The sequence below is a fragment of the Furipterus horrens genome, unplaced genomic scaffold (genome assembly GCF_987537825.1).
Source record: "Furipterus horrens unplaced genomic scaffold, mFurHor1.1.pri manual_scaffold_11, whole genome shotgun sequence".
In the NCBI taxonomy this organism is placed as follows: Eukaryota; Metazoa; Chordata; class Mammalia; order Chiroptera; family Furipteridae; genus Furipterus; species Furipterus horrens.
Window position 1 is genome coordinate 14,944,389 of NW_028327181.1, and position 259,740 is coordinate 15,204,128.

The window sequence follows — 259,740 nt, forward strand, 5'->3', positions numbered from 1 at the left end:
GACAAACCCAAAATGCCACCTAGTGGTGGAGCTTCCTAATTGCAGGCAGAGTACCTAGAAAGACTGGTTCCCTGAGCCAGCCAAGACAAAAATGATAGTCAATGAACGATTCTCTCTAGTCTTTCATAAACACAGTAGCTCTCCTAGAGAAGAGTTTTGAATTTCAGCATGCGTTTCTTTGCTTTATCCCAAGAGATTGGCCAACAGAAATATTTCAGGCAACAATTAGTAGCAGCAAAGGGCCTTTAGGAACCACCAGATCCTTATCAATATTCTACCCACCAAAAACCAACTTTTTTCTGTCCCAGGCCTCAGATCCCCAGACTGCTGAGATTTCTCATTCTGTCAACTACATGGAACATCCTTTGGGTTCAGCACAGCTACTTTTTTTCTGAGCTGTGTGTGTCAGGCACAGGGCAAGGAGCTTATTTAAACGTTCCTCCTAGCAACCTGCTCTGAGACAAGTGCTATCACCATTTTCCAGGTGAGAACAATGAGGCTCAGAGAGGGAAAGCAACCTGGCCAAGGTCACACAGTGAGGAAGACAGAGGCAGGATTGAAACCTCCTCCTGTCCCAGCTGGGGCTACAGACCCCACAATGTTAGCTCCACGTTGGGCCCCCTTCTTCTTGCTGGAGGCGCCCAGGGCAGGTCAGCTGGGCTCCCAGGAGCATCCCCCCAGGGCTGGCGACAAGCAGCCCAGGGGCCAACATGGCCTGTTAGGAGGGAGATGGGCACACTGCGGGGTCCCCAGGGCCAATTCTTGGCCTGGACTATCCCGGCCGCCTGCTCCAGGGTGCTGCAGCCAGACTTGGAGTCCCACTCTGCTATTGCTGGCTATACGACAGATCCATCTCCCTGGCTTCTCTTTCCTGGGCAAAATACGTCTGCATGGGCGGCTGTATTCACACAGTCTGCAGTCACACAGTTAAAGGCTCAGGGCTGGCCCTGCAGGAAGCAGGTCAACGCTGGCCTCCTTCTCCCCACCCACTCTCACCCCTCCCCATGCTCTGTCTTCAGCGACTGTTCTCACGGCATTTCTCTGCCTGTGTAACTCAGCTCTGAACAGCTCTCTCTCCAACTCAGGCTCACACTCCTCCGTGCTGACGTTAGGGCTCCATCTCTCCTTGTCTCCCTCTGTGTTTATCTCTCTGTCTCTGACATTCTCATCCTCTCTCTCTCTGACATTAGTTTCTATCTCTCTCTCTGCCTTTTTCACCCTCCTGTTCTCTGTCTTTATCTTTCCTCCCCATCTCTTCCTCTTCCTCCCTCCCTGGGATGAAGGGAAGACACAGCCAACCTCAGCTTCTTTTGGCTTCAGCCTGCAGACATGGGGGTGGGGAGGCAGTCCTGGCTGCCTGCCCGCCTAGCTTCTGGTGCAGGCCCTTCCCTCTGGCCAGGGTCCCTACCTCCCCATCACCTTCTTGAACGGCCTCCATTCAGTTGCGTCATGAGCAACCCGCAGCCCTGAGCCAGTTCTGCCGAGGACAGGGGCACAGGATCCTTCCCAGGGTACGGCTGGTTCAGAGGTACAGCTCCTGATCCAACCCTGGTTCTTATGGGTCCTCTGCCTGCCTAGAGGTGGGAATCAATGTTAAAACCTCACCCCAGCACTCAGGGGCCCTCCTGGGCTGCAGGCAATGGCAATAGAATTGTAAGAGCTGCCATTCTATGTGTGCACACACAAGTTATTTAATTCTTAGGGCAAAGAATTAAATGCACATGAAAACTAACACCCTCGGCCCACAGTTCACCTTCCCAAAGGCAGCCAGTTACCAGCTTCTTGAGAATTCTTCCAGGGACAGTGAGTGCATGATTCAAGTATTCGTGGGTATATATTCCTGCAGTTTCCCACATATGGCCACATCCTTTACACACAGCTGCACTTAGTTTTTCACTTAACAACTGATCTTAGGAATTGTTCCATAACAAAATACTTAGATCTACCTCCTTTTTGTGTATCTATTTCACATGCTACAACATTCATCCTTTAACATGGACACTGCAGTGCCTTTTAGTATATTCAGAGTTGTAGAACCATCCCCACTATCTAACTTTAGAACATTTTCATTCCCCTAAAAAGAAATCCCTTACCCATTAGCAGTCACTCACCACTCCTTCCCCTGGTCGCTGGCCACCACTAATCTGTTTTCTGTTTCTATGGATTTCCCTCTTGTGGACATTTCATATAAATACGCTATGTGGCCTTTTATATCAGGCTTTTTTCACTTAGCGTAATGTTTCCAAGGTTCATCTGTGCTGTAGCGTGTATCAGTACTTCATTCCTTTCTCGGCCAACTAATATTTCACTTTGTGGTTATACCACAATTTGCTTATCCCCTTGTTCTTTTTAATGATGACGTAAAGGGGATTTGGGGGAAGAGACCAGAGGAAGGGAAGTGGGACAAACATTAAGGAGAAGGTTCCTCATATGTCCTTTCCCTCACAGGTCCACTGATGGATGTACCTCAACTTACCAGTTTCCTGCAATGGGCATTTAGGGTTTTTTCCAGTCTTCTGCTTGTACAAATAATGGTGCACTTAATTTTCTTGTGTTGTTTGTGAATATATGTGCACTTGCTCAGTCAAAGGAGTATACATTTTAATTTTTATTATGTATTACCAATTGTGCTCCAAAGACTTCATAGGTGAAGTGACATTTCCCTACACAGACTTGCCAACCCATTTTATCAAAAATTTTAAGTCTTTACCATCTCTTTGGAAGGTGCTACTTCATTGTGGTTTTCATTTGTGTTTCTTTTCTTCTGAGTGAAGTTGAATGCTTTTTCATTCCAAGTTGTTTGTTTATAACTTTTGTCCATTTCTCTATCTGGCCATTCATTGATGTTACTGATTTGTAAGAGTTCTTTATATGTGCAGGAAATTAGCCTTTTTATTTGACTGATATGCTGCAAACTTTTCTAATTAATCATATTAGTTTTTCTGTGAAGTAATTTTTATGTACCCAAGTGGATCTTTTATGGCGTCTGGTGTATAAATCTTTCCTAGAACTCTTAGAAAAATCCCAAAAGAGCCCATCATCTATACCTACTTATGATCCATCAGGGGAACCAGACAAATCAACAGATGGCTCCAGCATAGGATGCGGTGAGTGGGGAAAGCCCAGTAGACACATGACCCAGTCTTGTGGGGTGGGACACCTCCCTAGAGGCCGGGAGGGGGTGATGTCTAAGCTGAGACTGAAGGGTGAGTGGGCATTGGAAGGCAGAGGGGACAGGATGGGAAAGCCCTGAGGCCAACTGGAAAACACAGGGTGGGCTGGAGAATGGAGAGGTGTTTGATGTCCAGGGTCTGGGACAGAGGGAGGATGAGCAGGCCAAGCCACGTTCAGTTCTCAGCCTGAGAGCAGCAGGGAGACTCAAGTTTTCCCTCACAGTAGGGAGACCAAGGTCACACCTCACGACAGGGTGGAGGCTGGATGGGATGAAGCCAAGGATCGGGCAGGTGGAGAGGATCCAGGCTAAGCTCCGCAGGGCTGGACGGGAGGGTGGGGCAGGGAGAGCCTGCAGTCCAGGTGCTTGAGGAATGCACATCCCCCATAAGGCTATCCATCCACGTAGGAGTGCCCAGGCCAAGCTTCAGGCTAGGAATCCGTTTCTCCAGTGGCTCCATCTGTCTAACAGCACTGCCTGTTCATAATTTACATCAGCTGCAGGCAGTTCGGAGCCCATTGGTCAGCCAGTGCCAGACATGGGTGGGAGATGGAGGACTGGTTCCCCATCCTCAGGGCTGTGGGGGTGCAGGTCTGAGGGAGGCCAGTACCCACGGGGTGCAGAGGGATGGATGAGGCCCCCCTGGCATCCTGGTGCTGCCCCTCTGCCCAGCTCCTGCAGAAGCTGAGACCAACAACTTGGGGTCCTCTTCCCAAAGCCCCTTTCTCTCTGTGTCTGTCTGCCTGCCTCTTTTTCTGTCTCTCTCTCTCTCTGTGTCTTTCCACCTGTTTCTCTATACATTACTCTGGCCGACCTGTGTCGCTCTGCCTCTGGCTTGCTGGCTCTCTTTCTGAGCATCTCTATCTCCCCCTGACTCCATCTTCCACTCCTCTCATTCCCCTCTTCCCCCTCAGAGTCACTTCATCAGAGGTGGAAGCCATCACACTGGGGTGTCAGGTGGGGTAGGCCCATGTGATCCTGGCTCAGCACACACCTCCTGACAAGCAGGGCTGGTGGGCTGCTCCAAGGCCTCTGCTCTGAGTAGCCCCTCTTGTCTGCCCTTCACACCTGCCAGGCCCATCTAACCCACAGGGACTCTGGGCCACAATTTCAGACGCATCACCTCACTGGGGCTGGGAGATGGACACCTTCCCACACAGAAGGTCCTGTCCCTTGGCAAATCTTGTTCCTAGATCCTTGCTCACCAAGCATGCCCCTTACCAGCCTGGAAGCTCCACTACCAGTGATTTAGGGCTTAAATGAAGAGGAATCCCTGTTAAGTGCCTCCCAATGTTTAACCACATTAATGGTATCAGTCAAGAACACATTAGTATGAATGAGCCAACAGCTCCTCCCTCTGTCCCCAGCTTGGTAGATGCTGCCTAAGGAGACTGCATTAGTCCATTTTTGCAGGAGGAGGGATGTGAAAAGAGAAGCAGAGCAAGGGATCCCAACAAGGGTAAGCAGGGCAGAAAGGAGGAGATTTGGGGGGAGGGACCAGAGGAAGGGAAGTGGGACAAACCTTAAGGAGAAGGCCTCTCATTTGTCCATTCCTTCATGGTCATAGGAAAGTCCCCAAGTCTTGTATCACCCCATTTTCCAGATGGGGAGGCTGAGGCCCGGAGAGAAGGGACTCACTCTAGATCCCCCTGAACATCCAGGTCTCCTAACTCCACGTACAGGCACTCTGCCCTGCCGTGCCTGCTCGTGCCCTGCCCTGTCACTCTGTTGTCCTCCCCTCGCTCCAAAGGTGCAGGCCTCTCCTCCTGAGGATTCCTGAGGAGGGCAGGAAGTCCCTCTCAGATCCCTAATTTATGATTTTCTGGCAGCTTCCTTCCTCCCATGACTCCCTTTCCAGCCCCAGTCCCAGCTCTGTGAGGAAGGAATGAGCTGGGTGAGAAGGGCAGCTCCATGAAGCATAAATAACTTGGCGGGTCAGCTGCAGGCTCTCTGGGTCCCCCAGAACCCCCACTCTGGCCCAACAGGGTGTCTGTCCCCTGCTCTGGGATGGAGGGGCAGCCAGGCCAGGCCTCCAGATCAAAGGCACAGAAAACAGGCATTGTTCCCCAACCTCGGAGAGCAGGGAAGGCCCCGCCCTCCGGCCCCAGCCCTTTGTCTGGGCAGGGGCTTTGAAGGCCCCTGGCGTTCACATGGCCCCTTCCCTTTGAGGACAGCCAGGGCTGCTGCCACAGGCTTTGGGTTGCTGGGGGCTGCCGCCATGTGCTCTGGGCAATGCTCGGCCCCCTTAGGGTGCTTCCTCACATACAGAATGGGCACGATGCGGGTACAGACCAGGCGGAGTGCCTGAGCTCATGCAGACTGGTGTGTGAACAGGACTGATATGGACACCCCCAGCTGGGGAGGCTGTCCTGTGGCAGACAGGCACAGGAAAGAGGCACTTAGTGTGAGCCCAGTGGGAGGTGACAGGGAAAGGAAGCTATGACCCAGGTTTGTTTGCTGTGGGAGAACAGCATTTCCTGTTTGGACTAGGCCAGGGGGGATGTGTCAGTGAATCCACACCAGAAGGCCCACTCGGAAGGGTGCGTGCACACGCGTGCGTGTATGCATGTCTGAGCCCATGTCTCTGTGTGGTCCATGTGTTCTCTCTCACCTCATCAGCTCCCAGACGGGAGTCTAAATCTGAGCTGAGTTTTTATTTTTCCCCCCAAAGAAGTCCCACTGAGGGCCTCAGCCAGAGGGCAGCAGTGTGGCCTAGTGGGTAACCATCACTCACCAGCTGTGGACCTGGGGCAAGCCCCACACCTGGAGATAATAAGGCTCACCCCACCCCCACCAGTGGTGGAGATGAGGGCAGGCGACAATGCAAGCAAAATGCTTAGCGCAGCGCCTGGCACTGTCAGAGCTCCGAACGGAAGCTGCTGTCCTTACTAGCGGTTGTGGTCTGGTCTTGGCAGCAGGAGAGGACCAGCCCCCAGGGGGGAGGCCCCGCCCACAGGGACAGGCCTGAGACCTCAAGCCAGGGGCCGGCCCCTCTCCCTCCGTCTCAGCAAATACTGAAACCTCAAATAACTAAGACCCAGGTCCCCGTGGTATTTCCTGCTCTTCCTGCTCAGGGAGGAAAGACCAGAAAACAGGCTGACAGCCACCAGGAAAGTGTGTCCTTAAAAGGGGGCTTTAGGAGGGAGGGAGTATAAGGGGACTAAATGGTAATGAAGAAACAAAAACAAAAACAATAAAAAGGGAGGGGGGGCGGGTCCTTTGAGCTGTACCTGTAGGAAGAACCCAAAGCCTTCATACTTTCCCAGAAGCATGGACTCTTGAGCCAAAGGGATCTTAAAAAGGTCGTACGACTTACTTTTTTCAGCCAAGGAAATGAGGCTCAGAGAGGGAGATATCTTGTCCCAGGTCACACAGGAATGGACATCTATGCCTATAGGGTGTTGAGCCTATGCAGCAACCACCAGGCTACACTATCATGGAGTGTGACTGTACTCATAAATAAATGCCCTGGCCAAAGGACTCCCAGTCTCAGCAAGGAGAGGATCCCCTCTGCTGTCAAAGTGTTGATAGCAGCTTTTACTGAGTGGGTCCCTTGGTGGAGAAATTCCGCAGTGGACTGGCACTCCCATAAGTCTGGTGGGAAAGGAATGAGTATGCTGTTAATCACAGGAGCATCTCAGACATGTTGCAAACAGCCCTGGCAGCGTCTCCTCATTCTGTGGTACCCATGAGGGGTGCCAGTCACCTCCCAGGCCTTCCAAGACCCTCCCCAGGAGAGAAGGCACTGCTCAGCTCTTCTCCTTCCTAAAGAGCTACATGCCCCTCAAAGCACCCTCTGGAAAGATGGTTTTTGATCCCGGCCCCTTGACCAGGCTGAAGATGGGTCTAGGATCCTCTCAGGAGATGGCCCCTTGAGAATGACAAGTCACCTAAGGGATTAAGTCACTGATCTAGTCGTGTCAAAAACAAGGACTAACCAGAGTGGCACAAAGCTGCATTTCTTGGGGGTCAGAGAGGTGGCACATAGTAGGTGCCCCAAAATTGCAAGTGGAAGGGAGGGAGGGAGCTTCCCAAGGGGGCAAAGTTGGCACCGTGATGATGTCATTGGAGCAAGTGGGTTGCCCTTGGGGGACCATGTGAAGCAGGGAAGGTGGGTGTCAGGGCATCACCGTGATACCTCATTCTTGCCCACACTGCCTCCTTAGAAACTGAGGTCAGCTCCAAGAACGGCAGGCCTTGCCCAAGCTAACTGGAGCAGCTCTCACTACCCACCCGCCCCCTCAGGAGGACAGGGGTGAGCTTCCTCAACATCAGCACAGCCTCCCTCGGCCTGACTCAGGCCCAGGACCTGGGCTGCCAGCTCTGGTGGGTCCAGGAGAGGCAGTCCTCAAAAATCAGAGGTAGGTGCCGGCAGATCCTTCCTGCTGGTGTGTCTCTAGCAGAGATCTTGGATCTGGACAAACCCATGGCAGGATTCTGAGGGACAGGCCCCCAGTGCACCACCAAGCTGGATGGGGGCTCCCCAGCTCAGGACTGCCTGCTGCCAGTCATCCCCAGCAGAAGAGGGTTAGAGACGGCCCTGGAGTTTTGGAGTTCTGGAGTTCTGGGTTCCCTCTGATGAGAGCTGTGGTCTCGCCCCACACACACACACACACACACATGCATTACAAACATACATTTGCATACACCTTGGTGGTATTCACAGCCCTCTTCCCAGAGGCTGGTTCATCCACGTACCCCAGATGAAGAAACTCCATTCTAAGCCAATCCTTACCGTGTTACAGACGGGAAAACCGAGCCCCAGACTAATGTGCTATCTACCCTCTTCCCTAACTGTGCTTAAGGGCTGCCCGCTCCGAAGTCAGGCGATTTCTGTTCAAAACGTAGGTCTTCCAACCACTGAGGGAGGTCTTTAGGCAAATGATGTCCCCACTCTGTGCCTCGGTTTCTCCACCTGTAATACAGCAAGGAATTATGGGATTAACCCAGGACTTCTCCCAGGGAGACTATGAGGGCCTGGGCCTCAGTTTTCTTTTCTGTAAAATGGGGATAATTTGCCCATCTCTCCCAGAAGGTTAAACTGAAACAGGATGTAAGGTGGAGGTGAGGTGTCCTGCACACAGTGGCGCTCACTGCTCAGGAAGCCTTTGTTGCGCGGATGGACCCATCCCATGTGCCTCAGAACTAGATCCCTCAAAAAAAGGGGATGAGGCTCCCACATCATTAGCTTAGGCTTGGCGGCCTCGGGTCCTGGATGTGTCTGGGACGGCTGGCCCCTGGACTCAGTCCCACAGTTTGCAACACGTGGGAGGGCATCTCCGACCTGGCACCCCACACCCAGGGCCACTCGGCGCAGAGCTCCAGGACCAGGTGGGCACCTGACGAGCCTCCTGGCGGGGACGCCCGGCCCCCCGGGGCTCCTTCCGGGTTGGCAGCAGCCACGCAGGGGGCGGGGGGCCGCGCCGAGGGGCCGGGCGAGGCCGGGATGCGCGCCCCCGCCCCGCGCCCGCCTCCCTCCCGCCCTCCAGCCACTGCGCTGGGAACCGGGATCCGTGCGTTCGGGGCGGCTGGCGGCGCGGGCAGGCGTGGACGGCAGGCTGGGGGCGAGGACGGCGAGGGCCGCTCGCGGAGGGCGCCGGGCGCAGCATGGGCGGCCCGCAGGCCTGGGCTCTGCTCTGCCTCGGGCTCCTGCTCCCGGGAGGCAGCGCTGCGTGGAACGTCGGGGGAACCCAGTTCTCCGGACGCAGGTAAGGGCTGGCCCCCCACCCACTTACTTCTGTGCCCTGCCAGCCCGGGGTTGGGAGCCGACACTCCAGGCACTCCCTGGCTGGCCCCTCTGCCCCCTGCAACCTTCGTGCAAGCCCAGAATTGGAAAAAGAACCTGGTCCCCCACCTCAGTGTCAGCCTGGTGGGGGCAGGGACCCTGGTCCGCCCCACTATCTGGCAGAGGCTCCCAGAGGTGCTGAGGTCCCCTACTCCGTGTGTCTGGAGCCAGCAACACCCCCCCTGCCCCCCCAAGAGCCTCCTCCATCCCCCCCGCCATTTCACCAGATCCCCAGAGGAGGGGGAAGAAGAACAACGGGGAGAACCCCCAACTAGGACTTCTGTCCCCCTAACTCAAGCCTCCACCCCCCACCCCGTCCTGCAGTTAGGAAAGTCCAGGACACCCCCTTGCTGACACTTCGAGGACCCTCCTCCCTTTTCCTTGCTCCTGGCTTTTTTTAGTACCGGCTATTTATTTCACTGGGAGGAAAAAGACGGGGGTGGAGTTTCAATGCCCCTGGGTTAGTGTCAGCCCCCAAGGACCTGGCATTTTTGGACAGACAGAGGAGGGAGTGCGCTGACTTCCTGCCCCTCTCTCAGGAGCTGGGAACCTTCTCTCTGCTGGTGTTTGTGGAGCATCTTCCAGCACCAGTGAGGGGCCCTTCATAGGCCATGTCATCCTCATTAATCCTTCAAGGACTGAATGAGGGTTGGGAGTACTTCTGCCCATTTAGCAGAGGAGAAAACTGAGGCCCCAGAAAACTAACATCATCTTCTAGGCTTATGGGTCATTAATAGAAGAGATGAGGTTCAAATACTGTCTTTCTGGCCTTGGTGACACTGTTTGAACCTGCCTGGCCCCTGTCCTGGCTGCAGCCCCTGCCTCCGCTGGGGTCCCCTCTTAAGGGCCAGCCAGGCAGGCAATAGAGAGTAACTATGCCTCTCTAGACCTTTTCATCACATTCACATGCCTGCCCAGCCTCACCCCTATGGCCTGGCATCTTTAATTCTTTACAGAAATTCTCCTTGCTCATGGTCAGGAGCTAGCATGCCCCCGTTGGGCTGGCACGAGCAGGTGACATGGGCAGGCCTGGAGGGGCAAGGTCGCTGAGGCTCAGAGTCCAGAAGATCAATTGTTGGAGACAGGGATGGACAGGTGGCAGATGTCAGTCACCACCTACTGCATGCTGACCACCGCTGGCCTGGGCTGGGTATTTCACCTGCTTCTATTGCCTCCAGAATCTTCCTGACTGCCTTAGGAGGCATGCATTTTTATGGTTCCCTTTTCACAGAGGAGGAAACTGAGGCTCAGAGAGGGGAAACGACCTGTCCAGGACATGGATGTGAACTCCCAGGGTCGCAGATGCTAAGATGACTGAGCCTCTGAACTGGGGAGTTCTCATTGTCAGGATCAGGATGACAGCTGAGAGGATTTAAGGTCCAGACCGCCCTCCAGCCACCCAGCCAGTCCAGGACAGAGCCTCCCAACCTGGGCTTCCTGGATGGGAGCAGGATGGGCTGTCGGTAGTATCTGGTGGTCACTGGGGACTGTCCCCCTGTGTGTTCACAGAAGGCTCACAGTGGCCTGAGTATCACAAAAGCCCTGGGGGCACTGCTATTGCTCCCTAGGTACAGACTGAGGCCTAAAAAAGGGATAGAGGCACCTCAACCCAGGCTAGCCAGTTTCCAAATCCAGTGTCCTCTGCACTGTAGCAGAGGCCGTCAGCATGCAGGTTTGGTAAAGGTTTACAGGTCATGGTTAGGAGTTAGGGGTTCCGGCCCTGGCTGTCCCACATACTCAGTGTGTGACCTCAAGCAGGTCACTGCACAGCCCTGGGTCTCACCTTCCTTCTCAGCTTCCTCACTGTTTTTCTCTTTCCTCCTCTCATCCCCTGCCCAAAGGCATGTTCTCGGAATGGACAGTCCCCCACGGCAAGGATCAGCTCAGGCTCTGACATATAGTAGTGGTTCCTGCTGTCACCAACATTAGGTGGGGGAAGGAACCCCAAGCTGAAGGAATCTGTAGTCCTTGGCTGCCTGGACTTCCCCTTGTGGCCTCATCCCAGCATCGTTCGAGATGGCACGGGGATGTCTCGCCCCCTCAGCCCTCCCTCCACCCCCAGCCCAGCGCCCCCAGGCAGCCAAGGGACAAGAGGCAGAAAAGAGGCTTTGTGTCTGGGGAGGGGGAGGCCCGGGAAGGCATCCAAGGAGCCGCCCCCAGCCCCAGGAATGTGGTGAGCCTTTGAGACCCCCGGAATCAGGGTGCCCCAGGGCTGTGCAGAGCTGCCTTGGCTCAGCCCTACCCCAGTCCGTCCCCTGATCCCTGCTGGGATGGCTTCCTGCCCCTTGGATGTCCCTTCCAGCCTAAACCCCCATCTAGAGTTAAAGCCACCACGAGTGTCCTGGCCCAGGTCTCCTCCCCCCGCCATACTGGCTTCCCGTGGGCAAGTCCTAGGATCAAGGAGAGTGGAGAGTTCTCGTCCCAGCTCCTCTCCAGAGAGCACAGGTCCCAGCGCCACACCCACAGGGGTGGCCTGGGTAGGTGACTCTCTCGGAGCCTCAGTTTCACCACTGTGAATTCAGAGCCTGACAGTCCCTATCCTGCAGTCACGGGGAAGACCTCGTGCGGAAGATACTGTGCTGGTGTCCCCAGGCCCCAGGGAAGGCCCGGTCAGCACCACGCTAAGCACTTTGTGTGAAACCTCCCATGCCAGAGGAGAATCTGCTGTCCCCGTTGGCAGAGGGACCAGGTGAGGCCCAGAGAGGGTCAGGGCCTTGTCCAAGGTCACCGAGTTAGGAAGCAGCAGAGCCGGGACTAGGACTTCCCTCCAGTGTGGGGTTCTGGCTCTAGTCACCCCACCCCCACCCGGTAGGTCCCCTTTCTTTCCTCTCCTTTTCATAATGGCCCTTGGCCCCCAGCCCGCTTGGCTGCCTCCTGCAATTAACCCCTATCACTGTTCCGGATCGCAGCCCTGAGGCCCGGAGTGACAAAGTCCCCTGGGCCTCTCATGGCAGGGGGTGGAGGGCACGTTGGCGGGTGGTTGGGGGGGAGGCAGGGAGTAGGCGGGGGGGTTGTCTAGTGGGACAGCTGGTGCCAGGCTGAGCTGGTCTGGCCTGTTTTCTTTCCCCCAGTGGCCTCCAGGGGCCCAGAAGGTGCTGAGTGGGCAGAAGAGGCAGGCCCAGGAGAGAAGAGCTGTCTCCTCCCAGCCCTGCCCTTGCCCCATCCCACCAGAGGTGGCCCAGCCTCCCCAGGTTCTTGGGCAGCTTGTAAGCTACCACACCCCGGGAAAGGAAGCCCCCCGGGGCAGCAGGATTGAGGCAGGGTTTCTGGGTACTGCAAATGTCTCTGGGAACCCACGTCCTGGCTTCTCTGCCCAGGGCCACAGCTCTCATTCAGCAAACCTCTCTACACGCCCTCAGGCTGAACCTGGCTTGGTGCAATGTCCTCCCGCCAGACGCTTAGGGCCGCTGCAACCCCTGGAGGTGCCCAGTTCAGCTGGGGTCCTCAGGACTGAGGCCCCAGTAATGAATTGGCGTTTGTCAGGCAGGGGGAGGGCTTTCCGGGCAGAGAATCTAGTATGCAAAGACCTGAGGTGCAGAAGGCAGCACACGGGAGGGCAGGCAGGAAGGGCCAAGAGGAGCAGCAGGAGGGTACAGGAAGGGGGAGCAGCCTGGGGACGGAGTGGAGCCTCGCAACTCACAGGGTGATGCAGAGCCACAGGCTGCAGACCCCACAGCAGGCAGAGTGGCAGCGTGAGGTCTGTGCTCCACAAAGAGCTCCTGCTGCTTCCGGAAAGTGGACCAGAGGGCAGGCTGGCCGGCAGCAGGCCAGGCTGGGACCCCATGGGGGAGCTTGGGCTCATCCTGGGGGCAGTGGGTTTGGGGCCTTCAAGGCCAGGGAGGGGTGAGATATAGTTATTGCTGCCCCCTCCCGGCAGGGGCAAGGCAAAGGGCTAATCTTGAGTCCCACCTGGCCTGAGTGCTCCCTCCCATCTAACATGTCTAGTTAGATGGCCACCAGCTCAATGTCTCCTAAGCAGAGGATTCAAGCAAACTCCAACTCGTGGGAGATAAACCAAGGAGCCATGCAGTGACCCAGAGGGGAGATTTTAATTAAGGGAGAGGAAAAACCTTGTTTTCTCTAGCTCCCCAAAGAGGGCGGCTTGGGCAGTGCGGGCAGGCACAGGCCCACGTCCCCCGGCACAGCCCAGGTGCATGCGTGAGGGCGCTCAGCCTGTCTGCAGGCGTGCACGCTAGTGCAGAGAGGGCCGTCATTTCTGGAGGGCTGGCTTTGGGCTGACTGTGTCTGAAGCGTGTGTGTGTCCTTAGATGGGTCTGTGTGTGTGCACATGGGCACGTGTGTGTCTGGGAGTTGTATGCACATATGTATATGTGAGTGTGTGCATGTATGTCTGTATGTGCCTTGTGCTCACTGTGTGCACAGTGATGTGTGTGTCTGCGTTTACGTGTGCACTGTGTGTATATGTCTGTCCGCTGGCATGCGGCCTTCATTCTGTGCCCAGGGCCCCCTCCTGTGTCTGGAGCTTCTGTTTCTGCCCTGGTTGCTCCCTCCCTCCCTTCTTGCTTCACTCACTAAGTCCCTGGGCCAGCCTGGGGGTCTTCACCAGATGCAGGGAGCCCCTGAGTCCCCCTGAACTGGTACCCCAAATCCTGTGCATTTTTCTGGGGAGAAGCCACAACTCACATCACTTTCCCAAACAAAACCCCAACAGGTTTAAAGCCACAGCTCTAGGGACCCAAAGATATCTTATTAAACTTGTAAAAATTCCCACCTGCTCATTAGGAAAAACATTTCCAGCTTAAGGTTCAGAACAGAAGCTCTGGGGTCAGACAGACCTGAGTTCCAACCATGACGGTGTCTCTCGCTCACCACCGCGGTGTAGGGTGTGTCGCAGACCCCGGAGCCTCGATCCTCCCTTCTGTAAAGGGGCGCCTATCATCAGGCGTGTGGAAAGCTCCTGGCACACAGCATCACGGCCACAGGTTGCTGTGACGCAGAAGAGGGAGCCTATGGAAAGCCCTCTGTGCCCCCAGACGTGGCAGTTTGATGTGAGCATGAGGTTTTTTCTAGCTTCATGCGCACATAGCTATATATGTGCATGTGTGGACAGTCTTCGGCTTTCCCTCTCTCTAAGTGTGATAGAGACCCAGCCCCTCTCTGTGGGTCTGCACAGGCTTTTTTCCCTGTAACCAGGCACAGGGTTGTCACATGGAGACCTTGAGCTCTTTCCAGCATCCGGGTCTAGTGGTCCTGTTTCAGCTGTTCCCAGTTTTGCACCATTCCCTACGGCAGCGCCCCAGGCACCTGTCACCTCCTCCATGGGGTGGCTGGCCCAGGGCTCTGTTGAGCTTCTGCCACATCAGCCATCCCTTCTCCCTGCCTTCCCACCTCCATGCCTTTGTCTAAGCTGCTTCCTCCTCCTGGACTGATTCCAGCATGACACAGGACGGTGAAGGGACGTCCCCAGGGTCCCACATCGAGTTTGTAGACTGTTCCCAGCCAAGGACTTTCTCCTTCAGGTGGGCTGTGGTAGGGGCAGGGCAGCAGTTAGGGGGCTGGATTTCAGTGGTGGCAGGCACCTCTGTGACGGCTGGGACATTCCAGGTGCTCAGTGGCCCTCAGCCTGGCATGGGGTCACGGACCCCCCCACCCCATCCCGCATTTTTGCCAGGGCTGGGAAAAGAGGGACCGTTTCAGTGACCCTTCTCAGTCTGAGCCCTTTGTGGCTTTCCTCTGTGGCCCAGAGCCCAGGGTCAGCCAGTTCCCAGGCTGGGGCCTCCACAGAGCTGTGGACCGTGGCTCAGGAGATGGAGAGAAGACAGGGGAGGCCTTTGAGGTAGGGTTAGGGGTGAAGCTGGACATTCATATTCTTCGGTTCCAACCCAGCTCCACCGTGCACCAGCTCTCTGACATGAACATTTCCCCCCCCCAAGCCTCAGTTTACCCCTCTGTAAAATGGGGTTTTCTTCCTAGATCACTGGGGGAAGATAATATAAAGACCCTTAGCATACAGTAGGCACTCAGTGTATGCAGTGCACTATGATTATTAGCACTTGGAGAAGTCAGTCCTTCATGCTTGGGACATTGCACATCCCAGCTGTCACAAAGAGGGGACACCAGGATAAGTGAGTGAGACAGGGCCTCTCCTCTCGCATCCCTGGGCAGGGAAGGGGCAGACATGAATCACCAGCTTAATTCAGCATGACAGGTATGCCAAGTGCTGCAGGATCTGGGGCAGGGAACCATCAGTTCTGCTAAGACAGAGGTGGGGGTGGGAAAAGACCAGGGGACAGGGGACAGCACAGCAGGGCTTTGAAGGTAGCAGGTGCCACATGGAGAGGCGGAGGAAGGGTGCTCCGGGCCCAGCGTGAGCAAAGGCCTGGGCTGAGGGTAAGGCAGACAGGGGCACAGGAGATCTAGAGGGCTGAGGGTGTGGTTGGAAGACCAAGTTTCTACTTTATTATACTCCCCCTGGGGAGAGACGGAAGGGCAAGAGGGAGGGGCCACTGCTATTGTTCAGGTGCGAGGCAGGAGGCAATGGTGGTCTGCATGGCTCAGGGTTTGAGAGAAGAGACGTTGAGAAGGGAGAGGCCCTTCAAAGATGCCCTGTTCCCATCTTGTCCCCTGAAGCTCATTCCCCAAGACCTTCCAAGAGCCCCCAGCACGGCCACCCACTCTGGGCTGTGCAATTCACTCCTCAGCCACAGTAGCACAGAGACTCCCACTGGGGCCCAAAGGACTCTGAGAGATTAGGCGTCTCTGCCTGGGGACTTGGGGGTCCTGGAGCAAACCCAGACCTCCTCACTCATCCTCCCAGGGTCCTGGGAGGGGGCTGTGCATGGCACCTGAGCTTCCTCTATGTGGGTCTGTTTCAGGAACTGGTGCTCGTACGTAGTGACCCGCACCATTTCATGCCATGTGCAAAACGGCACATACCTTCAGCGAGTGCTGCAGAATTGCCCGTGGCCTATGAGCTGCCCAGGGAACAGGTGAGTGAGCCCGTGGCACAGAAGGAGCCAATGGCATTGCAGGTGGAGGCTCAGCGCGGCAAAGGCCTGGTGGTGGGAGTGCACTGGGTGTGCAGGGGAAGGCTGGGACCCCAGGGTGGGTGGAGCAAAGGGAGCGTTGGCCCTGTGCCCATTGTCAGCACCTCCCCTTGTGTTCCTGGGGCACCCTGGAAGTCTTCCTGGGGGAGGGGTTCCATTATTCACCCACATGCCTTCACTCAGTGAGCATTCACTGCTAGGGACAGGCTGGCTCAGCTTGCAGGGGCTCCCTGTCCAGTTGGTGTCTGGATCCCAAGGCTGGAAGGTTGGGAAGGAATAGAAGCGCTGAATCCTGGAATGCAGGAGGAGAGAGGCTCTAAAGGGGCCTGGAGCGGACAGAAGACCCTGGGGGCTCTGGGTTTGTCCCCACAGAATAGTGGGAGAAACAGCAGAGGACACTGTCTGAGCAGGGGCACCTGGGCACTCTTTCAGCTACAGAACCGTGGTGAGACCCACATACAAGCTGATGTACAAGACAGTGACGGCCCGGGTGTGGAGGTGCTGCCCCGGGCACGCAGGGGCTAGCTGCGAGGAAGGTAGGACTGTCCCCAGATTCGGGCCACACGCTTCCCCGAGGGTGTGGGGGAGGGGCAGCAGACTGTTGATATGTTGGTAGACACTGCAGAGTCCAGCCCCGTGCACACTGCGATCCCCCGCACAGAGCTGCCAGCGAGGGATGGCTCAGAAACAGCTGGCGTCTGCTGTCCCGCGGGTGGTGGCCTGCCTCATGGGGGACCCGCAGGACCCCTGCGGATATGTAATACATGCTGTGTTGCTTGTCTCTTAAGTCACACCATCCCAAGCCTGTCCTCCAAACATGGGGAAAACCCAGACACTTCTGTGGGCTGTGGTAACAGCTCGTGGAAGCCACGCACCACTGAAGCCAGTGGGTCAGCAGGGTCAGGACGGTTACACCCTTCCCGCAGGGGAGGACGCTGAGGCTCAGGAAGGCAGTGGGCACAGCCCCTGAGGGGCAGTCAGGATTGGAACCTAGGTCCGCCTGGCTCCCCAGAGGGCCCCCCGCATGGGAGGACTCAGATGGGCAGCTCCGTGTGGGGAGTGTGTCCCAGACAGAGGGACCCTGCTCATCCCGCCACACTTCTCTTGCGTCGTCAGGGTGGCTCGGGCTGGATGCCCAACGGGGTCATGGAGGAGGCAGCCTGGGCTTCCCTGGGGCCTGGCCGCACAGTTACCGGACAAGACCTCTCCTCCTAAGGGTCCAGCCACTCCCACCCCTGCTGCCTGGCTGAACCCAGTGGGAGGAAGGTGTTTGGGCACCAAGGGCTGTGTTTCTGAGAATGAGCCTGAAGGGGATGGACTGGCCAAGAACCAGCCTGAGAACCAGGCCCGTGAGCGCCTCAGTAGAAAGAGGCATTCAGGGCCCCCAAGCATCACGGTAACATGAGCATCCGCTGCGAGATGTGTTCTGGTGCCAGAAATACCAACATGTGTAATGCGGCCTCCGAATCAAGGGAGCATGATGCTAACAGAAGTCACCATTCATAGGTGCTTCTTGAAAGATTTACATGCTTCACCTCCCTGGGACCCCACAATAGACCCGGTTCACAGAGGTGGCAGCAGAGGCCCAGAGACGTGGAGTGGGTGGAACGCTCAAAGTCACGTGGGGTTGAAAGCAGGGCTTACGACCAGGTGGAACAGGAAGGGGGCTGACGGGCTTTGATGGGGGCAAGGGAGTCCTCAGTGGAACTGGGGAGGAGCCCAGAGCCCGGCAGGGGTCCTGTACAGAGACAGCCACCGAGGACAGTGTGGGAGGCCAAGAGGGGCAGGCGTGAAGGGGAGCCAGAAACAGCACCCTCCCCTCCCTGGTGGGAGGAAGAGGGCCAGGCAGGAGCCTGGGGGCCAGGGGGAGAGCCTACCAGGAGGGGCTGCTGCCAAGGAAGCCACAGAGGTGCTGGTGGTGGGGAGGGAGCCAATCCCCAGGGTGTGGGGGCCAGCTCGGCCTGAAGGGCCTGAGCCAGGCAGGGCCTGCCCAGGCAAGGACCACTCTGTCCTTGGCTCTGCTCCCAAGGGCAGACCTTCCTGGGTGTGTGGGGCCATCATGGAGGGGGTGAGGGCGAAGGGCAGGTGGGGGCAGCACTCATGCCCTTGAGTCCAGCTGCTGGGGGCCGCGCATCCTAGCACCGGGCTGAGGGTTGGGCGCTCTGCCAATGGTGAGGCAAGGGTGTGAGACTGGGTGGCCCAGGCCAGCCCTGATGTTTGCCAGCTCCTTCTGTAGGGCCTTCAAGTCCCAACCTGGGGACGGGGTTATCCCGGGCTTCCTGGGCCAGGCCAGCGCTACCACATACCAGCTGTGTGGCCTTGGGCCGGGACTGCCTGCGCCTTGTGCAAGGCCCATCTTGGTGGCAGGGAGACCGCAAGGCCAGCAGCACTCGGCTCCTGCCCACCGAGAGGGAGGGGCGCTTTCTCTAAAGGGCGCCAAGCTGCTTTTGCAGCAGCCCGGACACCCCCGCACTGGGCCTCGGCGGCCTCGGCTGTGACATGGTCAGGGTAAGAGAGTCAGCCTCCCAGGGATAAAGCAGCAAAGACCCTGCAGATGGTGTGGGACCCATGGTGGGCACTATGTGATGTCGTATTGGACAAGAAGGGTCAGCTTCTCCCCACTGACAGAGTGGGAGCTGAGTACAGGGATGCCCAGGCCTGGGTATTCTGGAGGACGGCTCTGCTGGGGCCCTGAGAATGGGGGTGAGGAAGCTTGGGGACATCACTGGCTTGTCCCGGGCCCTGCCCTTCCTTTGACAGGCCCAGCTCCCCCAACTGTTTCCCCTGCTGGTGACTGCCCTCGTGGTCTGCACAGTGCTGTGATGTGACCTTGGGGCCCTGGGGCTGGGTCACCAAGGGCCACAGGGCTCAGAACAGCCTGTGATGCACTGAAGGAAAGGGAACGCCTACCATTCCAAACTCTAGCCCTGGATCAGCTGCACTCTGCTGTGTAACCTGGGACATGTCCCTTCACCTCTCTGACTTCATCTCTATCTGGAAGTCACCTGAGTTTGAAAAGTACCCACGCCATACCTTATTATGAGGACCAGAGACTCACGCTTTGCCCATAGCAGATGCTCCATAAATGTCTTCCTCTCCTCTTCGGCCCTTGTGCTGAGGGTTCTGTGGTGGCTGTCAGGAACTGCCCTGCCTCCCTCTGCTGAGACCCCATTTCTCAGTAGGCTGCTCAGCAAACAGGCCTCGAGTCTCCAGACTTGACCACGAGGCTGTGGACTTCACTGCATAATGGGAATGTTCACTGTGACATGGGAGGGATGGTCTCTTTGATGTTCATGACAGCCCATGAGGAAGGAAATAGGCTGGACCTCATTTTACAGATGGGGAGACTGAGGCTCAGAGAGGTGAAGGGGCTGGCCTGGGGCTACTCAGCACAGGAAAGCCAGGACTGGGACCTGCCAGACCAAGCATCAGTCAGTGTCTCCAGGCCTTGGAGGTGGGGCTGGGTGGCACGGAGGGAGCCTAGAGGTGACGCTGTCACCTGGCTGCCCACTCCTCTAGAAACAGGAGTTTGGCTAAAGCCAAAATGTACTATGTGGGCTGGTCCTGACCTGCTGAGTAGCCTGAGCTGGTGAGCTCTGCTGTGGCCACTATGTCACCATGCTTCTAAGGGCTCTCCGCAGACAGATCTCTCCCCTATCATCCCCATTGTTCAGACAATGAAAGTGAGACTCAGAGAGGGTGTGGGTCTCACACAAGGTCACAGAGCAAGTAAGCATCGTGGCCAGGATTCTCCCCAGGGATCTGAACTGAGGTCTGCAGCATGCCCTGCCTCAGACCCTCTTACACTAATAATGATGCAGAGAAATAAAGTTGCCACCATCCTCCATGCCAAGGAATGTGACTTGGACTCACCTCCATCAAGCCATCATGTTACAGCGCAGAGTCTGGGTGTGGAAACTGAGGCTGGGAGAGGAGACTCCCTTGCCCAGGGTCACAGTGGGATTCAAAGTCCATCAGTCTGACCCAAAGCCAAGATCTTTCTTCTGCAGCAGTGCTGGCTGAGGATTTCCAGGAGGAGGAGTGCATTCAGACATTTGGGACACCATAGGGCTGGCAGAAGCCAATCTCAGCCCCAGGCTGTCCCAGATAGAAAGATAGAAGAACTGGGAGCTCCCTTGCCCTCCTCTCCCATGGGGCCCCTTAGAGCCAGCCTGCTTCTGTCACCCCCTCTGTCCCACTGTCCTCACTGGACATGTACCTTCCCTGTCTGTGGAGCCTTACAGCCCTTGTCTTCCATGATGGGGCACCCAAGGTCACACAGCAAAAACACTTAAGAGCAGCCCTGTCTGGTGTTGGTTGGGCCTCATCCTGCAAAGTGAAAGGTTGCAGGTTCGATTCCCAGTCGGGGCACATGCCTAGGTTGTGGGTTCAGACCCAGTCAGGGTGTGTGTAAGAAGCAATTGATCAATGTTTCTCTCTCACGTCGATCTTTCTCTCCCTCTCTTTCTCCATCCCTTCCCCTCTCTCTAAAAAAAAAAAAAAAAAAAAAAAAAAAAAAAAAAAAAAAATTTAATCTTAAGAGCAGATTGGAGTTTCCAGCCTGGGCCCTTCTTGAGCCCTCGGTCTCTTCACCATCTTTCACATGCTAACCAGATGCCATACTTGTGCTCTGCACATTCAGGGATAAACACTACCGTTCACTCCACTCCCATCTAGGAGGCCTGGCAGCCCACCTCCCAACTCCTGGCCAGTGCATCCTCCCCCGCAGCCAGGCCGCTCCCCTCTCCACCCTCCCGACCACCCTAGCCTTGCCCTCTCTCCGTTTCACTCCCAGCCCACTCTGGCCTTTTCACCCACGCCATGGCCTGGGCAGTGGCTGTCCTCTCTGCCTGTGACCTTCTTGGAGCTACTTACTACCTGGCACTGGGTGCCTCCCACCCTGCCATCACTACTCTTGTGTCTCCAGTGCCTGGCATGGGCCTGGCATAAAGTGGGTGCACAGGAAATGAATGGGAGCCTCATTTTACCCCCAAGAAGAGGCTAGGCTAGTAACAGATGAAAGCTTCCCAGAGGCCTGTTGGAGGGTGCTTGGAGCTCCCGACCCTGCCAGCCCTGACCCCAGTCCCTGGCTCAAGCCAACAGCAGCAAATATTTACATTTGCAAAGTAAATTCCCTGGAGGAAACCTGGGCTGGGGATGTGGAAGCTCTACCCCTGTGGCCTGTGGTTACTGGACCCAGCTGACCTGGGGGTGGCTTGTGAACAAGAAAGCACCTCTCTTGGCTCCTCTTCTGGGAAAGTCAGAGGTGGAGCCCACAGGCACTCCCCAACTTCTCACACCCAATTATGAACAGCTTAGGACAGGGTTCCATCCCAGCTCCCCTAGTCCCGCTGTGGATAGGCAGCCTCACTGGGCCTCAGTGTTCTCATGAGTATCCCATGAAAAGGGCCACAGAGACCTAGCTCAGCCCAGCACTGGGCAGAGGGAAGGGCAGCAGTTTTTTGTTTGTTTTAATTGCAACTAATTTTAGAGAGAAAGAGGGCAAGGGAAAGAGAAACATTGACCCTTCATTCCACCTAACCATGCACTCATTGGTTGACTTTTGTATGTGCCCTAAACAGGGATCAAACTCACAACCTTGGCATGTGGAGATGATGCTCTAATCAACTGAGCTATCCAGCCGGGGCAGAAGGGCAGCTGTTTATGTGGACACAGGGCTAGAAACTGCAGATGGTACTCACTGGTCTTGTAGAGGTCAAGACAGGGAGTGATGATAGCTTCAGTGGGAGGGTATTGGCGGTGCCCTGGTCTGTCCAGGAAGGCTTCCTGGAGGAGATGGCATGGGAGCAGCAGCAGTGGGGATGAAGGTGGGGAGGCTGTATGTGTGTGTGTGTGTGCATGCGCGGCCAGTGGAGACCTCCCAGGTGGTGGGAAATGGCCCGAAGTCAGGCTCCCAGAGTGGAGCTGGGGTTTGTGGTCCTGGGACCAGCTTGGAGCTTCTGGGAGAGTGAGGTTGGGGCTGGGAAGAGGCTGTTCAAGATGGACCACCAGGCTGGGAAGGGGGGGGGGGGCTGCTCCAGGGGCCCTCACCCAACACCAGTGGGAGGGATGTGACATTTATGTCCTGCAAGAGACCTCCCCCTCAACCCGTGGCTTTTCCTTACTGGAATTTCGTGTGCTCTAGGACCATTTTACAACCTGGTTTGTTCCTTCATCAGAATTTGGGGGAGTTGGAGGATAATGTTTTGTGAATCCTGAATCCAAAGCCAACATTTTCTAGGGTTGGTTTTTTTTTTCTGTGTGTGTGTGTGTGTGTGTGTGTGTGTGTGTGTGGTTGTTTTTTTTCCCACAGTTTTGTTATTTCTTTTAATTCTCTTTTTTCTTTTTAATTTTAACTTGCAACTACTTTGAGCCAGTTATGTCTGCACTACTGGTCAGACCAGGTTTCCATTAGTTTTCCTAGTTCTCTCTGGCTTCTGGTGAAATGTCCAAAAGCAAATTGGTCAAAAAAGAATTTTTAACCACAAGTTCACGGATTGAAAACTCAGGGATACCCTAGTGTGACATAAGAACATTTATGCTCATTTTCAAGACAGTTATGTGTGCTCTCTCTTGTTATTTTGCCTCTTACTTTGCTTGCTTTAAATTTTTTTTCAGCCAGTGATTCATACCTTCGTCAGCAGGTTTATTCAGGCCGCTGAGGCCCTACTGTGCCCCAGGCCCTTTTCGAGGCCAGGCACAAGACAGAGGAGGTCCCTGACTTGATGGGGTGCAGGCTCCAGCCAGGCGGGTGGGCGATGGCCAGAGACCAGGGAACTGGTGCAGTAAATGACATGTTAGAGAGTGGAAAGTGCCGTAGAGCAAAAAGGAAAACCATAGCCGGGTAGTGTGGAGGGCAGGCTATACCAAAGCTTCCTCCAGAGAGAATCCAAACTTCCATGGGCGTGAAGGGTTGGCCAGTCTTCTCATCAACTTCCTGAAAAGAGTAAGAAATGGCTTTTTACGTCTTCACCTGGGAGCAAAGGGAATGAGGAAGACTTGGCAGGACCATTCTTCTCAGAACCGGCATTCCTGCTGGCGCCCGGCCTCCCGGCTTCTGCCCAGTGGTAATGTAATGGGGGCTGATTCAGTGTGCCAGGTGGCCTGGGAGAGAGGAAGTTGGGCCCTGGGGTTAGACTGGCCTGGGTGCAAAGCCAGGCTCCAGCCGCCAGGTGGACAGCTGAGGGCCAGTCACGTCACTGCTCTGCCTCATTTTCCCCCAACGGGAAATACTCATATTTACGCATTAATCTGAGCACGGGGGACAGAGGCGTCGTAATCCCAGCTGCTCTGTGCCTCAGTTTCCCCATCGGTACAGTGGAGGTGATCCTTACACCCACTCACAGGGTTTGGAGATCATGAGTTCAGACTGTACATGTGAAGTGCTTAGGATGCGCCAGGCCCAGAGTGAGTGCTAAACAAGTGTTTGCTGTTATTATTACCAGTTCTGCTGGGCGTGGCTCACAGTGGCATCTGCCCCTCTTGCCCACAGAGCCCCCAGTCCCTGCCCCAGTCCTGGGCCGCCAGCCCACCTTCCTCCATCCTGGGTGACAGTTACCCACTTCGCCGGGCAAGTCACAGGTCCCTGGGGAGGGGGTGCTGGCGGTGCAGGCCCATGGTGGGACCGAGAGCGGGGTCTGGCAGCCTCCCTGCTGGGGGCTGGCCAGGGGACCAGTCTGGTTTCAGTTCCTGGCGCCTCTCACTCCCTGCACCAACCCACAGCCTGGCTCCCAGCTGCCAGGCCTGCGCCTTATTTGGGTCTTATCTCCCCCCAGACACTTCCTGGCCTTACAAGGCAGGCCCGGGGGGCAGAGGGGAGCAGTTGCCATGCTGGCTCCAGAGCCCCTCCGGCTGCACCCCGCCAGCCCAGCCCTCCAGCTGCGAAGGAAACCAGGCCCCCAAGACCAGACCAGCCAGGCAGCCTGCTCCTCATGGGGGTAGTGACAGGGGTGGGCTCCCAGGGTGGGCCCCCTGGGCCCTCCCAGACAGCCAGTCTCCCTCTGGTTTTCATTTAAAACCAGGTCTGGATCCACTTCAGTGTCTTCTTACCAAGTGGGGCAGGGAGAGGGTGGACAGCAGTGTCACAGCTGCTGTTTGCGGAGTGCCTACTGTGTGCCAGGCCCTGGGTGTACACAGTGGGCCCTTTGCACACGTCGCCATCCTCAGCCCTCAGACCAGCCTGGGAGATATAATGACCTTAAGACCCCATTTTACAGATGGGAAAATAGGTCCAGAGAGGACAAGTCACACAGGTCAGCAAGTGACAGGGCTAGGACCCAACCTTGCATCTGTTACCTCTAAGCTTTTAACACATGCAGCTTGCTGGGGTCACTGGGGAACCCCCAGCCTCACCCATGGCCCCCACCCACTGCCAGCCCCCCTCTCCCCAGCCCCATCCCGCTGGCAGCCTTCTTCCAGCTCAACCCAGTTCATGCTGTGTGACCCAGGTAAACTGCCCCACCTCTCTGGGCCTCTGTCTCCCTCTACACTAAGGGGAGTAGAGGTCCCTACTGGGGGTGGAGCCACAGGTAGGGCCAGGGAGTCTGATCAAACAAGGGCAGGGCAGGCCTGCAGGGCTCTCACCCCACTGGCCCTCAGTTGCAGGCTCCTCTGGCCTCGTGGAGCCCAGCTGGTCAGGCAACACCCTGCGGCGGATGGCACTTCGACCCACAGCCTTCGCAGGTGGGTCCTGGGGCAGCTGCTTGGGGTGTCCCTGGGCTAGGGGAGGCCAGGAGGGGGTACAGGCAAGGTGGTAACTGCCCTAAAAGCCACCTGGATCCAGCAGTGGAGGGTCAGGAAGGGCACCCTGCCCTTGCGAGCCCCAGGCTGGAAAAAAAACTTGGAGGGGGAGGGGAAGGGCCCCAGAGGAGAGTTTGACCTCGGCCCAGACACCCCGAGACCCATGACCCTCAGACTCTTAAAGATGCAGGTCCAAGCCCCCCTGTTTCCTCTTTGGATCCGGACTACACTTCTCTGAGCGTCCGCAATGTTCGAGGCACCATGGCAGGTGCTTTCATCGTCAGCTTATTTAAACCTCACAGCTGTGTCCCCATCCCCCAGGAAGGCGTCATTGTCCCCTTTTTAAAGAGGAGGAAGCTGAGGGTCAGAGACAGGATGTGCCCTGCCTGAGGCCCCACAGCCAGGAAGGGGCAGCGCTGGGACTCCACCCCAGGCTCTATGCCTGTTACGCACCCGTCCATCCTTGCTCTGAGTTCAGTGTCCTCAGGTGTGAATGGGGGGTGACACATGTCCTAAAATTCAGGATCATGGTGAGGACAGGAGAGACAGGCCTATAAAGCATTTAGTGGGGCCTGGCAGCCAGGAGGCTCATAATCGGCCAGAATGGTTATGCGTAACCAGCGGGTATCACTGGTGAGGCCAGAGGCGCTGGACGTGGAGGGTCAGGGGTGGCACCTCTGAGGATGGTCCATTCCAGACTATGCTTTGTCAGTCCCCAAAGCCAGCAGCCCAGGGAGCCCCGCCCAGGTGGGAAGCAGCAGGATTCCCTGCTCTGGCTTCCTGGAAAGGAGTCACTTTGGACCTCCAGGCTGCAGGAGTCAGGTGGGCTCCCTGGTCCTGCCCCGGGGGAACCTGCAGGGCCTGGGCCAGGCTGGGCAGCCCCTTCCCTGGGCTGGGCTCATCAGGTGTCTGTTCACTTCCTCCGTCCTGCCTCTGGGGGCTGAGAGGCTCCAAGGGGAACCTGGGACCCCTGGCCCTGGCCCCAGCCCGCTCCCTCCCGCAGGTTGTGTCAACTGCAGCAAAGTGTGGGAGCTGACAGAGCGGCTGAAGGTGCTGGAGGCCAAGGTGCGTAAGCGGCTGCCCCTCGCCCACAGCCTCCCCACCCCCTGCCTGCACCCTGCGCCCAGCCCACTCAAGTGTTCCCACAACACCCGCGGGCAGGCGTACACCGCCCTCCCGTCAGTTCCCTTCCAGCTTTTTCGGCCTCCCCACCAGGGTGCCCCCCCCCCCAAGCCTGCTCACGGTCAGGCAGCCTGGGCTGCTCTTGTTCCGTAAGTCCCATGAAGCGCCCCCTACTTGCACCCCATTCCCATCCCAGCCAGCTATTTGTAGAAACCCCCAGAGCTCTCCTCTGGGCCCCACCTTGCCCTGTTATCTTCAGCCTTTATCCCCCACCTCCCATAGCACTGTCTTCCCAGTTTCAAAAGCTGATCATATATTGCACGTCTCAAATTATTTCAAGATAAAAAGGGTTTAACAATTAAAAAGTAAGACACTCGTGTTTTCAGAAACATGAAACACAAGGAACTGTGAAAAACCTCCCAGAAAACCTTTCGTAGCGGTCGCCTATGCCCCCAGAGAGAGCAACTGTTAATATTCAAGCATCTTCTCTTCCAGATTCTCTTAATGCGTGCACAGGCGGGTGCACTTCGTCTGCATGTCCTTTCCTCCCTTGTTCTTTCCTCTGGGAAGGAGATTAGATGTGAAGATGTTTACTGGAGTGTTAACTAGTCATAGGAAATTTGAAAACCAGAGAACAGGAGGAGCAAGAACAATTAGGGAGCGGGACGCACAGCGCAGTGTTAGGCAGTCATGAACACCCCTCCGTGATCTAACACGAAGCAAGGCCTCTGATATATCAAGTGGAAAATCCAGGCTTCTGAACAGCATGTACTAGAACCTCAGTTATGAGGTGTGGGAGCCCCCAGAGCCCCACACTGCTGCCCAAGCTCCCTCCCTGGAGAAGCTGACACAGCGGTAGCTCAGGCCCAGCTCATGTGGTTCTTAGGTCTGCCCCAGAGTTTCGGCTTTTCGCTGGGCCAGCCCACACAGCCCCTCCCCCGTCAGGGGACGTTTGGCCTCTTTACTCCTCAGTCAGTGGCTCAGGGGTCACTGCTGACCTTTGAGAGTCTGCCCCCCGCCCCTGCACACTACGTCCAAAGTGATTTTGTAAACATCTCATGGGGTTTCATGTCAGACTCTCCCAAACACCCCTTCAAATTCAGTAAAAATCCTTCCAGCCTGTGGTGCTTAACAGAACAAGAGAAGGTTCCCGTGATTTATGCAGGTGAGCATAAGGGAACAACGCACAGCCCAGAACGCACGGCGGCAGGCACAGGACTCAGCTTGGGTGGCGGTGGTGGTGTGTGATGGCTTTTCTACAACCAGTGGGATAATTTGTGCCGTTTGAAAACCACACACTGTTTTTTTCATTTCTTTTCTTGTCATTCTATTACAGTTGTCCCGATTTCCCCTCCTTGCTCTCCACCACCCTGCCCCCGGCTCCTATAGTCAGTCCCTGCCCCGTTGTCCATGTCCATGGGTCATTTATACGTACACGTTCCTTGACTAGACCACACTCACGTCTAATGAAGTTCTAGACCAAGCTGGGCTCTGCTGGCTCCGTGGGCCTCCTGGCCCCCACACCGGAGCCCCTCAGCTGGCCTGTCCCCGGTGAGGCCCTGGTACCCACCCCGTCTCTCCTCCTCTTCCTCCACAGGTGGCAGTGCTGACTGTCACTGAGCAGGCGGTGCCTCCAACCCCAGCTGCCCCTGAGGACCCTGCCCCAATCTGGGGCTCCCCAGCTGCCCAGGGCAGCCCTGGGGACGGAGGCCTCCGAGGTGAGTTGGCGGCCATTCCCTTGTGGGAGTGAGCAGGGAGAATGAGACCCCAGTCTCCACTCCGCTGCTGGCTCCCAGCTTGACCCCCTTGTGGGCCTGGGTCTTCCCAGCTCTCCAGGGGCCCCTGAGCACTGGAGTCCAGGGAGGCCCAGCAGGTCCTGCCCCCTCCTTCTCCGGCAGTAGAGCTGGGGACAGGGACTCTGGATGATACAGATTCCTGCCTCCCATCCCCCAACTCCAGGGCTACCGGGAGCCAGAGAAAACACGAGGGCCCCACTGCTCCCTCGAGATGGTAGGTGCTGGCTGGGGGGGCCAGGGTCAGGGCAGAAGCAAGGCCAGAGCTGATGAGATTTCTCCCCCAGACCGAGTTGGTGCCCGAGGGCTTCCTGGGCCCATTGGCCCCAAGGGAGACGCTGGCAGCCGGGGCCCAACAGGAATGAGGGGCCCACCAGGTGAGTGTCCATAGCACTACTCCCCAACTTTCCTGGCCACCCCCCCACAGGGGACCCAGGCTGGCTCTCCCTGCCCCAACCCTGACAGCTGGAGATGACCTGGGCCCCTTGCCCTTGCTTGTCTCCTGGCTCGCCACCCCTGCAAGGGTGCCCCACTTGCACTGGGCTCCCCGAAACCCTCTTTTGCATTTACTCGGCCCATGTTCTCTGGGAAGCTACTCCCAGCAGGCTCTGGGCTGGGCCCTGGGGTGGGTTCAGACCAGCCCATGCCCTCCTGGAGCTCCCAGATGGGTGGAAGGGCCTAGACAGCAGAGAAACAGCAGTGCCCACCCCTGTGACCAGGGCCCTTATGGGGGTGTCACAGGTATGGGAGCCCCAAGGAAGGAATCTCAGATGCAGCCTGGATAGGGTGGGGGTGCAGAGGGCTCCCCAGTGGGAGTGACATCTTAGGTGAGGCCTAAAGGATAACCTGAAGTGTACACCAGGCAATGCAAAGGGAGAACTCATAAAGGGAATAGCTCATGCAAAAGCCTGGAAGGGACCGAGGAGAACATTCTAAACACATTCTGAAAGTCAGCATTTACTAAGCATCAAGTGCCCATTGTCCTAAAGGCCCTAGGGAGGGCTGTGGTTTTGCTCCTAATAGACAGCCAGGAGAGTCAGCCAGGAATTGCCCTGCCTTGTGGCCTCCAGACCCTCTCCTGCCCGATGCCCCAGGCTGCCTTGTCCTGCCCCTTGCAGCTGCCCTGGGCCTCTCTGCCTTCTGAATACCCACCTATCCTCCTGGTTCTGTTGCAGGTCCACAGGGACCCCCAGGGAGCCCTGGCCAAGATGGAGCTATGGGCATCCCTGGAGAGAGGGGACCTCCAGGCCCACCAGGGCCTCCTGGACCTCCTGGCCCCCCAGCCCCCATGGGACCCCCCCACACCTGGATCTCTGAGCATGGTGAGTCCCTCAGGGTCCCAGCAGGTCTAGGTGGGGGTAGGATGAGGCTGGCGTAACCGTCACCACAGTGTTACTGCGGCCTACCAGGCAGCTGTGTATAGCTTGCCCTTGGTCAGTCACCCAGTCCTCCCATGGGTGCTGTTGTCCCCTCCTCTGTTTACTGATGAGGACAACTGAGGGCCAGAGAGGTGAGACCACACAGCTAGGGCGTCAGGGGCTGGCTTCAAACCCAGGCGGCCTCTGAGCCTGTTCCGGGAACCACCTAGCATCAGGCCCTCCCGCTGAGCCTCGGGGCTGGCCAGGATCCTGCCCTCAGAGCACAGGGAAGCTCAAGGCCCAGCAGCAGGCAGGGAGCCCTGCACCCCCAAGGCCACAACCCTGGCCCTGTGCTCAGGGAGGCCCCAGCCCCCTCCACCCAGCTAGGCCCTGACGTGCATCCTTCGCCTCCTCTCCAGCCCAGCCTACATGTGCGATGCCAGAGGTCAGAGCTTGGAGTGCCAGGCTCAGCCCCCGCTGTGCCACATGGGTGCGTGACCAGGCGCCATTCCCCCATTCATTCCATCTCATCATTCATTCCCCCTCTCCAAGCCTCAGTTTCTTCATCTGTGCAATGGGAACAATGACAGAGCCCTGTGACACTTATGCACAGAAGCCTGGCCCAAAGTAAGTGGTCAATAAGTGGTAGCCTTTATTATTTACAGTATTCCCTCACATATCATGGGTATTATGTTCTAGACCCCCCCCCCCCCGCGAAGTAGGAACCTTATATTTATTCTACACTCTTAAACCTATGTAACTTTAACAACATACATATATAGTACCGCAAAATCCCGCGATATAGTGAAAAATCCACGATAAATAATTAAGTACAATATTTTTAAAAATCCCGCGATATAGTGCGGCCGTGATAAGTGAACTGCGATATAGAGAGGGACTACTGTATTCCCATTTGACATGTACAGACTCAGCAAGGTGGAGAGTCTTACTGGATATCACCGCCTAGACTGTGGCAAGGTTGGAAGCCACGTCTCCCTGCCTTCTGGCCTGTGTGGCCCACTCTCACTACTCCCCAGCCTTGGAGCAGATGCCAAGTGGCCCCAGGGCAGTCAAAGCTGGCTTGGCACAGGTGGCAGGTGAAGACTGTGCCCCTCTCTGCCTAAGCATCACCCCACCCCCCAGCCCTGCCCACTCGTCATCTTTCCTCCTGCAGGGGACCCATTTCTGTCTAACACCTTCACAGAGACCAGCAGCCACTGGCCCCAGGGACCAGCTGGGCCCCCCGGCCCTCCAGGGCCAATGGGTAAGTTGAGTCCAGGTCTGGGGTAGGGGTGGGGTTTAGGGATGGCAGAGGGACTAGAGCTGTGGCTATCAGGAGGGAGCTGATAGTAGACTTCCTGCCATTGTGCTCTGTTTCGGTCCTGAGGATATCCTGTCTTTTTTTTTTTAATTGAATTTATTGGAGTGACGTTGATTACTAAAATTATATAGGTTCCAGGTGTACAATTCTATAGTACATCATCTGTATAGTGTATTGTGAGTTCACCACCTTGGGTCAAGTCTCCTAGGATATCCTGTCTTATTCCAGGTCCCCCCGGACCTCCTGGTCCCATGGGCATCCCTGGGAATCCTGGACATATAGTGAGTATTTCTCCAAGTCCTCCCACTCATCTGTCCATCCACCTGTTCACCCATCCATCAGCCATGCCTCTGTCTTTAGTTTCATTCATTCATTCAAGCATTTATGGAGCGCTGAATATGCAAACGACTTTCCCTAAAGCTTCTCATTCAATCCACTGAACAAGAAGCAGTGTTGTTATCACCTGAAGCCAAGAAAGGTAGAGATACTTGGCCTAGGGCTGTGGCCAGCACATGGCAACTTCTAGATCGAGGTGGGAACTGATTCCAGGGCCATTATTATGAACACTGAGCTGTATGAACTTCTCACTGGGTGCCTGTCATTGGATGAGTGAAGGGCCCAAAGGCCCAGGCCAAGCTGGAGCTCCCTCCCCGACCCCTCTGCCCCCCAGGTCCCTGTCCACTCTGCCCTGCCCCTCATAAGACTGAGGCCCCATCTTGTTCCTTAGGGACCCCCAGGCCCCACTGGACCCAAAGGAGCCTCTGGACACCCAGGAGAAAAGGGTGAGAGAGTGAGTACCGAGTTCGCCCCTGGGTGGAGGGTTCTGGGGAGGCTTGGGGATCCTTGGTCAGACATACCAACAGCTCACTCCATACCTCTCCTCCCACCCACACAGGGGCTGCGTGGAGAGCAAGGCCCGCAAGGCTCTGTGGGACAGCGGGTGAGTGACGCTGCCCACCCTGCAGCACCCTCTACCGGACCCCACAGGCAGACCCCTGCTCCGGCTCCATCCCCTGTGGCCAGAGCCCCTGACCCTCCCTGTCTGGTCCAGGAGGTACTCCATCTCCCCTCTCCCTCCCTGTCGCAGGTCCCCTGGCCGCCTCTTAGGGTCAAGCCGCCGCCATCCCGTAGGATCCGTGCCTGTTTCTCTTTTCCTCCATCTCTAGCTCTCTGACTCGCTGCACTTCTCTGCTTCCCCATCTCTCCAACTGCAGTTGTAGATTTATCTATTTCTCCCATTATTCTGGTCACTTTTTGCCTCATCTATTTCTAAGCTTTGTTGTTAGGTACATACACATTCAGGATTCTGTTGTCCTCTTGGCCCTTTTACCTTTATGAAATGAATATCTTCCTCTCTGGTAACACTCTTTGTCTTGAGTTCTACTTTGATTTTTAAAAAGCAGCCACATCAGCTTTCTTATGCTCAGTGTTTACAGGGTATATCTTTTCCAATCCTCTTAACTTGCAACCTATCTGTGTCTTTCTGTTTAAAGGATATCTCTTGTAAACAACACATACTTGAGTCTTGCTTTTTTTTCAAACAGTGTTACTGTTGAGTTCATTTATATTTAATAATATGTATAGTTATTGATATGGTTGGGCTTAAGTCAACTATCTTGCTGTTTGTTATCTGTTTACCCCAAATTCTTTATTTCTTTATCTCCTTCTACTAATAAATTGTTAAATACTTCTTGGTGTTATTTTTTTCACAGTTCTACAACTGTGTGAGTTACATCTCCTCTGTCTCGTGCTATTTTACTTCTGCATTTGTTAGAAACCCCACAATATATTCTTGTTGCTTTAAACAGTTGATTTTTAAAGAAGTTACGAAAACGAAGAGAAATAGTCTTTTACATCTACTTATGTATTTATCATTTGTAATACTCTTTATACCCTTCCTATGGGTCCAGATTTCCATCTGGTGTCATTTCTCTTCAGCCTAAAGAACGTCCTTTAACCTTTCTTCTCTGTGAATCTGTGGACAACAAATCCTCACTGCTTTTGTTTATCGAAAGCTATCTTTAATTTCCCTTAACTTAAAAAATAAAACAACATTTTATTTATTTATTTTTAGAGAGAGGGGAAGGGAAGGAGAAAGAGAGGGAGGGAAACATCAATGTGTGGCTGCCTTTCATGTGCCCCTAACCGGGGACCTGGCCCGCAACCCAGGCATGTGACCGGACTGGGAATCGAACCAGCGACCCATCAGTTCGCAGGCTGGCACTCAATCCACTGAGCCACACCAGCCAGGGCTCCCTTAACTTTTAAAAGATATTTTCACTGGATATAAAATGATAGGTTGGCATTTTTCTCCCCTTTTAGCACTTTCAAGGTGTTGTCCCATGGTCTTCTGGCTTACATAGACCATTACAATTCCTCATGAGCAAGTGGCTGTCATTCTTATTGTTCTCCTTTACATGTTTTTTTTGGCTTTAAAAATTTTCTCTTTACCCTTGATTTTTGATAGATTGGTCATGATGCAGTTGGGTGTAATTTTCTTTGTGTTCACTGAGATTCCTGGATCTGTAAAGTTGCTAGGCTTTTTGTTTTTGCTGGTTGTTTTGTTTAATTAAATTCTTTCCTTAGAGCATTATTTTGGGTTCATAGCAAAATTTAGCAAAAAGTACAGAGAATTCCCATGTATTTCTGTCCCCACACTTGCACGTTCTCCCCGACTGTTGACATCTTTCATACCACAGAGGTACATTTAGTACAATCGATGAGCCCACAGTGACATGTTAAGAGGGGCCCTATCGCTAAAGGGCGCTGGAATGGAAATACGTTCCTTTCCCTACGTGGACAGGTGGAGCCACCTAAAGTTGGGTCTTTCATTACCCCCAGGTCCATTAGGCTCTGACTAAGACCCCAGCACGTTAGGCTGAGATAAAATAGTTTCTCCTGAGAACAAGCCATGTTAAGAACAGAATGCTCTGGTATATTTCAGGATGGTTCCTCTTCCTCTCTCCCTGCTAAAAGCATGAGGGGGGTTTCCTCCAACACTCACTGTATGGAGCTAGTATTGCTCCTGGAGGTGAAACACACTAAAGTGTGGAGGCCTCCCCGAAGACGGGGCCTGGGGCCCCCCTGGAATTTTTAACTCTCAGAATTGTCCACACTGAGCCCCAGCAATTCATCAATTATGTTTAGGTTTTCTTATCCAGGCACTGGTTCTCCAGTGAGTGCTGCCTGTCTGTCTCTGTGTTTTGGGAGGCAGACGTTTGCCCTGTGCTCACGTCTCTGATGGCTCTAAAAAAAGAAGTGTTCATTTTTCAAGTTGTTCAGCTTTTTACTTGTAGCGACAGAATGGTGACTTCTAAGCTCTTTTTATCCTGGACTAGAAACTGGAAATTTGTTTTGTTTTGTTTTTAAATTTGGGGGAAAAAATTGATTAATGTTTATTTCAACATTTTTTTCTGTTCCTGTGCTCTTTTATCTCCTTCTGGGGCTCCAATTACACTTAATGTTCTCCCATGAGTTATTGAGGTTCTGTCCATCGTTTAAAATATCTTCCTACTGTCTACTTTAGTTGGAATTATTTCATTGACCTGTGTTCAAGTTAATTGATTCTGTCCTCAGTTATGGCCAATTTTCTGTTAATCCAAGGTAATGAATTTTTTATTTCAAGTATTATCATTTTCATTTCCAGGATTTCCATTTGATTATTTTATACAATTTTTACATCTCACCTGAAATTGGTCATCTCATCACCCATTGTATTAATTCCACTAGAGTCTTTACCATATTTATCACAGATAATTTAATCTGTGTCTGCTAAGCTCAGCATCTGGGTTGGCTATGGATCTGTTTCTGCTGGCTGATTTTTCTTCAGGTCACGTTTTCCGGTTTCTTCACAAGTCTAGTAATTTTTTTTATTGCATACTAGACAATATGGATAATACAGTGAAGAGAATGTTATATAGTGAAGGACTCTGTTATCTTCCTCTGAAGAGTGCTGACGTTTGGCCTGGGTTGTGGGTTGGACTCAGTTGTGTGACTTTGGGATGGACAGTTCATGGGCCATCCAAGAACTAAAGGGGGGTGTTTATGCAGATTTCATTCCCCTGCTTTCCATTACTTCCTCTCAATTTCCTCTTTCTTTGGCAGTCTCCATTCTCTGACTCTTCAGGCCAATAACTCTAAAGCTTTCTGCTTGAGCTGTTCTCTGGACAGAGTGGGCTGGGGTATACCCTTCAGAGGAAAAGCTATAAATATATGGATTTTACCCAGTGCAGTTTCCTTCTTTCAAAGGCCAAATATCCTCCTGTTTCTGGCTGCTCTTTATCACTTTCTGTTGCCTTCAAACAGTTATTTTTTTGCATTGCATCTCGTGTTAGTCCCGTACAAGCTACACTCTGTCTCTGCCTCTCTCAGTCTCTCGGCCTCCCCCAATATGTCTCTTTCCCTCCCTCCCTCCCTCCCTCCCTCTCTCATTGCTTCTGCCTCTATTTCTCCTTGCAGGGAGAACCTGGCCCCAAAGGAGATCCTGGTGAGAAGAGCCACTGGGTAAGCTCCAGCCCAGGACTCATTTTCCGCTTTCACCTCTTGCCCTGAGCACTGGGGAGATTATTTGGAGTGGGGCACCCCAGCCAAATCCCCTTGTACCTGGTCTCCCAGGGAGCAGCCTTGACAATTCTCTGCCCTAGCACCCGCCCTTGTTCTATCCCTCCCGACAGGGCAGGGCCAGCCTTATCCGCAGACCCCATGCTCTCTTGCCTCTGTCTTCACGTCCCTGTTTCCACCTACCCTCTGTGGCCCTCCTGGGCAGTTTGGGCCAACCCAGTCCAGACTGCATCCCTGCCTCCATAGGCCTCTCCAAGCAAGGGCTTTGGCTTCTGCTCCCCTGCCTACAGAAGAAAGGGAAGCATGAAAACTGCACACAGAAGGACGGGACAGGGGGCCTTAAAAAAGCCATGAAACACTGGAAGGGAGGCAGAGAGATGCTGAGGTACACAGGAGCCCATGCTAACGGTGTAGGGGACCTAGACACCATCAGACACACAGGAAATCCACGAAGCATCGAGAGGACTAGAAACTGTCATGTACATAATGTACATGGTAAATGAGTTCTTGAGACCTAGACTCCACTATGCCCAAAAGACCTATAATTAACAGGTCCTGGACACCATCACATACACTGGAGACCGAGGAGGAGTGGGACGGGACAACTAGAAACTGTTAGAGGCACATACTTACCTGGCAGGGGAGATGCCATGATCATGAAGGTGGCTTTCCCAGGGTGAGGCTCACCCATTGCCCTCCGGGTGTGCTGACCCCTGCGATTTTCCCAAACGTGGGAAACTCGATTGTGTCATTTGTGGTAGTGGTGGACTGCGTTTGCGCTCTCCCAAAAAAAGAAAAAAAAGAAGAAGAAACTGTTATAGGCACAGGAGAACCATGAAAAATGAGATGAGGGGATCTAGAATGCACCATACTCCAAGGAAGCCCATGAAGAATGGGAAGGTAGGCTTAGAAGCTGTCACATACACAGGAAACATAGAGTAAATGGGAAAGGGGACCTAGAAACCTTCACAATCATTGGAGATAGTTTCAGTTAATGACTTTCAGGGCCTAGAAATCTACCCACCCAAGAGACACACTGAGGGAGAACCAAAAGCCCCAAAATGCAGGGACTGGAAACCATCACTGATACAGGCGACATTGGAAAATGGACGGGGTAGGGGCAGACACGCCTACAGGAGAGACAACTGGGAAGCTCTTTGGGAGGCTGGTATTGTGCCTCCCTCCTCTTCCACCCCCTCCCTGGTGCAGTCTGGCTGGGACGTCCTACTTCCTGGCAGGCACTAGTTAGGGAGGACACCCAGCGCCTGCCTTGCCCTCTCTGCTCCTGATTGTGGGGTCAGCGATGGATACAGCCGTGGGAGTCCCCCACCCTGCACGAGTCCAACCCCATGTGTTTCCATGACTTCTGGGGCCCTGCTACCTTTCCGGCAAGCCTCTGCCAGCTCCTTGCTGCCATGCCACCTTGCCCTCTGCCGTACCCCCTGGGTGGCTCCAGAGCCTCTTAAGCATACTGCCAGCATTGGCATGAGCTGGGCTGGGGGTCAGGTAGACCCATGTGAACCCAGCCCTCTGCCTCCCCTCAGCTGCTTCACTGACCCATCCCAGCACCTTTTCCACCCAGCCCAGGAAAGGCGGGAGAGTGCGGTGAGGTCTGAATTAGGCTCAGCAGCCCCATCCCTGCATGGGGATCCTAGCAGGAGAACAGATACCTGAACCATCCCAGGTCAGGCCTCAAACTCAGGACCACCTGTGAGAGGGGCCCCCAAGAGGTAGCAGGGCCCATGCCCGTCCTCCTGCCTCCCCTTCCCACCTGCACTCTGCCGCTGCTTGCTGCCTGCCTGGGAGGGCGCCTGCTGGGCCGGGGGCTGCATGAGGGTTCGTAGTCTTGTGGAGTAGTTCTGTTGGGAGCAGGTGGGAATGAGGTGCAGTGTGGGGAAGGGCCCTGAAGACTCCTATACACGTTCTACCTAAAAACCCCACTTAGCCAAGCTTGTTGAGCCACTGATCCCGCTGTGGCTCAGCAGTGCCACCCAGTGGCCATGGGCGTACACTGCAGGCACTGCCAGGGCGTGACTGAGCTGAACCAGTCCATCTAGAAGAACAAAGCTCATCTCCGCAGAGCAAATTGTTGGCAGAGCTGGAACTAAAGCCCAGGCTTTCAGCTCCCAGGACTCCAGGAACCAGCTCACATTCCCCCAAGCACCTCCTTGGTAGGTGCCAGGCTCCAGGCTAGGCACTGAAGACATAGATGTGATTTGGACGCAGCTACCACCCTCAGGGTCGTCACTGTGTGGGGTGGGGTGGGGTGGGGAACAGACTAGTAACCAGCAGCAACAGGACAGGGGAAGCTCTGCTGTGATGGGAGAGGAGTTAGCATCCTCCTCATCCTCCTCATGGAAACCCATGCTGGGGCCTGGGAGATACATTAACCAGGTAAAGGGTGTTCAGGCAGAGGTGCAGGACCATCATGTTCAAGTACTTGGAGGTGCAGAGTGTGACAGGTAAGGGGTGAGACAGAGGTCAAAGGCTTTCATGACTTAGGAGGCTATGTTGAGGAATTTGAACTTTGTTCTAACAGGCAGTGGGGAGTCATTGTCATAGTTCTGAGCCCCGAAGTGATGTGGTCAGATCTTTGTTTGCAGAAGCTCCCTCTATTGCTGTGTGCAGAGGTGGTGGGAAAAACAGAAAGAGACTAGGTAAAAGGCTGTCACGGTCGTCCTGGTAAATGGCTGTCGCGGTCATCCTGGCAAAAGACTGTGGGGGCTGGAACTGGGAGTGGGGACAGTGAAGGTGGACACATGTCAATGGAGCTAAGAGGCACATGGGTGCTAGTTTGGCTGTGAGGGGGGATGAGAAGTTAAGGGAGACGCCATTGGAAAGGCAAGTCAGGAGAAGCAGGCCTGCTGAGTTTTGTCCGTGAAAAATGGGAGGTGTCTATATTATGGCCCAGTGGGGGTGTCCAACAGGCCCTGGAGGGAGGGACTGGGGTGTCATCAGTGCAAACAACAATCCCCCCTTCTGGGGAGGGATTCAAATAGCAGAATCTTTTTTTACATTTTTCCTCAAGACTTTTATTTTGAAAAATTTCAAATATGCAGAAATGTTGATACAATTAATATTATCCTTCCCTTCCTCTAGACTGGCCAATTACTATTTTACAATATTTGCTCTATCTTTCTCTCTTTATATGTTTACAGACCTTTTTTCCCTAATCCGTTGGAGAATAAGTTTCAAACTTCATCCCCATGTCCCCTAACACATCAGTATGTATCTCAAAAGACTATGGACATTCTCTCAAAGAGCCACTATACCACTGTCACACCTAAGAAAGCTGACATTAATAAAGTGAAATGATGCCATTTAATACATAACATATACAAATTTTATCAGAGGTCCCAAACTGCCTTTTATAGCTTTTTTAAAAATTTCTAATCAAGATGTATGCGTTATATTTGGTTGTCACACCTCTAGTCTCTTTTACTCTAGAATAGGCCTCCTTGCCCTTCTTTTCTTTCTCTTGACTTTGTCTTTCTGTGAATGACCCACCATCTAGATTTGTCTGATTGCTTCCTGGCGATGAGATGCAGGTTAAGCTCTTGGCAGGAGCACTTAGGGGGGACGTGGTGCCCTCTTACTGCGTCTCATAGGAGGCTCAGGATTTCAGCTTGTCCCACTGTCCGTGCCGGGAGTGGTTTCCTATAAGTTCCAAAGGTCATTCATTTTCAGCTGCTCCTCCTGCAATACTTGAAGAGGGATTACTTTGGTGTACAGCCCATGGTGACCCTGTGACTATTCCCCAGGCTACAATGACCAGTCAGTGACCTAAAGGCAGCTCAATCCATGTGATGTGGACAGGACTCCTGGATCGTAATAGACAGTCACAGCAAGACCACAATGGGCTCACGAATGCGTTGGCAGGCTCTTGGTTGTTAGATATTTCGGAGGGAGCAGCTCATTGAAAGGGGCTGGATTGTAAATATAGCAATATGCATTTTACACATCATCCCTTCACTTACTCCATACTGAGTAAAGGACATCGAGAGAGACTTCTGGTTGTGTCAGGGCTGGAATAGCTACCTGCTTTCCCAGTGCTGTGTCGGAATGTAGACGTCTACAACCCAGAGCTAGCTTAAGTCTGGACTAGGAAAGGAGGAGTGAGGGAGCATGAGTTTAGGCAAGACCGTGGACCCCATGCTGGGGTAGGAAAGGACAGACAGATTGGGAGCAAGTGAAACCGAGTGCCAGCTGGTGGTCTCTGGCATGAGCCCCGGGCAGCAGCTGGCACTGCTTGGGAGTGAGGAGCCCCAGATCAGGGGGACCAAGGAGGAAGGTGGCTTTGCGGACCTACTGCCCCATCCCTGGGCCTGGGGGCTAGAGATGCTGCTGAGACGAGAGAGTGGGGCTGGGGGCTGGGCTCCAGGACCAGCAGAATATGGACCTGGAGTAGTCAGAGCCTAGGAGGGTTGGGCCCAAAGTGAGAAGGCCTGGGGAGGGGGCACCAGGGTCAGAACCTCAACTTCGCTAGCATTTTAAATACAGCTTCCCAACACCAGGACCACTCAAACATATTCTCATTTTACTTGTATATATTCACTTTGAGGTGAATGGAAAGAATATTAGTAAGTAGCCTGCTCCCACTGATGGAGGTAGACACCAAGTGTGTCATGATGGGGCAGGGCACGTCCCATGGCAGGTTCCATGACCTGCTCAGGGGCAGCAGGCTTTACAAGGGTGTGGGGAGAAAACAGCCAGCTGGGATCCATCAGGACTTATTGACGGGGCTGCTTCTGCCTGCTTTGTCCCCCTCCCGTCCTTTCCTGATCTTGTCCCGGCTGTCCATGGGCCCTGGGCTGTGGCAGGTGGTGCAGGCTGCAGGTGCATGAACAGGGTGGGGCATGGGCCACCAACAGGCTTTGCAGGGCCCCCTCCCCTGCCCCCTTCACGGCTGCATCTGTCTCTTTCCTCCGCAGGGGGAGGGGTTGCACCAACTACGCGAGGCTTTGAAGATTTTAGCTGAGAGGGTTTTAATCTTGGAAACAATGATTGGGCTCTATGGTGAGTAGAGACAGACAGACGGACAGACAGCCCAGCCCCTGCCCACTAGACTTCCCCAGGCCCTCCAGGGTGGAGCTGCCTGAGCCCAGTCATGAGGCTGGAGAAGCTAAGACCACTTACCCCTTAATGACTGGGTCCCTACTCTACAGGTGAAGGGGGCCTTAGAAACCAGGGCCCCCACCTCTGTGGTCAGACCTGGGCTTCCAGACGTTGTGGGTAATGTGGTTTCCAGGCCTGCAGGGGAAACCAGAGGCAACAGATTTCAAATTTGGAAGAAATTATGTGCAATGAAGCCCAACTCCTGACCAGCAGGGGATTGTGGGTAACGGAGCCAGAATTAAACAGTGCAAGAGGATTACGGGTAATGGATCCAGACGTCAATCAGGCTTCAGCTCTAGAGAAACTGTGGGTAACCAAGCCAGTCTCCAGGCCCAGAGGAACAGCAGGTTATGGAGCTGGACTCCAGAAATGCAGGGGACTGTGAGTGACAGAGTCAGGTTCAGGCCCTAGGGGACTCTGGGTAATGTACTGCCTCACCAATTCTGACCTTCCCTCACCCATAAGTCCCCAGAGGCTCTCAGGACAGGCCTCCCTGGCCTCAGATATCCCCCTGACAGTTTCAGTTTCCCCTGTGGTCCTCCTAGCCTGCCGTGAGGGTCTAATTAGGGGCCTGAGACAGCTAGACCCTCACCCTAGGAATTCATCCATCAGTTCTCTACCCATCACCCCTCTGGTCACTTGAGGATCCAGGCAAGCCCTGTCTCTGCTTAGAAGGGGAGATCAAGGTCTCAATAGACTCATACCTAGGCTCTTGGCCCATACACCCCACCCTTGGCTCCCCGGCCCAGCCCTCGGAGGCCGGACTCGCACCGTCTGCTCTTCTCGATCTCCCATCAGGCTCCTAGCTTACAGAGCTTCCTGCAGCAGCAGGCTCAGCTGGAGCTCCTGGCCAGACGGGTCACCCTGCTGGAAGCCATCATCTGGCCAGGTAACGGCAGGGTGGGCAGGCAGGGGCAGCCCCTTCCAGGAAGGGCATGGAAAGGGCCTGGGGTCACAGAAGGAGACTCCCAATGCTGGATCCAGGCCAGCAGACACTCATTCTTTAGCCCTTTCATCCAGCTAGCAGATGCTGCCTGGCACAGAGAAGGTTCTGGTAACTAGTTCTTGAATGAATAAGCACCTGCTCTGTGCCAGGCATCTTGCTGACACAGGTGCCAACAGATAAGATAGACAGTCCTCTCATGGAGTTTAGTCTGTGGGGGTATAGGGGGAGCCCTGAAACTGGCAATTAAATTGAAGGTGAGGAGTAACGCAGTGGAGTACAGGCATCTATGAAAGCACAGAAGTGCCCCCAACCAGGCTGGGGTGGTGCATTGGGGAGGGCATCTCAGGGAGGGCTTCCTGGAGGTGGTGTTGGCTAAGTAGAGCCCTGAAGAGCAAGGATCAGGGGCAAATAAACAGGCAGTGGAACAGCATGGGCAAAGGCCAAGAAGCCAGATATAGCCAAGAGGGTTTGTTCTGTGAGACTGCTGAGGAGTGAATGCTTTGGCTGCAGGATCTGCCAGGGTCCAATTTGAGAAGGTCCTTGAAGGCAGATCAGGGAGGCACAGAAGGAGGTTAGACACCAAGTGGGCATTTGCCCTCCCTGTGCCTGGCTTATCAAGATAGGGCTAAAGAGGTCTCTCCCCTGTGCTGACCCTGGAGAGAGGCAGGGGTTGACTGCCCTCAGGGCTGGGCCCCACTCTGTATCTACCTGCTAAGAGGCCCAGACAGCCTCCCTTTTCTGCTCCATCTCACAACCCAGCCCTAGTACATCAGTGCACACAGGTCTCAGGCATCATGACCAACCTCCCATCTATTTTACACATGAGGGGACTGATGCCCCCAAGCAAAAGAGGGCTAAGGTTAGAGCCAAGCCTCCATCATTCAGCAAAACTACTGAATGCCAGGTCTGGGCAGGCACTTAGCAGATCCCAACGGTACTTGCCTTGGGGAGCTGCCCATCGAGTGGCAGTGGACCCTCAGTATTTATAGAGGCGAGGGTCATGGGGTACAGGAGCACCAAAAGACGTGGGTAAGGAAGAGTCCCTTCTCACTGGAGGGTAACGGGGTGGGGGGGGTGGGGGCTTCCTGGCAGTTGGGACACTTGTGTTAGGCCCTGGAATATCCCAACAAGTGAGCCAGGAGGAGAAAGCGGGCAGGGCATCCTTCACAGAGTCCCACATGGGCACAGGCCTGGAGATTGGGAGGTGTGTGTGTGGTCTGCTTCCAAAGGTCCTCTTACCATACCACATGGCTTTTCTAACTTCCAGAAGCATAACTGACCATCTCCTAGACCTCCTTCCCTCTCACAGGGGAGGGGCCAAGGACCTACTCCCAGGCTCTCAGCACCTTTTCAGGCATCCCCCACCTCCCGTCTCAGGAAGATTCTGGCAGGAGTCAGAAGGGACACACTGTGGCCTGGGATCTCTACCCCACCCTCCCTCAGCGAGCTCTGTCCCCAGCAGCCCAGGGAGGACGTGCTGGTTACTTAGGAAGGCCCAAGCCCACTCTCTGTGGCCACGAGCCAGCTCTGGTCGTGGGCTGGAAAGGGGTGGTGTCAGAGGAGGGGAGCAGAGAAGACAGAACCGTCCCTACTGGCCCATCATGCACAGCAGGTGCTAACTAAAGACCCAGCTGGGACTCACGTTTAGGATATAATCAGTAGTGACAGTAGTACCAGCTGTCACACATCCAGCCCACCTGGGCTGGGGGATTTACAATGATCCCTTCCAGTCCTTACAAGTTTGCTAGGTGGGTGATACCACGCCCATTTCACAGATGCAGAGACTCCCTCGGGGCCATAGGGACAGTAGTGCTAAGATCAGGGGTCTGCCTTCGGTCTGTCCTGGCTCTTTTGGCTCCATCAGCGAAGGTTCACTGACACCTCCACTTCACTAGGCCCTGAAATTGTGTCAGAACAGCATCTTGTGACCAAACTCACAGAGACCAGACCTTCAGGAGACCTGGGCCAAAAGCTCACCATCCTAGTGACCATATAATCCAACATGTACTATGAATACCACTTTGCACTCCTGGTCACATTAAAACACAGCAAGGGTGTGACAACAGGAATGTTGGCCCACATTCCAGAGGAGGCTCAAAGGTCTGTGACTGCCCGAGGCCACAGAACGGGAATGTGGTGCGGCCAGGACGGGAGCCTGAGCTCTGTGCTACCAGCTTCCTGCACGCCCTAATGTAGGGCACGAACTGTCCCTTGACTGTGAGGGCACATGCTTATTTGCCCCAGGGTCCCCAAATCTCAGCCCAGAGGTGCATGGGAGGCTGGGGCACCCGTTAGGGTTGTGAGGGTGTAGCCCACTCTCCTGGCAGTGCCCTCAGCAGGAAGCTGGTGCTCGCATAGGCCAAGTGTCTGTCCTGTGAGCAGTGTCTGAAGGCTAGTCCAGGTCTCCATCTGGGACTTTGCCTGGAGCGTTGCTCTCCCCCCTAGAAAAACAGCCCATCCTTCCAACCTGCCCGGCCTGCTCATTTAGCTTTGAGAGGGCCTGAGGTGATTCACAGAAGGCTCCCTAGAGGAGGTAAGTCCTGCTCTGGGTTTTGTAGGATGAGCAGGAGTTTTTTGGTTTTTTTAGGTGGCAAGAATGCCAATTACAGTCATACCTTGGCACTCGTTGGCTTCAGAACTCATCAGACCTTGTACTTGTCCCATTTTGAAGAGAAAAAAATGTTTCATCACTCATCGCTTGCTCAGTACTCACCGGTTTCAGCACTCGTCACGAGTTCCAGAATAAATTAATGAGTACTGCGGTACCGCTGTACTGGCTTCACTCTTGGAGTCTAGCTTGTTTCCCGGTTGGGGCAAATCTCACCAAAGCCCAATTGGAACTGACTTCAGTAATTCCAGGAGTTGGCCAGGACCTCAGAGTCTATCTGGAACTGTCCCCCGGTTTTAGAGGTGAGACAGCTGAGGCCCTGACGGAGTTGCACAGCCAGAGTAAGTAGGTCAGTGGCAGAGCCTGGCCTTGCTGAACCCTTTCCCGGCGCAAGTGGCCTAATCTGAGAGAGGGAGGGGGAGGCCGTTCCTTGGTCTTAGTTTACCCAGCTGAGAAATAGGGAGGATTCAAGGCACACCTTCACCCCAAAATGCAGAAAAGGAAAAAAGTTCTGTATTTTTTATGGAGCACTTACTACACACTGCGCCACTGACAGAAAATCAAAGAGTGCGCTCACTGGGTTGAAGCTGACAGTTCCTTGACTGGGGGATACTAACCAGTTCGCAGACCCCCTTTTTTCCCCACAGCTCTGCCCCCTGGATGCCAGGACAGAGCACACTTGGCAGAGTGCCCAACCCTCCCACCCCACCCCCGGAGGGCCAAGGGGAGGTGGGTACCTCACATAGACCTCACTAACCCAGCCTCTCTCCTTCCCTCCGGCAGAACCAGAGGGGTCAGGGGCAGACCCTGCCGGTGCAGGCACGCCCAGCCTCCTTCGGGGCAAGAGGGAAGGACACACAACCAACTACCGGATCGTGGCCCCCAGGAGCCGCAACGAGAGAGGCTGAGGGTGGTGGCGGCCCCTTGGGGTGGGCCAGGCCAGGCTTCCCTTCCCAGCCTGGACTCAGCCAGCTGCCTCCAGGGACCGCCCGTCCCTATTTATTAATGTCCTCAGGGTCCCTCCACCTCCTAGGCCTTTGGGTATGGCACCCCAGCCCCGTCTGCCTCATATGAGGCTGAGCAGGGACTGGGGCCTGAGAGGGAGATGGCCCAGGCGGGAGGTGAGGCCTTGCTGGGGGCCCTGGGCCTGTTCTGATGCAGGCCTGCAGGGAGGGGGTGGCAGGTTCAGGGTTTCTGTCTTCCATCAGCCGGGGCATCCAGGCCTGCAGGCTCCGAGGGAGCTGGAGCCCCGCCCAGCTCTCAGCACACGCAGGGATGATGCGGGAGGGCAGTCTCACTTCCCTTCCTCCCTGTGAAACCTCAAAGGAGCCCACCCTCGCCCTCCTCTCGTTTTCGGGTGCTGGGTTCCCAACCCTGAGGTCAAGCTGCCTGAGCTGACAGGGTGTGTGGATTCCTTGCCTTTGCTCTGTCCTGAGTCCCCAGCACTCCCATGTCCCAGGTGAGGGGTGGGGGCGTGGAAAGGGAGGAGCCACCTGCTCCCACAAAGCTTTTGGCAGACACCAGGAGGTAGGTGTCTACTGGCCAATAAAGGCCCCCAGCCCAATTCCCCACCTGTCCTGGTCTGTGTGTGCTTCCATAGGGGGGTGGGGGGGGCAACAGGGCATGGCCAGGGGTCTCTTTCCTTTCCTCAGTGGCCTTCACTGCGGGCCTGCAAAGATTTGAGGCTGGCCTTCACAAGGCTAAAGGGCCAGGGCTGTCTAGCCATCACCTGAGCAGCTGGGTCAAGGGGGCCAGGTGAGCAGGACAGCGGCTTAGGCCACCTCCCGCCCATGTATTTAGCAACGGCTGTGGCTTCTGAGGGGCCAGGGGAGCAAGGAGCTTCTCCTGAGCCTGTTTGCTCAACTGAAATGAAACTGAAGGCGTGGCCCTCAGATTTCCCAGTCTGTTTCTCGTCCCCAGCTGACAACCAAAATAAGGGTCCTTCTCCAGGTAGCCAGAGTGTACACTGCTCCGGGACATGCAGCTCCCAGCCCTATCCACTGCCCTCTGAGCTCTGTCTGCACCTCCCCTCCCTGGGAAGGGACAGGACTGGGGGCGGGGGGGAGGACAGATGTGTGTGTGTTGCTGTTTCAAGGCGGAGGAAGTCTCCTCACAGCACCCCCACCCCACCCATCGCTTCCTGCCCATGCGGCCCCACAGTGCAGCCACCAGCCTCCTTCCTAGCCTGCTCTGCGCCGGGCCTGAGACTGGCTGAACTGGCCTGTCCAGCAGGGACACTGAGGGCCCTGGGCAGTGAAGGGATGGTATTCCTGGGGAAGCAGGGGAGGCCTCCTGGAGGGCAGCCCCTGTATAGGCTGAGACCGGAGGATAGGTAGAACTTAGCTGGGAACCAGGTGATAAAAAATGCTCTTTGAGGTGGGTGCTGGTTCGTGGTAATCATCCAAAGGCCCAGAAATGGATGTGACCCCCCCAGAGAGAGCAGGTGGGAAGAAAAGGAGGCAATGACAGAACACCAGTGTCAGGAGATGGGCAGGGGAGGAGGAGCCAGTGACAGCGCCGAGGGAGGCCTGGCCAGAAAGGTAGAAGAAAGCAGAGCCCAAGGCAGGCAAGCTTTCAGGAAATGACAGCAGCAGCACACAGCGCAGACAGGTAGCGTAAGCTGTAGGGCTCACTGGTGCGTCAGTGAGAGTGCTTTCAGTGGGAGCCAGGGTGAGGAAGGCACGCGAGGGAGGAGGCAGAAACCACGGCCCCCATCTCTGTAGCAGCGTGGAGGGATGCTCACCTTCCTCACTAATAGTCTCTGGACAAGTGAACGCAAAGGGAGTCGATGTGAAGGCCTCGGGCAGTGCCTTTCGTGGACACCTCTGCTCCGATTCTCTTCAGTACACCCTGTTTTCCTTGAAGACCCTGAGCATTGGTTTCTGGGCTCATTCATGGCTGTCAACAGTAGTGTAAGTGAAAGGCTTAATGATATTTGTGCCTTCTTGTTTTGTAAATGATTCAACTTCCACTTTTAACAGCTGGAAGAATAATATGAAAAACTTGCCTTCCTGGTTTTTATCAATGGAATTTCATATTTTCTCAATCTCTTAAAGAACCAGTTCTTGGCTCTCTGAGACAAAATGATCCATCTCACATTGAAAGTTTCTTATTGTCAAGTTCAATGTCATTAAGAGTCAATGGATGAATTATAAGTATTTATCATAGAGTGATTTCTATAAGACAGACAAAAGCCTGAATAAAGAACCTGAATATTGAAAAAAAGGAATGCCCCTTGGCAGTGGGTCCAGCCTAGCAAAGGCCCACGGTGGAGGCCACAGCTCCCTGGAGGAAGAGGCTGCACGGTGGGTGCATGGACAGTGACAATGGACACCAGGGAGCCGCTCTCCTGCAATCGGCTGTTCATTTACTGTTCATTCAGTCATCCCCTGATGCCAACACAGAACAGTCAGATACAACTGCTGTCCCCAAAGAGGTCCGGGTTGAAAAGTGAACAGGTTTTTATTCTAAACAGTACCGGCACAGGGTGCCGTCGGGGCCTGTCCTGCACCCACCGTGACTCAGCACACTGGGACTCGGACTACCGACCCACAGGCCAGGCCTCTTGTCACCTGAGGGCCTGCCTGTGCTAGGGGGGCCCAGGACCCTCGGGGTGAGCGGGCCCATCCCTCCCCTGAGTCACTAGGGCCTCAGCGCCCACCTCCCCGCTGACCAGCAGTGACACGGCACCCTCAACGCGCCCTGTGGCTGCTAGTGCCACCACTGCCTGCTCCGTAGGGAAGCCCATGCGCTCCAGCTGCTGCAGCCTGTAAGATGGAGGGGACAGGGAGAGAATCAGGGCCACCTCCAGCCCTCACACCAGGAGACCCCACCCCTGCCCACCCTGCCTTACCGTAGAGAGGAGACAGAGGACTTAGGCAGCCATAGTGAGCCCTTGGGAACCTGGGCTTGCCCCTCAAGGAGCGAGGCCTGGATCCCCTCCTGCAGCATCTGCTCTTCCAGGGCTGCCCATAGTGGGGTCGCTGTGGGGAAGCTGGGCCCGGTCCAGGCCAGGTCAACCTCCGAGGGGCCATCCCAGGCTGGCTGCAGAGGCCCCAGGCCTGGCGGGAATAAGGCTGAGTCTTCACTGTGGGACCAGAGACTAACGGAGGCCATGTAAGGACGTCCAGGAGGGGGAAGCCTGGAGGGGCGGAAACAGAAGAGAGCCTGACTGCCAGCAACTGTCACAGCTCCCACCACCAGAGCTGGTGTCCTTGGCATTACCCTCACCTCACTCCAGGATGGGTGACAGGCAGCTCAGCCACACTGCCTGGGGTGGGAAGGAGCCTGAGCGGCCAGCACCCCGCCAAAGCCCTGCACAAGAAGCCCTCCTGCAGCGCCTGCAGCCGCCGCTCAGAGAGCTCCAGCCATCGGAAGGCCCCGGCTGCGTCTGTCTGCCCAGGGCAGGGCAGCTGGTCAAGGAAAACCAAAACCAGCCCGAGCGAGCCCGCGCTGCATGCCAGGCCCTGTGCCAAGGGTATGATGGGCATTCTCACGTCTCCTCACTACAGCCCTACAAGAGATGTGTCATCATCCCAGTCAGCAGGGGAAGTTCAGAGAGGAAAAGGGACCTGCCTGAAGCTACTCAGCCAGGAAGAGGTGGAACCAGATATTCCTCACCCCCAAAACCTGTCTTATCCCGTTTTAACCACTGCCGCCCTGTTCTACTCCCAGAGCCCTATCTCCTTGTTCAGGTCTGCGACGTGAGGCACACCTTTGGGCCAGTGACCCACAACCCCGTTCCGCTCAGCCAGGGCAACATGCTGCCCACTCCGGGACTCAGCAAGGCCTTAGCACCTAGTGTCCCTGATCCTGAACAACTGCAGGGACCTGCCTGTGCCCACTGTGCTCTCCGACTGCACTGTTTTCCCCAACAGGCATTTAACATCCTCGGAGCAAAAGCCCGTGTTTAACGCACACGCAACGTTGCCACAGGTGGTTGTCCCTGTTGGTGCCCAGAGCCCCAGCGCACCCTCTGCCTGGCCGTGCGCTCCTTTTCCGCTTCTCTTTACTTGAACCTCTCATTCTGCACATCTCGGCTTAGATGCCACTGCCACTGGCAAGGTCCTGGTTAGGGGCCTCCTTGGGCCACCTCAATCCTCCAGAGCTCCCCTTTAAATTGTAATTGGCACCTCCATCTGGCCACAAGCCCCCGAGCGACAGCCCAGAGCCTGGCTAGAAGAAGGCTCAGAGATGCTCCTGAAACGTGTGTGCACAGCTTTCTGGCATTGTTGGACCTGACCCACTTGCGCCACTTCCCTCCCAGGTACTGTGGGGGCCCAGCCACAACCCACACATCCACACAGGCCCAGGGTCCAGGCAAAGGATACAGGCCAGGCCAGCAAGGAGGCCACAGAGGAGATGCAGGAAGGGTGGCTCGGAGGTGAGCAGCGGTGTCAGGGCGAGCAGCAGCCATGGTGACAGCCATGGTGGCAGTGCTGCATGGGGCCATCTAGGGTGGTAACCCTGCCCCGCCAGCATGGCCAGGTGGACAGGCATGTACCCGCAACCACCAGCTGCACTGGACAACCCGAGGCCTGCCAGCAGCACGGCCATTAGCCCGGCAGCCAGGGCGAGCAGGGCAGAGGCATGCAGGAATCGCAGCGTGCCCAGGTGGCACTCCTGCCGCCAGCCCAGCAGGGGCAGGAGCAACAGACTCAAGAGCAGGCTGGGTAGGGCTGTGTGGCCCACAGCATGGGTCAGCAGCCGGTGTGCTGGGAGAGAGAAGAGGCTTAGGTGCCAGGTTAGTGGTCCCAACCCCCAAGGGTGTGCCAGGTGTGCCAGGTTGGTGATTACACTCTGCCAGGGCCACCTGCTAAGCCTGCCTGCCCTTCCCAGGAGCCAGTCTGCCCAATGCCAGCAATCACTCACGGAGGGAACCAAGGGCTTCCCACCACTGGCTGTTCCCCTGCTGTATTAAAGAGAACAAGCCAGGCCCACCACTCAGTCTTCTCTAAAGCAACCCACTATGGAGGAGTCACTGTGAGCATCATTTGGGTTCCTCAAATGTAAATGGAAGCTGCTGTTATTATTGGGAAACGGACACTCAGCTGAGGTCACTCCTTAAACTCCCAGCACCACCTGTCCGTCATTCTTGTGCTTGGCTGAAAGCCTTAGCTCTTATTTCAGAAAGTCCTCTGAGAACAATTCCTACTCGCAGGCCCCCACCTCTCTGCTGGCTCCTCTGGCTTCCTTGGTTGCAGATAAGTTGAGCCTGCTTCTGCCTAAGGCTGATCCTCCCCCGGACACTGGGTCCCACCCCTGCCCAACCACTGCAAGAGGCATGCTGCTCCTGCCAACTGGTCTCAGGCCCTACAGCAAGTCTCCTGCCTCCTCCAAGGCCCAGGTGGGCAGCCCTCACCCTGCCAGGGGTCCAAAAGCAGATCCGGGGCCAGGGCAAGCCTGGGGCCAGCCCCCACCAGCCACAGACTGCTCATTAGCAGCATCAGGACTGAGGAGGCAAGAGGCAGCGCTGGGGACAGTAGGCCAGGGGGACTTCTGTCATACATGGCTTGGCTGAAGGTGGTCATGGGCAGTCTTGGGATTGTGTGCTATGGGTAAAGGAAAACAATTAACAGTTATTATTGCAGCTTTTATCTGGCTTCCTGACAAATACCCTACCAACAGCTCCATTTTACAAGAGTAGGTAGGAACTGAGGCTGGAGAGACAGGTCCAGCAACTTGGTCACAGAGGAGCTCAGACCCTAACCATGTGCTCAGCCATCTTGCCAGTCCACCAGCCTGCGTGTGAGGATGGGGAGAAGCCAGGCCAAAAGGGCCCTGAGCACTGATGGCCCTTGAAAAAGAGTATGGGGTGGGAGGCACAGGCCCATGGAAGTTGAATTTGGGCCCTGGAGTCCCAAAGAGAGGGACACAGCCTCCCAGGGCAAATTCAGTGCCCTTGCCGGCTTTCATCTGCTTCTCTGTGGCTGCAGACCACCCAGCTTCCTCCCTCCTCCCTGCCACTGTGCCCAGCCTTAGCCCTCCAGATGGCCTCAGCTGCCCTGGACCAAGGGGCAGAGACCAGCCAATGGGCAGGCAGATTAGGGAGCGGGTGGGGCAGAAGGGTTTGAGGAGGGGCAGCAGGAATCCCACACCCTGAATGCATATAAAGTGACCCTGGACTGAAATACTACCTTCCACAGAGCCCTAGCCCCGCCCCTGTGCCCCTAGTCCCCCTTTTCACAGGAGTGGTCCAGCATCCACTTCCTCCCGTGGTGCATCCCTGGGGCAAGCTTTCCCACCTCTGAGCCTCTCCTTCCCCGTCTGTAAAATGGGGATTGAGAACATCCTTTCCTACAACTGTAACAGAATAAACAATAATGAAAGAAAGAAAATCCTTCTCTCATAGGATGAGAAAAAGGAATGACCACGGCAGCCCGCGACTCCTGCTCATTTAACTGTAGCCACTGCAGCCAATGGTGGGAGGCAGACGGAGCCACTAGCTGCCCCAGCAAGGGGAGGCCTCAACAGGGAGGCAGCTGCTCCGGACTTGCTGGTTCAGATTCTGACCTTCAAATGGGCCCATTCCCTGCCCTGATGGCGAGACTTTTTCTCCCTTTCCCTCCCCTCACACCCAGCTTGTCCTCCAGGCGCTACGGGAACCCCGCCCCCACCCCAGCCAAGCCCGTCTGTCTCAGGAGTCCCCGTGAACTGATTTCACAGAGCAAGAAGCAAAATCCCAGAGACAACAAGGCCGCCTCCTCTGCTCCTTGCCAAGGACATCCTCAGCATCACAACCCCCCGGCCGGTTTCCTGCAGGAAAAATGCAGAAAGCTCTCCTGCCTCCATCTTCAACAGGCCAACTCCTCCGCACTCTTTGAAGCCCGGCTCAGAGTTCCCCATCCCCTTCGCTGGCCCTCACACCTTGAATCTCACCTAATAAATTCGACTTATCCCTTAGCCTGGCTTTGCCCTGGCAGGTGGTCTGAGCAAAAGGGGGCGGGAGGGGGGTGTCGTTCATCCCCAAGTTCCCCAGGATGCTCCTCGCACAGAGCTGACGCTGTATACGTGTTCACTGAACGAAAAACACTAGCTTGGCGCCACTTTGCTGAGGGCTTCGGGTGAGACCGGGGTAAAGGTTGTCCAGGAAGGCAGACAGGTGCCACCCTTGCCCGGAGCCAAGGCACCCACTGCAAGCCTCCTCTTACACCCTCACAACCATACCCTCCCCCCACCCAGGGCTGGCCCATGGGCAAACAGCTGGGATTTGAACCCTGCAGGCGCAGTCTCAATCCATAAAATGGGGCTACGCACCACCAGGCCCTGCCTGCCTGATGGGGAAGCCGCGGGACAGAATGGGAAGGCAAGGACCCGAAAGATTCTTCCGGATGATGCAGAGTGGGGCGCCCCAAGGTGTGGGTCGAACTCAGCTTTGAGACTTTAGGAAAGGTACACGGATTCCTTGGGCCTCAGTTTCCCCTTCTGTAAAAACAAGGGTATTGGATGAGGGATAATTAAAGGGCCTTCTCAACCTCGACCGTTACTGGGGGGCTCTCGGGACCGGACGCTACGTTCGGGACATCCCATCCAGCCCACCGGCCTTGGCCCCCGCCCGAGCCGGCTCAGGCCACGTGTCCGGGCTACTCACTGCGGAGCGCGCCCCCCGCCCGCCAAAGGACGGGCGGGGCGCCCGGCTGGAAGTAGGGGTCCTAGCTTCCCGCTGAGGCCGGAGCACCCTAAAACCATTCTGCTTGCACTCGGGCGCGTGACCCCCGGGCGACGGCCCGGCACGCCGCCCCCTCCCCCCCTGCCCCGCCGCCCACGAATTAGTCAGCAGTTGGTCTAGGCCCAGGTCCCTCCCCCTCCAGCCCTCCCGCCTCCGTTTCCCTTCACAGCAGACTCTTCAGAGACGGTCCCTAGAGCCAGCGGACGTAACCACTTCGAACAGTTTAGCCTCGTGGGGAGAATCACCTCGCCTTGATTCCAAGGCCCACTCATCCGCCGCTCCGGCCCCTTCGGCGCTACCTGAGCCCGCGCGTCATGGCCGGCGCTCTTTAGGGAGGATTGGGGCAAGAATTGAGGGCAGGAGGCCTGGGAAGGTGTGGTTCATCCCTCTCCCCTACCCCCGTGGCCTGGCCCGATGGTAGCGCCCGAGGTTGCGGGTTTCGCGCCTGCGCAGTGCGGCGCCTAGAGGGAAAGCGAGAGGGAGACGTTGAGAGAACGAGAAGGAAGGAGAGAAAATGGCGTCCACTGGTGAGTGTGGAGAAAATGCGGCCGCGCCGGCGACGGCCAGGACGCCCAAGTCGGGGCTACTTGTCTCTGGGGGTGGCCAAAACGACTCAGTGGAGTTTCTGAGAAGGGTGTGAGGTACCCGCCGCTGCCCGACGAGCTCAAGGACCCGCGTTTCTCTCCCCTCCCCCACCTGTTAGGCCGGTTCTGGAACCTTCCAGCGCCCCCACTGCGCGAGGGGCGTGCGGGGGTGGGGGCGTGCGGGGCTTCCAGTGGCTTCCATTGTGTGGCGGCCGTCGGGCCCCGCGCTCCGGGCCGCCCGCCACGTGGGCGGGGCCTGCGGCCTCGAGCCCCGCGTCGTGGGGGGGGACGGTCGTCAAGGCCTAGAGCCCGGCACCCCGAGACCGGAGGTGGGGGGGGGGCTCAAAAAGCCGCGAGCGTTCTGTCGCTGATTGCACCTAATTTCCAGGGAGAAGGCCCAAATCCAAGGGCGATTCTGCCCCGCGGGGAAGCAAATAAACAAAAAAGGCATAGCGGATTTGGGAGCCGAGGGGCGCGGACCTGTGAGCGAGCGGCCCGTCATCCTTAGAGCCCGGCTGGCGGGGGCGTCCGGCGCCGCCTAGCTGCCCCCTTGGCGAGTTCCAGCCCCCGCTGAACTTCGGCCCGCCTGGGCTTCCTACGGGTTCAGCTCCCACCTTGGGAGTCTCCCCAGTCGGCTGCTCCTGGGGCTTCTTCGCTTTTACCGTGAATCCCATCTCCTTGCCGCCCCAGAAAGCAATTAAGTAGTTTCTCAGAGCAATTTTTCAGCAAATGCCGAAAGAGAGCCGTTGTACAATAAGACCTGCCCAGATCGCGGGCTCTACCGAGAAATTTCTGGCCTCCTTGAGCTTAGGAGAAACAAAGACCCGAGTCGGCATGTGAATTACGCGTGAGCCGTCGTCACACACATATATCTTGCCCGGGTTAAGCCGACAAGGAAGTAGGCGCTCAGTGGACTTGGAAGAAAGCCCCGGGGCAGGAGCCCCAACGTTGATATCTGGGGAGGGCCCCATCTGCAAGGAGTGTTTTAGGGAGTGTGGCCTGCAGTTTGCAGCCAGTGCCTGCACTAACCCGAGGTTACTGGTAAGGTGGGGCATTTTCCATCGGGGGGCGGGTGTTACTGGGCACCCTAACTCCGCGCTTATAAAAGCGTTGGGAGAAAACAGGAAGACGGGAAGCGCTCCGGATCCCTCGGAGTTGTGATTGAAAAGAGTTCAGTATCCCGCAGCCTAAGAACAGGTTTAGAACTCTCCCCAGCTGTGTGGTCAGTAATCAGGTAGGTCAGTGCTGGCTGTTGCTGCCGGGGTACAGAGTACCCCTAGGGAAAAAAAAAAATGACTGAAATACTACGGTCCCAAGAAGATATCCTGGTGGGAAAGGTTTCCAAAGCGGCCTTTCCACCCTCCTTTTGCCGGCAGGGTTTGAGTTTTGTAAGGGTGAGTGGTAGTCTCCTCTGTTCAAGCTTAGGGAGTCAAAATGTGTATGTTGAAATTTTCGTGTGGCTAGATACAGTAATGCCGATTTTTTGGTCTACTTGGCCCGTGCTCTGTTGACTGCTACCCACTGTGGATTGGATTGGATTAGAATTCCGGTTGCTGTTTATACACAGTAGTGGGCCCAGCTGGGGGACCTTCGGAGAGTCGTGTAACTTACCTGAACTTCGGCTTTCTTTCCGTCAAAATAAAGGAGTTAGGCTAGACCTTTTAAGAGATTTTTGGGCCCTTAACTTCTGACCTTGAAGCAAAGCGATTTGGCTCCCACAAAATACTGACTTTTCATTATGTAGTCTGAAGCTCAAAATCTCTACAGTTCGGTGAGGACCACCGTAAAGTGTCTAAAAGCTACTGCCTTGGGTAATATTAGCTGTTTTTCCTCATTTATATCATATGAGAAAAAGTACCTAAAGTACAATATATGTATTTTAACAAAGACTTAACAATGCAAACTCCCAAGGGATTACCTGTCAGACCAAGAAATGAAACTGCACACACTCGAAGGCCCGCTTGGATCACAGCCCCCTCTCTCCTCAAACCCGTCCATTTTTAGTGGTCTTCATAGTGGGGGTTAAAAACAAGACATAACTGATTGCTAAATAATCTGACCAATGTGTGACTAGCAATTTCGAGACCATATATAATGTTTGTGTGCTCTCAGTAGGTAACAGGTTCTCATAAAAAGCATCTGGTTTCACACTGATCTGAGAACATTGGTTGTTACATATCAGCTTTGCCAATTTTATGTCTTATATAACTGTTCTTGTATAAAAGTCCCGTTGCAAACATTAAACTTATATGTCAGAGATTTAGAATTTCTCACACGAACCTCAGCAAAATATAGGTTGAAATACTCAATTTTTTGATGCTTCCATGTGAATACCACATGGAAGAAGTGACTTGCATTTCCTTGTCATTTGCCACATAACACAGCTTGTTGTACTATTGAAAATGCCTTAAGGTTTAAGGGTTGTCTTGAGCAAATCAGTTCTAGCCTCTGGGCGGCTGGTTTGATGATGTTGAGTCAGAGTTCTGAGTTAAGGGTGTACAAAGGAGAGTAAGTAGTCAGGTAGAGTGTAGAGGTAGAACGATGAGCTGACTTAAAAGATGGATGGATTCAGCAAAATGCTCTCAGGCCAGGCTGGCTGACTGTGAGGTGGGCTTCTTGTGGAGTAGGGATAAAAGCCCCTCCAGGAAGTGCTGCCACGACAAACTTGCTCTGAGAGGAGGGACTGCTTTCTGAATGGAATAGAAAGGGCCCTTTTGTAAATTGCACATGAAAAGGAAAATTACAGGAAGTTTTACTTAAAGAAGAGGGGAAGAAATCTTGTGGGGGTTTTTTTTGTTTGTTTGTTTGTTTTAAGTTGAAATCGTTTTGAGTTTTAAAAAGATAGTTTTACCTAAAACCAAATTCTTCCCAAAAAGATGAAGTGCTTTCTCTGCCAGTTGTCAGGATTCTGCCTTAACTCTGCTTTGGTGGGTTATAATGATCTAGCTTTTGACTTACTGTACAATTGTAGCCCTGATACACTCGGCAAACCCTTTAAAACACTGGATTAAGGGGACTCATGTTTTCTGCCATTCCATTTCACAGCCCTGCTAGGGAATTAAGGTTGGTCTAATTTGCAAAAGTGAGGGAGCAATAGAAAAACTAGTTTTTGAGGAGATGTAGCTACTAATATAAGCAGCCTGGTGTTGTACATTTTAATGTTACTTGCTTTATATATGAAGATAAAAACTCATCCTGTTGGTTTTGTCTTATTCTGTTCGTCTTACAGTGATGATTATGTATTTGAAATGACAGCCTGTAGTTGAAGGGGGTTTGTGGTCATGGGAACATGCAAAGTATCTGCCAAATCAGCTGAACCGGACCTCATTATCTGGCCCTGTATTGAAACTGAGGTTAACTGGTTTAGACTTATTTTTTGGGTTGGTGTTAAGAAATAAGAGCTGCTCATTGGGACCTCTCTGCTTGTCTATAGGTCTGCTCTAAATGGTTTAAAGAATTTTATCTTTTTGCCTCTGAATTCCTTCCCCCATCCCCCATTTGCTGACATCACACTATTTTCTCTTCGTGTTTCCTCTAGATTACAGTACCTACAGCCAAGCTGCAGCCCAGCAGGGGTAAGTCAGCCTTTTACAGCAGTATTTCCTGTGTGTGATTGATTAATGATTTTAAAATACAGAGCCTGCTATAGTTGTGGAGGATTTAGTAAGGGAATCTGAATGTTCTATATTCAGTTCTTGCGTTTAATTTCTCTTACAGCTACAGTGCTTACGCCGCCCAGCCCACTCAAGGATATGCACAGACCACCCAGGTAATCTTTTAAGATAAATACACATAGCTGCATCCCCAAGTAAAATGTTTTTATCAGCCATTAAAACAATAGCTAGAACAGATATTTTTCAAAAATTAGATAATAGAAAAGTGTGATATGCTTGTAATCATAAAATAACCATATATTTTAAACTTCACAGTGGGAGTGCCATTATAAATGAAACCATCCCCGAACTTGGAGTTGCTAGCTCTCCATACCTTTCTAGTATAATTTCTCAAGTTAGGTACCCTGCTCCATCCTTGTCCTTCTATGTAGTTTATTATATTTAAGTTTATTCAACAGTTATACAGAGGAAGGAGATAGGGTGACATTTTACAAATGAAAAAATTGCAGTGCATAAATATTCAGGCATTTGCCAGTGGTCACACAGTAAGTGTAGGGGTCAGCTCTTCGGGCTGCCTAGCTACAGAACTTCTGCGCTTACTACTACAAGTCTGTGTTTAAAAGCCTGGGCCAACAGATTCTAATAAAATTAGCCGCCTCCTCGGGTTCTCAAAATCATCTCAAATTCTGAAATGGTCTGTTGCATGAAAGGGGTACTAATAATTCTAATGGAAACATTGTAGCACAGGCAGAATGCAGTGTGTCTGGCAGATATTACATAAAATGGTCATTCAGATCTAGAATATGATCATGCTAAAAATATCTGAAAGAACACCTCATTCCTTGCCAGGTTTTCTGTATTATTGATGTCCAAGTTCAAAAGACACCGCTGTTAATGTGCTAAACTTGAGACATGCAGTGTTCTAGTCCATTTTCTTGGAAGTGAAATCTGTCCTGCTGAAAATCTGGTTTTCAAAATTGTCTGCAGATTTTAGCCCCACTTCATTTTTTTTTTCTCTTATCATATCATCTTCCTAACATTTGTTTCTAGTTGCTTAAACTGCTACACTTAGTGCTGGCAATTATACACCTGTTCCCTTATTGCTCATCCCTTGAGAGTGTCTTGTTAATTTCCTGTATAGTCAACTGCGATTTTGCCTAATTATTTCAGGAACTTCTTTGTAGTTGAATTTATGAAAATATGGGTGAATGAGATAAGGGAAAACAAGCATTCATAATACTGTGATCACCTGTCTCCTCCCCCCACCCCACCCCCGTAAACTACAAGGTTTATATATATATGTGAAGTTTTTGCATCCATTTTGTTTGAGCAGGCATATGGGCAACAAAGTTATGGAACCTATGGACAGCCCACTGACGTAAGCTATACCCAGGCCCAGACCACTGCTAACTATGGGCAGACGGCCTATGCAACTTCTTATGGACAGCCTCCCACAGGTAAAGCCTGCCTCGAAGATACTTCCGGGTCACATCAGCTAGGGTGTTTGCTAAGAAGCTTGTTACTTGTGTTCTTTGGTGTATATTCTGGTCTATATCTTGGCATCTGGGGATCCTTTATTCTTTGGAGAAGCTGGTTTTTTTTTCTTTTTTCCTTTTCCCTTATAGTCTCCTTGAGGAATTGCTAATAGAATGTGGGTGGAATAAATTCCAAGGGAGAAAAGCACTTTTCCTTATAACTGTTTTATTAGGTGTATTGAATAATCCCAACAAAATGGAGAATATATAAAAGATTATGCTAATATTAATACTGGGTAAGAATGAGCCTTCTTAAACTGAGCTGCTAAAAGAATCAAACTGATGTTCACATGTTTACTTCGTCTGATAGTGTACCCTCTACTTTCTGTTTTGTGCTTTCCACAGTAGAAGGGACCAGTACAGGTTTGACTATCCTGCTCATTCTTGCATGGGAAATGCTTTCCATCTTGTTTAACCCTGTAATGTTAACCCTTTAGGTGTTTCATTTGTTTAACCCTCAAACTTTCTAACATCACACACAACGAGGTGCTAATGGAAAACTGCTTCAGGTGCCATTCGCAGATCCATGTCTTTTTCTTTGTGTGATTTTGGGAAAGGTTCTGTTTTGTTTTATTTTACACATTTTTTTGTGTCAAGCCTTTATAATAGTTCACCTTCCCAAAGGTATTTCAGATGACTATTCCCCAGCTGATTGCCCCATATTCCCTGCAGGAGAGATGCATGATTAGATTTATTAGAGGTGAAGACTGCCACCCTGCATGTTAATTATGTTTGTCTGTCTGTTGGTTTCCAGTCCAGACACATTTTATTTTCTATTTAAGTGTTAATGAATTATTTTAATCCATAGTATATCTTAAATATATGTATATATAAAAACAGCGTTCCAGGGAGCTAAAGAATAAACTATTCTAGGAAGTAGAATAAGCTATTGTGATACTGGGATTGAGAGTGGAGTATGTAAAAAATTTACAGTAGTTTTATGTTTAGTACTGTGCAGACATTTTAGGGTCCCTACCATCTTCCTGTTCACTCCTGTATTTTTAAAAATTATTATTATTAAAGAATATTTAATATAAAAGTCTTAAATATGTAAAAACCTTTTTTTCAAACTGTCGTCACTTAGTTATGTATAATCTCGTATCAGAATTTTTAATAGGGGGAAACCTATTTGTAATTTATCTTACTGAGTAACTGTCCTGGATTTGATGGGAAGTACATACTCATCTATCTAATACGTACCTTGAATAGGTTGTGAAATGTATAAACGTTCTGTTGTTGATAGTTACAACTTTAGGAAAAGTTGGAACTAAGACTATAGCAGAGAATTTTGAAATTGTGAGATGAACCTTATGTATTCAAGCTATTACATTTTTTATTATTACAATTGATGTAACAGTTTCAGGTGTACAACATGATTTTATATTTGCATGTACTGTGTTGCAGTGATTACCACAGGAAGTCTAGTTACATCCATCACCACACATGGTTATAATTTTTTTCTTGTGATGAGATCTTTTAAGATCTCATCTACACCCTTAGCAACTTTCAAATACATATGTGTTGTTCTACTCTGTTTTATATTAGGGACCTGAGCATCCTTAGATCACAGGATCTGAAACCAATCCCACACAGATACCAAAACACAACTATATATAATACAGTATTATTAATCACCGTGCTGTGTATCACCATCACTTACTTATAATTGGAGATTTTAAGAAGTATTATTTAAAAGTAAATAATACTGCTTAGATACAGCCTTTGGAGCCCCTAGATCATTTTATAGGGACGTGATAAAATCATTTACTGGAAATGCAGTGGTCTTCTAGGCTCTCTTGAGCCATCTATTTACATTAACATTGACTGAAAAAGTCTCATTAGGGCCTATGGGCGCAAAAAGTACAGGACAGTCTCACACAGAAACCAGTAGCTTTGATGAGCAAGAGATTGCACTTAATAATAATGAATTATTTGTGTAAACTTTATAGTGTATGGAGGGCCCTCATATCTCCCTTAATCCTCACATGAACCCTTGGCCTGTAGGAACCAACTTTACACGTGATGAGCAAACTGAAGCTGGCCCAAACTAAGTAGGACTCTTGACAGATAGTGAGTGCGTTCAAGCACACTTACTACTTTTTTCCTTAGCTCATGCTGCCTTTCCATGTGAACATCATGGACAGCTATTGGAAGGAATGTATAAAAAGAAATTTTTCTCTCCTAGAAGTTTTAAAAATTCATGAGAAAGGGAGCTATATACATCTCAGTTCATTAATTGAAATAGAAACCTTAAATTTTTGTTCAAATTTTTGGTCAATTTGTGTAATGCATTTTTTTAGTACCTTTTTTCTTAAAGTTGTCCCCACATAGTAGATGTGTTCTTTTTGCTGTTGCTCTTTTTTTATTTTTTTATTTTTATTTTATTTTTTTGGTTTTTCAATTACAGTTGTCCCCTTTTCCCCCAATTTCTCTCCCCCACCCAACCCACCCCCTCTCCCGCAATCATATCCCTCCCCGTTGTCCATGTCCATGAGTCATTTATACAGGTTCTTTGACTAAACCCTTCCCTTACTTATCCCCCTTCTCTCTAGGTGGGATTAGCTTCCAGTTAAATTTAAATAAATGAGTGCTTTATGTGATTGACATTAGGACTCTGACCAGAATTTTTAATAAACATTCATATGGAAAGCATGCCAACTTGAAAAACTTCTGTTTGTTTGAGGCTTCCTGTTTTGAGAAGAAAATTACTTTTGTGTATAATTAATTTCAGAATTTCCCAAAAGTGTTCAGGTGGTAGACAAAGTTATTATACCCTGTGAAGTTTAAGATCCTAAAGCTTAACTAAAATCAAGAGTCCCGATTCAGGATTTGTCTTTAGAACTGAAACCCTTTTACTTTAGTGAGGTTTGGATCTGTCTTTGATAGGTATAAATGCTGACAACTGAACCTAACTCCCCCCCCCACCCCCCAAATTATAAGAGAGAGTTTATTTAGGAAGTCACAGAGGTGGAGGAAGTGAGCTGTAGAAGAATAGACCTCTTTTTATTGCATGACTTACTTGGGCTTATTGATTGGGAACCCAGCACCAGGAAAGATTGTAGCACCTCTCACAGGAAAGGGACTCAAGTTAGCTGCAGACTTTGTGTGGGGTTGTTAGGTTTCAAGCCCAAATTCCAGGTGAAAGGGCATGTGGATCCTGCCCAGTCTGGCAAAGGCGGAACTAGAGAGAGAACCTATCTGTGAGAGCAGGTCTTTGTGACACTTGGTTAGGGAGATGGGGAGCTCTGAGGTCTGCCTCCAGTATTGGTGAGCAGGAAAAAGACCTTTTTACTTGTGGTAGGTAAATAAGAGAGGAATGGAGATGGATCATTTGATGACCAGCTTAGAATCTCAGATGGTTTTATTATTTGAAAACATTTACTTTTTAAACATGGGGGGGGGGGGGTATTACATTTAATTTTTTTTTAAAAGTTAAATATAGGATTACTTTTGTTGGTGATACTTAAACAAATATGACTTGTAGTATATCTTTATAACTCGTGTGCCTTTTCAGATCTTAATGTGGTAGCAAGAATTTTTTTAGCTGTTTGTTACCTGAAACAAAATGAGCAGTTCTTAGAGATGTTCAATCAGTTGTTAACATCTCCCACTAAAAATTAAGCACGTTCTCTGGAATTCCCGGTTTCCTTAAATTCAGCATGAATTCCCCATGATGGAGTGCTTAGGACTGAAAGCAAGCCATTTCAAATTACAGGTTTTATGTTAAAACTAGTATCTGGATCCTTATTTGTAGCTATTTTAAGATGCTATGTCTTTGCCTCTTACTTCCCTTTCTGGGACATTTTATTCCTGCTTGAGAGGTTTTGGGGCACTTAGTTGAGAAACTTAAAAGGTCTACTAGCAAACCCAGTGTAGAATTAGCAGAAGCCAACTTGTCTTCTATGCCAGCACTTTTCTGTAGCATACTCTGTCCCCTCCTTTCTATTAAGTGTGGTTTTAGAGCAAAAAAAGACAGTGCTTTACTGAAGACTGGGTACTTTCAGAGAATTTAGGTTTCAAATATTGGTTTGTTGCTACTCTCACTGAAGGGGAAATATTTAATGGGGTTAAATGTTGTGATGGTTGAAAGTAGGTGGTTTACAGATTGTTCTGGTAATAAGTGTGTAGGCAGATCTTCGAGGGGCCAGGAATCCAACGTAGCTCTCTTTTGTTTCAGGTTACACTGCTCCAGCTGCACCCCAGGCATACAGTCAGCCTGTCCAGGGCTATGGCTCTGGTGCTTACGACACCACCACTGCTACGGTCACTACCACCCAGGCCTCCTATGCAGCTCAGTCCGCCTACGGCACTCAGCCTGCCTACCCAGCCTACGGGCAACAGCCGGCAGCCACAGCACCTGCGAGGTAAGGACGGGTTCGCCTTCTGAGTCTTCGACACATCAGCCTCGGGGTTTCACGACAGAGCACCTGTGCACACTTAGTCTGCGTCACTTAGTTTCTTTTTTATGGCTGCTCTCACATACTCGAGGTGTTGATTATGTTCTTACAATCCTTAACAGTAATGCACCAAAACAAACCAGACATTATTCTCCATTTAGCAGAGAAATGGTGCCATCCAGAGGCCAAAATAAGGACTGTCGATAAATAAGTTGTTGAGTTTCAGAAGAGAGACCTTTCCGGGTAGGAGGAGCTATTGTTTTAGACTTTTCTAAACCCAGGAGAAAATTGTGTGGTTTCCCTTGCAGTTGAACAACTGATAGAATTGTACTTTAGATGCTTTTACCTTTGGCTTTATTGGCCCTGTAAAGAGGTAACAGCTTTCTCGTTGGAGAAAAACATGGTGGTTCACCGTGTAATGGGTGTGGGGGTGTCATACGGTGTAAGAAACAGTCATGTGACCCAGTTGTCAGTAAAGGATACGTTCATACCTAGAAGTCACCTTAAGAAGTTGGCATGGATTTCTCTGTATATAGTGGCTTGGTAATTAACTACCACAGACAAGTATAAATTTTTAACTGGGTACCCTGCTATGGGATGAATATTTGGGCGAAGTTCATACTCCATGGCTGGTTAGCAGGAAAGCAGCATCAGTTATTACATAACAGAAGATTTCAGGTCTTTGCTTTAGGCAGAGCACTGAGGTGGCTTCTGCAGTCAGTCTTGAAGGAACATTGAATTCTGATGTGAAGGATTTTTTAGGGAATAAACAAGAGGTCAACTTATAACCTAGACTTTTTGTCTTATGTAGAGGTTAAAAAATTAACTGTGGCAAACACTCATGAAATTACTTCTAAAATGCACAGTAGTAATCAGCTACTTGGTAATATAAATCTTTTAGACGGCCTTGCAATAATTAGGCACACTGATTGCTATAGGGCCCTATTTCAATTGACTTGGCATTTCAGAGTGTTACCAGATATTCGAAGTCCCATTTGATGCTCCATTGCAACAGGATATCTAAGCCATAGCTGAAGGATTTTATATCTTAATTGGTTTTTTACAAATCATTCTTTGGGTTTTTTTTTTGCATTTTCAGTCCTTAGCATTTTAAAATAGCTGACTGTCTTGTGATCAGTAGCAGCTATTCCCTTTTCCACTGGGAAGAAGAGGGGCTTGTGACCCATTTTAGCTCTTTGGAGAAACCAGTACTTCCCCATCCTCTCCAGTCTGCCTACGGGTTTTTGGTGCTTTGCTTAAAATAGCTCAAGCTCACTTTGCTACAGCCCAGTTGCAAAATGGTAGGGCAAAGAGGTAATAGAAACCACCTTGGGATTGGGATTGGTTTTCCTCACTTAAGGATATTTCCCAGTTCAAATGAGCAGGAGAGGGTTGGGAACTATCTACCCTACTATGGTATTTCTATTATAGAGACTTGGAGGCAAATTATAGCAGTCCAAGTTAAGAAATTTCTTTTCACTCTGGCCGGGTGACTCAGTCAGTTTGAGCATCACCCTTACATCAAAGGTGTGCAGGTTCAGTTCCCAGTCAGGGCAGGTACCTAGGTTGCGGGTTTGCACCCTGGTTGGAGCGCATACAACAAGGCAGCCGATCCATGTTTCTCTCTGACATCCGTGTTGTCCCAACCTGCTGCCCCCCCCCCCAAGTCAGGGAACATATCCTCAGGTGAGGAATTTTTTTTTTTTAAGGATGATTTTTTTCTCGGGTCTCTTTTTAATAAATGAGAAACATAAATCTACAGGTAGTCCAAATCTGTAAATGCCATGGATTTATATAAATTTTCTCTAACCTAAAACTTGGATTATTAAAGTTTCTTGTCTTCCAAGGGTCCTTTCTGAGAAATAGCATTTTCTTTCCTAACAAACTACGTCTCCTCTCAAATGACCTACATTGGCAACACAAAATACTGTAACTACCTTTTATAGCTGTTAATACGGAATGAGAGCAGAACGTTCATGTCTCTTATATGGATGCGATTAATTCATCCCCTTCCTAGTGTTCTCTTCCAGCAAATATAGTTGGACTGACACTGGGTTTGATGTAGTTCACTTTAAACTGTATTTATTTCCAGACTCAATCCTAACATTGCATATCACTCTTAGATTTGTGGAGTTCTTACCCAAGAGTTTTGTGGTTGAGAATAAAAAGTCTCACTTCTTTATTTCTTTTAGACCACAGGATGGTAACAAACCTGCTGAGACTAGTCAACCTCAGTCTAGCACAGGGGGTTATAACCAGCCCGGCCTGGGCTATGGACAGAGTAACTACAGCTACCCCCAGGTGCCTGGGAGCTACCCCATGCAGCCGGTCACAGCGCCACCATCCTATCCTCCCACCAGGTCAGTCTCATGTTCTCGCAGTGGGGAGCTAGTAGAATAACAAAACTTTTTTCAGGCCATGGACCATCTTCTGCCTCTTGAAGTGATATATGTTATCTGATTCGCAGTGATAAACCTGACCACATATTGTTACTTTCAAACCTCAGTCCTGCACTGGCCAGTGGCTCAGTTGGTTGGTGCATCGTCCCATGCACCAAAAGGTTGCGAGTTCCATTCCCAGTCAGGGCGAATTCTCCCTCTCCCCCTTTCTCTCTCTCTCCTTCTCTCTCCCTCTCCCCCTTTCTCTCTCTCTCCTTCTCTCTCCCTCTCTCTCTCTCCCTCTCCCCCTGTCTCCCCGCGCCCCTCTCTCCCTCCGCCCCCTGCGCCAGGTTGCCAAAAAATCAACAAAACCTCAGTCCTGGGTTCCCATAGCAGTACCTGGCTAAGTACAAGCAATATTTTTACTGCTCTAGGTCTTTTAATTTTGCGCTCTCCATTAATTCAAATGGCTGAGAAACAGAAGTATTTGAAAGCAGGTAAAATGCAGGGCATGATTTTAAAAAAGAAAGAGGCCCTGGCTGGTGTGGCTCAGTGGATTGAGCGCCGGCCTGCAAACCAAAGGGTTGCTGGTTCGATTCCCAGTCAGGACACGTACCTGGGTTGTGGGCCAGGTCCCCAGTTGGGGGCATGTGAGAGGCAACCACACATTGATGGTTCTCTCCCTCTTTTTCTCCCTCCCTTCCCCTCTCTCTCAAAATAAATAAATAAAATCTTTGAAAAGAAAGAAAGAAACTTCACCTTAAGGTGAAGGTCCATGCATGCACTAGTCTTTTAATGGTTGAGCTAAGGCCTTTTTCTTTTGATTACAGATATATTTGTTTTACATTCTTTGTCTTAATGTTAACCACAGCAGCATCTACAATATTCAGGTTTAGTTTCTTTAAAGTATGAGCAGAACTGCAAGTTTTTCCACTCACATGTAATTTGAAGCAAGTTTTTGAATGAATTGCTGGAATTGTGTGCTAAAGTGTTAACTTAGTTTTGCTAGAAAAAAATAGCTCTTTTTTTTTTTTTTTTTTTTTTTTTTTTAATACTCATTTCATTGGTTTGCACATTAAAGTGCAGCAAGCATAAACAGGTTTGGCAGCAAATACAGTGACTGGGCGTCTGTACAGTTTGGAGTAACGGGCAGGGCTTGCAGCAGTTTTTCACGTGAGCCCACGGGTGCCTGCTTTGCTGAAAGCAGTTGATCTGGGGAGTCAAAGAGGTGTGCTTGGGGAAGAGAGCCTTTTGAATCCATACAGTTGTGAGGGATATGATGATAAAGGCTTAGTTTAATTGTACTATAACATGTTTTTATATTGTTTTATTTCATTGTCATGGTTCATCTAGAATTTAACAGTTTTTTTAAAACTTTATTTCTGTGTAAGTTTATTTCTGTGTGGTTAGTTTCCTTGCCATATTAAAAAGATGAATATCAGTTTAACATTCATCTTTCATATAATGGCTAATGCCCAGATTTTATAGATGGTCAGCATATCTTAACAGTTTGAAATTATATATATATATATGTATATATATAGCAAAGCAATTTAAAACTTAGATGTATTTTCAAGAGAAAATTGTCATTTTTATGTGGGGACACACACCAAGCAGCCTGGTACCATTCAAGGCAGACTTAGAACTGAATGCTGCATTTAATTTGTGTATGTCCCTCTCTCACTCTCCCCCTCCCTTCCTCTTTCTCTCTAAAAATCAGTCACTCAATAAAATTTTAATATTTGCGTATTTGAAACTAAAACTTGGGATATGTAGAAAGTAACTAATTTTTAAGTGTTTATGTCACATGCTATGAATGTCTCTGGTGTTTAGGGGACTTAAAAATAAGCCTCCCCTTCCTAAAAAACTTTTTTTTTTCTTTCAGCTATTCCTCTACGCAGCCGACTAGTTATGATCAGAGCAGTTACTCTCAGCAGAACACCTATGGGCAGCCGAGCAGCTATGGACAGCAGAGTAGCTATGGTCAACAAAGCAGCTATGGGCAGCAGCCGCCCACTAGTTACCCCCCCCAAACTGGATCCTACAGCCAGGCTCCAAGTCAATATAGCCAACAGAGCAGCAGCTACGGGCAGCAGAGTGAGTTACTAAGAGAGAAAACCAAATAAGAATGGTTGAACATGGGGGTATGTTCTTCACCACTGCTTACTTTCGGACTCGGGATGCATCTTTAGGACATAACATCCTGGTTAAGAGCTTGACTGTCCCAATAGACCTCAGGGTTTTCTTCAATTTAATTTTTATTAGAATGCCTTGCAAAAAAAGGGAGGGGGGCAATGTTTGTAACTGACTAGAAAAACGTTTTGCACTGCCATCCCTGCTCTCTTGGGAAGTTACATGCAGGGAGTGAAGCCAGTGTTCCTTATGGCCGGCCCACCCTAACTCATTGACAGTGAGCAGGTAGTGTTTGAAGACTGCAGTTTTAATAGTTAAATGATATCTGTTTGATTTTTTTGTTTACATCCATAAAGCAAAAAAATCCTCCTATGGAATAGTTAGTTTTATTTATGTGGAGAAGCCATCAAAAACTCACTGTCTTCACAGTCTAACCTCTACCCGGATTGCTGTTTTTTAATTAAATTCCATTCATGGGCATGTCTCATTATGACTATGAAATGAGTTGTGCTACTTCATGGAGCCCAACCCTTAGCAACGTGCTGAAGCACTAGAAACCTGGCTCTGTTTTTGTTTGTTGGGTGTAGTTTTAAAAAACAGCTTTTGGAGACATTTTAGAATACAGAACCCTGTAAACTGTTGGCCAGAGGGCTTTTTTGTTTATTTAGGAGTGCTTTATTCTAGGTTAATTATATAAGATAACTTCAGCCTTGATGAACCAGCAGTTTTTGTTGGACCTAAAAGAGCCTGTGATTAGGGTGCTTTTTCGAGTGTAAGGAGGATGACGGTGTCTTGGTTAGTGCCTTGCAATTGAAAGTTCTGTGATTCCAGGAGAGCGTACAACAGGCAGTGGTGTAAATGCTGGTCTGTGGCTTACAGATGTGACTCTTTCCTCAGGTTCATTCCGACAGGACCACCCCAGTAGCATGGGTGTTTATGGGCAGGAGTCTGGAGGATTTTCCGGACCAGGAGAGAACCGGAGCATGAGTGGCCCTGATAACCGGGGCAGGGGAAGAGGGGGATTTGATCGTGGAGGCATGAGCAGAGGTGGGCGGGGAGGAGGACGCGGTGGAATGGGGTAAGAGCAAACCTTTTCTCCTTTTACCTAATTTTGTTTCATCCATAGGATTTTCAATGGAAAGAAGGGACTGAAAGACATAAGAAATTATTTCTGCATTTCCATGGACAATCTGTTGAGCCCAAGCCATCTCCTAAAACATGGAAATGTCGTCTTTATGGCACATATTAAGTGGCAGTTTGCTTTTTTCCCTGCCTATCTACTTGGTTGGGTTGGGGAGAACAAAGAATGGTTTTGAAATTAGAGCTTTCAGTTCCCTTCATCGTTTCTAGAGGTCAAAAGCCTCTGTGGGTAATAGACTTGGGATGGAACACACACAACCCTTCTAACAATCTAGGTTTTTAACTAATTGTCTCTGAATGGTTGTCTTGAAATACCTGATGTGTATACTGCAGAAAAGGATTGCGGCTGTTTTCCACAATGTTTGTCCCCAACTTCTGTTTGTACTTGGAACTGTTGAACATATGCTGAAGATCTTGATCCCATAACCCTTGAACTATGGCCTGAGGTGCACTTGGTACACAGAAAAATCCATTAGCTTTTTGCAGAGTAATGTATGTAATTAATTATAGGGTTGCTCCTTATTGGAGATTTTAAGAAGTCTAAATCGGTTGGGCCATTTTGATTGGTGGCACAGTCTGGTTTAGAAAACGTGGTTTAGATCGGTAGCCTAACCCTGCTCTCTGTGCCTGCCCTTCCCCTCCCTTTTCCCACCCCCACCCCCTTCCTTTCTGATACCTGTACTTTGATGAAGGTGAGGTATAATGTTGGTGGTTAACATAACCCAGAAGGCTTAGTTCTGTGTGTGTTCTGTCCCGATATAAACTAGTAAAAAAGTTATGCAGAATGTTAAGTATAAATTGGGTTTGGTGCCACTATTGGTTCAAGAAAAAATTAAATTTCTTTTTTATAGAAGTGGACTTAAAAATTAAAAAACTGATCTTTAACTTTTCTATTAGCAAATCTGTTTACTCTTGAAAGATATTGATTGAAAATACTGCTGCATATTCTGCATAACTTAAAAAGTCTTTGGTGAAATCTTTATTGGAAGAAATAATCATTTTATAACATGCAAAAATTTATAAATAATTTGGTATAAAGTAAAATCACTCTTCTGATTTGGAAAATGCCATTCCATTATAAAGGTTTCACTTCTTCATTAATGTTTTAAAATAGACATAGACACTTGAAATTACTATCATCACGTTTCCAATTACCTGGAAGTCTTAGTATTTTTCAATCGCAAAACCAGTTTCAAATTTATTCATTTTAATGCTTCGGAAGTAATCATTCTAATTTTGCTAGACATTGCTAGTAGAGGGGCCCTCTCTTTCTGGATGAGAAGTCTCCTGGAGCCATAGGAAGAAAGCCATGGCTTTCCCCACAGGTTTTCCAACAGACTGTGAAGCAGTCGGTTGGAGCCTCTGGGGGCAGGACCGGGGCGTTTCCCTCCCCTCTTTTTTATCCTGGTGTGGTGATGGTTTTCAGTGTCTTCTGCAGGTAAGGCACTCAATGTTGTTAACATGCCCTTTTTCATTGCCTCAGTATTTTGATATTTTCATTGGCTGTTAAACGTGGAAAACTTTTTAACATGCTTTGTCGCATTTATATGCTACAGGTTACAAAGTGAGAGCCTTGTATACACTTCAATACTTAAAAAGTACCCGTACTCAGTACTCAGCCGGCAGCATAATGAAAAGTGGGACTAGACACGGTGTCCATATGGAGAGGAAAAATATACATAGAATATTTTTAACAAAATGTATTCATTGTATAAATGGAATCCTTCTGTAACTTTGGTAACTGCATACTTGTTGTTTGGTAATTAACCAGAGGAGGTATAATAATACTCTAGAATTGTGTAACATTAAAGTATAAACTTTTGTGTTTAAAGAGAGAAAACATTTTATGGTGTGTAATTTTTTTAAAAAAGGACAAAGCTGCATGCAACAGCTTAAAATTGTATCTTCAGGTATTAAAGGTGCAATACTGGTTAGAAAAAGCTCAGGGCCTCCCACTGAGGAGCTGCCTTTATTTAATTTTAAAAAAGAAAAGCCCAATTTATATTCCCTTCCCCTTTAAAATACGTAAGGCAGTTAACTTTATCCTGCCATTGTTTTTATTCTCCACTGATATGTCTATAAAGTTGCACCCCCAGTCCATTGAGCTTTGGTATTGGTTGTAAATTCTCCTTTTGCAGCAATCGTTAAATTCATTTGTGCCCTGAAATGTGTGGCTTTATGCTGAAGATTGGCTGGATGCGTCCCCCGGTGTGTGTTGTTGCCATTTAATGTTGTTGTCTCCTGCTGTACTGTACTGTGACTCGTTAGGAAGCCAGGGCCTCCTTGGCTCTCCCCTGGGAGAGGTTGAGGGTGCACCTTTATGAACATTGAAAGGTTCATTGTAGCCATTGTCCCAGCTTTCTCTGCCTCTCTACACCAGGCTCTTTCTGTCTTTCAGCTGATGGGGTGGGTGTTTGGGATCTATTTTTCCCCCTCATTTGCCAAGTATTGCACTATTAATACCAACCCCCCGAAATAAAAGGAACCAACCACACTGGTGTGCACAATCAGACAAGCAAGGTTGTATGTAAAGGAGATTTGAGCAAGCTGCCCTGAAGAAAGGCATAGTGACCAGATGAGAGAGATGCATTGTTTGGAGATGTGTTTAGCCAGTGCCCTTCTTCCCCACGAGCCCCCCCAAGGCTCAGAGCGGTACTGGCTTTTAAAGGGAAAGGCCTTCATTTCTTCGTTTATCCCCCCAGCAGCGCTGGAGAGCGAGGTGGCTTCAATAAGCCTGGTGGTAAGTTTTTGAGTATTACCATGGATAGTGTTTTAAAAAAAAAAAAATACAGTCAGTTTTTAGAAAACTATAATTTTTTATTAGTTTCATAAGCGGTTTAAAAATGATCTGTACAGACGAGACTAATGGGTACTGCCGGCACTGTCTAGGGGTGATGAGCTAACCTGTGGTTGCAAACAAAGGGCAACGCGAGGTGTTGAGCCACTGCTTCTGTAATGTGGGGGAGAGTACGCTTTTACGGTTTGGTTTATTTGGAGGAAAATTTTTGACTTAAATTTAACACTAATTTGGCACATAAGCGTTGAGAGTGTATTTGGTTAATGGTTTAAATGCAAACCAGCAAAGAAAACAAACCCTAGCAAATCTTTCACAAATATTAAAGGGGCACTGCTCCATTTTAGCAGTGCGGGTCATTTGGAATTTAATAAAGCCCCATCAAATGGTGGTGTAGTAGATAGTTATGTGTGTTTGTAAGGTTTGTAGCTTGCAAGACGTGCACTGATAATATTTTATATGATCTTTCCTGGTTGGCAGGACCCATGGATGAAGGACCGGATCTTGATCTAGGTAATTTAGATTTTTTGTATGTTACATTGTGCATTATAAATGAGTAGCGTGCGCGCGCACGCGTGTGTGTGTGTGAGGGAGAGAGAGAGCGCGCTAGTTCAGCAACCTAATAGGTTCTTGCTGTCGTGGGCAGTTTGGGGCTTCCTTTATCAAAAGCATTTACTCATAATAGCCTTAAAAAAGGTAAAAGTTCCATGGCTTTCTTGTTAATATCGTTGACAGTTCTCTTAGTTTTATGATGAATACCAGTGGGCATTAGGGTTAATAAGTTCCTATACATACACAACAGTAACTCCCTTCTATCATTTTTTTTTTTTTTCCTGGAAGGCCCACCTGTTGATCCAGATGAAGACTCTGACAACAGTGCAATTTATGTACAAGGATTAAATGACAATGTGACTCTAGATGATCTGGCAGACTTCTTCAAGCAGTGTGGAGTTGTTAAGGTGAGTAGAAGTGTGGTCATGCAGTCTGGCAGGTCTTTGAACCACAGAGCATTTTAAAGAGACTGAATAGATGTAGTTCTTGAGGTTGCCTGACCTTTCTTTCTGGAATGTATTATAATTTGTTCCTTAACATACTCCCAAAAAGCCACATTTTAAAGGATTTTATTTATTTTTAGAGATGGGTAGGGAGGGAGAAAGAGAGGGAGAGAAACCTCGATCGGTTGCCTCATCCCCCTCCGCAACCAGGGTCCTGGCCCAGAACCCAGACGTGAGCCCTTGACTGGTAATTGAACTGGCAACCCTTTCAGTTTGCATGACAGTGCCCGATCCACTGAACCACATCAGTCATGACAAAACGCTATTTTTTTAAAATAAAGAAATGCTAACTATAGTTTAAGCATACTTGATAATATAAGGCAGTACTATTCTGAGAATACACCAGGAACAACCAGAAAAGAGCCCTTAGAGTTTACACATAGCAGGTAAAATAGTTAAAAAGGAATATCCATCCATAAAGCTCAGAGTAGAGAAGGTATTTCAGAATAATGGATTAGCAAGGCAGAGGTCCTTGGGCAGGAGCTTGCCTCACAAATTCAAGGAAGCTGGTGTGATTGTAAAGTTTTGGTCTGAGCTACTGGAATGAAGTTGGGGTTAGATGGGTAAGAGTAAGAAACTGGGATTTTGAGACAGGAAGGTAGGGTCCCAAGGTCAGAAGCACAAAAGTTTGGGAATCTTGGATTTCATTTATAAATACATCACAAGCCATTCATACGTTCTCTTAAAAAGTCGGGTTGTTTCTAGGTGTTTCGTATATAAGCCGTGCTGCAGTGAGTGTTCTTATACACATCCCTGGGGACAGTGCACTAGTTGCTCTGTTACGTATACAGTTCATTCTTGTCATTCACAGTTCTTAAGTTCTAAAAGTCGCTACAAACACTGAGTTAGTGAATGCTGAACCATTGCTCCTAGGGCAAGTGTGTACACATATACATACACATATCTTACATAGGTGATGATAATTTCCAAAAACAAGTCATTCTGTTAGAATTCAGCGGTTCTCAACCTGTGGGTCACAGCCCCTTTGGAGGTCGAACGACCCTTTCACAGGAGTCGCCTAAGACCACCGGAAAACATATATAATTACATATTGTTTTTGTGGTTAATCACCATGCTTTAGTTATGGTTGGGGGTCACCACAACATGAGGAACTGTATTAAAGGGTCACGGCATTGGGAAGGCTGAGAACCACTGTGTTAGATTCTCTTTATTTTACAAAGAGAAGAGGCGCTTCAGAGGTGCTGACAGAGCTGGCCTCAGTTGGAGCTGCTGGCGCCGCCTGCCCTGTCCCCTGCCGTCTCCGTTCTCTGGTCGTCTGTGTAGAGAGGGTGGGAATGAGGGGCAGTGTTGTCTTTTGTGCCCTCAGCTGGTTGAGCAATGTATCAGGCAACTTAAATTTTTTTGCCACTTGGTGCATGTATGCAAATAACCACAAAAGTGCTACTAGTATGATTTTGGAGTTTATAAATTTTAATTTTACCAAGTAGGCAAATTTGTACATATTGAATCCGCAAATGATGAGGATCAACTATGCCCAGGCCTAAAATTGCGTAAGGTGTGTATATGTTTGACCCCATAAGATAATGGTATGGCTCACCACTTAGGCCCCCACCAGAACGACTGATAGCGGCTTCTCCACGTCCTCACCACTACTAGGAATCATGTCTTTCAACCTGTGCTTATTTGGCAAAAGAAACGAAAATGTGATTTTTCACTTTGCTTTTCCCTGATGGCTTGTTATAATTGCATACCATCTTCTGTGAAATGTCTGTTAATGTATTATATACTCATTGGATTGTCATTGTTTATTTTTGGGGGGACTCTTATGGAAGGTGAGCCCCTTGTAGTACAAGCTTCCCCCACTAGACCAGTGTTCTAGGAACCCATCTGTAGCAGTGTACCAGCTGGCATTGTTATAAGAGGCTGTGTTTGACTCGTTAATTTTTTTTTTCTTTTTATTTTCTTTTTTTTTTTTTTGGTTTTTCAATTACAAGTTGTCCCCTTTTCCCCCAATTTCTCTCCCCCACCCAACCCACCCCCTCTCCTGCAATCATATCCCTCCCCAACTCGTTAATTTTTTTGAAGATTCTTAACACATTTGCCCATTTCACAGTGGGTGATTTACGAGTGCACCTGCCCACACTGCACTGAGTGCTCAGTTTTTGACAAGAATGGCACAATATGATCCCCATGCCCCACCCTCCCTATTTACCCAATCTCACCGCAAGCAACTTTTTTTGTTTCCCTGGATGAAAAAAGTCCTCAGAGGGGAGCGTTTTGCCCATGCGGAAGAGGTGAAACAAAAAATGGCAGAAGCACTCAAAATTGAAGAGTTGTTTAGAAACTGTTGAGCAGTAGAAAATGTGTCAATAGGTGTAGTACATCAAATGGAGAGGGTTTGGAAGGATGAAGTTTAAACATGTAAGAATAAATACACAATTTTTTATAAATAAATTCCAGGTGTTTGGCGGTCCCTCCTTGTATTGGGTTGGCCAAAAAGTCCATTACGTTTTTTCCATACGATGGCTCTAGTAGTGCTTAGTTGTCTTTAACTTCATTTGAAATAATTTTGTTAAGAGTGTATTGTGATTGCTGTCATTATCAGTGTGCTTTTTTTAAAACAAAAAACAAAAACTTTCAAAATTGGTGAATTTTTGTCCAGCCATTTTAATATTGAAGATGTGCAACATTTTTGGCATATTATTTATTGTTTCGAGAAAGGTAAAAGCGCAAAAAAGGTTTGTGTGGTATATAGAGAAGGTGCTGTGACTGATTGAACGTGTCAAAAGTGGTTTGTGAAGTTTCTTGGCACTATTGACGTTTCGGCCAAAACCTTTGCTATGGGGCTGTCTTATGCATTGAAGATGTTTGGAAGCATCCCTGGCCTCTACCCACTGGAAGCCAATAGTGGGAGATAACCAACATACTCAAAATATCCAAACAAAATGTGTCTTATTATACAGAAAAAAAAATGTAATCGACTGTTTGGCCAACCCAGTATATTGTAGTTCTTTATACTGTCTGAATGCTGATCCTTATCTTTGTTGCAGATGTATTCTCCCAGTTTGTCTTGCTTTTTTATTCATTTTCTTTTGATGAACAGACATTCTTAATTTTAAGTTAGTTGAACTTTATCAGTCTTTTCCTTATTGGTATATGTCTTTATTTTTTCTGTTTGCAAGACCTTTGGTTCTGGCAACACTTATTGAAAGAGCTACCCTTTCCCCAGAGGTGTGTAATGCTCTCTCTATCTGTTGCATAGAAAGTTCCACCCATATCTAGAACTATTTCTTGTCTGTCTGGTAGGTTAATAACGACAGTTAATTACTATGTCCTTACGCCACATCTTGATATCTAGTAAGACAAATATTCCATTTTGCTCTTTGTTCAGGAATGTTTTGCTATTTACTCCTTGTTCTTCTATATATAGTTTGGAATCAGTTTATGAAGTTCCTTAAAAACCCCAATTAGCTGTTTACTGAATCTATAAAACAGTTTGAGAATTTTATAATGCTGAGTTTTTTTCTCATGATCATTGTATGTCTTTATGTCTTATAAAGATTTTTAAAATACATATCCCATCATTCATACCACTCTTTTGGTCTTTATGTATATGTCCCTTATGAAAACATAGGTGTCAGTTACATATATATAGCTATTGCCCCCACCCGCCGCCCCCCCAACACATTAAGCGCCCGGCCTGTTTTGTCTTCCTTTCCAGAAAGTATAGTGTCAGTCAGCGGTAACTGACATGGCACTTAACATGTTAAGCCCTATAATCAGACTTTCAATTATCACTAGATATATAAGCAAATCTATAGATTGGACTTGGGTCATGTGCACATTTAATGCAAAACACACATATGAAGCCTTTTTTTTTTTAAGTATATTTTACTGATTATATTGTTACAGTAATCCCAGTTTTTTCCCTTTGCTTCTCTCTGCCCAGTACCCCCCTTCCTTTTAGCAATCCCACCCCTCTTAGTTCATGTCCATGGGTCGTGCATATAAGTTCTTTGGCTTCACCCTTTCCTGTGTTATTCTTAACTTCCCCCCATCTATTTTATACCAACCAACAATTATGCTTCTTAATACCTGCACCTTTTCCCCATTTTTCCCACTTCCCTCTCCCAGCTGATAACCCTCCAAATGATCCCCATACCTATGATTCTGTTCCTGTTCTTGTTTGCTTCATTGGATTTTGGTTTTTTTAGATTCAGTTGTTGATAGCTGTGAGTTTGTTGTCATTTTAATATTCATAATTTTGATCTTTTTCTTAAGTCCTTTTGACATTTCATATAATAATGGCTTGGTGATGATGAACTCCTTCAGCTTTACCTTGTCTGGGAAGCACTTCATCTGCCCTTCCATTCTAAATGATAGCTTTGCTGAATAGAGTAATCTTGATTGTAAGTCCTTGCTCTTCATCACCTTGAATACTTCTTGCCAGTCCCTTCTTGCCTGCAATGTTTCTTTTGAGAAATCAGCTGATAGTCTCATAGGCACCCCTTTGTAGGTAACTCTTCTTTTCTCTTGCTGCTTTTAAGATTCTTTATCTTTAACCTTTGGCATTTTCTTTATGATGTGTCTCGGTGTGGTCCTCTTTGGGTCTAGCTTGTTTGGGACTCTCTGTGCTTCCTGGACTTGTATGTCTATTTCCTTCGCCAAATTTGGGGAGTTTTCCTTCATTATTTTCTCAGTTAAGTTTTCAGTTTCTTGCTCTTCCTCTTCTCCTTCTGGCACCCTTATGATTCGGATGTTCGCACATTTAAAGTTGTCCCAGAGATTCCTAAGCTTCTCATTTTTTTAGATTCTTGTTTCCTCATTCTGTACTGGTTGACTTTTTTTCTTCCTTATGTTCCAAATCATTGATTTGAACCCTGGTTTCCTTTCCTTCACCATTGGTTTTGTGTGGATTTTCCTTCATTTCACTTAGCATAGCACTCTCTTCTTCCCTTATGTATCTGCCGCACTTAAGCATATCTGTCAAGCCTGCGAGCATCTTTATCACCAGTGTTTTGAATTCTGCATCTGTTAGGTTGGCTATCTCCTCATCTGTTAGGTTGGTTATCTCCTGGCCACTTAGTTCTCCCACTGGAACCTCGATCAGTTTCCCCTTTTGGGCCATATTCCTCTGTCTCCTCATTCTGTGACAGGCTCCTGTGTTTGTTTGCCTCTGTGTCTCAGGTAGAGCTGTCGCACCTGTTACGTTGTAAGGGGCGGAGCCATAGGTTTTTGTCAGTACAGGGTGACCAGTATCACCATTTTGTGGCTCTTTGGGGGGCGTGTATCTGAGGGAACAATGCCGCTTGCTCAGCACTCGCCCCTTTTCCAGGCACTTCTCCCACTTCTGTATGGGACTGGTGCCTCTAGCTGCTGCCCTGGCCATCATTCCCAGGGTGGATGGGTCTGTGGACGTTCTAGGACCATGGGGTCCTTTAAACAAGCAGACTCTGCTGAGAGACTGGCAGTTTCTTCCTCCATCCCAACCCCCACTGGTTTGCACAGTTAGAAGCAATGAGGCTTGATTTTCCCCGGTAGTGGAACTGTGAGCTGTGCGGTGTGGTCTGGTGCTGGGAGTGCTGCCCAGGTGTTCCCACTTTTTTAAATGTGTGACTGTACTTCTACTGGCCTGCAATTGTTGCGCCACACCACGTCCTCTCCACCCCAGCTCCACCCCTCCCACCTGTCTGGATGAGTATTTCTTCTTTATTCCTTTGTTTGCTGGACTTCCATGCAGCTCGATTTCCTGGAACTTCTGGTTGTCTCTAGTTTTGAGGTAGTTGCATTCCTTCTTGTGGAGGGAGACGCAGTGTGTCTGTGTAGGGCTCTATCTTGGCCAGAAGTCTGAAGCCATATTCTTGAATAATGTGGTTCCTGAATTCAAGCCAACTGCATCTGGTGTTCACCTGAAAAACTAGTGATCTCTCCTAGCTCTGGAGGAAAAACGAATTGTGTTTGACTGGACCAGGAATCCTTTTAGCACATACACAGCCCTATGTACTATACTTAATGATTTTTGAGGGTTATTTTTACTTTATGGAAATCATATCTTACATGATGGTCTCAATGCCTGACCACCTCCTAGGAGGTGGCTGTTCTCACTGGGTGCCTACAGTGTGGGCACAGAACATGCTGGGACTGGTTCAAGGGTGCCAGGAGACCGTGGCTAGGGAAGGAGTGGGGCCCACACGGTTCTCTTACACACTTTGGAACCTTCACCCTGTTTTGATTCTTATAATAATACATATATAAGAGAGGAAAAACTCGTTTAAGCATATATTTGTTGTAGCAATTCAGGAAATAAGCCATAATTCTACTAATCAGATTAATTAACATCTTTCTGAATATGTGTGTTTAAAATTGTTGCGTTTTTGACAGTTTGAGGGACTTTTCTGAATTTCACGTTGAACCTTTTTTTTTTCCCTTCTAAAAACTAGTATTTTCTGATCACAGCCTAACTGTGCAATTTCATGCCCTAGATGAACAAGAGAACCGGACAACCCATGATCCATATCTACTTGGACAAAGAAACAGGAAAGCCCAAAGGTGATGCTACAGTGTCCTATGAAGATCCGTCAACTGCCAAGGCCGCCGTGGAGTGGTTTGACGGTAGGAGTCCCAGTGTCAACAAGGGTGTGCGCGCTGGCGTTCTTAACTGCCTGCTCTGGGGCACGTGGAGGGCCCTGTAGCAAAAGGTGCATGCGTCTGCTCGCAGATAAAGAGGGTTTTGCTAATATTAACTCGTGACTGTCAGGGCATCATTCTCTGAAGTGGTTCTTAAGCATAGGTATGAGACAGTATAGAAAACCCAGAAACGTTTTAGCCACTACACATTTGAGGGTTTTTTGTTTGTTTGTTTTTTAAGGATTTTATTGTTAGAGGAGAAGGAAGGGAGAAGGAGAGAAACATCAATGTGTGGTTGCCTCTCACGTGCCCCCAACTGGGGAGCTGGCCCACAACCCAGGCATATGCCCCAACTGAGAATCAAACTGGTGACCCTTTAGTTCACAGGCCGGCGCTCAATCCACTGAGCCACACCAGCCAGGGCTGAGTTGTTTGTTTGTGCGTGTGTGTATATGTATAATGGCCTTAACATTGATCCTGGAATTTCACTTCAGACAAAACCAACATGAAGGTGTCAAAGGACAGGTACAGGTTCTCTTCTCTTGTCCACTTCATGTCCTGGCTTTTCACCCCGCAGTGAACAGGGGTGCCAGTACACACTTCCCACCCCCACCCCCAGCTTACTTGTCCTCAGGGTAGAGAGGTTTTTAAGTTTGTTTTTAAAGGCATTTCCTGGCCTTCCCAGTAAAGCTCTTAAGAGAAGATTAAGGGCAAGGCACTCGGGTGCAGCAGAGGCAGTGGGGCTGGTGAAAGGGGCGGTCTAGCCTTGCCTAGCCCCTCGAGGGGGGAGGAGTTGGAGGTTGGGAGTAATTGATGTTCTTTCATCTTGTTCCAGGGAAAGATTTTCAAGGAAGCAAACTTAAAGTATCTCTTGCTCGGAAGAAGCCTCCGATGAACAGCATGCGGGGGGGTATGCCGCCCAGAGAGGGCAGGGGGATGCCGCCGCCGCTCCGTGGAGGTACTTGCTGGGCACCTGCTCTGAGCTACTCTTGTACAGCTCTGAAAGTTTTTAGTACACTTGTCTTTGAGAAACTTTATGTCTAGAGTGAAGACAGTCCAATTAGAAATACTAAACAGGGATGCACGCTCAGCCCTAGAGTGCTGAGTGCTGATAGTAAAAGTTGATGGGAGTGATAGGAAGCGAAGAACATGGCCTGGCTGGTCAGGGAGGCTGGGGCCTGGTGGAGCACTCTGCCTGGGTGTCAGCCCTGGGGCTGTTGCGGTAGGTGCTGCTTCGGTCGCCTCCCCTGTATGAAACACCGGCCCTCGTGCAGCTGCTGTGGGAGCTGACTGAGGGGCACATGAGCCTTGAACAACACGGGGGTTAGACCTGCTGTGCTGTCATGTCAGTAAACTAGTCTGCATACAACTTAAGTTGACCCTGCACATACATGTATTCCCAGCCGCACAGGTCAGACCCGTGGTGTTCAAGGGGCAGCTGTACGTGCAAAGTGCAGAGCTAGGTACATGGGCCTGTGGAAGAGTGTGGGGCAGATGATGGGACAGTGACAGCCGTGGTCTCTGAATTCCCTTGGTGATGTATTCCCCGTAGCAAACCTGGTGCTATAAAGAGGTGACTGTTCATTCTTATTACAGGTCCAGGGGGCCCAGGAGGTCCTGGGGGACCCATGGGTCGCATGGGAGGCCGTGGAGGAGACAGAGGAGGCTTTCCTCCAAGAGGACCCCGGGGTTCCCGAGGGAACCCATCAGGAGGAGGAAATGTCCAGCACCGCGCGGGAGACTGGCAGTGCCCCAATCCGTATGTACTTCTCGTAGCAAGTGGGTAACCTGCAAGGGAGGTCATGCTACATCTTGTCCCACCCCACTCTCTTTGGCTGGAGGAGCATAATGGTGGCTCATTGATCTTTTGGGTAGGGGGTGGCCTAATCAGTCATTTTTCTAGCTGCTTCTAAACCTTCTGAAAGTTGCAGTTCCACTGGACTCGGCTCTCCACATGCATGTGGTTGTACAGACATTTTGCCAGATCGAATGCCAGTCCTGTGGGTACATTGCTGCCTGAGGCTGTGGTTCTAAAGCCATTTTCTGTGAACAGATCCTCTTGTGGTGTTTGACCAGGACCGTTGTTTACGGTGGTAGAGTACAGTGTGTGCCTGCTTTACATGTCGCCTTTGCTTATGAAACCTCCTTAGCTCAACTAATTGGTGATTTCTCTTGTGATATAATTTTATGCAGGGGGTGTGGAAACCAGAACTTTGCCTGGAGAACAGAATGCAACCAGTGTAAGGCCCCGAAGCCTGAAGGCTTCCTCCCGCCACCCTTCCCACCCCCGGGTAGGTACAGGTTTGGGGAGCACCCCTCAGCTTCTTGGTACTAAACCTCTTGTAAACTTGTGGGTTTGGTAAACTACAGCTGCCCACTGCTGAGAACCAGGTCAGTGGTATCAGTAAGTGCAGCCCTGGGGCTCTTTAAATTCTGTCATCACTTATACAGCAACGGACCCAGATGCTCAGATCAAGTAAAGAATCTGCTGTGTTTCTGCTCCAAGAGAGGAGAGCAGACCCCAAGCAGCCACTGGGGCATGTCCACGGAGCCTTTGCATCTGTCGTGCCACTCATCTGTCCTCACCTGTCCTTTCCCTTACCTTAGGCGGTGACCGTGGCAGAGGTGGCCCTGGTGGCATGCGGGGAGGAAGAGGTGGTCTCATGGACCGTGGCGGTCCTGGTGGCATGTTCAGAGGTGGCCGAGGTGGAGACAGAGGTGGCTTCCGTGGTGGCCGGGGCATGGACCGAGGTGGCTTTGGTGGAGGAAGACGAGGTGGCCCTGGGGGTCCTCCTGGACCTTTGATGGAACAGATGGGAGGAAGAAGAGGCGGGCGTGGCGGACCTGGAAAAATGGATAAGTATGTGATGGTGAAAACCGGCCATGGGCTACTGGGCGCAGGGCGCAGCCCCTTGATGTTTCTGACCGGCTGACTGGTGCAGTCTGCTCTGTTGGCTGGCAGGCAGCTCGGCCCGGGACTCGGGCTCAGGTCTGTGGAGGGGCTTCCTTTCCTTTCTCCGTTTTAAACCTAACCCCTGCCCAACTCCCCCCACCCCCTTTTTTGTTCTTTGCCTTGCAGGGGTGAACACCGTCAGGAACGCAGAGACCGGCCCTACTAGATGCAGAGACCCCGCAGAGCTGCATTGCCTACCAGATTTATTTTTTAAACCAGAAAATGTTTTAAATTTATAATTCCATATTTATAATGTTGGTCACAACATTATGATTATTCCTTGTCTGTACTTTAGTATTTTTCACCATTTGTGAAGAAACATTAAAACAAGTTAAATGGTAGTGTGCTGAGTTTTTTTTCTTTTCCTTTTAAAGATGGTTAACTACTAAGACTAAACAATGGGAACCCCTTGTGAGCATGCTCAGTATCAATTGTGGAGAACCAGGAGGGCTTCTATAACTAACTGTAACACTGTTCATGGTTGTGATGCTTTTTTTTTTTTTTTTTAAATAAAATTCCAAATGTTTATAAACAGTCATCCTTCTCGGCCTCTGTTCCGCTGCGTGTCTACTTGGAGCAGGCCTCTGACCCAGGAGGGAGTGGGGTGCCATCCAGATAAACCGCTCATTTAAATGTCACGTGAGGGAAAACCTAAAATGGCCATGACATGGAAACAAAGAGAGACAGCATTGTTGGTCATGCTGCTGCTGACAAGGAAAGGGGGGGTTGGCACGGCACTGACCCTGAACTATATTGAGGGGCCGTCGCAGCCCCAATCTTTGTGGTTTGCAGGGAGGGCTGCTGTGTTGAAGGACCTGTCGTCATGGCTTGAAGCTTTCCAAAGCCCCTTCACTTGGCCACTCCCAGGCGGAGGTGTAGCGGGTAGGCACACTGAGGACCTGCATGCCTCCTCAGGAAGGCCTGCCTAGGCAGATGCTCAAAAAGAAGTCGCTTTTATTCCTGCTCAGTGATGTTGGCTCTTCCTTTATGTTACAGTTGAATTTAAAACTTGGTCAACAGCCCAGTAATAAAGGCTAGTTTTAAGATCTATTCTCTAGTTACCTTATACACAAAGATCAAAGCTTTTCCCAGTGAGCATGTTTCTGAAATTAGGCACAAGAGCCCCAGACTTCACATGTTGCCCTTTGTGATCAGTCTTGTCTTCCTGGACTGCATAAAGTCCAAGCCAGTAGACTTGGAGTCTTACCTGCCTGTGCATGTGTCGCTTGAGTCATTCTAAGATCAAAGCCCTGACATGCCTACCTGGGAAAAGAGGTTTTCCAAGTCTATAATAAAGAAGTTTGCCCTGGCTGGTGTGGCTCAGTGGACTGAGTACCAGCCTGCAAAATCGGGGTCGCCATTTAGATTCCCAGGTGGGGTGCATGCCTGGGTTGCAGGCCAGGTCCCCAACTGGGGGCACATGATAGGCAACCACACATTATGTCTTCCTTTTTCCCTCCCTTCCCCTCTAAAAATAAAATCAAATTTAAAAAAAAGTTTACCACCAGACAGATATCAAGAAACCAACAGACCTTAACATGCTTCTGGTCAAAAAAGACAATTCTTATCCAAAGGTTCAAGAGAGATTGCGACCTTCAGCCAGGGGAAGGAACAAGAAAAATGGGGAACAAATTACCTCCCTCCCATCCCCTGTCCCAGTCGGGAACAGGGCTTTGGGGAGCATCCGAGGAGCTGGTGCACTGCTCACTGCTGGCCACAGGGTTTACACTGCTCACCTGTGCTCACTCAGGTGGACAGTGCACTTGACCCAGCCCTCCTGGACATACACATTCGGTGTGCATTTCTGCAGTTTCGGTCACCAGGTCATGAGCCTGGTGAGTACGCGTTGCTCTCCCACCTTTGGAAAGCCCGCCTTGAACCCTTCCTTATTTCCCTCCAGCCGCCAAACCGGCTTTCCATTGCCTTTCCAGAGCCCACAGCAGCTCGCCAACAACCTCCACGTGCCAAGTCAATGACGGCTCCTTGTCGGTTCCCCCATCACTTCGCTGCTTCCCCTCTTCCTGACTTCGAAACACGGGAGGGGCTCTGAGGCTCATGTTAGGGCTCCTCTCACCCCCTCACTGACCTCCCACCATCTGTACTGACGGCGCACCCTGCTCCCCATTGCCAGCCCTTGGTGTGTGCTGCGCTTAAAGTGGGGCTGGGCCTGCCTCGCCCCTCCCGCCGCCTCATCTCAGCAAACGGAGGCGCGTGCCCCCTTGCCTGGAACCTCAGCACCTTTGGTTCCTTGTTCTCTTGGAGAACCATCACACCCTCTTCACACCCTCTTCAAAATACAGTCCAGTCCAGGCCTCACACCGTGATGGGTTCCCTCCTCCCCTCTCCCCTCTAGTCTTTCCCACAGAGGCCAGGGTGACTTCTTGACACCATGTCATTGCAACTGTTGAAACGCTCTGGGACTCCCACCACCCTTGCCATGCGTGACCCACAGGCCCCTGTGACAGCTGCTTTGCCCACTGCAGTGCAGCCACGTGGGCCAGTGCTGTTCCTCCAAGAAGCCAAGGACACGCCCACCCCAGCTGTGGCAGGCTTTAAAAGTGTCAGAACCGAGGGCACACCCCTCAGGTCCAAACTTAACCCCTGCAGCCTGCAAGCACTGCCTCAGCACTTTGAAGTCCTAGTAACCCTTTAAGACAGGAAGTAGGCTGTTCCCGGTCCTCGGATGCGGGCGGGGTTTACCTCCCGAGCCCGCTCTCCCACCCTCCTGCCTCCCCACACACAGGCTTCTCGGCTCTGAAAGGCTGGGTGCTCCAGCAGCCGTGCGTGTGGCTCAGCCGCCACCTGGCCTGCAGCCAGCGCTGAGATGACAAGCAGCCTCTGCTCTGCACCGACATCCATCCCATATGACAGTCATTATTACCTTCTGCCTAGAGCTTGAGGCTGTCCCGGGAGTAGCTTCATGTTCCTGCCTAGAGAGGGGATTGTCACTAGCACTAAGTGGCCCTGTGAGAGAGGTGTTTATGTCCTAGGTGCCTAGCCTAGGCCTAGGGGGGGAGATGTTTATATCAGGCCTCAGCCAAAAGAAACGTCTGGTGGGCCCTGGCCTCAGATGCCCTCAGGCAGCACCGCAGACGGCTGTATAAAGCCGGTCAGTGCCTGGGGGGAGCTGGAGGGGAGTGGGCAGGAGCAGGAGCAGCAGAAGTGGTGAGCAGGAGAAATCAGAGGAAAAGGCTTGTCTAGTTTTCCACATGCTGCTCCGAACTCTCAGCTTCTGCTCAGTTACACTTGGAATAAAAATTTTTCCAACACAGCCGCATGGTCCCACTAAGCCACACCCAGAGGGCCTGGGCAAAGGTTTTGGAGTCAGTGGGGTGACTAATCTAGGCCCCACATATGAACAAAGGCCTGCAGGGAGTGGCTCACTCGCTCCACAAAAGGAACTTGGGGCTCCAGGGCTGCAGCAGCTGTGGGGCCAAGGACAGAGCAGTGACCAGGGCCAGTGGCCAGTGCAGCTGGGAGCCAAGGCCCCAGACTCCAGGACACCAGGCCAACAGTGGGCTCTCAAGCGGCCCCCATCTTGCTCCCCTCTTTGCGGAGCTGCTGAGCACGGGGTGAGAAGGGAGCAGAGCGGGATGGAGGCGGGTGGGAAAGCGGGCTCTCTGGGGCGTTCTGCTTTTGCTTCTCTCTCATGCAGGGCACAAGAGGCAGCTCAGGGAAGCTTGGGGCCATTTGTCCCACAGCCAGGGCAGAAGTCGTCATGGCTGGACCCACATCTGGACAGGGCAGCCTGAAGCACCCTGTGGGTGACTCGCACGTGCCGGGCTGTGCTCACAAGCTTAGTCTGCCTGAAGAGCTTTGAGTGGACCTAGCCAGCACCAGCGCTGCCCAGCACCCCAGCTGCCCAGCACCCACACTGCATGGCCATCTTCTGACCTCCAGCACAACCAAGGCTGACAGGCTGTTCCCTGGCACCCAGCGACGGGGGCAAGAAATTCGGCCATCTGCACACTGGCCAAGCACGAGGTCAAGCCTGCACTGGAGCCACAACCCACACCAGGGTGGCCTCTGGGATCTGTGGGGACAAGCTCAGGACAACCTTCGCCTAAACCTTGTATCCCTCCAGTAGTTTCTGTGGCTTCCCTCAGCCCTGCAAGGAACATGCAAGGTTGTCACAAACCAGAAGGGGTCCAAGTCAAGAACTCCATGGCCTGGGCCAGGAGTCTGGCCACACCAATAGCACGTCACCTGCCACATGTCCTAGAGTCGGAATGTTGAAGTCTGGAGTCTGGAGCCCGCCTCGGTGACCTCAGGCCACAACTCAGGGGACTGGAGATTTGGAGGAGCAAGTCCCCACTTTGTCCCCTTCTCCTCAGAACAGTGAACCTAATCCCTGGCTGCACTAAGCTGAGTAAGAGTATCATTTTTCACAACTCTGTGGCGTGACTACTACTGTTGTTCCATTTAACAGATGGAGCAGGGCCTGCGTTAGTGTGACCTGTCCTATGTCCCAAGCCCTGCAGTGCAGCAAGGTAACTAAAAGCAGGAGTCACATTCCTGCACAGCTGCTGGCCACACACACTTTTTGCCTCTCTGGGCCTCAGTTTCCTTAAATTATAAATGAGAACACATAACAACATCATACCTCATTGGATTATTTTTAAGATTGAATTGCTTAGCATCCAGACCCTGATCTTCCCCCATGGAACCCATGTTCCCTGTCCCATCTCCAGCAGTCCTCTATTCCTCAGGTATCAGCAGACAGCAGCCACAGGGAACCTGCTAAGACCATCCAGGTCACCTGCCTCCCCCCGCCCCAGCTCTAACTCTCTCAATGGCTCCCTGTCCCTCAAAGCCTACTTGATCCGCCTCCAATTTATCCTCATCCCTCCCCCCATCTCCCTTTACTCCGGCCTCACAGGTGTGGAAGAAAAGGGGCCACATGCAAAGCCTGACAAGCTCAGGGGAGGCCTGCGTGCAACCTTACAAACCCAGAGACCCAAAGTAACCACACAGGAGAGTCTGAAATTAAAACTTGCTAACTCAAAGAGGGTCAGGGCGAGTAGTCATGGCCTAGGCCAGTATCTTTCCCCAACAAAGGTCAATCTTTACCTTAACTGAGCCTGTCTGTTGTTATCTTGGAATGTCAAGATAATTTCCTTTTTCCCGGACCCCTCAGGGCACACTCTCCCACCAGAGCAGAGCCCACCAGAGCCCCTCACTGTTAGCGTGTTCTCCCACACACCATCTCTATGTGCTGTAAATGTTCGTTAACTACGGTTCACCCACCAATCCCAGAGATTTCCCCGCTTTGCTTTCTCCCGCCTCCCTAGTCTATCACCAATAGATTTCATGTAACCCCCTTCTGTCTCCTCCTTTGACTGTAAAGTATAAAATAAGGTGTTAAACTGCCATTCTCGATAGCATTTCTCAACCAGCTGAGATTCTGTTTCCTGGCAATTGTCCTAAGCTTAGCTCAAATAAGCTTATACAAAATTCTCTACAGGTTTGGATGTTTCTTACATAGACACAGTCCTCTTCACTCTTTCTGGAACACACCAGGCACGTGTCCACCTCAGGGTCTTTGCACCGTGTATCCTCTTTCTGAAAAGCCCTCTGTTCAGATACCCACAAAGCTCCCTTTCTCACCTCCTTCATGGATTCAGAATTGCAGGCCCATCCTGCCCCCCTTCACCTGCTCCTCCTTCACCTGGCTCCTCCCTCCCTTCTCCCCAGAGCCAGCCGCCAAGCCCTGAGAACTAGCTCCATTTTGTTCCCTGCTTTTTGCTCTCGGTTTCCAGTGCCAAGAGACTCAGCACACAACAGGCAACTCCGAAGTGTCAGCCATTCCTATCACAAGTTACATTGGGCCTTTCTCACTCTGTGGTGGGGGAGGGGCCGGAGAGGGTAGATGGGACCTGCACCACCTAGGTATGTAGGGCATGGGGGTGAGAGCCCACTTTTTTGAAGGTCATGAGGACTTGATGAGAGGGTGCATGTGAGCAGCTGGCACCAGGGAGTCTGACACATAGTAGTTACTCAATAAATGCCCCCTGATTCTAGAATGAGCGTATTCCCCTAATAATCACGTTCAAACCCCAGTTCCCGCTGCTCTCCTGACTGATCTCTAGTTTGAGCATGAAAAGTGTCCCTCATAGAGGTGACCTCAGGTCAAGGGCACAGAATAAGTCTGGCACACTGTAGGAGCTTTATGAAAGCTCTGAGTCCTGGCTATTGTTGGTAGTACTCCCCGCCTCCTTCAAGCTGGCCCCGCCTGGCTAGCAAGACTGCTGCCTAGCCAGGCCTGGTGTCCCCGCCCAGCCAGCAGCAGCAGGGGGCAGGATTTCCCGCTGATCCCAGCCAGGTCCCTCCTCTGCAGTTTGAAAAAAACCAGCAGGGGTTAACCCTCCCGAGCCAGGCTGATCAGGCTGCCTTATACCCTCCTCTCCCCTTCATACTCTGCCTGACACGGGCGGCCCGAAGTGGTCAAAGTGGTCAGGACTGGTCTCTCCCCTGCCTGCAAGGCAGGGTTCACACGGTCAGACCCGCAGGCCTTAGCCCCCACCTAGCCTCTGAGCTCAGTATCCCCATCCAAGAAACGGGCCCCCTAACCTCAGGGTTAATGAATATTCAGCGTGGAACGGACACTGAGTGGACACAACGGGGGCCACCCTCCCACTCCCTGGCGCTGGCACTGCGAATAGAAGGCTCTAAACCTGGGGTGGGGTGGCCTCATTTATCTGACCTAGGGAGGTCCATTCCTGCCGGAGGTGACTTTGCATCCCCCGGCTTTTATCGCTTCCTGAGTGAGTTCATCTTGGGAACAGGCCCTGGAGAAGGCCACTGTAGCGGGAAGGGATAATTAGAAGCACCCAAACCCCTCCTCAGGGGACCAAAAGGGTACATGGGGCTGTGGGCCCTAGCCTGGGTGAAGACGGACATCTAGGGTGGTAGGGTCGCCTGGGGGCCCTAGTCCCGTCTTTGCCCGTGGCCTCTGTCGAAGACCCGGTTCCTGGTCCGGCCCCCAGTCAGGCGACTCCAGCTCCTCCCCCAGCCGCCCTGCCAGGACGGGAACTACGCGGCCCCTTTAAGAGCGCACGGCCCCACCCGCCCCCTCCGGGCCGGATCCGAATTCCAGGGAGGCGGGGCAGAGACGGCGCAGCGGCTGCAGTGGCGGGACCCATCGCTGTGGCTCGGCCGGCGCCTCCCTGCGGCCGTCGGGCCCAGCTCCGGCCTCTGCCGGGGCGATGCTCCCCGAGGCCGCGGGATGAGCCAGGTGAGCGCGGGGGACCCCCAGCAACCCCTGTCCTGCGGGGGCGCACTGATGGGGAACCGGACGGCGGCAGCCCCAGTTCCACCAGGCTGTGTGACCTTGGGCAGCCCCACACACTCTCTGGGCCGAAGTCTGAAAGGACAGGTCTGCCGGAGGAGACCATTTGGAGTCCCCGCACGCACCAGCCTGGGCGCTAGGGAGGCTCCTCGGAGGCGGGGCCTGGCCGGGGCCAGCGGGCTGCCTGATCACGCTTGGGATCAGCAGCGCATTGCCCTCCGCCCAGGCTCCAGCACCCATAGGTCTGCGGCCTTAATTCTTACTCTCTTTGCGCCTCAGTTTTCTTATCTGTAAAACGGAGATAATCATCACGGCCCTGGCCAATGTCCCTGCAGTTACTGCTGCTATGTTGTTAGAATGACACAGTCCTTAGGGAAGGGGACTGAGGGAGGACCCCGGACCTTCCAGGAGAAGGTGGGGCCCGCAGCATCTCTGAGCAATGGAGCTAACCCCTGCCTGAGTTAGGACCTGGGTTCCTCTCTTGTCCACTGTGAGTCTGCGGCTGTAGGCTTCTTCACCTCTTTAGGGATTAGCTCTAATGCTAAGGTTCCCCCAAGCCATTCCCTCCCCCCAAATAGCCACAGAGCAAACACTTATGGACACCTAAATCATTTATAAAAACGATCCCGTTAGGTCCAAGGAGGAAGGTAATATGATTGTGCCCATTTAACTGATGAGGAAACTGAGGTACAGAAAAATTTCTCACAGCTGGGGGCCAACCTAGGCATTTGGCCTGGAATGGCAGGCGGGTACAGGTGGTCAGTGGCTTAGTCTGCATTGAGTGCTTGCGGGACGCACACAGCAGTCCCGATCTCTGTCCCTGCCCACAGTGACTCGGCAGCCGGCCTGGGCATGGCGGACCTGGTGGTGGGCATCGCAAGCTCGGCAGCCAAGAGTGTGAGGCCGTTCAGCTCCAGTGAGGCCTATGTGGAGGCCATGAAGGAGGACCTGGCCGAGTGGCTCAACGCCTTGTACGGCCTCGGTCTGCCCAGTGGTGGCGATGGCTTCCTGATGGGGCTGGCCACAGGCACCACTCTGTGTCAGCATGCCAACGCCGTCACTGAGGCTGCCCGTGCCTTGGCTGCTGCCCGCCCAGCTCGAGGTGTGGCTTTCCAGGCTCACAGCGTGGTGCCCGGCTCCTTCATGGCCCGAGACAACGTGGCCACCTTCATCGGCTGGTGCCGAACGGAGCTGGGTGTGCCCGAAGTGCTCATGTTTGAGACCGAGGACTTGGTGCTGCGGAAGAACGAGAAGAGCGTGGTGCTCTGCCTGCTGGAGGTGGCTCGGCGAGGGGCCCGCCTCGGCTTGCTTGCCCCCCGCCTCGTGCAGTTTGAACAGGAGATTGAGCAGGAGCTGCGTGCAGCCCCCTTGGCCCCCAGTGCCCCCACAGCTGAGGAGGACGCTGCTGAAACTGCCACCACACCAGGGGTTCCCACCCGCGGGCCCCGCATGACACCCATGGACCTGCGCAACCTTGATGAACTGGTGAGTTCAGTGGCCCCTGCTTTGCTCTTACCCTGCACTTTTTACCAGGGACCAGACAGCAGAGCTAGTGCCCACAACTGGTCCCTGAACCTCTTTGCAGGACAGCCTGCCCCATGGAAAGGGTGTGTATGTTGAGCATCAAGTGTATACCTGGCCCCAAGGAAAGAAGCAGGCCTCCAGAGGGGGAGAGGCATTGGCTGAGGTCACGTGGCCTGGCTGGCTTCAGATAAAATCTGAGCTCTGTTGCATGACGGAGCCCCTTCCCTTACGTGCTAGGCAGGTGCCAGATGCGCGCTGTGTGTGCCTTTCTCCAGGGGCCGCATGATTTGAGCCCCTCACTTGAGTGCTAGGCAGTTTCATTCATGTTGCTTGAGCTTAAGTGGGTGCCTGTGACACTTGGCCCTAGGCAAGGTGCCTGGCACGTAGTAGGTACTCAGTGATGCCTAGGGAAACTCCCAGGGGCTTCACAGGGCCCTCTGCACATCATTAACCTGGGAAGCCAAGCCCAGAGCTGCTGTTGCTGCTGGGAGCTGTGGAATTAGTTCTGTGAGCATAGGAGGTGCCAGATCATGCCCCCAGCTCCCTCCTCCTCCTAGGAGCTACATGTCCCTGACACCCCCACAGTCACGCTAAGTGTTTCCTTCTTATCAAGGGGTTAGGGCTATGATGTGCCAGTCCTGGAGGGGGATAGCCAGATAGCATGGACATAGGCTGCCATTCCACCCACCCCTGTCCTGGACCAGGGTCACCCGAGGCTCCACCTGCTCATTTCCTCCAGCTCTGCTGTGGGCAAAGAGGCAGGCGGGGCCGCCCACATAGCCAGCCTGGCAGCTCGGGGCATGATGGGACATGTGGGCTGATACATGCTCACTGGGCAGGTAGCCGAAGTGTGCGCGCTGGTGTGTCTGTGGTACCCCTGCCTCAGTGTGGTGTGATCTCCTAGGACCTGCCTCCCTCTGGGCCTCAGTCTTCATGTCTGTGAAGTGGGTGAAGGGGGAGTGAGAATGGCTAGGGTTTCCCCAGGCTCAGGGGCTTGGGAATGTGCCTTGCTGGGGTCCCAGATCCTGACCTGACTACAATCCTACCATCTGGTTCTCTCCTTGACCCCTCTTAGTTAAAGGGGAAGGAGAGCTGGTGAAAGGTCAAGTGTAGAGGCTGTACCAAGTCCTGGGCAACACAGTCCATGCCCCCATTCTCTGGAAAGACGTCCTTCCTCTTGACCCAGGAGTGGCTGACATCAGGCTCCAGGAGGAAGGATGTAACCCCTGACCTCCAGCCTTTCTTCTCTGGCCTCAGGTGAGGGAGATCCTGGGCTGCTGCACCTGCCCAGACCAATTTCCCATGATCAAGGTCTCGGAGGGAAAGTACCGAGTAGGAGACTCCAACCTGCTTATCTTTGTACGGGTAAGAGTGGGGGGCTACCCGCAGGTGGCAGCCCATGGGGTGGGCTTCCAAGCCTATGGGACAGGCTGTGACCTGCCCTCGACGGGCTCCCGCAGGTGCTGAGGAGCCACGTGATGGTTCGAGTGGGTGGTGGCTGGGACACGCTGGAGCACTACCTGGACAAGCATGACCCTTGCCGCTGCTCCTCCACAGGTTAGTGCCCTAGGCAGGGGCAAGGGGCTCCTCTCTAAGGCTCCACCCCCACATGCCACCTGTGTTCTCTCCCTGCAGCCCACCGTCCACCCCAGCCAAAGACCCAAACCTTCTCCCCCCAGAGGGGGTCACCCACCCCCAGCCCCCGAGCCAGTAGCCCATCCCCAGGGGGTGAGCGGAGAGGCTCCCGGCCTGAGGTGACACCTACTAGCTTGCGAAGCTCAAAGGAGGGGCCCGAGACCTCACTCAGGTAAGAAGCAGGAGGGCATGGAGGTGAGTGGTCTAGAGGGTGGGGGTGGGGGTGTCTGCCCTGGCCTGGATGAAGGAGCCTGTGCTCCGGAGTGACTCACACCCTGGGAATAGTTCCCGTGGGTGGGGGCAGGCCTAGCTTCTCCATCTCCATGGCAACCCAACCAAACTAACAACACAGCTGGGGCGGGCCCTGGGGCTGGGTGGCAGCCAGTCCAACCCTGCTTCCCTCTGGCCTGCCCAGGAAACAGGAGGGCTGGCGGTGGGGGGAGCTTAGGGCCCCAGAGGCCTTGCTTCTTCCGCTGCCTTGGGGTAGGTGTGGGGGTAGGGACCCTGGCTTCGGAAAGCTGCTACAGGGCCTCTCACTTCTCCCTGGAAGTCCCCAGGTCAGACATAAGCCCTTGACAATCACCCCCTCAAAACTCCCCCCAGCACCACAGGTGTCTTCCCCACCCCCTACCAACCACAAATCTGCTGTTTCCTTCCTCTCCCTGCCCTTTCTGCATGCCAGTCCTCTTTCCATGATGCCCCAGCTCTCTCTTGCTCCCCTGCCCCAGGGCCCGGGACCTGCTGCCCCCCCACCCCCGCTCCCGACGCTACTCTGGGGACAGCGACTCCTCAGCCTCCTCAGCCCAGAGCGGCCCTCTTGGTGCGCGAAGTGATGACTCAAGTACTGGCCCCCGAAGGGAGCAGTCCAGCCGGCGGCTGACCACAGGCACCCCAACCTCCCAGAGACGGCCCCCTGCCCCTCGCAGCCAGTCTCGAGACCAGCTAGATCGGGGGCGGCCCCGGGAGGCCCCTGAAGGCAGGAGAACCCAGCTGTCAACCCCTAGCCCTGCCCGAAGGGCCCGGAGCCAGAGCCGGGAGGAGCACGCTGTGCTGCTTGTGCGTAGGGACCGAGGTGGGCAGCACTCGTGGCTGCCACAGGGTAGGGGCAGCGGGGGCTCTGGCAGGAGCAGCCCCCACACTCCCCGTGCCCGCAGCCCTGCAGCTCCCCGGCCTCCCCGGGTTTCCAGCCCCAGCCCAGAGCTGGGCGCCACACCGGCCAGTGTCTTCCGCACCCCCCTGCAGCTTGATCCGCAGCATGAACAGCAATTGTTCCAGCGCCTGGAAGAGGAGTTCCTGGCCAACTCCCGAGCCCTTAAGGCTGCTGCTGGTGGAATGCCCCCTGGACTAGCCCCTGACCTGGTTCGGGCCCCAGACCCTCCAGCTCCTGACTCGGCCTACTGTTCCTCCAGCTCCTCCTCTTCGTCCCTCAGCATTCTGGTTGGCAAGTGTGGCCAACCGGGGGACTCTGGCCGGATGGCCAATGGGCTGCCTGGATGCCGAGGTCCAGCCCTGTCCAGCTCCTCTGATGAAGGCAGCCCCTGCCCTCGTGTGGGTGGGCTACCAGATGCATCTGGGAACCACCTGGCTGGCCCTGAGCCCCCAAGGACCTGGGCACGGGGCCGGATGGACACACAGCCAGACCGAAAACCCTCACGAATCCCCACACCTAGGGGCCCCCGCTGCCCATCTGGACCCACAGTTCCTGGGGCTTGGCATGCCTTGCACTCGGTCAGCCCAAGGGCTGAGCCAGACTCCTGGATGTGATGGACCAGCCCAGCTCCTCCCGGGGCCCCCTTCCTCCTCCTTTTACTTTGTGGCCTTAACCCCTCTGCATCAGGGAACACCCCTTACCCTTGCACCTCTCGGGTACCAGACCTCATGGGACCAGACCCTAAGGACCATATGGCACAATGGGACCTGTCTTGTACATTCCGATTGGGGGATCAGCATTGCTATTTAATTACTAATATTATTGAATGCCTTAGAGGAGGCTGGGCCAGCCCAGTGAGGACCCCTCCCGAGGTCCTGTGGACCTGCAGAGCCTGACAGTAAAGTTTTGTTCCAGCCATTTGTGTCTGCTTCTTGGGCACTCATCATTGGGACCATCACACCCTTTGGGGGGCCCTCATTACATATTGGGATTCTGGAGTTAACTCTCGGGGCAAAGCCTGGCAGCTCTGGTCTCTAGGCTTAAGACTACCCTGCCTATCCCAGAAGTTATCAGGTGCACTTGAATTATTTCCCATTTATTAGCTCCTGGGGTGTGTGACTTAAGATTTTGTCCAGTAAGGCTCCAGGAGCAGTCTGAGAGCTTCCAATCAGATTCATAGTCAAGTCCCTTCCATCCAATGGGATTGTGACTCGATATCCCAGGAAAGACTGATCTTGTCCCGACGGGGCTTGGGGTCGGGCTGGGTCCAATGAAATTCAAAAAAAGGCCCGTGTCCAGGAGACTGGGTGGAAACTTGCCTCATCCAATCAGGGAGGAGACTGTCCTGTCCAATCCGAAAGAAGTTGGGCAAGTTTGTGCAATCCAGGTCCCTTGGACGTTCCAGTCAAAATGCCCCGCACCCTCATCGGGTCCTGGTCCAATTTAGTCACATGAGGCTGCAGCGTGCTGGATGCAACGCCCCTTGCAAGCGCAGGGCTGGGTGCGCAGGCCGTGCGCGCACCAGAGCGCAGCGTAGCAGCTCGCGGAAGAGACGCAACACGTGCCAATTGTACTTAGCTGAGCACTCGAGGTAGCCGCAGCGCCAGCCCCTGCGAACCAGGGCAGCCAGTGCACGCCGGGGCCCAAAGCGCTGCCGTTGCCGGTCCCGCTTGTTGCCTACCACGAGGATGGGTGCCTCGGGCGCGCCTGCCGGCCTGGGGGCCACATGGGAATGAGAGCCAGAACCCGCGCTGGGTAATTGCCCCGGTGGGCATAACACAGGAGCGTCCTCTCCTGGGGCCAGGCCCCCCAGCAAACAACAGACCCGTGTGGGCCAAAGACCACAGACAAAGGCCTGGCCCAGCAGGCCGGAGACCAGTCCCACCATGATGGCCAAAGAGCCCACCCACTCCCCTCGGGCCCGCCCAAAAGAGCAAAAGCTCGCCTTCTCCTTAACACCCCCGCCCGTCCCCCCCATTCCAGCCGCGCCCTCACATCCTCACCTGGTCTCTGCAATTCGCTGCCGCAGCGCCTTCACATAGTCGAAGCTGTCCGGGCTGCAGATGTCATAGACAAGCACAAAGGCGTCCGTGTCCTGCAAGCTCCAGTCCTTAGGGTCTGGCCACTCCTGGGGGCGGGAGGCTGGGGTTTGCTGGAGCCCTTTCTTCCCACTTTCCTGCGCCCTGACCTTCTGCAGGGGTCTTGACACTAAGCCCACAGTTCATCCTCAGACCTCTGTCGTCTCTGTCCTCCTCTGTGAGCCCTGTCCCCCAAGTTCCCCGGGCCTGACTGTCCTCGTGGCCACCAGGGTAAAAATTTCCAAACCATGCCTGAGGTTGGTCAGCCACTAGTCCTGCTTCACTCCAGGTCTCCTCTCTGCCTACCCTCTAGTTTCCTCCTTCTCTTTCCAGCCTTCAGCTCGGTCAGGCCCTCCCCTCCTCGCCCTCCACACTCTGGCTGATTGTCACGCCCTCCCCTGCCTCCAGGCTCTGGCTGATTACTACTGCCCCTAAAACTAATTCCAAAGCACTGGGCCTATTGTGAGCAGCTGTAAACGTTTAGGCCTCCAGGCCTAAACACATGAGACCTAAACACATGCTTTTATTTCCACCTGGAATGACTTTGCCACTTCTAATCAAAACTTCACTCATCCTTACAGGTTCAGCCCAAACGCCACCCCCTGTGTAATCCTGCCTCTTCTCTTCACCTCTCCAAGGCACCCAGCTCCAAGGAGTCAAAAGTCTGTCCTGGACTTGACACAAATTACTGCATGAGTCTTTGCTCCGGGTCACAGAAATGAGGGAGCAGAGACTGATACCCCTCTTGGAAGAGGCACGACCACGCTCCACCACGCACTAATCCAGACGCACCGGCGGAGGCAGGCAAATACAGAGGCACTTCGGCGAGAGAAAGCACTTTGTAAAATCGCCGGCCTTGGGCCTGCTCTTGTGCACCTCCAAGCCGTCAAGAAGGGGTGAGACACACAAATACCAGGACACACATTCATCCTTCAATCCGTGGACACAGTTGGGTACACAATCCGCGGATACACTCGTGTGCACTGACCCCCTCCCCCCATACACACACTGTCACACCCTTCTTCGCCCCTCGAGCCGCTACCTCTAGACCCCTGGGGCTCTGACCGGGTCCAGCGCCATCACCGTCGCGGATACTCAGGTCGTAGACGGCGCCGTCGAGCAGCACCGCTGGCCGGTAGAGCCGCGGCCCGTCCGTGGGCTGGTGGCGCTCCGGGTAGTCACCGAACAGGAACTGGCGAATGATGGCCGTTTTGCCCACGCCCGGGGCTCCCAGTACGGCCACCCGCAGGCTGCCCCCCATGGCCGGCGCGCGCTGCCGCGCCCTGCTTTGGGAAGCCTCATGGGCCGGTGCCGCTCCGTGCGCCCCGCGCGCCCTGCCTGGTGCGCCCCGGCCCCACCGCGCTCTTCATCGCCCCTTGGAGCAGCCCGGGCTGGGAGAGACCAGGCCGGAGGACGGAGCTGGCGGCGGGAGGGCAGACAGACAGCCGAGGAGGCCGACGACAGGGGCACGAGCAGCTCCGGCGGGTGCCGAAGCTCGAAGAGAACAGACCCGACGCGACGCGCGCAGACACGGCCCCCACCCCGCAGCCCGACTGGAGGCACTGCCGGCAGCGCGCAGCGCTGAGAGCCGACCTCCTCGCCGCGAGGGTCCCGCAGTGGAGCGGGGCGCGGGGGCCGGTGCTGCCTCTCGGCGCTTCGCTCCCTCCGTCCTTCTCTCGCTCGGGCGCCCAGCGTCGCCGCCCCAGCCGGCAGCGCAAGCGAACCGATGAGGTAACCGCCCGCCGCCCCTCCCACCTCCCCTTTCTCGTCCGGGACGCCCCTCCCGGAAAGGGTCGCGGGAAGGTGACTGGGGCACAGGGAGCCCGGGGAGGGACTCAGCCCCCTCCGAGCACCGCGCTCCTCTCCTCACCAGCTCCAAAATAGAAGCCCTTCCCGCCCACGTCCGCGTCCGCTGCTCCATACACCGCTCCCCGAAGCTGGCTCCAGACAAACGCCGGTCCGCTGGACGCAGGCCGCCCTGGGTCGGATTCGGCCCCAGCTGTGTGACCTTGGGCGAGTCACCGCACTGCGCTGGCTCTCTGCTCCGCATCCATCAAAAGCAGACACCATTTCTTGAGAACCTACTATGAGCTGGGCCCTTTACTAAGCTATTATGTAAGTGATCTCTGAATCTACAGCCTCAACCTCGTATCTCCGTTTAATTAAGAGTACTCTCCAAAGTTGAGGGGCAGTGAGTGACCCCTGGATAATAAATAGCCTTGTAGTCTCCTCTGAGTAGTCCTCCCACCTTCCTCTGCCCACAGGAGAAAGTGGTCAGCACTAAACGATATGTCAAATGTCAGTCATTAAGAGAGGGCGGTACCGAGGGGAGCTGAGCCCAGCACACACCAGGTCACACAGCAGCTCATCTGCAAATCCCTGTCCAAGCAAGCCTGGAAGATTTAGAAATTGGTTGACACCACCTCGGTCACTGCTAACGCCAAATTTTCTGCCTGAGTCTTCACCTGTAGCTCCCTCAAAGCCCAAATCCTCCCTCCCTGGAGCTGGTGATAACTTCCTTCCCCATCAGACTTGGAAAGTCTGGGTTTGTCCAGCTACCTTCTCCTCTGCCTGCCTCCTCCCTGCAGAGCGAGCTCCCACATCTCTGATCAGATGCCCAGGTACTGGGTGAAATGCACACTCTGATGTTTCTGCACTGACCAAGGGTTTCACTTACTGCTTGCCAGGATGCTGCAATGGATTTTACAAAGAAAGAAAAAGTCCTATTTTGGGAGAGAAGGTTCTAGAACACATGGGATCTAGGAACTGTAAGCACACAAACACGCACACCTCAGTTTGGGAAAGTGGAGGAAAGACCAGGAGTTAAACCCTGAAATGGGGAGGGGTGCATCCTCTAGGGAGCAGATGATGGCAACCAGAGGGTGCTTCTCCAGTATATTGGGTGTCTTGATATACTCCCACATTGGATCAAGGACCTGGGTCTGTTTTCACTTTTCTCCTCAGCCACTAGGGAGCTCAGAATCAGACTTGTGGCTACCTTTGGTAGTTCTCCCAGGTCTTTAGGCCCAGTGAGTGGAGCCTCCTGGTTTTATCTTCCTTTCTGTCATGATTTTTCTCTTCACCCAGTTTCCCCTCTGTAACTTTTCAGGCTACTGGGTTTTGTGAGCCACCTCATTTCCTTTGAGGAACAAGGCAGGGAGTAAATAAACCAAGCATCCCTTCCCTTTTGGCACTCAGCAGGGTGTGGGACTGACATCAGGATGGTCTTCCTTAAGGCCCTCACTGGGGACTGCTTCCCTGCCTGGACCACCCTTTCTTCTTGCTCCTGCCCACCCTTGGGAGCCTACTGTGAGTGTCCTGGAAAACCTTTGTTGCTTCACTTTCCAACAGAGTACCTTCTTGGGCAGGGCTTCTTCCGGAACAGTCAACAGGGCTGGTCATGGTGGTGGGGCATCTCCAGGTCCCAGCGTGGCTTCTCAGTGCATGGTTTTGGAATGATGGAGGACACTCTTGAACAGAGAATGTCCTCAAGGTCCCATGGAGTCCTATAGACCCCGCAGGGGTGACGCATTCCCTAGGAAAGCCTTCCATCAGCATCAGTAGCAGCCGTGCCTGGTCCTGAAGGACCTGTGGAGTGGTGTGATGCGGCGTGCAAAGCCCTGACCCACAGCTGCGTGCTCACCGAGGCTCAGAGAGATGCAATGATTTGCCCAGTGTTGTCCAGCAGGACAGTAGCGGCACAGGCATTGGAACCCAGGACCTTGGGCCACCGAGCCTGACTTTCTGAGAAGCCCAGCTTCATCTGGGCCCAGGGGCGAGAGGGGCTTCGGGCGCAGGTCATTTGTGGCCCTATGGGGAGGGATTTTGAGGAAGATCCTCCCACCGTGGGGGCTGAGCTAAGCTGTGGCAGGAGTGGACAGCTGTTGCCAGGCTTCCCAAGGACTAGCAAGCGGAGACCTTGGGCTGCCTGTCTGCCTGGAATGTAAATTTCAGATGTTCTCTCATCCATCCCCTCCCTCCTTCCCTAAGGAGAGGCAGCCGGGCTACTGTCTGCTGCAGCACCACTGAAGTGGGGAGGGGAGCATCCTTCAGGAAGCACCCAACAAGCATCCACGCCTGTGCTCCTTCAGCACTCGGGACGTGGCTCTGGGCACCCGGCCTGCCCTCTGCAGCTTCCGAGGGAGACAGTCACACAGTCAGGTGCAGACAGGTGGAAACAAGAGCACTGGGCTGGTTCAGGCCTAGGGGGCTAATGGGAACCAGGGGATGCACCAGTCTGGCCAAGTGTGGGGGTTCGGCAAGGGCCCAAAGCTGAGCCCTAGAGGATTAAACACAGAAAGGGGGGCAGACTGGGAAGCGCGGAGAGGGCCTAACCAGGGACAGGCACCAGGTGGGGAATTTTGTGTCCCCCAGTTCATTGCTGACAGCTACCCAAAGCCAGCCAGCTGGTTGCCACCACCCCATGTCCTGGCCTTTGCCACACAGCTTCTTCCTAACTGACCTATTCCAGCCCTTCCCTGGACTGCATTCAGCTTCCAGGGCCATTTACTCTGGACTCCTCTGGCACAGCCATCTGGGCCACTCGCCGACCATCGGCCGTGGTCTATCCTGACCATGAATTACAGCTGCATGCCACCTGTCCCAGACCCTGAATGGGGATTAGCCTTACCACACAGATGCCTGGCATATAGCGAGTTCTCGGTCACCATCACAATGAGTGTAGCTGGTCAGCCTCCTCAAGGCCAGCAGGGCCTTACAGCCCTGAGGACACAAGGAAGCAGTTCTGACAGGGCTTCCAGGCCTCTGAAGTGAGATCTCCTGAGTTTGAAAGCTCCTCCCGGGTGTACCAACTGTGCAAGTTACTTAAACTCTCTGAGCCTCAGTTTCCTTCTCTATAAAGGGATAATAATGGTCTTAATTTCATACAGTTGCTGTGGGATGAAATGAGATGATACAAGAAGAAAAACAACACTTTAGTAAGGCTAGAGGGGAAAAAATTTGTACATTGAAAATAATTTCATTTTTCAATTAAATTTTTTAAAAACGATTTCATTTTTGTATGCAACTAATCACTAGTCACAACACATAATGGAGTGGTATGTCTGTATACTTGGGTAAGTAAGCACACAGACATTTCCTAGTATGTCAGCTGAGAGGGCCCGGAAGTGCCACCCTAGAGGCAGCAAGCACACCTAGCACCCAGATCTTGGTGTCTAAGTTCGCTCGCTGATAAATGACCCAGACTCCTTGGAGAAAAATGGCTGACTTTAGGGTTGGGGCAGGACAGTACAAGATGAGCCTGGAGCATCTTGTAGTGCCAGAAAGTAAGGAAGTTGCAAAAGAAACACAGGATAGTGGCGTGCCGAAGGGACGCAGAGTCTACCTGAAAGTGCTCCCAATGGCCAAAGCTGAAACAATTTAAGAAGCAAAATAATGTGGTTTTGGCTTAAACCAAAATTATAGAACGAATATGATTCCAAACTAATATAAATGACTTTGTAAAAAAGTGTGGGAGAAGAAATAAATCTTCCTTACAAAAGAATTCCAAATTTATGCAGCTCCTCCCTGCCCCCGCGTTCCTTCCCGAGTGTAGGCTGCACTTAGTGACTTGCTTCCAGAGAACAGAGTACAGTACAGACAGCGAAGGAAGTACCTTCACAGCAGAGAAAGCTGTGATTCAGGCTCACGTGACAGTGATAAGTCATGTCGATGGCATGTACCCCTGAGCTGTTGTGATGAGAAGGGCACCACTTTGGTCTTCTAAAAAACTCCAGTCCCACCCTGAGAAAAACATCAGACAAACTCAACTGAGGGAAAGTCTACAAAATACCTGACCAGTACTCCTCGAAATTGTTCTTGTTTTTATTTTTTAATTTTTATTCTTTTATTTTATTATGTTGTTATAGTAGTCCCAAATTTTGTTCCCCTTTGCTCCTTTTCACCCAGTACCACCCTTCCCTCCAGTAATATCACCCCCACATGGGTCGTTCGTATAAGTTCTTTGGCTTCACCCTTTCCTATATTATTCTTAACATCCCTCTGTCTATTTTATACAAACCAATTATGCTTAGTTCCTGCACCATTTCCCCATTTCTCCTGCTTTCCCCTCCCAGCTGTTAACCCTGCAAATGATCCCCATACCTATGATTCTGTTCCTATTCTGGTTTGTTTAGTTGGATTTTGTTTTATTTTTTAGGTTCAGTTGTTGATAGTTGTGAGTTTGTTGTCATTTTAATGTTCATAATTTTGATCTTCTTTTTCTTAAATAAGTCCCTTTAACATTTCATATGATAATGGCTTGGTGATGATGCACTCCTTTAGCTTTACCTTGTCTGGGAAGCTCTTCATCTGCCCTTCCATTCTAAATGACAGCTTTGCTGGATAGAGTAGTCTTGGTCATAGGTCCTTGCTTTTCATCACCTTGAATACTTCTTGCCAGTTCCTTCTTGCCTGCAAAGTTTCTTTTGAGAAATCAGCTGAGAGTCTTATAGGCACCCCTTTGTAGGTAACTCTCTGCTTTTCTCTTGCTGCTTTTAGGATTCCTTCTTTGTCTTAAACCTTTGGTATTTTAATTATGAAGTGTCTTGGTGTGGTCCTCCTTGGGTCTAGCTTGTTTTGGACTCTTTGTGCTTCCTGGATTTGTATGTCTATCTCCTTCACCAAATTTGGGAAGTTTTCCTTCATTATTTTTTCACATATGCTTTCAATTTCTTGCTCTTCCTCTTCTCCTCTGGCAACCCTGTGATTCGGATGTGGGCACCATTAAAAGTTGTCCCAGAGGTTCCTAAGCCTCTCATTTATTTCAATTATTGCTTCCTCATTCTGTACTGGTTGACTATTTATTTCTTCTTTATGCTTAAAATCATTGATTTGAACCAAAATCATTGGTTTCCTTCCCTTCACCATTGGTTTTGTGTGGGTTTTCCTTCGTTTCATTTAGCATAGCCTTCACTTCTTCTCTTATGCGTTTGCCATACTTAAGTATATCTGTAAAGCCTGTGAGCATCTTTATCACCAGTGTTTTAAACTCTACATCTGTTAGGTTGGCTATCTCCTTGTTGCTTAGTTCTCCCACTTGAACCTTGGTCGGTTCCCTCTTTTCGTCCATACTTCTCTGTCTCCTCATCTTGACAGGTTCCTGTGTTTGTTTGCCTCTGTGTCTCAGATAAAGCTGTCGCACCTGTTACGTTGTAAGGGGCGGAGCCTTAGGTTTTTGTCAGTACAGGGTGACCCATTTTACCACATTGTGGCGCTGTATGTGGGGGAGGGGTCTGAGAGGGAACAATGCCGTCTGCTCAACACTTGCACCTTTTGCAGGCACTTCTCCTACTTCCATATGGAACTGGTGCCTCTCTAGCTGTTGCCCAGGCCGTCGTTCCCAGAGTGGGTGGGTCTGTGGATATTCCAGGACGGTGGGGGCTCTTTAAACAAGCAGATTCTACTGAGAGACCATTAGTTTCTTCCTCTGTCCTAACCCCCACTGGTTTGCACAGTCAGAAGCAATGAGGCTTGATTTTCCCCGGTGCTGGGACTGTGAGCTTCGCGGTCTGGTCTGGTGCTGGGAGCGCTCCCTAGGTGTCCCTCCTGACTTTAAAATGTGTGGCTGCACTTTCCGCCAGCCTGCCGCTGCTGCCACTGCTGCCACCACCATACCACATTCTCTCCGCCCTGGCTCTGTCCTTCCTACCTGTCTGGATGAGTATTTCTTCTTTATATCTTCGTTGGACTTCCATGCAGCTCAATTTTCTAGAACTTCTGGTTGTCTCTAGTTTTGAGGTAGCTGTATTCCTTCTTAGTTGTGGAGAGAGATGCAGTGTGTCTGTCTAGGCCTCCATCTTGGCTGGAAGTTCCTCAAATTGTTAAGGTCATGAAAAACGAAGAAAGTCGTGGTGTGGAGACTACTGGGAAACTGTCACAGAGCAGAGGAGGCTCAGAAGAATGACAACCACATGGAATGTGGGATCCAGGAACAGAATGAGGACATGAGTGGGAAAACTAGTGAAATCTAAAGGAAGTCTGTAGTTTTGTTGAAAAATTATGCATTATAGGCCTTGGCTCAGTAGCTCAGTTGGTTAGAGTGTCGTCCTGATATGCCAAGGTTGTGGGTTAAATCCCCAGTTAGGGCACATGCAAGAAGCAACCAGTGAATGCATAAATAAGTGAAACAACAAATCCATGTTTCCCTCTCTCAAATAATTAAAAAAAAATTATGTGTTATATAATTTGTGTTATTTTATATTCTTAATATATATTATCCATTTCTATTTTATATATTTATAAATATATAATTAGATCACAAATATATTATATATGGAAAAGAATGAAAAAGAGCCCATTTATAAAAAGAAGCAAAAAATAGACAACTCTACCCAGCAAAGCTATCATTTAGACTCAAAGGACAGATAAAGAGCTTCCCAGACAAGAAAAAGCTAAAAGAGTTCATCACCACCAAACCAGTATTATATAAAACGTTAAAGGGTCTTCTTTAAGAAGAAAAAAAAAAAGACAAAAGATATGAACAATAAAATGGTAATAAATACATATTTATCAACAAGGAATCTAAAAAATAAAATAAAAAGCACAGGAAGAGACTCATAAGATATTGGAACATTCTGACGTTTGCCAGATGGGATGGGTGTTGGAGAGATGGGAGAAAAGGGTGAAGGGATTACGAAGTACAAAGTGGCAGTTACAGAACAGTCACAGGGGTGTAAAGTCCAGCACAGGGAATGGAGTCAGTAATATTGTAATAGCCATATATGACGTCAGATGGGTGTGAGATTTGTTGGAATGATCACTAAGTAAGCTATGCAATGTCTCATCACTGAGGAATACACTTGAAACTAATATAATGATGTCCACTGTACCTGAAAAATTTTTTTAAATGATAAAAAAGACTACACTTGAATCTATGCAAGGATAAATCAGTATAGTCAATAATATTGTGGTAACTTTGCACAGCGATGGATGATTACTAGAATTAGTGCGAAGATAACATCATAAGGTATATAAATGCTGAATCACTGGGTTATACACCTGAGACTAATATAATATTTATGCCAACTATACTGTAATAAGAAAATTTAAAAAGAATAAATATGCATGCAAGAACTTTTCATGAAGAAAACCTAAAATATTACAAAGAGACATCAAAGAAAGCATGAACCAGTGGAAAGGTATCTACTCCTGTATTTGGATATAAAGTTAATATTATTATTGACATCATCATAAGGATGTCAATTCTCCATCAGTTAATATAAACACTTGATGTAATCCAAATAAAAAATAATACCATCAGTCTTTTTTTAAAAGAAACTTGCTTTAAATTTCAAATGGAACCAAGAGGGCTAATAAGAGGATACCATGAATTATGAAAAAATATATAACATAGTTTTTAAAAAATGCAGTAGCCCATGAGTAGACAAATTCTCTGGTATAGAGCAGAATCCACAAGAGCACTGATATATATTTAGTACATGATAAAATGACATTTGAAATCTGTGGGGAGAAGATGAATTATTCAGTAAATGGTGTGGAGGCAACTGGGTAACCATCTGGGAAAACAGGGAGTTAGATCCTTACCTCGTCCCCAACATAAAGCCCAGATAAAATAGGATCAAAATGCAAACACTAAGATCAGGTAAGTACTAGAAAGGAGAGATTAAAAGCAGACTACATAAAAAACAATTTTGGCAAGGAAAAGTAAAAAGCTATAACAAAATGGGGAGAAATAATGACAAAGCAGGAGGAACAGGACCAATAACCATACAGAAAAATGGGCAAAAAATATGAAGACAGCTTGCAGAAAAGGATATATAAATGGCTCAAAAACACATGAACAGAGGCATGCTTAAAACACAGTAAGAGACAATTTCTCACCTGCCTGCTTCGATACACTGAGCTTGTGAAGGCCCAGAGGCAAAGACATCTCATTCCTGGCCGGTGGGAATGTCACTTGGAGAATTTTTAGCAACATCTATCAAAATAACGAATGAGCCTACCTTTGACCCAGCAATTCCCATCTCAGGAACTTACTGATGTATGAAAGTGAATATTCTTTGCAGTATTACTTGCACCAGCAACACTGCAGACACCAGTCAATGGACATCTCAGGAGCACTGGTTCCTGATGGTACCTCCATTCACTGGAAAACCATACAGCTGTTATAGAAAGCCATTAGGACTCCCTGTGAGGGACTGATAATGGAAAAGTCTCTGAGATATAAGGTGTAGAATGGGGTGTTTTCCATGCTATCATTTGTATATAAAAAGGGAAGAAACCACATCAGACATCATTGAGTCTCTTTAGAAGGTAACATTGGTTCCTTTGAGGAGAGAAATGAGAAAAAATGTTCACTTCTGTCCCTTTGGGTTTTGAACAATACGAATGTATTACCTTTTCAAAACAAGAACTGAAATATAAAATGTAAAATGCTTACATGCTCTGGCCCGACAGCTCTGGGGATAGATCCCACAGCTGCATTTGTGCCCTTGAACAAGATCATGTGTAGGAGGATACTCATCGCGCCATCGCTTAGATGGGCCACAGATGGAAACAGCCTATAGTGTCCACTAGCCGGCACTGGTTCATGGCAGCCCATCCTCACGAGGAATACTGAAGTGGGCCTATTTGTACAGACAGGTAAGAAAAGCAAAGTGCTGGTGGTGTGCTACCACTTGTTGAATAAATATCTCTGTGGGTTTGCTTACATACATGTACAGAATATCGCCGGAAGAAAACCAAAATCTAGCAACAAAGTTTGCCTCTAGGGAGGGAAACCAAGAACTAGGGAAGGGTGGGCTCTGGCCAGGTAGCTCAGTTCGTTAAGAGCGTCATCCCTATACAACAAGGTCGCGGGTTCCATCCCTGGTCAGGGCACACACCAGAATCAACCAATGAATGCATCAGTAAGTGGCACAACAAATCAATATTTCTCTTTTTCTCTCTAAAATCTATAAATAAATAAAAATAAAAGTAAAGAACTAGGGAAGGGTGGGAGAGAGACCTCAATCCTTTGTGTGGCTGATCTTACCATGGTCCAGACTCACTCCATAAGATAACAAAAACAAAAACAGCAAACCACTAACTGAAGGTTAAAAGTATGTAAAATGAAGTCATGCCGCAGGCCTTAGTACAGTGGCTGGCGCATAGGGGCACCCATTAAGTCATTGGGTTTTTGTTGGATGTTCCAGAAATAACTGGCTGCTGTTGAATTCCCCAAGTGGCTGGGAAGGCCCAGGATGCCGGAGAATGTTCTGCGGGATGCCAAGGCCCTAAGAGGTGTCTGGCCCTGCGAGCAGGAAGGCCTGAGCAGGTGAGGACCAGGGAGTGCCAGGAGAGGGGAGCAGGCACGTGATGGGCTCTCACTGAAGCGAGGGAAGGAAGCTGAAGGACACAGACTGGAGATGCCCTGAACACTTCTTCTAGAGCCCTGGTGCGTGTTTTCCTGATGCAGGGCTGTGGTAGAGCCCAGGCTTGGGGAACTGGAAGTGAGATGTTCTCGCTGCCTCAGTTTCCCCCGAGTATATTAAGACTGCTGGGTCCCAACGTGCTAGGCACTGTGCCGGTGGGAGAGGGCAAACTCATGGTAAGGTCCTGCCCACAGCTAGAATTAGGGGGGCAAATCCGAGATGTTCGATGATTATCTAAGGTGCTGTCTGACCAGGCCAGCCTTTCTCATCAGCTGTCCACCTCACCTCAAGGCCTTAGTCCTGGGGCTGAAGTCACCCCTCCTCCCCTCACTGGGAACAGCTATCCTACACTTCAGCTCTTCTGACCCGTCTGTGGTGGAGGGGTGAGGTCCTGGGACAGCTGAGCCAGGCCACACGGCAGGCCAGGGTGTCTCTCTCCTCAAGGGCTCAAAATCCTGCTCCTCTAGTCCCAGCCAGGAGGAACTCCAGCTGCATCTGTGCAGGGCCTTCTGAGCCTGGGGACCCTCAAGTGACATGGGAACTAGGGCTCTGCAATCAAGAGCCTCGGTTCTGTGGTCCCCAGGACAGCGTGGCAATACCCAGGCGTTAGAGGTGGGACAGTGGGGGCCGGGTGCCCTGCCACCGCCTGGTCCCAGGCAGCTAGGAAGGCAGCCACGAGGCAGTGGTGGGCAGGGTGCAGGAGCGGCTGGGGCTGGGACGGGCCAAAGGCAACTGGGCTGCTCCTCTCAGAGGCAGGCTGAAGGCCTACCAGCCAGGGGGCACTGAGAACCCAGGCAGCTCTGCCGTGGTAGCCTGCCCAGGGTTGGCTGCCCTGCCTGCCAGCCAGGCCAATGCCAGGACTAGGGCCACAGGGGGAGTCCTCGGTGGCAGCTGGGCGGCTGTCAGCTTAGTGCCCGCACTCAGCCAGCAGGGTGGGGAACTGCCTGCCCAGACAGGCCCGCTGCGCAGCCTGCCTGCCACAGCCCTCTCCCCCACAGCCGCTCCCAGGAATCTCCCTGATGGCAGGGAGCTGAGGAAAACCAAAATGAGTATCATCCCTCATGGCCAAGATCAAAAGGCCAGATGGCGTCTGCTCGGGTAGAGCTGGGATCAAGGGTGGGGAGAGGTGCCAGGGAGGCCGGTAAGCCTCAGAAGTCAGTGTTTAAGGACAGGGTGGAGGGTACCACGCTGTCCCCAGAGTGCCAGGGGAGGCGCAGGCCTAGCGTTCAAGTGCTTGGCCCTGGATTCCAGGGGACCCCAGGCCCTGACCAGAAGAGCCTCAGGCAGGACCTGACACACTGGCCAGGGACAGGCTTGATGTCATCATTTTTATTCACTTTCTTTTTGAAAATAAGAGTAAACATACAATATATAGTCTATTTATATATATTAGATATAGTTACTGCAGGGCTCAGAAAACCATCCTCAACCACTTGGAGGCAGTTTTTAATTCTGACATTTGGTGGAAAGGGAAAAAAGTGCCCGTGATTGCCAAAAGCAGAATCTTTATTATTAAACAGCAGTAACAGGAAAACCTAATGCTCTGTCAGACAGGACTGACATCTGGAAGGCCAGGAGGAGGGTAGCAGACACTAAGGAGAACCCCCAAAGAAACTCTGGACAGAACGCACCCCGCTTGCCTGCGCTCCCCATCCCTCAGCCCTGTCTCTGCTCTGGGAGCCCAGGGGACACTGAGGAATGTATCATAGGCAGTGACAGTCCTCAGGGGCAAGAGGGGAAAGCTGGTGCGGGTGTGTGTGCAACTGCCAGGGAGCAGGAGCCTGGGCAGGGGCTCTAGGAGCTTCTGCTTGGTCTTCCCATGCGGGCCGGCTTTTGGGGAGGCTGGGCTCAACTGGCAGGCCTGCCGGGCCCCAGGCTGGGCAGATGCAGGGGGAGAGGGTGTGGGGTTGCAGGTCCTGGGAACCCCAGACTGACAGAGCAGCTCTCCTGGTACCAAGGGGACCCTCCATGCACACCAGGGCAGCCTGGCAGGCCCCACCCCACTAGGGCGGGCAGTGGGGGAGGGCTGCTAACACCAACCCAAGAGAGCCTGAGGGGCAGGGTGCTTCCTGGGCTGGGAGCCTGAGAAGGGAAACTTGCACTTGCCCTCAGGCGTCAGGAAAAGAAAGAGAACTCCGGGTCTCCCTGTGCAGCTTCTGTGACCGGGCTGTCTCTGTCTCTTTGGTCCCCTCGTCACTGACCCTAAGTGTCAGCAGCCACGGAAGAGAGGAGCCTCCGAGCACAGGAGCACACTGCGGTTCCACTCCAGGAGGGGGGCCGCCCTGCCCCAAGGAACCAGGCAGGTCCTGCCCTCAGGACCAGGGAGCCCCGTGGGTGGCCAGGAGCCCTGCCAGGCCCCTCCTGGGAGGCGGTGCTGTCACCCCACAGGGGGCCCCTCAGCAGGCCAGCAGAGGCTGGGCCAGGCCCTGGCCCGGGCCTCAGTTCTTGAGGATGATCTCGTAGGCCTGGTACACGTGCTGGGACACCTCTGGTGCTCGACACTTCAGGGAGAGCTGCAGGGGGAGAGAAGCGCCGCGCTCACTCCTGGGCTCCTCTCGGGCTGCCATTTACCAGGCTGGGAAGGAACACGTGGTGGGGGGGCCGAGGGTGGGGACCAGATGGAAGTGTGGTGTGCACACGTGGCCTGCTGGCAGCAGTGCGGCTGGGGCAGATGTGTGGTGAGGCGCGGGGGCGGCCGCCACAGCCAGCCGGGTGTGGACCAAATATACTTGCAGCCCACACACCTGCTGTCAGCGTGGCCACCGCGGCCCTGTGGCAAGCAGCGTGAATCAGCAGCCGGAGCTGGGAGGGAGTGCCTGGCCCCCACCCTGCAGAGCTGCCTGGCTCCCCATAGCCCGTGGGGGACTGAGATCCCCGAGGAGGCACAGGACCTGAGTGGGAGCAGGTTTCTGCTCTGGGAGATGGTGGGAGCCTTGCGGGTTCCGCCTGACTTCCTGCCCAGGAAGCAGGTACGTCAGACAGACTTTGCCTCAGCTCTGACTGTAATATGAGCCTGGAGAGACAAGCGCCACCAGCCCTTCTGCCAAAATCGCTGCTCCTGAAGGGTGCAGTTAGGAAGGGGAGGGGCAGGTGGAGCTCCAGAAATCAGCAGCAGTGGCCCCAAGGGGCCCCAGTCTCCTCTGAAGGGCTCTGTGCACACTATGTGTGTTGGAAGTTGGGGTACCAGCTCCTCAATCGGGGCCACGTGGCTGGGAAACAACAGGGTGCCAGCTGAGGGCAGCTGCCCTCCTGCCTGCAGCCTGCATGTGTCTGCCTGGATTTGGGGAGCAGCAGGGTGAGGAGAGGCCAGGAGAACCAGGGGTGCACTGAAGCCAAGCCAGGAGACGGGGTGCGCAAGGTGCGGCTGGGGGGGATGGAGGGGAAAGAGGAAGAGAAAAGCAATCCGCTAACCTCCAAGTCCTGCACCACGGGCACCAGCGGGAAGGTGGACATGCAGCAACCAAACACAGGGAGACGGAAATTACCATCACCGAAGCCACCGCCGCAGCCTCCACCCAACCGCAGAGCCAACCCCACCAGCAGGGCCCGGGAGCAGTGTCTGGAGGGCCATGCCTGCCAGAGACGCGGGTGCCAGGGAAGGAGCAAAGCCTGGTGCTCTCTGGGGCCTGGAACAGCACCTTGGCCTCCAGGACAACCACGTGCTACATGGAAGCCACATCCTGGCTGGGGTCTGACTCGAAGGCTGGGAAAGACGAGCTGCTCGGAATCACCATCCTTCCAGGTGGGCACTCAGGCAGACAGAAGCAGGAGGGCCAGGGCCACCTCCCAGTTAGGCAGACCAACTGTGCTGCCTCACGGGCCCACGTTTACAGTAAGTCCAACTTACTGTTCTGAGACCCAGTTTGGTGTTTCATCTGGGTAGTTAGATGGCACTGAGTTGAGAGCTTTCTAAGGTCCCTTATAGGGACAGGATTCTGATGTTCATTCACACTAGGCTCAAAGGGACTCCAGCCTAGTTGGGCTAGAGTGTCCCCCATCAGAGCCGCCCCTGGGCCTGGGAGAGGAGAGGGGGGAGGAGAGGCTTCCTGGGACAGGGAGGTAGAGGCCTCAGGGCTGGCAGAGCAGGGGATCAGGGGCCTCACCATGAAGTTGGGGTTGCCTGGCTGGATGCGCAGCTCCGCCAGCACCCAAATGCCATTGGTCAGCTTGAGGGACTGGTAGAGCATGTCCTGACCCTCCACGTTCCTCTTGGCGACTGTGAAGATGTTACTGCTCTGCAGCCTGCTGCTCACAGCCTCTGAGGGTACAAAGGCACCTCCGTCAGCCACAGGGGAGGGACTGGGCACAGGCCAGGGGCAGTGTGGATCGGGTGCTCAGGAGTCCTACCTGCATTGAGAGGGCAGTCTCGGATCTGGAACTGGGCTTCATTCTCATTGGGAATGTCCTTCCACGTGGCCAGGAACATCTGCCGCTCTAGGGGTGAGGGGTGGGGGGAAGAAAACAGGGGACCCTGATAAGCTCATGGCCCCGCTCAGTAACACGAATCAGAAATTGGGTCTACCGTGAAGCTGAGGACAGGCATTAGCTCCACCACAGCAGCTCTGTGAAGGTGGCCACCCATGCTGCTCCCAAAAGACCCAGGGCTTCCTGCCTCGGGGCCTTAGCTCTCCTCCCCAGCACCCACATATGCCTTCTTCCTGCTCTGCCCCGAGCAGCCTGTTACGGGGTGTGACTGAGGGGAGGGGGCAAAGTGCTCCATGAAGCGTCGGGCTGGAAGTGAGCCCTCTGGGCCCTGGGACGAGTCTTCTCAGGGGCTCTAGCCAGGGCCCAGGGGATGGGCGTCAGGTGTGAGGCGTGGCCTGGGCTCCCTGCCTCAGAGGTCCCAGGAGACAACTGTCTAGAGGCTGAAGGGCGGAGCTAGAGAACCAATAGGTGCATGGCATGCCCCTCTGGTGGCCACAGCTGACCTGACGAGGCCCAGGGGGTCCCTATGGAGGTGTGCCCTTCACCCCAGGCTCTGCAGCCAGCTGACCCAAGGGCTCTGCTGTGGGACAAAGCCGATCCGCCCAATCCATCCATTCCAGGGACCCCAGGGGCGACCTCACGACTCACCCATCTTCCCGTCCTCCACGAAGAGGATGTGCAGGGGGTACAAGGTGCTGAAGTAGAAGACGTCAATGTTGTTCTTCACGGCCACCTAGACACAGGGGCCCTGGGTTGGTCCCTGATGCTCAGCTCCCCCTCTGAGGCCCCAGGAAGGGTCCACTCCCCATGCCCATACCTGAGCAGATTCCCTCACAGGCCTGCCCTGGGAGCCAAGCCCCTTCGTCCCCTCGGATCAGGCCTCCTGGGCACATCTGTGGCCAAGAGCACGACTCCACAGCCAGCACTTTGCCAACACAGGGCAGGCCCCAGACCTTTCCGCCAGGTTCCTCCCCTGGGGTGGGTGTGCGGGTCAAGAGTGAGGCGCTTGGTCCTGCCCAGAACACACCTGGAGGTTGTTCAGAGGCTCCATCTTCATGACTGAGCCCACTGTGTTGAGAGGCAGGGAGATCTCCACGGTCTGGTTGGGGCTGAGCGGTGCGTGGACCTGGAGTGGGGCGGCGGGGGCCAGGCCAAAGCTGGGGAGAGAGAAGTCCCCGTGGGGATGGCAAGGAAAGCAGGCTCCTCAGGACCCAGAGCTGGGGCAGCAGTTGGCAAGAAGCCTCTCCAGTAAGCCGGCCTCACTCCAGGCCCATGTCCAAGCCAGAATGACAAATTCCTGACCCCCACTCTCCACCCCGCAATGGCCATGTGGACAGGAGGACAGAGCCTCAGGCTGGTTGCTGCCGCTGTCTCTGCTGGACAAGGCACTGGGCAGACCCAGGTAAGCACGGCCCTGGCCTGTCCTTCAAAGAGTTCCGTCTAATATCAGGGGCCTACAGGCTTCTTGAACCTGAAAACTGAGACTGCTCGAGTCGCTCTTGCCAAATCTCATCTCCCAGGAGGGAGCTGACCATCCCAAGCAATACGCAGGGTTTTATTGTCTAGGTCACAGGATGGCCAGAGATACTCAGGAAAGCCCTGCTTCTCCATAAAGCAGCATGTGGACAAGTCAGGAGGATCCCATGAGTGTGAGAGACTCCTTTGCCATAGGCTCTGATATGTCCCCATAGTAGTGACTGGGGCCATCAACTGAGCACCTGATATTATACCAACTCCTATCCTCATAAAGAGCGACAGGTATGTAGTCTCCCAGCTCCCAGATGCAGAGGCTCAGGTGGCGCAGGCCCGTGCCCAGACCCTCCGGGGTGAACGGCACTGCTGAGGTCCAGAGCTTAAGCTGTTTGACCCCACCCTGTGCTCGCCCACAGTGGCAATCAGGCCTGCCTGAGACGCAGCAGGAGGTGACATGGGCAACCTCAGGCCCTTGCGGTGGCCCAGCATTCGAGGCTTTCCTAGGAGCTTCACCACTGCTGTTGTGTGACCTCTCTGAGCCCAGATGTCACTACCTGCTAAAAGGGGAGTAATGGCATTGACCTCACAGGGTGGCAGGTGGCTCAAGAGCGACAATACACTGAAAGCCCTTGGCACAGGGCCTAGAGCCTAGGATGTTTTCAACATACAGTGAGTTTGTTAGGAGCGATCCCTGGGACACCCCTGCATGCTTGGAGTGCTTCTGTGGCCTCTGGGGTCCTGTGAGGGTAGGTGGTAGACAGCTGCTGCCCTTCTCAGTCTGACAGAGGGTCAGGACCCACCAGCCCGCAGGCTCTCCCTGAGGAAGCAGCCCCTTCAGTCAACTTCTTAGAGGCTCGGTTTGCTCATCACTAGAGCTGCTCAGGAAGAAGAATCATCAGGAGAGGCTGCTTGGTTCCCCAGAGAGTCGGGCCCTGCTGGCCTGGTCCACGAAGACCTTGATTCTGCCAGACAGAAGAGCTTCCCCAATGACGCCCAATGCAGGGGACTGGGTCGGGCTGAGGAACCTGGAGCCGCCACCACTCCCAGATGCCATGACAGTTTAGTTATTTGCCATGTGGGGGAGGCTGGTAGCCAGGCCTCCTCCCCATCAGCCTTCTTGGAGTTGGGGGCAACTCAGGGCTGGAAAGGAGGCTCCATGCTCCTGTTAGGTGGAGTGCGTGCCAAAGGCAGGCTCCTATGCTGGAGCTGAGGATTTGGGGCAGGGGAGAAAGGCAATAATGGGGGAGAAACCCTACCCCTCTGCCCAGTACTCTGGAGTCCACATTAAGGGGAGAAATTAAGATAATTTTGGCCTGAGGTATGGCTGTGAGGAAAACCCACTTCCGCCAGAAGAAAGGTACCAGGCCCTGGCCGCCCCCAGCCCCTCCCCACAGTCACCAGTGTGGGTCTCGAAAGGCCGGCCTTGGGGAGCTCACCTGTTGCGGTTGAACTGGATGGCGAAGTCGGTCATAACCTGCAGGGCCTTGTTGGTCAGCTGCAGGTCCATGGAGATGGAACCCACCTGGCGGGTGAAGGTTCCCGAGATCTCCAACCCCTTGGCTTTCATGGCTGGGAGCCAGACCTGCAGGGAAGACGGAGGCTGGGGGGCTTGTGGCTGCCACTTGCCTAACACTCAACAGCTCACCTGAAGGTTCTTCCGCCATCTCCTCTGTCTACCCTGAAGGTGCCGCCCACATTGAACACACCTGCCTTTACCACCAGGGAATGACCACGTGTACCTTGGGAGGCGAACGATGCTGTATGGCCCACACAAGGCCACCACCACTGGGATAGCTCTGGGTAGGGAGGTGCTTAGTGTGCCCAAAGGCTGACCAAGTCTTCAAAGGTCAAAGAAGAAACACTCAGGAAGCAGGGCTGAGGAAGGGGAGGACCAAAGCAGGCCCCTGCCAGCCTCCTGATGAGCCAAGGAGAGTGGAGAGCTCGAGGCCATCCTGGGCCTCGGCCAGGGCCTTAGGCGTCCCTGACCGTCACAGCCTGTCCTCTCCCGCAAAAGGCAGGGCTGGTCTTTAATTGTAGAAACTGGTCTGACCACGGATGACCAAGGACCCCTTGCCTGGCAGGCCCTCTGCTGTTTGGCTGCCTTTGTCATCTGAGTCTTAGCTTAAGAGCTGCCTCCTCAGAGAAGCCCGCCCCCAGGCTCCCTCCCTAGTGGGTTTCAGGGAGTGTTTACTGAGCAAAGAGCTTGAATTCAAGCCCTGCCCACAAAGAACTTCTGCTGGAGTCATCCTGTGGACATGCACATGCCTCTCAGGCCATTATTCTCACACAGATGGCTCACAGCAAGGGCGAAAGGCTCAGCTCCCCTCCGACAGCTTCCCCAATATGTCCTATGTCAGCAAACGTCCCACCATCTCTCAGGTTGCCAACACTAGGAACCTCAGAGCCATCTGGGCAGCAGCCCTCAACCTACCCTGACCACCTGTGCCACCATCATGCAGCCCAAGTCCTGTCAATGCCACCACCTCCCATCTGCTGCCAGGTCCTCAGCTTCTTCGCTCTATAGGCATCACTTGTGTCTGGGCTCCCATCAGAGTTCATCAGGTAAGATGGCAGCTGCCTTGCGGCTGACCCAATTCCTCTTTCCCCAATTTCCAGAGCAGCTCAAGCCATCTTTTAAAAGGTAAATCTGATCATGGTACCTTTAAAATTCCCTGCAATCCTGCAATGACTTCCGCTGCCACAGCCTGGTGCCTGCCATCCCTGGGCTCCGCTGGCACCTGCTCCTTTAGCGCCCACATTTGCTGTTCCCTCTGTTTGGAAAGTGCGTCCCGAGGCCCACCCCAGCCCTCCCTGTACTTGCTGCCCCTGATCATCCTTTGCTTTCCTTGGATAAATCTGTGAGCGCAGAATCACATGGCTTCAGTTTTCTGCTGTGACCTGCCATGCAGACAGAACTCAAAGGGCTCAAGTATGGTGACTCCCCTGTGCCCTGCCCCTTCATCAGGCCTCCTTTCCCAGGTTCTTGCAGAACAGATCTCTTTCTGCAACTGTGCCTAACTGCAGAGCGTGGGGACTTCATCTCTCTTGGTTACTTTGGGTTCATGGAGTCTAGCACTGACCCTCAACATTTACTAGAAGAACCAATGAACTGTCACCACCCACTAGTCCAAATGCTTGAGGAATTTCAAGTTCTTGTACACAGACAGCCTCATCCCTTTGACCAGGAAGGCTGGAGAATGTATTTATCTCCACAGGCAGGGAGGGGAAATGCACATGGGACGAACAACTCCAGGTAGTCACAGAGCTGTTAGGGAAATGTAGACGACATACCTACTCCTTCTGAAGAGACAGCACCCCCATCAAGAACCTCCTGTGACTAAGGTAGTGGAGAAAGTCCTGCCCATGTTATAAGGAATCCTCCTCCAGGCAGCCTGCCTTGATTCCTTCTGACCTCGTGATCCCCTCACCTCTCATTTCCAGAACTCACTGTTGGTACACCCATCTGGTCCTCCACTAAGACAAAGCAGTTATTACATCTGTTAAAATGAACACAGAGCTCCCTGAAAGTCAGCTCCTGGCTTTATATTCCTGGAAGCTCTGCAATGCCTGGTAAGGGCTGGCCCCTGCAGGGCTGCAGGAGTCTTCGCCGCTCTTCTGTCACTCGGTGTGCCTTGTGCCTATTATACTGGGCTTCTAACAGGTATGGATCAGTCTTGTGCATCAGTGTAGCCAACCTGTGAAGTAGTCATCCGAACATTTCTGATATTGTACCATGTATCTGTATGTTCTCTTCACTTCTAGTAATTCTGACAACCCATGACATTAAGGCAAGCACTCAGGAGGTTCCTGAATACTTTGGGATGTGATTACATGGGAGCTGGGAGCACAGACTTTGTGCTAACCCCCACTCCCTGCATTCAGTTTGTCTCAGTCACCTACCAGCTATGTGACCTTAGGCAAAAGCACTCAGATTTCTCAACCGCAAATGGGAATAACAGCACCATGAGGCTGCTGGGAGGATTTAGTGGGATGGGTCTGTGCCGTGCTTGTGTAGTTCCTGGCGCAGATGTGTGCAGCTGCCAGCACTGGACATGCTGCCGGCTGTGGGGCCCTCGGGCCCATATCCTGCCTGGGGACTCCAGCCACCATTGCTGCAGGTACGGCTGGCACGCCTGGTGAGGCCAGGGCAGGTGCTGGCTCACAGCTCCCTAGTCATGATGAAGATGTCACCGTGCCCTTGAAGCCCAGCTATATCCGGCTCTGGGGAGGGGAACTTGGAAGACAAAGAGGGGCTCTGGCTGGGAACAAAGTAGCAGACATGAGGTCTGGCTTGAATGTTATGAGGGGATCACGTCAGGTCTGTTCCCCTGGCAGCTTCCTTGATGCTAAGGGTGCAACCCACACTGTGCATCCTTAGTGCCAGGCCTGAATGTTTCTGCACCCCAAACTCAACTCTCCTTCTCTTGCCCTCCCTATCACAGAAAGTAACACCTCCCTGCGCCCTACTGCTCAAGCCCGAACCACCCCTCCTCATCATCCTCACATCCTGCCAGTCCTACCTCCCAGGGAGCTCTCCAGTCCAGCCTCTCGCCTCCACCCCAAAGGTGCTTCCTTGTCTAGGCTGACATCAGCACGCATTATCTCCTGCCAGTGTCCTCATCGGGCTCCTTGTTTTCGCTTTACCCCTTCCAACCCGGCGTCCACACTGTAGCCAGAGCCTCTCTCTCAAGGGCAAACCTTCCAATGTCTCCCGTTACACCAGGATCAAGAGCAACCCATCAGAGCCTGGAGATGCCAACCTCACCAGCTTCCTCCCTCCCCAATCTCCCCATATCTCTGTCTAGCCCAGAGACTCAGGAGGGTACTGCCTTCGGTAACACAGGAGGCATGTGTGGGGGATCTTTAGGTGACACAATGGCAGAGAGGCACCACGTTCAGTGGGCCGGGGTCAGGAACGCTGGACATGCTGTCAGTGGACAGCAGTTCCCACAATGAGCAATTGTTCTGCATGGTTTCAACATGTCCTAGAATTGCCAGAACTGAACTACGGTAAAAATCAAAGGAAGCCCATTTTTTGTTTCGTTGGAGCTTTACCGGGAGTCAGTCACCACTGCAACTACACCACTCACGGCACCTGACAGTGGCCTTCACAGTGACTGTGCACTGCTGCCAACACCCAACAACTCCAGCAGGTCTCTGGGGTGGGTGTGCCCAAGCCTCAGTGACACTGAAATAAACAACCTTATTTTCTTCCTTTTTTTAATCTCCTCTATGCAGTGGTAGCATCTTATTGATTATTTTAAAAATCATATGTGTAGGTAGGTGCCCAGTCCACAGATCTCATTTAAGGAGAGGAGAGGAAGGGAGCATTAGAGAATGTCTGTGATCAACGAGAGGCATTGGAGCACTCCTCCAACTAGATGAGATTTTTGCCAGTTCCCTGGAAGGTGCCAGGCTCTCCCTTACCTCTAGGCTTTTCCATAGGCTGGAGCCCTCTCCCCTCTCCTGCCTGGCTAATTCTGTATGGATCTGCAGGCCTAAGCTCCAGCTTCCCTCTGGGGTGCCTTTCCCTGTGTTCCCATAGCCCCCAGCTGCCCTTGGCATTGCGCTAGGAAACTGCTGCTCCTGGAGCCCATCCCCGTCGGCCAGAGCAGAGTCCGTGGAATGAGCCATTTAAGGAGCCTGCACATCAGTCTCTAACTTCTCTCTGCTCTTGCCACAAGGAGGGGCATGGTACTTACCGCTTTGGGGGCCACATATGATCCCGACAGGGTGCCCACGCCACTGGTCAGGTCAAAGAGGTCACTCAGGCCACTGCCCATGGGTGCACCTAGGTTGGCTGGTACTGCTGCTGCTGGGGGTGTCACAAAGTTGGGGCCCCCGATCTGGAAAAGAAATGGAAGGGGTCAGAGGCAGGCAAGGTCATCAGGGGCCTGGGATGAGTGTAGCCACCTGGCTCTTTACAAAATGGGGGGGCAGGGGGGGCAGGACAGGAAGGGGTCCTGCAAGGCTGCTGTCACATCAACTTAAGTTGCAGAAACAAGACAGAGTGAGGTGGGTGAAGAGAGGCCGAGCCATCCTACAACCTGCAAATCTCAGCCTTAGAGGTGACCTCTGGGAAAGCTGGGGACACTTGCAAACGAACGCTCTGTCCACAGATAAAAGGGGTACCAGAGGCACACTACTCTAAGGGGGTTGTGCTAAGGAGATGGGAGTGTGCCCTCTAGGACATTAAAGAGTGGCTGTGGGGACAGAGAGGGCCAGCGATTCTCAGGATGACAAGGCAACTTTGTCACAGGGCAGTGAGGACAGGATGAGGAATTTATGGATTTGGAGGACTGGTGGCAGCTGGATGCCAGGCGGTCAAAGCAGTGGCTACCAGGACACTGGAAAAATCAGGGCTCAGCAAGGAGGGACTGCTTTGACATCATCTGACCCTTGGGATGTTAGACCAGAGCTCTCAGGAGGAGCAGGGACGAAGGCTTGGTGACGCAAGGGTTGAACCATACCCCTTCAGGCTCATCCCCCATCTCCAAGCAGAAGCAGGCAGGGTGAAGAGAACAGGCAGCCACATGCAGAGAGAAAAGCCAGGAAGGAAGACACAGAGAGAGATGAGGGGGAGGGGAGGAAAAAGAGGGAAAGAGAGAAAAGATTAGTCACTGCTGCCACATCCAAGGTGAGTCTGGTGCAAGGCTGTGCTGGGCCTAAGAGGGGCCCAGACTGCTTCTGTGATGAGTACTACTCCGCCGGTCTCACCCCACCACCACATCCTATGCCACAGCCCTTCCTACCTCTTCCTGTGCCACAAGCGTGGGGACCTGAGCTGGGCATAACGAAGTGACATGGGCTCTGCTGCCCCTCTACGTGGTTCTACCAGCTGCCTAAAGAAGTTCCTGGGAGATACCCAGGCCAGTCTCACCACCTCCTTTCTACAGGGGACAACTGTCCCTGACCTCTAACAGGCCTCTCTCAGGCCTGCCGGCTGCCATCCTCAGCTGGTGCGGAGTTAGGGGACTAATGGACACAGGTCTGGTGCCTCCAGCCTTACAGGGCCAATGCCAATGCACCTGCAGGGTCAGACTCAGGGGAAGGGGCTAGGACTGGCCCTACCCTGCTCCAGGTCTCTTGGGGCTTGGCAGCCCGACAAATGGCTAAGTCCTATGTCTGCCATTTAACAGCTGTGCTCTTTTGGAGGGACAGTCCCCTGACCTCTGAAAGTCTCCGTTTTCTCACCTATAAGTAGGGAGCTATGTGATCACCTTCATAGGCAAAAGTACCTGGTTGGTGCCTGGCACAGAGAGAGGGCATTCAATGACTGCTTCTCTGAAGATCATTACCAATGTCATCCAGAGGGGTTCCCAGAACCTACCAGGCTGTCAAGGCCGCCACCAAGAAGGTCCACAGCTCCCATTTGCACCGAGGAGGTGGCCAGGGGTGGGCCACTCACCGGGGGGCCGAGGTCCAGGTTGAGGAGGTCACCCAGCAGGTCACCCTGGGCAGGAATGACATCTGGCTGCTCACCAGAGGGTGCTCCAGCAGGGGCAGTCTCAGGGCTCTCTGTGCTCTCGCTCCTTCGAGGACACAGTGGGGAGAGAGAGGATCAGAAGGGGGTAGGGCAGGCTGGCTCAGGAAGGGCTGTGTCCCCAGTATCCAGGATCCTCCCAGGACAGGCACTGGGTCTCCTCACTGTCTCACAGGGGCTGCCTACATGTCTCCCCTTCTTCCTAGTTCCCCTGCCTGATCCATTTTTCTGCTCGTCAAGAGTTGCAGCTTCATAGGGATGAGCGAAGGGAGAGGCCGTCTGTATTTCCATCACTGAGCCCACTCTTCAGAAAAGACTGGGTGCCAGTCCCCAGAGGACTGGGCGAGCGGGCCACACCAACCAGCTGGGAGTGGCAGAGGAGGGAGGTGCGAACGGCGCTCCGGAATCAGACAGAGTTGGTCTAAGCCCAGTTCTGCTGGCTGCGGGGCGCTGCACCAGGCATTCAACCTTTCTACGCTTACTGTCCTTGTCTGTTAAGTGGGGACAACTCTCAGATCTGTTGCAGGGATCAAGTGGATCACCTAGTCAATGCCTGGTGTGTAGTAAGCATTCAATAAAAGGCTGCCAGAATTACAATTTCCCTCAGACTCAGGCCTTGCAGGGGATACCACACAGAGCCTGAGCACCGGTGCTACCGCATGAGAAACCAGGTGGAAAGGGTTGGCCCGGCTCCCGCCCACTGCACTCACGAGGCGGTGCGGGGGGGCAGGCTTTTATGCACAACACCCCGGCCCCCCTCCACAAAGGCACTGGGAGGCTTGTGGTAGACAGAGGCCAGTGTGCCGATGTAGCAGATGAGTTCGTCCAGCAGTGTTGGCTCGATGAGGTCCGTCTCTTCTGAGATGAGCGGCTTCTCGGCCAACACTACTTCCTTGGCAGCCACTGGGTCCGTGGAGAGCAGGCGCCAGTAGATGTAGCCACGGTCCCGCAGGTCCGGATTGTCTGAGTCCTTGGGGGAGTAATGAGAAGCTCATGAAACTTGGAGCAGAGCAGCTAGGGAAGGGGAAGTTTAAATAGACACGACCCAGCACCGCCCCTCTCATTTTCCACTCTAACCTACCCTAGAAGGCCATGCCCACTCCATCTCTATGGGCAGTCTGCTCTCCCTGCCCTCGTATAAACCCTCTGGTTCTCATGGACTTCCTCTCCCCTCTCATTTACAGTCTGTCCCAACTTCACCACCTGACCCCATTCTGTCTTGATCGTGACTGAGCTCCATGAGTAAGGATCCTGGATTATTCTGGATCTAAACCCACAGTGCTGCCAGTCTTAAGGGCAGGACCACCCAGGTTTGGCTGCTTGAACCAAAGTGCCCCCTAGGAAATGAGAGTTGTGCTGGGCACAGCAGGGAGGCCGGGACACCCACCTGGGTGGCCAAGCTGAGGACCTGCTGCACTAGCTCCTGGGTTTCCGTTGGCTTCTTCAGAAAGAGTTTCACTATGGCTGTCAGCAGCTGTAGCTGGACCTGCAGGAAGACAGAGAAATGACAAGGAAGAAGTGTGGGCTTCATATGGGAATAGTAGGAAACCAAATGAGGGCCTTGAAGTTCAGATGCCCTGCAAGGTGAGAGCAGCTTCCCTAGGTTTGGGATAGCCATAGAACAGACTAAGGCCAGCAGGGGGTGTTGGCAGTGCCGGGTAGTCTAGACCACTCAGGAAGGAGTTGGCCACTGTCTGTTTGGCAACCCTAGATGGACCAGGGGATGCTGCCCTGCCCTAGGGTCCCAGAAACCTATCAGGGCTCCAGGCCTCACAGTACCTCAAGGAGCTCAGAGCTTTAAAAGGCACATGCGTAGCTGGTATGCTTCTTAAAGGAACTATCTTATCTCTCAATAAGCAGAGATGATGCCAGTGAGGCCCAGAGGACTGGGCCAGGAGGGCCCACATAGCCAGACTTTTGTTGAGGAGTTGGGCTTCTACTAGAAGGTGGGAACGGAACCATCCCTGCCCAGCCCTCTCTCAGCCTCTACCTCTTACATGGCTGCTGCCTTCACCAAACTTGCTTCCCACACCTGGCCAACATCTCACTTCCTTGATCTCATGCTGACCCCAGCTCCCCCATCCTGTGGTTCTGCAGCCTCCTGCACACCCCAATCAGCACTGTCCCATAGAACTGGAAATGCTTTCCAGCTAGGCAGTGTAGCGAAAGCCATTACCCTCAGTCAGTGAGGGAGAGGTGTGGCCTACTTCCAGGGGTTCCTGTGAACTTTGAACACAGCAATCCATGGCAGATGACTTGGAGCTAGAGTTAGATCATACCTCAATTTAAACTCTGATTCTATCACTTTCTAGCTGGCTGACCCTGCGTAAGTCATTTAATTTCTCTTAGTGTGTTTCCTTATCTATAAAATGGGTATAACACCTCACAGGGTTAATGGAAGAGTCAGTAAGACAACAAATGTAAAGAACCTATTGTGTATTCTGTTTAATACACAATAGCTGTCATCATCATCATCATCATCATCATGAATATCAGTGTGGCCACCACACAGGGACTCTACCAAGTTCCCCCCAACCTAGGTCAGCTGGCTGCTTGGAATTATTCATCACTGCCTAGTGTGCTATGCTGCCTGGGAAATCTGGCCAGGAGCCCAACCCACCCCCCCCACCCCCACCAGCAGTCCTCCTGCAATGCCCCTGCCATCCAGATAGAGGCCAGATGCAGGCTGGGCTGACGTACCCCTGGCTAACACTTTCTGAGCTTCCCTCCATGGCTGACAAGGCCAAGGAGCCTAGGGCAAGGAGGCTCAAAGAAACAATCTAAAATAAGTTCCCAAACTGCAAAGCACTAAACGAGTACTCATAAAACCTTTGAACTGTGTTGTGAACCCAGAGGCAGAGGGAGCAGGCCAGTTAAATAAAACACCACCACTACACAGCTGTGCACTGGAGTGGGCAGTTTACACACATTACCCAATAAGCTTTGCAGGAGCCCTGTGACAGAGACAAGGAAACCAGCTTGGTAAACTGAACTCGCTCCAGGCCACCCAAATATCCTCTTCAGCTTTCCGTGGTCTGCCTTCTCTAATCCTGGCTCTGCAGTGGGCTTGGCTAAGGAGGAAGAGGCTACAAAAGATTTACTCTAACATACGGGTAGAAACATCCCCCACAGGACATCTTCTGCAGTAATCCCAGGCAGAACTTGACTGTAGGGGCAGAAACCACCCCAGGCTGGGCTTTGCTTCTCAGAAACAAGAGAGTCTTGTGTGGTGAAAGTGAAGGCAGCCTTGGGGCAGGCTGGCAGCTGGACTTGGCAGGTGGCAGTGGGTGTCAGTGGTAATTATTACTATTATTTTGTCCAGGACATCTGTTGTTTTTGCCCACCCAGCTTCTATTCTGTCTTCTGGTAACAGAAACGCTGGCTCTCCTTCAAAAAAAGTCGTCCTCCTCCCCGCTGCTTGCAATCCAGAGACGTGTGTCTCACAGACCTGGCCAGCATCACAGCAACTGGCCAGGACAATGTGAGCAGGCCTGGACTGCTATTGAGGAGAAAGTAATTATGGGAGTCTCTAAGCTATAGCCTGAAACTGCTGATTCCTCATAGGCTCCATCATGGGGGCCTGCCTGAGGGAGAAGCCACCTCAGAAAGGCAGAGACACCCATGATACCACCATCAGAGCACCCTCACTCATGGGTGCCAGAGGGCACACTCCTGGAATTACCAGCTATAGGAGTCAGCTGGTCTCCTTTTCTGCTTGGACCAACACCATTACTACCATTAATGAACGCTTATCATGGGCTGAGCACGTGTGAAGGACTTTACACAAAGCATCCCATTCAACTTCCACAGCACAGGATGAGGGATAGTCTTATGATCCTCATTTTATAAATAGAAAACTAAGGCTCAGAGGTGAAGAACTGGCATAAAGCCAATGAGCCAGGAAGGGGCCGAAGAGGGGTTTGCACACTGGGATCTCCAAGTCCAAGGCTCAGTGCCCTGACCTGCTGGGTTACACTGCCCCAGGTGGGAAAGCAAAGATTTTCTGTGCTTACAAACAGATGTTTTAAAGGCCCCCACACAGACAGTTCCCAGAAAAGGGAATAAAATGAAAAGATGCTCAGCCCTACTCAGAACAGAAATGCAAACAAAGCTACAACACTGTACCATTTGTCACCTATCAGACCGGCAAAAATAGTCTGAGGATGCATGAGGCTGGCAAGGAGGTAAGAAGAGGGCTCTCCACCTCAGAGCTAGGAGTGTGAATCAGAACAATTTCTACACTAAGGGAAATCTCCAGTGCACAGGCCCTTTTACCAAGCATTTTGCTTCTAAGAATTTATACGCCAGCTATACCTGCAAACGTGCCTACACAGGTTACGCGTAGCATGACTGAGTAAAAGGGCAGAAGACTGACACATAGCCTTCACAGGATGCTGGTTAAATCATCGTGGGAGTGCTGTAGGAAGGACTCCTATGCAGCAGCAAAAGGTTCTTATAAATTAATAATGGCAGGGCCTACACATATATTTTTAAGGGAAAAAGACCAGGTGCTAAACAATGTGAATTTTTATAATATGCTACCACTAGTGTTTAAAAATAAATGAGAAATATATACATACACACACACACGTATGTGTGTGTGTGTGTGTGTATACAGCTGATCCTCATTTAGCATCCATATTTGCAAATTTGCCTACTTGCTAAAATATACCTATAACCCCCAAATCAATGCTTGTGGCACTATCACGGTCATTCAGACATGTGCAAAGCAGTACAAAATTCTAATTGCCTGACATAGACATTCCTAGCTGTGGTCAAGAGGCAATGCTCTGTCTTTCTGTTTCAGTTCTTACATTGTAAACAAGTGTCCTTTTCATAAGCTATTTAGTGCCATTTTGGTGCTTTTTGTGGGTGTCTTCTCTGTTTAAAATGGCCCCTATGTGTAGTGCTGAAGGGTTGTCTGGTGTTCCTAAGTGCAAGAAGGCTGTGATGTGACTTATAGAGAAAATATATGTGTTAGATGAGCTTTGTTTAGTTATAGTGCTGTTGACCATGATTTCAATGTGAATGAATCAACAATGTATATTAAATAAGGTGCCTTTAAATAGAAATACAAGTAAAACAAGGTTATATATTGACCAGCAGACAAAAATGTTGGGACAAGAAGCTCATAGGAACCCAACTCTATATTTCTTTTAGGAGCGATGGTTTTGTACTTGCTAATTCAGTGTTTGTGGTGACTTTACAGAACATAAGAACCACAAATAACAGTAACTGATCGTGCATGTGTATACCTCCTAGTGTATTCCTAAACTCTCTGGAAGTATCCCTAAGAAACCATAAATAACATTAGTGATGTCTGGGAGAATTAGTGGCCTGGGAAGTTGTGGGAAAGAGAATTATCACTATATAAATTCTTTTGTATCGTTTACATTTTGGACCAAGTAAATGTATCCAAAGAGAAATACAAAAACAAAACCAGAAAGTCTGCCTGCTTTCAGTGCACACTCCGAGGGACTGCAGCGTGGGAGGAAAAGGGCCACACCTGTCACCCACACACCACTTATCTGCCTGTCCACACCATCAGTGCAGTCTTAGTAGGGGCAGGGCCCTCAGGCCTGCAGGCTGAGGGGGGTTTTAGAGCAGGACGGACTGCAGTGGTGCCAAGCTGGGAGTCACGGCCCACGTCCTGAGCTTGAGTTGGCTGGCTCGACAGCTCACCTGGGTGCTCTCGTCATGGAAGCCCTCGAGGAAGCTTTCCAGCAGCTCATCTGCATTGTCGATCCGCTCAGCGTACTCGCCCACAATCCAGATCATGGCAGCCCGGGCCTCAGGTTCATCCAAGGAGTCCAGGTTCTCACACAGTGTGGCGATCACGCTCTCATATCTGGAGACCAGCACAGAGCGGGCAAATGAGCACTGAGGGAGTCAGGGGGGCCCAGCAGGAGCTAATGAGACAAGCGGATGCCTCTCAAGACCCCACAAGGGTGGTGAGTAAAGGGATTTGAGTTTAATCTGTTACGTTTTAGTTCTCATTTTGGTCTGGGGAGCAGAGGAGGAACAGCTCAGGAGAAATAAGAAAAAATCAAGGTGCTTTTTTTTTTTTTTTTTGAGAATGCTGTTTGAGGCAGAGAAGAAAGAAGGGAAAGGTTCCTCCTGGCTTCACCCGCTGCCCGCCGTCCCCCCTCACCCCCCCGCCCTGTCCCCAGCAGTCACATCAGCCTCACTGGGAGGGATGGGTACGTACTTGTTGGGGTACTTGCGGAAGATGTCCTTAATGACCACGATGGCTTCCTGGACCACGTAGTTCACCTTGGTCTGAATGAGGTCAAGCAGCGTGCTCACGCAGCGCTCTGCAGATTGCTATGTGGGAAGAGGAGTGTGGGCAAGGCCCCTGCACCCATTTCCAATGGAGCTTCTCTGTAACTGTGCCTTGGCTAAGGGCTCAGTCACGCCTTGCCCACCTTCCCTGTCCCAGTGGGAGAACAGAACACTGACCCCAGATAAAAGGTGAAAGAATGAGTACAAAATGATGGCCTCGGGATAGAAGGGACACAGGGAGACAGAATTACACTGAGGAGAAGGCTAGCAGAGCTTCTGAGAATGGGGAGAGTCCTTGGAGCTGCTCCAGGCCAAGCCCTGCGGGCAGTGACCATCCTCCAGCCAGACTTTCCCTCATGTCTACTTGTTTTCCAAAGGTCTCCCGTGACCAAAAACGCTTAAGAAAGCCCGTGTAGGCCCACCTCACTGCCCCCACAGGAGGGATTTCTCAGGATGCCATCACAGGCACCAAGGAAGAATGCCATAACGGGCTGGGGTGACCAGCTGTCCCAGGATCCCCTAGCCCCCAGTGGATCCATTTAAAGAGTTAGTTCAGTGTTTAAGAAACATCTCCAGAGGCACAGAATGAGACAGATGAAATGTCAGGACATGTAGGTCTGTACAGCCCTCAGGAGCTTGGAGAAAGGGTCACATGGGCAGCTGAATCATGACACTTGCCAAAACCTTTGACAAGCACAGCTCCTAACCCAAAGCTCCATGAACTGAGAGCTAAGTCTACCAGGGCCACCACCAGCTGGGGCTGTCCCATCTTCTTAGCTAATGCTGCGGGAGAACCTATGACTATCATAGGTTCATTTCATCTGCAACAACTCAAAGGCATAAAGGAGATTATAGAGTGAGAATGGCCCAACCAAATCTGCACAATGGGTGCCTTGGGGACTCCAGCAGTGACCCTCAGGCCTTCCTGGACCACAAGAAGCTGGCAGATTCTGCTAGAATGAGACTGGTTTCCTGGTTTCAGCTCCCTGCCCCTCCCGCAGCTAAGGACCAGAGCCTTACCTCCACTTTGATGGCACAGCGGCCAATAGCTCGCACAGCCTTCCGTACAAAGTCTACATCCACCTCTGTTGCATACTCTTTAAGCTCTGCCAAAACCTGTGACCCAAAAGGAGAAGAGGGGGTTGGAGGGGATGTAATGGGGCAACCACTTGGAATACCTCTGGGCAGTGGAGATGCACAGACCCCTACAAGGATGAGATTCTGCCTCCTGGAGAGGTGAAAGGCCCCAAGGAGGGAGAAAACTGTCAAGTGCCCAAGAGAAAAGCAGGGAAGGACTAATTGGTAGGGATAGACAGCTCTTGTGTAGGTTGATCTAGCTAACACATGTACCTAACTACCTCTTTCCAATGGATGGGTAAGTAGTAACAGAGAGAACAAATTTTTACCGCTTCACATTACATGCTTGCTTACAGAGCTCCATGTCCTGTGCTAAGCACTCTCCATGGATCAACTGCTAACAGTTGAGACCAGACAGCCTGTCCAGGGACCACAGCTCATTGGTGGTGCTGCCGTCCAAAACCAAAGCCCATGCCCCCAGCCACCACCCTCTGCTGACCTGGGCAATGTTGGCCTGGGAGGCGAGGCGGATCATGATGTCCAGCTTCTCTAGCTTCACATAGATGGGATCATTGTATTTCACGAAGAAGACTTTCATCTCGTGCTTCAGGATCTCAGGCCTGGTGGCGGGGCAGGGGTGCCCGAAGAACAAAAAGCAAGTCATAAGCCCTGTGAGAAAACCTCTTCCACATTTGCTGGGACATTTCTGGGCATGAGGTAGAGCCTGACATCCATGAAAGCAGTCACTGCTACGGCTGCACACTCCTGGGCAGAGCGTCCACTGACTGGCCTGAGCAAAGTTCTGACTGGCCATCAGGTGTCGAACCACATCCCAGGGAGGGAAGAAGGAGTATCAGCAAGGGACAGTTTGTATCCGAGAGGCAGCAGGCACCTGGCGAAGGGCCTGGGGATCAGGTGTGATTCCAATCCCAGCTTGTGACTCAGGTCCCTGCTTCCTCACCCATAAAACAGGCATGACACTGTGCGGGGAAGTGTTACCATTGCAGACCTGAGTCTCTAGTTTTAGAAAGACCTGGCACCTGGGAACTCGGCTTTTGGGAATGTTCTCACCATTCCCTAAACGGTAAAGGTGATTAACTGTGCCTAGACTGTTTGTATAAACAAAATGGTCTATGCTGAACACCTGCTTTCCTCCTGGGAGTCTGGAATTTTAGGAGGTGCCAGGCAAAGGCTACCTACATGAGCCTCAGATAGGCACCCCCAGGCAGGAACATTACACCCATGCTGCTGCACTTTGTTGCTGAGGGAGGATTCCTCCAGATTCCACCTGTGTCTTTCGCTTAGGACCCAGCTATGTACCCTCACTATGCAGATAATAAATCTTAGCTGTAAAGACGACTACATGCTGACTCCCATGAGTCCAAGCGGGTCTCTGAATGTGAGGTGGTCCTGGGACCCTGACACAGACCCCTAAATAACAGGGCTGCTGTGAAGCATCTAGCATGATCAATGCCTGCTACACAGGAGCTGTCACCTCTCTCACTGCTCCTCTGGCACCACCCACATTGTTCTTAGATGAGGAAAGTCGAGAGGTGGAGAGGCTTGCACCAGGTTACACACTTACTGCCGTAAGGATGGGAGCAAGATGAGGGTCATCACCCCCAACTCCAACTCTAGGCCCTTTCCAGAACAGAAAGGAGAAAGGCAAAGGGATGAGGACAGACAGTGAAGGAGGGGGAAGACACAGCACAGAAGAAAGGAAGGGCCCTCTGCGCCAGGGAGGTCCTGGCAAAGCAAAGAGCCTCCAACGTGCCTTGCAGGAGGAAGGTTCCTCAGCTGGGGGCAGCAGGAAGAAGTGATTTCTGCAGTCAGCACTTTGCAAAGCTGCGCAACCATATGTCAGGACTGAGCCAGGAAGTGCTTTGGCAACACAGGCAACTTCTTAAGAGATTTTCCATGTTAAATATAGCCCAGCAAGGCCGTCATGCCGATCAGGATCTATAGGTGACTACACCTTACTAATCCCACCCTGCAGCTGCGACTTCCTGTCTCACCCCTCTGTCTAGGAACTCAGAGAGCTCTCCCATATTTAATTCCCAAACCTGCACAAATGTCCCAATTCCACTGTTATCTCTGGGCCCCCAAGAGTGTCCTAAGAACCAGATTGATGCTACAATGACAAGGAGCTCATGCTGCCTTCCAAGAGAGAATGTCTCCGAGGCCCATGTTCTCCACACAGCCCCACTCCTTCTAACAGGGCCGCTGTAACACCCAGCTGAGGACGCTGTTGGACCAAAAAGGCTGGTGGAACTCCAGAATCCAGCTCTCCTCTGCAGAGCTCCTGGGCTCCCTTAGTGGATCATTCCGGAGAGCCCCTCCTGCTCTGGGCCCCTTGAGCTGGCAGTCCTAATTGCTTTTCAGCCCTACCCTCTGCGGGCATCAGGTGCCTTCCCTTACGAGCAGTGGCTTCCTGCCGCAATTGTTTCCACGAGGCGGATGAAACAGGCTGCAGAGCATTCTGAGTGACTTTGACATACCCCTCCCCTGGTCCTGAGGCTGATATAAAGTCCACAGCACCTCGCCACCTAGAATCCTCCAACCTCAGGGAATTTGACTAGAGCAACAGACTCTGTCCCCAGGAAAAATGCATGTACATATGTAATATCTTACATTCCATTTCTGGAGGGCTCTGTGGACTGTACAGTCATGCGTTGTCTGTGGTTAAGAAGATCCATGCTAGCCTTCACCTGGCCTGGTACCTGGTCACGCTAAGCCAGAGCTTCTCAACCTCAGCACTACTGACATTGTTGATGAAACACTTCTGTCCTATGGATTGCAGGATGTTAAGCAGCATTCCTGGCCTCTACCTACTAGATACCAGGACCCCCAGCTGTGACAACCAAAGATGGCTCCAGATATTGTCAAATGTCCCTGGAGGACAAAGCTATCCCTGGCTGAGAACCTCTGGAAGCTATTGAGACTTCCTGCATAGGGACATGTCAGTTTCCCTTAAGAACCCTGTTCCCAGCAGCAGAACCCTCAGGAATACCCTGCATGTGTGCGGCAGTCCTGGTACCTTTTCTGCACGATGAGGTTGATGTTGCGCAGGGCCACATACTGCAGCTCAGGCTCAGCTGACAGCAGCGTGACCAGGGGCGGGGCCAGCTTCTTGAGTAGCGTGCCATAGTAGTCCAGGTCCTTGGACAACATCTCCATGAACTTCATCAGCACCTTCACAGCAGATAGCACCACAGCAGAGTTGGCGTGGGAGAGCCTGGGGGTGACCCGCTCACAGATGCTGAGGTCCGTTCCAAGGGGAAAAAGAGGAGACAGACAAGGGGAAACACCCGGTTTTTAGTTATCAAAAGAGCATGTTCTTTTGTAGTGGAAGATGTAGATCCTAATTTTGCTGCTTGTAAACTGACCCTAACTATGTGAAAAACACTCTGCGCCTCAGTTTCCTAACCTAGAAAATGGAGTTGCTGGGGCTTAAGTGAGACAGCACGTGTGAAGCACAGCACAGTACCCAGCATGCAGCAAATACTTGACAAATGTCAACTCCCTCCCTTCCCCTGCTGCAAGGGCACTCAGAAGGGGCAGAGTATCATGCTGGGTAGGACCAAGGGTCAGGGAAGCCCAAGCTTGGTGACCTGCATGGTTTCCTCCATTGCTCTGAGGGGAGTTTCCTTACCTGTAAAATGGGCACAGAGTTGCTTTAAGGATTATCAACGCATGGAAAGCACTAGCAGAGCCCAGGCACCCAGGGAGAATTCCATAAATGGTGGGTCTGATGCTATCCACCTCCTTCCCTCAGCCCGAGGTGACCAGGGTCTCTTGTCAGCCGCCAGGTCAGGTCCTGGCTTCTGTCTTTGCCCTCAATGATCAGTGAGCTGACCGCCTGAAGGAACACTACTGAGAGCTAGCCCTGGCCTCCCTTGAAGTGTGTCTGAGGGTGGTCTGTGGGGACAAGGACCTGGAAGGAGCCCACTAAGGGATTGAGCCTGCCTGAGGACCAGCTCCGGCTGGGCTAGTAAGCCAGGGGCAGACTGCTCACCTCTGGGCCTCCCGGTCATCCTTGGGCATGTAGTTGGCCAGGCAGTCCAGGATGAAGATCTGGCCCCATTCGGTACACTCGTTCAGGGCTGTCAGGAGCTTGTTAATGGACTGAGGGTTCAGGTCGAGGAGGTTGCTGCTAGGGTGAGACTCGGCAATCTCTGAGAGGGCAGCTACTGCATTCGCCACCACCTGGTAGAGAGCGTGAAAGGGGCAGAGGCTGGGGGCACTGCTCACAGGCCAGAGGGCAGTGGGGCTGACAATGCTGGCCAGTCAGAGGTTGAACATCCTGAGAAAAATGACTTGATGGGCAGGGTCTGGAGCACAAAGACCTACTCTAAGCACTCACCTTATTGACTCCTCTGCAAACTGGAACTAAAATAAATGCACTTGCCATTAGAGAAAAAGAGAGAGGGGAAACAAAAGAAAGATCTAGCTCCAGGTTCCTGGCCACAGAAAGCACTATCAGCTACCTAACACACAGCCCCATCTACCAACTGTAACAGCTTACTTCCAGGGTTGTCAAACGTGTTTTTCAGAGCTAGGAAATCCCAGCAGAGCCCTTGGGGGTTGCTGGCGACACACGGGGGCTAGGGTACAGAGGGGCTTGCTGGTGAAGCTCTGGGCTCTCAACCTATTTTTACCAGAGCAGCTGTTTTTACACGTGTTCCCCATGGTTTTCAACTTCTCCCTATGACAGTGTTCCAATGGCCATCCCTGTACTGGCCACTCAGTGCCCAGTGTTTCTGCAGGACACAGAGTGGGCCCACTAAGCTGAGGGTCTGGCACATTTCATATCTAATGGGGCTGCCAAACTGCCCTCCAAACTGCTGCCACTGTGAGGAGCCAAATTCTGCTCCCAGCTATACCCTGGTGCCTGTCATCCAGGCTATGCTACTTCTAGGGTGACCTCTGCGAGGTTAAAGGGAAAAGTACCTCACACTCCGAGCTCATAGATAATCTTGGCGAGAAGACAGTGACAATGATAGGGACTGGACAGAGGGCACTAGTCTTGGTTGCACATCCGCTGTGTGCCAGGTTGTACCAAACACATCACCTTTATAGCTTAAGCCTCATAGCACTCCTGCCAACCATGCAGAATTAGACCAATCTTACTAACGAAGAAGAGGGATCTGGAAGGTAAGGTAGTTTGCCATAAGTCACACAGCTTGTTACAGAGGGCAGAAAGGAGGGTATCCAGGTCTAGCTGCCTCTGGAGGGGGTACCCAAACCACTGCAGGCACAAAAGCAATGACTCCACCCAGCAAGGCTCTGGTTTTGGGAAAGTCGGGACTGTCTGGTGGAGGGTCAAGCTAAGGTCTTCTTCCCAAGCAACTCAGGAGGTGGTGGAGGTGGCACAGTGGGTGGCAGCAGCTTACCATGGGGTTGGAGTCGGAGATGAGGTCTTTAAGTGTGTCCAGGAAGCCCTGGTCTTCCACAAGCTGGGCATTGATGTCGTGAAGCTTGGCCACGCACACAGCCGCTGTCTTGCGAACGTATGGGTCCTCGTCCTTCAGGCACTTCCGGAGTGGCTCACACAGGTACTCCGTGATCTTGTCAACGCGGATGCAGCCCATGGTCCTCACGGCCAGGGCCCGGATCAAGGGGTTGGGGTCCTCACAGTCCTGAGGGGAACCAGCCATTGGCCAGGGGCAGGGGTGGGCTGGGCAACATCAGACAGCTGCTATGGGATCTCCCACCAACTGTGGCCCACAGCATCAAGGGGCCATGTGTGGGCACCTAGCATATGCCGGATACTGTGCTGGGCCTTTGTGCTTTGTTGCTCTGATCGTCACAGCAGGCAACAGCACTCCTCCTGTTTTATAGGTGAGGGAGGAGAGGCTCTCAGGAAGGTTGGGAGCTCACCCAGTCACACAGCAGCTGTGATTCAAACCCACATCCATCCAGCATCACAACTTTCCAACTTTAAACTGGAACAGAGAACCCCCTCATCTGCGTATATACGAGCATCAATGGGGGTAGGGGAACCAAGGTTCTAAAGGTGCACAGAGCTGACAAGCCAAGTGTCTGCTTGCTCCTCAATCTGGAGGACAGAAAATGCAGAAAGGAGCGAAGTCTGGAAGGGAAACAGACGCTCTCAGACACGCCGAATCCTGCCCTGGTAAAGGGTGCAGGCAGTGGCTCACCCCAGTGGCACTCAGGGATTAACAGGCCTGTGCAGCCTCATGTGGAATGTGTTAGCAGGGTCTGCACCCTCTGATATTCTGGAGAGTGGGAGCCCTCTGCTGGAAGATGAAGCCCTCAGGCTGGGAGTCAGAGGGCATGAAAAGGAGCCTGAGTATTTCTACCCAGGGCCAAAGTGCCTCACCCCAGGAGGTCACGGGAGATGGAGCAGTGGGCCCATACCCCTCCATCCCACCAAGCTCCTACTCACCTTCACAAATGTGTTGACAGCCATGATGGCCATGTCAGGCTGACTCTTGGCATAGTTCATCAAGTACAGGTACACCAGCTTCTTCAGCTCCAGGTTGTCTGTCTGCATACAGTTTACCACATCGGGGAAGAGGGCACTAGAAGGTCAAAATGCCATCAGTGTGTGGAAGGCCAAAAAAGAAAGGAAGATTTTTCAGGCAGCTCATGGGGGATGGAGTGCGGGAGACAGTGAATAGGAGGGAAGGAGAAAGATAACAGGACCTACTAGTAAAAGGGAGAAAGAACAACAACTATGCTTTGTTACCATGAACACCTTTTGGTAGAACCAGAATTCTAGAGGGCGATTTTAAAAGCAAAAAAAAGTCCTCTGTTCTTTTCCCACGGTTCAGACATGAGCTCAGGAGCCCATCAGACCTGGCGAAAACCCAGCTCTGCCTCTTGTTAGCTGTTCAGAGTTGGGAAAATTCCTTCACCCCTATACCCCAATCCCAAGTTTAAGTTTCCTCATTTGCAAGAACGTTTCAACAAAACCCTATTTCACAGGGCCCTTGTGATAATTAAAGACGACAATATACTTAAGGTATCTGGTCCTTGACATCTGGCAGGTGCTAAATAAATAAAAATGATTGTTTTTCCTTCCCCTGGTACTTCACATGGTCCCTTATATTGGGCTACTGGTTCTGGAGGGCTGCAAGGAAGCAGGGATGGGCCGTGCTGCTTTCCCCACAAGGGGCCAGCTCAGGCCCTGACTGCTGTGGCTCAGTGGCTTGGGCGTCATCCTGCAAACCAGGTCGCCAGTTCAATTCCTATTCAGGGCACATGTCAGGGTTGCGGGCCAGCTCCCTGGTTGAGGGCATGCGAGAGGCAACCAATCGATGTTTCTCTTGCACATTGATGTTTTTCTCCCTCCCTTTGCCTCTTTCTAAGAATAAATAAATACAATCTTTAAAAAAATAAAAAAAGAACCAGCTCAGCATGTACAGAGCAAGGCCTGGCACAAAGCTTTACATGCATACTTGATCTCATTTAACAGTCCCAAGAAGCCAGGGGATTGTCCCCATTTTATAGAAGACAATTTGAGGCTCATAAATGTCAAACTAACCTGCCTGAGGACTCCAAAGCCCGTACTTAGGACTGCTGCTATTCTGGGGTAACCCTTCCCAACATGGTACCCACAATTCGAGAGTCACAGGCCTCTTGAGATATGAAATGTGGTTAGAGATCAATTTTCTGTCTCTGGAATCATCACCTCCCCTCTCAAGTCCTGAGATTTTATGGGTAAGGACATGGTGTACCACAGAGACTTATGAGGTCAAAATGAACTTCCTGAGCCCCAACAGGCAGGATACCAGTCGGTATGGAAAGGGATCGATTGCCTTGGAAGATGATCAATCACCTTGGAAGACAACACACCAGGAAGAAAGGCAGGAAGGGGAAGGAGGGAAACAGCTGGTGAACCCGCTTGCTCTTCTGGGCCCGTCACAGCAGCACAATAAGATCACTGAAACGTAGAACAAGAGGCTTCCTCTGTGTGGAAGTGACAGTGCTGTTCTAGTTGAAGGAGAGTGGTTTTGTCCTGGAAGGAATCCGACTTGGAAGCAGTCCTGGTTTCCCAGCAGACGCCGGACCCCTTTGCCACTGCCTTCAGTTCAGCAGGACCCACAGGAGAACCGTTTCTCCTGTGGCGCTGTCAGGAAGTGCTTGCTGAGGGTGGCAATGGGACAGGGCGGTCCATGGAGAAGTCTGGAGCAGTGCGATCCTGCTGTGGGAGCCGAATGGGGCAGCTGCTCCATGTCAGCACTCAGGCCTGTGAAGCATGGGGCTGGACACGGTGAGGGCACAGGGGAGAGGGAATGGGAGAGAGACACCTGGATCTGGATTTCAGAAGGGCTAGGCACGAGTCCTAGTTCTGCCACTCATCACGTGATCATTGGACAGTCACCGTATTTCTTCTTTATTTGGCTTTTCTGGCAGTAAAAATATCATTACCTACAATATGGGGACTGTAAGGAACTCTGGGGAAACATCTGAAAGTGTTCTGCGGACTCTCAAACACTGTGCAAGTGTTAATTGTTGTAAAATCCAGTTCCTGCCCTTGGAAACTTTACAATGTGATGGGTAGGTAACACAAGTACACCTAAGAGAAGAGTCTAGAATTAGAGATGGGTGACAGGGACATAGAGAAAATGCTATGTGTTTGGGGCAGTGGGCTGGGTTGATGAGAAAGGCAGCAGGGAGACCTTGAATGGATTTCAAAAAATGGAAAGATAAGCTGGGTACATGGAAAACGGACATTTCAGGCAGGAGAAAAGTGTGAACAAAGTTATGGCAGCAGTTTTACATGCTCTGCTCAGCAATCAGATGCAAACCAGAGGCTGCAAACTGGCACCAAATTTGACAAATTCAATCTGCAAGTGTGTTTTATGTGGGCAGTGTTCATTTTTTTTCCCCTTACTATCACCTGACAATCTGAAGCAGGGAGATTTAAAATGAAATTTCCAACTTTGCATTCTTTTGGAAAACCAGGAAACCTGGCCACAGTGGGTTCATTCTCCTCCCCAGCTGGAGTTTCTGACAGGCCTCATGCCACATCCACTTCAATGCTTGTTGCCTTTTCAACCTAGTCCACCTCACTCACTCCATTACCGCCTGACCCCATCAACATCTGAGCTCATGACCCCTTTAAAAATAAAGCCTTAGCCCTAGCAGGTGTGGATCAGTGGGCTGAGCAGGGGCTCGCAAACTGAAGGGTTGTTTGTTTGATTCCCTGTCAGGGCACATGCCTAGGTTGCAGGCCAGGTTCCCAGTTGGGGGTATTCAAGAGGCAGCCAAAAGACGTTTCTCTCCCTCTCTTCCTCCCTTCCCCTCATTCTGAGAATAAATAAAATCTTAAAAAATAATAAAAACTAAAAATAAAGCCTATGTTTGGAAAGTAGGTTCATGAAGAAAGCTAGATGAGGGAAGACATGGGTCCCCAGGAACATCCTAGAGGAGAGATCTGAACTGGACTCAGCTGCCACTGGGCCTACTGCTACACACCTGACATCTTTGCCCACTGTCATTGATGCAATCACTTTCTTCACTGCCTCCTTCTTCTTCTCCTTCTTGTCACTGTTGAGCTCTGCCTTCAGCTCGAAGATCTCCCCTGAAAAAGGAGGCAGGCATGAGTGATCCGTTCCTGCCTGCCAGAGGGTGACTCCCAGTCCCTGACTTCCAAAAGAACGGAAGGGAGGCTGGTAAGACACTCCATGCTGCCAGCTGAGGGCAGCTGTAGGCCCCTGGCCTCGGGTGGGGCAGGCAGCAGGGAGAAACAACTGGTAGGAATTAGCAAGATGAAAGCCTGGAGATCACATTAGGTTGAGGAGAGACAAGGGTTCTGAGGGAGACAAACAGCATAAAGGCAGCTTCTGCTCATCCAGGTGGCTAAAAACATACAGAGGGAAGCAAAGTCCTCCTCAGCCACCCTTACCCCAAACCCTCAAGGTAGCGTATAATGGAATCTGGGGACTTAAGGTCTGAGGAGGGAGGGTAGGATTTGCTCAATTCCTGTACTTGGCCTTTCCTGTTTCCCTAGAACCTCCAAGTTAAAACAGCTCACTCAGGGTTTCACTTCCTGAGCTATACGTGGTTGCTCAGCTCTGAAAACGGGAATTCAGCTGCCCCATGGGGGCCCAGTCTAACATGCAATACACTGTCCTTAAGAACTTGATGATCTGGAAAAAGCAAACGAGGAAGTAGGGCTGTTCGGGGCCCTGCCATGGAGACATAGTCAGGACCCCGATAACCCTAGTAAAAGATTAAAAGGGCAGACTTTGGAGTGACGGGCCTCTGGCTTTCAAAACAGAAGCCACTAACATTTCCCGAGCTTTTCTCTAAGCCAAGTGCCACGCTAACTTCTTCCCACACTTTTTCTCATCTCATCCTCACAACTCTGCACACACAACCCCCCCCCCCACCATTGTACAGATGAGCAAATGGAGGCTATACGAAGTTCGGTAACTTGCCCAAGGGCACACAGCTTGCAAGAGGTAGGGCCAAGATTCAAAACCAGCTCTGCTAGCTCCAAAGCTCATATGCTCATACTGACCCAGGACACTCACTTTGCTTCTCTGGGCCTGTTTTCTTGTCTGTACTCTTATCTTGACAGGGGCACTGAATTCTCTCATTTAACACTCAGACGTGAACCAATCACTTCAGTGCCTGGCACTCAGTGGCCTGCATTAAGGGTAGCCACTATTATTATTACTTTGCCATGTGACCCTCTGTCTTGGCTATCTCTTTTGAAAAAATAAGAGTTCCAGGCTTCCCTCTCAAGTTACTTGGGATGGGGGTAATGGAGATTATCACATGGGGCAAAAGTGCAAAGGAAGCTCTAGATGGATTTATAGTGAGAAAAAGAAAACTTAGCAGGTTTTTTATCATGACCGAACAATGTGGTGTTCATCAAAGAACTCACAAACAAGGTTAATTAGGAATAAACACATACACATAGTGCAGCCAAGGGCAAGGCCACACTGAGGATATTGCTCAACAGAGTCAGGAGAATCTGCAGACCTTGCAGTTCAAATTCACGGATCTGTAGGGCTGGAGGAACCCACACCCTTCTTCTCCAAAAGACAGTCGGAGCCCTGTCTCCGAACTGTGGAATCCAACAGACCATGATGACTTTGACCCTGGGCCCTGCTGCAGGGCTGTCCCTGTTTTGCTTGAAACCTTTGGCCAGTTACAATATAATTGGCCATCAGTTGATGGGTCTAGGCCTGAGTCACCTTGACTCCAAGAAGGCTGACGAGTGAATTTGAGATCTGCCTGCATCTGAATGTCTCCTTCCTCAGTCACCATGCCCACCTCCTCAATCACATATGAGGCATCTGATTCTCTCTACCTCACTGCTCAGGTACCACTGTCTCCATCTCTGGTTGGAGCTGTGGTACTGGTCTCCCTGTCTTCTTCCAGCTTCACTCCCTATAATCCTTTATTAGAATCTGCCCTGGACCTTCTGTTGCTTAAAACCACCACTGGTGTCAAATTTGGATTCAGGCATCTCTCTACAGACACTGTCCTCAAAAGAAAACCCACAAAAACCCCCACCACTGATACCCCAACACACTCAGCACTGAGCTCACCCCCTCCTGCCCTGCATCAGGCCCTGCATCACTGATCCCTGCGCACCTTTCCAACCTTCCACCCCGCTCTTCAGTAACTTGTGCCCCACTGCTTTCTCTCCCTGAATGTACCACGGGCAGAGCACTTGCTCCGCTCCGCTGCCCTTCCCCACTCCCGCTTTATCTAGTCAGGTCCACCCACGGCCCTCCCACAGCCTCCAATGCTTCCCTTATCACAGTGCCCACCAGGCCTTAGAGAAATTACTACTTAATAAACTGTCTCCTCTGCTCAACCACAAGCAAAGCCAGTTTAGAGTCTGTCTCCTCTAATGCACACGGAAGGTGTTCAATAAAAACTGGCTGAACCAATCAATGAAATGCCCGAGGAGGGGCAGACTTCATGTCCTGGCTCAGCTCTTTTCATCTGGTCAGCAGGCGTGTGTCAATATCACTTGGAAGGAAGGAGGCAGGAAGGAAGGGCCAGTCAGTAAACGCTTACAGGGTCAAAGCATATTTGTCAGCTGCTACAACAACCTCCATTTCCCGAAAAGCAAAAACAACCACTATACGCAACAACGTGATTAAGACAAGCTTATCAAATTCCAGTGTGGCAACTCAATAGACTAAGTCTGAGTTGTCAGAACTGTGGGGAAATGTTTACGATAATGTCAAATGAAAAACAGGATATAAACTGTGACTTCAACCACATAAAACATGTGTCTAACGATAAGGAGCAGACACACACATATTGCTATGGGGCTGTTGATAGCACTGTGTGCTTTCTTTCTTCCAGGAAAAAAAAAATTTAACAATTTTAAGCCATGGGGAACAAAAAAGGGCTTTTTTCCTATACTTTGAGCTAACGGTTTTCCCTTCTTGAATTCTAAAGGAAGTGGTTAATTTCTTACACCATCAACAGTTCAATTTTCTGGATCCACAGGGTTAAAAGCCACTCTGGGTAAGTCCCACCACTCATTCCAGGCCTCCACACCCCTACCGCCACTCCCGGTCCCTGCAGGGAGCGAGCAGAAGGGGAGGGCAGGGAAAGAGCAGGTCAAGAGCCCGCAATGAAACAAACTGTACCTTTCTTGGTTGTGGTGAAATATTTTGAGTCAGTCATTTTGGTCCCTTATCGGTGGCCAGACTCTGCAAGACAGAAGAGAGGGGTGACTTTCCATTGTGTTCCACTCCACTTTCAGTTACAGAGCACAGGAGGAGGAGGAGAGAAGAATCCAGCACACAAGGGAAGATAGCTGCTTCTTTTAAAAAAAAAAAAGAATTTATTGGGGTGAGACTGGTTAATAAAATTATACAGGTTTCAGGTGTACAATGCTACAACACATCATCTGTATATTGTATTATGTGTTCACCGCCCCAAGTCAAGTCTCCTTTCATCATTATTTATCCCCCATTTATCCCCCTATAACCTCTTCTACCTTCTCCCGCCTCCCAAAGATAACTTCTTATCTCCTCACTGGGCAAATGAACGGTTAGATAATGGCTGATCAGATTTTGGAGGGTAATTCAGAGGATCTATCGCATTTTTGAAAGTGCATACCCTTTGACCCTATTCTACTTCTAGGAACCTCTCCCACAGAAGTACCTGCACAGGATGCAAGGGTTTTACTGCAGCACTGTCCATAGTAACGCACCACGGGAAATAACTTAAATGCCCATCCATAAGGGATTGGCTAAGTACTCTGAAAGCATCCACAAATTAAAAAGCACCCAACAACCACGGTTGGCAGCCGCTCCCTGGTGCGCACTCTGCGCAGCAGCGTCCTAAATGCCCGGCACATGTTACCTCATGGAAGCCTCACCACAGCCCCACAGCAGTACCATCGTCGCCCTGTAAAGTCAAATGAGCTTGGAAAAGGCCAAGTTTAAAAAGCTACAGAGATTTAGTCTCTCCCCAACTTTTCCAAGGTTCTCTGACAGTGATATGCATTATTCACCGGTAGAGAGGGGAGAATCTATGCGCTGAAGGCCCCGTAGCAGTGGTTCCCAACCTTCCTAATGCCGCGACCCTTTAATACAGGTCCTCATGTTGTGGTGACCCCCAACCATAAAATGATTTTCGTTGCTACTTCATAACTGTAATTTTGCTACTGTGATGGATCGTAATGTAAATATCTGATATGCAGTATGTATTTTCATTGTTACAAATTGAACATAATTAACGCATAATGATTAATCACAAAAATGATATGTAACTATATATATATGTGTTTGCCGGTGGTCTTAGGTGAATCCTGTGAAAGGGTTGTTCGACCCCCCAAAGGGGTTGCGACCCACAGGTTGAGAACCGCTGCTCTATAGCATTGCCCCATGAGGAATGGCGTTTTCTCAAAGCATCTCTCAGGATATCTCCTAGTGTAAAACTTATAGTGTGTGAAGTGCTGTTTGTTCCAGGGCAATAGGACAAAGAGAGTACCCAGGGCCTCTTGATCACTCGACAAACATTTACTGGGCACCTAACCTCACTAGTTCCTCTTGGTCAACAGATGAATGAGAGAAGAAGGTACCCAGGAAGGAGCCAATGCCCTGGATACATGGCAGAGGCTTCTGGGATTGTTCTAACATTTATTAGGAAGCTATCATTCACCAAGGCCCTATTAAAGCCAGGGGTTTTACACACATTATCCCATTTAACCCGACCAAAAAGGTAACTGTTCTTAACCCCATTTTTACAGATGAAGAAACTGAGGCTCAGGGATGTTAAAAAACTTGCCCAAGGTCACATGGCTTGTAAGTGGCTAGGCTAGAAGACCACTTTAGGTCCATCTGAGCTCAGCACCTCTGCTCTATTGATGAAGGAATTTTGCTTCCCCGACCTGAGAGGGAGGATAAAGCCCCGACAGTGGCTAAGGGTTTGATTCAAAAAATTATCAGACTTTCAAGTACAACCTTCCAGTCCCACCTATAGTTTCACATAAAAATCCCCAATGCCCCACCCCCCCAGACATTTGAATGCAGAAAACTCACTCACTTTGTCCCTTCTGTTGCCTCTTTGGAAGAAGCTCAAATGCCCATTAACATCTTTTTTCATTACTATGTGGGGAAGAGTTACTGCTGAGACTGGTGTGAGGGGTCAAGGATCACTTCAAAGTCTCTGGAAACAAAGCCAACACAGATCCTTTTCAGCCCAACTGTATTTTTCCAGGCTAAGCTTATACTTACGGCAGGATGGCAACAGGGCTGTTCCCCAAATGAAACGCCCATAGGTTTTTGTTCCAGTAAATCAGTGGAAAACAGATAACGTACTGTCTTGGGGCTGCCTTAAATCCTTTGTGGATCCCATTAGGATAAAGAAATAAAGGTTTGGCCGACAAAATGGTATAAAGAAAAAGACAGAATTCTTCTTCCTTTTGCTTTGCAAGGTTGAAAATGGGTGACAGTACTTTTCTATGGGAGCTGTGGGAAAGAGAAGAGACCGCTGCGTCTGATGATGCCAGCCCCGCAGAGGGGACGCTGATTGCCAGTCCTGGCAGCAGGAGTTGGGGCTGTAGGCAGATCCACAAAGGGAGGACCCACATCCATCCTATCCACAGCTCCATTCATCCTCCCACTTCCTGCCTGGCCCAGGGCTCCCCACGTGGCCAGTGCTCAGTTGATAGTTGTTGAAAGAGATAAAAAGGGACCACTGGAAATCCCAGGGAGCCTCAGGCTGTTCTCTTTGTTATGTAACTATTGGTATTTGTTTCTTATAGGAGTTTACTTATATAAAAACATTTTCCTTTGAGCACACATAGTCATTTTTCTCAGAGAAACCTTACCCACGTAGAGATTCTTTCTGGAGCTCTGAGAAGGAGCAGGTAGACAAGATAATGGGATTACCTACCACAAAATAAAGGGCTGCATGGTTTCAGAAGTCAAGACTTGAAAGCACAACTGGCAGTTATCCGAAACAGAAGCACACCCTGTCTCTCAGGGTTGAGTTCAGTTTAAGAACAGGGACCAATGAAACCAAAAGCTGCCCCCCCAAAAAACAAATCACAAAAAGTACCATACAAACCCCTCCAAATGTTAAATCTAGAAGGAAATCAAAGTGAACAAAGCCAAAACTACCTTGGACGTCTAACTTCAGCACTGCCCAGAAATTCCTCCTTCTCCAGTAGAGGAGGCTGTCAGGGGCCTTCCCCTGATCTGCAGCCACAACACAATACCTGGGGGCACTAAATTCCCAGAACATAACCTGCTGGGGCCAAATGTATGTTGCACGCCACCCCCCAGGTGGAGAAAAGGGTGGGAAATTGGGGGCTTAAAAAAAGCTGGAGACCCGCAGTCAGTCAAGTCAAACCGCCACAGCTGCTGATACCCCTACGAGCGCTGAGCTTTTGATGACACTCCTGCTTTCATAGGTGCCAGGCAACTATGGACTCACAAACCTCAACAGCCACCCAGTGAGCTGGCTGCCTCTTCTCTGCAGTGTCTATTTTGCATATCCCTCTGCAGAGGCCCAGTGGGACTGGTGACGCAGGAACTGTATCCCTCTGAAGTTGTTTTATACACAGGAAATTAAAGTAGAGGAGAATGAGGAGGTGGGCAGAAGTGAGATGCTTTTGCAAAGCCCCCGCCCCAGACTTAAAAACCTCATTTCACCGCGAAAGATCCCTGCATGCTGTTGATCTACTGAGAGAGACTCTCTCCTTGGGTCCTTTCACTACAGTTGCCTCTTGGATGTCAGTGCAAGAGAGAATCATTCTCTCTGCAGGAATGGAAAGAAAACCCCAAAGTTCAGTCCTAAAGGAGCTCGGACTTGCAGATGCCACAGGAAAGACGGTGCTGGCACTGCTCCGCTGGCGCCACACGTCACACCCCTACCACTGGAGGCCAAAGGGGCTAAGACCTTGTTCTTGGATAAATCTGACTGGGTACCTGAGCACAACTGAAAGCAGGCAGACCCCTGAGGCAAGGAAAAGCTCAGGGTTTGGATTCCATCTTTGAAAGTGGCAGGGTGCATTCAAAAAACAATAACTGGAAGGACTTTTTGGTTTGGAAACTGCCCTGGCCAGTGTCATAAATCACTTTTGCTAAGAAGACAGCTTTCTGGGCCGGAATACCCCTCAACTGCTGCATTTACAGGCCAAGGAATGGCTCAAGAGACGCCACAGTCCAGATTAAAAGAGGAGCACACCTGGAAGGGCTGATTTTGTTTTTCAGGGACCACTGCTGCTGTCCTCACCTTAAGTCTTACTTCCCACATCCATTCTTGGAAGATGACTTTGATGCTACAATCACAGGACCAGTTCCTGTTAATCTCACTTAAAAAAAAATCTTTCTGACATGCCTGCTCCCTCCTGTCACTAGGCTTAAAAGAACAGGAAATGAGAAATAAAGTCTAAAATATAGCAGTTCTCTTTTATGTTTCCTAGAGTTATAAAAGAAGTCCTTGGTGAGACTCACTGACACAGCAGCCAGGGGCACTTGTAAAGAAATCTAAGAGTGTAAGAAAGAAGATCCAAGGGATAGGGAAAAAACTCAAAATATTCCCAGTTAAAGACTTTGGATTGTTTTTTGGATTTTAGCCATTGGAGTTAGGGTTAGGTTTAGTAAAAAAAGAAAGTCTTGGCATATCTAAATGTAACTTTAATACACTAGAGATAAAGAATATCTCTCTGTATTTTAAGCTAATGGAATGAATTTAAATCTATAAAAAACACATTAATAAAATGAGTACTAAATGTATTTCAACTTTTCTGCAGGTCTCAAAATTGCTAATAATAACAATTAATAGTTTTTAAAGAGAGTACTGAACTTAGTTACAGTTGACTTCTCTCTAATTCAACTTCCCCTCTTGAAAATGACGATATCACCACCTGCTCCTCTACTTCTATCACATATGTCTTCTGACGGGATACTGTGAGAAGGAAAGCATATGAACATAAAGAATATAAACACAGACGTTGCAAATATAGTGGGGTTCCCTTTATAAGATATTCTCAAATATGTAGTAGAGGCAAAACTAATCTATGGTGATAGAAGTCGGATCAATGGATGCTTCTAGGTGGGAAGGACTGACTTGAAGTGGCCCGGAAAAGACTCTAGGGGTGCCCTGGCCGGTATGGCTCCATTAGTTGGAGCTTCATCCCATAACCAAAAGGTTGCGGGTTTGATTCCCAGTCAGGGCACATACCCAGGTGCGTATGGAAGGCAACCAACTGATGCTTCTCTCTCACATCAATGTTTCTCTCTCCTCTCTTCCTTCCTCTTTTTAAAAAAAAAGGAGCAATGGAAAAATGTCCACAGGTGAGGATTAAAAGTTAATTAATCAATTAAAAAAAAAACCTCTATGGGATACAGAATTGTCTGTATCTTGATGCAGATACTGAACAAACTGTATACTTAAGAGATGAGTATTTCACTTAATGTAAATTATATACACATTAATTTGTTTTAATTAAAAAACCCCAATGCTAGAGAAGAAAAATAAAACATTGTATAACCCAGAGGAAACAAAGGCTTTCTGAGTAGGACAGAAAATCAAGAAGTCTTAAAAGATTTATGAATTCAATTATATAAAAAATCAAGTTTTCTTGCATGGACAAAAACATAATAAAAAAAAGGCATGATAAACACACAAAATAACTGCACCTCATCACAGACAGAGCCTGTTTTCCTTAATATATATAAAGTGCCTACAAAGAAAAGAATGGCAAAGAACGTGGCCTGTTCACAGAAATGAAGCACAATGGTTTATGTTTACTTATAATAAGAGAAATGGGAACTGAAATTATAATGAAATACCATCCTTCTGTTACTGGATGGGTAAAGACCCAAAAGTCTGATAACACTCTATGTTAGTGATGATGTGGGGAAATAGATACCTTCATATGAAGCTAATGAGAGTCTAAATTGCTACAATCCCTACAGCAATCTGGCAACAGCTATCAAAATTGCAAAGGTACTTAGCCTTTGACCCAGCAATTCAGCTCCTAGCAATTTATTCTATATGTATAAAATTATGCAGATTATCATTATTCGTGTAGCATCCTTTGTAATAGCAAAATACTGTAAACGCCTTAAATATCCTTCCATAGAGGACTGGTTTAAAAATCATGGCACAGCCTATACACATATGGAATACTATGCAAACAAGAAAAAGAGTGAGGCTGTTCTACATGTGGTTATATACAACACTCTCTAAGATATTAAGTGAAAAAAGCAAGATGCAAAAGTATATGTAGTATACTACCATTTCTATTAAAAGAGAAAAATATGAATATTAATGCGTAAAACATAAATGCTGTGTTTGCAAATGCAAGAAAAGTGTAATAGAAAAGTTACCAGTGGTTTCCTCCAGAAAGGAAGGAAAGGATTACCAAGGGATGGGTGAGACTGACCATTCATCATTCACATTTTATATCTCGGGAATTTTATATCCTGTGCCTGTATCACCTCCCTTAAATATAATACATTTCAGAAAACAATGGTACATCTCTCCACATCACTGCTCCCTGTGCTCATCCTTCAGTCTCAGCTCAAACACTGCTGTACTAGAGGAGCCTTCTCTGGACCGAGAGGGCAGCGGCCTCCTCCCCACCACTTGACTCAATTATTGTGACTTCTCCAGGGCCCCCCCCCCCCCCATGACTCTTAATTTGGGATCTGTCCTGTTTAATGCTGTCAACCAAGTGAATGCACTATGCCTGGCACATTCCAGAAGGTCACCCAATGTTTGCTGACAAAATTAATGGAAACACAGGTTCTCAGAGAAGTTATAAAACCAAGGGCCCATAACAGATCGAGACAAGAGGACTCCCTGATGAGTGCCAGACAATGATGACTGGACAGACCAGGAACATAAGGTTTTGCAGTTAACTTTCAGAAAACATGGCAAGGCTGATTCAGTACTAAGATGGCTGCCAGGAAATCTAGCTTTGCTACCAACAGCTGTGTGATACTGGGCAAATCCTTCCATCTCTGGGCCTTACTTTCACCAATTGTTAAACAAGAGAATCAAACAAGATTAATGGCTTTTCAAACTCCTCCTCGCTTTTAAACTGTTTTTAAAAAAAAAGTGGGACTGCTCTGGTTGATGTAGGGTTGCGGGTACCTACAGCCTGGTTCATTCCACTCTCCTCTTCCTCATCGGGGGCCCTTCAGACCACCATGGGATGGTTTGAAATCCAGTCTGTTAAATGACAGGTAAAGTCCATTCCACACCTCACATTCTATGACATATTCATTTCCTCGCCAATGAGTGTTCTTCCTGGAAATGGAGCATGATCATTTTCAAAGCAAGACAAAAGATGCTTCCAAGAGAACAAGAGAAAAATTCAGAATGTGGCCAGCGAAAGCAAAACTTGTTAGTTCTTCAGCAGAAGGAAAACAGGAAGAAGCCAAACAATTCCCCAAACGGCCAGCCGATGACCAGGATAAGGGCTATTCTAGTCTCCTGGCAGGGATTCCCGTCGGGATGGTCCACGCTCTGCAATCGGATGGGAAGCATGAAGTTGGCAGCAAAAGCACAGCCCACTGCATGCTCCATGAATTAGCAGTAAATTCACAAGGGAGACAACTGGAATTGTGGGATCAGTTGGAGAAGTGTGAGGAAAGGAAAAGGGGAAAGAGATATCAGGCAATGTCTGATCCAGCTGCCAAGACCCATCTTTGAATTCAAAGATATTCAGGCAGGGAAAACTGATCCCTGAAAGTCGTGGCTTCCAACTTCAGTGTTGACAACTGTCAATGTTAAATAAACCCCTGCCTGATGAATACCTCTTCAGAAACGTGTTCCAAGGCACGTGTTAGCTCAAACACAGTCAAGACTAAGCTAGGAAGAGAGAATAAAATGGGCTAAGGTGGTGCCACTGTTTCCTCATTTGGAAGAGAAAAGGCAGACTTTGATTACCCCACACGTTTTGCCTTTTCAGTGCTGTCTCGAGTGCAGAGGTTGATTTATTCCACAGTTACTCCCTATTCTGTGTCATGCTTTAGATTGTGCCATGGGCCCTGCCCTATGAAGCTTAGATTTTAATAGAGAAGATTATTTTATTCACCACTCCTCACGGGTCTGATAGTTTCCTTTTAAACAGAAAAAGATCCTCACAGGTAAGTACTCAAGTTCACTCTACAGACAGGAAAACATGTAAGGCCAACTTGAAAATTAAAAAGTGAGTCAGCAGTAGAGAAACCAGATTTCAGACTTCTTCTCTGAGACAATGTAGTCACCAAACTCAGACAGACAGGCTCTTTCAAGTCGGCTCAATAACTAAGAGAAAACAAGCTGTCTTTAAGGTGGCAGTGGTACTAGTAATGGCAGACAGGTGTGCATTATGGGCTGGACACTATGTAAAGAGTATTGATAAAATCACAAGTTTACAGATCAGGGAACTGAATCCCAGAGAGGTCAGGACACCTTTCTGGAGTCACACAGCTAGAAAATGGTAGTGCCAACACTCTCTACCCTTGCCTCATAATGAGGTCCCACATGTCCCGTTCTGTCAAGGAAGGCAACTCCTCCTCTCTGAATGAAGCCCTGGAAGAAACACACACACTCCAGGCTATCAGGGTATGTAAAGTAAGTTGCCACACATCCCTGCAGAGTCCCTTAATTGTTGAATGACAGGTTATTTTAGGACCAGTCCATCCAGTTCAGACAGCAGAAATGTCAGGCTTGGGAACGTGTCTAGTAAAAGTTTGTCTAGATGAGCTTGCCAAGATATGGGCCTCCTGGGATTTGGATGAAAACTGATTGGTCAAAATCAATCTCTTGAGACCCATTAGCGATTAAAGCCTCAAATGAAAAGGAAACTCAAAGGCAGGCAAACGCCACATGAAAATGTTTCTATACCAGCACTGAGTCTCTAGAACCTAATTTTAGCCTCAGGTGCCAGTTCTCAACTATCTATAAGCAGTAATATGTGGAAAGATCTGCTGTCTAGAAAAAGAAAAGTTGGCGATCTCCCTCTGGGGAGTATGCACGCCCCTTTCCCACCCCCTCCTCTTCCCCCGAGGCGCATTACCTTTACCCTTCCCCCTCCTAAGCTCCCAGGGCCCTTCTTCTGCCTCTGTAACTCGTTTCCTGGGCCTATGCAGCCCAGCTGCCTCACTTCTACTACCTTTGTAACCTTCTAAATAAACTTTCTCTTATAATTTGAAGAAAAAAAGGAAAGAACAAAAGAAAAGTTCCTCTGGACTTGAAAAAAAGTAACAAGGGCTTCTTCTGAACAAAAACACTAGCCAAGACAAGGAGAAAGAGGCCAGAGACTACAGGACGAAGCTCACCACCTCAGTTTCCCCCCCTGTACAACAGGAACGCTTTCTGAGGATCTGTCAGGGTTTGCAGCCATCCATTCGGCATGTGTGACCGTGCGGAGCCCGTCAGCTCTGAGGCTGGGACTGGGCCCTGCACAGGAGCGTGCACACAGCAGACAAAGGATAGTCTTTTCCCCGCAGTTCTCAGATTCAGAGGCCAGGTAAAAGAATGCCGGTGAAGGGCAGAGTGTGCATGCCTTCCTGATAATTGTTACCAGTGCTCCGAGGAGGAGGTTTCTGAAACTGGTGGAGCATCCACGGAAGCCCTTAGATGAGGGGCTTGCCTAAATATGAAAAGGTGGGTCAGATTTGGAAAGAGAGGGGCGAGGGTGACATGGAGAAGACCCGCAGATGCCAGCCTACCACGGAGCGAATGGAGCATAACTAAGCCACCAGCAACACTGGCTGGGGTGCAGGCTCTGTGCTGAATGACTTATAGCCCCTCCTTTAATTCCTTTAAAAGGTAATCCACTTAAAAGCAAGGAATCAGAGAGCAGAGAGGACTGACTCATCCAAAGCCAAAACAAGCATGCACGTTCAGGAGTCTGTGAAACCCCCTGCTTGGCTGAAGGCAAGGAAGGATGAGATTCAAAGATAGTCTTTGATGCCAGAACTTATTGGATCCTGCCAGCAGAAGATGCAGTGATCCTGTCTAATGAGAAGTCTCACAGTGACTGGCATTTGACACTGCAGATGGCTCCCTTCTCCTTGACAACCCTTCTGCTCTTGGACTCCAGGACTCCATGCTCTCTGCTTTACCTCCTGCCCCAATATCTGCTCCTTCTCAGTCTCCTTTGCTGTCTTCCTCCTCGTCCTCTCCTTCAACATCGGCGTGCTCCAGGGTTCTGACCTGGTACCTCTTCCCTTCTCCATCCACACTGCCTTTGGTGATCTCATCCAGCGTCAAGGCTGTACGTGTGATCTGCATGCTGACCACTCACAACTTTACATCCCCAGGCCCAACCTCCTCCCTGTACTCCCAGCTCATATATCCAAAGTGCTTAATTAATATCTGAACTTGAATGTCTATACGGCTGATAGGCAGCTCAAACTTAACGTGATAAAAACTGACCTGCTTCCTCCCTACCCTCAACTGGCTCACCCTGCAGTCTTCATTACCTAATTACTGCCAACATCATCTTTAAGAGGTTCTCAGGCCCAAAACCTCAGTTGCCCTCAACAACACACTCCCCCTCTCTTTCACATCCCATATCTAATCTATCAGCAAATCCTATCAGGTCTACTTTCAAAATGAGTCCAGAATCCATTAAGCAGCTTCTCGCCAGCTTTCTCACTACCACCAGGCCACAGGTCAGTATCACCTTCCACTGGTACTGCTACAAAGCTGCTTGCACACTGCCCTGTACACCCAGCTCAGCAACAGACAGAATGATCCTATTATAGTCTAAGTAAGACAGTGGCAGCTCTCTGCTCAAAATCCTCCCCATCTCACTCGAGTAAAAGTCCCTAACGTGGCCTCATGGATTATAAGCCCTGTAGGAGATGTACATACCCTTCTGTCACTCTCCCACACACCTTCCCTGTCATTACCTCTTTTAATGCTTCTCCCCTGTTCTTCCCATTACTCCCTCAGTTCCAGCCATACTGGCCTCTTTGCTGACCCTTGTACAAAGCAGGCATGTTTCTACCTCAGGGCCTTTGCATGCATGGTTCACGTTACAAGGGAGATTCCTTCTCCAAATAGAGTCATGGCTTAGTCCCTCACTTCTTTTAAATCTTGGCTCAGATGTCACCTTCTCATGGAGGCCTTCTCTGACCACTTTATTTAAAATTATACATTTTCCCAACAACTGACTCTAAAAAACGAGTTAAGCAAACAAAAAGAACAGAGACAGAATCATGGATACAGAGAGCATTTTGATGGTTGCCAGACGGCAGAGGGATGTGGGGAATGGGTGAAGAGGGGAGGGGATTAAGAAGTACAAACAGGTAGTTACAGAATAGCCATGGGGATGTAAAGTGCAGCATAGGAAATGGAGCAGCCAAGGAACTTATACACATGACCCATGGACATGAATGATGACGTGCGACTGCCTGCGGGAGTTGGGGGTAGTGAATGGAGGAGGGAATGGGGAAGAAAATTGGGACAACAGTAAGAGCATAATCAATGAAATATAATGAAAAATAAAATAAAACTGTACACATTCCCAACTAATCCACCCCACTTCCTATCCTCCTCCTTTCCTCCTTTTGTTTTTCTTCGAAGTATGTATCACCAACATACGATATAATACACTTATATTGTCTACTTTCTGCTCCCTTCATAATATAAATTCCCCGAGGACAAGGATTTTGCCCATTTTGTTCACGGCTGTATTCCTGGCTCCTAGACTGGCACCTGGCAAATAGCAGGTTCTCAATAAATATTTGAATGACTCGTGTTCTCCTCTCCTGTTGGGGAAATGTTATGCTTTGTAAACCAACCTGAGCTAGAGAGCAGCTTCCCAATGTTCCATTCACAGCGTCTGCCAGGATCAGAGCCGGACATCTGCTCTGGTTGCCGAGCTATTTTGACAAAACCGAAATTGAAAATGCCAGACTCCACAGCCCATTTTACGGCCAATAAATGTAAGGTAAGTAAATAAATGATAAGAAAGAAAAGAAAGGGCAAAGTGTAGATGATGAGGTAGCAACATCTCCAATGGGAGAAATGCTTAGGCCCCTTCCTTCAGTGAGGCCAGACTACCATCCATTGCTCCCACAGCCATGGGCCCACAGTGACCAGAGCTATGGGAGGTGGGGCCACACAGGCTACAGGAGGTATGTGGAGGGGGCTCTGACACAGGATATGATGTGAGCACAGTTAGGCCCTTCCCTTGCCTATAACCCTCCGGGCCCAGAGGCCGCCTTCTGCATTCCTCTAACTGCTGAGCTCTTCGCTGCCTCTGCACTTGCTGATCCTCTGCCTGGACTATCCTCCCTGGTGCCAGGCGGGGGTTTTCTGGGAAGTGAGCAGTCAAGACATCCAACAGTTTCAGAAGGTGACTAGAAAAAAGATGAAAGTCCAAGCCCAAAGCCAGCAGGACCAATGAACTGAACTTGTTCCGAAACACATTTTAGGAAGTGAAACGAGAAGGGTGGGAGAGGTCCTATGTATATGAAGGTCTGTTTGCAGAAGGAAGTAATGCCCCACAAACCAGGGTGACAGCTTTTCTCAGACACAGGCTTCCAGTTGGCACCAGATGCCTAGGGTTAAGGCACCCACTGCAGCAACAACGGGCTCTGCACAAATTTCCTCATCTAACCCCTGGCACACACCAGTGCTGGGGGCAGGGAAGAAAGGTGGTGCCCAGTATTATTTTAGAGCTGAGGTAAAGGAGGCCCAGCCTAAATAAGCTGTCCAGGAAGCTGCCGAGCTGGAGTTGAGACCCAGGGCTGACTGATGGGAGTCAGGAGTGCTTTTTCCATTAGACTTCTGAGCCCTTCAAGCCGCTCAGGATGAAGCCTCTGCTCAACCAACACTTAACAGATAATCTCTACATGACCTCTAAGGGATCTGATTCTTTGGGAACTAGTGAAGCTACTCTTTATGACAGTTTATAAGAGGTCAGAGGAGCCTAGTGGGCTCAACTCAGGACAGGGAGTCCGATGCTCTGAACTCTGCTCATGTTCCTACCATCTGTGACAAGTCACTTCATCTCAAATCCACTCTTGCAAGGATGGGATAAGGTGACAATAATAACCCTGGCAGGGTAGCTCAGTTGGTTGGAGAGTTGTCCTGACAGGCCAAAGTTGGGGGTTCGATCCCTGGTCAGGGCACATACAAGAATCAACCAGTGAAGGCATGCTTTTCCTATCTCCCAGAAATCAATCAATACAAAAAAATTTTAAAGGTAACTATTAAATTTCTGTGAATTCAGTGGAACTAGGAGAACAGATCAGAGTTTTTAAAAAAAGGAACTACATTAATATTTAGATCACAGATTACTTCAGAAGCACATGGAAACCTTCATGGGTTTGTTAGGTCTTATAACACCCAGGAGTAGGTAAGAAGGCAGCAGGCCTTTCTCCTGTTGCTGCCAGAGAAACTGAGGCAGAACTGGAGCAAGTGAATGCTGCAAAGGAATAAGGCTCAGACACACAGAGCCTAGTTCCGGGGCCACCAAACCACCTCACTGTCTCCCAGGCAAGATGTGCTCTCCCCAGCCACAAAGCCCCGGGCCTGCACTTTTCTGAGAGACACAGACCCTTCCTTTGTGAATGCTCTTCAAGAACTAGGGCCAAAAAGATCCCCTAGGGGTCATGTGGGTCCTCCTCGTTCCAAAAGGAAAGCAGCTCAACCACTGTGAAGATTCTTAAATTACTTTCATGGATAGCCTGTTGTGTGTCTAACTTCCCAAAAGTCAGGAAAAACTTCCACTCTATCTTGAAAGGTAATCCCTTCTAGGAATAGCCAGCAAAATGGTTTCATCCTAAAGAAAGTGAATCAAATGCCCCCTGAGAAGATTAGAGGAGAAGCAATCAGGCTACCTCTTTACCTAGATGCGAATAAATATAATGGCAGCTAAAGAGATTAAATAGCACCTGCACCCCAACCTTACTCCAGCTTCTCTTTGGTCTCTGCACTTAGCAGGTCCCTGAAAGCCTGGGTAAGGCTGGGTGAACCCTGGCTCTGTCTGTGTTACCCGACTGCCCTTAAATGTGTGATTTAACCTCTTGCTGCCTCAGTTTACTCACTAATAAAACGGGGATAACAACAGGAGCTATCTCGCAGAATTGTTGTAAAGTTTCAATGCAGCATTGTAAGTAAGGTGCTTAGCACTGTACCTAGTACACAGTAAGGGCTAAGTAACCAGTCCTGAGCATTTGCATCAGCATTTTTTGTATTATTACAGGTGTCCCCAGTTAACTTGGTCCTGACGAGCACAGGGATCGACCAAACCCAAGTCCACCTCGGAGAAGGTGGCTTTTTAAAAATTTTTGTAAAAATTCTTTTCCAACCTTGGCAGAGAGATAAGGCCCTGAACGATCAGGTGGCCTCAGGATGTCCAGAGAAGAAAGGGGAAAACCAGGACGCGAAGACGAGTTTAAGCGCAAGCTCCTCGGGGCCTAAGTCTAGAAGCCTGTCCCAGAGGGCGCCTCAGGAGGGGCTGCAGACCTGGGCACGCTGGGACGTAAGCCCGCGGGCAAGTGGGCGTGAATGAATGAACCTGCAGTCCTTCCGTCTCTTCGGGGCTTGGGAAGCCACTCTCTCGCCCTCTTGCGCCCCGTCCTCTCCATGACCTTTGACCCCGAAATCCCCTCACCTAGGATCCCCGACTTCCCGCCCCACGTCTTCTTCTGCCTCGCCGGACTCCCGACTTTCTCACCCGTAGGTTCGAACGGCTCCCGGCGCCACTGCGCGGCTCGGCAGCAAAATGTCCGCGGCCTCGTCCTCCCGCACTCCCGGTGCGACAGTGCCGCCGGCTGCTCGGAGACCCGCGGCTGTCACCTGTCAGGCGGAAGTGAGCTGCCTGCGCTTGGGCACTTCCGGTGGACGCACGGCCTGGGGGCGGGGTCAAAGGTGCCACCCGGGAGGGTGCTGGTGCCGCGGGGCGGGGCCAATAGGGGGCGGGGCCCACAGGGGGCGGGCCCATGAAGGCGGGGCCAATGCGGATTAACCCCGTAGGGCGTTTAGAAAAATTAGCCAGTTTAGTAATTAAAGTGAGTGGAAAAAGTCGTGGAGACTTTGAGATCCATCTCTTCCTTCTGTGTTACTGACGGAAAAACTGAGGCTCTGAGAAGGGCAGAGTTTTCTCAAGACCACTTATTCATGAAGGAGCCAAAACTAGAGCTGCAAGTCTAGTCTAGTGCCCGCTGCCTTGAAGTGCAGACCTTTGGGAATTCCACATTGTAGGGGGCAATATCGGACCCTCCAAGGAACTTTTATCCAAAGAGAACTTCATAATGTACCATTTCCCCTTTTATTGGGCCTGCCAGGACCTCAATTCCTATAACAACCTCACTCCTGACTCTGGTACGTTAACTTTCTCCTTATTGATAATTTATGATCATCCCCTTTATGAACATTATTTCATTGCTATTCTTTAAACATTTTTTACTGGGGGCCTGTCTGGCGTGGCTTAGTTGGCTGAGCGTCCTTCTGCAAAGTGGAAGACCGCCAGTTGATTACAAGTCAGGGCATATTGCTAGGTTGTGGGCCTGGTCCCAGGTTGGGGCATGCAAGAGGCAACCGATTGCTGTATTTCTTACACATCTATGTTTCTCTCCTTCTCTCTCCCCCTGCCCCCAATAAATAAATAAATAAACTATTTTTAAATAAATAATTTTGACTAGGCAAATACTATTTGCATTGTAGAGAAATGGACATATACTAGTAAGCCTAAAGATAAAAAGTCATCTGCAATTCATTCGTCCTAAGACAATCACTTTTAATATTTTGGTGAATATCCTTCCAGATCTGATATATCATTTGATATTTTTAACTCACTAAAATATTGGTTAAAACTTTCCCAAAACAATAAGTACATTTCTACATGGTACTTTCCAATGCCTGTATAGTATTCTACTGTAGGGATGGAATCACTATTCTCAAAACAATCCCCTACAGTTGAACGCTTAGGTTGTTATCAGTCTTTTCATATTATAAAACTAAACAAGCAAGCTTGTACAGCCAAATCTGTATGTCCCATATAATCTAGATATTGCTTTAATATTTAATATAGTTTTATAGGTTTAACCAGCCTTGAGTTCTTTTATAAAATTTTTATTTTTAAATAGTTATATACTTACAGGAAATTGCAAAAATAATAAACACAGTCCCATGTATGCTTCACCAAGCTTTCTTCTATAGTGACATTTTACATATTAATACTATAAATCAAACCAGAAAACTAAGCCTTGACTGGTGTGGCTCAGTTTGTTGGGCATCGTCCTGCAAGACGCAAGGTCACCAGGTCAATCCCCAGTCAGGGTACAGGCTTGGGTTACCAGTTCGAACTGATTGATGTTTTTCTCCCTCTCTTCCCCATTCTCTAAAAATAAATAAATAAATAAAACCTTTTTAAAAACATAACACAGGAAAGTATCACTGGTACAATATTAACTAAATTTACAGACCTCACTCCATTTTAAATCCTTTTCTGAAGTAGGCAAGAAACAAATTAATTTTATATGTATGTGCTATGTTCCACATGCTATGCACAGCTGTCTGGAGGAGCTATGTTTCTCTAATGATAAATGTTGGCAGATACCATCAGCCTTACTGGAAAATAAAATTTCATTGGGAATGTGATATGCAAAGAGAAGAATTATCCAGCAAAACAAATCAACAAACCTAAAGGTGCCAAGCTCGTTGAAGAGGTCAGAGCTTTACGATTTCCAAGAAGATAAAAGTCACAGTGTCAGTTTGCTCAGGAAGGACATCCTGGGGAAGGTGACGTTCGTGCTAGGCCTTGCCCAGTGAGAACAGGATTGTATAGACTGAGATGAAAGGAAATGGTAATCCAGGGACTACAGTGCAGAGGCAGGAAGGCAAGGGAACAGACACCTGGGTCCTTCAGAAAGCATTTTCCAAGTCCCTACTTTGGACTAGGTCCTGGGCTGAGTATTGGGTGAGGCACAAGCCTGTCCTACTTTGTCTGGGGAAGGTGACAGAGCAGCAGAAAGAAATATGATCAGTGCTGTGAGAGGGGAATCACTGAGGACACAGGAGTCCAGAGAAGGAATGAAAGCTCCTCCAGGGGTTGGAGGGAGCAGGGGAGGCCTGGACAAGTGGGGGGGGGGTGGGGCGTGCATTTAATCTGAAATTGCAGAACAACAGTGAATATTTCCTGAGCACCTAGGGTGTGCCTGGCAGTGTGCAGAGGGTCTCATTGCTTCCTCACATCATCCCCATATTACCTGGGTAGAGGCAAACTGCACCTCCAAGAGCTTAAGTCAAAGAGTGTCTGAGTGGCAGAGCTGAGGGACAGGTCCCAAGCTCCAGGATACATGCTATCATAAGTCCTACTCAGTTACCTAAGATATATTTGTCACTCTTACCTGAGCCAGCCATATTGGGGACAGAAGCAGTGATCAAGATGTGGTACACCTCTCCTTGAGGCCACTGTTAAGTGTGGGAAAGAGACAATCAAAAGGCAATTATAACACAGCTCAGAAGGACCAGGAATGCACAGGAAACTCAGGTACCAAATGCAGCCTGGGAAAGTCAGGAATGGCTTCCTGGAGGAGATGACATTCAGCCTCAACTGTGAAGGATATTTCTACTACTACTACTACTAGTTATTCAACCAGGCACTGTGCTAGGCTTACCTACATATTAACTTACTGAACTCTCTCAACAATTTGATTCCACAACTGCCCCCAAGTAAAGGTAAAAAACTTAGGCCAGTGGTCAGAGCCTATTTCTCCCTGACTTCCCTGTGGGTCTGGGCCTTCTCTCCCACAGCTTAGCCTGGTAGGAACGCTAAAAATATAATGCTAATAAGAGGAAGCACAGTTCAATGACAAAGGCTGGATAAGTATAGCTTGCAGAAGTAGGAGTCAGAAGTGGGGAAGAGGGGCTTTTGGGGGCTTCCCTCTCCACCCCCACCACCAAACCCAGCGGGCTGCACTGCCTGAGTCACACTCACCATTAAATCCTGAGAGCTGTGTCTAGAACAGTCACACTGGGGCATGTGTGGTACACGCAGGAGGAGCCCCTTGCTCCAGGATGGGAGGAGCAGAGCCAATGACGGCCACGCCCACCTGGAGAGAGGGATGATCTCTCCCAACAAACCCATCATTACTAAGAATAACATCACCTCCTGGTTGGAGGGGGAAATTTTCAACCTTTTATCTTAGTCCTATTCATTTTCTACCCTGCCCTACTGAGCTGACTGATGTTGGACAGGCCTATCCACCCCCTTTGGGCTTCAGTTTCTCCTTTCTGAAAACTCTGAACTCATCATTAGTTGCTGGTTCCATTCCCAGTCAGGCCATATACTTGGGTTGTGGGCCAGGTCCCCAGTTGGGGACACACAAGAGGCAACCACACATTGATGTTTTGCTCCCTCTCTTTCTCCCTCCCTTCTCCTCTCTAAAAATAAATAAATAAAATCTATAAATAAATAAATAAATATTGAAATAAGTATTCTTTCCATCTAATCCCACTAGAGGGCGCACAGATGACATTAATTGCTACCCTGCCCTTTGGCTGTAACTGTCACACAGGCAGCCCCACCGCATGCTGACCTTCCTTCTACGCGATTCTTCTCTTTCTGTGATTTCTATTCCTCTTCTTCAGTTTCTGTTTGCTTGCTGCTTTTGTTGTTTTTATGCTACAAATTTCTAAAAGTTGCCTCAGATCCTTTTTGGAAGGTGGCAGGACTGAGTTCTCGTCGCCAGCTGCCCTCTGTGTTTGCTCTTGTCTACAGCCTCACTAACAATGCCAGCCCCCCACCTGCTGAGGGAGGGAAGCCCCAGATCCTTCCCACTCAGGCTAGGTCTGGCATAGTCCCCAGCGCAGGGGGACCTAGAGGCTGCCTGGGATCCCTCTTCTGCCTCTATCTCCCTCTGCTGTAAATGCTCTCCTTCATCCATTCCTGCTTTTACTGGAACAAAATTCTACTCACCTCCTCCTGGTTTTGCTGCCTACCAGTAATAATGGCAATGATGGTGTAGCAATGATGAGGGCAGCGTCATTTGCGAAAAACTCATCATGTGACAGTCTCCACACAAAAATCACTTCATCGAACTGTCTCCCTTAATCTGCATGATATTCCCATGGGGTAGGTACAGTTGTCATCCTCATTTCATAGGTGAGGATATAGAGGCTCATTCGGTTGGGAATAAGCTGAGCTGGTGGGAGTTAGTACAGCTGGGAAGAGCCCAGCCCAGAATCACAGGTCCCTGGGCTTGAACCCGGGTTTTGCCATTTCTAGCTGTGTGACTCTGAGCAAGTCACTTGCCCTCTCTGTGACTGTTTCCTCTGATGCCCACTCCACAATGCTGCCACAAGAACCAAAGAATGTAATGCCCAATGCCTGGCATGCAGGGACCACACTGCAGATATCAATAATTGTTCCAGACTAAATGCGTCATTATCCGTGGCTGGGATTTGAACAGTCCATTTGATCCCACAGCCCCAGCTACCCACCTTCTGTGTAAATCCCTGCTGAAGTAGAAAGTGAAATGCTGTTTGGGTTGAAAACTCCCATTTCAGATGGGCTCTGGTTGCCCCCTAGAGGAGCCAGGTCATCACAGCTGCTCTGTTGGGCCCACCACGTACCTGCCCAGCTCCTCAGCCAGGATGGATGTGGAGCGGGTGGGGGGCTTCACAGGTGTTCTAGCTTCACCTGCCTAGTAGCCTCTGCTGTCCAGGCAGGCCCACAGACAGCCTCTGCCCTAGCAGCTTCCTGTTTGCTCCTCACTAAACTCTCTCAGGCCTGTCTGTAATGCCCAGCTCACACCCCACTTCTTTATTAAATCCTGGGAGAGCCCTATGACTAGACTCCCAATGGCAGCCCTGTCCTGAGGTGCTTCCAGAGCTACTGTCCTCCCTGAGTTCCCCACAGGGCTGAGCTGCTGTCACCAACTTCCCTCCGTGTTTGCTCTTCTGGAATCAGCCGTGGTGGCCCTCTTTCCTTCACCCCCAGCCACAGGAGGATGCCACATGCCCCATGTGTGTCAATGATTCCCACACACAATCTCCCTAGAGTCTCTCAGCTGGTAGGTGACAGAGGCAGCACTGAACCCAAGTCTCAAGTCCCAAGTCCATGCTGTTAACCAGCCTCCTAACTCTCCTTGCTCTCCTCCAGGCAACTCCCTCAATTCTCGGACTTCCTCCAAGGGAGGGCGTGATCTGGCCTATGTTGTCCCGACCTGCTCTGACTCTCCACCAGATCTGGAATGGGAACCATGTCCACTTTAGAACTCTGTTGGCTTATTCACTGCTAGCTGCTGAATGAATGAGTGAGTGAAGGAGTGAAGGAGCTGGATGTACCATCGCTATTATTTGTTCCATATTGCGTGAGGATCAGAGGACACAGGCAGAGATGGGGTGCCTCCATGCTCTCTGCTTAAAACAAATCGGGGACTTTTCATTCATTTGCTCATTATTTTTGATAAACATTTGTGGACTCTATGCCAGGCCCTGTGCCAGACATGCCCTCCTGGAAGAATGCCAGTTCCCATCTGTGAGCTCAAAGTGCAGGACAGGGATGAGGGCCTGGAGAAGGGGCAGGAAGGCTCCCTGAAGAAGGCAGAGAGGACTCTCTGAGCAAGCCCAGGCTTTAATTAGTAGCTATGTGACCTTGGGCTAGTGACTTCGCTTCTCTGGGCCTCATTTTATTCATTTGTACAATGAAAATGAGAGCTACGTGGAAGGTGCTATTTTGAGGCTGCTACGAGATCACTAACCAATGTGAACAAGGTCATGATTCTTATTATGTAAGCTGCCCCCCTAACCCCCTCCTCCCCACCCATGCAGAGGACCCAGTGAAGGTCAGGTTTACAGTAGATGCTCAGAAAAGTGAGTCAGCTTCCTGTTGTGTGAAGCACTCCCCCCAGACTGGCCCTGTTTTGAGCTTTCACAATGGATAGTACCGCTACTGTCATTACTGTCAAAGCTATTGTCACTAACAACATTATGGAGTGGATGAGTGGGCCCATGTTCTTACACTCTGAGTCTGAGTCTACCCACAAGTGCACGGATGCAGGACAGGAGCCCCTGGAAGCCCCTGGGAAGTTTCAGGGGACTTGAATTCCATACCATTGGGCCACATTTTCTCTGGAACCTTTGCTGATGAAGTAGCATCACAGCTCCTCAGACACACCCTCATCAACCTGGACAATGTCAACATGTACCAGGTGAAACAGTGAGGCCACAGCCCCCACAACCCCAAGCTCATGTGACCAGCACCCAGGACCACCTGGGAAGGCATGTGGCTTTGTGGTCAAAAGGAACTAGGCTATAAATGGAGAAACAAAATGTCTATATCTATACAATGGCCGGAATGTCTGTATTTATACAAAGGGATGATGTACCGACATGCTACAACATGAATGGACCTTGAAAACATTATGTTCTATGAAAGGAGCCAGACATAAAAGGCTACATTGTGTATGACCCTATTTATATAAACTGTCCAGGGTAGGCAAATCCAGAGACAGAAAGGAGATTAGTGGTTGCTCAGGGGGTGGGGAGGGTAGGAGAATGGGAGTGACCCCTAGTGAGTATGAGATTTCTTTTGGGGGGCGATGGTTGCACAACCTTGAGACTAAACTGAAAACCACTGAATTTTACATTTTAAACTGGTGAATGTTATGGTACGTGAATTATATCTCCATTTTAAAAAGAGAAAGAGAGCTCTGGCTGGTGTGGCTCAGTGGATTGAGTGCCAGCCTGCAAACCGAAAGGACCAAGTGTCAACAGAGGACATCACATCTCTTGACTTATGGAACAATCCCAACAGCTCCCTATGTTGTATCCTGGTAAGCTCAGTAGATTTGGCTGCAAGAGTTCTGGGTGTGAGTCCATCCCTGTGCGACCTTTGACTGGATAACTTACCTCCCTGAGCCTCAGTTTCCCCAACTGTCAAACAGGAGAAGCTTTACCTACCTCACAAAGTTGCCAGAGGATGAAACAAGGTGATGAATGTTAAACTGCTTAGCTTGGTACCTAGTACATAGTAAGTGCTCAATAAAGGTTGGTTGAAGCAGAGCTGAGGCAGAATTCACCCAGGAAGCCCTGCACTACCTAAATTCATCCATTATAATAGCCTTGTATATTCAACACTGACTGTTCAGGGTACCTGGCATTAACTCAGTCTACACACACCTACACACACAAAGCCAGGTGTGAGGGGCACTATTATGATCTCTATTATATAGATTAGGAAACTGAGGCTCAGAGAGATCCTTGAGCTTTGACCTCTGTGTGGGCAGAAAGTGTGTCTATGTGCTCTTAGCTGTTCCACCAGGGCTTAGTACATAAGAGTTTCTCAGTTAACATTAAAAAAAAAATTTTTATTGATTGATTTTAGAGAGAGAGGAAGAGAAAGAGAGAGAAACATCAATTTGTTGTTCCACTTATTCATGCATTCATTGCTTGCTTCTTTACTTTTTTCTTTTCTTTTCTTTTCTTTTTATAATCCTCACCCCAGGACTTTTTTTTTTTCATTGCTTTTAGGGAGAGAAAGCAAGATAGAGAAACATTGATGCGAGAGAGAAGCATCAATTGGCTGCCTCCTGTACGCACCTGGACCAGGGATCGTATCGTATGCACTTGGACCAGGGATTGAACCCACAACCTGGGTATGTGCTCTGACCAGAATTGAACCTGTAGCGTTTTGGTTACGGGACAATGCTCCAACCAACTGAGTTGTACCAGCCAGGTCTGTTTTTTAAATCTTCACCCAAGGCTATGCCGAGAAAGAGAGAGAGAGAGAGAGAGAGGGAGAGAGGGAAAGAGAGAGAGAGAGAAAGACATCAGTGTGAGAGAGAAACATTGATTGGTCGCCTCCAGTAGACGCCCTAAGAGGGGATCAAACATGCAACCTTGGCATATCGGAACAATGCTCTACCAATTGAGCTACGGCCAGCGGTCTCAATAAGCATTTTTAAAAAGATTGTTATTTATTTTTAGAGCGAGGAAAGGAGGGAGACAGAAGGGGAGAGACACATCAATGTGTGAGAGAAACATCGATCGGTTGTCTCTCGCACACTTCCCACCAGGGACCTGGCCCACAACGCAGGCATCAAACCAGTCAGGGCTCAGTACACATTTTGATGACAGGGTTAGTAAGGGGTGGAGCAGGGAATTGAACTCTGATCTGTCATGGTCTTTTCAGAGCCTGCCTTTTAACCACGACCCTGAGCTATGTGTGCCTTTCCCTCCCATGTCACGGCATGATCCTTTCTCAGCGGCTGGAAACTCGGGGTCTAGTGCTGAGCAGGGCTAAATAAAGACTGATGGGCTGGAGGAAGAAATGACACAGCAGCAGCTTAGAGTGGTTTGAACACCTTGCCTCCTGTGCCAGCCTGGCCCTCTGCCCGTGGTTGTTTCAGCAAGAGTAAGCAGGCCATGGGGCCCTGCAGGCTAAAACATAGCACTTTCTGCTCTTGGTAGTCTTCCAGAAGTCCTCCTGGGCCAATCTTCTTATTCCAAGAACATCCTGCACTCATTAACACTTCTGAGCCTTTGTGTAAGATATCTACCTGCTCTGGAAAGCCCTGCGGCCACCCCTCACCCTGCTCTACTTCCACCAGCCCTCGAGCCTCCTTATCCAGGAAGCCCAGCCTGCTTTGAGGCCAAGCACGTGGTGGAAGGAGCTTTTCCTGGCCCTAAGGCTGGGTCTGAGGAAGGTGTTGTCTGGGAGGGGTGCCCATGAACGAGAGGACTGCAGCATCCCAGTCTCAGTGGGCCTCTATTGGTCCCTACTTGTAAGACAATAAGCTGGACTGTTTGCTAATCATTTCAGAAATACAGATTTTTAAGAAAATGTTCCCCCTGGCTCCGTCGGTTGAGTGTTATGCCACAAAGCAAAAGCTCACTGGTTCAATTCCCGGTCAGGGCACGTGCCTGGGTTGAAGGCTGGTCCTTGCTTGGGGTGAATGTGAGAGGCAACCAATCTTCGATCCTCAATGTTTCTCTCCCTCTCTTTCTCCCTCCCTTCCCCTCTCTAAAAATAAATAAAACCTTTTTTTTAAAAAATGTTTCCCTTAACTATAAAAGTGACACATGCTTTTGTAAAAACGTTCAAACAGAACAAAAACTCCTTCATCCACACCTCCCAGTGTCGTCCCTGCACTAGGGTGCCGCCCCTCCCCAGCGGGACAGCGGAGAGTGGCTGTGGTTGAAGATGGGGCTCCAGCGCCAGGATCAAGACTGCGCGGTACCACTGCTGACCCTGTTGGCCTTGGTCGTTGTCCTTGCTGTTGGTGAGTCACTGTAAAGTGAGAGAATAACCGGACTCCCCCACAGCCGCCACCCCAGGGGTTGTTGGGTAGGTTGAAGGCTAAAGTGCTTGCTGGCACAATGTTTGACACAGGGCCCACACAGGGGACCAGGGGATGGGACGTGCTTGAGGGTTGATGGCCATTGTTAGTGATATGAGACTCTGCTGCGGCAGCTAGAAACGTCCTGAGCAGTCTAAGCTTCAGAAGCCCGCTGGCTGCACTGAGGCTCACAGCACAGTAATGAGAGCCTGGGCAGGTTCTGTGCTCAGTGCGCTCCCCAGGGTCTGGGTCCTAGCACCAGGGGACTGCTCGAGTCCTGATCCCAGTAGCGTCCTCTGACCCCTGCCCACCCCCACGCTCTAAGCCTGCCCCCTGGACAGCTTTCCTGAACCTGAAGGAGCCAGGCCTGACCAGAAGCCAGCCTATCGCTGGTGCTGCAGAAAGTGTCCTCTCCAAGTGCTGCATCCGATTTTTTCTCTGTAACCTCCCCAATCTCCTGGTGGCCATAAATCTTCTCCCTGCAGGAACTGCAGCGGTCCCTCCTGGTAGCTTGGGTGGGGCTGACTCCCTCCCCCTCCTTTTGGCTCTGCAGGGTGCAGCTCCTCTCTGGGTCCAGGGCAGGGTGCCCAGGACCAGGCAACTGCAGCATTCTTGCCCTCATCCTCCAAGGCCACCCTGAGGGGCTGGGCTCCCGACTCACCTGGCCCTTCCCTTCTCCGCCTCACTTCCTCCATCCGAAAAACAGGGGGCCTATGTCTGAATCTTTTTAAAGAGTCTGATGACATTTCTAGTCACTATCCTTTAACAACCCCTGCCCCATGATTTTGCACAAAACTTTACCAGCTGCTTTCCCCACCAGATCTGCCTGGCTAGTAACCTCTGTTTTTCCAGAGCTCCTGTTATTTGCAAAAAGCAAGTTGCAGAACTGAACGTATAGTATAGCCTTATTAAAATATAAATAATAACATTTACTTGTAAATGTATGGAAAAATCAGGAGGAATCCTGATGGTTCTAGAGCTTATTTCTGTGGTGTGGGGTTTCAGGGGCCACCATGGTGTACCCCAGACATTTTTGTGACTGAATATTTTTTTAACAAGTGTGTGCCATTTTAGGGAGTTTTCCTCCCATTTAAAATATTATCCCATAATATTACCACTAACCACTGTCTCCAGACTATTGATCTGAATGGTAATGAGGACTAAGGCTTCCAAAAGGCACTCAACAATGAGTTAACAGGATTGAGACCATGACTTGACATAACTGATTCTTATGGGCAAGGTAAGTGACCTATGCAGGCCTCAGTTTACCCTCCAAAATGGGGTTAGTGGTAATTCCTACACCTCAAAGCATTCCTTACTTTGATAAGGAGAAAAGTAATAATGTGAGGTTGTTTTTTTTTCTAAAGATTTTGTTTATTTATTTTTGGAGAGAGGGAAAGGAAGGGAGAAAGAGAGGGAAAGAACCATCATGTTTAGTTGTCTCTTATACACCCCTAACTGGGGACCCAGCCCCACAGCCCAGGCATGTGCCCTGACTGGGAATTGAACCTGCAACCCTTTGATTTGCAGGCTGACACTCAATCCACTGAGACACACCAGCCAAGGACCCTGCCTGAGTTCCCAGTGGAAGTGCTAGGTCTTGGAACTGCTCTTATTAGCCCTGCCCAACTTCTTCCCAGTTGTTGGGCTCAAGCTGGACCCCTGCAAGGTCCAGCAGCCCAAAGGACAAATGCAGCTAATGGAATCTAGTCTGGACTCTTGTGTCTGGCACCAGTTCAGCAATGGGGATATAAAAAACCCAGACATCACCTCATTGCTGTTTCATCAAAAAAGGAGACTTTCTTCCTGCACATTCCTGCAGAGGACAAATTCCTGCTGGCTGTGTGGCCTGGGAGGGAGCAGGAAGAGCAGAGGAGGGAATATGGGGAGTTCTCCCAATCTTGGGGATCAGAGGGCAGGCAGCCCAGTTCATCACAATAGCCCAGGGAGTGATACCTTGGTAAGCATGACAACTGTACTCTTGGGCATTATATGGGCACCTGAGGAGCATGAACTCCTCACTGCCCCCTCCCCCCAACACACACACACCCCTTGTCAGGGAGGTACAGACATCTCCTAGTGAGAGGTGAAGGGGCTTGTCTGAGGTCACGGAGCTGAAGTCAGCATTTGTCCTCACTCTGACTGACTCCAGAGCCAGTGTCGTCTGCTTCCAGGGAGCCAAGAGTCCCACGGCCTAAGCACAGCTCTCCTCAAACACTGTGTGCCGCCTTGGGCAGGTCGGAGACCCCTCCTGGGTGCTTCAGTATCCCCTCTTACAGATACTTTCAGAAGGAAACTCCAGGCCACGCATGGAAGAGCTATCTTCCTCCAGGATAGCTCTTCTATGACTATGTGTGGGGCTTTCCTGGAAGATTTGGTCTGAACACAGGCCTGACGACCTCAGAAGGACAATTAAAACAAAACAAACAAACAATCCCCCTACCCCCACCCACAGGACCAGACAGTCTCCAAGAGCTGTATCAGGAAGGTTTCCTTAGTCCAACGTTCCAATGTGCTCTTCCTAGCGGCTAATCCTGCCCCACCAGCTCCCCTGGCCCTGCCGACTCAGTCCACCTGGCTCAGGTCTTCATGGCTTCTCCTCCTTTGACCCCTGCTCTGGAGGACCTTAGGTCCCATCATGCCTTGCCTAGTGCTGGTCAGAACACTGGGGATCCTGTTGGCTTATCAGGACTCCTCAGCAGGGCCCCTCAAGGCCTGTGACCCCACATGACTAGGCAGAGGTGGGCCCCAGCATCCCGAAGTCTTGCTTGCCCTTCCTTTTCCTGGTCCTCAGGATCACGGCCAGCACAGTGGGCCCAGGGGTGTTTCGGGAAAAGCTATGAATCCAGAGTTTTATGCTAAATCACCCAGTTGTTAAATGTTGATAACTGTACTGGTCATTAGCTATTTAACTTCAGACACATTCTTTGCCCTTCTTCTGCTCTACTTGGCATTGGGGGGTAGGGGGTACAGGAGGCGGGGAGCTGATTGCTATGAACTACATTTCCCAAGCTCCTTTGCCAACTGGCAGTTCAGCCAATGGAAGGCAATAGAGACTGTCTGGTGTGAAGAGGCCTGGTTATTTCTCCCCTTCCTGTGAAGTCCCAGTGCCCTCCAGACAACCCATCCTCCGTGTTCCAGGTCATGAGTTTGGGTAGCCACTCCCCTACCATCTCCTGTTTAGCCTTCCAAAATTGCCCTATTGATCCCCCTAAAAATAGGCTCCGTTTTTGTGACTGATACAGCAACTAATTTAAATCCTCTTCTTTTCCAATATTTTTTTTTATTGTGGTAAAAATATATGTAACATACCGTTTTTAAGTGGACAGTTCAGTGGCATTAATTACATTCACACTGTTGTACAACCATGATCACCACCCATTTCTAAATGAAATTCTTTTAATACTCCTGAGGGGCTGAGCCAAGCTGGGATGCTGGCCACATCAGCCTGTGGGCTGCCTGCCGGTGACTTTCGCTTTGCCTGTGGCAAATACTTTCATGTATCCCCCACCTGAACACCTCAAATCCCTCTAGGTTACTGGGAAAAGGAAGATGACCCCTTTTCACAGAAGAGGAAACTGGGGCTCAGGCAGGCCAAGGCTACTGACAAAGACACCTGATCCTCAGCCTTGTGCCCTGTCTGGTACCCCACACAGCTTCCTGTTAGTCCCCTCCCTGACTCTTCACACCTGTGCACACATCCCCTGTTGTCTTGCCCCCACTAGGGGTAAACTCTTGCAATTGGGTTTCCCCAGGGAGTGTTTCTCCTGGGAGTGGAGTTGGGGCTGGGGGAGGGGGGCAGTCCTTGGGGTCTACATATGCAAGAATACCACAGAACAGGGCACCAAATAAGGGTGTAAATGATCAAAGCAGCAATAATACTACCACCTAATATTTATTAACGCTCAATTCCTTCTGCATGTGGGAGGGAAGTAAAAGTTGAGGGTCTTCCTTCAGCCCTGCTTCTTAGGGGTCAGAAGGAAGCTTGGAAAAGCTCTAAACAGAAGCCTCTCTAGTTAAAACAATCAACTACTACTTACCTAGGGCCTACTACATTCCCCAAGCAGTTTCAGGTACTCTGTCCTCATGATTGTCCTGAGAAAAGAGAGGCTCCTTAGGAAGGTGGCTCACCTGGTTCACAGGAGGAAGGGGTGGAGCCGGGACTCAAACCCAAGCCTCCTGGCCCAAAAGACCATGCGTGCCCTGACCTGCACGTGCAGGCGCATGTGCTATGCTCTGCACTCACTCCATCCTCCCCGCCTTGGCATGGCCTGTCCCCACCCCCTGCCCCGCACTGGGCTGCCTCCTTGAGGGATGATAAAGTGGGTGTCAGACTGAGCTGAAGGGGTCCCCCACAGCCTGCCGCAGCACTACCCTATCACAAGGCAGGGCCCTGGACCAGGGCCCAGGCTCTGCTGTAGCCAGGCAGGCAGCTCAGCCAGCTGCTGGGGTGGCACAATGGCAGTGGGAAGGGGACCCAGGGCAGGGGTATGGAGGCTTTTGTTGGTTCCACATCTCTACCAGGGCATGGTGGGCACTCTGTGTCAAGCTCTGGGGCTCTGTGGTGACAGAGCACCTCACAGGCCTGGGTTTAAACCTGGCTATGACGAACACACACCCAGGTTTGTCTGTGAACGCTCAAACCTGCTCTGAAGGATACTTAAGAATCTCCCTGGGCAAAAATCAATAATATTGTATAACTATGTATGGTGTCAGGTGGGTACTAGACTTATTGGAGGGATCCCTTACTAAGTATGTAAATGTCTAACCATTATGCTATACACCTGAAACTAATATAATATATAATGTCAACTGTAATTGAAAATTAAAAAAAAAAAAACAACTAAAAAAAAAAAGAAACTCACCCTTGTTACTTCCAAGGTAGAACCTGGGTGACTGGGGACAAGGAGGGGCAGGGAGACTTTACTCTCCACCTTTTGGGCCTTTGGACTCATGAACCATTAATAAGTAATTAAAAAATTTTAAACTCTGGTTTGGTAAATCATTGCTGTGTGACCCTGAACAAGTCACTTAATCTCTCTGAACCTCTATTTCCCCAGCTGCTTAATCATAGCATTTAATAGGGAAAGGGTGAGGCATAAATGAAAGCATGCATAGAAAGTGCTTAGCACGGTGTCTGACACACAGTAAGAGTTCCTAAAATGGGATTGCTATTTATTATTATTAGTATTGGCCACTTGCCTGACAGAGGCCACAGCCTTCTGTCACCTTCCAGAATCTTGTCCTTGAGATATAGGCCATTCCATCAAATGCCAGCTCTGTTACCACTAGCTCTGTGACTTTGGTAGATGATGACACCTCTCTGTGCCTCGGTTTCCTCTTCTGTGAAAGTGACGGTAGAACTTGCCACTATCTACAAGATGATTAACAATGAAGATTTAGTCTTCAAACATTTCCCAGTGATCTCTGTACCACATATGGTGCCCAGGGTGAGAGACTCGAAGTGTGGGGGAGGCAGATATATTAGCAGACGCTTGCAACAAGAGATAAGAGGTGGATGGAGGAGGAGCTAAGAGAGGTCAGCAGAGAAGCCTCCCCCAGCCTGAGATGGGGAGGGCACCAAATAAGCCTTCCTGGAGGAGGTGTTGCCACAGCTGAGCATTGAAAGATAACAAGGAATTGGTCAATCAGAGGAGAATGGGATTCAGAAAAGGCACTGCAGGCAAGGGAAGCAGTAAGAGCAAAGGCTGGAGATGTAAGACCCGATGCGTTGTTCCAGGAGAAGCAGGAAGGAGGCTTGTTGCTGAGGGCAGTGGGAAGCTGAGAAAAGGCTTTTGTCATGGACCTTAAAAAACTGCCTGGTTTCAGGCCCCAGCTCTACCACTTATCAGCTGTGTGACCTTGAACAAATTACTTAACTTCTCTGTGCCAAATGAGGCCAACAGTGCTTCTCCCATACTGCTGTGAGAATTAAAGTGAGTTAATTCACATAAGGTGCTTAGAACAGAGGCTGCCACGCAGCCCTGATCTGCTCTACCCTCCACAGGCCCAGCGAGCAACAGCCTTCGAGGAGAGGATGCTGACTAAATGTTCGCTGAGTGGATGGACAAAGGAGCAGACATGCTGCCAAGCTCTTGGACAATCCCGTGCACCCTTGCCGACCGGCAGGGTTAGGGCCTGCTCTGGCCTCCCCGCGCTTGCTCACTGCTGAGCCGGGATCACAAAGATGAATTACCTGGAGACACAGTGATTCCCCACCCCCACCCCACAAACCACCCTGACCACAGAATGCTCATTGCAGATCCATCCCCCATTTGACACTTTCTCAGGGGCCTGGACTTTGAAGGGGAAGGAAACTCCTGTTTATTGTCACCTCCTAGTGTGACATAAGGATCTACCTCCAATAACTCAGGTCTGATTCTCCCAATTTTATAGAGGAGGAAACTGAGGGTCAGGGAGGCGGGGACTGGCCCCGGGAGTGGGGGTGTGGGTGTGGAGAGCCCTATCATAGGCAGCAGGGCTGCAGAGATGGGCTTCTCCACCCCGTCCATCACTTGCCCTGTCCTAGCTCTCTCCAGTTTGCCTGGCCTGGTTGCCAAGGTCCCTGTTCAGACACATAAGGGACTCAGTTCCAATGTGAGAGATTCAGAGTTAAGGTGGGGGTGGTAAGGGAAATCAGAAGGAACGATTTCAGTGATGATACCTTCCAGATCAATCACAAATGGGGAAACTGAGGCCCAAAGAGATTCCATATGTCACTCCAGGCCAGTCCATCCATGGGATGGGATATTGTCCCATTATCCCAGGTGCCCAGCCAGGCTGGTCTGAGACAACCTGCCTGCAAATGGAAACCAGGGGAAAAAAAGGAGCACGGAGTGGTTTGCAGGCAGTTTTGCTGGAGAGAAACCCGAGGGAGCCACAAGACAGGCACTGCAGCTGTGGGAACGGAGCGGGGACTAGCACCCAACAGGAGAAGCACCCCTCTCCCCCCAAATCTGTACCCTCTGCCCACCACAGCAACAGGGGATGCTGCAGAGGCTGCTGCTGCCCTGGCTGAGGCCCTAGCCGGGTTTGCAGCTCTGCAGGGGGAGGAACGTGGAGGAAATGCTGAGTTAGGCTCAGAGCTCTCCAGCTCCAGCCGCAGTGAGAGCAGAATGCCCAGGAAGGCCCACTGCGGGTGGCCTGGTGACCTTACCCTGCAGCTGGGCAGAAGGAGAGGGCAGGAGGAGGTTTCAGTCAGGACTACAGGCCAGGAGAGTGGGGAGGGTCATGCCTTGAGTGACTGGGCCTGGAGAAAGGGGCAGAGGGGGCCTGACTACATGGAGGAGAAATTTCTTCAGGCCCTGGGGCTGGGTCTGAAAAGGTCAGTGCCAGGAGGGGGCGTCCAGCCCTGGGGGAGTTGATGGTCTGGGCAGGGATGGGACAGATGGAGCCCTGACCCAATTCACCATGTGACAAGACAGCTGAGGAGGCACTTGATGCACGATAATCATGATATTAATGAGAGCAATAATACAACAACGGTTCTTGTATATTACCTATAGACACTGGGCCACTCACCATGAGCCTCAGCACAGCCCAACAAGGAGGCACTGTTTTCCCCCATTTTACAGATATGATAACTAAAGCCCAGAATGATAGTATGACAGCCTGCACAGCTGGCTTGCTCCTTCCAAGCCCTGGAAGTTGTGTGCGCCCCTCCTCTAGACGCTGAGCTCCAGGTGGGTGGGGTTCTATCTGCCTTGGTCCCTGCTCTAGCCTCTGCCCGGAAATCTGCACACTCAGGATGTAAGTGAATGTGTGAAGCCAGCCCCACTGGGGGCAGAGAGAGGGAGTACTCAATCCCTTGCCCTTCTCCACGTAAGTGGAGACATCTGATCTTGCGTCTGTATTTGGCAAAACCCATGGTCTGATGTGAGCCTCACAGTGTCCCAAGAGGTGGCCAATGACCTGGAAAATGACCCTATTTTACAGACAAGGAAACTGAGGCTCCGGGAGGTTATATCCCTTGTTTGGGACCCCACAGCCAGTGGTGGGCCAGGCCCCTTCCCATCCTCCTAGGGCCCTCTCTGGGGGCGGGCTGGGCTTGCTGCCAGGAATAAATGATGCCAGGGATAACCAACATTTAGGAAGCACTTACGATGTGCCCAGCATGCGGCATCTCACCTAATTCTCCCAATAACCTTTTTTGTTTTTTTGACAGTTCATTGAGATATAATTTACATACCATACAATTCAACCATTTACAGTGATTGATTCAATGGTTTTTTTAGTATATTCAGAATTGTGCAACTATTACCACAATTTTGGAACATTTTCATCCCCACTCCGAAAGAAACCCTGTACTCTTTAACTATCATCCCTTAATCCCCTCATCTCTGCAGCTCTAGGCAACCACTGATTGACCTTCTCTGTAGATTCTCCTATTCTGGAATGTCATATAAATGGAGTCATCTATTTGCTATCCAACCTTTTGAATAGGGTGTTATTACTACTTCCGTTTCCCAGATAGAAGTAACTGAAGCTTAGGAAGGTAAAAACCTTAGCAGGGGCCCTCTATGAGGTAGTGATGGGTATGATTGAAACTCAGTCCTGCCTAAACCCAGAAGCTCTGCTCTTTGTTATTAACTCCATCAGTTAGTGAGCCTTGGAGCTCAGTAACTACCCCATTCCTCCCTCTCCCTTCTACCTGAACTCAGGACCCCACCCCCAGATTCCTCCATCACACCTAGCGGTCCTGCCAAGGAAACCCCAGGCCCAGGGCCCCACCCAGTTCTCTGCTTTCAATATTTCAGGCCTCAGCTATGCCACCTTCTTTGGGAAGCTCTCCCTGATTGCTCAACTGTCTTGGCACTTCCACTGCCCATGTGCATTTGCCCATAGAAGCCCAGGCAACCTGGTGCCTTCTCTGTACAAATGGGAAACTGAGGTCCTGGGGAGGTGTCTGGAGTCACCCAGGAAGAACCAGGCAGGGTTGGGACTAGGGCCAGATTCCTGGCTCTCCCATCAGTGCTCTTCCTCCTGGATTATTCCAAAAGGGGAGCCCTCATTGCTTCCATCTCATCCCATCCTGCAAGTGGTACCATTAGGCCCATAGTAAAAAAGGGGAAACTGAGGCTCAGCAAGGCCAGTGGTCTGCCCAAGGCCAGGGACACTGAGCTAGGACTTACCTGCTGACTCCCCAACTTTCCCCCCAATTTGTGGCTCCCACAACTCCTGGACTTGCCCCTCAATCAGCCTTTATAACATTGGCTCCTTACTTGTTGGTGATGAGGGGAGCTGGGGCCCCCATCTTTGTCGCTGTATTTCCACCACAGGCCCGGGCCTAGGACAGGTCTCAGGAAGTGTTTGTGGAATGGATGATGAAAGAAGGGAAGGAAAAGAGAAATGAGGTCTGGGGTGGGGCAGGCCATTCAACCACCTGCCCAGGACCACACAATGCCACCCTCTAGCTTCACAGGGCCTTACACCAGTTCTTCTGACTCCTAAATTGAGAACTCTTTTTGGCATTTTAGGTTCTTATTCCTCTTGGAGAATCACCCACACAATCCTGCACACAGTTTGGGGCGCTCCTGGCCCCCTTTCAGCTCCACCATGGGCCCCCAGGAGTAAGTATGGTGCCAAGGCTCAGGAACTGTCCTAGCACTCGGAATGGTGTTACGGACACAATCACTAACAGTTGAGTTTATTGAGGGTTTTCTAGACCAAAAATGGCTTTAGGTTTTTTGCATATGTTTTCCCAATAAACATCAAATGAAGTTGGTACTGCAGCACCCCATTTTACAACTGGAGAAACTAAGGCACAGAAAGGCAAGATCACTTGCCCAAGGGCTCTGCTGGTGTGCTAGCATTCAGCTTTGGGTCAGTCTGACCTCAGAGGTAGGTTCTGAGTAGCCTACGCCCATAGTTACTGCTCACTATTCGGAGGCGGCTGCTCCTTTGAAGCCTCATATTAGGGACATTCTGAGTGAACTGGGAAAACCACATTCATGACATATTCCAGGGATACACCATTTGCTGAACCTCAGCTTGTTCCTTCATCTGCAGTCATAAAATATTAAAGCTGGAAGGTGCCCTGGCAATTGAGATTGTCTGGTCTCCACATTTAATGGGGGAAAAGGGGGCGGCACTTAGTCCCAGAGATGTAGGGGTACTTGATCAAGGTGTGCCCAAATCATGGATGATTAGGAACAAACCCAGGACTCAGGACATTATGTCAATGCTCCCCAAAACCAAAGAACGTGAGCTCAGGAAACAATGTCCAGGGCCTTCTAGTCCAAGCATCTCATTCTACAGAAGGGGAAGCTTGAGACTCACTGAAGAGTGCGGTCTTCCTAAGCATGGAATACAGGCAGGCAGAGTGTACCATCAGTGGACCCCAAAGTTCCAGTTTGCTACTAGCTGGAGTGTGCCCTGAGACATATGAGGTGACCTCTGAGCCTCATCTGTGAAGTGGAAATAACAAAACCTATAGTATAGAGGCACTGTCAAGAATGATGCAAGCCCTTCCTTCACTCAGCACCCAACACATATTGAGTGCTCAATTCATGGTCTATATCATTCATACTGGTAGATCTTTGTAATTTTACCTCTCTGCTATCTGCCTTCCAGGTCAAACATTTTTCAACACAGTATAGTGGGTAAGATTGTGGACCACTGCTTTGGCCACTTGCAAGCTGAGTGACCTTGGACTGGTAACTACTCTGTGCCTCCGATGCTTCATCAGTAAAAGGGATGGAGAGAATAATACCTACCTGGGGCAAAGTGGAAATAACACAGGTGATGGGCTCCATGCAAAGCCAGGCACATAGTAAGTGCTCAATAAATCTGAGCTACTGTCACTCGTTATTTCCATGGCCATGTCTCTTGTCTGTCACCATCTCTGGTTGGTTCACCAGGAGGGGGCTGGTCCCCAACCTTTAGGACTATACAGTCTTTGAAGTGCCCATGCAGCAAGGGAAGAATAGCTCTAATATCTCAGTGTCTGCCTGGGGACAGAATTTCTGAAATTGCTGGATGAAATTCTAATTTTTCCAGTCGTCCTGGAAGAGTGCCCACTTTACAGGTGTAGAAACTGAAGCCTGGGGAGGGGGTGGCAGCTCTCAGACGCACAGATGCACGGATACAGACGCTGGGCTTGATACACTGATATCTTTACTTGTGCATGGTCCCCCAGGGGAGATCCCCTCCCCTCTGAGTGCCGCCACCGTCGTCTGGAAATTACGACGACGGAGGATGCAATGGCAGGCAAGGCTGCCGTCACCTTTCTGCGGTTCTCGCAGGATGCCCCCGACCCGACGCCTCTTTTCTGAGCCAGAGTCTTCGGGGGAGAGGAGCGCCCCGCGATGCTCCGATGCGGGGCTGAGCGTTGTGTTCCCGAAGCTGAGAGGCCGGGCTGATGTTGCCGCAGTCATGCCCGTCGCCGCCTGCAGAGGGCGCGACGCTGTCAAGCCAGAGAATCTGCCTAGTATTTGGAAGCAGAGAAAACAAGTTTTGTATAGTCCGGGGACTCCAGTTTCTTCCTCCAAGAAGGGTTTGATAAGCTTTGTGAGGCTGCAATTGGACCCGAGTAAGATTGTGAAGGGAATTAGCAAGTTACTTAACTTGTCTCAGTTTGTTCATCTGTAAATAAGGATAAATTGTACCTTCCCTCCGGGTATATACTGAGAATTGCAAACTGTGGGGGAAATACATATAAAGGGCCCCGCATGTTATACTACCCAGTTAACAGCGAAGACTGCCTAGCCGGGAAATAATGTCCGTGTCTTGCTTCCTGCCCTCAAGGAGCTCCAGCCGCAGAACCCAGGGCAAGGTGGCTGCGAGCTGCGGTGAAAGCGCTGGCCCGGAGTCAGACCTGCCACTGACTACTGGGCCTCAGCTTCTTTATCTACACAACTGGTGGCCTCTAAGGTCCCCTAGCGCGGCTTCCTTTGACTCTGCTTGTGAAATGCAGCCCCAGATAGCTTATAATTACTGTAGATGTATCAGGTGGTAGTATTTATAGGAAGTCACTACCAATGGACATTTATTCATTCAGCAAACTTCGCTGAGCTAATATTCTGGTACCAGGCCCTATGGATGCAACACTGAATAAGAGACAGCTACTGCCCTTGTGGATCTCAGAGTCCAGTTAAGAGACAAACAGCCCTTTAGAACATGGCATTAGGGCCAGACTGAGGAACAGGCAGGGGGCTGTGGAGCCCAAATGAAGCAGCTGTCAAAACCTTGCAGGTTAAGGAAAGCTCCCCTGAAGGAGGTGATAACATGAAATAGCTGAAGGATAAAGAAGAGTTGTGTGAAGGGGGAAGGTGTGAATATTGGGATGGAGAAAATGATTTTATTTTAGTTTAGTTTAGTTTAGAGATGAGAAGGGAGGGAGAGAGAGAAGGAAAGAAACACTGATGTGAGAGATAAATATCAGTTGGTAGCCTCTCACATCCACCCTGATTGGGGACCAAATCCGCAACCTAGGCATGTGCCCCAACCGGGAATTGAACTGGCGACCTTTTGCTTTACAGGATGACACTGAACCAAGCCACGCCAGTCAGGGCAAGAAAAGAATTTTAGACAAGAAGCTCAGGGTGCGAGAGAACATTGTAGAATCAAGTATTGCATGGAGGTGGGCCTGGAAAGTGGAAGAAACTTGGGCAGAGAGAGATGTCCATTCCATATAGGTCTGCCCCTCCTAAGCCCCATGAGAGAACATCCTTGTGTCCTTCTGTCTGTGCCTTGTGTTATGTTCCCACAATTTGTTCTCCCACTGCACACACACCCTGAGCTCCCAGGTGCAAGCACCACTGCCTGCACCCACAGGCTCATGGTCTAGGAAGGGTCAGAAAGCAGAGGCACCAGAGACTCCAGCACGGGCCACCACCTAAGTCCCAGAACGTGCACTGAAGTAATGAGCAGGGTACAAGGAACCAGGAAGGAGAAGACATGGAGGATGAGGAAGGCTTCGACTGGAGAGAGGAGGGAGGAGTATGTCTCTGGGAGCAGTCCAGTTGTAAGTAAAGATAGGGAGGTGGGACAGGGTGGTATCCTAGAGCCGCATTGTGAAGTTTTGTGTTTGGCAAGTAATTTTACCTCTCCAGGCTTCAATTTACTCACCAAAGCCTCTTAGAGTGGATGTGACATTTAAATGAGATAATGTATGTAAAAGACAACACTTAACGCTACGAGTTCAATCAGTGAACTTGGAAGGTTGGTTGAGGCCAGATCAAAAAGGCAGTTCTGCTGTAGGGACACTGGTTCAGAATGCACATCCCCAGGCCCCTCCAGCAGAAATCCTGGGGAACCCAGGAATCTGCACTGGTGACCAATACAGAGGCAGAATTATTATCTAAATGTTAATAAAAAGCACGTTATCACCACTAATTCCTCCTAAAAGAGAGCAGAGACCTTAAGCTCCTTCCTCCATCACTAACCTCCCCAGAGGCCAGGAGGCAGCTCCCTTGCCCAACAGAGCTTTCACCGGTAAGTGTGTCTGAGTCCCCAATCCAAGACCACTCTGGGCTCCAGCAGTCTGTCCATGGCCGACGACCGGCTCAGGGCCAAGCAAGAGGTTTCAGAAACTTCCCTGACACTTCTTCTCCCTGCTGGCGTTTGCTGCTTTTGGATGGTGCCAGGCTGCTGCCAGGCTGTGTATCCTCACGCAGCTTGACTACAAAGCAACGGGCTAAAATGCAGCTTCCCCTGAGCAAGGCAAGCTTCATGTCCAGCAAGCCTGGGGTTGTGCCCACTGGCAGGGGCCTCTTTGGAAAGCAAGTAATGCCTCGTTTACCTGCCAATACTGACGATCAACAATGAACTTTTATCCAACAGATAGTTCTCTCCTTAAGTCATAACACCCTCATTTAAACACTTTGGCATAGCATCGTTCTAAAATGTACTATGGCCCTGGCTGGTGTGGCTCAGTGGATTGAGTGCTGGCCTGAGAAGCTGGTTCAATTCCCAGTCAGGGCACATGCCTGGGTTGCGGGCCAGGTCCCTAGTTGGGGGTGCAGGAGAGGCAACCACACATTGATGCTTCTCTCCCTCTCTTTCTCCATCCTCCCTTCCCTTCTCTCAAAAAATAAATAAAATCTTTAAAAACAAGACCAAAAACCAAAAACAAAAAACAAACAAAAACTGATTTCTCCAGAATAAAGAGACGAAGTACAATTGGAACCCTTTTTTCTGAGAGTCAGTGTGGATGTTTTAAGTGCAAGAGGCCTAGTTGGGGGCCACAGCTTGCTCTGAGACCTTGGCAGATCACTTTCTTTCTCTGACCTTGATGTCCTACTCTGTATTGGAGGATGAGCCTGCAGACCTAGTGGGGTTGTTACAGACAGCACGTATGTAGGTAGTCAGCACACAGCAGGCAGGTGCTCCCCGAACAGAACAATATTGTTGCCAAAATAGTCCTCTTGATGACTCAAGATCTACACTCTGAACATCAATCATGATTTGCAACTGCTTACTACTTATCTGTCTCCTCAGGTCGGATCATTGAGAAAGATGAGCCAGCCATTATTTCAACTTCCTGACTGTATTGTCTGGGAAGCTTCCTCCCTCCAAGACCAGGCCAGTTCTCAACACCCCGTTGTTTCTACAAAGGGTCAAGAAGGAACCCCAGAGCAAAGTTCCTGCCAGCTGTGATGGAACCAGGAAAGTGCAGGGTCCAGTCTAGAGCAGTGGTCCTGTGGGAACCCAGTAGGACCTTCCTATGAACATAAGAGCTGGTAGCACAGTCTTGCAGTTGACTATACCTGCTGTAAAGCTCATCAGACCTGGGTTCAAATCCCAGTTCCACCACTTATTAGCTGTGTAACCTTGGGCAAGTTATCCAACCTCTCTGGGCTCCTATTTCCCAAACCATGAAGTGGGGATAGTTTTACTTCATTGCATTGCATGGATAATAGAAACCAGGCATAAAAGTAGAGGCACCTTCTCCCCTCCTTAGACAACAGCCTTTATTCTTATTGTTGTTTAACCTCTTGCTCTCAGTAACAAGAGCATGACAGCATTAGAGTACATGTAACTTATCAAGCCTTACCCAGTTGCTAGAACTGGTCCAGTAGGAAAAACCAATGAACCGTCTAACTCCCAGTCTCAGGAACCACAGCTCAAGAATTATTCATCCATAATTGCCCACTGAGGAAACTAGAGTAGGGGAGATGGGGCAGATCTGTAAATCCACCCACCAGCTCCTGACCTTTGTGGCAGAATTCAGCTGCCCATCAAGTGCCCTTCCAGGGCAGCAGACAGTGGGCAGAAGGGCAAGCAGGCCTGCTGCAGGCTTTCATCAGCTGTGGTCCCCTGATAGTTAGGACTGGCAGTAGACACTAGAAGGCGGAGCTTATGCAAAACTGCATGTAGTTCAGTTTTTGCCATTTGCTTCATAAATGAAGTAGGGGGAGGGATGCTGCCTCCCCTTTACTATAAATCAGGTTTAAGTCCTGCAAAAATAGGACAGTTCTAAGGAGGGGGGGGGATAAAGAGGGAAGGCAGGAAAGGATAAGGAGGACAGAGAAATTGGGGGGAAAGAAGGGATGTGATGGGGAGAAGGAACAGAAAGGGAAAAAAGTGGAGAGAAGAGGGGAAAAGAAGGGAGAGATAGAAAATATAGGACATGATGAACATTAAAAAGGAAGAGAGACAGGGAGGAAAAGAGATGTTCAGTGCTTTGTAGATACAGAAAATAATTGCTGAACTTAAAAAGGAAAAGGTAATACTAGGAGTGGGGTGAGTTTGCAGGCAATACAATGGGCAGGGCTTGAGCCTCAGAAAAGGTCACTGACTACACAGCTGGGGTTCGGAGGCTCCAAGCCTGAGGGTGGGGGCCACACTTTCAAGCCCATCTTTCGCAGTCATCTCGAGGTGGTCTCCCTCCAAAGGCGCAGCAGGCCGGGAACTGTCCAGATACCCGGTGCTGAAATGTCCCTGGGATCCTCTGCATCTCCAGCAGGGCTGCACACTCTTTCAACGACTGCTTGCTAAGCACATACAGTAAGTAGTATGCCAGCCATTGTTCCAAGGGCTGGATAAATGAGCAGTGAATAAAACAGACAAAAAAATCCCTGCCCTTATGAAACTTACATTTTAGGAGGGGAGACAAGAGAAGACAGAATTTCCCATATTAGAAAAGGTCAAGTTCTATGGAGAAAAATAAAGCAAGAAAAGAATAAGTTTAGCAAATGCACCCCAAAACAGTGGTCACATGCTGTTCCCCAGAGAGGTAACACAGTGATACAGGATGCCAGGCTTGGAAGTGACCCCCCACATTAAGGATGTGCTGACATTGGGTCATAGGTCACAGGGCCTCTGTGCTGGGCAACCTGTCAGGGACCAGACCCCAACGCCAGCTGGATGCCTATTCCCTGTCTGGAGGTCTCTCATTCTCCAACCATTAGGTCATCTAGGCCTCCACTGCATCAAATAAATGGGGTTCCACCTCATGTATCCAACACCAGCATAGGCCTGAATGTTTGAGACCCTGCCACTGGGCCAATGCAGGCAACTTACATCCTCACTCTGGTCTCAGTTTACTCATCAAGAAAATAGGGACAATGATCCTTATCGAGTGAACGAGGTTTGAGAAGGTACCAAGGAGAAGGTGGTGGCTGTACACATGGGTGGGATTCTCGATCACTAGGGTCTCATTCTTCAGAGACCACAGTGCTCACCACAGGGTCTAATCCTGTAGCTATGGAATGAATGAAGTCACAGCAATGCTTGGCTGGGGTTCACAGAGCTGTGCTGCACTGCCCTCCATACTGCAGCCCCACTGCCAAAGAGCACTCATCTTGGGGTCTACAGGAGCCCCGATGGCAGCCCAGGGACAGCAGCGGTGAGGCCCAACTCTGAGTGAGCCCTTCAGTGTGGGCCACTGTGGAAGACACTTGGAGGCAAGAAGAGCCTGTGGTCAAACAAGTTTGGGGAACCCAGCACACTTGACTCACCTCTGGTAGCTTCCCAATGTTCATCGCCTAGTCCAGGCTCCAAGAGCCTTATGCAGCCATGAAACTCCCTCTTTTTCTCTTCTTTTTTAGATGGCACTTGTCATCATCCTGAAATAGGCATCTTGGGAAATGATGGACTGGGATTTGGGAAGGACTTGAGAACCCTTGTCCCAGGGAGAAAATTTAGAGGTTTATGGGGTTCTGTATCCTGTGTTTACTATGTGCCTATCACATAGCAGATGCTCAGAAAACATGTGATGGATGGATGGATGAATTTGTTGTTCTGCTTACTTCCAAATGGTAAGAATTAAAGGGAGGAAAGTAAAAGTGATTCGAGAATCAAGGACTCAGGGTAGAATCATTTTTAGTCCCTCTAGATCACAAGTTTGGCAGGAGAACTTATGGAATTTATTCACCTAATGACAATACAGAGTGGTAAGTGTGAGGTGGTGGGTTAGCAGTGGGGACTAGGGAGGAAATAATTAACTAACTGTGGGAGTAAAGGAGGCCAGAAATGGCTTCTGGAGGTGAGCCTGAAGGGCTCTTTTGGGGAGTGACCTGAGAGCGCCCACCCTCGTGTCATTTTTCCAGCCACATCATGCTTGGTGCTTCTTGCTTAGAATCCACAGGCAGCTGCTGTGTCACAGTTGTGGCCCCCTGACCTTGACAGAATCTATTTTTGCATCCTCCCCGCTTTTACTTGGCCCCTACCCTCTTTTACCTGGCTCCTCCCAACACTCCCCCTTGCTGTCAGCTGCCTGTCACCTTCCCATACCCAGAGGATATATCTGCATTATGCAGATGACTGAAAAGACCCAGTGGAACAAGGCTCTAATGGTAAAATTACAAGCAGAATGATGAGTACATGGGGAACCATGTGAAAGCAAGGGGACCCTGTATAAGACCCCCCCCCCCACACACACAAAGTGCCATTCTCAGAAGCCTCAAACCAGACACTCACCTCCATCCTCCCAGCACCAACTGCAAAACAGCTCCTCTGCTCCCTGCAAACTAGAGCATGCCTGGATCTTTAAATACGGGGAAAATGCTTCATCATGTTCTGCTTCTCCATGCAAAACCAGAAACTCCCTTCCCCCTTCTGCCTCCTCCCCAGCGCACTCTCCTTCCAGTAAAATGTGGTTAAAGGGACAGTACCATCACTTGCCCATCGCTCAGGGTCTGCTTAGAAGCCAGGGGCTGGGAATAAGGTGGAGGGCAAAGAGAAAAGAACTGGCACAGGACTTTTCTGAGGGATCAGTCTGTTCCCATCTTGGGACTCCCACAGAAGGAAGACTAGTGTAAATTGGAAAGGTACTGGGGGTTGCAATAACTACCTCTGGGAGACTCAGAACTGGGAGGGGAGTCTACACTGACTCTCTAGGGGATCCCTTCCCATAATTGGCATCCCCTGGGGGTCCTTTCACCTCCCAGGGGAGGAGCAGAACAGCCCAGGTGTGTGTGGGGGAGAACTTAACAGAAAACAGGGGATGGGACCCCTAGCAGAAAGTAAGGGGCTGGGTCCTTGGCTCCTTCTGTGACCCTGCCAGAATATTCACCCACCACTTCTCAGTTCCCCATCTGCATAGCAGAATGCTCAGGCCAAGGGCATAATCTTACCTCCTACACCTCCCCCCAGCACAAAGGCAGAGGTTAACCCCTTTCTCCCTGACAAGGAGCAGGCCCCGTCCCCAGCGCTGAAGCACCATCTGCAGCTCTGCCCCCACTCCCAAGGCATTTGAAATTAGCCAAAACAAAGAAAAAGTCAAATAACACCAGCAGTTGCAGAGACCATCCCCCAAAGCTCACAGACTCCTTTTTATACCTGACCCTCCAGTAGGGCTTATGGCAGGGAGGGACTTTGCTACCCTTAAAGCATCCCATCACTTCCCTGGGGTGAGGAGGCATGCCTATCAGGGTACCCACTTATCTGTTGTGGGGGTGAGGGAAGAGATGCCAGGTTGAAACTGAGCAGATGGAAAGGGAAAGCCAGAAAGATGGACCTCCTAGTTGTGGGAAAGCAGCTCTCATATCCAGAGGCAGCAGGTTGGTTCCCCTCCCCCAATTCAGCCAAAGCACCCCACCCCCCAAGCCAAAGCTGCGTGGGGTGCTAGGGGTCTTAAGTTGCAGCCTGTTCCAGGGTAAGGCCCCTTCATGCACAGATGAGAAAACGGGGCGGCGGGCACAACTTGTCCAAGGTCATTTGACCAGGAAATTGTGGAGTTGACTTCAGTGGGAAAAGCCTGGCATGAATGACCACTAGCACACCTGCCACTTCCCCCAACCCCATACAGGTACCAGCTCTTCCAATTTCGTGCCCAGTCCCAGGAGCGCCCCCCCCCCCTCTGGGTTTTCCGATCCTCACACTCAGCTCAGGTTCCTCCAGTCTGTGCAGGGACCCTCTGCTTCCTTCACTGAAGTTCCTTCTTGCTGGGGCCAGCTGCAGGATCTCCCACCTCCTATCCTGTCTAGACCACTGTTCCCCCCCGCCCCCCCCCCACACCTGAGCTCCCTCTCTCTCCCAGTTAAGAGTAGCCTTGCAGCCCTCCTCAACTCCAGGTTCCCCTCCCTTATTCGGAAGCGGCTGCAGAGCTTCTTGAGCCCTCTCCTGGTGACCCCTCTAGCTGGTAGGGGAACAGTGAAACTCCATTCAGAGGTCTTCTGTCTCTACTCTCTGTAGTATCCACCATGCCTCATTCAGGATTACCTTGCTCCCTCCCCTGTTCCCGCGCGGCTGCAGACACTGCACCACCCATCCTGAGGGCCTCTCTAACTATTAGGGAAACCTTGTGCCCCCATTTCACGTAGCAATCCCCTCATCTTACTGACTGTAGTCTTCCCTCGCCCCATCCCTAAGGCACTCTGCCCCTATTGTCATCAGTTCTCCATGTCCTCTCCCTGTTTCGGTCCCTTTCTCTTATTCTGAACACGGTTACAGGGTATTCCGGTTCGTATCCGGGGGTCCCTGCCGGGGACCCGCTCTGGGAGTTCTCTACCCCTTAACCTGGCCTCGAGGCGGGGGCTCCTCTGACGCCTCGTGGGTTCCCCTTCGTTCCTAGGTCCTCCCTGCCCCGCCCCTCTCACTGCGGCGGAGCCGGCCAGCCCCGGGGCAGCAGGGGAGGAGGCGGGCGGGGCCCTCCTCCCCCGCCTCCCCTAACTGCTGAGGGGCTGGACTCGGCCCGGCTGCTATAAAAGGCGTCCCGGAGCTGCCGCAGTGCCAGCCGTCCCGTCCCGGTCTCAGGCTCCCACGCCACCAGCGGCCGCACCTGCTCCAGCCATGATGAGCTTCAGCGGCACCGATGCGCTGCTGGGAGCCCCATTCGCGTCGCTGCACGGAGGTGGCAGCCTGCACTACGCGGTGGCTCGGAAGGGAGGCACGGGAGGAGCGCGCTCGGCTGCCGGCTCGTCGAGTGGTTTCCACTCGTGGACGCGGACGACCGTGAGCTCCGTGTCGGCTTCGCCGAGCCGTTTCCGCGGCGCGGCAGTCGCCTCAAGCACCGACTCGCTAGACACGCTGAGCAACGGACCGGAGGGCAGCATGGTGGCCGCGGTGGCAGCGCGTAGCGAGAAGGAGCAGCTGCAGGTGCTGAACGACCGCTTCGCGGGCTATATCGACAAGGTGCGGCAGCTGGAGGCTCACAACCGCAGCCTGGAGGGCGAGGCAGCGGCGCTGCGGCAGCAGCAGGCGGGCCGCGCTGCTATGGGGGAGCTGTACGAGCGCGAGGTGCGCGAGATGCGCGGCGTCGTGCTGCGCCTGGGCGCAGCGCGCGGCCAGCTGCGCTTGGAGCAGGAGCACCTGCTCGAGGACATCGCGCACGTGCGCCAGCGCCTGGATGACGAGGCCCGGCAGCGCGAGGAGGCCGAGGCGGCTGTGCGCGCACTCGCGCGCTTTGCGCAGGAGGCCGAGGCAGCGCGCGCGGAGCTGCAGAAGAAGGCGCAAGCCCTTCAGGAGGAGTGTGGCTACCTGCGGCGCCACCACCAAGAAGAGGTGGGAGAGCTGCTTAGCCAGATCCAGGGCTGCGGTGCCTCGCAGGCGCAGGCACAGGCCGACTCGCGGGATGCCCTCAAGTGCGATGTGACGTCGGCGCTGCGCGAGATCCGCGCGCAGCTCGAGGGCCACGCGGTGCAAAGCACGTTGCAGTCCGAGGAGTGGTTCCGAGGTTCGCAAACGCGCGGGGGTGGGGAGGACAGGGCGCCCCCTGCTGGTCTGGCAGCGATGGGCGGGGTGGTGTGACGCCAGAGAATGCTAGTGGGCTCTGCGTGGAGGTGGCTGGACTGGAGAGTGCGCTACTCAGCTTCCCTAAGCAAAGTGAATAATCCTTAGTTGAATAGTGATTTCCCTCTGGGTCTCATGTAGGAACCGCCCCCACCCTCCACAGCTGTGGCTTCACTTTTGGCTGCCCTCCTCTAAGGTCCATATGTTTGCCCTTTAACTCTGGGGCCCCTCGCCATAGTTAGGTAACCCTACTCCGGGACCCCTTTTCATCAGATTCTCTCTAATAGCTCTGAAGCAATGTTCGCTTCTGGTCACAGGCTCTGGGGACTCTTTGCCCTTCAAAGTAACCTGTCTTCCGTGCTCAACATTGCCCATCCCCCTTTCCCGCACACCAGCAGGGGACTCCATTCTTCTGATCCTTATCTGGCTCCTCCCCACTACTTAGGGGAGAGGTGGGGCATTCTCATATCTTTTCTCCCCAGGGGGCGGGGGTGGGGAGGCTGGGGTGGGGTGGGGGGTGGGACCATCATTACAACCAGTTGGTACCTGCGACTGAGGTGGCTGATGAGCCCTTTAATGTCCCCTGTCCTGACCTGGGAAACTGGGAACACTGGGAACCTCCTAAGTCTGCTCCCCTCCACCATGCTGCTCTGAGTCAGCTAGATTGCAGCTACAGCAGCCTTGAAGCTTTTTCCAGCATCTGCAGAATGACCTTGATCAACACTTATCCTCTCTGTTTTTCGTTTCTATTTGGGTTGAAAGATGGGGGTGGAAAGCTCCTTGATTCTCCCCCGACACCCGCCAAACTGTAAAACTTTGTGCATTGTTGTTGGGAGAGGGTGCAGGTATTTCGATGATTTTCAAACAGTTCTGTGATCCACAGTGGGTAAGACTCCTCACCTATCGGGATGGTTTTTCTAAATCTTTGTCAGCACTAGTAGGGAAAGCCAGGAAAGCTGGGATTTGGATGTGTGGCTTTTCCCAGCACCCTCCCCAACAAACTCTTCTGCAGTGGCAGAACTGTCCCCTCCCCCATCTCTGCAGCAAGGTTCCTCTTAGTGCAAACCCTTCTGTTCTCTTGGGCTTTGCCCTTCGTACAGCAGGCCATCCTAGGCTTCTGGCCTATCCCTTCCTCCTCCCACACTCCCAACTCAGGCCCTGGGTATCACTATCTCAGGATTCAGGACATTCACTTTCAGGAGATGTAGGCTGGTCTCTAGATCTCCACTGGCCCTGAAGTTCTGGGACTAGCAGCCCTTTGCTGGCAGGGGCCAGGTATGGTTGACATTGGCTCAGGGTCTCCAGTGCCAGAATGTGCAGCCAGAGGAGTTGGCACACAGGCCCCACACTCTGCAGTGACCTTGGGCTCTGCACAGTAGAAACCTGCAAGGAAGGGGCTGTGACTGCATGGTGGCTTACAGCACCCTCATGCCTTCAAAGGTCAAAGGCTCATGAACTTGTTCAGTACAAGTTCATAGTTAAACTCTGCTCTGCAAGTTCAGAATGAAACCAGGTTTCACATCTGAACTCCCAGTATGGCCAGTCCTTGCTGGGGAGGTGAAACAGGCATTAGGACCAGAAACGGAGGCTTCCTCTGCCCTGTAGGGTTTCTGGATCCTGAGTTGGAGAGATGGTCTAATCTTTGGAGCCATACAGATTTTTTTTTTGAATCCCAGCTCTGCCACTCACTAGTTGGGTGGGCATGGGCAGTAGCCATTTGTCTATAAGACAAAATAGAGTGAGCTTAGCATCCAAGATGACACCCAGCACCCAATAGGTCCTCAACCCATGTGTGTCATCTTCTGGATCTGGGCATTGGAACACATACCCAGGTGTGTTGAACCTTGCACTATTCCATTCTCCCCCAGTGAGGCTGGACCGACTGTCAGAGGCAGCCAAAGTGAACACAGATGCCATGCGCTCAGCACAGGAGGAGATAACTGAGTACCGGCGCCAGCTGCAGGCCAGAACCACAGAGCTGGAGGCTCTCAAAAGCACCAAGGACTCACTGGAGAGGCAGCGCTCTGAGCTGGAGGAACGTCATCAGGCTGACATTGCATCCTACCAGGTGGGCAGGGTGGGGCAGAGAGCCAGATCGCCTCACCTGGTTGGGTGACCTGGACAAATCACTGTCCTCCTCTGAGCAGGGCTGTAGTGGTCAAGACTATGGGCCTTGGAGTCAAACATACCAGATATACCAGTATGTCTTTATAGGTATGAGATCCCAGGAAATTTATCTGTATCTCTGAATCTGAATTCCTTCAATGAAAAAGAAAGAAAGGAAAGAAAGAATAAAAGAAAGAAAGTCTGTTTTGTAGAGCTGGGAAGGTTAAGGAGATGGACAAACTTTTTAAGAGATGAGTGTGGCCCTGGCTGGTGTGGCTCAGTTGGTTGGAGTGTTGGCCCATAGACCAAAGTGTTATGGGTTCGATTCCTGGTCAGGGCACATACCCAGGTTACAGGTTCAATTCCTGGTCGGAGTGCATACAAAAAGGCAACCAATTGATGTTTCTCTCTCTCTCCCTTCCTCTCTCTGAAAGCAATGAAAAACTGTCCTCAGGTGAGGATTAAAGAGAGAGGGAGAGAGATGATAATGTATGTTCTTAGCAGGGTTTGATCACAATAAAGGCATTTGGTAAACAGTAACCAGTGTCTGTGAGTGTAAGTAATGTGGGGAAGGCCTTGGCAGGTTTCCCATTAAAGACAACTGGCAAATGAAAACATCACTTAAAAATTTTTTTTATATAGATCCTCACTCAAGGGTATGTTCATTGATTTTAGGGAGAGAGAGAAAGAGAGAAAGGGAGAGATTAATCGACCCTGGACTAGGGATCGAACTTGCAACCTAGGCATGTGCCCTGACCAGGAATCAAACCCACAACCTTCTGGATGATGCTCCAACCAACTGAGCCACCTGGCCAGGGCAAAAACAGCACTTTAAAAAAAGTTATGCATTGGCCTTCGAGCCAAGTGTCGTTGGTTCAATTCCCAGTCAGGGCACATGACTAGGTTGCACGCCAGATCCCCACTTGGGGGCGCAAGTGAGAGGCAACCACACTGTGATGTTTCTCTCCCTCTCTTTCTCCTTTCCCCTCTCTCTAAAAATAAAACAAACAAACAAACAAACAAATAAATTATTTCTTTTTAAAGTTATTCTGTAAATAATATATGGCGATGTTAGAAAAGTTAGAAAACCAGGAAAGCAAAAAAGGAGGCAGTGAAAATAAGTTATAGTGGTTTACTTTAATTAATTAATTAATTTTTAGAGAGAGGGGAGGGAGGGAGAAAGAGAGAGAGAAACATCGATGTATGAGAGAAACGTCAATCGGTTGCCTCTTGCATGCACACCAACCAGGAACTGGCCCTGCAACCCAGGCATGTACCCTGACCAGGAATCGAACCAGCGACCTTTTGCTTTGCAGGATAATGCCCAACCAACTGGGTCTTACTGGTCAGGGCTATAATGGTTTACTTTAAGCAGAGGTTAAATGGGCCTGAGAACAGGAGAGAAGCTTCAACTCATTTCTGTGCTTCTGTATATTATCTCAGTTGTCAATAACAGATGCTTCCCAAGCCCTTCCTATGGGGCAGGCACTCTGGAGAATTGGGGAACCAAGAGAGAGCCAGAGCAGACAAGGCTCTGTTCCCACTGAGCATTTTCTAAGCTTCAGTGATCTGTAAAAATTTAATCATTATCCTACTAACCAGTGATAACCATTGTTGAAATCTGGTGTGTTTCATTCTAGACCATTCCCCAGGCTGAAGTTATATACATAGCTGAATTTTTGCTCCACATGGTTTCCATGTCCATGAAGGAGGTTCCCGCAGCTCTGACAGGGTGGGTGTTGGCTCCAGCTGCACAACTGGACAGGACTGCTTTGGGGTGCACGGTCCACCCCAGCTTCTCTGGTGCTGAGGGCCAGGCGTTGGCTGGTGCTTGACATGTAGGCGACCTCTCCTCCTCAGGAAGCTATCCAGCAGCTGGATGCTGAGCTGAGGAACACCAAGTGGGAGATGGCAGGCCAGCTCCGAGAGTATCAGGACTTGCTCAATGTCAAGATGGCTCTGGATATTGAGATTGCTGCTTACAGGTGAGGTGGGCCAGGGGGCTTCAGGGTGGTGCAGAGCCCTTGTATTGTTATGAGGAGCTAAGCCTTGGGCTTTGAGCCCCCAGTGAGGCAGCCTGCATGTCTTAAGAGATCATGATGAACTTTTTTTTATTTTTGGTAAAATATATGTAACGTCAAATTTGCCTTTTAACCATTTTTAAATACACAATTCTGTGGCATTAAGGACATTTACACTGCTGTGCAACCCTCACCACAACACTTTTCATCATCTCACACTGAAATTCTGTGTTCACTAAACAGTGACTCCCCACTCTCCTTTCCTCCATTCTCCTAGCCCTGGCAGCCACAATTCTACTTTCTGAGAAAAAAATCTTATTTATTTGCTTTTTAGATAGAGGGGAAGGGAGGGAAAAAGAAAAGGAGAGAAACATCGATGTAGGAGAGATACATTGACCAGTTGCCTCCCACATGCCCCCAACTGGGGACCTGGCCCGCAACCCAGGCATGTGCCCTGAGCAGGAATGGAATCGGCAACGTTTCAGTAACAGGCCAGCACTCAATCCACTGAGCCGTGCCAGCCAGGGCTGAGAAACAAAAATCTTGAGAGTGACTTATTTTCATTCCGACAGCAACTTAGAGGGTTAAAACTCCTCACCCTGTCCCCAAATCCAGCCAGAGGCCTGCGTTGGAGGGAAAAAAGGTACTTGAGTTGTCAGGGGCCTTTATAACTTTCTCTCTCTTAGGGTTTCTTAGCTCTCGGAACGTTTGTTTTCTGGGGAAATAAAATGGGAGTGATAATAACAGTAACTCCGTGGGGAACATTCGAAATCTTGCTCCCCAGCGTGTTCTCAGTTTGGCTCAAATAAATTCCTATAAATATTCTTAAAACTGAACAGCAACAACAAAATACAGTAACCAGGTCATGGGATTGTTGGGAGGACCTAAACCTTCTCATGAGCTAATCCAGATAATGCAGGTACCACAGGGCTGCCACAGAGAAATGCTCAGTAAATGGTAGCCATGAGAAAGTCATGAGACCTCCCAGCTTAGCACTTTCCTGCTGAGGAGCAGAGCTGCCCCCATGAGGGCCTGTCCCAGTTACTGTCTGCTGACCCTTCACTTCCCACCTGTTGACTTGAGGCTGTAGTCCTACTACTCAAAGCCTGGTTCATGAACCTGCACAATCAGCATCATCCGTGAGCTTTCTTAGGAAGAGATACTCTCAGCACTCCCCCCTCCAAACCTACCGAGTCAGAACCTGCACTTCAATGAAATTGCTGGTGATTTGTATGTCATTAACTTTGCAAAACACTGGTGTGTAGAGGGAACCCCACACTTACTCTGAGGCAGGCATTTCCAGGTCCTTTTTACTCAGCATTTCATTGAAACAACACTCTAAGGAAGGGACTCTTATGACCCTCTTTTTTCGCCAGTCAGGAAACTGAGGCTTAAAGAGTTTGAGTGGCTCGGCCAAAGTTACACATCTGGTGAGTAGGAAAGAGTAGAAACTGCTGTCATCGCCGTATTTCTAAAACTCAAAGGCTGAGAATAGTACAAAATGACAGGAGGTCCTTGAAATCCAAATGGGAACATTCTTAGACCTCTTAAACCCAAATGTATAAGTGTGAAATTCTTTGCTCAGGCTCTCAACTGCCTCTTGAATAAGATTTTATTTATTTATTTATTTATTTTTAAAAGAATTTTATTTATTTTTAGAGAGAGGGGGAAGGGAGGGACAAACATCGACCCTGTTGCCTCTCATGGGCCCCCAACCAGGAACCTGCCCTGCAACCCAGGCAAGTTTGCTGACTGGGAATTGAACCAGCAACCTTTTGCTTTGCAGGACAGTGCTCAGCCAACTGAGCCACATCAGTCAGGGCTCTTGAATAACATTTTAATTGTGGGACAATAAATGTAAATTTTGTTAAGGGAGGCACTCTCTCGAGGGCAAGTTTTCAAGGAAAAAAAAAGTTGTTCTATCTCATAAGTTGCAGCCTTAGTTAGCTGTATTAAATAAGAACAGTGCCATTGGGGTGTGGATTCTGGGAGTTCCTGGGATGATTTACTAAGTGAGTTTCTCCATTCTCAAAGTGCTCATGATTCATATTTTTCCTCTGCCAAAGTCCCTATCATGGACACTATGGACTTTCAGAGGAAACCAGGAAGACCCCAAAATCATCAATCTGCTCTGAGTTAACAGTAATGTGTTCCATTATCCATTCTGCAGAAAACTCCTGGAGGGTGAAGAGTGTCGGATTGGCTTTGGCCCAAGTCCCTTTTCCTTTCCAGAAGGACTTCCTAAAATTCCTTCCACATCCACTCATATAAAGGTCAAAAGTGAAGAGAAGATCAAGGTGGTAGAAAAGTCAGAGAAGGAAACTGTGATTGTGGAGGAACAGACAGAGGAGATACAAGTGACTGAAGAAGTGGCTGAAGAAGAGGAGAAAGAGGCCAAAGAAGAGGAGGAAGGGGGAGAAGAGGAGGAAGGGGGAGAAGAGGAGAAAGCAGAAGAGGGAGAAGAAGCAGCAGAGTCTCCCCCAGCAGAAGAGGCTGCATCCCCAGAGAAGGAGGCCAAGTCCCCAGAGAAGGAAGAGGCCAAGTCACCAGCCAAGGCCAAGTCCCCCATGAAAGAAGAAGTAAAATCACCAGCTGAGGTGAAGTCCCCTGAGAAGGCCAAGTCCCCAGTGAAGGTGAAGTCCCCAGTGAAAGAAGCTAAATCACCAGCTGAGGTGAAGTCTCCTGAGAAGGCCAAGTCCCCAGTTAAGGAAGAGGCTAAGTCCCCAGTGAAGGAGGAAGCCAAGTCCCCAGTGGAGGTCAAATCCCCAGAGAAGGCCAAGTCCCCAGTCAAGGAAGAAGCAAAATCACCAGCAGAGGTCAAGTCCCCTGAAAAGGCCAAGTCTCCAGTGAAGGAAGAAGCCAAGTCCCCTGAGAAGGCCAAGACTCTTGATGTGAAGTCCCCAGAAGCCAAGACCCCAGGGAAAGAGGAAGTAAGGTCCCCTGCAGACATCAAATCACCCGAAAAGGCCAAAAGCCCTAGCAAGGAGGAGGTCAAGTCCCCAGAGAAGGTCAAATCTCCCGTGAAGGAGGAGGCCAAGGCTCCCGAGAAGGAGGTTTCAAAGAAGGAAGAGGCAAAGTCCCCTGCGAAGGAAGAAGAGAAACCCCAGGAGGTGAAAGTCAAAGAGCCCCCGAAGAAGGTGGAGGAGGAGAAAGCTCCAGACACACCAAAAACTGAGGACGACAGCAAGAAAGATGGGGTGCCCAAGAAAGAGACTCCAAAGCCTGAGGTCCAGGAGAAGAAGGAACCTGCTGTGGAGAAGCCCAAGGAATCCAAAGTTGAAGCCAAGAAGGAAGAGGCAGAAGATAAGAAAAAAGCAGTGACTCCCGAGAAGGAGGGTCCGGCCAAGGAGAAGGAAGACGCCAAACCCAAAGAGAAGACTGAGGTGGACAAGAAGGAACCAGATGACGCCAAGGCCAAAGAACCCAGCAAAAGAGCAGAGAAGGAGCCAGAAAAGTCGAAGAAGGAAGAGACGTCAGCAGCACCCGAGAAAAAAGATGCCAAGGAGGAGAAAGCCACAGAGGCCAAAAAGCCTGAGGAGAAACCCAAACCAGAGGCCCAAGCCAAGGAAGAGCCCAGCAAGGAGGCCACCACACCTGGCAAAGGCAAGACAGAAAAGGCTGAGAAGTCCTCTAGCACAGACCAGAAAGACAGCAGGCCTCCAGAGAAGGCCACAGAAGACAAGGCCGCCAAGGGGGAGAAGTAAGGTAGGGTGAAAGGAACATCTAGAGCAGCCAAAGAAACTCAGGAGGGTCTGGGAGCTCAAGGGTTGGCATAACAAATTTTTATTTTTTTTCTCCCTTTTCTTTATATAAGAAACTCCGCTTAGATGATGGGGCTCTCCTTCACCAAACAGGAATTTCTGTTAGCAATATGTTAGCAAGGAAGGGCATTCCACCCCTTATTGCCCATCCCCCGTGCCCCAAACCACCCACCCCCAGGCGATGGACCACTGTGTTATGATAGCTTATGTAGCAGAATGTGATATGTGCTGAATACCACACGTAAACACTTGACTGTAAAAACTGCCCCCCTCCTTTCCAAATAAGTGCATTTATTTCCTGTATGTGCAACTGACAGATGGCCGCAATAATGAATGAGCAGTTAGAAACACATTATGCTTGAGATGTCTTAACCTATTCCCGAATGCCTTCTGTTTTCCAAAGGAGTGGTCAAGCCCTTGCCCAGAGCTCTCCATCCTGGAAGAGCTGGAGTCGGTGAGGCTGGCCACTGGCCACTGAATCATGCCAGGGCGCACTTTTCCACTGGAGTCCACTTTCAATTGCTTCTGTGCAATAAAACCAAGTGCTTCTGAAATGAAAATGCTGCTGCTGTTATTTATTCTCTTCCCCGAGCAGGCCAGGGGACAAGGCCAGGGGAGGTCTAGACAGGATTGAGCAAGCATAGGGGGTCTCTTGAGATTCTGGGACCTGTTACATGGCTTCCCTTGTATTATTTCCTGAGCAGAAACCATGTGCCAGGCAGTGTACTAGATGCTTTATTTTTATGATCTTGTAGACAGATGGCCTAGTGCATGGTTTCTTAGTGTGGCCCATGGATCACCTACCTCAGCATCATCTGGGAGCCTTATAAAAAGGCTTGATTCTACCCTAGACCATTGTATTGGAATCTGAGAGGCAAGCCTGGGCAAGGCCAACTCCCACTTGATTCTCATGCATATTGAAGTTTGGGAACAGGTAAGGTTCTAAAGACATTTGAACAGTCTATTTATAGAGTCTGCATATGTCCTCTTTTGTAAGGAGGAATGAGCCTCCTGAATGAGGGGCCATATGTAGCTGATTCACCTGAAGTGAAGATTACAGTCATCACTACTGGGAACAGTTTGTCAATAGTAGTCACTTACCTGGACTCCAACATGCTTCTCCAGACATGATTTTGAAATCTGTGTTCTTGTGGATTCATGTGGGGTCTTTACTGTTAAATTTTCGTATGGTTTCCAACTTTAGGACTGTCATTAGCCCTTGTTCTGTTAGCCTCTCTCCTGGGAATTGCCTCTTTCCCTGACCCAACCAGATGGTTCTCAGAGCCACCAAATTCTCTAATTGCCCTATAACACTGGTCACTGGTGATTGGTCCAAGGATGGCCACCTGACCTCAGCTGAGCCAGTGAAAGCCCTTCCCTGGGATTTTAAACTTGTCTGTCAGAGAGGGCAAGATAAATAAATAGACAAGATACCTAGTGAGTCATGATAGATTTCAAGCCCCTGATTCTGATGCTCCTTTCCATGGCCATTCTTTGAGCCAGTAAAGTCCCTTTTTACCAAAGTTCATTTGGAGCATAGCTCTGTCATTTGCAACCCGACGAGTTCTGAATAATAAAGTGACTTAAGGAAATGGTTACTATGTTAGAAACCAAGTGGCGATGTCCAGAGAATGAGCCAAGTGCCTCCTCAAAGTTCTGCCTGAGGTCATCTTAACCTATGGCCCACACTTCACCTTCAGCAACCACTGTCATCTGTCACAGGTCTGAGTATTTAAAAGAAAGACTGCCAAGACAATTTAGGGTGGTCACATTTAAAGAAGGGGGTCCTTATATGCCATTTTAGAAATTGTTTTGACTGGCTTTTCAAGTTATCAAACACATCCTTGAACTCTATAAACACCTAAGCATTAGTTTTCTGAGCACTCTGTCCCAGGGAAATCAGACAGACCCCCCACAAGCCCTGGCACATAGCTACAGTATCAAAATTGGGATCTGTGTCTTGTCTGAAAATGCTTGAGTTCCCCAAACTGTTTATAACAATAATAACTACCACTTATAACCATATTTTTACACAAATTCTCTCAGCCCCATGGGAATTTTTCAAGGTAGCTATTCTGATGCTTATTTTAATGGTGAGAAAACAGATTAGGTGAGTTGCTCAGGGTCACACAGCTAGTAAGTGGTAGAGCCAGGATTTAAACCTAGAACTTGACTCCAGAGTCCTTATGTTTTCTCTAGTACCATACTCTTGAATCCTGAGCAAGCTGCTTTGGTCTTTTGTTGGTTTAATTTTGGTCACCAAAGGACTGCTACTGCGTAGGATCACAAATGTCCCAGTTTGCCTAGGATGGAAATGCTTCCAGGATATTGGGCTTTCAGTGCTAAAGCTAGGAAAATCCTAGGTAAATGAGAATGAATTGCTCTCCCTAGTGTTTGGACAGTCAGCTCAGCACATTTTAGGATATTGCAGATGGTATAGCCTATAACAATTGGCTTAAACACTATTATGGATTGCATTGTGTTACCCCTTACCCCAAATATGTATGTTGAGTCCTAACCCCCGATTTGACTATATTTGGAGATAAAGTGTTTAGGGAAGTAATTAAGGTTAAATGAGATAATCAGGGTAGAGCTCTAATCCAATAGGACTGGTTCCCTTATAAAAAGAGGAAGAGGTGCCAGAGATTGCTTTCTCTGCATGTACAGATAAGAGGCCAGGTGAGACACAGTTAAGAGGGCAGCCATCTATAAGCCAAGAACCGTCTCACCAGAAAGCAATCCAATGGCACCTGATCTTGGACTTGTGGCTTCCAGAACCATGAGAAAATTAATTTTTGTTGCTTACGCCAGCAATCTGTAGTATGTTGTTTGGTGGCTGGCCTACCTGAAACACTCAAGGATGGTTCAGATGTAGGCCCAGCTTCATTCACGGGCTGAAATGAAGTCATTAGGACTCGGTCCTGCCTTCCTTGTCCTTCCGATCTGTTTTCCTCAACATTGGCTTCTGTGATAGGCAGCTTCTGAAATGGCTCCCAATGTTCCCCACCTCCTGTTATTTGTGATTTTTTAATCTCCTCCCCTTGAACGTGAGCCTGACCTAATAACTTACTTCTAAGGACTAGAATATGGCAAAGTAAGGGTACGTCATTTCTAAGAGTAGGCTACAAAAAGGTTCTGGCTTCTGTTTTGCTTGTTTTTGCTTATTCTATCACTTGTTCTGATGGAAGCCAGCTTCCATGTTGTGAGCTGCTCAAAGGACAGGTCCAGACAGCAAGGAAATGAAGGAGGCCTCTGGCCAACAGCAAGTGAGAAATGGCGGCCCTCAGTTTAATAGGAAACGGAATCCTGCCAACAACCACATGGGTGAGCGTGGACACAGACCCTCCCTGGCTGAGCCTTCAGGTGAGACTGCAGCCCCAGACAACCACCTAACGCAGCGTTGTGAGAAACCTTACAGAGGAAGCATGCAGTTAAACTGTGTCTCAATAATAGATGGGTGTTGTTTTAAGCTGCTAAATTTTGGAGTAATTTGTTACACAGAAATAGGTGACTAATACAGTTTCTTCCTCAGGAAGGCCTTCTTTTTCATAGAGATCCTAAGTCACTATGGGCTAGTACTCTTCCAGGTACAAATCAGGGAGAGAGAGAGATTCTATCCTCACTAGTTCAACCAAAGTCTGAGGAGTCAGTGTTACTATATAGTGGTGTCAGGAGCCCATCATGAAATTAATGGAACATACTAACGGAGCCTGCTGGGTCATATGCCAGAGTTTAGGTCCAGGAATGGAGTCAGCCCATCTGAATTACATTAACTGAACCTGACATTTCAAAACTCAGAAATACAGAGGATTCTAAAATCTCCCAGAGAGAGAGAGAGGGGGAAAAAAACAAAAAACAAAAACAGGATAATAAAGAACCAGAATGATCTCAAACTTCTCGACAGCAATGATGGAAAATGCCCAGAAGTCTATATTAATATAATAAATGTAAGGGTAGAAAAAGGGCAATTTAAAGTATACAAAGTCTCAAAAACGTAATTCCCATAAGTTCTTTATCTGAAAGTTACCAGAGGACATGCTCCAATAAAAAGAGAACATAAGCCAAAACAAACAAAAACAACACCAAAAACAAAAATCCCTAGGAATATAGAAAACAAGGTCTACAACAAAGAAGAGACAAGAAGAGAAACTCCAGGATGATGACGAAAAGGAATTAAAGGACAATAGCTATGCAGCCCCTATCCGGTTTGGAGTGGGTATGGGAGGAGAAGGGGAGTGCCAGGAACAAAAATTAAACTGATAAATCTGATCTACCATGTATAAAATTGAATTGAAAAACTTATTGAAGTATTGGAGAGTGTAGTCAATTTCAAAGAAAACAAATAAAAGGAAAGCAATTATTAACTTCAGGACAAACAAAATATTATATAGAAGAGACAGTGTAAGTATGACTGATACACTAGTCAATTCAACAAGAAACAGTATTTACATGACAAAAGCAATGAATATAGATTACACTCAAAGGTAAGATAAATGTGTGGGAAAGATGGGGAAAGGGAAAGTGGAGTGCATAATTAGTTAAAAAATTCATCTCATACAAGTTTGGAGAAAGTGCTTAAAATGGATAAAGCGAAGGGAAGACTGAGGAACAATCACAGGCTGGAGGAGACTAAGGAGACATTATGACTCAATGCAATGCAGTATCCTGAACTGGATTTCAATACAGTAGGGGAGAAACTAGTGAACCAAATAAAGTCTATAGTTCACTTAATAATGTACTTCCCTGGCTGGTGTGGCTCAGTGAATTGAGTGCCAACCTGCAAACCACAAAGGTCACCAGTTCAATTCCCAGTCAGGGCACATGCCAGGTTGTGGGCCGGGTCCCCAGTTGGGGGCGTGTGAGAGGCGGCCAATTGATGTTTTTTTCGTACATCGACGTCTCTCTCCTCTTTCTCCTTCCCTTCCCCTCTCTAAAAATAAATAAAATCTTCCAACATTAGTCTCTTAGTTTTGACAAATGGACCATGATTGTGTAAGATATTAACATTAGAAGGAGCTAAGTGAGGGTATCTGGTAACTCTTTTTAAGTATATATTTGCAACTTTTCAGTAAGTTAAAAATTATTTCAAAATAAAGTTTTATTAAAAATTGACACGTCAAGAGATTGCATATGATTAAAAATGCAAAGGTAAATACCATAACCTAAGACCTAGAGTTGAAGATAGAAGTTGAGGACACGGAGGCCCCTGTGCATTATTATAAACAGATAGTAACTAGTTAAAAAATAGGGACCAAAACATCATTTAGTCCAATCTCTTCATTATATAGATGAGGAAACTGAGGCCAGAGAGTCAGGAGCCTAAAGCCAAACAGCCGGTTAGGAGCATGGCTATACTTTCCAGTTTGTTCTGTAAAGAAAATATGGGTTAAATGGTTGTTAAGAATCTGGTTTTTAAAAGTTCCCCTCAATGACCCTTACTTAGAAAACCAACATCTAGTCAGTTTTGAAACCAGAGGGAAGACATGATAGGTGTTAAGAGCTGTAAGCGCTCTTGTGAGTCACTGACCCAGCCTGTGCCCATGGAAGATGAGAAGGGACTCGTCTGAACCAGAACCCAGTCCATCAGCTTTGGCACCACCATGGTCACCCCTTCCTGGGCAAGGACTAGCCCTGGACTATGTATTTTACATCCATAGTCCAACAGAAGTCCACTGTTGAACCTGTGTTTTTCAGTTGAGGAAACCGAGGTTCAGAGAAGTGGACCTTGTCAAAGTCACAGAGCCGGGAAGAAGTGGAACCTGGATTTAAATTCAGGCCTGTCCGACCACAGAGTTCAGGCTCGCTCTTACCCTGCCATCTTCCTACTTCTGTCCTCTCGCAGGACATAATACACAGTTACCCCCAAACCACATGCTGATGGTATTTGGAACGCCAAAAGCCCCATCCCTCCTTGATGAGTTCATTCTCGTGGTGGCCTCAAGTGGCACAGGCAGGACAGAAGGATCTTACCCAGCTGCCCCTCCTCTTTTGCCCCAAGTGGACGTGCTCCTAGTGCTGTAGGCATTAGTTAGACAGATACCATTAAGGACTCACTTGAACCATCTGCCAAACCAAATCATCCTCCCTCTCTCTGGGAGGATAACAAGCCTTAAGAAAAACCAATAAAATCAATTTGCTAAGAAATTGCTTGTCAGATGTCAGAGGCCTGGAGGACACAGACGATATATGGAAAAGAGCTGACTGCTCTGGGATGTGCCCCCCTTCCATCTAGCTGTTAGCAGCTATAGCTGGATTAATGAAAGGCATCCTTCACTTTTCTCCCCGAGGGGACTGTTTTAGAGAGGATAGGCTAGGTTCTGCCTGTAATAATAAACAACTACATCTCAATGCCTTGCACAAAGAAAGCATCTTTCTTATTCATGCTGTGTATCCACTGTGGGTTGGCAGGAGTCTCAGCTCATAGTGGTCACTCAAGGACCAAGCTAATAGGGGATCCATCTAGACCCAGGCTTCTAAGTTCACTGAGGAAAGGGAGAGGGAATGTGGCTCTTAAATATTCCACCTGGGGCCCTGGTTGCTGTGGCTCAGTGGATTGAGGGTCAGCCTGAGGACCAAAAGGTTGCCGGTTTGATTCCCAGTCAGCACATGCCTGAGTTGCAGGCCAGGTCCCCCATTGAGGGTGTGCAAGAGACAACATATCTATCGTCGTCGTCGGCAGCCGTCCGTCTCGAGAGACGATGGTGTAGCTTCTTAAGAGTCTATCTGCACCGCCAAGAATGGCTGTGCAGTCCGACTCGGGAGTGACATGGTATCTGTCTCCTCCCATGTTGAATCGACATCTTGTGATGACGCTGAAGCTACAGAGCCTGGGCAGGGTAATATGGAGGGTCTGCTGTTGCCCATGCAGCAGACCCCCCCTCTCTTCGCAGCTGAAGGGTCCAAGGGAAAGACGGAGTCGATACAGCTTGGGTTCAGGTGCGCCGCAGGAGTTGCCGGTGTTGACTACAACGTCAAACCGCCTTAGGGACTCCAGCTCCGGATTTTCTGTCAGGGTTTACTCCCTTAGCCTTTCCCCTGAAGAGGTATGCCGCAAGGCAGCGGAGGTTTTTTGGAGTCAGAGTTTTCCTTCTCTGATGTACCCTGACTGGAAGATCGAACCAGCGACACTTAGCTCGCAGGCCGACGCTCAATCCACTGAGCTAAACCAGCCAGGGTCTATAACTCTTGCACATTGATGTTTCTCTCCCTCTTTCTCCCTCCCTTCCCCTATCTCTAAAAATAAATAAGTAAAATCTTTAAAAAAGAGTAATAAATAGAATAAGAAAAAAAACCCTTCCACCTGGAAATGATAAAGCTCCCTTCTGGCAACATTTCCTTGGCCAAACCAATTCATACAGTTATGTCTAACATCAGAAGGAAAGGGCAGAGTTGTCTACCATGTGCCTGGAGGGAGGCGTGTGGGGACTCTCTTAGAGAGCAGCACCGATAACAATAACTCCAAGCAGTGTTCCAGAGAATTCTCATCTAGCAGCTCCTGAGGGGATGCACTAGAGGTTTTCATAATCATCAGCATTACTTCTGTTACAGGCGGTCAAAAACAGAATTAAACTAGTTTAAGCAAAATACTTAGTGTTGCTACTACTACTACTAAATGTATTAGTTTGCATAACCAGGGAGTTAAAAAGGTTGAACTGCTTCAGATATAGCTAGATCTGGGGGAAATCTCAAATGAGAGTTCTCTAAGATGCTGTCACTCATTTCTCCATCTCTCGGCTGCTTTGGCCTGTGTAGGCTTCATCCTCAGGCAGGACCTCTCCATGTGTTCTCCAGAAGCTTCAGGCTTACATCCCACCAGTCTAGCACACTCCAGGGGGCTGGGCAGAAAGAACTCTGTCTAATATTCTGGGAAGAGTCTGGGGGTTGGTTCTTATCGGTCTGGTAAGGTCACATGTTCCTCCCTGAGCCAATCTCTGGCTAGTTGTGCCTGGGTAACCGAGGAGCGAGGCAGAGGTCACTTGCCCATTTCTGGAGCTGGGGCATTATGTCAGGCTCCTCAAACTGAAGTTGAGAGTTTGGGAGGCCTGGTTCCTAAAGGAAATTAAAGGTTCTCTGTTACCAGAAGGAAAAGGAGTGGATGCTGAGCAGCAATGATGGTAAATGTCTGCAGTGGCTTGAGTGCATCCAGCAGAGGACCCAAAGGAGAGACATTACACACTGCTAGTGGGTGTACAGAGAAACCTGAGTTTTCTGGAATTAATGATTGGAATAAAAATTGAAAACCCTTCCTGCAAGGCAGTCTAATGAGTGTATTAAACACCTTAAAAGCTTAGTTACTCTAACCAAAGTATGCCACTTTCAGGAATGTACCCAAAATTAAATAACAGGTCTGTCCAAGATTATTCAAAAATAAAATATGTTCACTTTAGTTTTGTCTCGATTTCAGAAAAAAGGAAAATACTTAGAATATACAATAATAGAAATTCATTAAATATATTAAATTATATTTATATTAGTAAACATGTTGTAGCTAAAAAGAAAACTAGTTTTTAGTTTTAATAGTTCATATCAGTGGGACCTAAAAGACATCTATTGAACACTTCATGCTTCAATTAATTCCTAAAAAGCCACAAGCTAATGAAACTGACTCAAGATGAAACAGAAAATCTAAATACACTTACCACAAATAGAGATTAAATTAGTAATTTAAATACTATCCAAAAAGAAAAGTTCAGGCCCAGATGGCTTCACTGGTGAGTTCTACCAAAAATTTAGAGAATTAACACCAATCCTCCTTAAATGTCCAAAAAATAAAAGAGGATGGAATACTTCCTAACTCATTCTGAGGCCTGTATTACCCTAATGCCAAAGCCAGACAAGAACCACAATAAAGCTCCAGGCTAATATCCCCCATGAATATAGATGCTGAAGTCCTCAACAAAATACTAGGCAAATCCAATATAACAACATATTTAAAAGATTATATATCATGACTAATTGGGATTTATCCCAGAAATGCAAGGATGGTTCAACATAATAAAATCAATCAATGTAACATACTGCCACCTTAAAAAGAATGAAGAAAAAACCCCACATGATCACAGTAGATATGGCAGTTGGCCTAGTATGAACGATGAGTGCTGAGCCTGGCTCCAGCCAAGGGCGAAGCCCAGCTTGGCCACTGACTGGTGGGTGTGCTGCTGGCAAGGAGGAATGGGGCCAGAGAGCTGGGCTTCCAGAGCCTGGGAACCCTCCAGCCAGGGGAATGGGACCTCGGACAGCAAAGGCCTTCCTCAGTTCAGAGGCCAGGCTGAAATCTGTAGGGGAGGGAAAAGAACCTCTCCCTTTTGTTGAGCAGTGCTGGGTACCAAGCATGGTGCTGAGATACTTAATCCCCACAACTACCTTGTGAGGAAGGATTGTTACCCCCAGTTGCAGGTGAGAACTCCTGAGGCTCAGGGTGAGTCAAACAATCTGCCCAGGGCCACACAGCTCCTCAGAATGGAACAAGGACCCAGATGGGTCAGCCTGACACGAAGCTGTAACTTCTGACCACCACAATACGCCTGGTGTACATGTGTTGCTAAAATAAATAAATGCCCCAGCAAGAGTGCCAGCCCGAAGCTATGTGGAGCCTGAAGCTACTCTTGTGATAAAGAGAGCCTTGAAGGCAGACAGAGCTCTGGGCTCACTCCCTGGTTCCCAAAGGAAATTAAAGGCATTTTGAGAACCATTGGAGAATGAACTAGTCATCTAATCCTCTGAGCCTCAGTTTCCTCATCGGTAAAATAATGGGAAGTTGTGGTCTTGGTGGCCTGTTGTAATTAAATAGGACAGGGAATGTAAATTCGCGATTAGCACAGAGACTGACCCAAAATAGGTGCTTAACACCTGTTCTCATCAGAGGCTGCTGAGCACTATGGAAAGGACAGAGGTGGCACTACACAGGCAGGGAAAAAGTCCTGTGGAAGTCTGGCAACCCTGCTCCTTCCCATGAATGGGGTTTTTAGCTTTGCTTCCCAAGAGCGATCAACAGGAACACCCTTGAAGTCAAAAGGGTCTTTTGGATTTATTTGTAAAGTTAGGAACGGGCAAGCTGGGAACAAACTAGAAGAAATCAAAAATATGGATGGCAGCTTTAAAAAGGCAAAGAACCTGGGCTGAGTCCTTCCCAGGTACAGGATGACAGAAAGGGTTGTAGTCTGGGATGAGTCCCAGGAAAGGAAAGGTCAGTTCTGGCTGAGAAGGAACCAAGGCAGGCCCCTTCCCTTTGTCTGCCCAACCAAGGCAGAAATGGCTCAGTTAAGTAGTTTAAAGGGTTTGGATTGTCCTGGGTTTCTCACTAGTTTTAAACCTTCTCCTTGCCCTGGCTGGGTAGCTAGTTGGTTAAAGCATCATCCTGATATGCCAAGATCGCAGCTTTAATTCCTGGTCAGGGCACATACAAGACTCAACCAAAGAATGCATAAATAAGGGGAACAACAAAATCAATGTTTTTTTCCCCCTTCTCTCAAATCAATAAATTAAAAAACAACAACCCTCTCCTTAAGGCCAAAGGATTCTTTTGTTTAGCCTTTTCTCCTTTGAAGGAAAATCTCTTCTGAAGGGTGCCAGGCTCTGACATCCCTGCCGGGGAAACAGAGCCTCCTCCCAGCCCTCACAAGCTGTTTGCAACCTTGTCCCAGCTACCGGCAGACGAGCTTTTGTGCTGAGTCAGTTTGGCTGCCTTCCAGCCAAGGGAGTGGAGACTGCAATGCAGGGGCCAGTGAAGGAACTATTTTTAGGCCCCATTTCGATCTTATTCAGCACAGGCTGTGAGATGCAAGGCCTGAAGGTGGCCAGACCAAGGGGACGCTGGCAGGGACAGTCCCAGGCAAGTGGGTCAGAGAAGACAAGGAGATCTCATCTGTGGACAGGAAGAAGCACCAGAGGCTCATGCTGCTGTCCCAGGCTCAAAAGACAGAAGAGGGGGCGCTGCTCACAGAGAGACGGGCACTTCTGCATTATTTGAGGCGTAACCAATAAAAGTGAGGGAAGAAAGTACAGCAACTTCCAAAAAGAGACTAGGGCAATGTGCACCTGGGGAGCTTGTTAAAAATACACTTCCTCAAGCCCATCTTGGATCAACTGAGTCTGAACATTAGAGTGGGGCGTGGGAATCTGCATTTCTAGTTGGCTCCCAGGATGGATGATACATATGTGTTGAAGTTCAAGGAACTCTGGGCTGGAGAGTCTCCATCTCTAGAATTCAAAGGAACGATGTAGGATGAAGGGAAGGAGAGGCACAGGTAGTGGCATTTACTTAAGTGACCAGAAGTGCCCTTCTCCACCCCTCACTGAACTCAGGCTTCCTTCTGCAAAATAAAGGGCCCTGGCAGGGCTAGGAGTCTCCCCATTCTTCCTCAGAAAATCCTTGTCACTGGCTGCTCAGCAATCTGCTGAGGACGGGGGGATAACAGCTTTTATACCAGAGGTCCATGTTAACCAAAGATAGTCAGTGTAAGTCCACTTAAGAGTAAATACACACACATCGGGACCAAACTTCAAAGTATGTTGTGGGAGAAAAAAAACATTTGATTGGGACTGTCACAAAAAATTACCCAGGTGAGGTGATGATGCATTAAGTAACCTTATTGTGATCGCTGTGCAACAGATACCAAATAATCACGTTGCACAACTTAAACCCATACAATGGTGTGTCAATTATATCTCAATGAAGCTGAAAAAGAATTTGTCTTGTAGCTAGCAAACTTTAGATTATACTTGCAACTATGTAATACTTCTTAAATATTTTTACACCTTTATATCTTACTTCTTACAATGAATAAATGAACAGAGTACTGGTTTGAGGGTGTATAATTTTACTGATAAAACTGCCCAAGAACACTGGATGCTATGCTTCGCTTTGTTCATCTTTTGCAGAATTACAAATGAGGTAATTTTGTAAACATTTTCGAAGGTGTTACCTATTTCCCCAGACTTCTCTTAATCCTTTGAGTCAAATCATTATTTCTGGAGGCACTTGGCCTGCTATCACCATGAAGATTCTCAGATGTCACCTGGTCTCACTCAGCCAGAGCCGCAGTGAAAGCGCTGCATGTGATTCTCCAAAATTACTCATCAACTTCATGAAATCCTGCAAGATTTACAATTATTCTTTGTGATGCATGTCTCCTATTTGTTTTGGACTGTCAGATGTTCATGACACCCAACAATCAGAAAATTTAGCCACCAGAGACACTGACAGGTCCAGTGGAAAGAGTGAGGGGAGGGGGAAGAAGAGCTTTTGCTTTTGTGCTGTGCTGACCTTGGTTTGCCCTGCCACGTCCTAGCAGGGTCTCAGAATAATAAATACCGAGATAATGAGGACTTCCCACAGCAGAAACAAGTAAGCTGAACGTGGATGAGCAGGCAGCATCTCTCCGTAGAATCAGAATCTTCTGCACTCCGCTTTTCTTGGCCTCCTGGAGAAAGCCTATCCACAAATGCTTTCGCATGTGCTGTGGCTCCTACTGGCCCTCGGAGACTGCAAAGGCCGCCCCCCTCTTCCCAAAAGAGCCACAAGACAAAGGCCACTTGGTCAGATGACACTTTAATTGGCTAGAAATATAAAACCTGTCCTTGGAGACTATCAGGAGCCACATGTGGGACAGAGGAGAAAGCAGAGGCACAGAACTTAGGGCCTAGGGGGGAACAATAGGCCCAGCAGCAGGTCAGCGATGGCTGAAGAATCCTTGAGGATGGTTATATTTAAATGGCTTCATCCTGCTGGGACCCCTAGAGAAATAGCAGAGTTAATACCACACCCTTTGGGCTGACAGAATAAATTATGGTTATTCACACAACACCACAGAGCTGTTAGGGAAAAAAAAGGAACCAGTGAGACTGCAGAACAATATGGAAGGTGTGATACCATTTTTGTAAAAAGGTTTTTATGTGCCTACAAATGCAGGAACACAGGCCTGGAAGGGCCCTCACTGACAATGGGCCCTTCTGGGGACAGGGCTTGGGCATCCTCACTTTTTAGTGTTTTTACTCAATTCTTCGTTGTTGTTTCTGTTTAACAACAAACATGGTTTAGTTCTATAATTACAAAAGAAAAAGAAAAAGAAAAAACTCAAAAACCTCCTTTGCAGGAGATTCCCATGCAGGTGGGAGCCTGAAGTCAGGTGGTAAAAAGAATCTGCACTAAGTCTCTGCCTCTTAGATGCTATTTCTATAATTTATAGATTTTACAGATGAAAAAATAGGCTCAGGGAGTTTAACTATCTGCCCAACATTATACAGTCAGGAGGTAGCAAGAGCCCAGATTCAAGACCAGGTCTGACGCCCACCTCATGAAGCTGCGGTGCTTTAGCTGTCACCCTGGGCCCCAAGCAGAACGTCACCATGTCATATACCTCCCAACACCAGAAGGGCACTGTCATCCGGCTACATCTAAGCATACAGCCACTCCACAGCCTGAAGGTACCCCCCCGCCCCAGCCTCTGTAAACATTTTGTGCTGAATGTTGGGACTGACTATGCTAAATAAAATTTGTTGCATTAAAAAATAATAATAATAACAGCAACAAAAAACAGCCCCTTGGCCTAATCCCAACGGTTGGCTGGACTTCAGGCCAAGAACCTCACATCTCATCAGTCATGGAGTTAATCAGATCTCAGTGGCCAAAAAAGCACCTTCCCACAATTCCCTCACAGAGGAGCTCAGCCTAGGTGACATACAAAGCACTTCACCAAAGGGGTCCTTTGGGAACCATTAGATAACAGAAAATAAGCAGCGGCCATGTGAGAGATCCCACCCTAGAATGTGCTACAGCAGGCTGGGAGGGTGGGAAGAGCTGAGGTCTCACACAGACCCATTAGGGAGAGCAAGTCCTAGAAGACACCAACATCCAGCAGCCACACCGGGTTGCAGCTGGTCATTATCAGATAGCACCACAGATCAGGCAGGATGGAGGTGCCAGACAGAGGCAGCAGGATGCTGGGGACAGTCTGTCTGAGAAGGCGAGGAGCGGTAAGGCACCTCTTAGACTGACAGGGAACAGGGGGATGTCCCAAGCATAGAGATTATAGCCCTTCCCCCTCCCCAGACGCCATCCCTCCCTAAACCCTTGTCCAAAATGAAGGGATGCCTGAGCAATTTGAGCTCTGGAGTTTTGGAACAGACTCTAAAAACATGAGCTAGGGGATGAAAGGGAAAGAGAGGACCCCAAAGAGAAGGAAAAGCAGAAGTGCTGTGAAAGCAGATGTGCCACATACCAAGCTATCAGGACCTGGGAGCATTTTCTGAGCCCCTGTCTGTGCTAGGAACCACTCTGGAAGCTTTCCGTGAATCATCTCTAGTTCACCATGAGCTAGAAGGTAATATTTCCACTTCAGCCTTTAGGCAACAGGCTCAGAGCTGAGCTGAAGTGACTTCCAAGGTCACACAGCTGGTGAGCAGCAAAGCAGAGATGTGCACCTGTGTGTGCCTTACTTCAGAGCTGGCTCCTCCTGCAAAGCCTGGCTGCCTAAGGCTGACTCTCACAGATGTGTGAGCCCCCTGGGAAGGGCACAGCAGACTCTGGGGGTTGGGGGAGGTGCACAGAGTTGAAAACGCTTATTTGGACAGTACAGAAAGTATAGAAGGTAAAATGCAGTCCAATCCGCTTGGTTCGTGGTCTGGTGCTGCCTACTCAGTGGGTAGTCCCACTTCAGGGGGTGCTGGTGAGGAACAATTGGACCAGGTTGGTAGGAAAGGCTACAGGAAAAGTCTTAGGAAGGCGGCAGCAAGCTCTCCCCAGGCAATCCAGCAGCAGGACTAATTTCCTCTGTGAACAGAGACAAGTGAACCTAGGAACAGGTATGCCCTCTACGCCAGGCTCTGCTCCCTGCCCCAAATCCCTGTGAGAGGTAGCACTGGAGGTCCCTGGCACTCTCGTCCCTCCCCTCACCTGAAAAGCCGCAGACACATCTTCTCCTGGGGAAACTCCTTGGGCCCCTCCACGCTGTCATCATGGCTCTCGGTCTCCAGGTAGACGTCCAGCAGCACACACAGGCGCTGCAGCTGGTTGGTCAAGAGCTGATGGCCGGGCCGGGGGCCGCACAGTTCCTTGTAGCACACGTTGACCTCACTCTCCATGGCCTACAGGGTGGGAGGGCCAGAAACTCAGCCCGACCTTCAGACCGCTGGGTCTGACAGCTCCACCAGAACTGCAGCTGGGCCTCTGCGGGAGCTGGCCTACCCCACATCAGCAGGCTGTACTGTCCTGAGGCTCCCCCTCTTCAAAACAATGGGGTCTTCCTGATTCTGACCCATACCTTTCCCTGCCTTGCACACCCACAGCCAAGAAGACAGAGGTGTGTAGAGAAGGAATCTCAAGATGAGATCATATTCAGAAGGTGGTAGGGTTAAAAACGTGCTTCACAGCCGCAAGGCCACCATGGACTCAAATCAGTAGGCATGATAATAATTAACAGCCACAATGATCTCATATATCATCTTATTCCAGGCAAGTCTATGCTTCCGCGTTAATTCACATTTCCACAGAAGCCTAAGACAACACCCTTTCAAGGCAGGCATTTATATTATCCCTATTTTATAAATGGGGTGAAACCTGTGGACCCCAAACTAGGTAAGTAGTTGAGAAGGGTCTAGGCTCTTTCCTCTACTATGCCTTGCAGTGACCAGTAAATCCGGCTGGCCCCGCTGTCCTAGGAATTACGCCAGTGGCTTAGCTGTGGCAGGTTCTGCCAAGCCCACCTCCCCACAGAGGCACCTCCTGCCCCTCCTGTCACCCCCAGCAGGGCCTTACCCGGATATTGTCATCATTGCTGTTGGTTTTTTCCCCTTTCCAGTTCAGACAGAGCTGGAAAATGGGTGGGATGGAGGAGTAGCCGGGGTTCATCACCACTGCAGCCTGGAGTTTGGCTGGGGAGGGCGGGGAAGGGAGGAAAAACCAGTTCTGAGACCCAGCTTGCCAGCCACGCACCAGCCCCATGGGACCCCTAAGGCTGGCTCTGAGGTCTCGTTAATCCGAGTGCTTCAGGGCATATTCTCGTACTAAGCTGACTTTTATGTTTGTTCTGGAGCCTCCGAGTGTCCTTGCCAGGTAATGGAACGTAATGTCTGCAACACTGGTCCCTGCAAGGAGACAGAGGTGCGTGGACTTCCCAGAGTCTAGCCCACACTGGGTTTGCCTAAGACTTCTATTTGCTCCTTTGACAGAAGTATGTTTTAATTGGCATTTATTTGCCTGCAAGTTAAGGATTTTCCCATGTAAAGGCTTACTACTTGTTTTTCAATATTATGTATTAGCTGTTACATCAGTCAAATATATCTTTTTAATTTTGTTCCTTTTATTTTTAGATATTTTATTATGTGAAACTTGTTAAAGCCAACATTTATTGAGTACTTACTCTTATTTCCAAGCACTGTGCTAAGCCCTTTATGCACATTTTATTTCATCCTAACAATGATTCTGAGATGAGTACCGTTATTATCATCCTCACTGTGCACATAAAGAAACTGAGGCTCAGAGGACGCAGTGAGGGAGAGATAAGCAGCTGCGGACATTTTAGCTGGGGCTCTGGGGCTAGCTCTCTCTGGCTCTCTGGGGCTCGCTCTCTCTCTGGCCCTGGCTCTTGTGGGCTCCCTCCATGTGGCTTGGAGGAAAAGGGGTCTCCAGGCTGCTTAAAGGAGAAGCTCTCACCATGCGGTTTTGAGAAGGAGAGGAGATCCATGCGGTTTACAGGAAGAAGGCAGTTTACAAGGAGGCTGAGAATCCAGGCGGTTCTGCATTGAGAGCTGAAGGGCACCACAGTACAGAAAGGACCTCCCCAATCAGAACTGAGTGATTGGCAGCTACTGGTAAAGCTGAACTGTGCCTAGGAACGGTGTTTCTGACTTTCCTAAGACTGGCCCGGTCTGGGAGGGGGAGGCAGGACTATGTGTAAATAAACAATTCTTTTTCTTTTCACCAAAAAATAAATAAATAAATAAACTGAGGCTCTTAACTTCCTTAAGATCAAACAGGTGCAATGCAGCAGCGCTGACTTCAATCAAAGCTGCCTGATGTCAGAGCTGTGCTCATAATCGTTAAATGAAATATTTGCATTTTTAACATACTCATTTTTTCTCTAGTGGAAGTCTTTGCCATTTTCAATAGGATGACATCTATCCTCTCCACCAATGGGCTAAGTATCCCATTCTTTTTTCAGTATTTATGGGAGAGAAAAAAAGAACTCTTTGACACAACAGTAATTCAAAAAACAACAGACAAGAAAATGCAGGTTAAGACAATTCCTTCCTGACGGTCACAAAAACATTGATTATAAAGTGATTCTTTACTCTCCTGTTGTGTTGCCTCTGTCAAAACAGTCTGCAAACACTTCTGGATTGATCTCTGTTTACGAAGTTTTTGTTTTAATCCATACTATGTAAACTTTTCAAACTGATCTGCTGTATGACTTAAGGATTACATATACATTTGGGATTGTTGCCCACTTACTCACTTAAATTTCACCCTGAATTTTTCAAATTCTACAATACAGCTAAAGAAAATTTTGATTATCACATCCATTCTATGTATGAACCTAGAATAGTTGTCATCTTTCCAAGCGTTCACTACTCAGTCAGGAAGCAGAGATGACATCTTCCAATGACTTCCCACCCTTGGACTGCATATTTTGTGTCCTTCAAAATAGTACTCTATGGTGTTTAGGGATGAGGTAAAGTATATTTTAAAAGGAGAGAGGATGAAAAGCAAATGCACAAACTCCAAATAGTAGTCAACTACCATAAGGGAAGCATGAAGCAGGACTGGGGGCCTCAAATGTATCTGAAATACTTAATTTCCTCACAATATTAAAACACACACACACACACACACACACACACACACACACACGAGGAGAAAAACTGGGGTAGAGAAACTCTAATGTCAAAGAGTAAAACCTTTCATTACATTTCTTGCACTGTCTTAAAACTACAGACAAGGCCCTCGACTCTGTGGCCACAGTACCAAGCCCCAGGATCAGGCTCTGCAGTCAGGACGAGGCCTGCCGAGGCTGGGGCTGGACAATAGCATCACAGGGAGTGTCTGGGTGGCTCCAGCAGGAGGTCCTAGCGATTCAGATGCCAGGACACCTGTGAGGAATCAGTTTTTGATGCCTCTAAATGCGTGCAGAAGCTGCAGAGAGGGAAGGTCCTACCATCCTGCACTTCACAACCTGAGAGGGACATGTCAGCCCTTCTGTGAAGAGGGGGAAGAACAGGTGTCTGATTCTAGAAAGCAGTAAAGCCAAGGGCTAACACCTCAGGGTCTGAGGGCGGGCTGGGTTTGTGACTGAGTCTTAACCTCCTCACTTATACAATGGGAATATTACCACCCCTCGAACTGTCTTGAGGATTAAATGAGAGAAAGCACGTATGTGACTGTGTTGCAGAACAAGTCCTTGCAGAACGGTGGCTCTCAACATCCATTACTATTTGCTAAGTCCCTGCAGCAGGGTTCCAGAACTTTCGCTTTCTTGGGGCAACAACCAGGAATGCTTTCTTCTCAGCTCCTCCCCTTGCCTAGAACCACTAGTATCAGCAGAACAATTACCTGTGCCCCTTTCCACAAGTGCCATGTAGTAGAGATTGGTGTCTCCAGCCAGTCCGGCCTCCACAATGTCTTTGGTGAAATGCAGCTCCTAGAAATCACCACGGACAAGGAGTGAACTGCTGGCTCCTCTAGTCAAACCTCCTGGCCTTCTGATGTAGGGACAGGAACTGAAAGGAGACATGGGCCTGTGGTCCTCAGGACAATAATGACGACCTGTCACTCCCCTACCTACCATGTAATCCTCATGGGCAATCGTCACCCACTTCACTAGGCGAGAGACAACCTTTGCAGGGAAGAGGTACTGGCAATCGCTGGTCACTGGTATAATGCCATGTTCTAAAAGAGAGCAAGACAGGTGCTGTCACAGGTAGAATTTAGGTGCCAGTTAGGTAACTAGCATCTCTGAAGGTCTCAGATGGTCCTGCAAGATGTCCAGGTATACCTGGCGCTCAGTAGGTGCCCAGGTCAACATGTGCCAGGAATATAGGCACAGCAACCTGACCTTCACCCAGGGCCACGTGCTTGCGGCCACACTGAGCACCAGAACTCACGGTGCTTTATCCTTAATACAATCGATGGTCAGCGAAACAAGAACCCCCTGGCAGCCAAAACCAGTGACAGTGCCTCGGCAGCAGTGACAGTTAATTAGATCAAATAGCCGAGAGGGCTGTGTTTTCATAGCTGACCTTGATGGAGGAAATGACTGAAATGTTCTGTGTCAGTTCCTCTAAGGGAAAAGGCTGGATAACTGTTCCAGCACAAATTCCTGCTGGCGTTTCAATAAGCAAATATGCCAACACAGTCAACACTGTCCGGGATGACAATCATCCAACCTTGAGACAAAACAAATTCAGCAGTGCTGATGGGAGAAAGGCCTGATGGGGAGGCCATGCTGCCCCGGAGAGACCAGGGTCCACATGGAGCACAAGACCTGAACGAGACGGGCAGGGTCTCTAGATGGCTCCCAGAAAGGCAATGTCTTTCCTGACAGTAACTCTTAGTTCAGAAAGATCTTAAGCCTCACTACCTTGCAAGGGCCTGGTAACACGGTAAGCCCGTGACAAGTATTCACTAAATCAATAAATGAAAAGAAGGCCCCCTATAGCCACCACCTTGGTTAACGGCTCATCAGAGTTACCTGGGAGCTTATGAGAAACAGAGGGGCTCAGCCTTCCCCTGGAGGGTGTTAGCTCAGTAGGTCAGGGGAGGGATGAGGTGTGGATCTCAGCAAGTAAGCTGAAGGTAAGCTCCACGAACGGACTTCTACAAAATATCTGCAGAATGCACACCAAAGTCTGACGCACACCAGAAGGCTTTGGGCCTCCTCTGTGAGCTGGGACACGCCTGACGGCCCTGAGGGGAGCTTAGATCTCCGTTTGGATGGGCCTGCAGCTCTCTCCAGTGGCCCTCCCAACACCTCTGCTAAGCAAGAGCCACAAATCCAGCCCTCTTTGATTTGTCATCAGAATTTAAGACATTTGAGTGCAGCCCTAACTTGTTTTTGTCCCTGTGGGGCTCTCCAGCCACAGCCCTGACACCAGCTTACCCAGGGATGCAAACTGCTTGTGTAGGGCCAGGCGGGACTGCACCCTGGTCTTCAGCAGTTTCATGGTGGTCTCCATGTGGCTGGCGCTCAGCGAGTGGTCAGCAATCACCGTTTGCTGTGGATGACAGCAAGCAGCACACCTGAGTGTTGCCCGTCCCTTCCTCCAGGCACTGCATCTCTCTTAGGACCTACCTGCCTGCCTGTGGCAGCCAAGATTACCCATGCCCTGAGGAGGGCACCTTACAGGAAAGGCCGGGGTTCCCTGCTGTGACAGGCCAGATGCTGAGTCCCAGCAGGAATGACAAAAACTGCTAGGTTCTTAAGAGGCTGTGGCCAGCTCCTGAGAAAAGGAAAGCTTCTGCTAAGGTGCCAGATCCCCTGGGATCCTGCTTACACTTCATTTTTTCCCTCTTTGTACACAAAACCAAGGGGCGGCAGAGCCTAGAGTTGTGCTGTACGCAGAGCAAGGACCCAAGGTACTTGGATATCAAGGGTGTCTAGACTCAGGGAGAAGGCAAAGGCACCTAAATACCTGGAGGCCTTGGACATTTTAGTGTCCTGAGTGGAGGGAGGACAGATCATATCCCTGAAAAAAAAGCATCCTGCTAACGGAAAGCCCCCAAAGGCCATCAGAAGCCTTTCTGGAGTCTGTAAGGGTAAAGAGGAGGTAGAGCTCCCCAGCTATGAAGACTGGATCGATGTACACACCTGGGGCTGTTCCTTGGGGAAGTGGAGGCCGCCCAGCTTCTGTACCCACAAATACGGGTGACCTAGCTCAAGTACGTAGTCTCTCAAAGTCAGGATGCTGCATAAAAGAATAAAATGATTTTGTAAGTCCTTTCTGCAATGGCCCTAGATACAGCCATCCTCCCATCCACCCCAAACAGGCTGGCCCCGCAGGCTCAGCCGTGCTTACAGCCAGGCTGCCAGCGAAGCCTTGGCTTCATCGGCTCCCTGCTATAAGTTCCATCTCTCCCGTGTTCACTTTTCTCTTTTCCTCCTGATAGCCTCATCCCATAAGCAAATCTCAATAAAAAGGCAGTGCACTTGACCTTCCCGATTTACCAATTCATAAAATACTTACATGTTTTTAAATCCTCAGATAATTAAAATGTTAAACATTTTTATTATATCACGTGTTCTTATCATGTTCCCCAAGTTTTGACCCACGCTTTCCCACCCACCCATGACCTCCATTTGCTTCATAAGCAGGAAAGCTCATGTGTGGCCGTCTCGCGATACAGCGTTCTCTCTTGCCCCATGGCCCCTACCCTCTGAGGGCTGCTGGCCCTACCAGGTCTCCAGCACCAGGCTTGAGCCACCAGAGAAACTCAGAAGCAGAGGCTGAAAGAGGACGAAGCGCTGCTGACTCACCCAACTTTATCAAACTGGTACTGATTGGCTGGATTTGGAGTTTTCTTTCCATGATCCCCAGGGTACAAACAGCTCAGGACTGAGTCAGGAGACAGCAAGTCACTGGAAGGAGAGGAGACTGCAATGAGAATGCAGTGAGAATGCCGCCAAACACTGTGTTGTGAGGCAGACTTGGGCTTTCAGGGATGGTAGTGTCACCTCCCACTAATGATCAATGCCACCATTTACCGAATGCTTCCTGTGGGTCAGACCCTTTATACGCTTAAGCTCATTGGATCTTCATAACCCCATGAGGTAGGGAGTATTATCATCTTCATCTTATAGAAGAGAAGCTCAAGGCTTTGAAAGATACGGCTTGTCCAAAATCACACTACTTCTAAGTGCTGGAGCTGGGATTTGTACTGTCTAATCAAAGGCAGTAGTACTCTTAACCACCAAATTAAAAAACAAAACAAAACACCTTATTCCTTCAGGAGTTATACGGTGACCAGGGCCTTACCTAAGGGAAGCGAAGCTCCATGATACTGGACATAGAAATAATCATAATTTTTATAGGAGCAGAGAGATTCCTTACTACCTCAGGGAGAAAGTGTGCAGCTTTGGTGCTGTGTCTCTATCACTTGACCAATTTTCATGCTACTCACAAACAAGGTCCCCTTTATATTCCCAGAAAAAGACATTATCACATGCACTGGAGACAAGGTGACCCAGAGCATAAGCTGAGAGACAGTGATGCCACTGGAATGGTTAGGGCACAGCCTGTAATTAAATGTGACAAGCAGAGAAGAGATTGAGAGGTAGGGGGAGGATAATGGAGTAATCTGATCACAAAGGACAATAGATCCTATTCTTTCCCCGAACCAGCATAGGGCTCTCCATTTTTTCCAAGAACAGCATCAGGAGCAACTCTGGCAGAAGAGCTGACCCTGCAGCTCTGAGCCACATCCTGCTGCTCTGAGCCTGCAGCATGCCTTCAGGACTTAATACTGGGACAGTGGCAGCTTTTGGTTCTTCTCTGTTCTGTCTCTCCCAGAGTGTATGCCAGGTCCCCAGTTGGGAGTACATGAGAGGCAACCACACAGTGATGTTTCTCTCCCTCTTTCTCCTTTCCCTTCTCTCTAAAACCAAATAAAATAACCTTGTTAAAAAAAATTAATTAATTAATATTATTTTTTTTGAAACCTTGGTAAAATAAAAATAGAAAATGATTAAGAAGTTTAATGGCTTAACGAAAAATTAATGAATTACAATGCCCTAATGACATCATTCTAGAAAATAATTTCTTGAGGAAAATTCAGCAAGGCTGGCATAATTCTGATTAAAATGTTTATATTAAAAACACTAATTCCTTAATGAATTAATAGATCCTGACAACAGTCATCCATATTGCTAACATCACAAAAATAGAGAAAGCCTGCATTTCCTGATGGAAACACACAAGAACATTTGTGACAGAATACTGTTCTTCCGTCCCCCTTCAAAAAAAATCAAGCCTCTAAATCTAACTACAATTTACATGAAATACGCAGGAAAGGAGTAACCCATAAAATTGTACTGCAGGAACGCAACCATTGAAATCTAATTCTAGGGGAACCTATAGTAGACACAAACATACTTTCTCAACCAATCAAAAGATGGCAGAGACGTTCAGATGAAAAGATGCTTGGAAGAAGCTTCACCCAATTGTAACATCCAGACCTTATAGAGATCCTGAGCCAAAACCCAAACTGTAAAAACCAAACCAAACCACTAACAAAAAAACACTTAGGAGAAAATGAGGGAAATCTGAACTCTGACTGGCTATTTGGTGATATTAAGGAACTAGCATAAGACAGTAATTATATCAAAACAAATAAGTAGATAAATAAGTAACACCATACATCAGGCTGCTGTCTTCTGGGGCCAAAGCAGCCTGTACTTCAGCAAAGGCGTCTGGAGCTCTAGGCCCAGGGCTTCCATGATCATATGCCCCCTGGACCTCAGTTTCTCCATCTGTACAATAAGGGGATAAGCTAGACAACACCTGAAGGCCCATAAAGATCTTACCATGGTTTTGGGGAGGCTTCCTTTTGTGTCTCCTACCTCTTTGGGGGCCAGGACCCACCTGGCAATGACAGCAGTATTGTCCAGTGGTACACAGGCCTCAGTTTTCTCACCTTATAGATCCACTGTGAGAGTTAAACCAGGTGATGATGATAAAGACGGTTGTAATTTACAAAGTGCTTCACCTATGCTAAGCACTTGACTTTACTTTTCACAAGCTCCCTAGAAAGGCAACAACCACAGAATGAGGAAACCAAAGAGCCACGCTAGCCCTGGCTCATGTGGCTCAGTGGACTGAGCACTGACCTGCAATGAATGGGTTGCTGGTTCAATTCCCAGTCAGGGCACGTGCCTGGGATGGGTGCCAGGTCCCCAGTTGGGGGCTGTGCGAGAGGAAACCACATATTGATGTTTCTCTTTCTCCCTTCCTCCCCCCACCCCTAAAAATAAAATGTTTTTAAAAGTTTGGCTAAAGGTGCACACAGAGCTGTTAAGTGGCAGACCTGGGACTCACCAGAGCTCACGTCATTGCATATGCACAGCTTAGGGAGGAACTGGAGTTAGGCATGCTTTGAGGCCAGCCTGCAACCGTTAGAACATCTGAGAAGTGAGTAGGCAGAGTGCCTGTGACAAGATCTGCCCTGGCTGAGACCTCTGCCTGAGCAGTTTAACTGGGCGCTAGGTGCTCCGAAGAAGCAAGCCCTGGTGTCCCTCTGCTAGGGTCAGGTGGGAATGGGGTCAATTTCAACCAGAGCACCCCTGGGTGGTCAAACACTCAAGCACAGACGAAGGCTATAGCCTGAAGGGGGTGTGAACTATATGTAAGTGCAGGGTAGAAAACCAGGGGACACCAGCAGGCAGTCATGAAAAGAGCCCTGCCCCATTAAGCATCAGACCTGTGCCTCCTTCAGTGGTCTGTGTACAGCTGGCATGAGGACTTAGTGCAACCAGATAAGGGCAGGGGCAGAAGGAGTGCCAGACCAGGCTAGTGTTCTTGCATGTGAGGCTATCGCACCCGCAGGCCCTTGGTTCTCCTCCCGTCTGGCTATGGAACAAGACTGCCATGATCAGGGGCCACCTAGGGATGTTCAGCCTATGGCTGTCATTACTGTGCCGTTGCTCACCCTCCTCAAAAGCCGCACAGGGCCCGCCATAATCCTCCTCCCACTGCTCAGGTAAGGACAATCTGAGATTGAGCTGAGCTGTAAACTGAAAACCCCAGCACCTTGGGATAGAAAGAGAAAAGGAAAAGAGCGAGCGGCCTCAATTGGTCAACCTGATAATGTCTCCCAAATCTTTTTCACACTTGCGCTCTTTCCCCACCGGTTGTAAAAAGCTGGTATTCTGCCCCACCTACTCAGTTTGCAACATGTTGTAGTCACTTGTCGCATCTGCTGTGCTGGAGGAGGACTTTACCAATAAAAGTCAGTGAGTGCTTTCTAAATACTGTTATATGCCAGGACTTCTAGGCCAAGTGGACATGACAACAGAAGTCAAAGTAGCCATGAACCTCTCAGAGCCAGATGAGAAAGAAACTGAGAGCAGACCCGTACCAAAGTTCTCGTCACAGCACCCCACCCCCACCCTGCCTTGTCCCGCTCTCTGCAACCCCTGCTCAATACCCTGCACTGATGGGGGTGATCAGCTCCATGGCAGTTGTCACTTTGGCTTTTACTGTCATGATGTTGAGGTTCATGAGATAGTAGAAAGTCAGGTGAAGCACACTGTCATCTGGACGGGGAGGAAGAAAAAAATTACGAGTTAAACATGACAGCAGAGTCAGTAGTTTTATAAGAAAGTCAACAAGACTTTAAGATATTTTACTATAAAAACAAAAACTCAATGGCAATTTAATGTTGATAAAAAAAAAAAAAGAGCCTACAAATTCTTTGCAACTCTTCCCTCCAAAAGGTAGAGCTCTGTTTTCCTCCCCTTATGTGTGGGCTAAACTACTTCTAACAAATACAATATGAAAAGGGAGAGATTAGCCCTGACTGGTGTGGCTCAGTGGACGGAGTGCCGGTCTGCAAACCAAAAGGTTGCTGGTTTGATTCCTGGTCAGGCAGGGCATGTGCCTGGGTTGTCGGCCAGGTCCCCAGTTGGGCACGTGCAAGAGGCAACCAATCTATGTTTCTCTCCTTCTTCCTCCCTCCCTTCCCTTTTTAAATAAAGAAATAAAATCTTATAAAAAAAAAAAAAAAAAAAAAAAGGGTGGGGAGAGATCAGGTGATCACCAAGTGAATCCAGGTCAACGCCAGTAATAAGACACAGTGAGGGTGGGTGCAAGTGGAAGCGAGTATAAAGGGGATAATTGGTAAAAAAAAAAAAAAAGAAAAAATTAAGAAAAAGGAATTAAAATACATAAACAAAAAGACAAAATGATACCATGTAACCCGATACGACATGACAATGAAGACCATTTCTGTGGTCTTCCTCCCCAAAATCCATAACCTCAGTCTCATAAAAACACGAGACAAATCCAAATTAAGAGTCTTCCTACATATTAAATAAACCTTGTCTTCAAAAGTGTCAAGGTCATAAAGGACAAGCAAAGACTAAGGAACTGTCACTGCCAGGAGGAGATTAAGGGGCATAGTGACTATTTAAATGCAATATGAGATCCTGAAGTGGACCTTGGAACAGGTAAAGGACATTAGGGGAAACACCAGGGAAATCTGAATAAATCCTATAGTTTAGTTAATACTGATGTACCAATAAACTTAACATTGGCTTTGAGAATTGTACTGTGCTTAAATGACATGTTGAAATTAGGGGAATGAAAACTCTCTGTATTATCATTGCAACTCTTCTGAGTCTACAATTACCTCAAAAGAAAAAAAAATTTTTTTTAGGCAACAAAAGGTCCAGAGTGTAGAATATGTTTCTGTTTGTGTTAAAGATAGAAGGGGGAGGGGATATAGACTTGCATAAAAACTTCTAAATGCATGGACTATTTCTAGAAAATACATAGGAAACCTGTCACGACAGCTCTCCCTGGATATAAGACCAAGGACCAGAGTCTGGGGATCTGGATGAGACAGACCGTCAACTCTTATACTGCTGAATGCTTTACCATGTGCTCCTTTATCCATACCAAACCAATTTCAAAACATTTATTTTCTGCAGATCCCAAAGTCCAACGTACTAAATTAAGCATGTTGGTCAAATTGCTCAAAACCTGCATACTCTTGCAACTTGTTCTGTGTATCAGACATTTAAAATTCAGAAAGAGGTGCCGTTTTATCAAGCGTCCCTATGTGTCTGTTGTTATGATATGACTCGGGAAAAAGAATATCAAACTCCATGCAAAACAATGAAGATAAACAGAGAAATATGACATCAAAATCTGTTCTTGGGCAAAGAGGCCTCTGGCTTGCTGGACCCTGTACACCTGCAAGCTGGCTGAACTCTTAAGTGCTCTCAGATCCCCAGAACAAGGAGAGCCAGACCTTTGCACTTCAGGTCCAGCATGAGAGACAGCGGGTGCCTCTTCAGCATCTCCTTGCGTTTGTCATCCAACTGAACTCCCAGTGTGGGTCGCCGGCGTTTCTGGACAAAGGAAAGAATAGAGATGATGAGTACTGGTCATCTGAACCTCTCCCTTCCTTTTTACTGCCCAGGGCCTCAGCTCTGCTGCCTGGGACCTGATGCTTCAGCTATTCAGCTATCAGGTTCCCAGCAGCCCTTTCTTTCAAACCTTTCTTCTGCTTCTAAGAAGGATGGCACCTGCCACCTAGCAGGCCCCAGTATAGCTGCCTGGCACGCCCATGACAGGAAACGGCTCTCACCGTGGTCTGCTCCTCCTCAGCATCCGAGTCGCTCTCATCATCTGCAACCACAGAGAGAAGACACCTAGAGGGGAGGGGGCTCCCAATGCTCCCTAAAGCATCTCAACACTTGGGGTACAAAGGGGCCTAGACTCTGTCGTTTGTAAATGGATTTTTAAAGAATACATTAATTTGCTGCTTCATATTCAGTGTAGAAAACATGATGATGCAAGAGAAAAAGGAGAAATGACCTGTAATCCCACCACCCATCTTTTAAAGTAGTTTTTATGTTTTTAATGTTATCCTATAAACCACAAGCCCCCTACTACTAGTGGTGGTGGTAGCAATAATGTAACATAAATAACAAAAGCAGCTCACATAATTTTGAGTGGTTGCTATACGCTATGGATGATACTAAGGGTTCTTGCATGCATGACCTTGTTTAGTTCACATAATCATTCTACATGAGGTATAACTACCCTGTTTTGACAGGTGACTAAACTGAGGCTCAGAAATGTTAAAGAGCTTCCTAGGAATCAATGAGCTTGTGAGTGGCGGGGCTGAAATCCAAAGGCAGTGCTTTCCCTGTCTGCCCCTGAACATGAAGTCAACCCCCCTCTTAAACACAATGAGGACAGCTAGTTTCCAAAGGATCAGCACTACCCTTGGGTGGTGACTCAGAGTCCCTGGAACCATTACAGGAGACTCAGGGGAGGATCCTGCCCAGCACATTACCTTGGGACTCCTCGTGAGGCTTAAACAGAGCTTTGGCTTCGTCCACACTGCCTTCGATCGCCACAGACAGCGTCTTATCTGGGAGCGAGAAAAAGCTTTGTGTAAGAGCCGCTGAGGGAAGGAGCTGAGCTAGACAAGCAGGCCAGCTCGGGTCTGCGTTCCTCCTGCCTTTGCCACAGCTCCCTACCGACTGTGCGTGGAAGGACAAAAGCCCTTTCTCTGGATGGACATGAACAAAGTAGGAAACTTAAGTCTTTTCTGCATTGTTTACTGAGAACAAAGAACCCGAAGTGTAGATTCCTGGCCAAGTACCACCTGAGACTAGTGGTGAACGCCTCTGTTTTCAGGCTTACACCAAGGTACAGAAATCCCAACCTTGGGCCTGAAGCTACATGGTTCTCTTCTGCCAACTGTCTTAAAGGTTCTCATGCAGAAGCCCATAACCGTCCACATCCTAGATAATGTGCTTATGCTGTGTTCCACACTACACCAAGTACCTGGGTGGTACTGTCACATTTAACTTAGAGGCAGGAGGACAGTGGGCAGAAACGTGGACCCTGCAGTCCAGTCCTAGGCCTGAATCACTGCTCCACCAATTCCCAAACATGTGACTTGGAAAGTTATCTCACAGCACTGAGCCTGTCTCTGCATTTATGAAACCTGAATGTGACAAATGATAGCTGACCAGTTGGATGACGAGATGATGTTTATAATGAATGAGCTGATAATTATAATTTAAAAATTACTTTTTACAAAATTTTAATTTTCAGAACAACCCTATAAGAGCAATACTATTATTATACATTTTAAACATTTACAGATGAGAACATTAAGGCTCAGAGAAGTTTCATTCTATAGCCAGGAAACATCTAAACTAGTTCTATTCAACTTGAGCTTGGCATCAAGCTCAGGTCTATTCAAGACCAGGTCTATTCAACTTGACCTTGGCATCTCAAGTAAAAAGCTAAGAGGCCTGTTCCATGCGCCAAACCTGACACCACACTGAGTGATGCCTGGGCCTGCCTTTGTGGAGCCCCGTCGGTCTAGGGCCAGGAGGTCAGACAGCCCACTACCTCTCCTGCTCCATTCGAAAGAGTACACAGATTATAGATAGTCACCGAAGACTGAAATGATTTGCCCAACTGTAAGAAGGAGGGATGGCAAACGTCCTCACCGGGGCAGGCCACTGAGATAATATTCCCAGGTGGCCAACCACTACTCTCCCTGACACCTGGCATGAACCATCATACAATATCCCAAGTAAGCTGGCTGTCCCCATCAACCACTGGCCAACTTTTGAGTAGTGTAGTCCTGAAATTCTACAGTGAAATGAGGATGGAAACACGTTTGGGGTTTAAACACAAAAGAAAATTACTCACCCTGTCTAGGGGGCTGGGAAGATTTCATATGAGCTGATGATGGAAACAGGAAGAACAAAGGGGAGGGAGAGGACCAGAAGAACCAGGAAGACATAAGAGAGATAGTAATGTGTCGGTGCCTATGGCTGGAGGAGAGGCATGCACTGGTGGGGGTGGGGAAGAAAAGTTTAAGTGCTGGGTGAAAGCTGCAGCAGGGCAAGAAACAAGGTCTCAAAAAACTTCTCAAAACCCTAGTGAAGCAAAGGGCTGCCTTTTAGCTTAATGAGGACACGTCCTCTCACTGGGTAATTCACCGTTATCACATGCAGCCTGTTTGGAACATGGAAAGCCTAGGAGAGCTGACTGGGACCTGCATTCACCATGCCCTTTCTCTGAAGCGGAGTAAGAGGCGCCGATGCACCTGCCACGCGTGCTTTGGGCTGCCTGCACACTGCACCCGACAGCTGACCAGCCAGGCTCATCAAAGATTCAAAGCCATCCATTCTGAAATGCCCATCAGGTTAGTCCAGCCTCAGGCCAGCTAGTCAAAGCAGCCATGCTGGGTAATGCAAAGGGGAGGCAACATGTGTCACCTGAGGGCTTCTCAGCAGGGCCTGGAGCCTTCCTCAGCAGGCAGTGCTTCCAAATGACTCAATCAGCCACAGCTTCTGCTCCCACAGCCCCTCTTCCTCACCTGGCCCCCACACTTACCACAGGCCTGCCCATACGCGGTGGCCTGGACAAAGAGGACGTAGAGGGGAGGCGGCAGGTGTCTGGCTGTCTCATATTGCTTGTGAGCCTGGTCGTAAGGCATGAACAGGTACTCTTGCACTGGGAGGGAAGCCTGCATGCAAAAGAAGTAGGATTTTTATTTTTCCGTTTTAGGCAATCTACATGTGAACATGTGGCTGCTTAGAGATATAGTTTTTTTTATTTATGAAAGTGATATATGATAAGCTAAAAGAACAGATAGCTAAAAGGTCAATATAAAAAAATCAATTGTATTTCTTTATACAAGTAACAAACAATTAAGAAGATTAACTTAAAAACATAACATTTCCAATAGCATTAAGAAAACATTGAATACCTAAGAATAAATAAATGACAGTGTGTAAACCTCTACACAAAGACCTGAGAAATGAAAGATCTAAATGAATGGAGATTTATGTCATGCTGAGGGCCTGGAAGACTCAAATATTTTCTCCTAAGTGATCAATAAATTCAATGCAATTCCAGCCTAAATTCTAGCAGGTAAAAATAGACTGGCTGATTCTAAAATTTATATGTAAATACAAAGGTCCAAGAATAACCAAGACAATCCTGAAAAATAAAGTTGGAGGGTTTATACATCTGAGCATCAAGACTCCTGCTAAAACTATAGTAAATAAAAGTGTGACACTGGTACACAGATGAACAGATCACACACAATCCGACACACACAGACATTTGTGTGGCAGTGCAGTGGCACTGCAGATCAGTGGGGAAAGAATGATCGGTCAATAAATGAGTCAATTGAAAACCTACACGGAAAAAAGTAAATCTGATCCTTACCTCACACTACATACAAAATTCATTTCCAGGAAGATTATAGATCTAAATGTGAAAGGTCATCAATAGGGCTTCTATAAGAAAACAAGAGACTATCTCCATGACCTTGGGACAGAGAAAGATTTCTTAAGTAGGATACAAAAGCACTAGCTATAAAAACAATACTGATAATTAGATCATATTAAAATTAAGAACACTGGTCATTATAAGATCATTATGAGAGGAAAGTCACAGAATGGAAAAGATATCTGCAAAAGACTCATTTCCAGAAAATATAAAAAACTCTAAGCATTCCAACAGATAGATAGGCAAAAGACTTGAATGGGCCCTTGACTAAAGAGGTAATCCAAAAGCCAACAGACATACAGAAAGTGCTGTGCTCAACTGTCACTGGTCCTGGGAAAGGGAAATTAACACCACAAGCAATGCCCTCCAGAGTGGCCACAGTTAAGAATGACAATATCATCCTGACCAATGTGACCCAGGTGGTTGGGTGTCATCCTGCAAAGCAGAAGGTCCCCAGTTCGATTCCTGGTCAGAGCACATGCCTCAGTTGTGGGTCTGTCCCTGGTTGGGGTGCGTATGAGAGATAATCAACGTTTGTCTCTCCCTCCTTTCCCCTCTCTCTAAAAATAAATAATCAAAACCTTTAAAAAAAAAAAGAAAAGACTGATAATATCAAGTGTTGATGAAGATATGGAGCAATCAGAACTTTCATATAAGGCTGGAGGAAATTTCTGTAAATCAGTACAATCACTTTAAAAACCTAAATATGTACATAGAATATTTTTTAACAAAGATATTAAGTACAACTAAAAGTTCATATTTTTTCTTTTTGTCCTATTATGAAGTGCTACTGGGGATATTTCTGTTAACAATTCTAATTCTACGCTTAGAGTTGAAAGGAGGAAATGTGGATCTTGCCAAGTCCCAGAAAAGTGAATTTATAATTTCTCTAGGGTCCTTTTGCAAAGTTCCCTCATATTAACTGTTTACCCTGCTTCATAAAACTATAAGGATTTAGACCAAATCTCACTTCACAAAGCAAACAAAATCAGGTCACCTATACAGAAAGACATTATATTTTACAGGTAGTGGGGACTTTTCCTGCTAAGGTACATAATGGCTTTCAAATATGAATAAAGTTCTTTTCAGAGCGAGTAGATCTGAGGATCTGCCCCTGAGGTACAGTCAGGGAGATCTAGAGATACGCACAGAGGCAGCTTAAATGCCTGCAGGCTTCAGGGGCTGTCAACACCATGCAGTTCGCAATTGAAACAGTTTGCAAATGTGTTTTATCCGGATGAGACTCTGGGTGAAAAGAAAACGCCCCAAGTAAATTTGTGTGTATGTTCCTGAGTCCACCCAACCAGCTTTTCCTCCACCCAGGACACAGCTTTTTAATACCAGCGGGGCTGGACTTCAGCCGGGACCATCCTCACACTGCAACACAAACTAGGGTAACAGACCTGGCAAAACCCAAAGGGAGACATGGCTGCTGGCAACTCAGATTGGCAAGGTCTCACTGGTTCTTCAGTGAAGGCAAGGCAAAAGGTGGAGGTTTGGGGGGAAGCCCTCACCTGCATGATGCTGTTCAGGCGAGGCTGGAGGCTGCTCAGGTACTCCTTCTTCACCTCAATCTCCTTAAGGATCTTCTCCTTGTTGGACAGGCACTCTCGGTACTTCTCCGCCAGCCTGTTGGGAAAGGACAGAGCACTGTCATTACATGCCTTCCAGGGATATCCTGACATGCCTGTTCATCGTCAGAACTCATCTGACAATAGCAGTCTTGACAAACTAATGTTTACCTAGCACTTACTATGTGCCAGGTACTTCCGAGAACTCTTTATAAGCATTATTGCATTTAACCCTTACAAAAACACTGAAAGATAGGGACTTTTCTTATCCCCAAAGGAGGAAAGAAGGATCAGGGAGGTAGGGAACTTGCCCAAGGTCATCCGGTTAAAGACAAGCACAGAGCTGGGCTTTGAATCCCTGCCTGTCTAGTTCCAGAGGCCCGGTCCATAACCTCTAGGGAGTACCTTCTGTTGCCATCTGCTCCATTTCCTTCCTTCCTTCCCTCTTTCCTTCCTTCCTTCTTCCGCCCAACACTCCCTCCCTTCCTTCTCTTCCTTTCCTCCTTCCTTCCTCTCTTTTTATCCTCACCTGAGGGCATGCTATTGATTTTAGAGAGGGGAAGGGAGAAAGAGAGAGAGAGAGCCTCTAGTATATGCCTGGACCAGGGACCAAACCTGCACCCTGGTATGTGCCCTGAGCAGGAATTGAACACACAACTTTTCAGTTTCTGGAACAACACAACAAAGTACTATCCCCCACGGTTAAAGAACTGTGTCTGCACAAGTTAACAAGGCCAAGAAGGAGGAAACACCACCTTTTCCGCTGCTCCAGCTCCCAATCCAGACGTGCAAGGGTTTGCTGGTGAGGGTCTCCCATGGTGATTTCAGCCTTGCTGATATCTGGAGGAGCCTCTCTATAAAACTCCTCTAAACTGACCAGATCGATTTCTTCATGCTTTGACCTACAGAGAAAAACAACTGTTAAACTGCTCTTCTTAGGAACCTAAACTGTGGCTTAAGCAGGCCCACAGTTCCTCCCCATGTCAGCCCACTTAGCCCAGGTCTACAGCTACCCAGGGACATGGAATCAAGTCTTCTGAGCAAATGCTTATTAGCAGATGTTTCAACTGAAGAGATGGTTGGTGACAGGCCACAGGTTACTTATCCGTGCTATGCAACCTTTTTATCCATGAATTAGCTAAAGGCCTGGAAGGGGTGCTTATCAAACTCCCAGAGGTTTCCAAGATGAGCAAGAGAGCTATTAGCTTCAATGGTCAAATAGAAACACTGTGGTCTAGGCCTAGATTTATCAGCTTAAAGCCAAGAAATATCATTTAACAGCAACAGACATAAGGGTCTGCACTTAAGTTCAAAACGTTAACCGTAGAAGCACGGGATGGGGAAGATCCAGCGTGGCATAACCAGACGTGAAAAAGATCTAGAGGCTTTAAATGCTGCCTACCTAGTGATACATGAGTATAAAAGAAAGGGAACCCAAAACTCTTTCCTGCTTTCACATAGTGCACACACAGGTCATGAACAAATCATGGTAATAATAACAGCAGCTACCACAGATCAAGCACCCAGTGTATGTCATCCTCACCTGGCTTAATTCTCACAGCTTACAGCAGCTACCAGAGATTAAGCACCTAGTGTACGTCATCCTCACAACTCTGTAAAATGGGAATTGTTATCTCCATTTTTCAAATGACACAGAAGCCTCCATGGCTAACCAGTCTGCCAAAGTCACACAAAGCTGGTTAGTGGCAGAGCTGAGATCTGAACCCAGGCTCTATCATGCCAGCCACTGGCCGGTATCCACCGTGGCCACTGGCCTCTTCATGGGTCTGTATTTTGGGTTTGTCAGCTTTTCATCTGAGCAATGGTTACACGTGGGGGCATGCATTCTTTTACTCTGTTTTTATACTTTTTTATTTTTAAATAGTTAAAAGACTCACAAGATATTTCAAAAAGAGTACTGAGTTTTTTCCCCATGCACCCTTCCCTTGGGTTCCTCTAATAATATCTTATGGAAACAGTACAAAGTCAAAACCAGGAAAGTGACAACAGCACAATCTATTAACTCAGGTACTGCCCTGATGTGGATTTCACCTCTATTAGTATTTAAGTATTATTATGTGATGAGATAAAGATGCCTTTCAAAAATCAGCATTATCATTATTAAAAATATACTGGACCCAATGTTTGATATGCCCACTCACCCCAAGTTTATTACAAATAAAACCTGCCTCCTTTCAGTTCGCACAAGAACATGTTCTCTTCTCTTCTTCTGTCTACTCCTTCCCCCTTCTCATCTTCCAGGAGGCATTACATTTGAAAAAGAACACTGCAGGCAACTAAGCAGCAAGAAATTCAGGTTCCAAAGAATAAAATCCATTTGCAGAAATGAATTGTTGGAACTTTACAGATGAAAACTGGGCCAAAGGTTAGAAGGACATGACTGGAAGTGAGTTGCTTCCCACAAGGAGCTCAGGAGTAAAACTGGCAATGAATGTAAAGGTCCCTATTAGGGAGAGACAACTGCTTTTGACCAGGTACAGAGCTCAAAATTCAAAAGGGTCAAATAGCGTCTGAGTTTCTTGGTGTAGCCTGAAATTGCTTCCAATTTTCCCACTCAAAGTCATCTATACACCCTTCTCCCCTGTCCTATAGTCTCCACAGTCATCTGATTTTTTTTTTTTAAAAACTAGCTCCCACAAAGCTATGAAGGAAAAAGCAGTTACCAACAGACCATCTTGCTAAAGCCCTGTCCTCCAAAACTCACTTAAACTCCAGACATTTGGTGATCTCCTTCTGCAAGTGCATCACCTCATACAACAGGTTCTGGAGCTGCAGGTGATAGGCGTCAACTTTCTGCTTGGCCTGAAAGGAGGACGAGGTCAGAGGTGAGTGGGACAAGTGGGGGGGGGGGCAGAATGGAGCAGAATGGCAGCAAACTCAGAAAAAGGGGTAAAGGAGATTGAGGATGGGGTGGGAGGAAGGGACGAGAAGGAGGATTAAACCTCCAGTTCCTACCTCGTGGGTCTGATCTCTTCCTTTCTTCAACCTGATGTGGGCTAATCGGTTAAGCTTCTTTAGAGTCATGAAATGCACACAGCTCTGGATTCTGCGGTCTTCAATCTCAGCTGCCTGCAGGCAAAGAAAAACTGGTAACCCCTCAACAAGGGGCGCTGACTCAGCTTCCTTCAGCTCCAAAATAAAGACACTGGAAGGAGCTCATAACCAAAAGAAGAGTTAGAGAGAAATCAAAGAATGGCTGTACAAAGGAAATGCTTAAGGTTTTCAGACAAAAAACAAAAACAATTTCTGCTTGAACCAAAGTAATAAGAATTGAATATAGAGCAAGTGCAAACAAGCCACAGTAACATCTGGCCCCACATACTGCACACAGAGATCCTAATCACAGCAACATCTTGCCAAACAGTTTGACCTCTATAAATAGCATTACAAAATAACTTAAATGAAAATAGCCTAATTAGAGCTGTAAAGTTTGACTACAGTAAGAGAAAAGACATAAAAATCTTAACAGCCCTGGCTGGTATGGCTCAGTGGACTGAGCACTGGACTGCACACCAAAGGGTCGCCTGTTCAATTCCCGGTCAAGGGCACAAGCCTGGGTTGTGGGCCAGGTCCCCACTTGGGTGCACGTGAGAGGCAGCTGATCGATGTCTCTTTCCCTCTTTCTCCCTCTTTTTCCCTCTCTCTAAAAAATAAATAAAAACTTAAAAAAAAAAAATCTCAACAATATTGGTCAGTATAAGCATAAAATATGGGTTGTTTTGTTTTGAACTTATCCATCTAGTTTGTAGTCAATCTGTTTAGTTTCTCTGCCCAGAAGCCTGGTTAATTCATTTAATATTAATAATTTCATTTTTGGTCTCTATGATTTACTTGTATATATCCATCCTTCTAAATAGCAAGGAAATTTACATGTACTGTCATTTCTCAACACCGAGCAGAACGCTTAGCACTTAATAAATATTACAACAGTTGGATGAATTATCAAATTATAGTTATAGAAAGAAAAATTATCCTGGATAATTTTATAGTACTTTCATTACTATAATTGATGATTGGGTGATGATGAGAAGTTTGAATAAATTAACAGGCAGGTCTCTAGAGCCCTAAGGCTCCAACTACCTATTTATGGCTGGGACAGGAGACCAAGATCAGAAAGGGCTCTGGTAGGTGCAAAACAGGTCCATCGGGGCAGACCCACCAGGCTCATATTTGTCCAGTCCGTTCCTTACCACATCCTTGCCTCCCCTGCTCTTCAGGTCCTGGATCTCGGCCATGAGTCTCTGCAGCTCCTGACACGTGTACTTGTACAGCTCATAGTCTCTTCCAGGGTCCCGCAGGTCCACCTCAGCCTCCTCGCTGTAGTATTTACCTTCCTGTGGAGGCAAGGATATAGGCCTTGGGTAGAGAGTAAAAGTCTCCCTGTTAGGACCAGGGATATGGAGGGATATGGACTGAGATCAGTAATAATGAAGCCCCAGATCAGGTCTCTAAAGGATCTGTTCCTCAAATCAAATATTTTTCTTTTTTTCAAAATGGAAAATAATTTCTCTTCTGACTATAAAATAATGCATCCTTAGTGACAGAGATTCAGAATATAATGAGGAATACCAAAAACAAAATGAAAAATTGCCTATATAATTTCACCTTCTGGTCTGAAATAACTCCATTGTTAATACTGTGGATAAATACAAATTTTATTTTTTAACAAAATGGGATCATATTGTCCATGCTGTGTCAAACAGAGGCCACCTGGGAGGTTATCCCTGTGACCTCAGCTGCTACAAACCCAGAGCCAGGTGCCCGGACACAAGCTGCAATTTCTCAGCAGCACGGCAGCCCTGGCTAGTCTCACCTGCTCAGTGTCAGAACGACTACGCTTCCCTTCAGCTGGAGCTCCATCACTTCGGATCACTTTGGGCTTCCGTTTCTTGCTCGATTCTGATGACATGGTTGTTTGGTGAGGTCAGGAAGAAATAGCAGAGATCTGTTAAGAAGAGAAAGCTTTTGAGATTTTCCTGGAGTCAAAATACTGAAGTTTAATCCTTTGACTGCCATGCGTAATTCGAAATTTGGATCAACATGAGAAAAAATTATATAAATATATAACCTGAGGTACCAAAAAAGAGAACAAAACATAAAATATGAATTATTCCATTGTTATTTACATTTATAGCCATTAAAAATAACAAAGAGTCACTGGGAGCAACATTGGCACTTTTGGGAAAATTTGTCGGCATCGCTCACAGCGATGTTGGCACTCAAAGGGTTAACTAGCAGTTCTGCTCATTTACACCCTTGGTAACTCAAGAAGACTCAACCCTAAGCCTCAGTTAAATGCTCTATAAAAAGGGGGAAAGGTCAGCCTTTAGCCTGTCCAAAATGAACTCACCTTCTTCACCCCCACCTCATTTCACCACCACCACACTACTGACCAGACTCCTTAGCCTGGCATATAAGCACATTTCCGATACTATTGATCGATCACTGTGTGTGCTAGACTTTGATCTAAGCACTTAATGGGTATGTTCTCATTTGATCTTTAAACAAAACTTTGAGATAAGAACAAGTACCATTTCATAGAGGAGAACAGAGGATCAGAAAGGTGACTGACTTGCCCAAGCTGACACAGCTGTTATGCTACAGCTTGGATCCATCTGCTACCACATCAGTGCTCTTAACAACTACATCGTCATGCCTCCTAGTCTTGCCACCATCTCATCTGGGGATGCTGTCAACTCCCTAGTTAACCCTAAAATTTAAAAGAACAGAACCTACACTTTGTGGAGCTCTAGGGTCACAAAGCATCCTCCCTCTGCTATCTCTCCTAAATGTCACCACAGTCCCCCGAGATGCACAGCACTATCCCCCTTACCCCAACAAATCTGTCAGCTGCAATTATTGAGGGAACCCACAGCTCATGGTAGACGAGTCAAGAAGCTCCAAGTTGGAGTCTCCACTCTACTATTCTATGGCTATGAGTCCTGGGACAAGACCTTTCCTCTGGGTCTGTTTCCGCACAGATCAAATGAGAACTAAAGTCCCTACCTCAGGGTTTGCTGTGGACATGAACACAGGAATGTCCTCCACTGGGGAAGGTGATGAAGATGATCTGGGAGTGGGGCTTTAGATGGTACATGCGTGATCTTAAATGATGTTGAACACCTGAGGAGAAAGTGAATCTCTTTTCAATTCTTTTTAGAAACTTCTCACTGCTTCAAAGAAAATGTCTCATTTCCCGAGGTTGTCTTTAACATCTGTGAACACCAATGTTCCTTTGTTAACAAAAAGACTTATCTCAGAGCCGTAAACAATGAAATCTAGCCAGAATTATGAGCAATGACCTGTTTTCATTTTAAATACATTAATTTTTATCATTACCTTCTACACACGACAAGTTAAAGAAGTCTTATATTTATGATAGACACTTAAATTTTTCTTTTAAAGTGAATTCAGCCCTGGCTGGTGTGGCTCAGTAGCTTGGGCACCCGCCTGCAAACCAAAGCAAAGGGCTGCCGGTTCGATTCCCACTCAGGGCACATGCCTGGTTGGTGGGCCAGGCCCCCAGTTGGGGGCGCGCGAGAGGCAACCACGCATTGATGTTTCTCTCCCTCTCTCTCCCTCCCTTCCCCTAATAATAAATAAAATATTTAATAAAAAATAAATAACAATATAGTGAATTTAAATTTTGAAAGTAACTCAAAAACTTTCAGTAAACAGCCCTACATCAAAGCTGATTTGGCCAAACCCACAAAGGCAAGACCTAAAAGGTTTAAATGTGGGACCCCTCGACTTTGTTAACACACTAAAGAGTGCCGGGCACACAAAAGCGCACAATGTGAGCCGTCACCGCCACCACCCTACCATGTGGGGCCCACGATGCTGCAGCCAACATTTTCCACATGAGGAAACAGAGCGCGCCGGGAACCCAGGGAACGAGGACGGAGAACCCGGGCCGGACTCCAGCCCGAGGACGCCCTCCGGGCGATCCGCACCTCATTCCCAGGGCATCCGGTCTCGCCCTGCCGCCTTTCTCCAGTCCCGATGCGCCCCTCACCTGCACGCGCCCCGAACGTGTCCCCGCGAAGCACCTACTTCAGGAGGCAGAGAGACTGCAGCCGCGCACCATAGAGAAGAGGAAGAAAGGAGCGAGCGGCCGGAAGCGAGGCGCGGAGGCCGGAAGCGAAGCGCGAAGGCTCGGGATGGCGGCGGGGCCATAGCGTAGGCAGTGCCTGCGTGACTTGGGTCCAGGAGGCCGGGGCAACTGGGTTGCTGGGTTGTCAGGGAGTGTCCTCCCGCTGCCCTCTAAAACCAGGAAACTGAAGCTGCAGGGACAAACCATCTTTTTTAAAAAATTGATTTTAGAGAAAGGGAAACATTCCTTTGTTGTTCCACTTATTTGTACATTCCTTAGTTGCTTCATGGATGTGCCCTGACGGGGAAGGAGCCCGCAATCTTGGTGTTTCATCACTCTGAGCACCCAGCCAGGACTGCAAGGGCAAACACTATAAATGTTTCCTTCACTCTTTCACCAGCGCCTTACGTCCAGCAACTCGTAGGCTCTTTGCTAAGTACTTGTTGAATGAGTTGGTGTTATGCCCAGATAGCACAGTAGTGTGAAGGCGTCGATTTGGTCCCCTGTGGATTTGCCTTCATAACCTGGGTTCTTAACAACTGTCAGCACCCTAACATCCCACACTGGGATGTTAGGCAAGTCAGGGAGGGTATTAATCCCATCCTACACGTGTTTTTACCACAGGTGCATCAGCCGTTTCCCATTTTTGACCAGATTTGTCCAGGGCAGTCACAATTCTAATGCAGCGTTTGACAGCTTCAAGTGTTTTCTATCCCTGGCAGGAATCGTACAGGTAGGGTTTAGGACTTGGGTGTAAATCCTACTTATCTGGAGGTAGAAACACTGATGTCTTGAACCCTAGTTACATAGTGAAGTTCCTTCTGCCATGGGGGATGCCCTCCCTGAAAGTAGCTCAGGGAGCACAATACCGTTCATGGGGGTAAATCAGCAGCTGGAACTGAGAAGCTGGCCTGGCCTTGGGCAACTACCAAAGTTCCTTGCAGATGAAGACAAGACACAATGGCTTATAGTAAACATTTAATTGGTTCCATCAGCAACTCCAGCACAAGTTTCCCCGAAAGGGAGGCAGAATAAACCTACCCAGAGGTTCATGAAGTGTGGGGGTCACTGAGGAGGCCCCCCAAGCCACTGACCCCACTCCACATATCCAATGGCCCCACAGAATGAGGGTTGGGCTGATCGAATGTGAAGAGGGAGAAAAGGGCTGCAGGGTGAGGGAAATAAAAGCCCAGGCCCATATCTTTGCCTACTGGAAGGGAAAGGAAGGGCAGGAGACTCTCCCTGCAAAGAAGGGCTGGAAGTACACATTCAAGTTTTCAACCTCATTATGCAAAAGGAAAGAGATGAGCCTCTTTCCAAGTGTCTTGTATTAGGAACCCCTCCCAAGTGGTCTTCTGTCACATCTGTTCTATCTTTGCCATTCTGTATTCCAAGTTCTGCAGTTCAAACCCAAGTTCTGAATTCTAAGTTCTACTTTCAGGATGCTTGGTTCTGGATTCTATTTCTGTTCCATTCTGTTTCCTGACCCCCAGATCCTTTCCAGCTCCCTTTGCCTAACCTTTCTAGGTGAATTAGGTGGACCTACTGCTGGCTTTGCTGATTGAGGGTTTTCCTTTACTTCTTGTGGCAATTCTAGGCTTTTTCCAAGCAGGAGGGACTTGGTTCAGACTGCTCAGCAAGTGGGTGGCCAGAGAATTCCTGAGAACCTGGTCTGGTTTGACCTCTTCCCTTCCCACCCAACCTAACCACTAGACACACTACCTTTTGTTCAACTAAAGCTAAACTGAGGTTTTCCATGGTGATAATTGGGGGCTGGTGGCCTTGAGATGAGGAATCTTAGGGGGAAGACATAAAAGGTAGCTGTTCTTCATTCAGAGAAATTAAGGACTGCTTCCGGCACAGGCAAAGGCAAATGAGTGGGCAGGGAAGGTGGGAATACTCTGGGGAGAGCTGCAAGTCCTTCAGCTCCCCACTGTCTGAGTTGAGCCCCCAGAGTCCTCCCAGATCTGAGAGAGAAGAGACACAGCAGGACTGGGAGCTCCTCAGTCCGTGGCTGCCCTGAGGGAGAAGGGGAATGAGGTGGAGGCAGCAGCAGCATCACTGAAGAGGTGAGATCTTCAAAGGGATCATGATCCGAGACTCCATGTGCCGCACCAGGGGGACTGCGGAGAGAGGCAGAGGTCACAGAGGTGAATGAAGCAAACGAACGCAGGAAACTGGCTTTTGTAGGGGAAGAATGCCTGGGATGCTGAGACAGGAAACGCCCCACTGCCCTGCTGGAATGGCCTATGGAGAGCACCAGGTCTTTCAAATTGTGGAAGAGGGGACTTGAGTGGTGATCAAATACAACATTTAAAAATTGTTCACAATTGTATATATTTATTTTTCTGAATTTGTGAAAAAATAATAGCATAGTAAAAAGCGATTTCACAGATCCTATTGCTTAGGACAATGCTAGGTAAAGAACAAAGTAGGGGGATTGAAAGAAAAGTACCAAGAAAATAATTGTAGCAACAGTATACTGGTAGGACAAAAGCTGTGAGGGGTCCTCAAGTGGCTGCTGTTTGAAAAAGATGTAGTTCAACTGCTGTGATACAGATGGAGAGGCTGCAGCCCGGAGCCAGTCAACCCAGTCACCCTGGGGGTCAGACTCCTACCTCGGGCTCAGGGCTAGTCACACTTCGCTGTGCACAGAAATTGCCTATAGTTCTTGTTAAAGTGCAAATTCTGACTCAGTGCGTGGCAGAGGGGGTGAGAGTCAGCATTTCTAAAGGTTCCAGGGGATCCTGACACTATTGTCACTTGGGACCACACTTTGAAGAGGGAGCCTCTATTAACACCTTCAGGGGATGCATTCTCCCCCGTACCAGTTGGTAAGTGTAAAAGCCTCAGGGCAAGGACAGGCTCCTGTTCATTCTGGGACCCCCCAGCCACCCGCCCACAGCCCCTGGAATGCGGCCAGGGCTCAGTCAGCACCTACTGGCGCCAGGCGGTTCTAGGAGGCCCAGCAAAGTGACAAACAACTTGCTGGGAAATATTTGCTGTGTGTTTCCTCTGTGCCAGAATCGGGGTGAAACACTCTTCATACATTAGCTCCTGGAATCCTCCCTCCAGCCCTCGCAGGCAGGCACTGTCACCAGCGCCACTTTACAGTGAGGTGGAGGGCCATGCCCGAGGTCACAGGGCACGCAGGACTACTCCACTTCTCGGAGGCAGGGCCCTCCTGGTGGTTATGTCATCCCCTAGAGCACTCACTTAGGACAGCCTGGGTAATGTGGAGTGTGCCACCAGGATAGAAACCCAGTAACTCACTGCCTTAAAATCAAGTTCCCCATCACCGGAGGTAATTGAGGCTCCTAGCAGATGACCTCCAAGGTCCTCTGACCACTCCCCCAGAGGAGGTGGGACTCACCTGTGTAGTAGACATTTTCATCCCAACCCCTCTTCCTCCAGGCAGCATTTCTGGTCTCTTCCCGAGACTGCAGGTCTTTATAGGCTGTGGGAAAGGCATTGCCTCATTCCTGGGCACAGGGGCTCTGACCCGGGACCCAGCACAGGGCCCTCCTCCTACCGCTCCACACCCTGCCCTGCTCTCTTCCTCCCAGATGCCTGGGACTGTGAATAAACACCATAGGCTTTGACAATCTCATCTGGTCAGTACATTTGTTGACAACTCTTAAATTTATATATCCAGCCCAGATCCTTTCCTCAGCCTCAAGATTCGTTTATCCCGTGCCTACTTAATATCTCCCCTCTACTTGGAGGTGTCAGCATCTCAAGTCATAACACTCTTGAGGGCCAAATTCAACTCAATTCTCCAACCCGCTTCTCCTAGGTTCTCAGTGACACACTGGTTCCACCTTCAGACTAATTAATCTGCACTTTTCAGCATCCTCGCTGCCACCACTTTGGCCAGGCTATCCCCTCTCCTGCCTGAGCCAGTGCAACCGTCTCCTGTTGCCCCACTTCCTCTCTTGCTCCCCTACAGAGCTATCAGCATAGCACATGGCAGCCAAAGGAATCATATCAGAACACACATCAGGTCATGTCATGCTGCTTATAATGCTGCAGTAGCCTTCTGTGGCATTTGGAATAAATCTCAACTAGTCCTTATGGCCTGCAAGGCTCAGCCTCCACTCCTCACACTTCCCCACTCTCCACACTAGCCTCCTCTGCACTCCCCAAAATCTGGAAGGCCCTTCCCCAGCACAGGGCCTTTGCATGTGTTGTTCCTTCTACTTGGAATGCCCTTCCCTAGCAATTCACAGCTGGCTCCTTTTCCTCCTTTAGCTGGGCTTACATTTTTACCTCCTTAGAGGAGCCTTATTTATCTATTCTAGCCAATGGACGTTCCCATATTTTTCTTTATCATTCCTCCCTATGTTTATTATTTGTAATAATCTGAAATTATAAGTGTTAGTTTATGCCTGAGATGGTGTCTCCCTCCACTAGAGCGTTAAGTTCCACAGGGTACTAATGTATTTGCATTGTCTGCACGAATGACAACGGAGTAAGAATGGAGAAAAGGGGTTAGCAGAAGGGTACTGGGGAGGTCCCCAGCCTACCCCAGAGATGATGTACAACGTAGAGCTCTCCGATCTGTGAGAAGAAGCCACCCACCGCCTCCTGGTTCTCCTGCCGGTACTTGATGGCCCGAGCCCTGGGACAGCAGAAGAGTGTGGGGCAGAGGCTGGGACAGGTTCTAAGGGCCCCCAAGATGTTCCCATGCTGATTTCTCCACCACACCTCAAAAGAGAGGCCTGAGGTAGGGCCCCTAACTCTCAGAGGTGATAGGGGAATGGGGTGACAAAGTACAGCTGCAGGCTGGGTGTTCTTCCTGGGGATCCTCTAGGAGATCCTCACCACTGGCTGGATCCTTCTCCTGGATCCATGAGGGGAAGAGGTTGCAGAGTTCCCTGCCATATGGCCCTGGGAAAGGTGGTACCCCTGGGGACTTGGCAGGGCAGACGGGCAGGGTCTCCCCACCCAGTCCCTGGCACTGCCACTCACCAGTTGTTCCCCCACTCGATCATGGTTCCTGGCTGAAAGAGAACCAGGAGAGAATGGGATGAGCTCTCACTTGGGATTCCCAGCATCCCAGCTGGGTGAAGATGGGAAATGGGCAAGTCTCCCCAGCTCCAGGGGTCACTTGGCCTCACTCAGGGCCCCTGACTTGTGTCTGAGTGTGCATGTATGCACAGATGTATACATACCCCTGTTCTGAGCCCAGGAGGGAGAGGTCAGAAACCACAGTCCAGGTGCTGGGGCACAGGGCCCACCCACCTTTGGGCACCAGTACAGCAGGAAAAGTGGGACCAGGCAGGGATCTGGTGGGAGGAAGGCACCTTAAGCTTGTATGTCCTTAGCTCATAGATGTTGGGACCTGCTCTGGGCTGTGGTTCATTCCAGAAGCTGAACTCGAGGAGCATCTGATTTCTCCTGGACAGCAACATCTGGCTCCGCTCCTTCCGAAACTCCAGATACTCCTGAGGGCACAGTGGTCTGGGCATGACATCCAGGAAGCACTCCCCCCACCCCCACACTGTATCCCATGGGTGGCAGAGGCAGCCCCCAGCACAGAGCTGGACCAGAACCAATAAGCTGAGAGGTTTGCCAAGTGGACACTAACATACCTTGTTGTTTTTGAGCTTGTTCATGCAGTCCATGAGGGCTGGGTAACCGCCTGAGAATCGCCACAGGTGCACTGTTGCGGGGCGAGAGATTCACGTCAGGGGGACCTCCTGGGACTCTGCCCTGCTTACCCCAAGACTGGCTAAGCATCTATTTAAGGTGGTGGTCTCCAGCCTGGTTCTCTGGAGTACCAGGACTCTCTGAGTTTCCTTTGCCTTGGTGGGGGGCAGTGCTGGGCAGGGGGTAACCTCAGACACAAGCCCGTAAGAACTAGGTTTGAGCTCCAGCTCTGCCAGGTGGTCTTTGACCCCTCTAGGCTTTGACATCCTCATCATGAAAATGACAATAATGCTCCCACCCAAACTTCCTTCAACAGCAACAAGAGAATCAGATGTGAATTTCCACCCAAGGTGCAGTGCCACACAGACAGCCAGGTCTGTGGGGGACAGGCTGGATGAAAGGAGGGCGTAGGTCTAATAGGCTGAGATGGAACATTACAAGACAGTGAATTTAAAAAAGAAACCAAGGAACAGAACAGCATTACGGTATACCGCCACACGTGTTTAGGGCTGGAGGGACATCTCCAGGGATGCTGGTGTATGTGCCATCTCTTGATGGAGACCCAAGAGATTGTGAAAGGAGATGTCCCTGGGGCAGAGAACTGAGGCCCAGGTGTCACAGGCAGGAAGAAGGCTTACCTTTCACTGCAAGCTCTTGTCCTATTTGAAATTTTTATCATAGCCTCTGTACTGGGTTAAATATTTCCCCTACCCCCAAGTTCATGTCTGCCCAGAACCTCAGAATGTGACTTTATTTGGAAATACAGGGTCTTTGTAGGTCATACTGGTTTGGCCTTAAATCCAATGACTGGTGTCCTTACAAGAGGGAGATTTGGACACAGAGGAAGGACACTGTGTGATGAGAAAGACACAAGGAGAACACTCTGTGCCTAAGGAGGCAGGGACGGGAGTGATGTCTCTACAAGCCAAGGAATGCTGAAGATTTCCAGCAACCACCAGAAGCTGTTAAAGGCAAGGAAAGACGCTTGTCCTAGAGCCTTTGTAAAGAGTATGGCACTGCCCACACCTTGATTTCAGACTCCTGGGCTCTAGAACTTGAGAGAATTTAATTCCTGTTGCTTTAAACCATCCACTAGTTGGTACCTTGTTACGCCAGCCCTAGGGAACCACACCTTGCAACAATAAAGGAACATAGTTACTGTGGAAGAGAAGAAAGGGCACAGACTTGCCATCCTTGGGAGAATGGCTGGGACAAGGGAGGAATGCTCCCCAAAGGTCCATGGGGCAGGCGAGAGCTGAGGGCAGTTGGCTAACCAGCATTTTGGAAGCTGAGACTCTTGCTGCTTCTCCCCAGCCAGTCTCTCCCCTGCCTTTTGATTCCATCTGTGCCGTGATTTTTCCCATCTGCAAGTGCTCTGAACCTATGGCTTAAAAGGCCCTTCCCAAGGGGAAACAGCAAAAGTACCGTATGTATGGAAGTCTACCAAGACCAGGAATGCTGACCTGTGGAAGAGAAATTAACTTAATATTGGGGGACCAGCAGGAAGAAGTTACTGGAAAGGCATTCTAGGCCCAAGAGAAGAAAGAATTTTCTAACAATGAAAGTGGTTCCTCTAGAAGATGAGATCTGTGGTTCTTACAAATTCATTAAAACCTAGATTCCTGAGCCCTACTCTTCAGGATGGCTCAGAGGGTTTGCTCCCCAGCTGATTCTACGCAGGGGACAACACTTCAAGATACACAAAACATAGGACGTTCTTTAAAAATTCAGGATCCCATTCCTCAAAGTTCATTTCCGAACTAGCAAACACTTAGGAGAATCCAAGGGGTGCTGTTGGAACTGATTAAGTCGTACCTAAAATGGGAAAACTGCAGGTTGGAACTGAAGACAGTTTGCTTTTCTCTTATCCACCTTTTGATGTATCGACGACTGTTACTGAAACTGAATAAATGATTAAGGAAACCTATCTGCCTATCACAGATTTTTTTAAAAGACACAATTATCAGGGCTATGAAAGGATGAGACAGGCTGGCTTACAAGGTAGTGAGCTCCCCATTGCTGGGAGTGTTCAAGGCAAGCTTAGAGGACCTCCTATCAAGGCAGCTCCAGAGGAGCTCCCTGTGCTGTGCAGTCTTAATCAGCACCGTACAAAAGGACTTTGTACCACGATGCAAATGTTTTATAGCTTTACGGTCCAACACGGTAACCACAAGTCACATGTCTATCAATGGGCGCTTGAAATGTAGCTGGTGTGTCTGAGAAACTCAATTTTTCGTTTCGTTTAATTTTACCTAAACTTAAATAGCTACATGTGGTTAGTGGCTACCTTCCTGGAGAGCGCAGATCTAAATGTCAAGGCCCCTTTGAGCGGCTGAGATGCTATGAGTCAACCAAATCCATGCCTGAGGTGGGTAAGTTGGGGTGGGATGGGGTGTGCTGGGGATAAGGAAGCAGCTCAGACAAGAGCCCCTGTTTGTTCCACACATACACGCTGAATACCGGGGATTCAGTGGTGAAGAATGACAGGCAGGGGCCCTGCCCTCCCAGAACTCACCACCCACATGGGGAGACAGAGAAGTATGCTACAGGTTGTATGATCAGGGCTGCAAAGAGGCAAGTCCTGGGGCTGGAGAGTCCAGCTTGGGTGGAGGGAGTCAGGGAGGCCTCCAGGGGGAGGTAATGTCTATGCCAAAATAAAAGATGAGTAGAGGAGTGAGCCAGGGAAACTGGGCAAGAGAGTCAAACTGCTTCAGGAAGAGGAAACAGCAAGAACAGTGTGGAACTAGAGGGTGAAACTGTCACGGGTGAGACGGCATAGTAAGCAAGGAGGATATGGAGAGAGGAGGCCAGAGGCTGGGCAGGAAAGGACTTGCAGTCTCATGGGCCCCCCCAAGGGCAGAGGGGGGCCAACCCAGGTGTTTGAGCAGGGCAGTGAACTGATGAGGACTGCATTCACAAAGACCCCTCTGGGTGTTGCTGTGGAGAGGGAGTGGAGGGCAGCCAGGTGTAAGAGGTGCTAGGGGCCTGGGGTGGGTGGCATTGGTGCTGGAGAGGTGGGCACCTCACCTGCCTGGTCCTGCTCCCCATACCACGTGTTCCAGTTGCCCACGAGCGAGCAGGGGTAGTCTTCATCCAGGTGCAGCTTGGGCAGCACAGCCTCCCTGTGGGAGGGGCACAGAGATGGGAGAGGGCTCACACCAGCCACCTGGGCTCTGAGAGAAGGATTTCCACTCAGGCTCTCAGGGCTGGGTGTTAGCCTTCCATCTCTAAGATGTGGATGCTGGACAAGACAGCCTTAGGACTTCTGGCTCTGAAATTTACATCCCTGGATTTCTGTGAGAACAGGGCTGGGATATAGTCCCCACCCAAATAGGTGCTCGAACAGGTAGATGGAAGAAGATGCTCACGTCAGGCTGTTGTAGGCATCCAGATACTCGGGCTTCACATTGTGAACTGCAATAGAGGACAGAGAATGGGAGGTGAAGTGGCAGGGAATGGGGGGGTGGTGCCAAGTGCAGAGCTAGGGTCGGGGGACCCCAACAGGGTCAGGGCTCCCAAGACAACTCAGGATATCCCAACCCCTCTCATCTCCCAGCTGAAGCCTTGCAGGCTCTGGAAGGGTGGGCTTGGGCGCAGCAGCCACTCACACTGGATTTTGTAGAGGTTGCTGGTCTCCTTCTTGGACAGTAAGGTGGAGTGGGCGTCCTTCCGGGGATCCACCTTGTGCACAAAGAGAGAGCGGAACCAGCTGCCTTCATTGTCCTTGGAATAGAAGCTGTGAGACAAAGGAATTCAGAAGGACACGCAGGGATATGGGGAGCCTCAGCCCTTCCATCTGCTCAGATGCCCTGCTCCCCTAGGCTGGTGACCCACATTTCTGGGAACAGGGCCACGGAATCCCACGGCAACTCCAGAATGTAACATGTCATTGGAGCCAGCTGAGTAGACCTAGTCCCTCAACAGAGATCACGGCTGCCCACTTTGCTTCCTGTATCTTTGAAGAGCCTCAGGAGACCGAGAAAGGCAGCCCCAACTCCCATCTCTCTCTCCAGCCTCCCAAGGGGTTCCCCACTTGGGCCACACAACCGCAGCCCCTTGCCAAGAGGTAAACCAAACCCAAGCCCACCTTGCTGGATGTCCAAAGTCCTTGACCGCCTGACCTATATTGTCAGCCTTCCCTTCTGTGTCCTCCTCCACCAAGTGCGTACCCCACTGTCCAGGTATACTCCTCCCTAAACACACCAGACTCTTTTACCCTGGGCTTTCTTTGCAAGCTCTGTCCCCGCTGGCGAGAATGCTGCACTTGCTGTTCTTCCTAGTGTTCATGCTGCACTTGGCCTGTGCCCCTTCCCAGCCCCCACAAATGGATAGAGAGCCAAAGACAAATAAGCTGTGTGCCTGAGGAGGTCACAGTCACTGGAATAAATGAGCCTTGGAACACAATCACAGCTGGAAGTCTCTGGGAGAACCCAGGTGAGTGAGCCTGAACTTAGCCTCTGGCTATCTGGGCAGAGGAAGAGGTGATCTGGTCAGTCTCCAGATCTCCAGGGCTGATTTGGCAGACCGAGAGGGTAAAAGTCATTGCAAGGCAATATTCATTCACTCATCCAGCCAACACTTTATTGACAGATAGCTGCCTTGTGTACTTCACTAGGATGCTGTGAGAACGAACGAATGAACGAATGAATGCTGTGCCTTGTTCAGAGCACAAGAACCTATTACCAGGTCCTGCCAGACCATAACTGCTTTTCCCACACAAGGTCCCAGCAGCTTCTAGCCAGGCCTGAAAAGCAAGTTTCCCACTGGATGATTTCTGGCAGTGAAGACCCTGTGAGCAAGTCCTCTCCTTTTTCAAGCCTTTTCTGTGGCTAGAATAAACATCTTATAAATTCAAATTATTCCTTTTTTTCTTTCCAAAACATGGATCAGCCACTGGGACAGATGAAATTTAAAAACATTTTAAAATGGTAAGCACATTTGTATGAGCACAAATGTGTTTACCATTATTCATTATATTTCGTAAAGCTAATAAAAGCTTTTTAAAGTGTTTCTCAATTCATAGTCCTTCTGTCATTGTGCACACATTTGCTTTGTTAACAAAAAACAAAAAGACACGCCCTGGCTGGTGTGGCTCTGTGGACTGAGTGGTGGCCTGCAAATAAGGTCGCCGGTTGACTCCCCATCAGGGCACATGCTTGGGTTGAGGACCAGGTCTCTGGTTGGGGGTGTGAGAGAGGTAAATGATCAAAGTATCTCTCGCACATTGATGTTTCTCTTCTTCTCCTTCTCCCTCCATTCCCCTCTCTCTAAAAAATAAAATCTTAAAAAAAAAAGACAAATATCATCAGATATGTGGTATGGTCTATGAAAAATTTAAACCAGAATTAGGGAGTCTCGCTATATAGATAACATTTGCTGAGGACATTCTTTGTGCCAGGGATCTGTGATCAACTTTTCGGTAACATGATCCCACTGGATCTGTGTAATGATGTTACAGTGTTGATACTATTAATGCCCTCATTTTCAAGACCAGAAAATAGAAGGTCAAGGAGTTTAAGGAACTTGCCCAAGGTCACATAGCAAGTCAGGGGCAGAACTCTTTCTTCTAAAGCCAGTCCCCACCTTGGGTCAGGCACTGACCTGGGGAGCACCAAGCAGATACTGTGAAGAACCAGGTGAATTTCAACAAAACCACTGGCAGAGGGGCCTGACCTTTAATTTGAATGTAGAGTAGATACTTCCCCTGGAAGGGGTGGTGGCAGGGAGAAGATCGGCTCCTCCAATTTGTCAACCAAGACCTTTGCTCCAGAACTGGAGTCCAAGTAATTTATTAACATCAGTACTGACCAACGTAAACAGCCAAGGGGCCAGCCCTGGAGAAAGAGCCTGGAGACTGGAGTGCTGAGGGGTGGAAGGGAGGTCCAGGAGCTCTCATGGGCTCCCCATGCCTTCCCATCACTCTCTACTCTTTCCTGCCCATGGGCTTCAGTTTCCCCATGTGTCAAACGAGCAGGATGAAACAGCCTATTTCTAAAAATCTTTCCTACAAGTAAAACCCAAGGGACCTATTCAAGATCCTAGGGCAGGGTCTGAACTGGAAGCCAGCACTGGCAGGCTCATATTTCCAATTTGATTTTCTCAGTGAAATCCCAACATTCTCTTATCCTTGAACTCCCTCTGAGCTCTCTCATCTTGTTCTCTATTTAGCTGTAGCTCCTTCTAACATATACTTAAAAAAAAAAAAGGATTTTATTTATTTATTTTTAGAGAAGGGAAGGGAGGGAGAAAGAGAGGAAGAGCAACATCAATGTGTGGTTGCCTCTTGCATGCCCTCAACTGGGAATTTGGCCTGCAACCCAGGCATGTGCCCTGACTGGGAATCAAACCAGTGACCCCCTGATTTGCAGGCCAGCGCTCAATCTACCGAGCCACACCAGCCAGGGCTACTTTTTATTTTATTTTTTTAACGTGCCTTGTTTCTTGTCTCCCCATTAGAAGCAGCCCCACGAGGACAAGGATGTTTTTGTCCTGTGTAGCCCTGCTGTCTCCCCAGTGCCTGAAATAGTGCTGGGCACACGTTACATGCTCAGTCCATGTTTGGGGAATGAAAGGAGCACAGCGGGAGCTCACACAGAGATGCAGGAAAATGGTGAAAGGTGGAAGGTAAGAAAGTAAAGACAGGGTGGACCTTTGCTCAGAGCACAGACACAAGGCTCAGGGGCCCTTTCTATCCCCACCACCACAAGCAGAATTAGTGCTTTAAGAGCACAGGTTCTGGACAAACTTGGGTTCTGATCCCAGCTCAGCTTAATTGCTCCGAGCTCATATTCCTCATCTGTACAACAGAAGCAAGAAGATGGGCCTTTTAGAGAAAGGGCTTTAAGTGGCAGTGGCAGCTAGTATTAACATTCCTACCTAAATTCCTAACTTATCTCTGGGCTCCCCCTATTTCCCCACATTTCCTACTCTGCCCACCAATCCTTGTTAAGCACCACTTTTGTGACGCTATTCCTCTGCTCAAGTCTTCTGTGCTCCCAGCTGCCTACAAAACAAGGGCTCGGTGTCTCCACTTGGCATTCTAGCTCTCATCTACTTTGCCAAGCTTTCCAGAGTCAATTCCCGTTTAAATGTAATAACTGTAGAGCCAGGATTTGCCATCCCAGAGGTTCTCAAACCCACAGTGTTAGTGTCACCTGAGAAATTTTCAGGCCCCTTCCAAGACTACTGCAACAGGAACTCTGAGAATTGGCCTCGCGACCTGGGTTTTAACAAGCCCACCGGGATATCCAGATGCATGCTCAAGTTTGAGAATCACTGCTCCAGAGCAGTCCCAATTTATTTTTTTCACGTAATCTCACTAAGCCATCCCAGAAATACCAAAGATTCTGTTATCTAAACTCTATTAAGAATGCCTCTTAGGCCTAGAAAAACACAGTACAACTTTGTCCCATCTTTGGGAAGGATCTGTCCCAGCTGGGGTTCAGCCCCTTCCACGAAAACACCTCTTGCATTTCCCCCTCAGTCCTTTCATCATTTTCATATGATGATATTTTGTCTCCCCAAACACACTGGAAGCCCCTAGCCAATGTCCTTCCATTCCCCAGGATACCTAGCACAGTGCTTTTGGCATGAGAATTGCTCAATATTTGTCCCAAATGAGAACTTTTCAGTAGATGACATATCTGTACTCTTGATAGGGATCAATAGTCTGTTACTTCCCCCCATGAAACTGCTCCACAATGCTTTATTTATGTGCTGGGAAGCTGGGGTCTATGAACATTCTGAAACACTCTTGTTTTAAGTTGGCTGACGTTAGAAGGGCCGCATTTCTGCTGTTTCAGAGTGTGTCTTCAGAAGACACACTAGAAGAACCAGAATTAAAGTTCTGCTAACAACAGGATTACTGGTACAGCAGATAACTACTGTTTACTATGTGCAAAGAGCTAATCCTCACAATATGTTTTTGAGAAAAATGAGGCTCAGAGATGCCCCATGCCTTATTCAAGGACCATTAATCAATGACCAAGAGGACTCCAATCTGGGTCCATCTGATTTCAAAGCCCTCAAACCTGAGAGGCCAAAAGTGCTGCTGCTGTCCCTCTAGTGACTCCAGAGAGGTGAGGCAGACTGACTGAGGGTCAGTGGGGGTGGGGATAGGGATGCTTGCTTGTATCCAAGGTGGGATCAGGAAGTAAGTATAACTGAGTGACTTGATAAGTATTCATCCATGTGCATTTACAGCAATCCTGCAAAGCACAACTAGGGGATCACCATTCCCTCTTTATGGAGAAGACAGCCGAGGTTCACAGAGGTTCAGTGCCTCATCCAAGGTCATTGAGCGAGTGAGGAGAAGCAGGTGGCCTCTATGTCCCATGATCCTGTGTGGCTTCTGGATATTTGTCACACAAATGGCTTCTACAACCAACTGATTCTGGAACCCTTGGAAAGTGAGGTCCCTTCCCCAATCTTGATCTCTTCATCTGGAAAATAAGGGGCTCATAGAAGATGATCTCCCCAAGGCCCTTTCTGCCCTGATATTACGAGGGGCTCATGCAGAAATTGCTTGAGACGTAGGCTTGAGCAAGGGGCAACCTCTGTTGTTTGTTCACCAGGGGCTAGCAGTCTCACACCAAGGCCTTTTTAATCCTCAACAGCTCCGTGAGATATGTACTACTTCATCACTCCCATTTCATAGATGAGGAATCTGAGACTTCAAGAGGAAATGACTTGCCCGACTTCACCCCACCAAGAAAGGCTGAATTAGATTTGCTAGTGCCAGGCAAATTCCAGGCTCTTTCCATGATATCAGCTTTCTTCCCAAATATTAGGCAGTGGGGTGGGGGCACATGCTGGCTCCTCTTTCCCAGCTGCCCCAAAGCCCCACTGCATAATGCTGCTCTAACATCTCATGGCAAGCTCTAAGGAAGCTCTGCAGGTTCAAGCCTGGGCAGGTGGCCAGGAGGGACTCCTGCCTCCTTTCCATAGGTGTGGGGACAGGTGTCCTCACTTCTTACCAAATGTTCTTGAGTATACACTGCCCTGAACCCTGTGCCAGAGGTTGGGGAAACAGGAAAATGAGGTGACGGTCTTGTAGGGGAGACACGCAAGAGTATACAGGGTGGTAAGTGCAGAGATGGGGGAAGTACGGGGTGCCGGAGACGGAGGAGGGAGGGGCCGCCCAGGGCCAATCAGAAAGGCCAAGCCCTGCCTCGGCCCACAGCTGGGCCCAAACAAAAGCCCAGACGGAGGCCAGAGCCTAGCCAGCCTCCCTCTCCCTGGAGGCCACCACTTGTGGTGCAAAGAGCACTGGGTGTCAGGAGACCAGGGTCCAGACCCAGAGCTGCTACTGCACAGCACGCGGAGTGACGCTGGGCAATTCCCATCCATTCTCAGGCCTCCTTTGCCCCACCTGTACTGTTCGGGGTTGGGGAGCGAAGGGTTTGTTCAGCCATGGCTCTTAGGGATCCTCCATTGCTCTCCTTATGTAGTCCCCCCCGAACTTCTAAAAGGGGGAGCTGCCTCTCCTAGAAGCCCCCAGTGGGTACTATCTCACAATCACTGCAAAGACCTGGGGAAAAGGCCACTCCTTCTGCCCTCTCCTGCTCCCACTCTCTAGGGCCCAGGACCCGCCCCTCTCATTCACCCCCACATTTCATTCTCTGCCCAGAGTCAGGAAGCCACTGGGACAAAGACACTGCGCATACCATCTCCCCCATTCTCGCTCAGGGTTCTTCACCAGGCCTAGATTTTGCCCCCGCCTCTAACCCATAGATTACAAGCGGGGGTCTCTGCGCACCTCCCATGCCCAGACCCTACACCCCCCATGCACGCCACCCCTACCCGGCCCGGCTCTCACCGCGCCGCAGATGCAGCCGCAACATCCGCGTTGCGGGGTCCGGGGCCCCCCAGCAGCCGCCGCGCCGCAGCAGAGATGCTGCACAGCCGCGGAGCCATGTTGGAGCGGAGCAGCTTGGAGGAAGACCCCGCCCCCGAACCCGGCGGCGGAGGAGCGTGGATAAGCCCCGCCCCCTCAGTTAGCCCGCCTCCTTCCCACGCGGCCAGGTGGGCGTTGCCTCGGTGCATCTTTCTCCCTAAAATCCCGCAGACTGTGGATGGAAGGAAGTCGGGCTTCTGGTCCTCTGAGCCCCTGCAGCTCTGCTATTGACTTGCTCTGTGACCTTAAGAAAGCCCTTTCCCGACTCGGGGCCTCAGTGTCCGTTTCTGTAAAATGGGAGCGTTGAACAAGGATGATACCAATGGTTCTTAACTGGGCATTGAAAAATGAGTGTCAGAGTAAGCCCCCTAAAATTGTGCGTTTTTCTGGGATGGGGAGAGCAGTGTTTATCACATTGTCAAAGAAACAAATCCCCTAAAATTTAAGACTGGTGAACAAGGCTCTGGGCCGTAGGGAAGCTTTCTCTCCATCATTTCCTTTTCTCTGCCTGGGCCTCCTGGGGTCCCCTTCCCTCCTCCTGCCCTGTTCAGCTCTTTTGTCTGCCCTCTAACCTAATCCCTGCTCAACCCACAATGCCCCAGATCACAGACCTCAGCAGAGGCAGAGAGCCTGCAGATCCCATCGGGAGGCCCAGGAGCCTAATAGCTTCCAAAGGGACATGGAAACATGCATGCACACAATCGAAATGCATGTCCACTGCTGACAGGTGGCTCCCTCCTGATATGCTTGGAGTGGGGGACTGAGGGACAGGCTTTAATGTGGTAATTCCTTCAGCAAATATTGAGTCTGCCTGGCTAGTGAGTGTGCTAAGCTCTGAGACACCAAAGGTGGCCAGAATAATAAGCCCCCAGCCTTTTGGGGACTTAACCCGGTAGAGGAGACAAAATCAAATCAGTACTGACTTTTAAAAAAATATTTTTTATTTATTTAATTTCCTTTTTAGAGAGGAGGAAGGGACGGAGAAAAAGAGGGAGAGAAACATCAATGTGAGAGAGAAACATCAGTCATTTGCTGTTCCTACGTGCCCCTACCGGAGACCAAACCTGCAACCCAGGCATGTGCCCTGACCGGGATGGATCTGGCAACCTTTTACTTTGCAGACAAGGCCCAACCAACTGAGCACGTTGGTCAGGGTAGCATTGACCTTTTCTTAATTGAATTTTTTTAGTGACACTGGTTAACAAAATTATACAGGTTTCCGGTGCACCATTCTACAATACAGTACATCACGTTTATCATATGTTCACCACCTCAAATCAAGTCTCTATCCATCACCATTTACTCCTCCCCCACCCTCTCCCACCTCTCCTAACCTCCCCTCCCACCTGCAATCACCACACTGTTATCCATGCCCACCAGCACTGACTTCAAGCCCCTCCAGGGCAGGCAGGCACCTTAGGTCTCTCTCCCCTCACCTCTTCTGCCTCACGCTTAAAATATTTACTGAATAAGTGAAGAATGTACACAAAAATATTTTTGCCAATTGCAATAGAGACTGTAAAGTATGGGGAGCTATGAGGACTTATAACGGGAAAGAAGAGAAAAAAGGGAGGTCCTATAAAAAGTTTGAGGGTCAGCGATGACTTCTATAAGAAAGTTAGGCTCAAACTACGATTTTTTTTCTAAAGTTGCTACAATGAACATGTATTATTTGTATGGTTTATTTAAAAAGGAAACAATATCATCATGATAAATGGAAAACCTGAACTGATTGACATGAACAGGCAGAACCATCAAAATAAATGCAATGAAAATCAGAGTGTGGCTGCTGCCTTGTAGCTCAGGCAGTAGGCTGAGAGCCTGAGGCCTGCTCTCTGTGCTAACAAAGAAGAGCACAGAGACAGGTTAGAGACACAGCAGCACCCTGTGGCTCCTTGGGGTTATCAAAAGGACCAAAAGGGAATGAGCCCCTCATTCTGGAAGTCAGTGTGATTGGAGGGTTTCCAGTCACAGCCACTTCAGGAAGAACCCAGATGGGTATATGGAGGAGCAGCAAATAAGATGTCACTGGTGTGTACAACGAGCGTGAAGGTTAACAGGGCGTCTCGCTGAAAAACAACCCTGCATTTAAGAACAGACAGCCGCAGGCCGTGGGTTGCAGCTTGTTGGATGCACTCGAATGTGAGGAATGTAGCAGTAATGATGTCCATTTGTTGGGATCAGGAGAAGATAATTTATTGGGTTCCCTGAACAGGAGTCCTCCCCTGCTTGCATCCTACCCTTTGCGCTCTCCACTTGTTCCCTAAGCCTCGTGAGCTGGGAGGGGATTCACATGTGCATGAATTTATGGATAAACAAAACGGGATTTCTAACATGACATTACACACTTTTAGCCATATAGCTGCAACAGGGAATAATAATAATGTCACTTTAAAGAGGATTACATTTTAAAATAGTCTTTAAAAGACTTACTTTAAAAAAATAAAAGTATGTTCCCCACTTGCTAATGCAATTTCAGCACATAATTTGTTTCATCATAACTGTAAGCTATATTAAGCCGAAGGTTTTCTATTTGCAATAAATTTACTCTAGATAAGGCTCTTCTTGTAAAATGTAAGTGCCTCATTTTTAGCTAGGAAACATAAAATCTTTTATTGATCCTTTACATTTACCCCTATTCCCAAAAATATGTGATACATTCTTCTTGAGGTGCAATGTGTGTCATATGAATAAAAGATTTAAGTAGCAACAGTAAAAAAAAAAAAAAAAAAAAAAAAAAAAAAAAAAAAAGATGTCACTGGTGTCACCCTGTCACCCCGACCCGTGTGATTCAGTGGTCCGGCATCATCCCACAAAGCAAAAGGCTGCTGGTTGGGTTCCTGGTCAGGTTACACACCTGGGTGGTGGGTTTGGTCCCTATCGGGGCGCCTGATCAATGTTTCTCTCACACATCGCTGTTTCTCTCCCTCTCTTTCTCCCTCTCTTCCCTTTTTCTAAAAATAAATAAGTAAATTTTAAAAAATCTTTAAAAGTTATCACTGGTGTCATATGGTGGAGCTGTCCTTCTCTTAGGAACCGAGTGTGGTAGGCATGGAGAAGTAGAAGTGACCGCCTCCCTTGGGCCTCACAGGAGACCTGACTTTGGACCTAAGCTTTAAAGGATATGTAGAGAGAATTTGCCAGGAGGAAGGATCAGGGCATAGAGTATCTTAAGCAGAGGAGGCAATGTGTGCACAGTATATGAAAGGGCTGCCAGGAAGAAATGGGTCTGAATAGTTGAGCACAATCCAATATAATTAAATTGGAGCTTCTCACTCAGTACAAGGAATACTTTCCTGACAATAGTGTGGGCAGTCTTGATGACCTGTCGCTGGATATGCCAACAGAGGCTGCAGAGCAACTCATTGGCGATGTAATTGAGGGCATTTGGTAATAAAGCCACAGGAAGGCAAGACCCTTGGATGGGGAGACGCTGGCCTTCCAGGTCTAGGTGGAGAGTCCTCATCAAATTCTTGGTGTTTCTGGCTGTCTCTGCCAGGGAAAAGGGGGAGCTGCTGAACTGCAGCCTCCTCTCGCTGGTCTAGGCATTTTCAAAGAGGGTTTTCCCATCTCCCCCCAGTGAAGCAGGCAAGGAGGATCAAACTAGGTGGCTCCAGAAGCATGCTCCCACCCGTGACCCAGAGTGATGGGAAATGGGTGTCCCTCCCCCGTGACACACGAACCACAGTGGTGCAGCTCGCTTGTAACGCAGCTTCGAGAACTCCACCCCCACCTACCTAGGATGACCAACTCATTCCAGTTTACCCACCGTCTCAGTTTTATCACTGAAAGTCCCCCATCCCGGGAAATTCCTCTGTCCTGGGGAAACCTTCTGGAAGATTTGGTCATCCTAATTGTAGCCCTTTCCCTCTCCTGAGGACATACACCCACTCCATCCCAGAAACTTTTCTTTTTTGCTTAACTAACTCCATTTTCTCTGCTTGAAAGGGGCTTTCTTTGTGGCACTCAGTGACATGCAATGCCAGTTAGCTGAGGAGCTGGTCTGAATGGACTCCTGCACCATGGACTATGCATTCTGGGCAGCAAACCAGATAGATGTTGGACAACAATCCCACAGATAAGGAATCAGGCCATTTCCAATTACTGTGGAACAAATTACTCCAGAATTTAGCAGCTTGAAACAATAAACATTTATTATGTCACACAGTTTCAAATGGGTCAGGAATTTAGGAGTAACTGCTTAGCTGGGCTGGTTCTGGCACTGGGTCTCCCACAATGTCACAGGCAAGATGTTGGCTTGGGCTGTGAAGGCTTGACTAGGGCTGTAGGACTGGCTTCCAAGGTGCGGTGCTCACACACCTGGCGACCGAGTGCCCGTTGTTGGCCAGGAGCCCCTTTTCCTTGCTGCATGGGCTTCTCCAGGTACTACTTTGGGGTATCCACCACATAGCAGTTGATCTGAGAGAGTAAGGTGGAAATTTCAAGAACTTTTATAACCTGCCATGACTGGTGTGGCTCAGTGGGTTGAGTGTCACCCCTCAAACTGAGAGGTTGCAAGTTTGATTCCCAGTTAAGGCATAAGCCTGGGTTGCGGGCCAGGTCCCCGGCTGGGGGTGTGTGAGAGGCAACCAATTGATGTTTTTCTCCCTCTTCTTCTCCCTCCCTTCCTCTGTCTCTAAAAATTAATAAATATAATCTATATTTTTAAAAAGAACTTTAATAACCTGGCCTTGGGAGTCACGGTCTGTCATTTCTGCATAAAGCCCCCTCCCACTCAGCCCTGCTCAGCGTGGGAGGGGGCTTTACAGGGGTGAGAATGCCAACATTCGAGAGTTGCAGGGGCCATCCCGGAGGCTGGCTGTCACAATTAGGCTTTGCACTAGACCTAACTTAATTATTAGGATTGGAGGAAGCTCTTCAAGCAGTTTTCTATGAGCAGACCACCCCAGCACCATGGTCTTCTGTCCTAGGATCTCTCCCTCCCTCTCCTCTCTTAGGTTCCTTCCCCATCCACCACTGAGTCTGTGACATCTCTTTCGCCTGCACCTGTCCGTCCCTCCCCTCTCTGCAGAAAGCTGACCCATCTCTTCTCCCTTTCTTCCTTCCCAAAGCTGCCCTCACGGAATCTGCCTTCATAACTCATCGCCAAGGCCTGTTGCCTAATTTGTGAAATGAAATGAGAGGAGCCAGGGACAAAGACAGATGGGCAGTGCTGGGCGGAGAGGAGCAGGCAGGTTCATAAGTGTAAAATATGGACAAACCTGCCATCATCTATTCTCTAGGACAAACAGATCATCACTGAACGGGCCACAGAAGAGCACAGAGACAAATTACCCAGCCGTGGCAGTGTCACTTGCTCCTTATTGATGGGCTTTTATGTTTGGGCCCAACTGCTCTCAGAATTGCATTGCCCAGCTCCCGTGGGACCCCAAACAGAAGTGACAAGAACGAGAAAGCTTTTCTGTCTCAGCTGAGGCATGAGCCACACTGCCAAGTCCCAGCCTTTCTGTGGCGTGCATCATATGCAGATATGAATTATGCAACTTTGACACAGTGCCACATAAAACCATTAACAAAGTGCCATTCCATGTATAAATTGGAAGTCATACAAATGTCAGAAAAAGAAAACATTTTAACTTGTTAGGTATGGAACAGTTTCAAAGCATAGGGATGGAATGAATTATGAACTGTGTTTATGTACTACCACAAGGTGGCACCACTGTAGCCAGGAAACAAATGACCACATGCGTCATTAGGGAGCAAATCACACTTTTGTTAGCATGCTTTGGACTCTAGCAACTGCTTTTTGTCACTACCAAGCTGTTATTTTGCCATTCCCTGTCATAATAAGCCACTTCAAAAAGATATAATAATAATCTATTCACACATCCACAAGGTAGAGAGGCTAGTGCTGAAAAACATACCCACAAATCAGTGTCTTTGGAGTGGATATTGAACATGACAAATGACCACGAAGAAGACTGAACCACCTCCGCAACAGGTGGTGCTATTTGTTTAGGAGAGTGCCGGAGGGTAGAGATAATGCTGCAAAGATACAAAGCACCGTCAAGAGCAAAAGTATGGCAAAATGGCTGTGGAGTTATGAGCTGTGCAAATGCATTTGATTGCCTACTTTACATTCATTCCTATGGGGAAAAAAGGCTCTTGGTATACACAGTTTTAAATCACGTGAAGCTTACAGAAGACATCCTTCCTGAAAAAATATAGGAACCTCCTGGACCTCCCCAGCTATCCTGGTTTAAGTATGGTTCCTGGGGCCTGCTTCCGGAAGGGGAGTGTTACACGTTAAATCGTGTCCTGTGAAATAATAGAAATTATATATTGAGCCTTTGCCTCCAGTTTGTTGAACAGAGCCCCTAAAACCTTTGTAATTCACTAAGTGATAAGACCACTGGAGCCCTTTTTGTTCAAATATTTGGTCTTTGACCTTGCCTCACGACACAGAACTCCTAAATCACTTGGAATTTCCTGGGTGACAGGAACATCTTTTGTTCTAATGAGGCGATGCTGGGTGGATTTCTACAGGGGGGTTGGTCACCAGAAAGACAAAGTCATTATTAGAAGCTTGGAACTTTTAGCGCCAACTCCCATCCTCCTGGAAAAGGGGGGGGGGGGTGACTGGAGATTGAGTTAATGGTTGATCATACGCACATGCCATAAAAAGCCCAAAAGTACGGAGTTCTGAGAGTTTCCATGTGCTTGAAAAGTGGTACACTCCAACCCCTGAAGGACAGAAGCTCCTGCTCCCTAGACCTTTCCAGACCTTGCCCAGATGTATCTTTCCATCTGGCTGTGAATCTGTGCCTTTCATTGTATAATAAACCCATAAACCCAAGGGTTTCCCTGAGTTCTGTGACACATTCTAGCAAATCATCAAATTCAAGAAGGAGGTCACGGGAATCCCATTGTATAGCCAGTCAGTCAGAAATATAGAAGACAAGCTGGACCTGTGACTGGCATCTGAAAGGGGAAAGGCCTTATGGGAATGAGCCTTTAACCTGTGGGGTCTGCACTAACTCTAGTTAGTGTCAGAATTGAATTGAATTATAGGACACCCAGCTGGTGTCGTAGAGACTTGCTTGGTGTGGAAAACCCACGCACCTTGTTTCAGAAGTATTGTAAATATGAGAGTAAAGGAGAAACACAAGAGTGTTTTCCCCATGCATGTCTCCAAAAGAACTATTGAAGTCCTAACCTCAGTACCTCAGAATGTGCCTTGTTTGGAATTAAGATCTTTATAGAGGGAATCAAGTTAGAATGAGGTCATTAGCGTGGGCCCTAATCCAGCATGACTGGTATCATTATGGAAAAGGGACACCTGGACACAAAGATACATAAACATGGACAGCAGGAAGATGATGTGCAGACACACAGGGAGAATGTCATGTGAAGGTTGAAGGGATGCTGCCACAAGCCAGAGACTCCCTGGGGATACCAAAGGCTGGAAGAGACAAGGGTAGGATGCTCCCCAACAGGAGCCTGGCCCCGATGACACCTTAATCCCAGACTTGTAGCCTCCAGAGCTGTGAGACAATACATTTCTGTTGTTCTAAGTCATCTGGTAGGTAGAACTTTGTTATGGCAGCCTTTGAAACGAATACAGAATGTCCACTCAAGACCCAAACTATCTACTACTGTAAAACAAAACAAAACAACAAAAACCCCACAGAAACAGCAGCAAATTGCAAATCAGGCACAAGCATGAATTTTAGGTCAGAAAACAGTCATTTCATTTTTAGTGCCTGCTGTAGACAAGGACCTTTGTTACATGCAGCACAATTTCCTTGGAAGACAATGGGCCCAGAGCTAAACACCTGGGCCAGGTGGTGTTGAATGCGTCAAGGCACCTTCCTGAGCCTCAGGCTGCAGACAGGTCAGAACATCTCGGTTTGCTTTCTATCTTCACCCCACTCCAAAAAGAATGTGGTGCAGCTTACGAAAATACATCTGAAACATCTGTCCAATCGTGAGAAAATATAAGACAAACCCAAACTGAGAACCTTCTGACAGATACTTGCTGGATAGTCTTCAAAAATGTCAAGGTCGTGAAGAATAGGGAAAGACTGAGGAGTTATTACAGATTTCAGGAGACTAAGGGGAAATAACCAAATGTTATGTGAAATACCGGATAGCATCTTGGAATAGAAAAGAACCGTAGTGGAGGCACTGGTGAAATATGAATAAGGTCTTTAGTTACTAGTATTTGGGTCAATGTTAATTTATTGGTTCTGATCACTGCACTATGATTAAGTAAGATGTTAACATTAGAGGAAGTTGAGTGAAGGATATAATGGACAAACTCTACTATTTTTGCAAACTTTAAGTCTAACATTAGTTCAAAATAAAAGTTTAAAAATGATATATATGTAAGAAACACTTTGTTATATAAAGTATTGACCTAAGAAAACCAAATAAACAAAAAGCCTTTAAGTAAGGGCTCCATAATTGTGTGAAAAGAAATACAGCTAGCGCAACAAATAAACAGTGAGTGGGTGGGGGAAGAGTTACTACAATGTGAGGAATAAGGGCAGGAAAAATAAGATGAAGCCAAAGATAAGATAAGACCAGGCACAATTTATTGCCAGAGGCTGAATTCAAGTTTGGCTCTGGGCTTCAAATGCCAAGAAAGAAATAGGACTGGATACATGGTTCACAGTGTGTCTAAGAGAGAAAAAAACAAAACAAAACCCAACATTTACATCCATACATGGGATCCTATGCAGCCCTTAGAAAATTATATTATAGAATACTTAATGATACGGGAAAATGTTTGTAACATTCGTCGTCGTCGTCGGCAGCCGTCCGTCTCGAGAGACGATGGTGTAGCTTCTTAAGAGTCTATCTGCACCGCCGAGAATGACTCGGGAGTGACACGGTATCTGTCTCCTCCCGTGTTGAATCGACATCTTGCGATGACGCTGGAGTGTCCTCTCCAGTGAAGCTGAAGCTACAGAGCCTGGGCAGGGTGATATGGAGGGTCTGCTGTTGCCCATGCAGCAGACCCCCCTCTCTTCGCAGCTGAAGGGTCCAAGGGAAAGACGGAGTCAATACAGCTTGGCTTCAGGTGCGCCGCAGGAGTTGCCGGTGTTGACTACAACGTCGAACCGCCTTAGGGACTCCAGCTCCGGATTTTCTGTCGGGGTTTACTCCCTTAGCCTTTCCCCTGAAGAGGTATGCCGCAAGGCAGCGGAGGTTTTTTGGAGTCAGAGTTTTCCTTCTCTGATGTGCCCTGACTGGAAGATCGAACCAGCGACACTTAGCTCGCAGGCCGACGCTCAATCCACTGAGCCAAACCAGCCAGGGGTGTTTGTAACATTAATGAGTGAAAAATTAGCAAATCACAAAACAATATGTACTATATAAAAGCAGTGGGTCAGTGGATTATGTAGACTAAAATTGGTTTTTCTTTCTGATTGTATCAGGTTTCTATTGCTGTGTAACAAATGACTACAGTTTTAGTGGTAATTATATTTGTATCATGGGTCTGGAATGAGTTTGACATCCAGGGTCTGGATTCCAGGCACAGCCTAGCATGATTTTCTGCTCAGGGTTTCAAACAGCTGCAATCAAAACATCAGCCATACCCGGTTCTCAACTGAAGCTCAGGATTCTCTTCCTGGTTCATTCAGGTTATTGGAAGAATTCAGCTGCTTGTGATTATAGGACTGAAGACCCTCTTTTATTTTTTATTTTTTGCTAGCTGACAGACAGGGACCATTCTCTGCTCCCATAGGCCACCCAGAGTTCCTTGCTACATGACTTCATAGGCAGTTCACAACATGGATGTTTGCATTCTTCCAAGCTCATCTCTCTGACTCCATCTATGACTTCTAGATCCCCTTGTAAGAGGAACCTAATTAGGTCAGTCCCATCCAAGACAATCTCCCTTTAGATGAATACAACTATTAGGTATTACATCTGCCAAAACCTTTTTAGCCATATAAAGTAACACAGTTATGGGAATAATATCCCAACATATGCATAGGTCTTGGCCACACCCAAAGTGGAGGATTATACAAGGCTGTGGACCATTGGGGGAGATTCTAAAATTATACCTACCACTCAGCTGGTTTTTGACTTCTTTCTTATAATACACATGAATTACTTATAAAGTATGGAAAAACACAATAAAATTTATTTTAAAAATACAAAGCAAACCAACCTCCCATGAGAATACAAGTGCTAGAGTGAGAGATTTCTCTTGTGGGCCTCCATTGAAAGGACGCTGTGTGAACCTCTGTCAGGTAAATATCTACTGTAAAGACAGAGTTTCTCAGGGCTGTTCCTCATAATATCCCCAGTGCAGGACACTGGTTTCAAGTCAATATACAGTAAAAGTAATTTTGCAAGTGGCCAAAAATGAGAGTTCAGTTTTTGGCAGAGGGGTCTCAATCTAGATCTAGGATGAGCTGATTTAATCGGTGGGATGAGTTGATTTAATCTGGGGTTTACACATGTGCTTTGGACAAGTCTTTCCCCAAACCTCCTAAAACCATGTCAACATTTTGTGTACTATGTGTGCATTCCTTTGAGGACAGAGTCCATTGGTTCCATCGGATTCTCAATAGAGTGTTTTTGACTTAAAAAAAAAATAATTAAAGAATCATTTCTTTAGAGCAGGATTTCTTTATCTTGGGATTATTGATACTTTGGGCTGGATAATTCTTTGTTGTGGGAGGGAGATTGTCCTATGCATTGTGAGATATTCAACAGTTTCCTTAGAGGACAAGAGCACCCCCTAGTTGTGACAACCAAAAAATCTCAAGACATTGCCAAATATCTTCTGGAGGGAAGGGATCTCACTTTGAGACTACTGATTTTCGAGAAGAATGAAGGACTGAATGTTAAATCAGGTGAAATCTGAATTAAAATAGTCCTGGATTGAGCTCTGGCTGCTGTGGCTCAGTGGATTGAGTGCTGGCCTGGAAACTGAAAGGCCCCTGGCTTGATTCCCAGTCAGGGCACATGCCTGGGTTGTGGGCCAGGTCTCCAGTTGGGGACATCCAAGAGGCAACCAATAGATGTTTCTCTCATGCATCAATGTTTCTCTTCCTCTCTTTTTCCCTTTCTTAATCTCTCTCTAAAAAATAAATAAAATCTTTTAAAAAACTGTCCTAGATTCAAATTGCACCTCTACCAGTTATGATGTTGGGTAAATTATCTCATTTCAGTCTTAGCCAGTTTCCTCATGTGTAAACTAGGGATATAATACCTACCAAATGGGGTTTTGATAAAGATCAAAAAGAAAGCTTGCACTTTGTAAAGTGCCTTATGTGGTAGCTATTAATATTGTTCCCATAGTATTTCCCCATGTTCTTTATTTATTCATTTAACATATAGTTATTAACTGGTGTCTGTGTGCCAGATCTTTTTAAATGAGCTCTACCTGAATTATTCCTTCTCAAATCCTTATCTGGTAGGTACTATTATCATCTCTGCTTATTCTTTGTGAATGGTACTTTTAATGCCAGCATAATATTTCATCACATCTATTTTTATTTGTGGCTCTAGCCTCCCTTGTGCGATCCAGACTGACCGCCATATCCATCTGTATGTCTCCCTAGGAACTTTTAAATTCCCCATATTTGGCCAATTAGCCCAATGCCTAGCACCTAGTAAGCCTTCCATAAAAATGAGTTATGACTGGCCATCAGTGTCATTTTTAGCTCCTGCTG

The 259,740-nt window shown here is 49.8% G+C and overlaps 9 protein-coding genes and 2 non-coding genes across 23 annotated transcripts; 5 read left to right on the forward strand and 6 right to left on the reverse strand.

The window, feature by feature from the left end:
* The first annotated feature begins 8,673 nt into the window (after positions 1–8,673).
* On the forward strand, positions 8,674–44,503 carry EMID1 (EMI domain containing 1). 2 transcript variants are annotated; one of them, XM_090291849.1, is made up of 16 exons: positions 8,674–8,880; positions 15,794–15,907; positions 16,397–16,500; positions 24,563–24,646; positions 25,707–25,768; positions 27,423–27,543; positions 27,785–27,835; positions 27,906–27,995; positions 28,794–28,940; positions 30,151–30,240; positions 30,526–30,578; positions 31,025–31,087; positions 31,193–31,237; positions 34,756–34,800; positions 39,789–39,873; positions 44,310–44,503. In XM_090291849.1, the coding sequence occupies exons 1-16, from the start codon at positions 8,780–8,782 to the stop codon at positions 44,432–44,434; spliced, it is 1,380 nt and encodes a 459-aa protein (XP_090147975.1). In that variant the 5' UTR covers positions 8,674–8,779; the 3' UTR covers positions 44,435–44,503. The 2 variants fall into 2 exon arrangements, with proteins under 2 accessions (XP_090147975.1, XP_090147974.1); XM_090291848.1 differs by lacking the exon at positions 39,789–39,873 and adding an exon at positions 40,771–40,861.
* On the forward strand, positions 35,483–35,646 carry LOC149996990 (U1 spliceosomal RNA). Its single transcript, XR_016507274.1, has one exon. It is a non-coding gene; the product is annotated as a U1 spliceosomal RNA (small nuclear RNA).
* Positions 44,504–47,055: 2,552 nt separating the features above from the next.
* RHBDD3 (rhomboid domain containing 3) lies at positions 47,056–52,578 on the reverse strand. Of its 2 annotated transcripts, none has more exons than XM_090291760.1 (7): positions 52,440–52,578; positions 51,800–51,950; positions 49,888–50,077; positions 48,857–49,240; positions 47,757–47,916; positions 47,380–47,667; positions 47,056–47,293 (listed from the first exon to the last, which is right to left on the reverse strand). In XM_090291760.1, exons 3-7 carry the CDS (start codon positions 50,054–50,056, stop codon positions 47,116–47,118), a joined length of 1,179 nt encoding a protein of 392 aa, XP_090147886.1. In that variant the 5' UTR covers positions 50,057–50,077; positions 51,800–51,950; positions 52,440–52,578; the 3' UTR covers positions 47,056–47,115. The 2 variants fall into 2 exon arrangements, with proteins under 2 accessions (XP_090147886.1, XP_090147885.1); XM_090291759.1 differs by lacking the exon at positions 52,440–52,578 and adding an exon at positions 52,117–52,289.
* Positions 52,395–81,903, forward strand: EWSR1 (EWS RNA binding protein 1). 5 transcript variants are annotated; one of them, XM_090291754.1, is made up of 18 exons: positions 52,628–52,721; positions 56,317–56,353; positions 56,496–56,547; positions 57,726–57,849; positions 58,273–58,290; positions 62,105–62,291; positions 64,517–64,684; positions 66,588–66,799; positions 67,733–67,913; positions 70,678–70,715; positions 71,250–71,282; positions 71,610–71,728; positions 78,268–78,397; positions 79,248–79,370; positions 80,009–80,171; positions 80,606–80,703; positions 81,020–81,272; positions 81,492–81,903. In XM_090291754.1, exons 1-18 carry the CDS (start codon positions 52,709–52,711, stop codon positions 81,529–81,531), a joined length of 1,989 nt encoding a protein of 662 aa, XP_090147880.1. In that variant the 5' UTR covers positions 52,628–52,708; the 3' UTR covers positions 81,532–81,903. The 5 variants fall into 5 exon arrangements, with proteins under 5 accessions (XP_090147884.1, XP_090147880.1, XP_090147881.1 ...); XM_090291755.1 differs by having other exon boundaries at positions 70,681–70,715; XM_090291756.1 differs by lacking the exon at positions 58,273–58,290 and having other exon boundaries at positions 52,629–52,721.
* Positions 81,904–89,458: 7,555 nt separating this feature from the next.
* GAS2L1 (growth arrest specific 2 like 1) lies at positions 89,459–93,642 on the forward strand. Its single transcript, XM_090290865.1, has 5 exons — positions 89,459–90,138; positions 91,435–91,542; positions 91,638–91,734; positions 91,813–91,984; positions 92,541–93,642. The coding sequence occupies exons 1-5, from the start codon at positions 89,506–89,508 to the stop codon at positions 93,574–93,576; spliced, it is 2,046 nt and encodes a 681-aa protein (XP_090146991.1). The 5' UTR covers positions 89,459–89,505; the 3' UTR covers positions 93,577–93,642.
* Positions 93,643–94,042: 400 nt separating this feature from the next.
* RASL10A (RAS like family 10 member A) lies at positions 94,043–97,273 on the reverse strand. The gene is made up of 3 exons (XM_090290866.1): positions 96,083–97,273; positions 94,966–95,090; positions 94,043–94,677 (listed from the first exon to the last, which is right to left on the reverse strand). Exons 1-3 carry the CDS (start codon positions 96,299–96,301, stop codon positions 94,410–94,412), a joined length of 612 nt encoding a protein of 203 aa, XP_090146992.1. The 5' UTR covers positions 96,302–97,273; the 3' UTR covers positions 94,043–94,409.
* Positions 97,274–108,721: 11,448 nt separating this feature from the next.
* On the reverse strand, positions 108,722–154,401 carry AP1B1 (adaptor related protein complex 1 subunit beta 1). 6 transcript variants are annotated; one of them, XM_090292830.1, is made up of 23 exons: positions 154,256–154,401; positions 141,655–141,777; positions 139,749–139,811; positions 136,600–136,705; positions 133,562–133,697; positions 132,546–132,791; positions 131,168–131,358; positions 130,190–130,411; positions 127,652–127,772; positions 127,096–127,191; positions 126,002–126,117; positions 125,476–125,641; positions 121,181–121,279; positions 120,504–120,763; positions 119,641–119,842; positions 118,781–118,801; positions 118,013–118,156; positions 113,747–113,892; positions 111,865–111,994; positions 111,486–111,570; positions 110,760–110,846; positions 110,516–110,670; positions 108,722–108,925 (listed from the first exon to the last, which is right to left on the reverse strand). In XM_090292830.1, the coding sequence occupies exons 3-23, from the start codon at positions 139,783–139,785 to the stop codon at positions 108,851–108,853; spliced, it is 2,841 nt and encodes a 946-aa protein (XP_090148956.1). In that variant the 5' UTR covers positions 139,786–139,811; positions 141,655–141,777; positions 154,256–154,401; the 3' UTR covers positions 108,722–108,850. The 6 variants fall into 6 exon arrangements, with proteins under 6 accessions (XP_090148956.1, XP_090148955.1, XP_090148957.1 ...); XM_090292829.1 differs by lacking the exon at positions 141,655–141,777; XM_090292831.1 differs by lacking the exons at positions 141,655–141,777; positions 154,256–154,401 and adding an exon at positions 154,193–154,213.
* LOC149996996 (small nucleolar RNA SNORD125) lies at positions 113,130–113,226 on the reverse strand. Its single transcript, XR_016507322.1, has one exon. It is a non-coding gene; the product is annotated as a small nucleolar RNA SNORD125 (small nucleolar RNA).
* A 29,569-nt stretch (positions 154,402–183,970) lies between the features above and the next one.
* Positions 183,971–193,427, forward strand: NEFH (neurofilament heavy chain). The gene is made up of 4 exons (XM_090292233.1): positions 183,971–184,923; positions 186,848–187,047; positions 188,946–189,070; positions 191,277–193,427. The coding sequence occupies exons 1-4, from the start codon at positions 184,041–184,043 to the stop codon at positions 192,808–192,810; spliced, it is 2,742 nt and encodes a 913-aa protein (XP_090148359.1). The 5' UTR covers positions 183,971–184,040; the 3' UTR covers positions 192,811–193,427.
* Positions 193,428–205,400: 11,973 nt separating this feature from the next.
* THOC5 (THO complex subunit 5) lies at positions 205,401–232,539 on the reverse strand. Of its 2 annotated transcripts, XM_090290747.1 has the most exons (22): positions 232,459–232,539; positions 231,450–231,566; positions 230,257–230,388; positions 229,634–229,777; positions 228,399–228,512; positions 228,148–228,245; positions 226,178–226,324; positions 225,366–225,480; positions 222,949–223,081; positions 222,259–222,291; positions 220,880–220,957; positions 220,166–220,206; positions 219,827–219,926; positions 218,000–218,108; positions 214,335–214,436; positions 213,669–213,765; positions 212,961–213,075; positions 211,647–211,750; positions 211,415–211,502; positions 208,622–208,737; positions 207,761–207,951; positions 205,401–205,602 (listed from the first exon to the last, which is right to left on the reverse strand). In XM_090290747.1, the coding sequence occupies exons 3-22, from the start codon at positions 230,350–230,352 to the stop codon at positions 205,539–205,541; spliced, it is 2,085 nt and encodes a 694-aa protein (XP_090146873.1). In that variant the 5' UTR covers positions 230,353–230,388; positions 231,450–231,566; positions 232,459–232,539; the 3' UTR covers positions 205,401–205,538. The 2 variants fall into 2 exon arrangements, with proteins under 2 accessions (XP_090146873.1, XP_090146874.1); XM_090290748.1 differs by lacking the exon at positions 222,259–222,291.
* Positions 232,540–234,405: 1,866 nt separating this feature from the next.
* On the reverse strand, positions 234,406–248,128 carry NIPSNAP1 (nipsnap homolog 1). The gene is made up of 10 exons (XM_090291699.1): positions 248,006–248,128; positions 241,797–241,924; positions 241,557–241,602; positions 241,216–241,310; positions 238,131–238,201; positions 237,843–237,983; positions 237,508–237,539; positions 237,063–237,157; positions 235,910–235,993; positions 234,406–234,659 (listed from the first exon to the last, which is right to left on the reverse strand). Exons 1-10 carry the CDS (start codon positions 248,101–248,103, stop codon positions 234,595–234,597), a joined length of 855 nt encoding a protein of 284 aa, XP_090147825.1. The 5' UTR covers positions 248,104–248,128; the 3' UTR covers positions 234,406–234,594.
* Between the last annotated feature and the right edge of the window lie 11,612 nt (positions 248,129–259,740).

Bases quoted from the DNA above. Each gene is read 5' to 3' on its own strand.
- EMID1 (XM_090291848.1), top strand. From the start codon at position 8,780: ATGGGCGGCCCGCAGGCCTGGGCTCTGCTCTGCCTCGGGCTCCTGCTC. The intron at 24,647-25,706 runs GTGGGTCCTGGG...TCCCTCCCGCAG, and splicing joins TCGACCCACAGCCTTCGCAG to GTTGTGTCAACTGCAGCAAA. The intron at 34,801-40,770 runs GTAAGCTCCAGC...ATCTCCCATCAG, and splicing joins CTGGTGAGAAGAGCCACTGG to GCTCCTAGCTTACAGAGCTT.
- RHBDD3 (XM_090291760.1), bottom strand. From the start codon at position 50,056: ATGACCACCTTCAGCCAAGCCATGTATGACAGAAGTCCCCCTGGCCTA. The intron at 47,917-48,856 runs GTATCCTTTGCC...CTGGGCAGACAG, and splicing joins CCTCCTTGCTGGCCTGGCCT to ACGCAGCCGGGGCCTTCCGA. The intron at 47,668-47,756 runs GTGAGGGTAATG...CCGCCCCTCCAG, and splicing joins GTCACCCATCCTGGAGTGAG to GCTTCCCCCTCCTGGACGTC.
- EWSR1 (XM_090291754.1), top strand. The intron at 62,292-64,516 runs GTAAGGACGGGT...TATTTCTTTTAG, and splicing joins GCAGCCACAGCACCTGCGAG to ACCACAGGATGGTAACAAAC. The intron at 71,283-71,609 runs GTAATTTAGATT...TTTTCCTGGAAG, and splicing joins AGGACCGGATCTTGATCTAG to GCCCACCTGTTGATCCAGAT.
- GAS2L1 (XM_090290865.1), top strand. From the start codon at position 89,506: ATGGCGGACCTGGTGGTGGGCATCGCAAGCTCGGCAGCCAAGAGTGTG. The intron at 91,543-91,637 runs GTAAGAGTGGGG...GGGCTCCCGCAG, and splicing joins ACCTGCTTATCTTTGTACGG to GTGCTGAGGAGCCACGTGAT. The intron at 91,735-91,812 runs GTTAGTGCCCTA...CTCTCCCTGCAG, and splicing joins TTGCCGCTGCTCCTCCACAG to CCCACCGTCCACCCCAGCCA.
- RASL10A (XM_090290866.1), bottom strand. From the start codon at position 96,301: ATGGGGGGCAGCCTGCGGGTGGCCGTACTGGGAGCCCCGGGCGTGGGC. The intron at 95,091-96,082 runs GTAGCGGCTCGA...TCCCGCCCCCAG, and splicing joins AGAGCCCCAGGGGTCTAGAG to GAGTGGCCAGACCCTAAGGA. The intron at 94,678-94,965 runs GTGAGGATGTGA...TGTGGCCCCCAG, and splicing joins CAGCGAATTGCAGAGACCAG to GCCGGCAGGCGCGCCCGAGG.
- AP1B1 (XM_090292829.1), bottom strand. From the start codon at position 139,785: ATGACTGACTCAAAATATTTCACCACAACCAAGAAAG. The intron at 130,412-131,167 runs GTGAGCAGTCTG...AACGGACCTCAG, and splicing joins GATGACCGGGAGGCCCAGAG to CATCTGTGAGCGGGTCACCC. The intron at 108,926-110,515 runs GTGAGGCCCCTG...CTCCCCCTGCAG, and splicing joins CAGGCAACCCCAACTTCATG to CTCTCCCTGAAGTGTCGAGC.
- NEFH (XM_090292233.1), top strand. From the start codon at position 184,041: ATGATGAGCTTCAGCGGCACCGATGCGCTGCTGGGAGCCCCATTCGCG. The intron at 187,048-188,945 runs GTGGGCAGGGTG...TCTCCTCCTCAG, and splicing joins CTGACATTGCATCCTACCAG to GAAGCTATCCAGCAGCTGGA. The intron at 189,071-191,276 runs GTGAGGTGGGCC...TCCATTCTGCAG, and splicing joins ATTGAGATTGCTGCTTACAG to AAAACTCCTGGAGGGTGAAG.
- THOC5 (XM_090290747.1), bottom strand. From the start codon at position 230,352: ATGTCATCAGAATCGAGCAAGAAACGGAAGCCCAAAGTGATCCGAAGT. The intron at 213,766-214,334 runs GTGAGTCAGCAG...TCTTTTATGCAG, and splicing joins TACCAGTTTGATAAAGTTGG to CATCCTGACTTTGAGAGACT. The intron at 207,952-208,621 runs GTAAGGCCCTGC...CCCACCCTGTAG, and splicing joins GCAATGATGACAATATCCGG to GCCATGGAGAGTGAGGTCAA.
- NIPSNAP1 (XM_090291699.1), bottom strand. From the start codon at position 248,103: ATGGCTCCGCGGCTGTGCAGCATCTCTGCTGCGGCGCGGCGGCTGCTG. The intron at 241,311-241,556 runs GTGAGCATCTTC...CCCCTCCCACAG, and splicing joins GATGCCTACAACAGCCTGAC to GGAGGCTGTGCTGCCCAAGC. The intron at 234,660-235,909 runs GTGAGTCCCACC...CTCTCTCCGCAG, and splicing joins TGAAAATGTCTACTACACAG to TCCCCCTGGTGCGGCACATG.